The sequence below is a fragment of the Poeciliopsis prolifica genome, unplaced genomic scaffold (assembly GCF_027474105.1).
Source record: "Poeciliopsis prolifica strain line A6 unplaced genomic scaffold, Auburn_PproV2 SCAFFOLD006, whole genome shotgun sequence".
In the NCBI taxonomy this organism is placed as follows: domain Eukaryota; kingdom Metazoa; phylum Chordata; class Actinopteri; order Cyprinodontiformes; family Poeciliidae; genus Poeciliopsis; species Poeciliopsis prolifica.
The window spans coordinates 12,241,817-12,530,174 of NW_026562381.1; the positions used below are offsets into that span (position 1 = coordinate 12,241,817).

The window sequence follows — 288,358 nt, forward strand, 5'->3', positions numbered from 1 at the left end:
AAGGTTAAAGCTGCAATACTGAAAGTGTATGAATTGGTCCCTGAAGCATACAGGCAGAAGTTTAGAAACTGGAAAAAAGGTGACAAAACTTATGTAGAGTTTGCAAGGGATCTGGAGATTCATTTCAATCGTTGGTGCACTTCCTCTGAGGTTAAAACACTTGGTGACCTCTGTAATTTAATGGTTCTTGAACAATTTAAGAACTCTGTTTCTCAAGGCATTGCAATGTACATTAATCAACAGAAGGTAAAAACTGTATCAGAAGCTGCAGTGTTGGCAGATGATTTTGTCTTGACACATAAAGATACTGGTGGAGAACACACATGGCTCTAATACCATAACAATAGCAACACTCCTTTCAATAATGTTCTTTGTGAAATATGATTGTTCTGCTTCACTCCAATGCACCTTGTTTTGGTCTTTCATGCTATAAATCATGACAAAATCCACTGAGGTTTGCAGGTATATCATGACAAATGTGGGAAAGTTCAAATAGCTTGAATATCTTCACAGAGCATAATCCTATTTTTATTGCTCAGCAGTGAAAGCTTTAGAGTTTTTACCATTTTAGACCTCCTTTCCCGTTTATTAATAATAAAATTGCTACTCATGCTGAGATCAAAAAGATGTCTGACATCATAAGCTGGGATTTACCAGTAAGAAAAGCAGTTTGTTAAATGGCTTTTTATTATTAGTTGTACTTTATAATTATTATTTTGTTGTTTGAAATAGAACAATAAATTGATTCAATTCAAAACAAATAAAAAGTGAAACAAAATTCTGCATAATAAGCATAAAAAAATATTTAATTACCTCCTACAGAGTCTGCATTTTTGATTTTATGGGTTTCCTGATGTTTGCATAAAAAAATGTTAGTTTATGTAACAAAGTTTCAACTCCTTTAAGAATGCAAAAGCAGCATGGTTGTAGCAACGTAATATCTGAAAAGAAAATCTGCTGCAGATACTTCAGAAAGTTATTTTATATGTCAAGAAATGAAAACATCTGTACTGCGTGCACCTTGTTTTTTAATAATTGTGAAATCACAGATAAAAATAGCTGTAATGAAATAATTAGAATGAGTATGTAATAATAACATGGAGAGTTCTGTTCTGTGGTATCACTCTGTTTCACTGCACAGAATGTTCTGTGAAGAGATGAGCCCATGGACCTGGCGTACTGTCATGAGTGTTACTGGAACACAATGTGAGTTTCGTCAGCTGTAATTATGTGTTAAGCCGTGTAACAAACCGACACTTGCCTAACTTTTAATGAATGTTCTAGTGAAATAATTTTTTTTAAAAACTCAACAAAGTGCCTTCTGTTATCCAGTATGTGTCCAAAATAGCATGCAATACAGTCATATGAATTGCTTGACACAGTGTTGGCAAAATTAAATTTTAAACTCTTCATATAATCAATATATGAAGTGTTTGCTTCACAAAAAATCTAAGATTTTATCTAAAGGGGCAGTATTATTTTTACAGCACATTTTATAGCAGAATCAAGTAACGGTTACCTTCAGTTGTAGTAAAAAATATGTATATCAAACATAACTTAAAAGAAATTTGACTGTGTAATTTGACACCTCTGAATTGGGTTCTGTGCCTTTAAGAAACTCCTGTTCATACCACTTCTACCTTTCTTAGAAGTGTTGGACTGAGAAGCTTTACATTCACCAAGTGCTGAATTATTTGTACCCCTACATAAATGTAACTAATGCTTTGTTTTAAATATATCAAAATCAACATTATTCTGCAGCCATCAGAGTCTTTAATATTAAATCATATTGGAAACTTGTGGGCTGGTGTGAAGAGATATGGATATAAGAGCACACCCATTGCAATGAGCAATACAAAGAAATTCTGCAAAAAGGAATATTCAGTGATTACACTCTATATCAGGGTCTCCAATGTTAGTCCTTGAGTGCACTGGTCCTGCAACTTTTTGTTTTATTCTTGCTCCAAAACACCTGAATCAAAAGGCTGAATCATCTCTTTGTCATGTCAACAAATTTCACTTTGAGATTATGCTGCTGAAATAAAAATACATGTATTTTTATGACTTTTACAGACTGTCAGTAAATGTTGTTGAAACTGCAAACATAAAACAGTCTTGGCCACAATCAGTACAGTTAAGTAGCATCAGTTCCTAACAATGCACACCTTCCTCTTTTACACCACAGTGGTACAGTATCCCAAAATGTTGAGTCTTAGACATCTCAACATATTACTTTAGTTGTATATTTTGACAGCAAAACTGATTCTGAGGACACAATTAGTGATGTTTCTCTGCACTCTAACAGTGTTTTTACCTAATCGTACCCCTCTTGTCTGCCTCCTTATCTAGCTTCAGGGACAAAGAGTGCTGTTAACGCTACAGAAAACCTGTGATAGCCCATTAACAATAGATTAGCCCTACCATTTTAATTTCCTCTTTCTCTCAGTGTGAGTTTGTCACAGAGTCAAAGGTTCAAGCTCTTAATTACACGCTGTTTGAATTATTGTGTTAGGAACGAGTCCCAGGCCAAATAACATTACTTAATTTATGATCTTAAAGCCTGCATATAAAGTCCAGCAGTAGGAACGTTATATCTATTTTCATTTTCTTTGGAATTTTTTGCAAATTGCCAAAATAAGTTATAAAATAACACCATTATTAAAGTGGTTTCAGTTTGAGATGTGTGGTTTAAAGTCTTGAATTTTTTATTAATTTTGTTTATTTTCTGTGTTATCAAACTGCATTTCTGTAACTTGTGAGCACACAGCTTTCTGTAGTGACACAGCAGCACACACAGTGGAAAAGTGATTTAAATCCCTTCTGATTTGTGCCATGATGCCAAATTTGCACAGCTGTCAAAAAAAGAGTTGGAAACGCTTGTCGAATTCCTCCAGCTGTAATGTAAGTGCCATGAATAGTTCATTGCGGTTCTCTTGAAGGCAGAAACATACCTTGCTGCCTCAGAAATACTGCTTGGCTCTACAGTGGGATCCCATCCAAAATTACATAACACATCAGATTTGTGTTCTGCCTGCCAATACGGGAGCATGATGGAGCTCACACTGAATAAAATTCGTTCTTTCACATATGCCTACGCACACACAAACATTCTGTGTAAGCGCACAGTACATAAATATGCTTATGCATCCACTTCACTAGCAGTGACCACACCACAACAATCTGAATTCACTGACTTATTTAAAGAGGAAAGAGAAAGGGAGTGTGATGGATCGGAGGATTGAGCTTCACTCAGAGGCTCGGGAAATGAAGAGTGAGGGTGATCCAACAGAAGGAACTTCATGCATGGTATTACATTGGACAGCCTAGAATCTAGGCCCTATTTTAAGAGACAGCAAGGAGGAAAGATAAGGAGAGAAAAAAGAGAAGAATGAGAGGATAAAGGACAGAGTAGGTGGAGCTGAGAGCATGAAGTAAATGAAGAAGAACTTCTGATCCTTGCAGGACCATGCTACTGGTTGTATTTTCTTCAATAAAGTTTTCCAACAAACATCTGGGGCCTTGACAGAACATTTGCATTTAAAATGATATTATTTGATACTCAGGTGGACTCCTAGTCTTCAATTTAAGAGACTTCCAAAGGCAATGGGTTAAATTGGATTTTATTTATGGGTGTTAGAAGGTGAGGAATAGAGATGCAAACCACTTTTTTTCAGATTTTTATTCTTAAAATAAACATGACCAATTTCTATTGTGATACCCTTCAGAAATTGAATCGTAAAATAGAAAGTCATTTTATTATTTCTGTATGACTCTTATTATTAGAAGAATATTTGATATCAATGGTTTTGAGCTGTACAATAAATAGTTTGACTTGATGACCACCAAAGTATCCATAAATAAATAAAAGTTTTGCTCTTCATTATAAAAAGGCATGTAGGACACTAGGCTGGCAAATTTCAAATGTAGTAAAGATCTCAAATGGGTGCAATAAGGAAAATCAGTAATAATGTTGACGTATTCAGAAAAATCCCCTGTCACTAAACAAGTCCATAGTTAGATATTACCTAGGGAGACGGCTTAAAATGTTTTCCTAAATGCCTACTTTGGAGCAGAATCCCAGCTGAGTGCTGAACATTTTAACTGAAAAGAAAAGGGTTGTTGGAAAATGAACTACTTTGTCTCTGTCACAGTTAACTGCTTCCTGTTGAAGCTTTTTTGGCAGCACCGATAAACATAAGCAGCAACGGCGATCCTCTAAAGAGGAATGCAAATGTAATCTGCAACAAGATAAGAGCAGATATGTATTTGTTTTAATTTTGCAGAAATATTTTAATATGAAGAGAGTTTTCATATATCTTAAAAATCATGCAGCAATGGAGACAAACAAATGTGCCTTTATTACAACAGGAAATAGTTTGCCAAGTGAGACGCTGTCAGTGGCATTTTTAATTTGCATTTTATTTTTAGATAAAACATTGATATAGTGGTGATTTTTGAAGACTCACAGAACATGTGGCTATAAATGCCTCACATGCACAGACTAAATGAAACTAATACAAAGAAACCTAGTTGTAAAATTTGAATAAAGTCTGTTGAGATGAATCAGCAGTTAACATTTAATATTCTCCATAAAATTGTTTTATGTCCAAACTAATATAATGTGTCTGCCATTAATGGATATTATGACTTTGCATAATAAAAACAACATTGAGGATAATAAAACTGGGGAATTACAGACTAAAATTATGTAAGTAAAGACTTTGATGAATCTATTAAAGTCAGGGGAAGTATGACTTTTCTGTTTTTTGGGCAGCCTAAAAGCTCTCCTTTAGAGACATAATCAATGTGAAAAGATACCACAAAATATGGAAAGCTGCAAAGGTGAGAGCATAGTTTATAAACTGTATGAGATGCCTTCAGCTTGCTTTTTAAAATGTTTTACTGTATAGTCTTTTTGGTATAAATGTGAAACCTATTGAGATTTCAGAACTTTGTGAATAAGAATGAATTTAAAAGCTGAAGATTGAGGCAATACTAAAATAAATGTTATTGTTGATGGATTATGATAGATTTTATGATTCCTTTGGCTGACTGATAGCTTGATGTTTTAAAAATCATAATTACAAGATCAGATCAACCATAAATGACTTACATTTTGATTATTTTGAATCTTCTACATTCAAGCTTGTTTACACGCACTTTCCCTTTTCTGTTCATGCCGACTTGGAAAAAGAGGAAACTCCTCATTTTTTATGTTAGCATTAGCCAGAAGTTTTATTTTTATATTCACAAGGTAAGTGTCCAAAACAGCAGCACGGCTGTTTAATCTTAATTAACGGTAGTGTTAATTTAAGTGTTCAAAGAAGCATGTTTTGTTGTTCTTTCTTCTTCTCTGATGATTCGCTGAATAAATAAAATGAATAAAGTATTTTTAAATTTGTGTTTGATCTACCAACCTGCTTTTCAAATCCGTTTAGATTTGACATCAGATGGCTTTGACAATGTAAGTACTAATCATATCATACATGTTTTGAGAGCTAAGAAAAGATGATATTTTGGCTTCATTGTTTATAATGTAATCAAATGCATTCTCTGCGGAGTTGCACAGGCAGAACCCAAACGACCGGAATGATAAAAGCCGTTGAGTGGCCGCTGTCATGTCAGTTTTCTCAGAAATGCTGCACATTAAGCAGACCATTAAACTACAGTTGTTCCCAGACACTGTACTAAAAGCATATTGATTATGGTGAAAAACCATAATCCTTCCCGACAAGCAGGAACAAATCCATGTCATGCAGTCATACCTCCCAAGTGATGAATCCACAACAGACAATGTTTGTTGGCGCCAAAACATTTGGTGCTTATTTTTCAAACATGACATTATTAAATGTTATTGTTCTCTTAAAAAGCACTGCTTTGAGAAATTGGCATTACAGATCACCTCTTCCTTTATGTATCTGGCAAAATAAGTTTTATTTATTAACTTAGCTTTGGAAGTATGGAAACGCATCAATCAGTTCACACTCTGCACAGCTCAACTCTGTCATCTTCTTAAAAGTCCCTCTCTGCCCCAATCGTTCACCTCTTACTCCCTCATCTCTACCTGTTTCAGTCCTATTTCTCCTTATCTTCTCTCATCTTCTCCCTCATCCTTTGGACATATTTCTTCTTCTTTACTCTATGTGGTATCTGGGGGTCCTTAATCAGCTCAGTGACCCAGTTTCCTGAGGCCAGCCCCCCCACTCTGAGGCTAAATCTCTCAAGCTTCCAGCAGCAAGTCTCCCCAGATGATTCCATTAAAAATACTCCATCCCTCTTCTCCTACAGCATCCATTATTCTCTTCAATAAATCCTTAAATTCACCCTGCAGTTAAGGGCTGGGAGACAAGAACCGGTTGACAGTCTGTCATTGGGGTAGATGCAAAACCAACAACCATTCATCTGCAGACTCATGTCTATGTGTGACTTAATAGCATACATGGACATGTGTGCTATTAGATGACTTACAAATTTTGACTTACAAATTTTGGGGGGAGACTGGAATAACGTCTTCATGCAGATCCTTTCTGCTGAAATTTGTGTTAATTCTGACCCAGATTGTTGAAGTTGTGCTTGAACATTGCATTCCTTTAAAAAGTAAAAGCTAAGCATATACATAGCAGGTGTCATTATTTTAATGCATTGACCAAATAACATCTTATATTACTAATTTCATACAAAATAGAATACATTTCTATTCCTTTTCGTTGCAGGATTATCACATTGAATCACTAAGTTCAAGTCATCATATATTTACTTTACTTCTGAGGATTAAGACATGCGTATAATGATGGAGCGTGGGTTTGTTTTTATTTAATGTGGAGCAGAAGCGTAGCACAAACCAAGAAGCATCTATTTATAGTTCCTGAGGAATTTTACCAGATATCTTCAAGATAAAGTTGAGCACACTTGAAAAGATATATGAGGAAGCAGCTACAGTCTCCATGACAGCAAGATTCTGTCTATCTGTCAGAATCTGTAAGAACTATTTGCAAATGCATTATTAAAGAACACTGCCCGAATTTAACATCGCACACATTGTTTGGTGTTGAAGCCAGAGGTCACTGGGCAGAATCTGTGGGACTGGATCTGTGTGCGAGCATATTTTTAAATTTTTTTAATTTAAAATAAATTTTAAAAAAAGAAACATATAAAACATGCATTGGTTTATAAGTGGGTCATAAAAATAGAGAGCCTTTGATATATTCGCAAATGTTTGCCGGATGCACCGTTATGCTTTCTTAATCAGAGCTTTTTCAAATGCAAGTTTTTGTTTTCCAAAATGATATAATTCATGTTTGATACACATACAAATGGATCTGGTTTAGAGGCTTTGTTGTGTTATGAAAATATGGGGCAGTTTGTCAGAAATAACAGGCCGTTGTGCCAAAATGGTATGATAGACAGAGGTATGTTTCAGCCCCCTGTCGTGGCACAGCAGGGGAGATGTAAAAGTGAAGTTCTGGGTTTCATTGCTCACAATGCAGACCCCCTGGGAAGGGTAATCACCATGAGGCCAGCAACAGTCGGTAGAGTGGTGGCCCCTTGCCACAAAGACACTCCTCTCAGCCATGCCTCTCCAGAGACATGGCTGCGCCTTTGTGCACCCTCACTCTCAAAGTGTGTCTCACTCCGGGGGGCTTGAGAGGCACCACAGGGTGCCCATTAAACCTTTAGAGGTGGAAGACAGTCCTGATGGCCAGAAATACAAATACACATTCAAACAAGTTTCCAAAACCTGCATGGCTGCTGTAAGTACACAAATGCTTCAACATGACAAAAGTCAAGAATTGTTAGACAAACATCGCTGCCAATGGTTCAGACACTTCTTTTCCTACTTTTGATTTTTACTAAGCCTGTCACCAACCTACCCAGTTAACAACATAATTTGGGGATAATTAACTTACTTGTAGCCCTTTGGCCATGATATATCAAAGGGTTAAAGGACTCATAAATAACATGATTCTGACATGAAGATGATGTTATCCTGCTTCACTGTATTGGTTCTTAGATGTCTGAGTGTAAAATATTTCATGTTTTATTGTGGCTTTGTGTTCATATGCATTGATAAATCTGGGGTAGGGTTAGGGTTATCAAAGCAACTTGTACTGATAAGGATTGTAATGCTTATCTGGATACTGGACGCTTTCCAAAATATTGCTCTTACAGTATAAATGAGGAACCACTCCAATAACAACACACTCATGCTGTTTCTCTCAGAGAAATTAACTAATTAAGAGAAATGAATTCTTCTAAGGTTGATACAATGGAAGAGACCATTAATTTTTCAGATTTTACCATTTGTCATGTGGGCAAATGCTTTTTTTTTTATAACTGATATAGTCAGAGACAGAATGGAGCTCCACCACAAGAAGCTGACAGAAACTACAGAGAAGAAAGACAATCAGTAGAGTTCCAGAGCCATGCATGTTTCAGCGTAGCAGACCACAGTGTTTTGCAAGTAGCTCAAAGTTTAGACTAGTATTGGCCCCTCATCAACATCCTCTAAACACCCTCCAGGTACCACTTCTGGTACCACCTCTGTTGAGAAACTCTAGGTTACACTCTACATAAATAAAACCATTTCAACCAGTTATCTTATCTTGTTTTTTGTATTAATGAAAGAGACAGCCTGGGTTAAAGGAGTTTCTAAATCTAGTACTCCAAATAAGAGGGAACCCAGGCCTGCAGACAGAGGGCAAGAGCAGAAACTCATACTGAAGAGAAGGGTACAGAGAGGCAAGATGGAAATGACCTTTCTTATGACCGAACTGCTGAACAGATCAGATAGCAAGCTCTGTTGTAGACCCATTATTTCACTGCCTGTTTTCCCAATTATGGCTGATAACCTATGAACCAAAGCTGATGACTCTATTTTCTCTTGCAGAAATGTCATGCAGTTGGGAGTTGTCACCCAAGTTGCAAAAGCTTGATATTGTGCAGAAGCTAAATCCTCTAAACTTAACCCTGAGAAAAAATTGTAAATAAAATGAGAGAACATATTTTGAACTAAAAGGTTTTTAAAAAGATTAATTTCAAAATTATTGTAGGTTTTCCCATATGTTAGGACTGTACAAATTTTCATTGTAGCTATGACAATAGCTAATAACTAATAAATTAAATTTTTGCAGTTTGCAAGTCATAAAAGTTTTGATTTCCATATGTGTCAGTAGTAAATTACTTTTAGTCCTTTCAGGACTAAGTGCACAAACCACAAAATGGTTGAGTCTGTGATTAAACATTTATACATTTCAGTTCTCAATGCTTTTAGTGCAACTGTCAACATTCATTACTCTGTTTATAAAGGAGTAATTAAAAGCTTTTCAAACACTTTCCTGTAAGTTTTTATTTTCTCTTATTTTGTGATTGTTTTATAAATATTTGGTTTAATACAATGATCTGTGCAGTCTCATTTTCAGAATTAGATTTCAAGTTTTCACAATCTCAACTGCATGTGGTAAATGATTCAAACCATTTGTGCCAGTGACTATATTTAGTTCAAATAATTAGTCTAAACAATATATAAATGGTTAGTTCAAAGTTAAACTTGGACTTGGTGGTGTGTCAGTGCAGATGGACTTACAGCAGTTGTGCAGGACGAAGTTGCGCCAGTCTGTCAGCTTGGACATGAATGTAATTTCTGTCCAAATTATGTTGCCTCTTGTCCATTGAAAAAGATGGGCTTTAGCCTTCCTGGATCTACATGGATAAGCAGGTTTACACTGAATATATTCTTATGGATGATATCAGCTTTTTATAAACATTAGAAAACTTTCAGCTGTTCAGCATTGAACCTTATTCTGGCCATTACAAAGGCAGCTACACCAACATGTCTGAAAAAAGAGAAAGAAATAAAACCTCTCACCTGGAAAAAAAAAGCATTGCTAATAGGCAGTCATGAAAAATAGCTTTCCCTGACCAGTTGAAGGGTCACTTTTCATTAAATCTAGGTAGCAGCAGAATATTGGCACCAAAGTCCCATTATCCAGTCAGAGATTATGTTCTTTAATAAATCTGCCCAGAAGAGGATGATAAAATGGCAAGATGTAATCACCAAGCAAAATAAAAGAAATTGACAGTATTTCCCCCTCTGTCATGAAAACCAGCATGACTCAATATTTACTGAAATATTATGCGAGCTGCTTTTCAACTGTTAACACATTGTGCTGAAGGCAATTACAGAGAATGATTTATCATTGTTTGAGAAGTGCATAGCATTCTTTTGAAATGATGAATTGCCTGCTGTATCCCTGAAAGTGAATCAATACATTGAGTTCACACTACAACATTACACATGCTCTGTAAAAAACTTGCAAGTTTGCATACACCATCTCATTATCTTCCTAGTGTTAAAGTGCAGTTCAGCGTTGCCATTGGCAGCTTAAGCCCTGTGGAGAGATTCTCAGCTTAATCTGACTGACCTCTTCCATCTTTGTCATGGAAGAGCCGTTTTTGGACCCAGCTACCACATTATTAATAACACTGATACGTTCTCATTTTGCCTGCCATGGGAAACGAATTATCCTAATGGGATGTAATTCCAGAGTCGCTTCAATTCCTCCTGGTTAGCAATGGAAGTGCAAGATGGATGAGAGGTATGACAGAGTGGAACAGGGAAGCGGATGCAACAATTAAATGAGCCACCATGTGGTGCTTGAGAAACGCATTCTGGTGAGTTGAATTTTCTTTGAGGTTCATTCAGGAGAGTGCAATAAGGGACAAAGTGTTGGTGTGCTAGCAGGATAGCTAGTGAATAAATTAGGGTCTCCATCCAGTCAAGCTGTTCACTCATCTGTGGGAGGTTGACCAAGGCAGTGAGGAGAAAGCAGGAAGAAAGCCTTGTTTTCTTTTGTAATTAATGCTACAAATGCTATTTTTTTCTTTCCATCACTCAAATGAAGTACCTATTTTACCTAGAAGTGACGACATACCAGGTCATAATTATGGTAAAGGCTGTAAACAACAGCAAAAACATGTGGTGAAGATGCATCTGTCCAAATATATTTTTAAAGATGTAATGAATGTATAATGACTCAGTCCAGTTTTGAATAGCCAAATACTTTATATTTTTAACCTTTAAGTCAGAGAAAATTCAATAGAGCTTTAACAAATTAAATGGGCTATATGTCTGGAATCAGATGCAGTTCAAGCATTACTCACCTGCAGTGTTTTCTTACAGCACTTACATCCGTGAGATGAAATCAGTCCTGTCACCAGCTGGTGTTCCTCGGTTTTGCAAAGAGACATATTTTAATTACAAACAGTTTCTTTATACTGGACTCTTATTGTGCCTTCCACAGCAAATCTTCAAAAAGATTTGAGATATAAAAAACCCCGAATGTGTGATATTCATTTTTTTTTTCGTTGTTTGTTTCCAGCCCACGTAATACAGTATCTGTTGAGTTTACACCTTTTTCTGATTTAATGCCACCTGGCAAACTTTATGGTAGATTGGGGACGATGGGAGTCCTTTTGTGTGTCTTAATATCTCCTCCTGGACAATCTATGTGTAGCACAGTTCTCCGTAGTTATTAAAGTTCACAGTCGTGGGTTTTGCTGTTTTCAGCTGCCTCCTCTGCTTCCTCCTTTTTTCAACTTTAAAATAACACCAAGTAAAAAGATGCACACAGGAAAAGTTCTCAGCTTTATTTGAGAACAAAGGATGGAGACGATTTTTCTGTCGACTTTAATTTGGGAAAGACAAAAAATAAAACCGTCAACCCACAGCTCTGTAAAAACAGGCGATGATTTTATTGAACAAAATGTTTATTTTAAATGAATCCACATTGACACAAGAATTTTTTTGTCTCTTGTTAATTTAACAGTTCAGTCTCTACTGTCAGACAGATTACGTCACTATTTTTTGTTATGGTAGTGAAAATGCTGCTGCATGAAAGGGTTACAGCAAAGTTGTAGCTGCCAGTGAAGTAGTAGTTACTGTAAATGTGTTTTGATGGAATAATGATGTCAGGAATGATGACCCACGTAGGCGAGGGACGGTGTCTGTGTTCTTGGAAACCTACGTTGCTCCATCTGCTGCTGTTAGGCAACCAGCTGCCAGCCTCCCATCGGCACCACCAGCCGTAGCTACCCTGAATCCATGGCAACTGGCTCCCATCTGTGCGTTTCCTCGGATGACTGACTGACCCACCCTTTTTCTCTTCCCCCATACTTTTTCTCTGTTTCAAAATAAAAAACCTAATAATGCCAGAGGGGCTGAATTTATAATTAAGTGTTAAGAATGTATCCTTCCTGATGTGATTTAATTTGTAAATATCCAGTGCTGATTTATGCTGTATAATGTACCTACATTGAATAAAACATACAGTGTGAGTATAGTGTGGTTCTGGAAGCTCGCCCACATGAAGCACCTACACATCTCATGTGTCCCAGGAAGATGCATACTCGCTCAAGCACAGTTGCATACATTTGATCTGTTCACACACAGACACTGACATGAAGCCACATTTTTGCCTTCTTTCCAGTCTGAAGTATCAAAAGAGAAAAAAATCTCCCCTGTCTGAGAGAACAGCACTCAGTCTCCTGATGAGAGATTGATCATCGACACTCAGGAACCTCCCATGTTCATCATGACCTCATTTCATATCATTAATTGAAAAAAAAAACATTGTGTTTTGAATTGCAGTATTGTTTTTTTAAGCTTACACTTAAAACACTCAGGCTCCACTGCAACATTTTAGCTATTTGTGACTCAGGATCAAGATGCTTTCAAGACCTGGTGGGAAAAAAAAACAACTCTGCAAAGCAGGGCATCTAAGGCAGTTTTTTTTTCTTTTTGTTTTTTGGTTAATTCAATGTAAGAAATCAATGCAGCTCTCTACAGCTGTTTTATAGACTACTGGACATAATTCTACTAATTAAAAATGTTGGAAATTCGATATTTGAAAATCTTTGAGTACAAATGTGGATGTGAAAAACTAATGAGCCCTGGGAAGCAAACTTACTCTACTCTTTGACCCTATTCACTGTTGGCCAGCACAGAAATGCCATCATCCACCCTACAGTAAGCTTAAATGTTTTGCATTCAGAATCAATTTTCTAATTGAAAAACATACGTTAGTAATATGTTTAAAACAAATATATATAGTTTAACTGTATACTTTTTTTTTTTGTTTAATTCTAAATAGACAAGATTCTGGTTGAAATACTATTTCCCCCTGATTTGGAGAAAATCCAATTGACACCACCAACTCTCTAAGTTGATGGTGTCAATTGCACAGAAAGTTAATCGACACCTGACACCCCGGTTCAACGAGCCGATGTCTCGGGCTAATAATGAGAATTTGCATTTGCGCTAAACACAAGGCCTGCTATTGACAAGTCGATTTGACATTTAATTAGTCAAGAAAACAAGGGAAATCTGAAAGCACCAATGTAATTCACAGTAGTAGTCTTTCTGAAAGACAGACATGGCAACCATTATGTGATATCAAGATTATGGATGAGGCATAGAAAGCTGCAGCAGCAGAGAAAGAAATGCCAATTGTGAATATGAGATAAGAGCAGGAAATTGCAGAGCAGAGGTGCAGAGAGAAATTGGTAAAGTGACGGTTAGAAATGATGTGGAAAAGGATAGAAGATGTGTGAAGCTTTGTGATAAAAAGGTTATTGGAGACAAATGGCAGAAGAAGAGAGAGATCTGGAAAGTGGCAGGAGGATGTCTGTGTAACGCCGTCATTATGACTGAAAGATCTGATTCTGACTGCCCAGATATATTAAGAGATCAGACTGTTAGAATTGAGCATTAACTTACTGAATAACATTAATAAAAGATGACTTAAATATAAGCTGTGGATAATTAAAATGAATACTTTGAGTATTCTTGTGTTCTGTATATTTTACCTTTTCCTCTGTCCTTGAGGATTATAAATAAACATGAAATGTAAATCAAAGTATTCCAGTTCCAAGGTCGTCCAGTGTTTAGAGGACAACCCTGTGGTGGCCGGTGATAAATTCTTGGTGTTCTGATGTTCCAATAGATTTATTTTTCTAAGCCAGTAGAAACATTCAAATATAATGAATGTTATTTTGTTTCTTCATAAAATCAAAATAACGTGAAGGGTTACATTAGCTAAAAGTATGAGGTCTGGTAATTTGCAAAATACAAATTGGACACAGAATTTACATGAGATGTGCTTTAGGCAGGAATTGCATATTACACCCAATGTTTCCCACAACTGCATTCAAAGTAAGCAACGGCATGATTGGTTTTGACATAATTAGGACAGCTCTCTCTGAAAGCGCTCTCTCTCTCTTCTTGAGGTTGAGATTATTTTTCTAAACAGAAGGGGCCGGGCAGAAAAAGAAAAATATCCACTGGACAATCCTCATATAACCAGCATCATTCTCTAAGACCAGAGATTTTAGGATTTCTAAAGTGGAAAACTAGAAATCATTATATAATTTGGTAAATAGAAGACAAGAAAGACTAATTTCAAATCATCTGAAAACTATGCAACAACACTCCCTCAGTTACTTTCAGATCTGATTATCTCCAGAAAACCAGAGCAGCATGGACTCTAATCTTATTTCTTTGATTGTGGGAAACCTTGCAGCTGAAGTATAGATTTTGTTCTGTTGGAGAAAAGTAAGACGTTTTCCCACTTGGGACTGAATGAAACAATTCTCAAACTTTACCCTCGTATTTAACCTCCCTCAACATTTAACAAGTCACCTCTGAAAAAAGCAAAGACTTCAACTCAACATTGAAAGTATTTCCTGGGTGCTTGATTAAGTGTGGTGCAAATCTCCTCACCGCATTGCGTTTATTGAGAACAATGTAACATTCACGCATTTCTATATGTAATGCATCAGCTTTTACGTAGGCTTACTACATCTTACTCTGTACTGTATTGGAACTGGGGATAGAAAGAATATATTTATGCTACAGAAGCGTCATAAATACTGGATGTGGCTCTTGCCTGCCCGCCTGATTCGCCGTCCCTCTCTTACTGCTTGAATGCGTGCTGAAAGAGGTGAGTGCTGCTTGTCTGACTCGCTCACTTTCAGTTACATAATGCCTGACCTCATCCACTGCAGTGAGGCAAGAGTTGGGATTCCCTCCTGCAAAAGCAAACTGGATGTGGGGAGAAGGGAGAACAGCATGCAGCAGGAAGAAAAAGTGGGTGTCTACGGGCCGGATACATTCAGGTTGCAGATGACACAGATATTATTGCAGATGACATAGATATTATTGTATATGTGTCTGAAAAGATAAAAGCAAAGGCAGAAACAGCAAGGTGGATCAGTCTGTTGCAGGAATATTATCTCTGCAAATGAACGTGATTTAAATTACTTGAAACAATACAGTGCATTGGACCGTAACGTTGTTTACACATTGACTTGGCTTAGCGATATTTAAAGGTGCTGTTCAGCAAATTTAGCTGGAAGAGATAACCATAGGGTCAAAGAAGCAGTGTTTTTATTTTTCATTTTTCTCTGTTACATAACAACCCATGCTGTTTCTTGGACATTTTTTTTTTGTCAAGGGTCATTCCAATAAGAAAACAAGCATAAATAAACCAAAATGATTGTGAGAAAGAGAAGAAAAATCTGATGTAAATGTGTATCAGCCATTTACAATTATGGTGGCCTTAATCCTATCCACCCACTCTTTACGGATTAGCTATATATTCTTATAAAGTGGATAATAAGTTGGATGATGTATTACCTTCTACTTCACCTGAGGAGGGTTTTGGTCATTACCACCAATAAAAAAATTTGGGCCAATATAAATATCTAATATCTAATATAAATATTGCTGCTGTGGTTGATAATCAATATTCACCAGTATTGTTAATGTTTTCACCGTTGCATTACTAAACAAATATTAAAACCTCCCCAAAACCCTCCAGAAGCAAAGGGCAACAAGATGGAAATAAATATCTGCTGTTCTGGTTTTGGGTGAATTTTGTCCATTTTTGTAACTTCTTGGAAGTATTTGCTGACTACTGCATCTGTTGTAGGTATGGAAGAGAAAAGTGAGGCAACATCAAAAGATGTTTTCCTTGCAGCAGCTTCAGTTGAATCACTATAGGCTGAAAATATATGTGGCGTTTTGTATTTGATGTAAATCTGCTAAATAACTGCAAAATAACACAACTGTTCACCACCGCTACAGTAGTCTGCAGTAGTGTTGTGTCCCAAACTGAGCTCCTCTGGGACAGCCTAGTCCAACACTGAATAACTTAGCTTGAGAATAATATCATAATGTTTACTGTGCAACATGTGCAGAAGCCAAAATAGTCTCTACACCTTACTTTTGTGAAGGGCTTCAGAAAGAAAAATGCTTTACTTCGTATGGAAAACCCAGTGTTGTATCTAGAAAATTATGTAAAATGTGTTTGTTAAAAATGAGAGACCATTGAATTATTCTGTCAAAGATAGATATAAATTATAAATGATGTAAAATTGACTTGATCATGAGGATCCCTAATGACTACCCACAGTTAAAGTGTTAAAAAGGTTCTGTCTTTTTCAGAAGCACAGAATTGTCCTTTTTTTTTAGCAGAGGATGGTTCATTGCATTAATGGATTATTCCTTTTGTTTGGAGTAAAAATGGCCATCTGCTTTTCTTGTTAGAAACTGATTGCTTTTTTGTTGCTCAGACCTGTTCACATTTGTGTTGATGTGTCTACAGATAATTATGTGTTCAGTTTAATTGCTCAGCGTGTAGTTACATAATCTTTGACATAATGGTCTTTGTGCAAAACCACCAGTGAATCTTTTGTGAGGGATAAACCACTCAAAGGTCCAGATGTTCACAGATGTTAAAAGTGGAATGTCATTATAGGAATTTCGTTGAAAGTTGCTGAAACCAGACAAAACGTTTGTCCGGTGATAATGGATTTTCACCAGCTTTTTGTGCAATTTGTGATAACATGGAGTCCAAATCTGTTATCTAACACACATAAAAGAAGACACTGTGCCAGACGCGACTAGATGCACATATGGCTTTATGCTTATAAAAAGGGTGAAATGAAAAAAAGAAATTAAATCAGCAAATGCACTTTTCTCTCTTGGGAGTTAATACAGCACTTTCAGTCCCTTTTTATATGTTTTTTAAGGAGCGGGACTGGCTAAACCTGGAAATTATCCATCTGTCTACTAACTTGCAAATTTGTTGACACATGAATAAATGCATGAATAGTTGTACTTAGGAAGTAACATTAAAATAAAATACTTTTTAAATATATTTTGCTGGTTATCTAGTAACCAGCAAATGTTAAATCTACTCTAATCAGAAATTGACCCAGTCAGTTCAGGTTTGGAGAAGTCTCTCTGTGTTTCTGCCTGGTCAAAAATGGTCCTGCTTCAAACTCTGATAGAGTCGACTACATCAATGGCCGACAAATGAAAACACTCTTTAACAGTGACACCAGCAGCATTGATGTTTGAAGCTATTTGCAGTGGATGTTATCAGCATGCACTCTCTGAGCTCTGTGTCTTCCACGTCTTTTCTGCCGACCCCTGTTGCTTTGATGCGCTGGTTGTTCTGATAAGCAGAGGTGTGAGACTCTTTCTGCTGTGGGTAATCTGTTCAGAATGAAGCTGGTGCTTTCTTCGGTGCCAGCTGGAGGCACACGGCGACGTTGATGGACGAGAGGTTGTGAGAGGGACAAATAGCAGCCAACTTCATTCGGATTGGCTGCTCTCAGGGGCGCTGGGGTGTTGGGAGAACTGAGAGACCCAAACGTCGGAGGTTAGCAGTGCATTTCATTTAATTTCATCAGTTTCTCAAACCTGACAACTTTTTTTCTTCCACAAAATGAAAGAAGAAACTGGTTTTACAAAATAGCCTTTTTCTGTTTAACTTATGTTTAAGCCTGTCACTGTCTCCACTTTGCTTGCTTTGAATGTATATATCTCTGTACTGTAGTAATAGCTTTCTGTTAATGCACACCACTTGATGAAAACGCAATTTTTCTTATTGCCATCATATGTAAATACCAAGTGAATCTGCAGAATAAACGACAGCTTAATTTTTCCAAACCAACATGTAATTAAAGAGAATGAGAAAAAAGCTGTGGAGAAGCAAGCGAGAGCCAGACAAACCCCTCTCAGGAGATAGTTGTTGGCGCCAGGCTGTCAAATAAATTCAGTGCCCTTTCTCTCCTCTTTGTGGCTTTAAGAACATTAATATTTCTGTGAAGATGAACTTTACTCTTTTTAATGTGCAAATACAAAAAGCTCATTTTTCTCACTTTGTATCTAAATGGAAGATTTTTTTACAATACGACAAATTGCTCTCATGCTGTAAAGGAAATAAAGGTTAAACACAATTGATCATGCAGATGAATTATTACATAAAAAAATAAATTTATTTTCATTTAGGCATTTCATAAGCAAACCATCTTATAGTCATGTAAAGACCTATTATATGTCAGTTTGTATTCAAATGTAATTAAGTACTTTTATGAAATGACAGCGAAAGTTATATTATTTAATGATGAAAGTCCTCAATATTATTTAAGCTACTTTTATATGTATATGTAGAAATTAGGATACAAGATAAGATAATCACATTTACATACAGTAGATGTGTTATGCCTATAAACAACTTGGGGAAAACCCAGATGACAATACCTTTTATAAGATAAGATAACTCAACTGGAGGAATTCCTATGAATGCATTTTTAGCAACATCTGAAACTGCCTCTTCAAGGCACAAAAGAAAATTTGAAAGTAATCAACCAAACTGTCCACAAGAGAATTGTGCACCTCAAAATGTCTGGTTCATCTTTGGGTGCAATTCCCAGATGCTTGAAGGTGACAGTTTATCTGTCTAAAACAAATGTCCAGCAGTTACATAATTTAAGAATGAAACTTTCATCCCAAGATGGCAAACACTAAGGATGTGGGAAAAAAGAGGCATGGATGAAGGAGCAGAAAAATAACTTATTTTTCTTGATGCAGTGACACATCACTGATACACATATTTTATATACTTGAAGACATGGATTTTTACCAAAAGGACTTAATTCACTATCCAGGTGAAAACTCATTTTAGACATTCCAACATGAGTTGCAAGATAAACATGTTTATTGCAACCTAAATACAAAAGTTTATCAGCTTGTTACTTTCTCTTTCTTTCAAAAAACATCTTCTGTGACATCCAAAAGATGAGCCTGCAAAAACAACACATTCACACAGCAGGGAAATCAGATGTGTTCTTGCATTACATAGTTCGGTCCACCATGTTGTTTTCAAAGTTTCAAATCAAGTTTTTAGTCTCAATTGGCCCTTGTGTTTACAACGTGGATGCCCCGGTGACATCTTTTTGCTGCATTTCTTATTTCTATATCTGTCTGGACAACATGCTGTTCTGTTTCGATTGCACTCTTCCAACAGCTGAACATTTTTCTCTGGACAGCCATTACCTACCATTTGATTTCATCACTTTGGGTCCTATTGTGAAAGCAGCAAGCACAAAGCTGAAAAGGTCTAAAAATCCTGACTGCATCAAAACAAACAAAAAAAGCTAGTGCCTGAGGCACTTGTCACTCAGTTCTACAATAAGAAAGATAATTGTAGCAACAATCATAGGAAAAAAATGTCACATTTAGAAAACACTAAGCAATGGTAAGAATTCTGATGGAGATGGCAGAGACACAAAGAAAGAACGACTGTGTGAGCACAAGAGAAAAGAGGCTGCACAGCCTGTGCTGGCAGTGATAAAGGGTAATGAGTTATTGCATTCACAGGTACACAGTGCTCACATATATCACAGCTCTGTCAGCTCCGTCTGACTCGTGACTGAATGTTTCGGCCTGATCTCACTCAACATCACAAATCCTGGAGTTCTTGTGTGGCGTTTACGTACGAACGTCAGACACTTTTTTGATTTGCTCTTTTCGGGTGGCTCCATGAAGACTCATTAGTCTGCCCAAGCGAAGGGCAGAAAAAACTGACTGATGAGAGAATGAGGAAGAGAAGCACAGAGAGAAAAGAATACCATGGAGGAAAAGTGGCTTCTCCTCACATCACCATCTCAGAACAAGGCTGGCAGCCCATACTAATGAATTGGACTGTCCTGTGCTAATGAATGGAGTCTAGAGAGGAGCAGAAGGAAATGAAGGGAGTAGTGGGATGTCAAACTACATGAACGATGAAGTAACTCATAAGAGGGCCTATATTACCGGAGCCTATTAGTTCTCCTGTCTCCACTAGTGGTGGGCGTAATGAGGTTGTCTCAAAAGACCAGACCAAATCTTAAAGATGATAGTTGGAAAAACAAAGTTATACTCTGTTTTAGATGCTATTTAATGAAGCAACCCACCAAACACGTCCTCACACCCGGCAACAATTGTATTTTATTACAACTTAAGGAGAAACTACACAGTTCTAAGATCTGTAATGACAATGTAATAAAACATTTCTCACTGTTTTTAAGCTACTATTTTACTGACACTAAATAATGATACTGTAAAAAAAAAGGATCAAACTGTAACATAAAAACACATTTTTACTTATATTCACACATTTTCTCATTTGCACAGAAAAGTTCACCTTTTAAAAAATACTAACAAACATTTTAGATTTATTACAAAGCAGAACAGCACAAATAGAAAAAGTTATTTTTCTATTTGTGAAATAGTATAATATATCTTCTATTTATATGATGCCATCATTGCAACGTCATTCAGCGGTTTGTTAATTATTACTTGGAAAAAGTACTTTCCTTAAATAATTACTATTGGATTGTGTTCAGGGAGACCGTGACTATGATTTGAATAAACTAACACACAAACTTTAAAGTCTTTTTTTCAACAAATTTCCAAGTAGCTACTTTCATATATTTCTCCAGATTTTATTCTCATCTTATAAATGCTTTTAAAAATCTTCCTCTCATTAACCCACATTACAGCTTGAGATGTTGCTATTTCTATTTTCATCGCTGGTGGCCGTTATGTTATCCAGCAAAGTCCCAATTGGGTTTTCCAGACATAACGTCATCACTCTTTCGTAATGTTCAGCAGTGTTCCTACCTGCTTTGTGCTCATTTCAATTTCAAATCAATTAATCTTTTAGCAAAACCAGCCAATCCAGAAGCACCGTTCACTTTCCTTGGTGATGATTGGATTACACCCAAAGTAGAAATAAGGAAACTTAAGATTTTAATTTCTGTGGTTCTGCTTAGATGGTTTCCACTGTATGTATTAATTCATGAGAAACCTATATATGATGTTTGAACTATTAACCTTTTAGAGAGACTCTGAAATATCTGCAGCTTGGAGGTATTCACAATGAATACAAATACCAACTTTAAGGTTTAACACAAATAAAAACATTTTTTTTTAAATTATGAAATACCCCCTTACCAACTGAAGCTTGATTCACACAGGAATTTCAAGGACTTAATTTGGATAAGTTATGTCTGTAACAGTGACTTTGTTTATTAATTTTTAAATTACATTATAAACCTTTTATGTTCAATATTACGTTTACTGGTTAAAAGCAGGAACAGATACCAGAAGAAAAGTGCCCTACGCTGTTAAGAAAGGGATGCACAATCTGCTAAATCAGTACATATTTCTAAATGTAAGCGGAAACTAGAATCTCCGTCCTAAGAAAGATATTGATTTATCGGATTGAGTAGTCTCTAAGTTTGTCCAGTTACTGTAATTCTGAGCCAAACTTTAGAAAGCATTAACAGGCAAAGAAAAGAAAAAAATAATATTTGTAAGTGTAAATTTAATGGTGTGGACAGTTTAAACCAACACACAACAAAACACAAAGAAGAACATCAGACACTTTTTAAAAGTATATCTTAATATAAACATTTTATTCAGTGCATTTTTGTGCATACAACAAATAATAAACAACTGGAAGCTATCAGACAGCTGTAGTGCCTGTCTGTATATGCTGTTTTTATCAGATTTAGCCTGGTAGTTTGGAACACATGATCCAACATGGGTTAATACACATAGCCTACATCATGCAGCTCTAGACCAGTATTTTCCCTGCTTTCTCCCATGCAACAGATAGATTCACCTAATACAAACCACCTCCAGAACAAATCAAGAAAAAAGTCTCCCAAAAGCATGTACTAGAAATAAGTCATGTAGCTGAAGGAAAGAGTACATAGCCCACAAAAAGGGTCCTTTTTGTACATATTTGTGTACATGCCCTGTGCAAGAAAGGGAAGAAGTCTGTTTTTGTACTTTGTTGTTTGCTTTTCAATTTTATAAATTTGACGTTTCCTATAAAATGTTAAGCCACCTAAAAGTCCACAGTATTCCTTTTGTAATAGAAAATATAACCACAATATGTTACTCAAACACTTAACAAGCATCCTGGATAGTTGGGGTAGGGCGGGGTCCTCCACCATGCTCCTATGGTGACATTTATCAGTCAGTAGAAGTGGAGAAAGAAACAAGAATGGCTAACGGGGAGGAGGACTGAAGTATGACACTTGCACAAAGAAGAAACGGATCACGAGGACAAGAGCAAAAGACAGTGTGACACATTGGTAACAGAAGGGAATGGGGACAATAAATAGTCATTCCATTCTTCCATCATTGAGCATATCAGCAAAAAGCAAGACATCGAGCCGGGTTGCCAACAAGCTTTGTTTTCTCAACAAAAAACCTCTACTTCCCTTCATCAAACATGTACAATGAAAAAAGAAACACCCATCTTTATCTCTACTGTATGTTGGCTTGTTTTTTAGCAGCTTAAAGGGACACTCTTTCAATCTGTCTTTGGTTTGCTGAAACTCTTCCTAACAATACAGAAACAATGACATGAGCAGAGAACAAGAGGAGATTCCAACAAAAACCAGTTAACAATTAAAAACCTCTCAGCTAGTTCAGAAAATTAGCACAAAGAAAAAGTGCAGCTGTGGCATCTCTCAGACAGAAAAAAAAATGAAATCAACAAATAAACAAGAGAGCCACACTGCTCCTTATGTTTCAGGTCAGTTGAACATAGGCTTCATTTTCCCATGCTAAAGAGCTCAGGCTTTGAGCGTGTGCATTAGGACGCAGGAGAGCTACCATCCGGCTGGCCAGGAGGACGAGGCTGAGCCATGCCAGGGAGTTTATAGGCTTTGTATTCACAGAAGCATGGATGAGATGGTGATCAGGGCTTTTTTTATTGTCCCACTGCAGCCTTTATGGACAAGAATCGTTACTGGCTGCCCTGAACACCTGCATATCTACCTTGCTGTCCCCTCTGTGACATATGCACAAGTGAGTGGTGTTTGCATGACCCAAAAAAGTGACTAAAAAATGACAGTGTCATGGATAAAAATGAGTAAACTTATTAAGAAAAAATAATAATATTAAATAAATATTTGGAAAAAACTAAAATTTGGGTATGACAAGAGTGACCTGTGTGAGATTATGTTTGTTATTCTAGATGCTGCTTTGATGAATACTTTTTTCTGATGATATCTGGGCGTTTTAATGTGTGGATTATTGTCGTAGCTAGTCCTGAACCGTTGATCGGCGTCTGCTTGGATTCCCACTCTGTGAGAGGTAAGGTTTCAAGGTTCGGCCCCAGGCCTGGGTTCGGCTACCGGGCTACGTTGACTCGTTCTGGCTCACGGCTTTGCCTCCGTTGAGGACAGCTGAGGCACTCCGACTCTTGGTGGGTGTGCCGCTGCCAGAGCGTGAGAACTCTGTCAAGTCATGGAGAGATGGCTCCCTATACATTGCCACTGTGGAGAGACAAGGACAGTGGAATCAGATCAATATATAGATAGATGTTAACAGTCAAGAATGTAAACAACTGCCATTCAACTGTGCAAACAGAAGCACTTTATTGGCTGGCGTTTGTGAAGAAGTTAATCCAGGAGTGCCATTAATTTTCCTTTGTCCTGATTGGACATCGCCAAGATATTAGTGTCTTCTAAAAGGGTTTACACTGTGTGTATTAACTCATAATAAGCTATATTTAGTGTTTTAATTATTTAGTTCTAAAAGTTTTTATAGATGTTTTTCAATTTTAGCTAACTCCCTCGAATACTGGTGGTCTATGAAACTCCTCCTGCTTGTGTGTGAAATAAGGCCGGTTTGGGTTGCCGGTTCGAGTCGCCGTCCCTCTGTCTCCATCTTTGCATTCCTGAGCAAAACACTTCGCCTGCAGTACCTGCTGGTGGTGCTCAGAGTGATCGGTGGCGCCGGTGCATGGCAGCCTTACTCCTGTGACGCTGCCCCAGGATAGCTGTGGCTACAATCCCGTAGCTTGTCACTATCAGTTAGTGAATGTGTGTGTGAATGACTGAAGGTAGTGTAAAGAGCTTTGGGGTCTTCTGGACTTGATAAAGTGCTATTCCAAGTACAAGCCATTTACTCAACACTGCAGCCTTATCTGTGCACCATCTTTTACACAATTTCCATTCCTGCAAGATTGAAAGTAGTTTCCACTGTATGACTTCCTCTCTATACCCAAAGTGATGCACATCTTCAGTTGGACCGCAGATCATTTTTTAGCTTTTGTTTTCCACATCAAAGCTCACACACAATAAAAATCAACATCAAAGAGTTGAATATTTTTAAGCAACAATAATTAATACAATTGGCAAAGATTCAAAGATACAAAAATACACTAGAAAGATTCCTTTAAAAAGAAAACATATACTATTTAAAAAGAATCTGTTTATCTGTGTCATACTAAATTAAGGCACAGCTGATGATTTAACTGAACGAAATAATGCATTTAACTGATTCATCAGAATATTCTGAATATATCTAAATATTTTTCTGCATCCTTATTTTGTAACACCAACAGGAAAACCTCTTGCTGTGTTCGCCGACACTCAGTATGACCTGATGCCGCACATACACTCTACAATGACAGTCACCCCTAGAAACAATGTGCACAAAGAGCCTTAAATCTCCAGCAAATGTGTTGCACCACATTTGCAATCATGTTAATATCTTTAAATTATTCATATTTATTGTAATAATAGGTGTGTAAACATCAGAATATGTGCAGCAATTTCTTTGTTGGTTTTTACTGACAGGTGTTAAAGTAGTGAAGAATGAAAAAAAAACACCTTACATGCCATTCAGTGTGAAACAGGTTATTTTCTTGAAGTAACGTTTTTCTCCTCAACTTAAGAAATGTAATCAAAACAGATACTGTACTCTCCACATTTTTGTGAAATTTTGCTTTAGCAATTTAAGATAAAATTAAGACTTTTTGCACATCTTAAGATGTTTGTAGCGTGTTTGACTTATTCATCTATTTTCAGCCTTTTAGAAATGACCCTGGTGTATTAGCATGTTAAAGACAAAAACTAGGCAAAGTTTTAAATTGAATTTAAAAGCAGATATTTTAACTTTGTCAAAATGTTTAAAAATTTTAAATAGTTCATGCTAAATATTGAAAAAAAAACAGAAAAATGAATATGCTTTTGTCTGGCGTACGTTATTTCTTGATACTAAAAGAGCATCCTCATCTTCAAACAATCTTCCAAGTTTTCTTTAGTTGGACAACATTTTATGAAAAGATGATTAGCACTTAAGAATGCTAATCTACTTTAATTGTATTGAACTGGATTTGAATTAATAGCTCAAAGCAATTAATTGTAAGACCCACAATTTAATCAGCGCTGTGACAAAACCTGTGTTTTGCATTCATGGTTTACAAATAAACTGAACAGAAAACCTTAAATTAGATAATTAGATTAGATAAACTGGAAGACAGTTTAACCGATGAATCCTAATTTTTAAATGTGAAAATGTTAACATTGCAGTTAACAGTTTTTTTTGTGAACAATGTATTGTTCTTTGCAAAACCGCTGATTCAAGAGGTCACAGTCAGAAGTCTTGGTGGTGAAGTAGAAAGGAAAAAAACTATATTCCCAGCTTACCATTATAAATTCAAGAGTTGCTAATGCTTGAGCTTTGCTGTGTGTGCAGGACTAACTCAATGTGCATCTCAGCAGCTGCCTTTTCAGGAGAAACATCAGTAATTTGATGTTCACAGTCTTTGGTTTCAGGATGTGTTCAACATCCTGCTGCCTAAAATGCTATTTGATGTTTATTCCTCAGGGGCCTGTGGCTGAAACTGCACATCCAGCCCTTCAGACAGTTCACTTAGACCAGCACTTTTATGTTGCAGCAGCAACCAGAGACCACACCCCACCCCTTACACACATCAATCATTCGCAGTATTTCACTGTAAACAACTGACCACTGGAAAATAGTTCACAAGTATATATATTCCCTGATTATCTTAGTAGGGAAATAAACTTAAGTTTATGATTTTATGGGGATGTAACAATAAATGTTCAGTTTTAAATACCTTAAACTTCCCTATATTTGGCCAGCTTGTAGATAAAAACACTTCTTTGTGATATATATCAGAGCATGTTGCAAAGAGTGTAAGAGGATTTCCATGTTTGGTTTGAATAATGCGAGCTTTACATGCTTTATCCAAAGTGGAAGAAAATGAGAGGCTAAGAGCTGCACCTCAGATTCTGGAACCAGTAGAGCAGTGAGTAATGTCAAGAGACGAAGGCATCACCAGCGCACAAGAAGCTTCTTAATTGGTGCTCAGTAACGCTGTGGTCGCTGAATCTTCATGAGATGCTGGAATAAATTCTTTCTTTTTCTCTCTTGCTTTGTCCAGTTTTTACTTTGCAGTGGGATAGTCTTTCTGAATGAATAAATATGACCAAAATATGAATTGTAGCACAGTAACATAGAGCAACTGGTGTTTTTATGTATGAGATCTGGCATCACAACACAGACTATAAGAGAATCTTTCGCTTTAGATTTTCTCTCTTTTTTTTACCACTAATTGACTGTAGTGTTCTTTTTCCAGATCCTAATTTTGTTAACCTAATTTTGTTGCTTGTGTTTGAGAAGTCCTGAATAGTGAGGCACATGTAGGTATAATATTAACTTTACCCCTTGTGCTGTCTTGCGGGTCAAAAGTTACCCATTACCATGTTGACCTACAACATGTAGAAAAAATACCCTAAACAATCTTTTTCTGACTTGAGGTTTTATGACTTGTGTGGTGAAATAAGCATCTGCAGAGCTTGAGTCTTAGAAAGACAGATTCATGTTTTTCATTCTGTTCTCCACTTTGCTGAAAGAAATAAAATCAAGGTTTGAATGTATTTTGCATAGTTTGTTGGCTTCAAGACTTCAACACATTCAGGATTTCTTTTAATGTACCAATTTAAAGAATGACTGCAAACTGCCAAAGTTCCTCTCAGTGCCCCCACACACTGAAGATAAAAAAGATATATAGAAGACATACCTGTCTACATTCATAAAATGTCAAAATACTTCTGTTAAAATGGTCACTTTACTGCACTAGAACAATTCAAGCTCCAATGACATTGCTACAGATACTTGGGAAAAGAACGTGCTTCACAAGCTGCTCATTTAAAGTAATGATGGATCCACAGAAATCTACCTTAAAAAGGAAGCTCTGTTACTAATGGACCGCACGTGAATGAAATGGTGGAAGGAAAACATATCTGAAAGCTCCATATAAAGGTGCAAAAATATGTTTGATTTTGTTTTTATATGTGAAGTTAAATTCCATTGCTGCTGTTTAAATTAGAACCAACGACAGAGCACTTTTATCTGGCTAAAAACCAAACAGTATTTCACTCGTTCTGTCTTGTCTCTGCATTGACAGAGGCTTGCTGAAGATGAAAGGACTCTTGGAGAACAGAACCCTTTCTCTCTGTCTTCTGGCAGCTTTCTGTGTTCTCTACCACACACATCGCCTGGATGGGTGGGGTTTTCTGTAATTTCATTTTGTGAAAATAAACTGCACTGAAGCATATTGTCTGTGCAGCTTCTGGTCACAGACAACCTCATTCTGTGCAGGACCTGAAACAGACTGTGACCAGCTGGAATAAAGTCCTGAAAAGACACATGACAGCTTCTCTGAGAAGCATACAATAACAGATTTGGCAGCACATTTAGCTTTTAGTAAAGCAAACGTAGAAGAAACAGAACATAAACCAATGAATAAATATGAAAATCCTTTTAGAAAAACAGTAATTCCCAGTTAGAGATGCACACATCATTTATCCAGAGATCAGAATTGGCCAACTGTTCACTGATTGGTGATTGTATCATGTTATTTTTCTGAAAGCTAATGTTAAGAGATTTTAGCCAAATGTAATCAGACACAGATCTCTGAAAATATTCTACTTTTAAAGTTCCCGTAAAGTGTGACATTTTCAAAATAAATGTGACTTATAATCCAGTGCAACTTTTCTTTTTTTCCCCTTTTCACAAAGCATTTTTTAACTGATGTGACTTATACTTACTACTTAAAAATTGATTGATAATTGGAAAGCTTCAAGTGCAAAAAAATAGCAAAAAATAAGAAGAAATCAGAAAGGATGCAATACTCGCTGACTGTACAGTGACGTTCAGTATGAACTAACTAGAACCTAAATATCAAGGAATCAAAATGCAATGCAGGATGTGTGCAGGCCTACCTTTCAGAGGTTTGGGGAGGAAGTGGGCTGCTGGCTTGTTCTTTTTGACATGGTTCCCCTTCATGATTTCTCCCTCCTTGTTCAGACCAAGGTACCAGCCCCTGCCTGATTGCTGCTGTCGGTAGATCATGGAGGAGTATGTCACGTAGTAGTTTTCAAACACCGACTCCTTAAATTTGCACTCTGCTGTGAAGTGTTCCTGCAGAAGGGGACAAGCAGGGACAGCTTCAAGCAGTTGCTGGCCAGTACTTCACAAAGTCTCAAGAGTCTTGGAAATAACATACGCAGCAAATATACTATTGTTCCTTCTATGCAAGGAGGGCTTAATGAAGTGTGGTGTAAAGAAAACACACTGTTAGGGAGAAAAGAGCACATGAACTGTCCCATGGCTCGAAGCCTTTATAGCAGCGTTCTAAATCATTTTATTCCACTCACTGCTATGAATAATGCAGCACCTCAAGGCAGAGATAATAGTAAGATACCACTACCAAGGAGCATTAATAAAACACACAGGTCAAATTAATTGTACATTCATATTTGGTCTCATCTCTTAATTATGTATGGACTCTTCCTCGTCTTTCAGAGTTTGTTCAATGTTATATTTTAAAAGACAAGCATATATTTTACAGCCATTACATTTATTTTTTATTGTACAGATCTAATAGTCTAATTTAACAGATAAGTGTTTTAAATTCTTTCACGAAGGAGCTTTAATAGGTTTATAGGCAGTGTCTCTGCAATTAACACAAAGAAGGTGCTCATTACTTTCAATCACTAAGGCACTGGCTGCAGAAACACTGTAAACATGCTGTTTGAAGAATGAAGAACCATTTATGATTTGTCTCGTGGTACATTAAGCAATAATTCACCAGAAGCGTTATTACATAATTTGTAATACTTACAGAATAATCAAACAAACATAATAACACAGACTTCTTCCTGTAACACTCACTCATCTTTTCTCTGTGTTTCAGTCACTTACATAAACAGCAGTAATTGCTGCATGGTAGCCAATTTCCATGGAGGAAGCCTTTAGTTTATTAGCTCAGAAACAAAAGGCAACATTTTTGTGTAGTCAAAAATACATAAAGAACAAATGTAACACACTTTTGATCATATACAAATGACTTTAGTTAGACTATAAGATCATTAGAGCTACACCTAAGATAGCTCTTTAAGTGTAGCTGTGAAATAATTTTGTAGTCTCGCTTCAAAAAGATTACAGTCGATCTAAAACTGATCTTTTATCACATCAGTTTTAGATTTTTGCCTTTAGCTTCTTTGCAACTTTCATTAATTTTTTCTACAGTGTCGGTCTTTTGTGCTTTTATCTTTAGTTTGTGCTTTTTTCCCTTCATGTTTTCCTTCTTTAACAATTCCAGCCAGTTAGTGATGTAGGTTTTGAGACCAAGACTATTGAGATATGTCAAATGAAAAGTATCACTGTGAGGAGGTGATGGAGTTTGATCTTGTCACAGATTAACTGTCACGTGTACTGAACTTGGCAAATATGCAAAAACATTTTCATAAAAGTTACATACTGCAACTTTAGGGCTTTGGGAATCTATCTTAGTAAATTTCTTAATTTACCAAGAATAAATTTAAAAATCCTTTTTTTACTGTAACTATTAAATGTAGCATGCACTTCTGTTTTAAATGATTAATAAATGCACTTCATCAAAGGACAAATATTTTCAGTGCAGCTCTCATATCTTAGTTACAAAATTCTTCAACAAAACAGTTAAAATCTGTATTGGCAAGTAAAAGTTCACAAAGCCTGTCAACTTATTCAGATCAGTGAATCTTTGCAAAACAAAAAAGAAGACAATTAAAAAAGGCTCCTTCAAAACTGTTATGAGTGACTCTATAAAATTGAGTCTCATTAGTTCTGAGTCGCGTTCAACAGAGTACAGTTGTGCATGTCTTACCAGCTGGTGTTTCTAAGAGCTCCCCACCCCTGGAAACACAGCTGACAGCACTAATGTTAGTGAAAAAAACTCTGATGTAAATGCAATAATCATAATCAATCTAAGATTAAGACATTAATCTAAACCTATAAAAGCCGATATTGTGTCTCTCGTTGCTGTTTTTTAATCCATTGTAGACATTTTTTTATATATTGTTTAGCTTCAATGCATCAAAGCCTCTTTCTTCCTTACTGCATCACTTTTTTGTCCAAGCTGTTTACTTTCAGGGTCGTGGAGAGACTGGGCAGCGTCCATTGCAGTTTTGCACAAACAGTAATTGGAAGCAAAACAACAAGCTGCTCTTGAGCTTAGTTCTGTTGTACCTCTAATAATGAGCTTATGTGGATTTGGCTGGTTACACGTGTCCTGATGAAGAATGAGAGTCTATTGACAAGCAGACAGACGCAGATGGATACACTCACAGCCGGAGCCAAGATTCAGGAGAGGCTGCTGGCTGTAAGCGTCGAACTGGAGCGGATCTCTAGACAGCAGGGCTGTGCCAACTAACACAAAGAGGAACAAAAATGGCAGGGGATCCCCTTCTCCTTCCACAGTTTCTCCTAAAACAAGACTGTGATGGACGTTAGATGCTTGAAAGAAATTAAGAAGCATCTTTTTCAGCGAGTCGCATATCGTTCCATTAAACCAACTGGCATGTGAAATAATAAAATAAATGTGACATTTTTTTAATCAGAGCTGCTGTGCCAAATGGACTGAAGAAAATCTCAATAGAAATAGGACAATGTCTGCATGAAAATAATATATGCACCCTCATCTCCTTATTCTAAAGTCTCAATGGTACTTTGGCCAAATTAACTTTTAATGATCCGATTCCACTTCATGGACTTTTTTGCACAAGTAATATTAGTTTTAAATATACATAATGACTTGACAATGCTGCTTCGCATGTTGTCTTAAAACTTTTTATTTTGCTATGAAATACACGTCCAAGTCAGTTGGAAATATCTACAGCCATGCATACACATCAATTACAAACCCAGGGCTTTTTGTGGTTTCCTCTTTGCTTAATAAATATTAAAATGGCAGATTTGGTAATATGTACACTTGAGAGTTGATTTATATATTTAAGAACCTATTAAAGACATTTAATCTAATTCATACATCTCCTTGGTCATCAGGTAATTGATTGATTTTCTGTGCTATATGAAATTAGCACATTAATTGTCAGTAAAACAGCCAGTAGGATTTGGGCATCATTGTGTGAGTTTGGTGTTGGATGTCAGACACTTTCTTACTACTTTTGTTCTCTCTGAAAATAAAGCTACCTCCCAGTGAAACCTTGCACTGAGGCATATTTGCAGTTCAACCAGCTCCACGACCTTTTGTTTAATCCTTCTTTTATTAGCCAGGCAGGTATATGAATAAGAACTTTCAATTGTGAGTAGCTTTCAAATGGCACATTTCTGTTAACTTAAAGGAAATAATTATACCTCTGCAATGTTTTCTCATGTGCAGCCAGCAGGAGGTGAATTACTGTCATGAAGCATTTAATTTCTCATGTAAAGACAAGCCAAATCAATGCCAAGTATGGTGTAATGAGCTACAATATGAAAACTAGAACAACAGCAATTATGCCAATAAAATCATAGCAGAGCAGCGCTCAAGTTCCTCCCACCTACTTCAATATAAGTGAAACTAATTATCAGGTGGAGTAGCGACAATGTCTCCTTCTGAAGCCAGATGTTGAAACAAGTGAAATGGGATGTAAAAGGACATGTTTTTCTGGCATCTTATGGTTTGTTTTCCTAAAGCACTGGAAAAAACCAGGCAAAAAGTCACCCACACAGGATTCAAAGTCAATTTAGAGGCATGTAAACACTCATAAAACACAGCAATTAATGACAAACCCTGTAAATGGAAACCTTACAGCAGTGCTTCTTTACTAATGGCACTGTGCTGAATAAATAAATGAAAATAGTGGGATTTAATTACATATGTCACAAGAGTGCATTAAAATGCTAATAAGCATGTTCAAGTAAAAAAAGACATGAATGCATTTTTTTCACCTGAATTTCAGAATGCTAATCTATTACTTAAAATATTATTTAACATTTTTTTATATTTTTTTTTCAGAAATAATTAATCAACAACGAAATTTATCACAAAATTATTTGTACAGATTTATTATGTTGTTGTAGAGATCTTCATGATATAATTTGACCTTTTATGAAATGGGATAGTGTTTTTCTTGTAGATCACTTATGCCTGTTGATGCATATTGAACACATAGCATAAATCATATTGGAAGCACTTTGCCAACATCTAGAGCTGGGAGTTTAGCCAGGTTATGCTGAATTTACTGATTTAGCATGCTAAACAACAAAATGTATTTGATATATTTTCAGAAACAATCTGTAGTTTCTTAAGAATCAGTCAGCAAAAATACATCTAGTTCATTTTGTATATATTTGTAAAATAGTGTCAGGCAGGAAATGGTTAATTCATGTTTTGCTCCCCCTGTCCTACTTCATTGCTAATCCCCCTTTCTTGTGTCATTTATTTACTCCCTCGTTATATTTAGGGTAGTTGTTGCATGCCAGATCTTCTCTTATCTCTGTCCTAGTTGCCTTGTGTGTTTCTCATGCAAGTTATTGTTTTCTCCACTGTCATGTCAGCCTGTTATTTCATGTTTGTTTAGCATCTTCGTTTACACAGGTAATCTGACTGTGACTCAGGGCTTTTCTTCAAAAGAGATTTTAAAGCAAATTATCTGCAGGTGTAATTACCACAGGAAGACACAAGTACCAATTAAGATCTAAATAAAACACTAGAAGCGGGAAAATTTTTTTTTTTCAATTACACTTTCATTATCTGTGAAATAGTCTTAAAATCAATTAAGGGACTTGAAATTTATAATTAATTCTTGTAGCTTGTTCAGATCTGATTGCCTTCAGCTGGAGATTCACGGGGTATTTAAAATGCCTTTGTAAGTGAATCTTTACTAGTGAAGACCAAGTATTAGGACTGATCAGAAGAGTTAGTATTCTTATTTTCAGATTGTTGTGACATTTTAGTAGTTCTTGTATTAATTTTGTAGCAGTAGAGCACATGTGTAGGGTATGTGTGGTGACACTAGACTTTGCTAAATAAAATATAAAAAAGAAAAAAAAACATCAAGCTGGCAGAGCTGGTAAGTAACTTACATTTGAAAAAGTATTAACAGCATTTTTTCTGTAAGATGTGATGGTAATAGGTGTGTTACCAGCTTAGCTTTTTTTGTATTAAATATTTGACACTGAACACATAAAATTAAAAATAGTACCCATGTTGAATCGCAGAGATGTCTTGATAAATATTTCCACCTCACAAAAGCTGAACGATTCAGTCCACTCTCACTGAACAGTCTAGAGGAGACTCGGCTGGAACCTCAGTGACTCACACTAATTCAAAAATGACCCACTAGGAAATTAATAATACCCCTTGAAAGGCACTTGTGTGTATAAGAGTATATGTGCAAATCGGCTGTCTCAAAAGCAAGCCTGCAGATGTAAATGATGAATAAAAGGTGATTTCCTTTGTTTTAGTTTGGAAGTGCAAATGTTTACAGATTGTAGTGAAACACTTTTCTTGAAAGCTGATGCTTCTTCAATTCTGATACTGCAGACCTTTCACTGCTTTTTGAAATGAGTAGACCTAAATAGGTAGTAAAATAAATATATACTAAATGATTTTTTTTCCCACACATTGATGGTGATAGATGAATATATTATCACTGACGACTTCTGTTCACCTACACACATGCTGTTTATCGCGCATCACACCGTCTATATATAGACAGGACACTGTATACATAATGCATTTGCGAGCTAAAAACTGTCTTTGTGGGGGAAACGAAAAGAAAATGTTTTAATCCAACAACTGGTCGAGATGAAAGAAAAACGCAGGGTCAATTTTATTATAATTAGCCATTATTATATGCTCTAACAATAATTACATGTATTTCTTCCAGGTAGTCAAATAACTGTTTACCTCCTTGTGTTTTTTTTTTTCAATTCCAAGATGAATTGAGTAATGGTGTAAAAAGTCAGGGTTTGAAAAATGGTCCAGAAAACAAACGCTTCCAAATTTCTTAAAGCCGCCAACTGTTGTGCTTAATTTGTGAAGCTCAGTTTAAATGGGAGGGATAGTTAGGTTCAGATATCATTAAGCTTTGCATTAGCATCCATAGATAAATGGATGTTACATACAGAACACAGATGAATCCAAAAGAACAAGGAGTCCAGACACCAGCAGCCCCATAAAGTTGCTCTCACGCTGTGATTGTTATCAATCTTAAACAAATCTATTGTCGTGGCTCGTGAAAAAATCCAAAGGAAATTGTTGGTGTTGAGCTGTGATTGGTGGTCTGGGGATTTTCAGTGAGAGATGCACACAGACTGCCTTTTATGGTTTCTCAACTACGGAAAACCTATCAAGCACTGTCTGAAAATTTTCAGCTATTTTTTTATTTATTTTTTTCCAAGTTACACAGTTTTCTCTGTCATCTCTCTACTTTTGATTTCTCTCCCCAAAGTACTAACTTGTGATTGGTCGGTTTAATGTGTGGCTGCAAGGCAGCAATCCCAGAAAGACAGGCACTATTAGGTAGCAGGCCTTACATTCAGTACAATTTTCTCCCTAATTTAGCTGAAATGGGAAGCCGCGCAACCCATCCCCCAATTGTATTCTTCCAATTTAACAGATCAGTATGAGCCGGTTTCCTTGTGAGAGTATTATATGAAACGGCATTGAAGATCCATGGTGTCCAGGCAACATGGCTCCAATTAGACTCCAGCTTTTCTCTCCACTGTTCGAGTAAGACTTAACACATTATTACATAACCAACTAAGGCGATGATTAAACATCCTAATTAATTGGTTCTATGCAGTTGGATAGGTAACAACAAAGTCACTGGTGGACAGCATTGTGCTGTTTCGTGCCTCTTAACCAGTTCAGTTTTACACAAGCTCTTATGAGGAATATGTGTGTGTTATATGAGTACTTGTTTAATCTGATGTGTTACTGTTTTCAAAATGAGCTGGAAGCTAGTGAGGTGAAAACAGCATTCACATTTCAACATGATACAATTACAGCGCCATATGGAGCCCTGGCATAATAACTACAGCAGATTCAAGGTGTTTCATCTAATATAAATGTCTCATCTAAACTTAGCCAACATCTGAAAACATCAGCAGCTTCCAAACAGAGATCATAATGAGAAACTTTACTTAAGTTCTCTAATTGAATTAGAGAATAGAAAGACATGCATTCATTTCAGCTGCAGGATCATTCAATTTCACATGTCAGAAACTAGGTGAATGAGGTATAGGGGAGCTTAAAAATGAAATACTCAAAAAAATGGACAAGAAACATTTTGGGATTTGGTTCATATATCTCCATGGAGTGTGATAAAACCTTCTTGGCTGCATGACTAAATCACATAATCTTGTAGTGTCATCATTATTGTTCTCTCATGCAAAATTTATCATCACTTGTGGATGCACTTTTAATTTATACATGAAATATTGCAGTTTTTACTATGTGCAAAACAAATAAGGAAAAAGAAAGCTCTTTCACTGTTTGAATCCTTTGGTTTATTTTTCCACAAAGCAGATATGTCTGGCAATACTATCAACAAGCCAAACAGAAAACTAACACCATGGCTGTGGTGGTGTAGCAGCAGATAGTGCCAGCTGCCCTGCTAAGGCTGTGGATAAAAGCATTACTGCCAGCAGTCTCTGCCTGTAATAATACTGTTTGCAAATACTTTGTATGTTCAAAATTATTTTGTCAATTGTCCCAAAATATGGGACTGGTCAAATAACTTCATCATGTTAGAAAAATGTTTTAGTTTGTTGAAATGTAATGTGTAAAGCTGTAGATACGCATTTCCTTATGCAAAATAAACTTTTCTCTCTTTTCAAACTCAGTGAGGAGATTCTTATCTTATTACAAAACATTTTCATCTTTGGTGTGGTTACAACTGCAACTTTTTATATATTTAATTTTTTGCATATTCTTCTTTGTGCAGGATCTCTAGTGGATCATTTATGTTGATTAAAAAAAATCAGCAAAAATGGGAAGATTTTGGTTTGCAAATCTACTCAGGATCAAAAAACATTTTGGAGACATATAATCCTGAACTGTGTTACCGCGATAATCATTATTATATTGTGCACTGCACAACATAAAGTGGGTCATAAGGAAAGAACATTATATGAACGAAACTTTGAGAAGCTAAAGTTTTGTGCAAATTGAGTGAAAACAGCATAAAAGTACTTTTTATACTGTTATTTTTAGTTTTTCAGATTTTTTTTAGGTCTAACCTAAAAAAAAAAAATAGGTTAGACCATATTTTTTTAAATATGTCAAAAAGAAACTAAGAATATAAAATGAAGGTAAAATCCAGAATGTTTTTCTCTCAGTTCACAGAGTACTCGTGTTATATAATCAATATCTGACAGCAGAAGTTGCACAATAAAAAGTCACAAGATTATTAGATTTCAGATTTTGTTTATGTCTGTGCTGGTTGCAATCTGTCTGAAGACCTTTTCCTAAAGAGAAAAATCATTGGTAATTTGACTCTTAAGCCCGTCAGTGGTGAATGAATGTGTGTGTCTGCATCCCCTCCGGTCGCATATCCACCGAGCCTGTCAGTCTTGTTAGTGACGCCAATCTCACAGTGGCATTTGGGGGAAGAAAAGACTGACATTACTTGGCTGCTAACTGAATTATTCATAACCTTGCACATTTAATCAAAGAAGAACAGCCAACAAACACCATTAGAGATATCACTGCTTGATTGGCTTATACAATCCTTGGACTATCTATTGTCAAGATAACAGCAAAAGGCAGTTATTCTTTTATTCCTCTATTTACTCTCTGGCCCATTTGTGTCATCTAAACCAGACATTCACTTTGAACACAGGTGGACTAAAACCGTCCTGGGTAACAAACACATCCATGTATAAAGACTCACACTGACACTGAGTGAAACACTCACCGACGTGTACAGGTAGCCCTCACTGTTCATTGCTAGATAGAGTTTGGTCTGCACCCCTTGGATGGCCACCACTCGCAGTCCCACCGGAATGAGGTTGAACATGGCTGAAAACAGAAACACGTTTATCACTTACAGGGAAAATACAGCATTTTTTTAGAGTGACTAAAAGGAATATACAAGTAAGTTTACATTTCATATGTTAACTGCTTTGTCAGAGTTCCCAACCTAAAACGTTCAATTTACTTTCAAGATAAGGAAATGTGAAAGAATAAATATTTTACAGACCATGTCAATGCAACAACTTATATATTATACCAGCTTTAGAAAGAAACCCTGGCTGGGTTTTAAAAATTTTTTGTTTGTTTTTTTAAGAGTGAAGTCATTAAACACATTTTGTGTCCCACAGATGTCTTTCATTCAACTTAACATGTATGCCAATTTGTGGATCTTTTTGTAGAACACATCTAAAATATATAAAAGAAAATGCCACTGAGGAAGCTACCTAAAGGCATAATACTGCTTGATTTGTTATTGGTTGCAGCTAGTAAGTCAATAACAAGACAAGTGCTATTTATTTCCCTGTACCCCCAGCCAAAGTGGAACTAGGGAAGGCTTGGGTAAATGGCTTCTGCAGATGTGCTTAAATGGTTTTCACTGTGTGTATTTAGTGTTTAAACTATTAAAATAAGATGTTAAAAGCATTTTTTCATATCACGCAAACTAAATATCAGATTTGCCACTGCCACTCTGAAAATAATTTAACAGTGATCTGAATCACTCTAAATTTACTCCAACTATCCACTATACACAAGCACAGGATAAGATTTCAAAACCATTAAAACATAATAATGTCTGTGTGTGGTTCCAAACAAAGACTGTTTGTGGCCGCACCAACATTTACACAGACAATAGTCACTTATACAAACCCTGTGGATTGAACTCAGGCCAAAATACACAAACAATAAAGATAAACTTGTTTGTGATTAGCAAGCTGGTTATTGGTTTTGTGTCTGAAAGAAGCAGCACCAACCCAGCTGGTCACAGAGGTATATCTCCACCAAATTAATATCCGCCTGTTCAGTGGTATGCGTGTGTGTGTGTTTGTACTTATAACTTACTCATATTGAAGTAAAAGGTTGATTACAAATGTCCACATAAATACCCGTCTCTCTAACAAAACAAATTTTGCTTTGTGGTGAGCTGGCTACTGCAGGGACTTATTAATGAAACGTCTGGTGTGTTTTACTGCACTGGGTCTGCAGAGAAACATAATAAAGCTGATGTTATTTTAAACGATCCATTTAAGTTTATGTCCATGTATGTTTTTTTTAAATTTTTTTTACTTAAACTCTACTGAAGCTCTGGTTCAGTGTATCCTCACTAAAAATACCCACATCTCAAACACTTCTGGGTGAAGTGAGCTATAGAGGCTTTTTGAAGGGTCATTTTATTTGCTCTCGGTGTCTAAGCGCAGCAGATATCTCTTACTGTTTGCTTTATAAAAGCATCAGCCTGAAGAATGTATATCGTATTTACTTTACAGCAGCGTCGACCTATTAATTTTGCTTTAATGAGAAATACATACATTTTAAGAAAAGTCATTTCCAGAAAAGGCTCTTCTTATTTATTTATTTCTTTTACAAAGTATGTTTTTATTGGTGATGGGTCCAGCAACACCGATGCGTCGGCGCATGCGTCAAGCCCAAAGGCAAAACCCCGTGTCGTTCAGCAAGTCACGTGATCAATATAGGAACTGTTTCAAAATGATACTGGCGCCAAAATGTTTTCCTAAAGAAGCGAATCTGTCAACAGGATCCATTTGCCGAAATAGAAAATAGCATCAGAAAATAAGGTATTGTGGTTATTTATCAGTTTGTTGTTGTTTCATCCGGTTCTTTTCAGTTTCCACTTGACCTATCTGAATCCAAATTCAGCTGAAATTGACTCTTAGTTTACTTTCATATTATGTTCTGCAGTTCTTCACTTGAATTTTCACTTTATGGAACATGTTTACATTATTTATTGACCGTATCTAAGACTATCAAATACATTTTGAATTTAGATATGACATAATACATAATACAATATACAATAAAATACAATGACTAATATCATATTGTATAGAATAGGTCATCAAATCAGTCTGTCAACTACGTTGCCTGTAGGGATTTCTAATGTCCAGCAGGTGTCAGTATTCAGTGACACAGTATCGATACAGAATCAACATGGTTTTGTTATGGGTCGAAACGCTTCATGACGCTTCTTTTACCCATCACTAGTTTTTATATATATTTGTATGAAATGATACATTTGGATTATATACAATAACACATTTGTCTTTTCTTACTCCTTAGCATCAATAACATAAGACTGAAAATCCTTCAAGTTATTTTGGACAGATCCAATGGACTGTGGCTTATGCAATTATCTGCAGTTAAAAAAGGAACCACAGTATAAAAATAGACTTATCTATTTTCACCAAAGCAATTTTTCCCAGGGAGTAATAATCCTTGAAGACACCGGGATCGAAATGAACCACATGTACAGCTTTGCTTCTGAAATGCTCATCTTAGAAAATGAACACTGTGAACCATTTTGTTTTGTACAATTCAGGGTACATTTGAAGATTTTCAGTAATTAAGTTAGAAGTCCTGAGTTATTTAAGTCACAGGCAGTCCATGCTTCTTATTGAGTATAATTCATGTATACAAAGCTTGCTTTGTCTACTGGCTAGAACAGAAAATTATTTCAACAATGTTTTGAAACCTAAAATTGTCCAAATTGTCTGGTAGACTGTTGCAGTCTACCAGAACCAGTATTCAGTTTTTCAGCAATATGTTCTAAAGTATATCATCTGTTGATCTGGACCAGATTCACGAGCTGTAATTGGTCACTATTGATAGATTAAAACCTCTGCTGACCAGGAACTTGCCATAGGAGTTTTGGGGATGTTCTGAACCATCATAATAGTCATAATTTAACTCTTATTTAACTTGTTTAAGTTCTTTTTATGTTTCCTACATCAAAAAGTTCACTTGTTGCCCAACATAGTCTGCCCACTGAAATCAAAATAACAGATAAATAGTGCTATTAACATCACCTGTCAGAGGTCATAAAGTTCTGATTGATATGTGTGTATGTCTAGTTTCATTCCTCTAAGCTTAAGGCTTGATGTTCCCTCTCTTGCTTGTCATGTTGCATTAACAGTTCTTCTCCTCATATAGGCACCTTCCTCATGTCACATGTCTCCCCCTTGGTGCCTCCAACACGATCAGCGCATACACATCTGCTATCTACTGCATTTCAGAGGGATTACCAGCCGGAGCACTGATGGAGATTTTTAAAAGGATGGTGGGGAGACTCAATTACTTTCTGGCTCCTTGAAACACCTGAGCACGCTGAAGAGTGACAGGGCTGCCACCCACGCACGGACAGCCTGCTGCACGGATGGAATGAGAAAGAGAAGGGTGGCCTGAGGGACAGCTTTCATGATCGTCTCTGTTCCACCTACTCACATAAACAGTCATGACCGATTCAATGTGACGATCAACCTGAACCTGCCAACAATAGCTACAGTTCAAACGAGTAGCTGTGAAATGTTGAACTGAGCGAACGTAAACGTGAGACATCATTTTTAACGTAATAGTGTAAGAGCCAATGTAGAAGTGAGAAAAATAAAGTGGACTGACTGGAGTCAAATAATTTTTTTAATCAATTTTACATATTTTCTATAACAAACTGTGAAGATGTCTGTTGAAAAGTTGTGAATTTGTGAGAAAATATATTTTTTCATTATTCCAGGCATAAATTTACAACATTAAAACTAAGGTATTACTTATTAAAAAGATTTGAAGAAAAAACTCAGAGGTTCACTGAGATAAAATCAGAAGTGTGTGCCTTTATCACAGATGTTATTTTAAGTTCAAGTAGTAATCCTGAGATAACCATCTGAAAATTTCCCAGAGTGTAAGGAGTACATCCATACTCTTTTCCTGATTTCCTAATAAAAAACTCACGAGAATAAATAAATTGATAAATATTTCCCATAATCATTTCCCGAGTTTGAAAAAAAGTAGTTCTGTGCTTTCCTAGACCCTGTTTCTGCTCTACCCTCTATGCTTGCACTGTTTCAAAACCTAACTGTCTTCTGCTTTAAGCAAATCAAAGTTACCTTTAATATTACCTGCACTGATATGGACTCTTTCAATTTGGATAAAAATATCCGCTAAAAGCAAAAACATATAGCTTACCAAAACTAACAAAGTTAAAAAAGGCAGAGGCAAAATGCACAGCACATTTTTAACATTTTATAAAAGTTTGAAAGGGACCAAAATCTGATTAATGGAATAAGATTATGTTGGTGAATCTTGTGTGGTGATACCTTATGGCTTGTGTAACAACAAATCCAACCTAACACTGAAGCAAAGACAACATTTTTAACTTTTAAATATCGTTGCTGCTCATATTTCAACACCCGGCTAGTGTTCTTGATTCTCAGGTGAAAGTTGGGACTTTAATCCCCAGTATTTTTTTTTTTCTTCTTGCCGGTTACGATACAGTATTTTACGACTAATGTGCATTTCGCTTAATCAAAAATGTCCATCAGAAAAGAAAGGCTTGGCTTTGGGGCAAAGAAGATTTTTAAGAAACCCAATTCAATGCAAAAGTAAAAACAAATTCACTCTTTGAATTTTGTATTGGTTCCATGCGAGTGATAAAGCAAAAGATGGTGTAAGAAAGAAAAACACAAATATCTGATCATCAGAATAATGTATTTGAATAAGTGGCAAGCAATATAATAATTATGTTTTTGTTTTTTATGCAATGATATATATATATTGCTTTCAAACCTTTGGACTGTGTACAGTGCAATCACTGTAACAAAGTTAAACACAATGAACATGAGATATTAGATGTTTATTACTGAATTGTCGTCCTACCCAATTCCACTTGATTTTAATTTCCCTTCATCGCTCCATCTGAGATTACTTCCATTGAACTTGATTTCTCCAGTTGAATTTCAACCGAGCCATTCAGAAGGAAGAGTTGACAATGATCTTGATTATCTGTTTTGGCATTTGGTGGTAGTTTTAGAAAAGGCAAAACAGGAAAAGAACAAAACCATTCAGTCCATGTTGGCAACGCTTCCAAACATTGAATTAACATTAACTGGCACCATCCTTCTCTCTCCGCTTGTTTACAGGGATGCAGTTTCCAGTAAGCATCACCGTGCCATCGCCTCCAGAAAGAAATCATTTCTCAATAGCAGAGGGTCCCTCTGTGCAAAACACAGCGTAGAACAACAGGGTGGTTTTTAAAACAGTCTGGTTATGAGACTCCGCAAAACTTCAATAGGTTTAATTTTGGAGTTCAAAAAAGTTGAAATTTTAATTTAAAAATAGGTTGAACATCAGTAAACAAACGCAGCTTTTTTTGCTTCGGTATTTTTCCAGATGTTCAGTTTAAATAGTTGTGATGCAATGCAACTGAATATCTGGGTTGAGAGAGAGAATACAACAGCATTTATTTAGCTTTTCCTATCACATCCCCAGCTGATAAAAATGTAGAAATAGAGAAGAGGCGAGAATCCGTCGGCTCAGCCTGCTTCTGTAGCAAAGATCAGATCCTTCCTCGTATTTCTCTGTGCGTGTGTATGTTTGAGGAGGTCCTCTCCCACCATCACAAGACACCACCAGGACCGCGCTCTCCGTCACCATGGAGACAAGCGCACCCAGTGCCTAACAGCGCTATTTTTGGAGCAGCGCAAAGAGCTTCACTCCTTCTCCTCCATGTTCAGCAGCGCTCTTTAATTTTCTTTTGACAAACTACTTTGTGCTGATGCCGGCCAGTTATTATGCAACCTAATAAAACACGGAGTCCAAGTAAATTGTGTGTGCTATGCTTGCTACATAAGGAGGGTGTAATAGGTGGAATATGCAAGATTAAGACACTGAGATATTCTTTCTGTATCTTTATGCCAACTTCTGCTAATTGGTTCTCTGTGTTATTTTACCTTTCTTTTCATTGTTGCAGTCTACTTAGCATAGATAACTGTTAGATCAAATATCTATCCTTTTGCTAAATTACTATTTTGAATAAATACAATTTTATTAAAGCACTGCACTGCCCCATCAAGCAAGGCTTTTATTGTACTTTCTAATTTGGAGGTGATCCATTTCTGCTGCAATGCTACCAGACAAGTGGCTTTGCTGTTTTCCCTCCACTCATCTCCTGTTTCAACTATTAAACAAAGAGCTGGTGGGTGTTGCGGCTACAACAGGAATGCATCATCGCATGCTATAAGACAAAGCTGTTTCTTTCTGTCTTTCACGCAGAGTGTAGGAGAGGAAGATGATGGTCGTGACCCAAGTTCAGGTTTTTCAACAGTGATTAATCAGAAGAAATTAAAGTGCTTCTCAGTAATGAGCCACTTGAAGTGCTCAAACAAACTTTTGTTTTGCTCTGAATAATGACCTATTTGCTCAGTTTGAATGCTGCTGAATACAATGAATGAAACACTGAAAATTGAATTGTCTCTGCAACTTGAGCTGAAAGTTATAATTGATGGAATGTAGGGAAGTATAGCAACTCCAGGGATGCCTGTGGTGCATCCAATTGTAGAGATGCACCAATCAGGCTTTTATTGGATGATAAAGAGTTCCAGGTGTTTCTTAGATTTTGACACAACAATTCAAACTTTGACTAAATGTAATTAATTTCCCTTAAGATCCGAAACATAAAAATTTATTCCAGATATGTCAAATCATATTTAAATTGAAAGTAAAGTGCATAATAATAGTACACAGCATTATTGTGCTTGTAAAATAACAAATTTAAAAATGGTTAATTTTGATGGCTTTACTGAATAAGAGAAAATATAATTTCCCAGATCAGAGTCATTCAACGTGAACTGACTGACTGATGGTCTTTATACAGTTGATACAGATGAGATAAACTTTATTCTGGATCCTTATTTTGTCATCTGGATGCATGTAGAAGAGAAAACATAATTGAAACAGAGCATTAGGAACTTACTATAACTACTGTCCTCCTCTTTTGTTCCATCGATAGTTCCATCTGCCTGCAGCTGCAGGTGGAAGCCTTGTCGACTGTACAGCTTCGTTACAATCCCCTTCAGCTGGGGCTCTGTGGACCACAGGAGACACGAGAACAGAAGAATCAAATGAACACTAGAGTTATGCAAAATTTAGAAAACATGCATTGCAAAATGAATATTGCAGTGATTTATGATAGTGGCAAATAATCCACATATCTTTACTTTTCTATTACTTTTTAATCACCAAGATCATCAAGTCACACTGCACTTCGGGTGTAAGAAGAAGATGTAAATTAATTGTACTGAAAATATTCCAGCATAACAAAAATAGCATCCAAATAGTCCAAGATGATGTCTGTGACTGAATATATTGTGCAACTCTAAAGCGCATCATTAATATAAATAGCACTACAACCAGATAAAATCACTACTGTAAAATCTAGCTAGAGCTAGGAGGCTTAAAATGAGCAAATTGATTATTTAGATTAACTTAGAGAGCCAGACACATTTTAAATCTCCAAATAAAACAGCAACAATCCAAGCTGAAGCAATCTACTTGCTATGGGCTTTTCTATAGAAGGAATAAAAACATTTATTTGTATGTATTTAGACTTCCATATTAAGTGAAGTCAAAATAAATCATTAATTAAATGACTCAATGTATATAAGCATCGTGTAATTATTAGGAATTCGTTTGATTCGAGATGTTTTGGTCATGAAATCAATGAGCACTGATGAGTCCTTTGTTATTTCTACTATGAAACTCAGTGGACTAAAAAGGGAGCCCCAGCGGCACGACTTCAAAGGAAAAAGACCACAGATGGACAAGAGCAAAGCCTATCTAAAGTAAAACCGACTCAGGCCACGGACATGTAACACTCCAGCTGTCAGAGACGGCTGAATTTTTATTTATTTATTTTTCATCTCAACTTGTCTTTTTCTCCACTTCCAATAAATTGACATATGTTTTATCATCAAAATACCTCAAGAAAAAATGAATGTGACCAAAAATATATTAATATCACTGCAAGAAGATTCCTAAAATTACGTTTAACCTTACAACATGGTTCCAAAATTGAGACATAACATGTTGCTTTAAGCTTTTTACTTTAAATATGTAATAAAATGTCATGCACCACAATGAACTTAAAGAGGAGTGCACGGAAATTTGGCAAACAGTAGACAAAAATTACACTTAATCGTATTTTTAAATATCAAATGTGGAGAGAAGATGAATCTCAAACTCTTTAAAAATTCAGACTTTATGCAAGAAAAAAGTATAAAATAAGGTGATGATTATATAAAGTCATAATAATCGGTGACCAAGTTTGTCAAAAAAAAAAAAAAACCTTGAGATTGTTTTTACTGGGCCCTCTAAATTGAACAGAATTAACAGCAAATTAATACTGATGATCATTTAGCGATCATCAGTATTAAGTCTTTTATTTATAACTTTTAACCAAGAAAGATTGCATTAATTTTTCACTTTCACCTGCATTGTGAAAGTCCACACTAAGGCACTATAGCAGGAATATTGTGATGTAATCAGACTGGTGCATTAGCACGTCATCACAGCTAAATTACTGCAATGTTAATCTCCTGTTTTTAATTTGGTCACATGTCACAGATGTTCACATGAAGGGGAATAGAAAGCTGTATTTATTCCTGTTAGTGCTGTGTTACATCACGAATGTCCAATTAGAGCTAAGTGCCCTCCATTATCTGGTTAGTGTCTCTGCTGGAGTGTTTTTGTTTTTTTTAGTGGTCAACCACACCTTTCATCTATTCTTTTGTCCTACTTGTATTTTAGTGAAACCATTGTGGCTTTACTGAAGTTACCTTTGCCAAGAATGACATTGTACTTTAATTGTAATTGTAAATGTGTTTTATATTTAGTTGAGTTACTGAGCTCTAAAAATATCCATGTTTTAAAGTCTGATGACTAGCTGTGCTTCTGAGACTGAAAATTATTTAAGCCTCATCATTTTCTCCATTTATGGAAGATAATGGATGGTGCAGACATTTTATATTGAACAGTTATATAAACGTAAGCAAATTAATCCATCCCTGAATGTCCATGTAGGCTTGCAGAGAGGCTGATGCCGTTCTCCAGCAATGACTGAACGAGAGGCAGGGTACATCCTGGACAGGTTACCAGTCCAGGGCAACACAGACACATGAAACAAACAACCATGCACACACACACTCATAGGGTAATTTACAGAAACCAGTTACCCTAACAGTCATGTTTTTGGACAGTGGGAAGAAGCTGGTTTATCCAGAGATAACTCACAGTTGCATTTGAAGCATGACCTTCCAGGCTTTAAAATGAAGAAAGTGTTTTAAATATAAACGCAAAAAATAAAAATAAAAATACAACTGTGCTGTGATTTCTCTCTTTTAAAAATGTAAACCTTGATGGTAACTCCTGCAAAAATGACAACTTTTGCACATGTACACACAACACAAGAAAATATACTTCTGGCTTTCAAACAGAATTATTTGCTTAATTGGATCTTTCCCTATCCCATGTCAGATTAAAAAACTAACCAGTTTCTTTACCCCTCACCCCCCACCCCCCCCAAAAAAAAGGTACCTGTGATACATTAACTTAAGTAGAATAATAAATGAAAACAAAAATAATTTTCTTTCAGTGGTGTGATCTGTTTTGTATGGTCGTCAGATCTGGATAATGGATACAAAGCTAACGCTTCTTAGATGGATATCCAACTTTCTTTTCATCCATCTTCTCTGCAACTTACAAAAAGTTTATGACAGTCTATGTCTTATTTACAGCTCTTAATGGAAGCAAAGTTATTTAACAACTGTGGGTGTCCTGTTAGAACTGCACAACACAACAGACCTCAAGATTGTAATTAACTTTTTTAAAAGCGCAAAAATACAAAGAGGAAAATATCTATTCTTTAAACATAAAAGATCATACTCAAGTATGCTGCTGAATAAACAAAACCTGTTTTTTTTTTTTTTTTTTTTTTTTTTTTGCATGTATCACCGATGGGGGCTGATCAAGGGGGAATCAACCAATTTCAGTCACCAGGTGCTTCTCCAAAATTATGGAATCAGGAACTCTTTAAAAGTTTGGTTTTGTCACAACAAATGTGAACTAATGTCACTGGTAACAGGAATAGAAAATACATACATTCATTATTTTACATTTAAAAGAATAAATATTATTTTAGGGCTACGGTAGAAGTTAGATATAAATTACTTAGAATCAGTTCAATAATTTTGAATAAACTGAAGCATCATTTGGTAATTTTCTCTGCAGAGGCTCGTTAAACACTGAACGCTTTTTATGCAAATTATCTTATTGATATATAGTTGTCAAAGGCGAAAGGGAGGTCACGCATCCTGACAACAGACCTGGTCTTCTCCTTCGTCTTTTCTTGGAACCAAAGAGTTTGACCCGTGAGAAGACATTGAGCCGGTTGGGTTTCTCACAGCTGCTGCCTTTGGCTTTGCTGGGGCTGCTGACGCAGCGGCAGGCATTTGACTTCTCCCGCTCCCTCGCCTGCCTCTTCTGCCTGATGAGGGAGCTGGCGATAGCCGCCGCCATAGCCAGTTTGGCAGCGGTGTGGGGAAGAAAACTTCCAGAGGAGAGTGGATGAATCCGGAACAGTGGCTTCTGGCAGGAAAAACTTCCAGGCGCAGCGCTAAAGAAAGTCTGAGGCAACTGCGATGATGCTCGAGATGAAGATTTCGCAAAGTGCATCAAACAGTGAAATGAAATAGTCCCAGAGGGGAGGTAAAGCCAGCTCGCTCGAATAACCTCCTAGAGGATCATTTTACACGAATCCATGCGTTATTCAGGAGTTGTCCGGTGTATCTCCGAGAAAAACGTCAAGTTTGATAAACAAAAATTAGACGGTCCATAAGAAGATGCAAAAAGACTTTCACCAAAGCGCGGTGCATGTTCTTCCAACAGGATCATCTTCCTAACACAAAACAGCCCAAACCCCGTCTTAGTCCCACTAAAGCAGCAGAGCAGCGCACATGCATAGTAACCGGTTTGGTGAATGAAGCGCAGTGGGTGGAAAACACCTGTTTGCAGCCTTTCACTGTTCCCCTTAATCTCTCTGTGAAAGTGCCACCGAGAGAAAGACACTTAAAAATTCACAGCACAGGACGTGAATGAATCACTTCGGAGATCCGGTTTGTGTTTGTTTTCCCGGTACAGTTTGCTGGAGCGAAGCAACCCCAGGTAGAGTCGCAGGCAGCGCCCCATGCTGAATCAGTAAATAGGCGTGAAGCGCAAACCCAGTGAGCCGCGCAGCTCAACGTGCAGCTCAACGCGTCCCCACCTACAGCAACCTGGAGACTGAGCAGCGGGGAGGAGGGGAGACGGTCGGTCCGCGTAGTACAGACACAAACACAGACCAGAAACATCACCACTAACAAAACACAAGCTGTCATGTGACATGCTTCATGTTGAGCACCTAAAGAAAAGAAAAGGGCGGATAATGAAGTGAATAAATCCAAACGAGGGGAAAAGGAACGTCACAGATTGTCATGTATTAAAATGGCAAACAGCTCTGACAGAGCAGAACATTGTAGTAAATTTTGTTTGAAGACAATTGCAAGCATCCTAACCTTAATATTTTAAAGAAACTAAGAAATAAACGTCATTAATACGACATGTAAAAACAGTAAGAAAACAGAAGAGACTTTATTTGAACACATTTGTGGGTTTATGGTACTTTAAAATTGCCCTAAAACAAGCTAGGATTTTAAAAAGTGCACTGAACAATAATGAGACGTAATAAATTCCACCTTAAAAGGTTTGATTCTGCCATATCCAAACATCACCAGGTTACCTGCACTTCCCTCTGGACACTTTTAAAAAATTAACCAATGGTGCCATCTACAGTTGTAAGACCAAAAGTGACACTGACCATTTTATTTATTTATTTATTTATAGATATTTTGTTTGTTTGTTTGTTTTACCTTTTCAAGAAATAGGAACGCCACACCTTATGGTTAGGAACTGTCATAAATAACACAAGAAGCTTCATAAACTTCAAACACGACAATCAAAGGGAGCTAAAGTTGAGATTTCAACAAAGATAAAACTGGTATAAGAATCATTCACACTAAAATCTATGCAAATAGCAAAAACTGTCAGAAATTGAATGCAAAGATTAATTTCAGCACCCTGGACAGCAACCAAAACTAAACCAAGAGTTGATTTCAGAGTAAAATAAAAAAATAAAATAAAATAAAACAAAGAAATGCATATGCAGCATGATGCCTGACATTTCTTTATGCACGACAACCAAGTCTTTGCAAGGAAACCAGATTTCAGACGCATAATACATAATTAAAAAAGAACCATGAGCAGTTTAAATCTAACATCAAGAATAAATAACCTACCTGAAACAGATTTTCTCAGAGGAAAAGTCATCTTTTTTTCCCCAGAAGAGCAGATATTTTTATACTTGCACTAGTTGTAAAAATGCTGCAGAAGAGAAAAAGAAGAGACTCGATTCTCCAAAGATCAAAGGATTGTCAGAGAACTGTCACAGGCGCAGTGGAGGAGAAAGCATCGAGGCGTGGCCATCAACAGGAAGGATCATTACAGGACATTAGCGACATGCCATTATAAGTTCTAAAACGCTCATTAAAGATTCATTTAGTCGTCGTTTTGGTTCCAGCAAACACAGTTCTGTGTGTTGTTGGGTTCAGATGGAGAGGTTAGTGGTGGTGGGAGGAGAGAGCAGATTAGAGAAAAGTGAACGAAAATGTGAGCTGCGACTGTCTACTTCCTTCTTGGGGCACTGAAGACTTTGCTCTCATGTTACAAAAATGATGTAAAATGATCCGTTAATGCGCTGACTAAACTGGTTACTCAGGCATTTCCACTTTGGCTGAACATATCGACGAGACAATGGTGATTCTTCACATTAGGCTGAATGCTTTTTGCAAAGACGATTCTGTTCTTTGGCAGTTTTATCCTATTAAGTCATAACACTCATAAAAAAGTGACCTCCGCAAAATGTTATTGTAAGACAATGTTCACAAAAACCTACCTTCAAATATGCACCTTGATGTTCAGTGTTTTGAAGAGTTTGACCCCGTGGTAAACCCAGATTGGATGATTTAGCAGCAGTAATCTGTGGTGTGTGTACTCTGAGAATTATGTACTGTTTTGAACACTAGATGGCGCAATTGAATCAATTTTTCTTGGTTGCTGATTGGAACTTTATTATTGTCGTTAAAATAACCGTATTTATGTTCCTATACTGTTTCAGTAATTACCTCGAAACACAAGATAACCTCAACATGTCATTTTTGTTGTGTTCTTGTGCTGAGTTCATAATTTGGGATTGGAAGGAAGTGGAAACAATGTTTTCAAAATGCCGTACAATTAAAATATAAGTATGAAGTGCAGACAGTGTATATATGCATAACTCATCATCATTACCTTTATTCCAGAAACATGAAAGAGCCACAATAAAGAGATAAAACAAACACATACTAAAAGATAAATGAATCCGAAATAAAATGTCAGCAACTGCACATCTTGATATAAATACATGAAGGTTGTTTTGCAAAGGGCTCAGGGCTTTTGTTTTCTTTTTTTTTTTTTTTTTAGATATTATTGCTGAACAAACCTCATGAAGACCAAAGAACACACCAGAAAGGTGAGGAAAAAAGTTCAGAGAAGTTTAAGCAGTTGTTTTAAGTTAGGCTTAAAACAATATCACTGTGAGTTTTCTATCAATAGCTCTCAGTGATTCAACCCATTATCCAAAAACTAAAAGAATATTGCACAAATCTACATGGGTCCACCTAAACTGGCAAGCTATAAAAACACATTAATCAGAGAAGAAGCCAGGAAACCATTGTAACTCTGGAGGAGTTGCAGAGATCTGGAACTCATGGGAGTGTCAAGAAGGAAGTCATTAAAAAAAGTCACAGAAAGTCCTGTCCGCAGACTGGCCATGTAGGATACTCAGAAAATGTGTAGAAGAAAACATTTATGTCAAATGAGGCCATTCTGGCACTCAATGTGAAAAACTGTTGCAGAAAAATTAAGCATGTCACTTAGAAAGCTCATGATAATCTTGGAAGAAGATCTGACAGTGGGTTCAAAAGTCCAGATGATGATGGGAGTTCAAATTGAACAGGAAAATGACCCTGAATAAATACTCAGCGCTACTATAAAAATGCAGATTAAAGCAAAAAATCTCCAGACCTTAATCCAAATCAGAATCTATCACATGACTTGAAAGTTGATATAAAAATGAAAAGAAAGAAAATGTTCACAGATGCCACCAATCCAACACAATTTCAGATGTTTTACAAACAGGTGAAAGGTCTCTAGATATAAATTAGAAACTAACCTTAATTAACAGAATAAACTAACCTGCAGAATGCAAAGAAAATTCTGTAAGAATGTAAAATCCCATCTTTGTGTCAATATGAATACTTCAAGATGGGTCAAAGAAGATAATATTAAGTACAGAAATGATAAAAAATTCCAGGACAGAATAAAATTAAATCTTGTACAGTTCTAGACATTTTGCTTATTACTGTTTAATTCTATCTTAAGTTGTTCTCAGAAAGTAGATTTCCTACTATTATATGTACCACAGAAAGGACATTCAAAGTGTCAAAGTAACAAAGCTATTAAAATGTTAGAAATCTAGTTGTTTTTCCTTCTCAGGTTTTATGGTGATCTTCACACCAAGAACAACCACAAAAACATTTTTCCTTTTACATGTGACAGCATTTTTTTCCAGGGCAGATACAGGAATAGATTTTAAGCTATTATGACAGATGATGTTAGTTTTTTTTTAAATTTTATTTACAAAAATAACCTCAGTCAGTACCCTGTCAAGTTTAATTTGATGTTTTAAACACTTTCTTTACAGTTTGGACAGAGAAGACTGGAGAGCTGTGAGAGAGCTGGACAGTGATGTGTTAACGGTTCTGTCCACATGCAGTAAAGCTCATGTGAAATGTGTTAAATGTCAGCCTGGCAACTTCCTGCAAAGGGCATGTTCATCAGTGCAGTTGAGTCTACTGGTCAACTGTACAACTCTAAAGTAAAATCTTTCAAATAAAACTCTTATTTTTTTAAACCTACAGATTTGTCAATATAAAGATTCATGTGAAAATTAGAGCCTGGTCCAAATTTTATATTTGTAAAAGTACATATTTAAATTGTAACATATTTGCATTAAATTATTTACGTTTTCACTACAGTGAAACACCTGTAATGAAGAAATGCTTGTGCTCCCATTTGGCAACCCTGCATTTAAAATCAGATTCTGTCCCCTGCAAACACACCGAGATGACTTGATTCACTTATCCCAGGTTTTGCATCAGTCATCCCCATGACTGATAAATTCAGACAATCACTCAAGCAGACAGTTTGGCCTTCCGAAAGAATTACTGCTTTATCACTGACAGCTCGGAAGACAGAGTCAGAACATCCTCTTCAACAGTGATGTGAGTTAAGCATTTAAAATGTGACAAAAAATCCCCCAAAAACTACATAGGAAGAAACTACGCTTGCAATATTCAGAAAACAAGAAGCCTGCAATTCACAAATCTAACCAGGTACCTGTTGATTATCTAAAATCTGGAAGGGTTGTTTGTGTTGGCTAGTTTTAGAAGAAAACAAAGGTCTTCTGCAGTGTTTCAAAAGGTCGAAATTAAGCCTGGGCAAGTCTTGGCAATTTCAACAACAAAAGCGTTTAGAAAATTCAATGACCCTATACAGCAAAATTACTCTTTTGAAAATGAGTTTATATCTCAACAATAGAAGAAAAAAGTACTTTGGTTGTGTGGCGGGTCAATGATCCAAAACTCTGCAGCATATACAGCCTGCAAAAGGAGTTGAGCAAACATAGAAAATTCCTACATGTGGTATGTGTGTTGCTTGTGCAGCAATGTGCCATAGATATATTAATTACTGTACTGCCCCAGAATGCCAGTCTGCTGCGGCCTCATGGGGCTGCATTTACTGTACTATACGCACACAGTCATACACGCCGCGGGAGAGTAAAAAAAATCATTAGGAGCAGCTCAAAGCATCCATTTTTGATTGAACCCAGCATGTAACCACACTAAGTTCAGAGAAGTCATTTAGCCTAAACAACAGAAAATGAGTTTAAGGAAAATAAACTTCATATTTCCACCAGTTAAATGAGACACATTATTGTTTATTCTTTGTAAATGTAGAAAGTATTCTAAAGAAACCCCATCTTATTTTCACTTGTAGCTTCAGCTTTTTGTTCCTGTCTCTACACAACTTTTACAAAATACAAACATTTTTACCTGAAGGTACACCCAAGGGAGGACGACCCTTATTTCTTTAAACATGCCTGTCATCACCTGTAATAGCCACTAGAGAGCAGAACATCAGCAAAGAAGAACAGGAAGACTGCAGTTTTACATATTCCCTCTTTTAAGCAATTTAAGATTGTAAATACAGCAACTTGAGGTTAATTAAGTTCTCAGTTTATAAAGAACTCAATAACCTTGCTGTTTATTAATTGGAAAAAGATGCTTTCAAGATTTTTCCTATTAACTATCACAGTGGTTTATGCGAAATTAAATCACATCTGAGAATATCTCCTAAATACTTGAACAGGACGCACATTGTGGTGATACATGGTGGTGGATAAATGACAATGTAATACTGAAAAATGCAGAATAGCGTAAAAGGTAGCTGCTTTGGTCGTTCAGCCCCTTGACAACAATGTGCTTCTTCTCTGCTCCTTGTGTGCCATGAATTTGGCACATCCACGACAACAGCAGCTTACGGCGTGCTCATCCAGCAGCTCTGTGATGGTACCACACATTACCATGGATACAGCACATACGTAAGAGGGTGTGTGAGAAAGAAGGGGTGGAGAGTCCATGTTGCACACTGGGAATGGGGGTTGGGTTTTTAGAGAAAGAGAAAGCCGTCAGTCGCTCAGGGAAAGTGTCCTGCTCGTTTTAAAACAGTGCTGCATTCATAGCGTAGAAAAAATGAGTTAGAAGATTGAAACGGGAGAATATGAGGCCCATCATTTATTCTGGTTCATATAATAAACTGTAAAGCTTTGTGGGCAAACAGCTCAACCACGAGCACGGACAACAGACAACAATCCCTGAGGATTTCTGTCACAAAACTCAACAGAGAAACCCATCAGTAGGTTATATTTTAGAATAAAGTGTAAAAACGTTTTTTAATTCTCCTCTAAACTTATCATTGGAAAAGCTCAACTTCTCCTTAAATTGTAACTCGAAAAAATATTAGCATGTTTTGCATAAGTTTCCATTTCTCACTTGTTTTTGATCATTTGGTGCAGTGACCTCTGGGGTCATGACCTTCTTGAGAAACTTGTGATACTGTTGTAACATTAAGGAACCTTTAGTTTCTATTGTGGTCATGACACATTTCCATTGATTTAATGAGTCTCTACATCAGTGTTATTTCTCATCTTAAAGAACATTATTTGAGCCTTAATGTTTACACACCTATGCACCTACTACTTAAGTTATGTTTTATTGAGTTAATAATGTTTCTTCATCATATGCAATGTTATGTGGACATTTTCTCTGCATTAAGAAAGATTCACCTCCACATGACAAATTCTTAGTGGCTCCGACAGCACAACTGTTTGACCTATATTTTGATTAATTCAGGTGATGGAGTGTATAGACGGGCTTTACTCTCCAGCCCCTAACGGTCAGCTAATCATAAATATGGGAAAATACATTAAAGATGGTGATGTTACAACAAAAATTATTTACTCTGCTAACACAAAGGTACTCTTTATTTTACTCCCATTACTAGTTGCACATACACAAACAGCACAGACTCTGCTAATGTAGAACTCTACATTTTACTCTCTTCATTAAATACACACACAAACCTCACAGAATCTACATTCAATATGCTTCAAGATTAGAAACATCATGACGGCATCTTTTCAAAAAGCCTAAAAGCCTTTGATTATTGTAGTCTGAAGAAGTTCAGTTATATTCTCAAACCCACTTTGATTTTTAAATAACTCAAAACGCAATACGTTTCATTGTCAGGAAAGGTGTTTTAACTAAGGCAAAAATAACATAAAGCAAAACTATTTTTAATATGGTGTATTTATAGCCTCATCTCTGATCTTTGCTCCAGTTTAAATTACAGTATTAAACCACCAATTCCAGCTCTTTATCTCTTTAAAATGCCAGAAGTAAATGGGAACACAGGGATCACTCAGCATTTATCTTGTAACCTGTAACCTTTTGTATAGCAACTGCCTTCAAAGTGTTTTATCTGCTTGTTAATGCCATATTTTCTCTCACAAATTGGGAGACTGTAAGGCTTTTTTTCACTCTGAGAAAGTAATTCATCTCCGTCTCATATGTCTATAAAAGCTAATTTTGGCAGTGAGACCCAGAACTCACACAAACGGAGGACATTCACGTCTGCCAGCCATTTTTGGTCTGTTTGGTGTGAAAATGACACAAAAAGCCATTGTGGTTCACTGCTGAACGCTTAACAGGTTTGGAATCTGGGAACTTACAGCAAATGTGAGACATAAAGTGTAAGTGAGGCCACGATCACCTCTGAAACTGAAAATGTAATGAATCTTAATTCCCCAAACTGTTGTTAAAAAATCAGCATACATTTTTATGCAGTTATCTAATTACATATCACAAAAAAAAGAATAACTAAAGACCACAGCAGTTGCTTGCATGGTGATCATACTGTACTCCACTGATGCCATGGAAATATAAAATGCAATAAATAATTTAATTTAAGAAACAGCATAAGAAAATGATGACATTTATTTGCAAATTCACATTTTAAGTATTTGCATGAAATCATAAAATACTTCAATTAACCTTCAGTAAGTTATACTGTGCTTTTGCATTTTGATGATTTAATAACATTATTTGAAAAAAAATTATTTTCCATTTTGTGGTGAATTTAATTAGTGCCATGATGTATTTATTTATTTGACTTTGTACATTTTTAACCCTCTGGAACCAGACTGTGGTTTAATTAAACACTGAAAACACACTGGTGCATATATTTATATAACTTTGACTGCACAGTGTGGCTCGTTAATTCCACCGCAAAAGAAGTTGATAATTTATCAGGGAAGCATACTGCGAGCATTAACAGACTGTGATCTCTGGTCTTGGTGCTTATGTGTGTGTGTGTGTATTTCCCCGTGTTTGTGTGTGTAAGTTCTTAGGCTGTAATGGCACAGAAATCCCAATCAGAGGCACCAAACGGTGTGTGAAATGGCCAGAGTTCAGACAGCAGCCTGCTTGGAATGAATAATGCTATAGCATTCATTACCCCAAGCAGTACGCACAAAAATGTGAAACTACAGGCTACAGAGGCTCCCTGTGTCTCAGAACTAAAACCAAATGCAAATTTCCCCTTAAGCCTTCAAGTTAGTAATAAAAAGATCCTGATCTCAGACCTTATATCACCTTGGACAGGGATCATGAAACTTACTAACAAAATCCTACATATTTTGTTTTGCACTTTATCACAAAACTATATAAACTTGTTCATGTTCTGTTATCAAAAAATGAAAGATAATATTAGAGGCCTTGAAATTACATTTGTTGTAAATTGGTGCTGCACAAATAAACTACATTAAATTAAACTTGTGCCTTATATAAAACATTTTTTATGTTTAAGTTCAACTTAACTGCTCATTCCCTTTTTCTAGTCTTTAGAAGGGTGTCCTTCAATGACCTAAGAGAACTGTAAATAGCACAAACTACACCAATGTGGGAACTGATACAAAGCTTATACAGAACAAAAGGTTGTTTCCAAAGGAAACTATATGGAAAAAATAAAAAAATTCAGGTAACTGGCGCAAGCTTTAAAAGCGAAAACTAAACAGTACTGCATATATTTTATTCTATCATTAATAAAGCAATGGTAGCAAAGGACACCTTGTGCACACCTTGGAGACTCTAAAATTTGACAGCCAATGAATGAGTAGAATTGACTTTGCCATTTACCAGGTCTGTGTCCTCATGGTAACCTCCTCACTAGCCTCAGCATATCTCTGAACATTATGCACTGAGGTCAAATGTGCAGTGAGGCAAAGTGGATGTGAAAATTAATGAAGCTAATTTTAGTCTGGTAACACACTCTAGCTTTCAGTGAAGAAGTTGGTTGTTTTATTTCCCGGCAGGAAGGCTCCCGATGCCCCAGCACAGATAAGGAAGATTATCCGTGGTTTGTGAGCCGTGAATGGTCATATCTCTCATTGTAAAGGCGCCACACATAATCATTAAAATGATTATACATATTTACAGAACGATCAGAATGTGTGTGAATGTGCCACTGTAATTGCATGGTTTCAGTTTGGCATAGATTATTTCTGCAAAATCATCATGCGGAACAAATCAACTAGGCAGAAAATGAAACTGCAGCAGACATGAGTCAACTAATGGGAGTGGGTGGGTAAATAGGTCATGTTCCCTTACCAGAGTGTATCCCAGTTATATTGTGAAGGCCATGTGCCTGGTGAAGACGGCCCACAGAGAAATCAATGAAAGCATAATGATAGTGAATTGTAATGAATCCCAGTTAGAGACATAAAAAATGAAAAGAGCTGATTCGGAACCTTACATCTGTATGAAAATGAAGAGAAAAATCCAGATGTGGACTTCCGTGGTCTTGGCAAGCAGATTGTTTTCAAATAACTTTTATTTAACCTGATAAAAAAGCTCATTGAGATTTACAATCTCTTGCTCAAGAGGGACCTAGCAATACAATTTCACAGAATAACAGAGCTAGTGAGAACTCACTGTTCTGCTTTCCTCCATAAAAGGGCCGGATTAGGACAGATCCGGGGAAATTACACTGAAAATGACAGCATTGCCACTCCATTTTGGCTATTCTCTGCAGTGCAGAACAAAAATTTCTTGGATTTCTACTTCATGGAAGACATGTGAAAGATCACATTAAAATCTTTTTCAACTGAAAGTAATATTTAAATACTAACAACCATAGGAGTATTGCCACCTGCCTAATATTGACCTGATCCAGCTTTTGCCACCAAAAGGGAGTATAGTATCTGACACCAAGAGGTCCTAGAGGTGAGGGATTTGCAGCTTTTAGATGTTTCTATGCTTCTACACACCTGAGTCAATTAATCAGATCATTATCAGAACTGGATAAATTGAGGAGACTACTTAAATATGTTGCAGGAAATCTTGAGATGCTTACCCCTCCTTTAAATCCTCTAAGTTACAAATTTTTTTTTTCTACATTCTTGTCTCAGATTAATTGAAAACATCGAATTTTCATACTGGGGTAAAAAAAGGCTCAACGAGTTGCCTTAACCTGGGACCCAATAAAAATTTGTTTCATTTTGTCTAAATTCTCTTTCTTCCATTTTCAATTTTCAGAACTGATAATTTACAAAATACCCCTTTTTCCAGCGACATGACAAGTTCAAGTTGGTATTTTGGTCTACTGGTAAGTTAATTGTATTAATGTCTTTCCTCTTACTTCTGTCATTTATTGCTCTCCCTGTCATCAGGGACACAGCTGCTGGGGAATGTGCCATGAGCAGTCCTGGCTGCAAGCCTGGCTGGAACTGGCTTACACAGCTGCAGAAGAAACACTGGCACCTGCACGCCAGTGTGTGTTGTTTCTCTGGAAAACAGTCTGGGAAAACATATGCCCCTTCTCCTAGTGGCAGGTCGCACAGCTGCAAGGGGAAGGCAGCATGCAATGGCGTCCACAGCGTCCGAAGGGCACACAAACTGGGGAATAACTCTGCGCATCAACCAACAAAGGCTCTCTGGAGAGCTCTCTGGCTGCACCTCACTTAAAATAAACTAAGTGCAAATGTGATAACTTGTTATGTGAAAAACCCATTAACCTTGTGCTCAGTGAATTAGAGTTAGAAGCTGGATGATTATTTGATTGCTGTTTGTTTCTAGTAATAAAAGCGCAGCAGGGCGAGGTTTTCAGAGTTGCAGGAGAGATTTAAAAAGCATTAAATCGTGAGATGTATACAGGGCCACAGTCACATTGACATGGATCCCCATTTAATGAATGAAGAACAAGAAATTTGCATGGGAAATAGTTACATTTTCATTTTATGGTAGTTTCTGACACTGATATATTTCTGCAAATTGCAATAGGACCACAAGAAAGAGGCAGAGGAGCTGGATTTTTTCACATTGTCAGTTTTAATAAATATTTAAAGAACATGTGCATGTCACAGTTTCCACTCATCTGCTATTGTAACATAAAATATGAATGAAATACACTGGGATTGTTGTTTTAACGTCACAAAATGTCTGAACAGTTATAATACTTTGGCAAGAAATTGGACTTCTTACTTAAGTAGCACTAAATGTTGTAGACTTTATTCTGTTTTTTATGCTTTGGTGTATTTGGAATGTATAAAATCAATTCTTTTCAATTGAATAACTTTGGTTATTTCGTATAATCTTAAAACGGTGGTGTTTTTTCAAACCATTTTTATGTACAAGGTTGGCTCCAGACATGCTTCTGAATATGAGAATTCTGAGTGTTCAAAAAAAAAAAGCAGCGCTGCAGTCATATATTTTAATATTTGTGTCTGGAACAGTTAAATAGAAATTAACTCTTTGCAGTATTGATGTATTCCTGAATTCTTAAATTTCTATAAAACAGAATAGATTTTGTCCAAATGTAAACAGTGTGGACATGAAGTCCAAAATCATTTATGACTCAAACACTTCTGCTGGTTATATCTTGTAATAAACATAGTCGCTGCATGATGACTACTGTGGTTTAAAGCTTAAAGTTAAGGACAATTAGTGAGTGAAAATAAAAAAATATGTTTCTCAAGGCACAATTTATCCTAGAGTTTTCAATCACTGTACAGATTTCTACAGTCACTTGATCCTTAGAGCGCATACTTTGAATACATCTTTGTATAGATGCTGATCTACTGGAACGTTGCCGTCCAGGTGGGCACTAAAATAAGAACTGTGGATACCAGTTCCCCTTTTTCACAGTCAGCTCCTCTTTCTCTAAGGCTCTTCTACTCAGCTGATCTGTCAGCCAAACAGCAAGTAAGAGGTTATACCCAAAATGATTGATTAATTGGACTGGACCATCTTTACCGATCAGAACAAACACTCATAGCCTGTATCACATTACCAAATCTGTGGTTCCCAAGCAGCCCAGCTGCTGCAGTGTTACATGTCTAGAGCTTTGCCAGCTTGCAAAAGTAACTGTCACAAACAGACACTCATACTCATCAACGAGTCAGAACAGGTTCGTCTTCGTACTGCTGGCTCAATTTTGAACCAGACTGGGAGAAAATGACAAGAGCCAAATCTCTGTGCAAACCCATGGTGTACATGATGAGTGTGTGTTTGCATTTCAGGAGAAACTATGAGAAGATTATGACATATTAAGCAATGTTTTGGCAGTCAGAAGCCCAGATTAGATGTGGGAGGTTGCGTGACACTAGCCTGTTGTGATGATCAGAACCGTTAGAGCTCTGGCTCACTGATTGCTCCCCATTACATCATTCTGAACATAGAGCTAAGGGCTGTAGCTTTCTGCCCATTCACACAGCAACAGCTGAGCATTTGCTCCAAGAAAGCAACCAAGCGAGTCGGAAACAGACACTTAGCGATCTTCCTTTTCAGTTTAGCATTCTTACTAACTGAAAGCCTTTTGAACTAATGATTTCACCTTTTGTTTGGACATGTAACTGTGAAAGAGAGAAAACAAGAGTGGAAAAATGAGCAACAGCTGAGCAACAGCTGTCAGGGAATCCAGTTAGAGACTGATCTCTAATTATATCTCAACGCAATGGATTACCAGGCAAGACCAGATATCTGCCATATAGTACAGCTGCACAGGAAGGCAGAATTTAAAAAATGTAGATCAGACAGACACGTCAGGAAATAGTTATCCCAGTGGAAAGAACATATATCACTGTTATATCTCCTCAATTAATTTCTTACATCTGTCCTGTTACACTGGTGTGATTTTTTTTTGTTGTGTTTCTGATTAAACATAATCCATAATTAATACAACCTAATCCAGGTTTGAAACGCTAGTCTTTTGATACTTTTTCTGAAACTGATTTAAAAAAACTATTTCAAGAGATGAGAATCTGATGAACTTATATTTATTTAATTGTCATGTTTTGTTTTTTATTTAAAAAGTATCCTTAAGTGTTCATGCTTGAATGGATAGCTGTGATTTAACTCAGACATCTGTGGTGTTTTATATTAAACATTCAGGCAAGTGCTTCCACTTTATCCCTGATAGGTTGCATGTATGTTTCCTGGGTAATTAAATTTAAGGTTACAACTCATGGGATATGGTTCACAGCATATTAATGCCAAACATTCAAGTCAGGGTGTGCTTGAGTTTTGAAAATAAAGAGAAAGGACACAGGAGGACTACATAAGAGCTTTTTCAAAGTAATGGCCATGTAATCTAGAGAAATTTAGATATCTAACAGCTTATAGGACAAAAATACAAGTTATGTGCAGCTCAATGAGATTGCTGGAGAAAACAGTTCCAAAGGATAAAATTCTAGAATAAAAAAATGAATCTGTGTATCTATAGTTTCATATGTTTAGTACAAATATACTCCTCAGGCAGAGAATCATGAAAAATTTACTAGATTGCAGAAATGTAAGCCCTACATTGAAGGTACAACTTTATTGTAAACAGAAATATGATCCATCATAATAAATAAATAATTTCTAGTTATCTTTTAGAAATTGCTGCTTCTGCAAATTTGAGTATGAGACAGACGGACCTAAACTGCTCAACGACTCAAATCATCCCCAGCCATATGTAGAAAAAAATATAAATAGTGTGTTTCTTGTGCAACTTCCAGAAATAATTTTCAGAAGATTTCTCCATGGTGTGTGAAAAAGTCTGATGTCTTGTCAACACTGAACTATAAATATTCTGAAGAGTGACTCTTTTCGTTAGATTTGGCAGTATCATTGTAAGAAACACTCTTTTTATGTTGCAAGTATAATATCTTTTAGTCCCAGGTCTGGCCTTTTTCATATGTAACTTTCTTTATATTCAGAGCTGGTCGCAGGTGACATGATGGAGAAAATTGAATGTCTGCATGAATCCCAGCCAGCATTTGCCCTGTTGGCAGGCTGACACTTTACATGAAGCAGCCTAAGATGAAACATGCAAGGGTTTTACATAACCCTGCAAGTATCTAAGATGTTCTTCCAACTGTCTGTGTGAATTGTTCTCTCAGTCTTTTCAAAGGTTGCACTTAGACATTTGCTGCATACGTCTGTGAAGAGGGCTAAAAAATTATAGGGGAGGTTTTAGAGTTATCTTAAGAATACAAACACTGATCTTTTTTAAAATTAAATCAAATTGGCTCTTTATAGCCTGCTAATGCTGTGGTCCCCTGGTACAACATATGTTGTAACAGAAATATTTAATTTTTTCTGTAGACTGTAAAACCACTGGGACTACATGCCTGTTGAGCAGCTATTTAAAACAATAGCAATGCATTGGTTAAACATCACAGGCACATGTTCCCTAACAGTTAGTGTACAATATTATGTGTATTCAATTCAATGAGATACAAACTGCAAATAGTTCATCACAGCAACATCACTGCTTCTATAATCATGACAGTTATAGAGTTAATGAAGAAGTTCGAATTCTGACTTTAAGAAACATTAAAATCTCTTAAAGTCTTAAAGTCTCTCAGCACAGAGATCCTAAATTCTGATTGGACTGGTGACTGAATCAATATTGCTAAACAATATATATTGTTGCAGATGTATACGCTGCACTGTTATCTCCACTGAAAAAGCATTGCTTCTCAAATCACAAGCTGCAAAACTTTAAAAGCATGACTCAGTGGTGACTAAAAGAAAGCTTGGATCCTGAAATAAAAACATTTTCAGAATTTTCTGCAATTAAAAACAAAATGTAATGTTGAACTACCAAGCAGGAATGGGCCAACATATTAAATTACATAAATGTTGTCTCTTATTCATGTATATTTGGTTCAAATATACTCTGGACATTTGAGACAGAGTATTACTGGACTCCAAGTTCTAAATTAACACATAATTGTCAAAGAAATATAACATTTTAGAGTAATTAAAATAATTTATTTGTATATTCTGGATAACTCCAAATTAGTTTTATTACATAACAACGCAACATTTATGTTGTTGTTGTTATTGTTATTGATAAAAGGGATGGGTAAATCGAATAAAGCGAACAGCCTTTGTTCTGACAGGAGGTAATACAGAGACACAGAGATCATTCTGGGAGCCAGACGGTCTCTTTCTGATTTATGGTTCTATGGTTGTTCAAACAGCAGCAGTGGAGCCTGGAAACATCTCTTCCTGATTTAGTCTCCATTCAACAAGCCAAAATAAACTAAAGATGGAAAACTAAAAGCTATGACACAGCACGAACTTATGATGGCTATAAGGTGAAGTAGTAGCGGTGAGTAACCAAAGCAACCCACATTTTTACAGTGATCTGTGAATATTAAAGGACATCATTGCAACATTAGCCAAAAAATTCGATTTTTTTTGTTCCCAATTCTGATCTAATTGACTTAAGATTAGCCATCTGACCATCTACTTAATTTTGACAAACATAAAAAATAATATTTTTAATTAAATGGAATTGAAAACAAGTTTTTTTGTAAAAATTAATGCACTTTTTTCATTTATTCATGTATCACATTTGTAGAGATAACTGGCTTATTTCCTATCATAGACAAACTTCTTGACTGAATTCAAATAATTTTATACTTAAATCTCAAAATCCTAAATTTGTGTGAATACTTTTGAACTTAACTTTGCATTCAATGTCCCGTCACAAGGATGACATATATTTCACATGAACCATTATTTTGTAAAGTGTATTTGATTAAGATCAAGAGCACAGAGCAATGATAAAAGGTGACATCTGGAAAAACAGTTTTGTTTATCATAAAAAGGTAACATGATAATATCATACATGTTTATGTGTGAATCCCATCCTGGCAGCAGTCGAAGCCACTTTGCTGCTGGCCTCACATTACCATGCTGCTGACTCAGCAGCATGCCTCATTGCACCTATTAAATACCTTAACACTTGTTTACTCAGGAGAAAACAAACGCATTGCTGGTGTCACAGTTACTTTAACATGACAAATTTATACCTCATCACAGTCAACTGTAAGCAGGACTCTCACTGCTGATGCAAACTGATATATCCCTGCTCTCAACCTCTCAGATCACCAAAGGACATTCTTATCCGCATGATTTATTCATGCATCGGCTATTTATGTACTTGTTTAGAGAAACAGAGCTCATGAAAAGAGATCAATTTAAAGGAAAGAAGCAGATTATTTGACATGCGGGGATCATTTAAGTGTGTGTGCATATTTTTACGAGACAGAAATATGCAATATAAGAACAGATGACAGGTTACACTGTCATGAAAAGTAAAACCTTTATACTTTGCTAAAGTATAATTGTGTCATCTAATTGTCATAGTCACTGTCAAGAGTTTTCTACTTGGATCCAGTAAATAAATGAAGCTGCTACTCATTCATCTTACTCCTACAAATATTTTCTGTTCATGGACAAATAACTTTGCTTACAGAATGAAGTGAAGGTTTCAGGGTTGAGCACCCAGAATGTTGGACGTTTTAGATTTTTGTATTTGGTTTTGTTAAATTCAACTCTTTTGTGGTTAATTTCCTTCAAGTGAGTTCAACAGTTCTTATTGTTAGTTGGATTGTCATCTTTATTTGTTATGATTGTTTTAACAAATGATATTTGTTAATAAATATTAAATGTTAACAGCGAAACATAACTTCACTATTAGCATGTCAGTGAAAGCATTTAAAAAGCTGGTGAGAACCTATATGAAGGGTTTGAATGCTGTAATGATAATAAAGACTTTTTAAACTGTTAATTATGATGTGCATATATACATTTTAAAAATGGATGCATTATTTTTGCAAGTGATACTTTATCTTATAAGAGATGTTTATGTTATTATGTTGGGGTTATTATCTTGCTCATCAAAAAGAGATGCAAAAATCAATACCTAAAATGCATTTGAAATGGGTGTACTATAAAGAGTTTGACTAAATTTCTCTTAGGTCTGCCATAGTCTGACAGGCTTCTTTTAGGCCCCCTTTACACCAGACTAAGTCCACTCTGTGCCATTAATTATCCGCCAGATCATGGATGGTCAGTGCAGAGGCTGGAAGAAGTTTTATTGGAGCCTGAGAGTTTCCTAACTTGTCTGAGCAGACACAAAACCTCAGCGGTGGTTAATCATTGTGGTGGCAGCATGTTTGGATCTGTGGTGCTGCATGGAGGTGCCTGGCAGCAGCAGTGGCAGCTGATTCATGATGTGTGGGTTTTTCACACTGGTGTGGATTAGTCATCAGGGAATTTAAAGGAGGATGGAGGTCCTTTTCCAAGGTCACAACCTAATCACACTCACACCTGGATGGCAGCACTCCAGGTAGCTCAATTTACTGTAGTGCTTTCGTCATTGCTATGTGCATGGTGTCCTGCCAATGCTCATACTGCAATGAGGTGGATGTCGCCAACTCGCTGAAAGAAAGCATCCACACCCTTAAAAAACAGGGGGAAAAGTGCCATGCTCAGCCCCTTCACACGTAGGGATTGGCATGCTCTGCGCTCGAGCTGGAATAGGCCTCACAGCAGGGAGGAGGAAAACACAGAAATTGCACCTAGAAGCAGGTTTCTGAGAGTCCCAGGAATGTTATGAGCTGTCCATGCTCCAGACTAGACTAGAATAAGATGACCCAAATTTACAATTTTGCATGCACGGTTCCTATGACACCACACAGTATGACAAGCACACACACTGTTGTGCTAGATTAAGATTAAAGTGCAAAACGTTGCAATATTAAGCAATATGCTTTGCACAGAAAGTTCCCCTCACTTCCACCCTGTCATTCTGCTGATATGAGAAAACATTGATATAATTTCTGTGAGAATACTAAGATTGAAATTGAGGGTAGAAGTACAGAAACCTATATTTAAATGAAATTTACTCAGATTGTAAGAAAAATAATCATCTTGCAGATAATCTTGTGCTGATATCATTGTGATGACCAATAAAATATTGAGGAAATATGTGTGTGAAGAACTAGCAATACAGTATTGCCATCTTGAGTTTCATATTGAAATAAAAGTTTTAACATGTTTTGCAGTAAAGGCACATGAGAATGAGCTTAGGAATCCTGGACAGCATTGATTTTAACCCGTTGTGAGGCCTTATATACATAACAATTAGCCTTCAAGTTTGAATATTGACTCATATGCTGCATCACTCAACATAATTAACACTTTACATTATCTTTTAAACAGAATTACACAAATAAAAAACATCAGATTTCTTCAGGGACCTCTGACTTCCTTTTCTATATATTGCATGGCCTGGAATTGTAAACAAAGTCTTGCAGTTGAGTGAAAAAATGGATGGATATTTACACAGATCAGCCCCCCTGAGGCACCATGTTTTTCTTCTGTAGAATAACAAAACAGAGTCAAAGAGCCAAACAAAAGGGGAAGTGAGAGGACAAAATGATTTCCAAATGAGCCATGAAGGAATGACACTGATTAATCCAGAGATCATCACTGAGCTCAAACCAGCATAAGGTCACAGATACAAGTCTGGGAATAGAGAGGGAGTCCAAGGCTTTCTGTTCTCACCTCCTTGTGGATCTACAGAGACACACTGATATGTGTTGAACTCGTCATTTACAGTGCTATTGCCTGAATACACGTATCACTGCTTTCTTGTGCATCTTCCATTTAACATGTAGTAGCTATTGTGAGATTAAAATTCAATCATGCAGGTAGGACAAACAGCCAGGCTCAGTTCTGACAGTACATTTTTTGCTGCAGTGCCCTGTGAATTACAAACTGTTTACAACATAGCCAAATATCATAAAATCTAAAATCTGTGATAAGCTTGTACTGGAGCAGTGCAAACCTGTTGTAATAGTGTTGTCATAGTAACACTGCATTAAACCTAAGAATTTCAATCAAAATCCATTTTCACTGATGAAAGTGAAGACAAATACTATCTTGTGATTTTTCCATGTGACATCTACACACAGAGTTCTACGCAATATCCATCCGCATCATACATCACCATTAATGATGTCTTCTGAACCGCTTACGTAAGAGCTGTAGTCTCCCCTCCTTGCTTTGTAAATTCAGTCACGTCCAACTAGAGCTACAGACAAACTGAATAATACATCTGTGCTTCTCCAGGCAGACCTCTGTGCGCACATCATTTCTGTGTCTCTTTACCCTCCTCTTTCTTTCCCACAAGCACAAGTACATGTGCTTGAGCTCTTCAGAGAGTACACAGGAAGCTATCAACAGGTTAACCGATGTTTACTGCAGATACACAGCCAAACATGAGACATTTTTAGATGCAGCAAAAACAGACCAAAACACTGCAGCAAACGCCTGAGAAGTGAGAGAGTTCTTACCTATCGGAAAGTCTGAAAAAGAAGACAGTTCCTACAATCTTAGCACTCAGAGACAGATGAAATGTATGGGGAGCAGAAAGCTAGAGAGCCAGACAAAGCAGGGTATGGCTGCATGCTTGTTATTTAAACATTTTTAGAACTACACATCCTTATCTGAACAAAGCCCAGAAGCAAAAATAGTTTCTGCACATTTTTCATGCATCTGCAAACTTCAAAGCAGAAAAACTAAATGAGGGAAGAAAGTGTGAGACAGGAAATTATGTTTGGCTGGGATGGAAGAAACGGGACAGGTAGAACAGGGTACCAAGCAAAATTATTCAAAACCCTGGAATTGTTTTATATGTTATTTATTTTAAAATGTTTTGTCATGTAAAAACCATAGATCGGGACACGTATTTTACGTGACAGACCAACACAAAGTTGTGCATAACTGAAATGTAGTAATTGTAGTGAAGCATCATGTGAGGGACTGTTCAAAAAAGAAAGAACAATGCTGATCATCCTACTCATCAGACTGTCATACAACAGTGTCTTCAGTCAGAATCTTCTTCAGACACTGTAAAACTGACTGCTACAGGAGATCCTTCGGCCTACAGACAACTATTATGGATATACCTCTATCAGCTCTCTACGAGTAAAGACTGGAAATATTCTCCCTTCTTTCTTTTAAGTCGCTAAAACTCAGATTGTGCAGACAGAATTATGGAGATACGTTTTCCAAAGGTTCTTAACTGAATTAAAGTTTGGACTCTAATTCTCTAATGGGTTTGTATCCCGCAGCTCCAGAACCACCTCAGGCCATTAGACACATGAGGAGCTCTTAAGTTTGGCCAAAAATTATATAAAAATAGATGAATTATTCATTTTTTTATATAAAGGTATTTAAAAAAAGTAAAGTTTTAGTAGATGTCTTAATGCAATGTCTGCACAAGATTTACACAAAAACAGAAACTAACAGTGCAAGCAATTGTTTTTTATGTTATTGGACAGTTTCTCTGTCCCTGCTGAAAAAAATCAATCACACTTGATGCTGCCATCACCAAGTTTCTGTGCTGGCAGAGTGTATCTTCAATTATAAGAATATTTTACATTTTGGTAACATGTTTACAGAGTTCCTTCTTCCACATTTTGGCCCTTTCTAGTTCTCTATATGAGACACAGAAAAGTTGTGTTTACTAAAGTACAGATGTGTTTTTTACAAATCAGACCAAACACATGAAGGCAGGTTGCACTGTAAAACTACGCACTGTTTTATGTTAGTTGATCACATTAAATTCCAATAAAATGTATTGAAGTTTGTGGTTGTAACATGACAATGTGTAAAAGGTTTTAAGGGACATTAGTTAACTTGATAAACACACCAGCTGCAAAGCACATGGATTCATAGGATGAAGGAAAGGAGGCACATAGAACAATTTGGGGTGGGAGTCTTGCTGACTTGCATTTTCAAGCTGACCTTATCATTCTTTAGTCATGAATATGAAGTGCAATTCCCCAGATGGGGTGAATAAAAAAAGTGCCTCATTTTTTTATGAGGTTGGTGAAGTAGATCTTCCTTTTTAAAACTGCCTAGTCACTGAACTCATTAGAGGAGCAGCAGCAGGCTTCATATTTTACCCCTTTTCTTTCTGCACATTGTATTGGTCTGAGCATGTGCCTGAGGGTGGCAATGACCGAGTTAATGGGTTGACATAGGGGTGGGATGTGCAGGAGCTACAGATGCTATGCTCCTCAGACCAACTTAAGCAGTATGAAGGCAGACACAGACACACACACGTGTTCATTCAAATGCAAGCTAAACATGATAGAGAGAAAAAAATGTCCCAAAGGCTCTCTGCAAGGAAATACCCCCTAAGCATTAAGTTGTACTCTGTGCTCAAACACACACGCACACATACAAAGTAGCACAAGTGAACCCATGGTACAGATGGCTGGAAGCGCACGCCATGCTTTCTAAAAATGGTGCAGGAATGAAGGAGAGCCTAATTTGAAGGGGTGGGGAACTATCACCTCAGACAGAATATGAAATATGGGGAGGGCAAGAAAAGAGCAGCAACTGTGAGCATCAGTAAATCAAGACAAGAAGGTGGTGCACACAAACCTTCAGGCTCTGCACTTTCTTTGAGGACAACTTGCTTCAGTGGGCAGCAGAAGATTTCGTGACACTTAGCACGAAAAGGGGACCCTTTACTCCTTATATCCGCAGAGTGGATGGAGTCCTGCCGTAACATAATGTACTCCTGGGTACCTGGGGCAGCATCATCCTGGACTGCAGCGGTGCCATGACAGAATGAACTGGGGTTAGAAGGTTCACCACAGAGGATCAAAAGAAATCAACAACAAAAACACAAGGCAAAAAACACAGGCAAATGAAAAATATACAACATTAACCGTAGCTTTAAATATGACTGCTGGAGGAAAGAACAGAAGGAGAGAGAAATAAAGTCGTAGAAATAGACACACTTAGATCAAGAATACCACAATCACAGAACAACTCAAATCAAAAACAACCAAATAAAGAAACAGTGGATGCTTTTACATCTCTCTCTATATATACTCTTCTTGCTGAATAAGACAAGGTTTAAAATAACACAAAGGAAATGTACAAGAAAGGAAACAACAACAGTTCAATCTGCAGAATCACTGTTATGACAGGTTTTAAAATCAAACCAGGACTTGCTACAATTGAATGAAGTTGTGGGATTGCAAGGCAAACATGCAGGTTAGCATTGCTGGTACTGAGGTAGCCTTAATGGCCCTCAAATGGATTCATGCACTTACAGGTCACACAGGCAGTTGGGATGGCAGACTTGCAGTCAAGAAGTCATGCATACCATAATATCAAAGAAAACTTGTATATGTGTTTAGGAACTCTGGGATCCTGTGAAATTCCCTGTGTTTCTGTGAAAGGTCTGCACAATCAGTCACCTATTATTTCTTCCAAATATTTCTCAGGAATGCACAAATAGCTAAAATATTTAAAATACTGATTCCTTCAAAAAGTGTGCAGATCTCCAATTCCAACCTCAGTGTCTTCCAAAAATATTAAAATTTCCGAGTTTTTTTTTACCCAAAACTCAACATGATTTATTGTGATTCTGTGTGATGGGCCGACCGCATTGGCATTGTGTTCAAAATTGAAACATGCATTTGAATTTACATAAACTATTTGACATACATCTGTGTGTGTTTTACACCACGTTTCATTGTTATATTGTCTATATTGCAATGTAGAATGGCAAATATTTTATAAATGAGGCTTAATCCTCTTCTTTATTAAAATATGTTTTGTGTTATCAGGCTCCTCTCATTTGGGACAAGCTCTCAGTCCCTGTCTATTTTTAAGATTTGACTTAAAGCTTTTTCTTTTCTGATAAAGATCAGGTTATCATCTCTGTAGTTATGCTACTGATTGCTTAGACTGCTGGAGGTCAAACTGACCACCTCTCCTCACTCTACTACTTTCTCTTACTATTCTCCAACTATACATTTTCTGCAGTTAAAGCGGACATATATCAGATATTACATATTAAGAGTCTTAACTGGGATTCTTTATTTAAATAACTGTAAACACACTCCTGTAAGCATTGATTGATTCTTGAAAAGCTGATTTATCTTGGTCAGGGTGTTAGACACAGTCAATAGGTGAGAGGTTGGATACAGTCCATCACAAGCCAACACATGCATGTATGAGAGCAGGAGCTGCTCATATTCAAGAGAATTTAAAATCTCAGTTTACCTAAACATACACTTTTGAACTGTGGGAAGAAATAAGAGAATCCAATAAAAACCAACTCATGCATGAGGAGAACATGAAACTAAACACAGAAACCTGGACTGACATTTGAACTCTGGAGGTAACAGCAGCAACATTTTTAGTTGCTCCTTCTAACTTTAGATTCCATCAATATTAATGACTTGGGAAAAAAAATGCTCTTATGGTGTTTTCTTCTGTTAGACATTTTAAAAACGTCTGCGATCAGAAACTCTGTAAGAAACACGCCGTTATGCTGCCATGTTTTGAGCTACATCAATTTTCTTTAGAAATACAGACCCATTGTGAAAAGCTTGAACAACTGTCACATGGCGTTGCTCTGTGTGCAGGTTGTGTGTGGGCTTCTAGGTTGGTGGGGAGTGATGGGAAGCTAGATTTTTGAAGAATAATCATTATAAATATTATAATATTGATTTTCAGGGATGGAATCTTACATTTTTATTCATTTAGGCCCTTTCTTTTGCCATTCCCTCTGCCTTTTCTCTTAATTAAATATTTTTATTTGAGCACAGTACTGCAGTGGTAAAAGCAATTTTTCTTGTGCAAAAGACAGATAGTATAAATTCAGGAAAACTTAGAGAAATATCTACTATCAAGCAGCATTGATTAAAAAGTTAGCTAAATATTAGATCATCAGAGATTATAAAAGTGAGTGAAAAGAAGATGGAAGGAGTTTTCACCCCATCTTTTACAGCTGTCCTTTTTGCTCCAGCCTTGATGAAGAACGCACATTGGGACTGAAGGAAACATGATGGATTATGCAGCAGAGCCTGAGACTAAAGTCTGCTGGAGATTGGCTTCTCCTAGTGAGCCGTTTATGATGGCAGGTGATCTATAGGCAGCAGTGTTGCTACTAGACCTTCAGGTGCAATAGATACACTTGACATGAATAAATCTTACACGAAGAAGAAACTGGTCCACATAAGGCTGTATTGGTGATGGTTGGTAGTTTGGTTTGGTTAGTTGTTCGTCTGTTTCAGGTCGCGATGGGTTTAGATCCAGAGCAATGTGAAAGTGATATCTTCACTTGCAGTAATTTCCATGTGCAGTATAAAGTAAATGACATGCAATTTCTGAATGACTCTGCAGTGCTTATCCTCGAGTGGGGACTTCTGTGGCACAGGGGAGCAGGCCTAATGTGCCAAACCTTTATCATATTCACTCATGTTCACATGTGCCGCTGTTGAACTGGGGTTCAAGGACACGTGTAATCAACTAAAGTACAGTCAGGTCAACAAAAATGAACCACGTTCCCAAATGCAATTTACACAATTTATTCAAGTCATGACTCATATGCATCAAGAAGGTGGAGTTCAGTCATCATGGTTTGACAAAAGGCATACTCACTGAATTAAAATCTGAATGAAGCACAGAAACAGGTCTGTAGCCTGGGGTTTTTGTTTCAGAAATAGCCTGGCCTAAATGTGGTTTTCCAAGGAGCAGAATGTAGCACATTTTCTACTAAGCTGCACATTCTCAGCACAGCTCTCATATTATACATTTAAATTGCATATTTTTAGTCTTTATGTTAGAAAAAGTTTGAAAAAACATTTCAGTCTCCTGAAAGAAAATATCAAAATACACATAGAACCTTTATTATCAACAGAAATGTTATCAAAGTTTGGCATTCGTAGTTAGAATAAAGAAAATAAAATCAGTAAAAAAAATAACTAAAAATAAACTACCAAACATTTCTTACAATTGTTTGGGGTATGATATGACATGGCAATATGTCGTCACTGTTGAGCAAAAGCCTGGAATCTCTGTTTCTAGTTATTTTGGTTCCTTTGAGAAAATTGACTCTATTGTTCACCTTGAACATCTGTTTGGTGTTTCACTGATTTAAACATAGAGAGAGAAAGCATAGCATAGCCTAGGGTGGTCATCATAAAGTAAATTGTATCTTTTAGATATGTTGAGACATCAGTCTGAAAGAAAGTAAGACATGTTGGGAAATGATTTCAAGCACTTCTGTTCTCTTGACCAGCAAGAGAAACTGCTATTTTAATAATGCTAACCACAACATCTGCACTAATTCTCACTGTATCAAAGAAATTATCTACCTTACAAGATTTTACATAATGTAATATTCGATTTTGCTTTATTTAAACATGTTGTATCAACATCCAAGATTCAGACAGAAAATGAGGTTGGCTAATTAAACTGAGAAGAAGTGATGCCTTAAATTTTACTGTGTTAGGATTTTATGTGCCTTCACACCTTAAATTCAGTGAGGGATATGGCCCAGGATGATCATATAGGTTGCATGTATTACAGTACAGCATAGAAGTCTACTATTTATAAACCTGTCCTGGCTGAGTGATGATGTCAGAGACAGGAATGAGACGACAGTTTCAACCGATTCATCTGAGGAATCTTCTAGTCGCTCTGTTACACTGGTTACCTATGGGAGTAATGAGTATTTTAAGTTTTAAGTGAAAATAGAGAGCTGGCTTATAGATTCTGAGATGTTTTGAAGCCTTTCTAATATTAGTCTGCGCTCACACAAAAAAAGGATCTCCTTGGTGATTCAGAAATATGTTTAGCATGCTATCTGTGTGTGAGCATATGTGCAGGATGAGTCAATGCTGGCTAAATATGTGGAATGACACACTAATCCAAAAAGAATGTAATTTAAACAAGAAAAAAAATATTTGGTAACAAATGTGCCTTGGAAAGAATCTCAGAATATTTCAAAATGGAATGACATTTAACAAAGTAGAACAGAAAAAGACCAATAAACCAAAATTTTGTGACACCAGTAAATCTTCTTGTTTGCTGATATATTAACCAAGAACTGCTCATAAATAGTTGATGTAACTGTAACAATAGTTGAGTTCAAAAATATCTACAAAACATTTAAATGGCCAGTTTGAATTTATTTAGTATAAATAACCACTCTATTTTGCCACTTTATTTTATGTATTTTAATATTATTACCTACCAAGCTCACTCAGAAATGCAGTAAAAGTATCTAATAATATTTTAGTTTTGTTTTACCGACTCAAAGTTTAACACACTGAGATCGTGAACAGTGTTTAGAAGATCATGCTGCTATATTTTCACAACAGTTGAATTCTTTGCCAACCTTCAGGTTGAGTTTTTTGAGTTTGCAAACTTCACTGAGCTCTCGGTTATCAGACTCTTCTCATGTGGAACAATTTCCAGTTTGGGTTTAAGAGGAAAGCACCCTCCCTCTGGCTTAAAACTTTCCTTTGTGATAAGGCTTATAGTTGGGCTTACAGAGTGACCCTGAACAATCTTTTTACTTTCGTTATGCTGCTATAAGGTGAAGCTGCTCAGGGTACAGCTGTGTTTTCTTCAGGCTGATATTCCTGACCAATGTCTTTGTGTCTGACAGAAACCTGTCCTTCCAACCACCCTGCTGGTCATGGCATAATCCTAACCTACATTTTGGAGTGATTTTTACATTTTGGAACGATTTTAACAAGGTCTCTTGTTAAAATGGGTTATATTCTTCACTGTTGCCTTCTGTGATGTTTTTGTCCAATATGATATTAAATTAAAGTGAAAATTCATTGTAATTTTTTTTATGAATGAATAATATGAATAAATTCCAATCAAATTTGAAGCTATTTAACTGAAATCTAAATAATATTTTATTGGAGTAACATAGTGTCTCATTATAAAATGTTGAAAATTTATTAAGCACATTAATTTTGTGAAAAAAAAACGATGCCATATTAAGAAATACCTCTTAACAAAATGACTCATGGCGCAATTGAACCACTGAAAAATCAGTTTTTATATTTAACATTTACATTTTTAAGCTGATTTTAGTTTTACAATATTTGAATTAGTAATCTACATTGGACTTTGGTTTTGGTGGGAGCCACGGACCAGAACCACCCATGAATCCTTCAAGCGCTAAGATGTATTTTATCAGCTTAAAACCCAAATATACTTTATGAATTAATACACACAGTGGGAACCATCTTGAGACAACTGCAGATGCTAATTTCTCCAGTTTTCCTTATCTTTATTCTTTGGGGTACAGCCAATCAGCAGCAAGCAAAATGAATGGTGCTTTCATATTGGCTGCTTTGAAAACGCATCTTTGTGCCTTGGTATTTCAACCTCCCAAGTTTCATTTTCTTTAACATTTTGTAGATATGCTCTATAAAAATATCACCTAAGTTGCACATAAAAATGTATGAATGGCTGGGGTCCCCTGTTTATCCTCTGGGTGTAACCATTATTACCCATTGGTCACTAAGCTGGATGATGACCCAGCTTTGTCCTCTCAGCCACACAGTCACTGTTAGACAATTGTCTAACAGTGAGCTTTAGACAATTGTATGAGCCCAAATACACGGCCAAATCAAAACTGATCCACAGACACAAATTCAATCTTCTTCCTTTGCCATTTGCCATCTTCACCTTAAATTGCATTTGCAGTTTTAACTAGTGAACCTGGTGGTTAGCCTATGTAAATAATGTAATTATTATTACTAATCTAATTTCTCATGATGATGTTGTTGTAAAATAAATATTTAAACTGAAGGCAGAGATCGAGATGCATGAAACATGAAACACTTTCACATAGATAACTGGGAAAACTAAAGATGCCGCAAGAAATCAACTGGTGACCAGGATGGCCTGATTTTAAGCTTGACCAGCCCTCATCAAATTGCCAGCATGCACGCATCACATTTAAATGTTTATAGAAGAGGCAAAGGGATGTGATTGGACTCAGTATGCACATAAATGACATAAACAAGCTTCATCCCTGTCATAGATCCAGGTTTTTCATCTTGGAAACAGGCAGGAATCAGGGAAAAAACATCCCCGTAAAGCTGCTTAATGCTTAAGATCTTTTTCACTGCAATTAACACCTGACATGTGCAAAGAGGATTAAAAAGCATCTGGATCCAACCTGCTGCTGTCTGCTGATCATTTGAACTTTACATTCTGAAGGACTGGACACAGTTTATCCAATATTACATTTATCATTTTGACCTTTTCAATTTATTTGCTTTAATTCGTGCTCATGCTTACATCAAGGTAAAATGTTGTGTATCCATCATGCCGTTGTTTACTTATATTTTATGTTGCATTGTTCACACGCAGGTACAGATTCCATAAAGCTGTTCAGAGATGAGTTGATGCATTTAGTCTCAAATAACTTCCAATAAATTATTAACTAAGCATCAAACAGGACTGATTTTTGGGGGGGTTCTCTAGAAAATCTAAAGGTATTTCAAACTGTTGTCCTTCTATAAAACACACTCGCCTTAGGAATATTGTTCTGACAAAAGTGGTTTTTAGGCTCCATGTTGTCACAGTTTTTAGCACCGTTACTTTCAAGATCCTTTTTGAATCTCAGGCTGCGGTTTTTCTTTACACAGTTCAAAATCCTGCATAGTTGAGTGATGTTTTCTCCCTAAATTGTCTTTAAGAGGGATCGTGTGTGTGTGGATGTTTGCCTCCATGTTGCCCTGTGTCAGAGCAGCAACCTGCCCAAGATATTCCCAGCCTCTCAACCAATTAGCACTAGAGATAGGCACCGGCCCCCCTGAGAGGCTGCAAGGATAACCGCTTTATCTTCTATAAAGCGGTTATAGAAGATGGATGGATGAAAACTGGATTGTTAATTAACTGCATAGGTGAGGCACCTTGATCTGAATTTCAGGAGAAGCGGAACAAGCATTTAACCTGTCAGAAGATCAGCCTTTTTTTTTCTTTTTGTTAATAGATTTTTTTTTCTATAATCTTTTTTTGCTGACTTGCAGTTTTGCATCCCTTAAAGATGTGAACTTTGGCCATTTAATTGACAACTAATCGCTGTCATTGTTATGCTGCTTTTAAGTATCGATGTGTATTCAGTGCTTGTACCAAATTTACTTTGGATGGCTTGTATATCCTTCCCTTTCACCCACCTTTAATTTAACAACGCACTAACATTTGAAACTGTTTATGGAGAACATACATATTACACTTTTTTGTAATTATGTACCTCTAACGCAATTACTCCCAGCAATAAAGAATGACAAAACTTAAATAAACAGATCTTATTTTATCTCAAGACTTCAGTCTCAAAGATCACAAACTCTTAGCATTTATCCCCATCTGATCTATTATTTACACCTACATTGTATCACCCAATCACTTTTAATGTAATGTTGACACTTAATGCACTTTTAATGCAACTTTTAGCACAACTTTGCATTAAAAGTGCATTTTGTTTACCAATGACACTTCATATCATGTGTTATGTTCATGTTTCATGACTGTCTTATGTACACCACTTCAAATAAAATTTAAAGAATTTGCATAGGCTGATAATATGAAACATCAATGTTTGATAAATTATTATTATCCACCAAATGTTTTTTTCTTTGTGCATGAACTAGCTGCATTGCGTAACATGTTGACTTTATTTGGCTTCTGCTCTGTACTGTCAGGACCAACAGAGACCTGTCCCCAGGTCCTGTTGTTCTACATTACTGAATGCACAAACTGATGTCTAAACGCATGGATGACCAACTGCAGAGGTTATTTCTATTTCCATCCATTGCTATGAGTTTATCTGAGGATTCAGTAGATTTTTGTGCCATCATTTCTAAGTTTTGCCCTTTATGACATCTTTTCATGACCGCATTGTCTCAAACACCATTGTTCTGGGTCATGTGATGAAACACCATATTCAGTCAATTAAAAACTTTCCAGATTTCTAACTTAATCTAGATAGTGTTTTTACCACCATACTATTAGTCACGAGCACTATGTAATCATATCACTACTAAGTTTTCACACATTTTGAGAAGCCTCTTTATTAATTACTGAACCAAATAAAGTGCTTGATCCAAAAACCTCTCTGCCAAGAACGCATATGGAGTGCAGCATCTTTCTCTGCCAACCAGATCATCTCCCAGATGGGCATTGACTGCTCACAGTTTAGTTCATAAATGCAGATTTACAGCCTCTCCTTTTGTTAGAGGAAAGAAGGTAACAGAGGGAGAGTGGGTGGAGAGTGAAAGTGGAGGAGTGAAGTCATGTGCAAATTGTAGATCAACGGGAGTAAAAGGTGGAGTGGAGAAGATGGATTTGACCTTAAAATCGCATTATTGTTGGTATTTTATCAAGATTTTCTCAATGACGATGAGTGAGGCAGGGGTGGTAGAGTTAGGCTTTCATCATTAGATCTGTGAAAGAAGAGAAAATATAAGTAGGCATGCATATTCTTTGCACTGACTGGAGTTTTCTAGCTAATCGCCAAACTTTAAAAAGTGATTTGCAAATTCTAACTTTGGCCAGTGCTGACTGTTTTTATCTAAAAAGTCACTAAATGCAGTGACAAAGAGGCCAAGTTTGCAATGGCTGACTTTCGAACCTTTGCGAAGGTAGAAAACATCGGCTTCTCGTGTAAATAGGATGATCATCAAATCCCCAAAATTAAGGAATTCAGTTTAGGGATGCACTAATAAATCATTAGCCCCCCGAAAAAGAATATTGTGGTAATTTTTGTTTCCTTTTGAATCATAGGAACTAATACTTTCTTTCAATGATAAAAATGATTGTTAGCTGAAAATAAATGTATCCCTGTAAGATGCATATGTCATATTTCAATTAAAGTGTGGAAAAGATTTAAATTGAAAAAGAATAAAGTGCAACACAGAATGTTGCAATCTTAAATATAAATCCAAAATCAAGAGAAAACATTTCCACCGTGGCTTATGCTCTCTTGTTTTGTTTTGTTTTTTTATTCACTTTTAATATCAAGAGACTCAACTATCTTAGTCTTGGTGCCTAGTACTACATAAAAGATTCAACTCCATCCAGAGTTAATTTAGAAAATCAATCAATATCTGAATAATCAAATATTTACAATAAATATTTGGTGACTGTTTCCTCATGGTGCATTTTGAGGAAATTAATTTCTTTGCCTGCTTTGTTTGTGTCAAGTTGTACAAATATTCCAAGCATTTGTTAGCCCAAAAGACAGGAACCAAACCCTAAGACTTGGAGAAAGAGATAAGCAGGCGGCTAAAGCAAGTGCAAAGTCAGCATTTATCTCTTTCCAGTAGATGAGATGAGCTGAAACAGTTACAAAGACAAACTGCAAAATTCGGAAAAAATCCTGCCCTTTTCCCACCCTGCACCATGTATTCCCTGAATTATTTTCATAACACTTGTCTTCTAACTCACTAGAAATATATGTTTTCTCTAAATTAATCATCTATAAATAAATCTGCCGTGCACTGATCCTAATTATTCAGCGAGTAATTAAGTTCTCTTTATTTAATTAATAGTCATTTGTGCAAATTGCTTTTAAAGGTCAACCATTCAAAAGATACAGTAGAGTTGACTAACTTGTGCTTTATGGATTAAATTCTTAAATTCTGGCATATCGAAACTCACATCTGTATTTAGTCATTTCTGGATGTAATCAGTTGAACCAAGTTGGATGTTGGTCCCAGGACTGAACGGGGCCAGTGAAGAGATTAGTGGCTCCCAAACTATCATAATTTTAAGATCTGATAGCATCTGAAAAGTTAAACTCTATACCTAAGCATTAATTATGCAGCTGGGCCATTCAGAGTTCTTTCCCTGGAGCTTTTATTAACGCTTTACAGCAGGGGTTCCCAAAGTCAGTCCTCGAGGGCCAGCATTCTGCGTGTTTTAGTTCTCTCTCTGATTTAATGCACCTGGATCAAATGATGGCTCGTTAGAGGCCTGAGAAGAACATTGACATTCTGAATAGTTTGTCACTACCACCAAGGAGAGAACTAAAACATGCAGGATGCCGGCCCTCGAGGGCCGACTTTGGGAACCCCTGCATTACAGAGTCAGAGTGAGTCGAGTTAATGTTTACTCCCCCACTCTAGCACACCATATAAATAAACAGAGACAGAGAGAAAGAGAGAAAAAGAAAGATAGATAAAGAGAGAGAGAGTTCTCAGCTGAAGCTTCTGGCACAGCAGAGATAAAAAAAGTGACATCCAGGAGCAATGCAGCAAAAAGAGTTCATACTATAAGTCTTATGCAGGCGCTGCACTTGAGAGACTTAAAAAGTGATACTTAAAGTTCGTCTTCTCTCCTATTTAAACCCAAATGTAGTGTTTATTAAAAAAATAAACAAGTTTCTGTCAGATGTTGCACCGCATATGAAGAGCTGGCATCCATAGAAAGAGCCACTATGTTGAACTCTTTACAAACAGCATTCAAGGCAGAGGCCACAAGGCATTATAAGTCAACTGTGTTATTCAAAAGTCACGTGTATTTCCACGTATTTTTGTTTCTACTGCAAGTGTGCATATACAGCAAGACGGTGCTGGCCGGCTTTGAGGCAAGCTGCAGGCTAAGTTTACTATCTGGTGTTTACGGCGTGGCGGATCAGAGGGATTACAATTACACAGAAACTGCTTAAGACAGCTGTGTTACTCAGCGATATCAAACCGCCCACACATGCCGTATGCTGACACTAGGCATCAACCGCAACAAGTGGTAAACGGAAATCTTACACCCTTCCTGGTATTTATGAGCACTTACGGGCAACAGGTGACTATTAAGGGTGCAGGACTTTTCATCGACAACATATCATAAGTGATTATATAGAATCTTCTAATAACAGCTGAGCCAAGAAAACTATTATTTTTAATTTTGTTGTATAATAAGTCATAAGGATTCGCAACATCCGTAGCTTCTGAAAAATCTGTATAGCTGCTGTGTTAAGAATAAAATTACTTTGCTGTCTTGCAAAGGTTTTTATATCTCTTGAACTTCAGGTGCTGGTGGAGAAAACATGACTTGGTGTTCCTCATTTCCACTAAACTCCAATACATTCAAGTTTGTGCTTGGAGGATGAATGTAAACATCCAGGGAGTACAAATACTTTCACGAGTTAGTTATTTAAACAGACTAACATAAGTAATTTTAGAGGTGGTTTTAAGTGTTTGTTGACTTCGCTATTCGTGGATTGTTGTGATCCCTGACCTCCATAAAGAAATGTAGATCCACAGTAAATATTTTAATTAATATATCAACATTCAGCAATTATAGAAAGTTGAAGGAGCAAATAGGAGTGGATAAGAGTCTCTGTTAAGAGATGTTTTGTGTTTAATTGAGGATACTTAAAGCTAACTGTGAATAACATGATTATCTTAAACATTTTGCAATATCTTTAAAAATGTAACACTGTGATCAGATGTCGTTTCTGGAAGGAATGTTTCCAGGAAACCAGTGAATCAGTGAAACATTGCTCACTTACAGCATTCATGCAAAGGTTTAAAATATCTTTCTACTCTCATTATGATTGGTAACAAATTTAAATTGCTTCAAATTAACTTGAAAACTACTGTTCTGCTGCAGGGTGCAGAAGTGATTTTACCCCCGCAGAAACTATCACATCATAAAGTACAAAAATATCTGGCACAAAGAGTGTGAGCAGCCACCAGAAAAGCTATTTCCAGCAATGGTTGCAAAAGAGTTGACCAACTTAAATATTAACTTACTTTTTCACAAAGAAAAAGAACTGACACTTACAGCTAAACGTTAAGAGTCAGTGTGAATTTACTAGGGAAAAGTTTTAAGCATTGAATTGTACGACAGAGAACTCTTCCCCCACAAGCAGTCCATTATTTCACACACTAACCCAGATAATTCTCCACTCACTGGTCATAAGTCATGAGAAAATGACCTACAACCAGTGAGCCCACTGGCGCTGCTGTGATGCAACGAAAAGCAGCATGAGGTTAAAAACACATCTCTCTGTTAAGAGACAAGCTTTGTTGACTGACTGAAGAAAAACTATTTCTAAAGAAACAGCTGTAAAATGTGAGGAAGAAAATTTACAAGCTGCACTTTGTCTACTATGGGGATCGTATGACAGCAAAGTCATCAAACAACACAAAGTGGGGAGAAAGTCATCAGAGAACCATGAGGCTGGTGGGGTTGAAGTCATTAAAATGTAATTATGTGGAAACCTGAGATACAAAATCATGAAGTTATTCACCAACAAAAAAATTCTCAAATACACAATAATTTACAAATCAATCGAGAAGTGAAAGTGACTTGTTTTGAAACCTGATTGATAGGCAAAATACGCCAAATAAAGCTATAAAAACATATTAATGATTTTTCTTCTTCAGAGTAAAGTTAAAAGTAGAAAATGATGTAATGCAACAAATCAATTTGGGGGGATTCTGGATGTCCACCAGCTATTTTTAATCCAACACAATGCTGCCAAAACAAGTATTGACGGCATGTAAGATTGAAACCAGCCTCGGGGAACTATGATGTGAGCAGAGGGAAATCAGAGTCGCTGATGATCTTCATGCGAAAATGATTCTGTAACTGAGATGCAACCCCTGAGCCCCCCGCTTTTTTCCATACCAGTCCACACTGAGGTGTCACTGGAAGCAGCGAGACAGCCAAGTCCCATCAAACACCGATACTTTGCAGATCTCCTTCATGTCGCACAGAGATAGATAGATTACTGATGCATGAATGGATAACTGAAATGAATCAAATAAATTCTCGTCCCCGTGTTTACAGTCTCTTCCTCCTGCAGAGGAAGATTACAGTGTTACCCCGTCGCTAATGGCCCCACCAGCTGTTTGGGTGCCAGTGTATATTTGAACAGTAAATGCTATGTGCAAACACAAAAGGCCACAAAACACTAAACTGCTTCTCTCTGTGTTGCAGATAATTACCATGACAACACCTGCAGCTAGAAATGAGATAGAATTGCTGGAGGAGAAACACTGCAATCTATGAGACTTTATGCACAAGTCACCGATCAAATCAGGCTGTTTTGTGTCATTCGAAATGAAATATCAATGTATCAATCAAGTATTCATCACCAACTGGTAATTCATCTCCATTTACCATTCTAAAGCTGGTACTCAATTCAAGTTGTAAAAACCCCAAATCATACCTGATTGTGCAACAAAATAAAGTGTAAACAGGCATGACTAATGCAAACAGTCCTGACGTAAAAAGGCTTGTTTGCCTGCTGCTACTCTGCAGTACAAGTCCTTGTTAAATATTTGATGGCCATATATGTGCAGCAAAATGCTATTTGGAGCAAACAAGAGCAGCTTTGGTTCAATCGCTGCAAAGTGCTGTACTGAGTATTAGTTGCAAAAGATTTACTCTGAGAAATGAAAGCGGATATTTCTATTAAAGTCATTCCTCAATGATGCTCTGATGTCTTTGATGCGAGTTTCACTTTTATGTTCCAGTCCACACTCTATGCATCACCTACAGAAATCGTCAGCTGCAAGAATAGAAAAAAAAAAAACAGCAAAGGTGTGACAGCAGATTTTTTCAGCCACGTATAAAAATCTGCTTCTCAAAATACTAGTAGGTGTTCATGTCATTGCTATTTTAGAAATATTTCACCTATTATGGCTCCAATTAGACTGCTTTCTTCATTAATAATTGAAGCAACTGTTTTCTTTTCAAGGCCACCATACCATTGGCTTTTTTATTAAAAACAAAGATGTAGTGCTTGTTTATGGGAACACAAATAGACACATTGCACTGGAAGTTTCACAACTGTGGTGGATCTGCTTTAGGGATGTTAGTTATGTAACCCAAATCAATATACATACTGAAGGTTTGATGAAGAACATTTTCTGTAATATTTCAGAAGAATTGACTGATCCAAACAGGGATAAGAACCAACGTCAAAGGAAAGAGGACATGGAAAAAGATTTTTGGAAAATAATATGAAGTACAGTCAAATGAAAACTTACAGTCATAGTTTATCAAAATACTATTAATCCAATTTAAAAACATGAAGAAAGAAAGGTATGAATCAGCTAAAGGGTAAATTGTACTGAAGAAAACAAAAAAACTGAACTTCAAATTGTTCCCTCAAAATCAAATCTGTCATCAAAACTAAAAGCTTCCTCATCTGGTTCACAGGTGGGTTTGCAATAGCAGTTCAACCATTAAGATTTTACTCAAAACCAAGCAGCACAGAACCAAATGCTTCACTGAAGCGTTTCAGGGAAGCATTTGGTTCTCTCCCTCTCAGCCAGAGAGGGAGAGATACTTGATGAAGCATCCATTTCCTCATGTTATTGTGCCTGTATTGCTACCATGCCAGATGTCCCATTCAGCTGAGATGAAGATATACTGAAAATAAATCAAGGATTCTCTGTTATTTGCAACTTTAAAGAATGAAAGAAACATCCAAAGTTCTTATGAGTCATAGCCAGCATCGTGGGAAATATTCTCTTATTTTCTTAGATTTTTGCCATGCATATAATCAATTATAAGTTACTATTTAATGTCTGATCTTCTTCTTTTGGTCACATTACTTTGCTCTCAGAGACAGATTGCTAAATCACAGATGTCATTAAGATGGGTTATGCACTGTAGGGCAGAAAGATCACAGAAGTGTCTCAAATTGGCTCATTTTCAACTTTACTGGCTCTAGCCACTGATTTATGGGGCAGGAACTCTAAATTCAAATCATCACAGTAAATTCAAATCATCAACCCACCATACCTTATGGCTACCAGGTTGCTATATATACCACACTCTTTGGTCTGAATGTTGTGCAGGAAGTTTAAAGTAGCTATTTTCAAAAATGAAGAAAGAAGAAATGAACAGAGGACCCACATGCATGTAGGCAGCAGGAAGGTTGAGAGTAAAAATAGGAATATTTACTAAAACAGCTAATAAAATAACTTTAAAATACATGACCAAATCTGATAAATTAATTAGGGTTAATATGGCTGATTTTCAGGGATAAAAAAAAAAGTAATTGTGGGTTCCTAGAGTGGGATATCTGAGTATTCAATGAAAACAATATATGACATGATGCTGATGATGCAATCTGAAAAAAAAAGTGATTCATCTTTTTTATCTGAAATTTCAGATCCAATAGTATAATTTTTAAAGAATTTAATCAGCTACTTCATATATCCCGTCCCTCAATAATATCAGCGCAGTAAACCAGCACACAGGAACATGCCACCACTGGCAAGTGTGAGAAGAGCTTACAACTGTACACATGATTTCACAGCGTTACAAGTGGATTTCTCCCCACGGTTTATCGGATTTAAATCTAATGCAGACTGGATTAGCTTTTGTCCTTCTTGTGACCCAACCCAAAACACTCCATTATAGATGAAGACCATAACCATCTGAGGGACAGAATTTACTACATAACACGCCTCTGATTCAGCACAACTCCCTTTCCTGAATCTTTCTGCATCTGGAACCATTAGGAAATGCAAAGAAACCATTAGGGCTAGCTCATCATTCTGCATAGTGACTTTTATGTGAGATCCTTCGTCTGCTTTGTAAAGTCAGTCGCCATGCCCTTTATGAGAAAAGCCTCAAAGAAAGACGAGGGAACGCTATCAAGTACAAAGAACCGGTTTCAGTCAGGACTGAAATTACAGCTCTGGAAACCAGATCACAAAAGTGAGCAACACTGGTTTTCTCTGACCTTTTCTGCTGCTGACCTGCAGTTTCAACAGTCACCGAGGATTGTGGGTAAAGCAGAGACAAGCCAGTTATTTCTTTTAAGGGCAACAACAGAAGGAGATTGGCAGGTACAAATAGAAAGAAAGACACGGTTACAATGGACAATGCAAGTCAAGTAAGACTTGAATGTATGTTACTTTTCAAGTGTTGATATTCAGTAAATATTCAATAAAGTAACTTTTTTTGACTATTCCAAATGCTTTTTTTTTTTCCTTTTTTTAAATAAATTACATTTACAGAAGTCAGTAATGCAGAAAGATGAGATAACCGCCTCATTACTGCATCGTTCACCTGATCCCTGGCATGCCCTCATTTTGCTCACTGTGCTGACCTGACCTGAACCATAACCAGACCCACTGAGCCTCTTCAGGGGTAAAACTGTGAACATAAAGGTCCATGGCAGATGGCATAGAAGCAGTTAACCAAACATCAGGTGCTCTAAATACTCTAAATCTGGGACATCAGGGCAAGATCAACAACCTTGGGCTTTTCATATGTTGGATTGATGGGATTTTTGTAATCAGGTTAATGGATATAGCTGTTTGAATACAGAAAAATATACTTTGTACTGTTTTGAAAAGGTCTGAAATCAATTTAAACTAAAAGACGCAGATCAATGCAGTAAGAAAAAGCAATTTTCTGGATATTTTTTCAATTTGCCGTTCCTTTCGATGCAAATAACTAGGTTTTGTTTCACAGTTGCACTCTGGATTTACTGGTATTCAGGATTTATTTCTGGTAATTATATAGACAAAAATTTAATTTGTAAAAGTTTTCCATTTGACAACTGGCAGAAAATCCAGTCAAACAATAAAAGGAACTTCTCTATAAAACTTTAAACTTATATAGGGTGACACCTTTGTTGCCGTTCTTTGGTGCTTAAAAAGTTTCAAAATTAAATGTTTATGTGAGTTGCATAATCTGACACTGAAATCAATACATTATCTACAATTCAATCTGAATGGATTAAATTATTCAAGAGAAAACTTTACATAAATAATTAATTGCTCATTAAAATATATACAGAAACACTTGGAAATAGCCAATGTTGGTGAACATTTCTTCTCTGTGATGTTACAAACTTTCTCTTGCAAAAAGAAGCTTTTGCATTCAAATCCTGGACATGGGCTTAAATATTTGGAAATCAGCTGTTGTATAGAGTGTCTATTTGGAGTCGTGTTCAAGGTGCACCACACACATTACTCAATGACTTATGGAGTTAGCTTCCAGCCCTGCTTTAATTCAGCAGATATTCAACATGAATACCTGGTTTGGTTGATTTATTGCTGAACTATTTTAAGCAGGATCTATAAACATTATGGACAAAAGTGTCATAAGCAAGAAGCAAAAAACTGTTGCCGTTTTATTTTCTGTTATGCACACTCAACCTACCAAAGTTCCTTAAACTTTGAACTATGCAAGTGTTTTTAAATATACTCCGATCAGAACACCACAGGCTGAATCCACTCTTGGAAGTGATCCTTCATTCACACAGTTAGCCTGTTGTAATCTGCATCCTGTGGAGCTTGCAAATAATTAAGAACAGAACTTTCAGGTGAGAATACCCTGCATGACACAGAGAGAGTGAGCTGCTCTAAATCAATCCCTTATTTACAGAAATGGATCCTGCGTGTTGCCATACTTGGAGTATACTAACCCTTTAGCCTACATTATGACCTAGATGGAAGAAAGGGGAACAGCAGAGGGACTCAAACATTTTTCTCTCTATCTGCTGTCTCACTGGAAGAGCACAGCTCTGCATTTCAAACTGCTAACCAACTAAAATAAATGATCTGTTAGTCACATGTCCACCAGAATATTTCTCACTGGCCACTATTAAAAAACCAAAACAATACATGAAATCCGTTGCCTGTAATTTGATAAATGAATGGTTTTATTGAGAGATGTTTGCTGTATTCAGCTCTTTGGTAAAATGGGCTGAGCTGTGCACATTTCAGAGTGCTGCAGGTGAAAAATGACATCTTTGTAAAAACGTCCACTGAAGTTAATAACTAAGGCCATAATGGCCAGTCTGGGCTTAAACAGACTGAGTAACTGGGCTAGTCTGATCTGGTCCAATCTGGGCCGGGTTGTTCTGCGTATGTCTGTTGACTGTCCCCGGCTCTGCTCTGTCAGAGTGTACCCAGAGGGCCTGTTATTTTGGGAGCTCAGCTGAGAGGAGATGACAACATCATGGACTGCTTAAGCTGCTTACATTTCCTCAAGCACTCCCAGTGCACCCTGGGATCTACACTCTTTGGGTTGCTGCTGTCACCGTAGCTCCGCATACGTCGAGTGCATGTGAGCAGGCACTGCGATGAGCGCACCAAAGCAGTCAGACACAAAGCTGTGCAGCGAAAAGCTTCTCCTCTTAAACGCCATACAGAGCGATATCAGTGGAAGGCACGTGCACACATCAGTGTGTTTGCTAAGCCTGAAGATGCGAGAATCCAGACGTCTGTGGAGAGAGGTGGAACGAGGTACCACGAAGGCAATGAAATAAAGTTTTGTGTGTGTGTGTCTGTTCGAGCGCGAGTTCTTCTCCCATCTGCAGAATTTCTGTGTGGACTGAAGCACAAGCTTTAATTTGTGAGTCAGCAGATTCATTCTTCTGAATTGTATATTAATGTTGGGGGTTAGGAACCACAGAAATGACTGAACAGTGAATTGGTGGATTTCCACTGTAACATTATAGTGTAATATATGTTTTTGTCACAGTGGAACAGATAAGGCATCAGTGTCAGCAAGTCATTTTAATGAGGAATTAGTGAAAACTATCTCACACTTGTCTTCACATCTTTGAAATCAATCCGAAGTTCAGTCATTTTTATAGACGCCTTATGATGATTCCTCACTGTTTGTGCTTTAATGAAAAGGGACTATATATATATATATATATATATATATATATATATATATTATATATATATATATAGATATATATATATATATATATATATATATATATATATATATATATATATATATATATATATATAAGATATAAGATATAAGATATATATAAGATATATATATATATATATATATATATATATATATATATATATATATATATATATATATATATATATATATATATATATATATATATATCTTATAAGATATATAAGATATAAGATCCTGTGGGACTTCCAGATCCAGACAGACAAAATGGTAATGGCGAACCAACCAGACATTGTCGTAGTGGATAAACATCAGAGGAAAGCCTTTGTGGTAGATGTAGCAATACCAAGTGATTGCAACATCAGGAAAAAGGAGCACGAGAAACTGGAGAAATACCAGGGCCTCAGGGAAGAACTGGAGAGGGCCTGGAAGGTGAAGACCACAGTGGTGCCTGTGGTCATCGGGGCCCTCGGGGCAGTAACCCCCAAACTGGAGCAGTGGCTACAACAGATCCCAGGAACAACATCAGACATCTCAGTCCAGAAATGTGCAGTCCTTGGCACAGCCAAGATACTGCGCAGAACCCTCAAGCTCCCAGGCCTCTGGTAGAGGACCCGAGCTCAGAGGATAAGAACCACCCGCGGTGGGTGAGAAGGGAATTTTTTTTTTTTTTTTTTTATATATATATAGTATGAAAAGTGCTGTTTATTTTTTATGGGGGTTTTTCCAGGTGAAGTGGAAAACAGAGAGGTACAAATTTAGCTTTTGTGGGAATTACTTGTGAATTTGGAACCCAAGTTAATTTTGACAACCATGTATAAAACATATAGTGGTATTCAATAAGCTATAATATTTCAGCATCTCAGAACAGTAAACAGGTCAATTATACAAACACTTTCTTCCTGTTAATAATGATGATTTTCTGCATGTGGCTAATAAATATGTGACATTTAGAATTAGAATATTACATACAGTAAGTCCATTAAAAGCTATAAGTACAGAAATACCAGATTAATAGAAAGTATGTTTATTACCTGCTCTAAAAGTAGTTACTAAGATAACTACTTTCAAAAAGTACTTTTAATCTGACAAACTGGCCTCATCAGAACTAATATTTATTGAATATGACAGTATAATTTTCTTGCATGGTTTTTATAGACTGTATACATTTTACAGTGATTGAACATTCAGTTCCTATGCCACTCATAATGTCAGATGACATTTTAAAAGTAAATATAAAAGGTGCCATTACTGGCACAGATCTCTACAGTTACAACTGTAAAGATTAGGTCTCGCGCCATTGAGCTCCAATAAGCAGCACACTGAACCTTGTAAAACTTCAGAGTCAGAATATCACAATGTTTTAGCCAGAAGAGAATTTTACAGCTTCATATGCAGGAAGAAGAAAAGCAAAACTAAAAAACCCAACATACTCTGGCGCATTCAGTCCGGTTCGCCGGACATGTTCGCGCAAGGATAGATTTTTATGACATTAAACTACCTGGTGGAAACAGTGTTCACATCAAACTGGTTTTCATGTGACACCGGGCTGATATGGTTCAGAATAAGGGTTTAATGAGTTCATGTTTCAAAGTTGATAATATAAAGTTGTCACGGGGACATGATGGACATGTAAGCGAAAATGTTTAAAAAGACTTTATATATTCATGCAAATATTGACATGGTGATTTATGCAGAATTATCAGAACAGAAAACAAGACATCATCTGAGATTTCTTTACCAGCAGTGGAGCAGAGGTGGCCTGATAAGTTGACTTCTTTTTTTTCTCAAACAGCGGCAAGGAAAGGATGATCAGGTATGTGCTCATTTTCGATTGCTGCACAAATTATTACACTGATCACAATTGTGCTTTTGGAACATAATAGACAGAGCTTATTGACTGGATTCCTGATTGCAGCTAAAGGCAACGCAGCCTCCTGCTGCTCCTCTTCCCGCAGTAGGATGCTGCGCTGGATCAGGGGAAGCTTCGCCGTCTTTGCCGGATGAACCGACATGTGACTGTCTTTCTCTGTCCCACACTGACTGGTGTGTTGAGGCTTCCCAGATGGAAAAAAAACAGAGCTAGGCACCCAAAGAGTTCATCAAACTTGCTAGTTCTCATTAGGATTGAATTTTAGGTAATCAGTACACTCGAGTATAAAGACCCAACCGTCCGCGTGGTTCATGGATTGTGCACATTACGCCCGAGTATGTGGGGGCCTTAAGTTTAGCACTTAATTTTTATGTACAGAAACTAATATAGAGAAGAAGTAACTGCAGGGAAAGATTAGATATATATTTTTAAAAGTGTCAAGGTGAAGAATAAGAACAGTAAATTAAGAGTAGAGATTCTAAGACAAAAAAAATCTTAAAGTGTTTTAAGACATGGGATTTTAGTGGGGTATTCTGAGTACTAAACATTCTTCAAAGTTACATTTCTAAACTCTTAAACCCTCATCCCTGCAAAAAAGTTTTCAAAAGCAAGCTTTGCTCGAGTTTGTGTAAATGCATTTCACAGTCATCCCGTGGATGTTTGGGAAATGGCTATTGGGGTCTTAATCTTACACGAGATACAGAGAGAGAGATAAGACAAAGAGTATTTGTGCAGACACTCGTCAGCCTTCTGACTACGTCTCAATGAGACAGCTTCCTACAGCAAGGCACACTGCAGAGAAAGACAGGGAGAAAGTAAGGAGGGAAGAAACAGGAGTGAGACAAAGTTCACATTCAAAGGAGTTACATGAAGCGAACTTACAAAAACACATGTAGTCATGCAGTACTCAAAGAAAGAAATGAGTATTAGAAGAGATTCCTAGCCATACGATTAATGTATTTTCATTTTACACAAGTAACATTCATGCTTTATTTTGTTCTTCTACTCAGTGGAAGTGTTTCTCACATAATAGTTACTGATTTTGTCTTTTCTGCTTTCCTACACTTTGATGAATCAGCCTTGAAATGAACTTTCATCAACATTTATGGAAGAAAATCTTATCTCATTTTGGACTCACATGTTCCTAATATGACTGCATGTTTCTGAATCCACCGTTACACTTTGACTGCAATAGCTTTGTACATCCTAAATTTGCCATACTAATGTTGCTCTATGAATAACGTGATTCCCTCAGTAGAACCTAAACTGACTCTCCCTAGACACAGCAGACAAGGATCGTGATAAGACAGTTTTATTCTTGGTTTGCAGGGTTTTCTTTTTGTGCAAGTATACAGATTCAAACTTCAAACTTTCCAAAATAAAAGCCAGAACTTAACTTTCTGGAACTACTAGTGAGAATCGAACCCACTACTCAACATAGGACGACCAAAGTCAAAGCCTTAAAATAAAAACTTACCTTAAAGAGACTATTTGAAGTAAGAATCTCTTTTTCTCTTTCAAATGTTGACAGTTTGTAAAATAAGAATAAGAAATGAGGTGTAAAAAATTGTATTAATGTTTAACACACCTAGAAATTATATATTTTAAAAAATATTAAAGTTTTTAAAAATAAAACATACTATTAATTTGAAGGGTTGTAACTACCAATGTCACAATCCAATCTCAAATATCACTTTAGGGTCCCAATCAAGGCATTTTACTGGACTGAACCCAGGATATTAATCGAGACTGTTACTCAGGTAATATTCAACTTAAAAACCTGCATCTTATTTAATGCGGATAGGTATTTTGCAGGCATTTTTCTGGGTTTTGGGGGAGAACGCAAAAATGAAGTGAGCAATGTAAGGTACAGTCCAATAAAACAAGATTCCGATTTCAGAAATTTATGTTTTTGTTATGAAGACTAGCCAGTTATACTGAACAAAAAGGAAACCTAATCAAATATTTTAAATATATTGCCTACATAAGAAGAGGACAAAAACAGTTTTTGAGATCAATTTTGAATGTTCCTCTCACATGTTTCTCAAACATACAAGAAAAGGTATGATCTCTCTTTTTAGAATCTCACATTTTGTAGCTGCAAATGGTTTCCATAGACGGAAAATGCATAAATAAGCTCGTGAAAGTCCAATATTTTCCTTCATAAACTTACATTATTGAAGAATATTTTCAAATCAATATAAGTAAAACTTCCACTATCAAAGAGAAAAATATATGTGCTTTCCAAAACCTCCACAGGACACTGCAGAGGGCCACACAACCTCCAGTTAACAAGCCCAAACAGGCCCAACGAGGTGGCTCAAACTGCAGCTTCAGTAATGACTGTAGAAAATCTGCCATCATCAGGTCACTTTCCCACCATATTTCTGCTTTCATCTTCCCTTCAATTAATAGGCAGGGTGCTTTGACACAACCACTTATTAGGAAGCAGCAGTGGGCAGGCAGAGATCGCTTTGCAAAGACAAACAACTTAATTAGTGGCGGCAAAGCTTTAATAAGTTCGGCTCAAAATAGTTAGGAAGGGTTGGTGAAAAAAGAAACACAAAAAGGCACTGTAATTATGACTGGGCAACATTGTGACTCCTAACTTACCACCCACAACTTCCTTGTCCTGTTTGTCCTTTGTTTTCAATGCAACACTGTACACACTTATATTAGATTTTGTTTTAAAATTATGGAATAACAAGTTAGAATAATATGCCATCTTTACATTTAGAGGACGTGTAGAAGGAGAGAGCTGTTAAAAACTCACATTCTTTGCCTTGTTAACGTGCAAATGAAATGACAGAGCATAATATCCACATCGTTGCATGCATCTGTCATACTTTCTTTGCATAGAAAGAAATGTGCTTTGTTTCCTGTGTGCTGTCAACAACTTACCAGAGCTAAGAATGAGCTGTCAGGGAAAGCGAACTAAGCTGAAGAGATAATCGCTTTTCCATTCAAAACAACTGCTCAAACCTGCAGATTTACTCACAGCCTTCCAGCATCTGTAACTTTATTCATAACATATTGAGGGAGCAGATCGTCCATAAAATTGAATATAATATAGTATCTACTACCGCTATCTGATCAATATAAAGTTGATGGAAATTACAACACCCAAATCATGTACCTGAACTTTTTAACTCCTAATTTTAATTTAGTGTGAACTTCCAAACTGTTGATAGCTAATGTTTCAGTCTTTAAGGTGAAAGCTACGGCCACTCACTTGCTTCCAAGTTTTTTTGTTTGTCTTGGAAGCAGCCAAAAAGATATTTACTGGCCAAGAGAAACTGTACTAACACAGGACTTTAATCTAATACCTAACAGGGCCGTGGTATTCATTGGTGTTAGGGAAACGGCTACAAACCGCAGTTCTAATGGTACAAACACAAAATATATGATGATATGCATTAATATGCTCAGTGGAAACTGTTGACACTACCACAGCAGCTAGCGTCCGTGGTCTTCTTTATCTCCGCTCTTCGGGATACAGAGAGTGACACTCGTAGATTAGGTGCCTTGGAAATGTCAAAAATTGTGTGTCACATAGCAGTCTAGGTATTTAAGATTCTTTAAAATGTTTCAGAAACAATCCAAACAACTCAATCTATAGTCGTTGGCATTCGTTATTACTTTCGTAATACCATAATAATGCTGCTATGTGACTTCTATGTTCTTCTTCAGCAAATGCAGGTCACTTTAGGGTCACAAACTATTTACACATAAGCTTCATTAAGGTCTCTTGTAATTATTATTTTAAATAAAGTAAAAAAAATAAATTAATTAAATTGAGCATCAAGACCTGCTGTCTAAGTATAATTTAAAGCTACTTTCCCACAGGAGCGGCTTCAACCAGTTTTGCCCCAGCCAGATTCGTTTCCATTAGCAGATCCTCCTCCTGGTTTCTTGCGACCACTTCAGGGGTAGAATGAGCTGCACCAAGCCATTATTACACTCAAGTTTGATTGACAGCAATCTGCACTGCTTGATTGGCCTGTGATTACTGCAGGAGCGAATGCCAGACCTTGCAAACTCCAAACAACAGCAGACCCTGGTCTATACATGGTTCAGTTTTCAGAGATTTTTTTCATAGAACTCAACTCCTAATTATTTGCCGAAAATCTCTCTATTCATATTTTTTGGTAGCACATCTAAAATATTCAAAAGAAAATGCAGCTATAGGTACGTTAGTGCAGTATGGAATCCAGATAATACATTTTATTTAAGTGTATGACAGTATTCAATGTATGGAGTTGTATGCATTGCAGTTATGTTAATGCCAGGTCAGGATGGAGACCCTGTGCCAAAGCTAAGAAAGCAGTGGAGCAAAGAAACTGAGCAGCCATCTGTCCCTCGGGGTTTTGCAGAGCAGAGCTCTGAGCTTCCAATCACCCACACAAACATATCCAATCTCCACCAAAACACACCTCACGTAATCACACATTTACCTGGCATACACTCTGCACATTGCAAAACATGCATATGACTCAAACCTCAGAGTCAGATGTTGTAAAGCCATGTGAAAACAAGCTATTCAATTTTTTTTTGATAGCTCAAGAAATCCGAACTCTGTTTAAATGGAGACTTCCCTTGTTTAGCTACTGAAGTAAAGTTTTTGGTTTGTTACGTTGTCATTAATTTAATCTTTTTCCATCTGTACCAAAATGAATCAATACGTGTACATAGCACCTGACAATGGAAGCGTCTCAAACTTGTTATGTTTGCCTTTTACCTTGTTAAACAAGAAAGGATAAAAACTCAATGAGGTTCAAAACCCAGACAAGTAAATATTTTTTTTTTCATTTGGCTTTCCTTTGTCTTGCAGCTATAGAATCATGCATGTTTTTATTTTTTGAGTGTGATGACTGATTTTGGAGAAAGTGTGAGGTCTGCCTCCACACAGTGTTAACAGCATCCCACCAAAGATGCCCACAGGGTCCTCGATTCTGAACAAACAACCCAACATCCTTCCATAAAAGGAAAAACTGTGGAAGCTTCAGGGACTTCCGATGACGCTCAGATTGACTGTGCTTGAAAGTTTATTCATCTAAATACTTAATACTAGAAATCTGAAAAAAACCTTTGAAAAACACAACTCCTTAAAACACAGCATCCTTATTCTAAGTGGTGACATGTACATAAAGATGTGTGAAAATGTGCCAGCGTCTATGCTGCTTCATATATTCTGAATTATTTATTATCGAGACTGAATGTGTTAACATTTCAAATGGATGAAGCCAGACAATATTTTGCAGACACCAAAGAAAGAATATCTGCAGTAAATAGTTTGTGATTCTTGCTTTTCTATTTTTTTCCCAGTCAGTTTGAATTTATCCCATTAGACAGGAGGAAGGAGCATGAGAGATGTTTTACAGAGAGCAGGGGAATGTGGCATGCAACCCTCTTGTACACGTGCAGCTGTGCACATGGCAACAACATTCATCTTTATCTTTTTTTCCATCAATTATGCATGTAGTGGAAATTCCAACAGCAGTAAAAAGATTAGATTTTGAAAATCAGACGATAAAACTTCACATATTGTTCAAATATTAAACATCCATCTTTATAGCTACATCAAATAAGAAAAGTTGAACGTTTGTCCTGCAGATAATGCACATTATGCCTTGGATAAAAGGTGTGGGATATCAGAGGGCAAACTGTGACATAATTGTGCTTCACTGTGATTACACTTTTTTTCTCCAAATTATTAGTTAGCTTTGGAGGGTTTTGTAACATTACCAAATAAACCAGATTTTGACCACTCAAGCACCATTAAATGATTGTGACCACTCTTCACTCCTCCACAGTGATTTGGCTCGAGCCAGCAAAGGTTAGCCAGTAAATTGTACATAATGTTTTTAATATTCTTCAACTGCAGAAAAAATGTGTGTACAGACTTGCTCTGTTTCTTAGGTTAACGCACAGAAGTTCTCCTCTTAACCAGTAGATTACTCTACAAAGGAACTTCCCCAAACCAGAAGATTACATTTTTAGTGCATAAATAACTACCTACTTTTGTAGAGAAGTTGATGAGCATCACCAGGCAACATGAGGCACACAACTCATGCTGTGACTTCATGCTCTACATGTAATGTCGGTCAAACTGAAAACAATCTTAACTATTTTACTTAATAAAGACACTAAACTCTGAGTTTAGTGATATAAAATAAGAGCAGCCAAAAAATATATATAGAGAGAAACTGTACTGACACATGACTTTAATTTAATACCTGACAGAAAAGCAGATATTTTTTGCTGTAAGGTGGCAGCTTTAGTTTCTAACTCTATATGTAAGCAGTTTTATTTACAAAAAGAAAACCTTAAACTTCTTATTGGGTAAACATTAAAAATAGGGGTAGGGTTTCACAGGACTGTAGAATCGAGTCAAAATTGAACTTTACATATTCACCTCTAAGAGTTGTTTTTGACACAAAACTAATATTTTAAAGTATTTAAACAATTTTCTGTCGTCTCAGTGGTGATCACAGTAAACAGGGTGCAGGTATTTCATTGATTTAAGGGCATTCACACCTGGACAGGTCACCAGTTCAACACATTGTCCTTGAAACACTAAGTTTATTGCCAGCTGTCAAATCGGAATACATGACAATAACACTTCAGTCTATTTCTTATGTATAAAAAAGCACAACTGAAAGGTATTAAAAGCAAACAAAAAAAAAACAATCTGCTCAAATAATTGCTTTCTATTCCTGTCTGCAAAGAATAAGCAAAACAGGAAGCAAGACAAAACCTTAAAATAGCTCAAAAAGACAGCAACATGAAGGACATCAGGGACATAATCACAAACCAGTATGCAACATCTTGTAGATTTTCAGCACATTTCCATCTCTGTCAGATATATCCTGAAGGTTAATGTGATGCAAAGGTCGCTGTGCTTATAATAATTCAATGTAATATTCAAATGCAGAGAACACATCAAAGCACTGGCATTAACAACTGACCATTTGATTACACAGCACACCAGACACACAGACATGACGTAAAGGTCAGTACACGCAAGAACCAGTTACACAACTACTGAAAATCAGGCTACCTAATATAGATGTGTCATGGATCGCAGTTTAATCAAAACAAAAAAAGGCACGCTGGGATTTGAAGCCATGCTGAAACACATAAGATGTTATTTAAATCAGGGGATTGACGCATTTACACATTCTCCCTGTCCTAATTATTTTACTGTAAAATTCAAGCATAGATGAAGGAAGCATTTTGTTGCATGTAACCTTTTCATCTCCCCTAAAGCACTATTCATCTTCTTTATAGACGCCGGTTCTGCTGGTATGGATTACTGTTAGATCACCGGCTGCCATTTGTCTCTTACATTGCCTCTCTCTATACCTTTGTTTAACTCTCCTTCACTTTATCTGTCCCTCTCTGCAGTATACGCAGAGACTTGTCTCCTCTAATTACATTGAAAATGATGTGATCATTCACTGCAGAGAATCTCTCTGACATCTGACAAAACAAAGAAAAAGTTTGTCAAGAGGGAAACTGAATCATCCTTAAGTCAGAAGTTGCTACAGGTCCTTTGATCGTGATTTTAAGGGCTGTGAAGGAAAATTTCAGTCATTAGCACTGCTGAGGGGTTTCGGGAGCATTCAGGACACTACTATGTCAAAATTTACTTTTTAATAAGTTTACGGTAGTTTCTTGGCTTACAGGTTTTACTTGTCCCATGTTGGAGCTCGTAACTGAAGTTACTTGTCAAATCAATTTTCCAATTTGTTTTGTTCCAAGTCTTTGAATAAAAAAAACATTTAGAAATAACCAATGTTGCATTAAAATCATAATGCAATACAATATCTTACAATAAATTGTTTTCAAAATTCATCATAAATAGCACATCTGTTTTTTGACATATGAGGTTGAAGAAGAGTCAGTGAGTTGAATTCATAAATTCCATTTATTAAGACTAAAATACAGCTGCTTCATTCATTCATGCTATCCTTATGGGCCAACAGAGCAATATTGCCTCAAACAACAGTTTGTAATTCCCTTTGTTAGCCTTGTACCTAAGCTCCGCCCTAAAGAGGACACGCCCTAGTGTGTCATTTCCTTTAACCTTAGCTTTGCACACATGTGACCTATGTAAATGCATGTGTGTGTATAGCTGTATACCCTTGGAATTTGTCTTGGTAATTGGTTCACAACTAATTTGTTGCACTGTGTGTGTAATACAGTATGCATGACTTGGCATAAGAATAATCCACGCTAGCTAGGTATCCTTGACTGATGACTCTCATGATTATTGGGGTCTTTTTAGCAGTGGCTGCATGTCATTATGTAAATGAAGACTCCCTGATGAGAAGGAGGCAGGAGCAGGCATGATGCTCATTTCTCCAGACTGTAAAATTGGCTTCAGGGACTGGAGAAGAATCTTTTCTATATTTAGCCTCTTAAAGTCATCTTCTCTATTCGTCCTGAAATCGAAATACGTTGACATTTATACTTCAAAGAATCTATGACTTTCCTCAGCTCACTCAACTCTGTTGGTTTTGATTTCTACAAATTGCTGCTACAAATTCTGTCATTATTATTTATGAATAAGTGAGCTCTCTCTGAGAAATGGTACCAATGCTTTGATACCATCTTTTGTCTTGCAAATTCTAGCCAAAGCCAAACTTAGTCCACTAGTTTCTTAGCATAACATCAACTTTAGATCAGAAATAGCCTCTCTATCTTTAAACAAAGCAGAGGTGTTATTTTGTCAGTATTTGTCAGTATTTAAAAAGTCAGTGATTACCAACTTAAATAAACAGTATAAAGTGTCATAGACACAATTTGCTCTGTCAAAAAAATCTCAGAAAACGTTAAGTAAAGTTTATATTGAAACATACTTATAATTCCTATTATAAGTAATTTTATTAATTATGAGTCCTGCAGATGAGTGCTTTAAACTTGACATCTTTGCACCAATGATTGAAAGATTTAGAAGGGAAGAAGCAGGAAGTTTGACATAGTCAACAATATTAGTTCCAAAAGCCCAGATTGCAAAAGTTCTTTGTGTTTTAGCACTTTGGGCATTCAATAGAAAAATTAAAATGTTGAGAGAGAGCAAGAGAAGAATAAAAATGATGTATAAAGCACTGTGGGGATATGACTGGCTAACTGTTAGCAGTGAGCTGAAGTTAGCATGTGTGTTATAGCTTCTCAATAGTTATGTGGTTTAATTGTGGAAACCAAATGCAGTCAACAGGCATAATGTAGGTTGAGTACAAATAAAAAGACTGAAATGTTCAAAACTTCAAATCCAAACCATAAGAGCAAACTAGACTGAGAACACATAGAAGAAAACACTAAGAATTAGGAGTGAACTGGATGTACTGTGTGCACTCGGAGAGCCAACTGGAAAAGAAAAGGTAATATTACAGACGAGGTGGAAACAGAAACCAGCAACCTAAACAATCACTAAACAGAACTAACCATAACTCCAGAAATATAACCTGACTACCAAACTAAACACTGCAACACAAATCAGATTCTCAACAAACACATAATATACCTAAAATTCAGTACAAAGTAAACACAAAGTTGTAAAGGTAAAGGAAAAAAAAGCAAGACATAATGTACTTAGAATAATCAAACCTGAACTGAACTACACCGAGCAGTCTTTGAAAAAAACATGTGAAACCTTTAATTTTTTAAAATAAGAAAATGAAATTATGTTTGAAAAGTTTTTAAGCATTGGGATCATCTCAGGTTTGAAAAAGTATAAAAACACAGACAGTAGTTTGTGAAACATTTATAACGTAGAGTTTACATTTTTACAAAAATATCTTTGAAAACATTTTCAGCCTGTTCTTGTGGAATGAAAGTTGTGAATCTTCCATTTTTATGAGCTGCCTTCATCATTGCACCTCTACTCAACAGTTATAAAAATAGTTTGAGCTAATAAAAAACCAAGAGATCAATTTACTGAGAGACGTTAAAGCGGCATCCGTAGTATGTTTATCGTCTGGAGTGCAGAGTCACTGCAGAGGGACTTCATCGCAGTCAGTCTTTAATTAATAAGCAAACTGCTGCACTATTTTAACACCTCCAGTTTCCATCAACGTCCATGAACAACTTTAAAAGGCAAAGCTTCAGCTCATTAATAAATTGCTTTTGTTTCTCTAAGATATGTGAGTGATCTTTTTTTCTGACAATGCACCTAAATAAATGTTTTCCTGCAACAATGACTTTAATTTGCTCTGACCACTAAGGGAATGAGAAAAAGATGTATATCTAATTCATATTCAATTAACATTTATTTTAATGTAAAGCAATGTTCAATTCGCACGGAAAACAATGTCTAAGTCCACAGTGTAAGTCTGTGTTCAAGCTGATGTGTGTCAAAGCAACATGAAATTGTGTTACACTTTCTACACAGCTTAGATTTAGACTGTTTATTTTTCCGATGTAGAAAACACAATTTAAATATCACACATCCAGCTTTTGGACAATTTTAACTGGATGAATTTACAAATAGATCTTTCATAATGTCATTTTTACTGTTTTCATTTTAAAATCAATTTTATCTAATAGTCCATCAGGTCAGTTCAGGATCCTGTTTTCCAGGGTTGTGAAGTTTCTTTTTATAGGTCCAGTGCTCTTGTTAGATGAAACACTGATGCAAACTGAAGTGATGCGTCGCCTGTAACCTGCTTGTGAAATCAGCTGCAGGACTGGAGAAGACCAGGAAGCGGATAATCCTGTTAACTACTCACTGCGTGTTTTGAGAGAGCAGGGTGTGCCTGCTGATACAGAGAACACAATGTTGTCAAGATTTAAGCCAGTAAGATCAGATGCAACGTTTGGTTGCATCTTCCTTTCAGGTCAAAATAGAGCTTTTTCACCTTTTAGTTTGTTCACACCTTCATCACTGCATCAGGAAATGTCAGGAATTACTGTTGAACATCAATCATCTTATACTAAAGCTTTACATAAAAATCTGCTTTTAACTGCCTGTTATTAAAGAACATCTGTGAATTCAGAAGACTTTTGAAATCCTGCCTTAAGGTGAGAAGAGGTTAGGAAACTGGAAGGAAGCAATCTGCTCTATACTTACATCCCGAGGCCATCATTTGGCCCCATCATCTTCACCACAGAGGCCTGCTGGCCAGACTCCCAGACCTGTTCTGTTCCAGCCAAATATCTTGTTTATTGCCAATAGTTTTCTTTTTCTTACCCCACCTTAGTAGCCTTTCAAATCTTGACAAACTTCAAGCAACTGTTAGACATCGAGCCTTGAAGGACTGAAACTGACTTAATACTTTTATGATGACTATTTATTAATCCATGCAAAATGTTAAGGGTGCATTCAGACCGGATAATACGGTAGACTCGGTTCGATTGGGGACCAAAATTGTAACATTTGTTACATTTTCAGAACTCTAGTTCGCATTCGCACTGCACTTGTCAAACGACAAACTCTAACTGACAAAACCTGTTGCCCCGTCACCTGTGGGGGCGCTGCTCCAAGAACTACTGAAGGAATCGACACACAACCTCTGAAGAAAACCAGCGCAACTATATTCTTCACAAAAAAGTAAACAAAAACAGAGCAGTGTCGGATTTTAGAGGTTGTAGGGTTTCTTCTTTCATATGCATTACTGGTTTGGACATTGTCTGTTAACCGCTAACGCTAACAACGCTCTTGCAGGCGCCATTACTATGCAGTGAGTCTGTCCACTAAACCAGGCAACGTGGGATGAGCAAAAAGCACAAAAATGATCAAAGCGCCTTTATTTCTTACCCAACTTCTATAAACAAGACTTGCATGAAAGCTGAGAAAATTGCTGATGTTTGTAAGTTTTCTCCCTTGATATAAATCAATTTGATTTCTATTTAGATGCAAGAGAGGACTAAGCAAATTCCTCCATCCTATTTGATGATTCAATGTTCAAACTAACGAGCCAATTAGATCATCTCTTGTCATTTATTAAAGGTTTAAAAATTACAGCAGCTGCAGCGCACCACAGCAATGGGACAATAAGCTGATAAAAAGTTGTAAAGCAACTTAAGATCATTTATAGTCTGCTTTTTCTTTCTTAGTGTTGGCACACAAACTCGTTGATATGACAACCGACACAACATCTTCGTTAACCCGCAGAGCAGAGAGTAATATATTGACCAGAATGACCTGCTAACTTCCTGCTTTTGAAATGGTCTCTAGTCAGATTGCATTCAGACAGGTTTTCTACCATTTTAGAGTCCACTTCAGGACTGAGACCCAGGTTTTCAGGTGGATCAGAGTTCGATTTTTCAGTCCGTTTTGGAATTCAAATTTGCATTCAGACCTCCCCAAAAACTCGGACTTTCATGACAAATGAATAAGAGTCTGATTCAGGAATCTAATCCTGGGTTGGTCTGAATACACCCTAAAACTCTGATTCCAACAGCAGCAAGACAAGGAGTTTCAGTTTATGTGTCAAATACAGTAGAAAGCCTCAGGGCACTTTCCCACCTTGACATTCAATTCTGCAAATCTATTTTGAATTGCAGAAAATTGGTAAATACGATTTAACTGTCTGTGAAGTTGTGATAATATTGATTTTAGTCAGGATTTTTCCTGCTACTTTCTACACCATCTCAGCAAACTGATACTCCCACATGTATCAGATCTGCATCTGGGTGTGCTTTACAATCTGCAGAATTATACCAGGAATATGGGAGGTTTCTGCGCATGCACCAGAAACTTCAACTGTACAGTGCATGAGGTGACATAATTATATAATGCAAGTCTGACAAAGTGCCAAAAGTTTCCTGCAATAATGTAGTCCACTATCAATGTGCAATTTTATGCAAAATGTTACCCTGGAAAAGGTATATGTGTGGACTGTACATCTTCACAAGTGCAGCCAGAACAGTCTTACAGACGCATTTTCTATTTCAACTACAGCCCTCAGAATTTACGACTTTCCTCCATGAAACCAAATGCACAATTTGGAGTTGTACATGCTTCTGACCAGCTTGGAGCATTTGCATATCTATAATTCAGGGAATTAAATTTTTCATAGCCCAGAAGACCATCACAAAACCCTGAAGACTGGCTGATTTTAGCATCAAAGTACAGTAATATGATTTGAAGTCAGTTCAGTGCAACATTGATAAATACAGTTTGCTTGCTGCACACCTATAAAAAGTCATTACAAGTAATACTGTAGTTTGTGCGTTTCAAACTGAGTCAAAAGAAAAAGCCCCCAAAATTATTCACTGCAGCATATAGGGAGTAGTTTAGAAACCATTTTTCTGCCAATATTTCTGGTTCAGCATAGAAATGCTTCAACTTTTCACCTTTACAAAAACTCTAATCTGCAACTCATCTCCAACCTCAATTTGCCCTGTACCATTGTAGGACAGGGAGCAAATCGGGCCACCACTGAGTTCACAATACTGACCTTGAGGATTAATGTGTTGTTATTTGCCAGTTTGACACGTGTAACAACAATTATGGAGGATTATATTTAGATGAGATTATATTCTGAAGTGCATATCTGAAAGTAAATTGCAGTAATCCAAAGCGTACAGGTATCAGAAAATCCCACTGTATTTTTTTAGTTTGGATCCACAATTATTATAATGAATCAATTCAGGTAAATAATTAGATCATTATAATCAGCTTTGAAGAACCTCAACGACCTCTGATAAATCTGAAGCAGAAAAGCTCAACACACAATCATCATTTGGGTAGATGGAGTGTTTCACACTGATTAAAACTAAAATCAGTGTTTTAGTTTTGTATAACATAATAAAAAACTAACACAGGCTAGTTACCATGGCCAGTCATGTTACGAGAAGTTGTTTCTCTGCCGTCATCATAGCTGGAGCACATACATGAGATTGATTGTCAGCATTAAGACACTTCCCCTGGCTTCTGTTGGTTATTGCTGATTGTGAGCAGCTAAGTTATGAATATAGCATAAATAAACCACAGGGAGGAGGCACAGTAGTTCAATTTTTCCACAGATTACTTGTTTCATATTATACAGTCAACAGTTTTAAGAGTCAAACTTTTTTTTTAAATGTTAACAGACAAACATAGTGCAGCTTTAAGGTAAGTTTAAAAGTTCCCTTCATGTCTCAAAGGTAAAAGCCATTGATGCACATTTAGGAAGGAGGAAGACTTTCTTCACCTGGTCAGAAAAACACAGCAATACATTTGTTGCAATGATATTACCAGACCTTTTAAATAGCCTATTTTTTATTAACTATTGACCTCTTTCCTTTATTTTCAGTTGTTAAGATTAGAAAATAAGTATAGAGATGATGAAGATAATGAAGACATTTAACAGAAAAAAGCTTGAAGGAATAACTAGAAATAATTTAAACCCTGTTCTTCAGCCCCTACAAATTAACAACTACAGGAAGCATGTTGAAATTTCAACTGAGGACAACTCGCAAAGCCTTTCACCTCAGAAGCCATGCAGCTTTGTGGATTATTAAGCTGACTAATGCATTAGAGCTTTTATGGAGGGAACACTTCAGCAATGATGACGTCAGACAAAAAACGAACCATTTCTAATCCAGGAACTTATCATTGTGCAATGAAGAACTGTGCTGTATCAGAAGATTTCTGGATGCATTTCATCCAGACAAAACAAAAACTGGAACTATAACACACTGATCTAAGGCCACGCTGGGTCACTGACAGAGATGGGTCCTCGGTCTCAAAGCAATCGGCACACAGCTGAGAGATGGAGCGTGGCAGATCCCTGACGCCACTCAGAGACTGTTTCCTCCAGGCATGATCATCAGATCTGCGTCAGTACCAGGAAGGAATCTGACAGGGAACGATTTCACCGCCCTGTCATTGGAAATATATCACGTTCTTTCCAAACACACCGGCTAAATCCGGCAAACCTCATGAAATGGAACAGAACAAACACTGATCTGTAAACATATCTTGATGTAATTTGCAAAACAATTCCTGACAGTAAATCCTTACACAAAGTAACATAATAGCTTGGTGAGACAGTTAAATTATCCTAATTTATTTGTAGTTTCACAAACTGTTAAGTGACAAGAAGAACACTAATTGACTGATGACCTGTCCAGAGTTTACTGAGCTTCTTCTCAGCTACGAACAGACTCTAGAAATGCTCCCACCCACTGATGCTAAACAGGATTAACAAGATAAATGAAGGAAAGAAAATGTGCTGCATGCATGAGTGAACATCTTACAATTTTTTTTTTTTTTGATTTTGCTACATGCTCTATTCAAATTTCACTGGAGCAATTTACAAAACCACAAAAATACTATGGAATATGTATTGCAAAACTGTCCATACTATATTGGGTTTTTCCACATTAAAACCTTAGCATATTTTATAATTAACTTAAAACAAGTTTCTATTTCTTGATGAAAAGTTACTTTTAAGTAAGTGTTTCATGTGTACAAAGATATTTGCACTAAAAGCTTGACAAAAACACTGTGTTTTTGCATATGCACAGCTTAGCATTGATCAATCACGTATCATCCCAAATAAATCCATTTAAGCTTTTGAGGCTGAAACATAAAGCATCAAAACTTCAAGAAACTTCCACATTCAGGGACGCAGGAACTGTGTTTTAAACTTTTTGCAAGACCTTAGAGTTAAATTAAGCCTGGCAGCTCGGGTGCTGACATCTAATCCTGCATCTTAATGATTACACCGTAAAATCTTCTCTTAATTATTACTTTGACCACAGGCTACTCACAGTATCTCCTCAAAGAGCAAACCAGGGTCCTAATGACACTGTGTGCAGTTCTGCTGATGAGATTAGAGCAGGTGTCAGTGTTCTGGGGGGCAGAGCCGCCTCCATTGTGATTAATGAAGCAGCTACAAACTTCTCTCTGGCCATCCATTGATTCAATGGCTTTTCTTGCACCGAATTAATCTGCCAGCAAATATGCGAGACTTATGCCCCGTGATTTGCTCATATCTGCAGTTTAGGGCAGCCGTGAATCGGCTGGCTGACACTTGGAGCCCAGGAGGGGAGTATATCAGCACACTGCACAGGGATGAGGCTGGAGTAGAATGACCGAAGGTAGTAGGGCCGGTTCAAGACTGTTCTGGGGGTAGAGGGAAAAGCCCTCCAGGGGGCTAGAGGGCTCCACAAAATGTGGTTTTGGGGCCCTCTAGTTCTGCTAACAATGTGGACTGGCTGCAATCAGCAGTCCAAACATTAGATCATTCCCACACCTGCTGTAAACTTATTGCATCTCTGGCAGGGCTGTTTACATCAAATACATGTGTAATAGGATACATTTATTGGCCAACTGATTTATTGGCCAGTCGATTACTGGAAAACGAGTTTCTTAATTTTGGGGGATCGTGATCTGCTGATACTTACATGTGAAGCTGATCGTATCCCCTGATCTTATCTTCATGAACAAGGGTTTAAAAATCAGTCCTCTGTCCTCTTCTGCTCTACAGTGAGAGGTTTGACTGACAGATCGACTCACCAGGTCAGGTCTGCATGTTTAACAATATTCACCCCACTGTTGCCAACTCACCGACTTTTTTGCTATATGTAGCAACATTCCAGACAAAAAAATAATTTAGAACTAAAATCTAAATCACCAAGTCAGACTTTCTAAAGATTGGTAACCAGGGATCACCCAGAAAACTGCAATTGGTGACATTCATTGATTAAATACATTTTTCTTAAGCGTTACTCCAATAGCTAAATATTTAATTTATACCAGGTGAATCTTTCTCCCCTGAAAATGTGGACCAGTACTGGTACTGGACTAATTCTGAGCCTTCAAATGATTTTCACATAACTTAGAAGTTGATGTAAAAATAATGTTTGTTTTAGCCACAGAATGATTATGCTCAGCAGCAAACAACAGATTCCCAACCACAGCATAGAGCAGCTCATCCATGTAGCAGCCGTGTTGCCTGATGTAAAAACATTTTGCTGGACAAACATTGAGAAGTTTTAATTATTGTTTAATTATTTGTTTTCTTTTGATCAATAAAATAATTTTTACTTACACATTACTGTAAAAACAACTCAGTTCATAATGAAATTGTGTGGTTTTTGACATTATAATGACAAATTATTACTAAAAAAAAATAAAATCAGCTCCACTGAGAGGGCTCTGGGGTCCAAAATGGCTCCTCAGTTTGCTTATGCCTTGGGCTGGCTCTGCACAGAAGAATGTGCAGAATTTAACACTAATTTATTAGTGTTAAATTAATTACCTGTTAATCAGCAAAACTAATAATAAAAAGGTTCATAAATCGGGATAGGCTTGATCTTATGTAATGTGAGACTACAGTGAGGAGAAGCAGAGTGAAAAGTCCTGCATAACTGATGCAAAATGCTTCAGTGCATAACTATTAAATTGCATATATGGACGTTATCTATCTGTGGGTTCTGAGCGAGAAGAGACATGAAGCTCAGAGCGTGTACGTCCTGTTCACTTTGACACATCACTTTGTCTGCACAGCTTAGCTTCACAAGGACAGAGAAAACTAACACAACATGATTCACTGATGTTGATACCGCAGCCCAGACTCACCACATCCCCCTCCACCCCACCAGGTTTCAGCTTCCTCCTGCAAAAGATAGGCAGCCAATTTTCTGAGAGGTGAAGAGAGCCATTTGTCTCAAAACTTAAAACACTGGTATGTCTTTTTGACATGATTATTACTGGAACCACTACTGAGAAAATGGTTAGTGAGGAAACGTTCAAGTGGTTCCAGTCTTTGTAACCAGGATATTATTTCTCTGTATGAAACAAGGATTAGGACAGACCTGGGAAAGAAAGCTTTTAAATCTTCATTACTGAAACCAATTACAGAAACATCTAAAGACTGAAGAGAAGGTTTCACCCAACAGTTTTAAATCTCTCGTGAATGACAAGAAGACAAAAACCTCTAGCTATAGATGTTTTATGTAATTTGTTTTATCAAAGTATAATATATTTAAAATGTTTTAAAGGTTGAAATCGTCTTGTTTTTATTTTGTTGTGCTGTTGGATAGCCCAAATTCTTGTACAGGAGTGGTTAAATAAAGGTTATGAACAAAGCGGATGACTTGAGTATTATTATAGTTGGAGCAAAAGAACTGTGAAGGTTTTCTGATTTAGTCCCCTGTGTGAAATCATACAGAAACATTATAGATGATCACGAGTTCCTGCTGATATATTTAATAACATTTTTATTACAGAATCTAAAACCACTCACTTATTCTTCTGCCAAGTCCATTTTAGTTCTGCGGAAACTAAGATGGATTGTGAGACTGACTGTGAAGGTGAATTATGGCAAATCAGTTACTGGCTTTAATAACTGCATACAAGATTCATTACAAAGTTAATCTATTATTTAAACAACAATGATGGTTGAAATTTGAGGGTAATTTTAGCAGCTAGTGAGTGATAAATGTTTTGAAAATAGGTTATTTATTCTGCTATGAAAGAGTGGGAGAGTTAGAAGCCAGTGTAGGCCAAGAAAAACTGCCACAGAGATGGCAGGTGCTTCTGGTTTAATGGACTGTTTCTCTGAAATAATTTGCAGGCCGGGTGGTTGCCAGCATTGGCAGGGTCAGGAGTGGTTTTCTCCATGTAAGTCCCTGCTTGTGTGCCATTCAAGTCCATGATGAAGGCAGCTTTCACCCCAGTGATCACGTCACTGATCACTGGGGTGAAAGCTAAGGGCTTTTTTTCTAAATTTAGAAAACAGTAGGGAAACTCAGCTTTTACCTTCGTTTGGTATCTTTTAGGAACTGCTATCCCTTGAAAAACTGTCTGTGCCTTAGTTTATCTCAAACTTCTTCTTCTTTTTCTGGAGTTTAATTTCAACTCAGTCAGTCCAAGTTTGGCTAGATTTAAGGAGCAGCAGACAGATGACGTACTTTGTAGAGTTACAGATGATGATAAATTAGAGTTGCTGTGAGCATTAATATGTTGTTTTCATGGGAATAAATAGTGTTAAAAAATTATTTTTCTTCTTGTTCGTTTTTTTGGTCGCACAGCAGATTATCTGTCTTCTTCTGTCATCGTACTTTTTCACCACATCCATAAATTTCTAATTTGGTCATCCTTCACGTCTTGCGTCACCACATTTCATATACAACTGTAAATTGGAAGAGAATATTGTTTTTTTCTATACAAATTTCCAAAAATGAAACTCTTTATTGCCAAGTTAATTTGAAGAGTATATTTATACTCTTTTTAAGAAATTATCTATTCCTCTCAGTGGTTTTTCAATCATTGGACTAACAGCCAGAATCTAAGGTTTTCACAAATTGTGTGAATTAACCTATAAGAAGCCTGCACAGCCATGGTGTCCTCAACCAGAGAGTCAGAATTTAATATCGTGACATGCAAACATTTGAAATTCAATTTAAAAAAGAACAATCTGATCATTTTCTGTCATTTAACAGTTAGAAATAACCAACTGACCTAAATCAGCCAAACGTTATTCTTAATTTAACATCAGATAGTGAAAAAAAATGTGTATCTGGCTTGCACTGTAGATATTTGTGTGTTATAGCCTTCATAATAATATCAACAAGTCACATTACTCTCTTGTAGTTGCGCTGCCAATTTAAGCCACTTAGGTTATTGATTTGTTGTGAACACATCAAACTGATCCGGAAGGTGACAAAAGGAGCCCCACTTACATTTATGTATGTAAATAAACAGCGCTTGCTCCGGTACCACATCACTAATGTTGCTTTATTGCATCGCACTTTGAAATCAAAAACTAATTTACTAATTTTTTGATAAGCGTCTAAATACTTATCGGTGACGTTCAACAGCTTACAGTGCTGCTTTAAAGTTCTGGGAAATAAAGGTACGTCCTCTTGAAAATAATTATCACCGTGAGCATATATATTTTATAAGTTTCATGAGTTTAAAAGAAAACAGAAAAGGAGCAACAGACTTTTCTGTTGCGCAAAAACATGGTGTGGATGAAACAGGTCCACTAATTAGTCCTGCCATGTTTCTCTGACATCCTTGTCTCTGTGGCAATGTAAAAGCACTTTAATTATTATTATTATTATTATTATTATTATTATTAAATATAGATATGTTGCGTCACAGATCACAGGTTCGGGCTACGAGATCTCACACTGCAGTGACGGCGAGAGCGAGAAACACAAAAGGACCTTTCAACAGGATGCCAGCAACACAAAAGGATGAAATAATTACCACTCCAGCGTTAGAAACATTACTGTAGATGTATTTCTATTCCATGAGAAGGCAGCCAGGTCTACAGAAGGATTTATTGACCAAATTGCCCACGTTTGTGAATACAATTAAAGCATGTGCTCTAAAACTAGTGTGCAGCATGTAGGCCTGCAGAAGCAAATGCATTTGCTCTCGCAACCCGAATGCATCATGCTGGGGATGGTTCCCCGTCCAGCGGCTGCTCTACAACCTCAGAGGGGGATTCGAGCATGCAGGGGGGGTGAATTGGTGCATGTTCCCCATCAGGGATGAAAGCAGTCCGTGCAAGGCAAGGCTCGTCTCTTACCCTTGGAAGCATCCTTGTCTTCTTTAGCCTTCGCCACTTTTCCGCTCATAGATCCCAGTTTGGATGTGTAATTCCCGATTTAGGTAAAAATCGAAATCCCCCTATTTGCTGACCGTCCTCAGTGAAATCGTTCCCAGAGATAAGGGTTCTGTGAGGAGAGAAATGCCGATGAGTCACATAGTTTTATTTTCCACAGCAGCGTTTGGTGACAGACACATCATGAAGCCTAACAAAGGACAGTGGGAGATGCAACCCAATTCAGTTCAATTAGGTATCAATGAAAACATCCAACTCTTGCTGCACTCTGCACACACTCACATGTCACAAGACAAAAGGAGCAGCACAGTTTCATGAAACATCCGGAACCAGAACTGTGAGCATCTCGGTGCCTACCTTATCTCCTCCACGTTTTCTGCTACATCAATGCACATTGATGAAAGGAAGCGCTTCCACCATGAATCCTGTTATGTACCAAAAAGAAAAAAAAGAAAAAAAATCACAACCTACTGTGACAAAGGACCAGAGCAGATTAAAAAAAAGAAGAAAAAAAGCTGCTAAATGGAGCGCAGCCTTTCTCCCCCCAAGAGGCTCTGAAGTCAAAACAGTGACGCTCACCACCTAACAAACCCAGAGAGGAATGCCATCCAGCGCAGCTCCTGCCACCAGCTTTTTGTTTTTGGCGTCTGCCTCTTTTTTTTTTGTCTCTGTCCTGCTCTTCTGAACGCTCAGCAGGCACAATCAACAGGACACACAAAGTGAGAGCGCTCCGCCCGTTTCAGCGCCGATTCACGCAGCGGACGTTGGTTTTTGGACCTCAGTATCACTGCTGGGATGTAAACGAGCTGTCCCATCCATAAAAGCGGCGTGTGTGTGCGCCGTGCTGTCGATGCGGTGAAGAATTACAGCAGGGGGTTGAGCTGCTGCTGCTGCTGCTGCTGCATGGCGCGCACCATCTTGCTGTTGCTCTCATTCAGTCGCCTCAGTGGCGGAGCATTGCGTTTTCCCATTCACATCCAGGCTGCGCATTCTCCAAACACTGGCTTTAGCAGAGGCAGAACTTACAATGCAAAGCAGTGGCTCTGACTTATATAATGCGAAATAAAACACAAGATAGACAATTTAAGAACTGTGTTTTATCACAGTGTTACCAGTTCATACTGTAAAACCTGTGACCTGTCAGGTGCCTAAAGTTCGGAAATCAGGCCTAAGTAGCTGCATCTCAAGCTTAAAGCAAAAAGGTATCACTTTGTGTAATTTAAGCTCAATAAGCTCATGTCTTATAAAGATTCATTGTATGCACAGTTGAAGCTTTTACTTAAAAAGAATTTACAACAATTAATGCAATACTGAAATATCAGGGTTCTAGTATATTATCTATGTGCCATATAATTTATCCCCTCAGACATGTGATTTATTATACCAATGTGTTGATAGCTTAAAGCAGGGGTGTAAAACTCCAGTCCTTGAGGGCCGCTGCCCTGCGATTTTTCGATCTTGCCACTGGTACAAAACACAGGAATGAAATGGCTTAATTACCTCCTCCTTGTACAGATCAGTTCTCCAGAGCTTTGCTAAAAAACTAATTATTCTATTCAAGTGTGGTGCAGCAGAGGCACATCTAAAAGTTGCAGGACACCAGCCCTCGAGGACTGGATGTTGACACCCCTGGCTTAAAGGTTCAGAAGCCCATTTTACTTTAATATCAGCCTTTGGCTTATTTGCATTGGTTGCCCTGGTGTCTGTCGTGTTCCTCTTGACTATACTCCATACATGCTCTGTGGGATTTAGGCCAAGCAAATTTGCCGGCCAGCAAAGCACAGCGATAACCGAGTCATTAAACTTGGTAATGATGGTTTTGAAAATGTAGGCCGGAGCCAAGTTATGCTGGAAAATGAAATCTGTGCCTCTGTAAAGCTCATCCGCACAGGGTAGAATGAAGCGATCTAAAGTTTCCTGGTAGACAGCTGCTCAGACCACAGACTTAATAAAATGCAAACAAAACCAGCAGATGGCTTCTGAGATCGACTCTGGTTCACGAGTGTTACACACAAGGAATGAAATCCAAGTCCGGGGCACGTCTTGTTGCGGCTCTCAAACTGCTGACTCAAGGCTTTATAAATCTCCCCCAGCTTTTTTCTCTCAAGAGTGTCCACATTGCTTCTCCCAATCAACTTTCCATTAATATGCTTGGATACATCACTATTAATAGCCAGCATCTTTTATGGCTTGTACTCCTCATGGAGGGTGTCAATCTGTAAATATGTGAATCAGTTTATTCACATTCACATCCACCTGTACTGACTCTTAATGTTTGCTTATGGAAACAGTCAACATTTGGGTTGAATTGCATCTTATAGTAGGTTGGCATCTTCATATCCCACAGCAATAGTCGTTAAGTAATGTATGTTAGCTGTCAATAAATTTTCCACTGGTGTATTTTTCCAAAACCAATTTACACTGATACATTGGGTTCATAAAGTCTGAATTTCCACTGTGAAATTTCACAAAATGTAATGATTTTAAAAAGCAAACTGGTACAGAAACCAAGAGGCACACAAGTCAAGCTGAAAATAGTAAACACTGTAGGCAGACAAGGGGAAGGAGAAGTGGGATTAGAAACATAAAAATATGAAAGAAAGCGTAGTACAAATGGATGGACTCAATTAATTATTCCCCCCTTCTGTGATATCATTGGATACAACTTTGTGGAAGCTCGATTAGAGTTTTGTATTTAGTTTTACAGCTAAATAGGAAAGAAGCAAACAAAAACAAACTACAACTGACCCAAGCATGCTGATCTACAGGACACAAACTACATCCAATATAAGTTGGATTAATTTTACAGAAAGTATGCAGCAGCAATTTGACCATTTATTACCACACACTGATAATTATTCACTTTGTGTGATCAAATTTGATTAAATTATAATTACATTCACATTTGATTTTGAAGGGTATGATTGTTATAAAGTCCTTACCTTTACACTTCAGAGAAGCCTGGAAGCTGCAGCTGAACCTTCCTGTTAAAGTCTCCAGTTTCATAAAGTAACGTCACGCATGGAAAGTTCACTTCGACTTGTCATTAGAGCTTCTATGTTGACGTCAGAAGCCAACTCATAGCAAAGTTTTAACTTTGATCCAGAAGTCCAGTCCAATCCCAGCTGGATATGTTCAGAGGTGATGTGACATCTCCAGGTTGAGCAGGTCTGTGCTACTCAGTGGTGTACAAGGAAACAGACCTGTAGTTGGAAGGTTGCAAGATCTGTTATTTTTAGAAGAAACTTGAAACTCTTTGAGCTTTCTTGACATGCTCAGATCTTCTTCCATTTGTCTAAGGACACTTAAATGAAAGTGCAGATTTTACATAAAGATACTTTCTTTGGTCTCTGGATTAAAAGAATGACCTAAGCTGGATTAAAAAAATAAATAAAAAAATTTGGAGTTTAAGTTGCATTTGACTTGACCCGGGTTATAAGACAAAAAAAAGTCTATGCAGAGTAACTTAAACACTGCAGTAGTGCAGAGATCTGCCTCACAAGATGGACACTTGCACAAACTAGTGCATAAAATGTGAGGGTTAGGGAGTGTAAATGTCACTGGATTGTGATCCCTCTGTGTCCATGGCCTGTGACCTGTTTTGACCTTTCCAGCAGAGCTGCGTCCTTCCTCAGTCTGTTTAAAGCAAAGCCCAGCGGCATGTTTGATTCAGCAGTGGCAAGGTCCTGACTCACACTCTGTCATTCCCAGGCAATGTCCACCCATGTCACAAAATAACTCTGAATCACTTGTTTTGAGCTGCTGATTGCGATATTTCAGCCAGATAACCATGACAATGCTTTCAGCTCGTTATTCCACACGCATTAAGACAAGTTTGAGTGCTTGCAATATTATAATTTTTAAGTAACAGACAATGTCCTTCAAAATGATTAGCAATGTCAGAGAAATATCTTAAAAGTCTGATAATGGTTTAAAATAATTTAGCACTGTGTGTATGTTATACAAACTTAATATGAAAGTTATAAGTTTGTATGCATCACACTGTATGTCTGTCGTCAGATGTTTGGCTCTTCTAAATTATGAGATTTACTGCAGAATCAAGACATAATTTCTCAAGAAAGCAATTACCAACTTAAATTTTAGGACTGAAATTGTCTAGTCTTTCAATGTTTCAATGGCGAAAATAACTCAAATTATCTTCATCTTCAGTGTCAGAAACAACAAGGAAAAGGACTGTAAAACATTTTGTGAGCAAAATAAATTTCTAATCACATGAGCAATGAGTGGATGAGTGCATTAACTATTTTTCTCAGTGGGGAAGGGATGTTTTCAAGAAAGTTAAAAAGTTTCAAGGCATTCCCTGGAGATTTTAAAATCCTTAACTCCAGTATCTTTTATCAAACAGCATTCTGAGACAAATAGAAATGTACTGGCATTAGTGAAAGAAGATGCAACTGCTGAAAGAAAATCACAAAATCAATGGATGGACCAACTTCTACTGAAACGGAGGGGATGGTATCATACTGCAGGACTGACATAAAGACAGAGGAATGAGAATAACTGGGCATTTCTGAGCACAATGTGTTCTTTGTGTGAGAGAGCTGCAGGATTATGATTTGAGGTACACAAGTGTTGGCATTTCCTCTGAACTATTTAAAGAGCTGGAATCTGCCAAACTGACAAATTCATCTGTGTTGAATCGCAAGGCACATGTTAAAATCAGCTTTAAGTTGCATGAAGTGTTCACACATTTCGTCTGCACTTTGAACTGGGTACATATTTAATGAGGCTAAATTAACAGTGAAGAAACAATTTAATTTGCTGTTGTTGGGAAACAAACTTCAAGAAAATTGAAAAACAGGAAAACTCCTCAGTAACACTGAATTTCTTGAAATCAAGGCTAAAAGGCATAAAGATGCTTTTGATTAATAACTGGAACATTGATCAATATATTTGATGTATTTGCTTGATGGTTTGACAAATTGAAATGTTTATTGCTTGTGACATAATTGGTTAATGTTTTTGGGGTAATGTGGTCAAGTTTATCACTTGGCTCTTAAATATATTTATAATTTAATCTTTCAAATTGTTTAATTTAAAAGATTAAACAATCTGTTGTAACTTTGCTTCACTCACTTGTTTATGGTTTAATCTCAGAAGGATTATGTTGAAGTTTACATCCATTCATATATTTGTTTTTTTTTCTCTCTTAAAGCTAACAATAGTAGAACATGAGACTAATATATTGAAGTGTTTTTTTTTTATTATTTATTTATTTGTACTGTTTGATTTTCCTTTTGAGTTTCCCCACATTAAATGTTTAATTTTTCAGACCATTTAGTTATGTAAATGAGGTTGTAAACTAGACTAATATTCTGATTTCTGTTTCTTTGTTTAGATTTTGTCGTTTAGTTTGACCTGTTTGGTCTAATGAAGTGCAGATGTGAAACCAGTAAGATTTTAGATTTATGACAGGGAGGTCAATAAACAAAAATGTTAAAGAATAAAACCCACCAGAAGAACTTGAAGCTGGCTGCTGATGTTGTTTCTTATCACCTTTTTCAGCCATTAAAAACACAATATTATGTTTTTTTATGGTGTAAAACACTTTGAAACTTTACTTAAAATTCAAACCATTGCATAGAGAAGCCAAAATGATTAAAGTGGATAAACTTAAAGTTCTTTTTCAGGAGCAAGCTTTTGGTGACCACTTGGTTATTGCTGTTATCGGTTAGCTATCAAATTAAACAAAAAGTGCCCACTGTATTCACACTCAGGGTGGCGCTGATGAGATAATCAGACTGCTTCTCCTACACGAGTGCAGCTAATGACAACAGTTTCCAGCTTTAATCAGTGAGGTCAAGGACAGCTTGGGGAATTAGTATCTGCTGGGAGGCAGAAATGAAAAGTTTTCATAATCAATCACATCACGTCTAAATACAGCCAGAGTTACACAGTTACAAGAAGACAGAGATTTCATAATCGTCGTCCATTTTATCAAAGACACAAGTAGACTCATAGAAAAAAATTTACATTAAAATATGAGATTTGAAAACAACGCTTAAAGTCATAGACATGGACTGGGTTAAAATACTGCATGCCATGTCCACTTATTCATTATAAATAAACAATATGGAGTAATGATGTGCAACAGAACCAAATTCAGACTTGAAAATAAAAATATAGTAAAGGTGGCATACACATCTGTGTATTTTAATAAACAAATGTATGACTTCATCCACATTATAGAAAACAATGTTTTACTTTCTCAACATTTCAAAAGTCTGGAAAAGCCAGAAAATTAAAAATTATTGCTGGTCAGAGTCAAAATGTAACTAAAGCTGTCATATTTCTCTCCCATATGTCAGATAAGTGACATAGCAGCTCCCAAGATCACGTTTTTAGAGCCATCATGTCAGAATATGAGCCACATCTGCAGCCTCTGACCCACATCAAACCGCCATCCACATGTCAGTAAATAATTACTACCTGAAGCATGTTTATTAGTGTGACGACTCACCCATTTCTACCCAATTTGTCCACTTCAATATATATTTTTTTGGTGTAAATTTGTGTTTCTGACATCAATCGAGAAAACAACAGAGCTTTGAGGGCATATTGTGACCAGAAGCGGTGGGAGCCCCACTTTTCATTAATGGTGGCTGAACATCACAAAGCCGCCAGCGACTGTCAGCCTGGCTGCATCACAGCACACAGCACCAAGAGTGGATCTGAGCTTTCATTTTTCATGAACACACAGTATAAATGTATCATCAGAACACTATGAGGAAACATGAGCTCTGCTCACTTACATTAGATACAGTCAGTTTGTGCTATCGTGTTTTCTAACATCCTAAAATTAGGAAACGAATATCGATAGCTCACTGGCACACTAACCTTTCACTGACGATGACTTAAACTAAATTAAAATTCACTAACTGACACCTCATTTATTTATAATTAAGTAAAATAAATTTAAATGAGTCACTGATTTTACTTACAGTACCATGTAAATGTATTTGTTTTTTACGTTTTGCCACTTTAAAACTACAGACTTCAACACATTTGATAAGATATTATGTGTCCAACACAAAGCTATAATTTAGTGAAATGCAAGAAGATACATAGTTTTGATTTACATTATTTTGCCAATAAAAATCTGAAAATATTGGTATGCATTCATATTAACTCTTATACCCCTAAATAAATGTAACAAGTGAAACCTTCACATATTCAGGTCATTGTCTGACTTGATGACACATATAAGATGCATAAATTTAAACAAAAATAACCAAATAAAAGTGTAGTTTGTGTATTGTGTTTCACAGCAGCGATCCACATCCACTGAATGAAGTTTTCACCAAAGTATGCACAGCTTTCATCAACAGGTCTTCCCTTGCATTTAGCTGACTCCATTTTCTCTTTAACTTTGATTTCTTTCCCTGTTCTTGCAGAAGTAACTCCACAGCATGATGCTTCCAACTCAGTGTATGTTCAGAGTGAAGTGCAAAGTTAGTTTATTGCCATAAATGGTTTGATTTGTTATAGCTGTTTGTGCTTCCTCTTCACATTGGACTCCTATTGGATTTTTTTCAACAGCACTTCTTCAATAATAAAGAAGAGCAGTATGAATACTTTCAAAACGCAGTAAAACTTTCTTCAGGACAACAAAAAATAATTCATTTTATGCAAAAGGGCATTTGTGCGACAGGACATAGAATATGCAGCTTTAAAGTCAGAAATAAATCATTAATTCATGTAGCAAGCTATCTGAAATATCACATTACTGTCAATGATTCATCAAGAGGAGGGTGAAGTAGGCGTTTGCCTTGAGGGACTCTCATCCTCCAAAGAGATCCCTGTGGATATTACTGCACAACCTTAAAAGAGGAGTGTTGTTCGGAAGTCTCGATAGCGCAGCTCCACTTTTAGTTTTTGAATATAAAATGATAAAATAATTACACTTTTAGTGCACCCCTCTGCCAAAATGTTCAGTTCAACAATCAACTTCAGTAAAAAGTGACGGGTTTGTCAAGTTTTCTAAAATGTATTTGTTGGGAGACCAGACAGACTTAGTTTTGAATATTAATTTTGGAAGGATCCTCTGAAGAGGAAGGACATAAACAAATTCAGTCTGAACTGCAAACATTTCATGTTTGCAAGATATTTCTTAATTTTCTTAATTCTAGCTCTTTAAATGCATATTTTGAAGATTGAAGCTTAATCTTTAATGTCTCTCTATTGTTATCCAGGCTTGAAGAGTCACAAAATGACAAAACAGACACAGAATTTTCAGGAAGATAAATACAGCTAAACTACAATAAAATTTAATTAATTGAAACAATAACCCAGGTGTGTTAGAATGGTTCGTTTTTGGCTTTCTGGACACTTTTCAAAGCTTTTCTTCAGGCTTCAGCTGCTTTCCTACCTGTCAGCAATAAATATTTAAGAGTGAATCATAAGCAATGTGTGGGGTGAAGATACAGAAGCCAAGAGATGCATCAGTCTTCCACTGATCAGCTACACAACATCAGGTTTTCCACTATTAGCGCTTTGAGAATCACCTGGTGGTTTTAAAATATCTTTTCATATCTGTCAAACTGTTCCATTTCTGTACTTTTATAAGTAGACTCTACCAGAGTAATTTAACATATCTCGATTTTCTCAGCAATATAAACTCTGACTCAGCAGCTGCAGCGGGATATGCTGGATGACAGCTAGGAGAACAGAACTCTCCTCAGCCCTCTGCACAAAACGTCAATGGCAATAATTTCATTGCTAATAAAAATGATAAAGCTTCAGGAGCTGAAAACAACGTGGTTTAGCCTCAGGTGCAGGAGAAAATCAACCAGACGAAGAAGTTGTTCTTTATCTGGAACAACATGACAGTGACGCTAATGCTAAAAACCTGGCCGCCAAGGCCTTTCTGTAAGCCTGTGCCCAAGTCAAGTCAGGTTTATTTTCCAAGCCATTTCATAGAGCTTTACATGAGATAAACATAATATGATAGTTTTCAATCATGACTATTTATAAAACATTTTGTCAAATGCCATCATCAAAATCATCAAGCATAATCATCAACGACTATAAATCAAATATATTGATCAGAAAATCTTTGGGAACCACTGGCTTAAAAGCTCGGTGATTCAGCTGTTTTGCTGGTTGAGTCTCCAAGACGATTGTTAAAATCATGTAGCAAAGGATCACAAGCTAAAAGACCAAAACATAAGAACAACTTTCTAAGCCTAAAGGAATAAATAAAATTCAGACAATACCTTCTAGGGAAAACAATTTCCAAAAGTGCTTTATGTCTAAAACTTATCAGCTCAGTGAACGGGCTTGAATTTGGCTGCATGCTTCAGATTTGAGGTCATCAGACCAAAACAGTAAGCTTTTCTTTTGTTGCATGCGTTTTTTCTCTGCTCATCGCTTTTTCTGTGCTCTGAGTTCACCTTAACCGGACGAGGCAGATGGCCGCTCCTGCTGAGCCTGGGCCTGCCAAAGGGTGCTTCCTCTTAAAAGGAACCATATCCTACCTACTGATGCCAAACGCCGCATAGGGAGAAGGAGATTTTCAGGTTTCTCCTGGTCTAATTTTAACCATGCAGCCATAAAATCGGGTGCTGTGTAGGTTATTGTATTGTGTAAATTAAAAATATGTCAATTAAAAAACAAAACTATTTGCTGCTTCTATTAAATCATGTGTGAGTCGTTGATTTTAAAGGTTTGGAGCTGAAGGTATGACATTTGTTCACCCTGGGATTGCAGCGTTCGAAAAGCAACTCTTCATCACAGCGTGACAATGCAAGTAATTAACAGGAATCCATCTTTTGCACCAGAGCATTTAGCTAATTATACAAAATAGCCTGAGGGAAGGTGATAAAGTATGTGCAGTCATTTTAAGCTTCAATCTTTCATTCCCATTTTAAAATAAGCCTTTTTTTCTGACAGCAATGTTAGCATGTCTTTTGATATAAACTAATTTAAAGACTTTGTTTTTATTTTACCACTGAGTGAGATTGTATAGATTGTCTTGTAATAATCTAGAATAATAGAATTTCTAGTTTGCAGATGTCCCTTGAAGAGATATTTCTCCAAACTGTAATATTTCTCTAAATATCACAGTTTCTCCAAATATAAATATGGTCTTATACACTAGACCATATTTACTTTGTTTGACTGAAGCTGCCTATTTTCCATTAGGGAGCTTCAGTCACTGGTGTCAAAACTTAACTGCACTTTAGGTGAAGAAATTAATACTGTCAATAAATAATCAAATTTTTACATTTTAACATTTTGAAACCCCAAAGTCCAACTTATTTAAGTGTCATTTTAAGTGATAGACCAACACAAAGTTGTACTCTGAAGTGGGAGAAACTAAATAAATTGCTTTCTAAAATTTTTGCTAGCAAAAATGACTAACAATTATAACATGAATAAGTATGTGCAAAACTTTGAGGTGCATGACAGATTTGCAAAGCACCAACTCAGTGTTTCCTACTGTGGCGCAGTTTATCTGATTCTCTGGTAAAAACAGAAAATGGTTTTACCAGAACAAAACATGACGCGTTTGTAGACGACAACACGTTCCTGGTGAAAAAAACACAAACAAAATAAGTAAAACTGAAAAAAGTGAACCTGGGCAGCCTGAACTCCCCCACATCCCAAGAGATGCAACTCAGAAACAATCAATAGAGGAGAGCGAGCATCAGAGACTCCACTCACTGCGAGGCCCTGACACGGACCTCCACTGCGGTGACTAATCTAATTGGAGACGACTCAGACTCCCTGACTGCTAAAGAACAAGGGAAGACAGACATGCCTTCTTTAATCAATAAATATCTACAGATTACTGCATATTATCTTCTTTATTCATACAGCCACTCTATCTAAAAATAGAAAAGTCAAGTCAGCATGCACGTTTTATGATTTTTCATCACATTACAGAGAAAAACTGTTTTTTTTTTTTTCTGTTCACTGAAGACTAAAAGCCCAGTCATTTAGAGGTTGTTGTCCTCACGTCTGTTAAACTGGGCTTAGACTGTGTGGAAAGTATGACATTATGAAGCCCACATGCTCTCCATGAGGCTCAGCGACAGATTTACATTTAGAAATATGACTCAGGGAAGGCAGTGCAGGGGTTGTTTGACTGAGGCTGAACAGGAGACATCAGCTGTGCCAAAAGTCTGTTATTTAAAGCTCCGAAAGTTTGGAAATCATGTTATAAACAAACATATTTACTACTACTGAACCCTGATACTTGTCTGGCGTGGAGATTGAGAAGCTGTTGCATCAAGTAGACAGCGTTAATTACTCAAGCATGAATTATTTAGCCTCTAAACGATTGAGGGAAATAAAAATGCCCGCAGTCGATAGTTGCTAACACTTGAGAGGACTTTGGACTCCCTGTGGGGGGATTCCACAGTCAGTGATGGGTTTCATCTTATACACTAGACCAGAAAATGATACCACAGCTAAATCTTTAGCTGGCATGCTGAATCAGCACCCAAGGTCCCTGAATGCATCATTGTCTGGAGTATTGACTGACCATATTGAATGATTGGTAGAGGGTGTGAGGGCAACAGGTAGAAAGACCTGTGAAAAACATAGATAGTGAAAAACATTAGACAGTTTGGGGGTAAGTTCAACTTTGAGTGCTTTAAATAATGTAAATAATTAGCATTATACCTTATTGTTAATGCCTTACATATTGTTCTCTGAAATGGGCAAATAAATTAAGAATAGTGGGGGACAAACCTGCGACAGACTGCCGACCTGTCCAGGGTGAACTCTGACCCCAATAGGGACAAGGGTGAACAGAAAATAAATAAATAAAATAATAAATAAATAAATATGGATGGATGGATGGATGGATGGATGGATGGATGGATGGATGGATGGATGGATGGATGGATGGATGGATGGATGGATGGATGGATGGATGGATGGATGGATGGATGGATGGATGGATGGATGGATGGGTTACAGACCTGATGCTATTGTCTGCACTTCAGTTTGGTTGAATTTAGATAAATTATGCGAATCATACACTGAAAGCATGACAGACAGAGCAACAGTATATCCTAAACTTCACTGATTTAGTTCAGTTATCCAACCTCATCTAACAAGAGATGTGGCGCCACCTTGTGGTAAGTCCTTCAAAGTACATTTTTTAAATTCCTCACTTGGCTTTATGCATGAGAGATGTTTAAATTTTAGGTTTTTCTAAAGAGATTGCAGCATTTACACTTCATTCCCATTTCCTTGGGAGAATATAAACATTCCAGGAAAAAGAAAACAACATTGGAAAAAGAAAATAAATAAATAAAGTCCTCCTCAATTTATGCCTGGACCTCAATGAAGTTTGTGAAGTAGATTTTTCTTTAAAGAGAAAATCTTTTATTTGCATCATACAGTGTAGCATAGTCGAGATGTTTTTTCGTGCAGCTGCAGAGAGCGTACAAACTAATTGAACAAGATGTGTCTGTTGAAGTTTCCCAGACGGGTTATCTGGGAACTTGCAGTTTTTCCCATGGCCTTCCTAGCATGGAGATAAAGTGTTTAGTTTTCCATCCCGTAGACATGATAGTGAATGAGCGTACAAGGTTGAACTGTTCCGTCTGTTTTCCTTTCTTTCTTTTGTTTGGTCTTAGAAGATTGAGCCTCCGCCTCTGTTAGCAGAGAGTGGTGAATAAAGCAACTATGCAACAGTTTGTTAGAGCAGAATGATTTTCGCCTAATGCAGTGTATTTTTGCTCTCCGTCTGCAGATGTATTAAAGATTGTTTTTGCTCCCTGACTTTTGTCTGGACCTCAGTCTCTGAAATGTGCACTTCACAAGTTATATTTATTCAACGCAAAACAGTTTTTTTCTTCCACATTCAAATATGTCACCATGGTATAGTAATAGTATAGTATAATCAGTATGAAAACAAATGCAATTAATAAAAACACTTTATTACACATAATTTTAGTTTCTTAAAACTCATGTGGCTTTTTTCATCCAAATCATGTATTAGTGACAAATACATATAAAGCAATTTGTAAATTTGTACTATATTTATCCTTTATTTTTCATTATTTACACAGATTTTTTTCTCTAAACTGTTCAACATTGAGGCATTTTTGTGGTCCAGCAATTCAGGATAAAATACAAAGAAAAAATGAAGGAAACAAAGGGTTAATTTTCTTCCATAAGCAAAGCAAAATCATGACAGTTTCACAAGAACCCTGCAACCTTTTCACTCTGCCTGCCCTGACTGGCTTGTAGCTCAACATTGTTTCATTGTCATTATTTGTTAGCAAACACACTTGATACAAAGTGGGAAGAACTGTCATTTTTCGTTCACATGGATATTGACTCAGCCAGGAAGATTGTTTTTCTTTTTCGCTGAACAAGAAGGCATCAAACTGCGAGTGCAAGTGTGCAAACACGGAGTTGTACTTTGGAGCCATGGCTCATAGTGTTTCTGTTGGATTTATGCTAAAAGTTAGGATGGCACGAGTTTTTCTGGCTTTGCTGCTTTTAGACTTTCACTTTGGCTCAGCAGGTATTAAATAACTTTCTATATATTTTTTAAAAGTGGTAATAAGAAGATTCAGCCTGTGTATCGTGCTTTATATCTAGCCCCAAACACTGTGCTCCTCTCTGAGAAGACAGCTGACAGCTTCCTCAGGAGGCACAAACGTTGGAACACTGGGATATTCGAGGAGTTTTTGGAGGGAAACTTGGAAAGAGAATGTATAGAAGAGAAATGTAACCTGGAAGAAGCCAGGGAGATATTTGAGAATGATGAAAAGACTGTGAGTATTTAATCATTGTATTTGGAACAAATTATCACAGTTTGGTGCCCTGGTCATGACTTACTCTGTGTTTTTAGATGGCTTTTTGGTCAAGATATGAAGGTAAGGAATCTTTTAAGTTCAATAATTTAGGAAGAAGAAAGTGCTTATTTCAGGATAACATGGATGACAAAAAGTTAAAATCCTGTGTTTGACTTTCTTCAGGTGGCAATCAGTGCTCGTCGAGCCCATGTCTGAACCAGGGGTCATGCAAAGACCATCTGGGCTACTACATCTGCACATGTGTGTCTGGCTTCACTGGCACAAACTGTGAGATCGGTCAGTGCATTTTTCTTTAGCTGGACTCAAGGTTTTTGTTGTTGTTTTTTTGAAACCTAAGAAAATTAGATTTTCTCTGGCATACAACCCAAATTTGTTTACAGCAAGGTATCAGTGTCAAAGAATGAAGAAACAATTTCTCTTGTTTCTAAATTGTTTCTAAATTGAATTTGTGACTCATATTGAGCATCGGTCTGGCTTTAGGTTACAGTATTGGATTGTTTGTCTTTCTCAATGTTCTGAAAACTACGACTGAATGTTTTGTGGGCTGCGGTCAAACTGAAAAGGTTTTGTTCCTTTGCAGCATGAAAGGCGGCAAAATTTATGGAAAATTAATGCCATACCTCTCAGACATTTTTAAAGGATTTAGTGCCAGGTCTTTGAAGGAAGTGTAAGAGGAAAATCTTAATCCCGGTTCTTCTTTTCTTGTCTACGCAGTCTTACAGAAAAGATGCGACGTAAACAATGGAGACTGCAAGCATTTCTGTCACGCGATAGGAACCTTTGGGGCAAAATGCTTCTGCGCGACAGGATATGAGTTGATGTCAGATGGGGTCAGCTGTGAAGCAACAGGTTTGGATTTAAACAGCTAAATATCATAAAAAAGTAGAATTGGTTCTTATTAAAACCTCTTTCCTTCCTTTACCAGTTGAATTCCCCTGTGGGAAAACTGGACTAACCATTGGGAAGCCAGTTATAAGGTCTTTCTACAACCCGGAGCTTTCAGACCACCTGAACGCCACGACTCCAACCAACATGACGCCAACAGCAGCAGCCAGCACCACAGAGCCAGATCTGGATTCGTATTATGACTTTGGTCAGAATCAGTCTCTTAGTGACCTGCTTTTATGGGAATCCAATCTCTCAGAAAACATCTCTTTGGAGCCAAAAACACCTTTCAAACGTATAGTTGGTGGGAGGTCAGTCGCTCCAGGAGAGATTCCCTGGCAGGTATCGTTTAGACGCACGGATAACATTGTGGAATCCTGCACAAAACTCTGTTTCTATCCCCCAGTCTGTTCATCAGTTTTATTTTTCCAGGTTGGACTGATAGCAAAACCCAGTGGTCAGTTATTCTGTGGGGGCTCCATCCTCTCAGAGCGCTGGGTCATCACTGCTGCTCATTGTCTGAAGGAGGTGCCCGGCTCTTTCTCGGTCAGAGTGGGTAAGAATCGCAGGCGGCACACTGAGCTACTTTTTAAAGCTAAATATCTGCAACAATACAGCCGTTTTCATTCCCTTTTCTTCCCGGATGAATTAACTTACTCAATTTTAAATGGGAGTTTCTGGTGAGATTCTTTGCAACAAAATAATTTATTTAGTGGCTTTTTTTTTCAGGTGGGCAGAAATTGTAAAAGCCGCTATACGTGCAGAACAAATTAATTTATTTTTCTATTTATTGCTGTCAATTGTTCTTCATATGATTTCTATTCAAGAGCACAATTTGTATTTGCTTAATTCATATCAAATTTCTCTGCTAACAGGGGAGCATAATACTCAAATCACAGAGGGCCGAGAGCAAGACTATGAGGTGTTGGAGGAACACACACACCCACGCTACAACGCAACCTTAAACATGTACAACCACGACATCGCCTTGCTCTACCTCAAAGACCCCATCAGCTTCTCAGCAACGGTCCGACCGATCTGCATCGGGCCCCTGGCTTTCATCGAGGCCTTGGTGAAGCAACCTTCCCCGGCTACGGTGAGCGGCTGGGGCCGCACTCGCTTCCTGGGGTTCACTTCCAACATTCTGCAGAAGGTCGAGGTTCCCTTCATAGATCAGACTGAGTGTAAAGACAGCAGCAGCCAAAGGATCACTCCAGTCATGTTCTGCGCTGGATTCTACAATGTGGCCAAAGATGCCTGTCAGGGCGACAGTGGAGGTCCTCACGCAAAGAGCTACCGTGACACTTGGTTCCTGACGGGGATTGTGAGTTGGGGGGAGGAATGTGCAAAAGAAGGGAAGTACGGCGTGTACACCCGGGTTTCTGTTTACTACAGCTGGATAAAGTATGTGATGAGTGTAACTAAACGCAGGCTGGCTTCAGATGTGGAATACCCAGACTCATGACTCTGCATGGATGTTGATATACAGCACAGGCCACATTTTTGGCACATTGATTAGCAAATCACCTTAAGATAAATCAATATTTCATGACAGCAGCATAGGATGACACTGAAAAAACATTTGGAAGAATCCAACTTAAATTTCTTTCAGTGAGATAAAAGTACAAGACGAACCATTTTCATAACTTTGCCGTTAACACCATACCAAAAAATTCTTTATGCAATTCAAAAAGCACTTAGTCGTGTCCTAAAAGGTTTTTGTATTCTCTTTTATACTCTCTCTTTACATCATGTGTCGAACTCCAGTTCTCAACTGTGGAGTTTGACATCTATGCTTTAATATTCTACAGTCCTCTCTTTAGATCACCTCTCAGAGTTTGTAACAGATTCTGGACTGAGACGGTCTTGGAAGAATATTGAATGCGTTTCTGGTCAATCATTTGTGTTCTGTGTTTTGGTGTAAGGACTCAATAATGATGCTTTTTAAAACAGTTTGTGATGCCGGTGCCATGAACTCTAAAGGGTTCCCTCAGAATTTGGATGAAAAAGAGACCCAATGCATGACAGATCCTCCACCGTACTTTTTAATGTAATTGTCATTTGCTTCACTCCATGCCAGGAATCTGCTACAGAAGAAACATTTTACAAAACTTTTAACATTTCTCTTTATTTAAAAATCTTAGAAGAAATACAAATTTTGGTTCTTTAATAGTAGTTTTTGTTAGATATTTAAAATATCTCTAAGTGAGCCTTATATCATTATGAAGGCATAACTAACTCTTTGGAGTGTAAAAGTTGCAGATCCATGTTCTAGATCCAGCTGGAGTGTTTGTTGTCAAAAACTCAAAAATAATCATGTTTCCAATTAAAGTTTACATTCACAACAGTGTGAGGGGGAAGTTTCTTTTTTCTGGCATCTATCACAATCAACCAGTTGAGTTGGTGGCATCAAGGTGTTTCTTTTCTACGCTTCTCTAAAGACCTATAAGGACAAAAACATGAGTAAGTTTTAGAATAAATAAACTGCTACAGCTAAATATATTCTTTATATAACAGTAAAGAAGCAAGACCATCAAATAGAAACCACCAGCCTACTGAAAAGAAAAACCTTTCAAGGCCAAAGCTTCAGACACTTTCCAAACAATTTAAAAATTATCCAGGATATTTATTATTTATATGTTCTTTTCTGAAACAAGAATACAGACATATTAGTTTACATCCACTGTGTTAACAAAGAAATTTAGCTACCCTAAAAACTGTTATTGCAGTGTATATGTTAATATTATCAGATTATTTTTAAAAGAACCAGGTATTTTAAAAAAGAAAATTAAATAAAATGTCCGACTGCCATGCATTTTCAGTATAAAAACAAATGTTCAGCAACAAGCGTGTGTTACATGGCTCAGCAGGATTCAAGCAACTTTTTTGCCTTCTGTAGTGACATCTGTGCTGATTGTGCAGCATTTTGGATAAAAAAAAAGACAAAAAAACAGGGAAACCATCTTGATATTGTCACATCACTTTAACTAGATGTTTAAATAGTTATGCATAGCTTCTTTGAACATATGAAAGTGTGATTTCCTTAGGGACTTAACAGATACTTCACAATATGAAAGGAAAATTTAAAAAAACGACCATTTTAGGAGGTGCTAGGTGTGCAGCAGTCACTGGACTCTTTTCCATTCCAACAGCAGCCTATCACAGCCACTCAATTTGATGTGATAAATTGTATGAGTCTGTAATCAATATTTAATTAAGTGTTCAACAAAAACCATATAAATTTCATGTTGGCTCTAAGGGATCCCTTTTAACGGGGAAGAAAAGAGTTACTGAGCTATAATGCTGGGAGAGGATTCATTTCTCTTCTGTTGATTGAGCTCAGCATCGTTTTCTCTCACCCCTCCTCCACCCTTCTTATCTGTGCTGCGAATGACAGTCACCTCTCAGGAAATCTTCAGTAAGATGACGGCATCTTGTCCTCGGCTACCCTCCAGGGAATATATTACCTTTGGTCTCTATTATGTTAATCAGTGTTTTATAATATCATCCTGTAAGTGCCAACTGCTGCCATCCATGCAGGGGGGGTAATGTCTCCCCTGCATCTCCAATACCTCAAATATTTAGGGATAAACAAGGAAGCACAGCAAGAACAACGGAAACACAGTGAAAGAGGTAAAGCAGCAAGCAAAGAGCACATTCAGTAGAGAGCAGGTGGACTTGTAGTTAAAGGCCAAAGATCAACAAATTTTATGGATGGAATACCTAAAAATGTTGAAAGAATGACAAAAATAAATCACAGTGAGCTTTTACATTGGTTTTCCAATGGGATACATACATTTAAAACACTTTTATGAAAAACAGTAGTTTAAAACATCTGGAAGCATTTCTGCTTCGATACAATTTGCTAAGGTTTGCTAAGTCTCCAAGTTAGAAACTCCCAGACAACATCTCACCCTATTTCTTCCTCATAATTTCACAAATCGGCATACAGATCTTCACTTTATGAACTCACATTCCAGCTTGAGACATTACTTTCTCCACTTTCCCTTTGGGTGGTCATTATGTCATGCAGTGTCACCTGTCTTTGGCATTAAACCATAGCATCATCCATCTTCAGCAACTCTTAATTGGATTCTTAATTTGGTTTTGCTTTTCTTTCATAGTTCTCAATTTGAGAGAATAATATCTATCATGAGCTACAAGCCTAAATGCAATAAATGGCCTTGAAACATAACAAAGCCACCTTTTTAAAGTGCCTGATGATATTTTGTGAGGTCAGTTAGAACCAAGAAAAAGTACATACAAAGACTTTTAAAGAGCAGGAATAAAAAGGCAATAAGGCATGGCACATTTTGGCATTTAAACTCTTAACTGTACAGAAGGATGGCAACATGAGGAAAAAAGAATATTTTACACAGACATGAACATGAAATTCATTAAAAGTTTTTTAAAAAAGGATGCAATTTGTAAAACAGTTTAAGGATTAAATCCTGGCTTTCATCCTCTCGAAACAAAGCAGAGCGACAAGCTTTTAGAAACAACCTCCAGTATTTGCTGGGAAACACTGAGTCCACAGTTTGTGAAATGAGACACTGCTGCAGTGGCAAACTCACATTCTGACTGCATATGTTGCAGAGGAAGCGCCAGAAGAAGAAGAGTTATCATCCATAAAAAAGTGGGAAGAACATGAGTCAGGTCAGCTGTTGATTGTCCAGAAGGGCTTTAACTGCTCCTGTGATCGCTACAGTGATCTTTGCCATCAGAAAACGTCTGTTCAGGAGGTCAAAAATAAAAACCGAGGGAGGAAATTGTCTCTTTTGATTCTGCTTCTTCTTTTAAAGAACTGAAGTGTGCTGAAGGAAGCAGCCACTATGAGGAGAGGAGATATTGGCAGCCTCAGTTATGAGACAGCAATGACTCAGTCTGCTCCACCTCTGCTCATCATCCAGCATGAGATTCATCCTCTGTTCTTTGTTCTCTATGGGGAGCTCAGCTTTCTCACCTTTAGGTTCCCAGGGTCTGCAAAAATAAAGCGCGGGTTTTGTAAAGAAGAAATCAAAATAAAATGACTCAACAAAGAAGATAATGTTTTTTTTTACCTCCCAGTCTGGGACAGGGCTCGTGGCTGCTGCTTCCTATAATGAGCTGCAGGCTGGCAGCTGCTATGAAGCCCTCCTGCTGCCGACTCAGATTTTTCACAAGCCTTTCCACCACCATGATGAATGGGGGAATTGTTTTGAGAAATAGGATGAATGAACATACAGTGCATTCTGTGTAGTTTCATTGTTTTTAGAGGCTTTTTAAGCCTAGTTTATTGAACATTCCAGTGAGGCTCACCAGCGCCCCCTGTTGTCTTCACATTGTAGATGGATGACATCTCCACGTTTGATGATGATGCTGCCTGGTCCGTTTTGGGGACAGTCAGCCAAAACTCTGTATTTGCCTGGAGTCTAAAACAGATTTCAAAAAAGCTAGTGACACACAAAAAACTAATTCAACGGAAAATTGTATGGTTTTAAAAGAGACATGATAACGGGCCGTGCAGCACAGATTCACAGTTCAGATGTTGACTGGATCACTATTAGTTGTGCACTCTATAAATCTGGCATTTATTGAAGAGTGGTTACAAAAAAAACCTGTTGTTAAAAAAAAAGCAATAAAACTTTTTGAAATTAATTAGCAAATAAAGAAAACATCTGGAAGTAGGTGCTGGGGTTTTGAAAATGCCATTTTTGGGCCTATAAAAACATTTTGTTTGGTGAGAAAGTGAACCACATCTCCCTGAACACATCTCCATGGTGAAATATGATTGTTGGTTTTTCCTGCAATATTTGCATCACATTTCTGCAGAAAATGACACTGAAAGTACCAGAAGAAAATAATTAAACCTGTTGTTGAATCTATGTGCCTTTCACATTGTTTTCCATCCTACAGATGAAAAAAAAAACATCTGTCCTCTTTTTGCTAAATTTTATGTTTATCTTTCAATTAATTCAGAAAAAAATACAGGCAAAATGTTGGTTCTTAAAAGAATGACAGCAACTTGTCTAGAGTAGATATTTATCTAAAATCCTAAGTCGCCTTTTTTCAAAGAAATATTTTGACATATGTGGTGCTAAACAAGTTTAAATTGGCTGACCAAAGAATGGAAATGGCACTTCAGGATATAAGGGTTGCAGATTATGTATTACTGCACAACATCCTGAGCAAAGGATGTTGATATGTTAGAGTAGCCTAGCCAAAGTCCAAACCCTAATCCTACTTACAACCTGAATGAACTTAAATTGTCTCGCAACGAAGAATGGAAAATCTCAAAATCTTCAGATATTGCATACATTCCTGCAAAACGTGGTTCAAATACACTTTTAAAAATGCTGAATGTAAAAGAACTTCAAGAACCATGCATCATGCATGTGCTGTATTGCATTTGTCCATCACATCAGGGGAGTAAATGCCTTGGCAAGACAAAGTAAACTGGAATTTACTTTTTTTTTTGTTCCCTTACCAGTTTGACCATGTTTTTCTCCTCCGTCTCAGATGGGAGGAAGGCGTCCTGATCTCCAGGCCACTCCTCCAGACCCTCGCAGATGTCTACCGAGTGATGAGCTCCGGGCCAACCTGGAGACAGACGTTCTGCTAAAGCTTCTCAAAAAGCCTTTTGTTTCTGGAGTACACCATAACCAGCACCATGTAGACACTTAGTAACTATGTTGACATTAAAACTTACTGGGACATTAAAAAGAATGTAGAATCAAAAGCTAATCTCAGTAGCTTTTTCCCACAAAGTCCTCGATGTACCTGGTTCTTCAGGTCAAAGTACACCTGAACTGCTGAGGATGAAAAGTCAAATATCTAAATTAGTTTATGGCGGTGGGGAAAATCAGCACTGCAGCAGTGTGCAAAGCAAATATGTTGGGCATCAGCTCCCCTAAAATTGATTTCTATGATTTTGTTACTAAGTATCTACTTGATTATAAAACATGAATGTTGCAGCAAAGACATTTTACTCACTCCGACGGTTTGGCTGGTGTTTAGGGGAGTGAGACTGGGGCTCTGGACTGCTCCTCCCTGACTCAGTGTCCTCTGAGCTCACCGACGCCCTCTGCTGTTTGCTATAAAAACAAAAAAACAAAACAAAACAAAAAAAAAACAGTTTTACATCACAGTCATGTTCAGGATAAATGTCTTCCTCAGGGGTTAGCTTTATAATAGATAATTGTCAATAACAGCTCTGTTCTCATGTTTTCACACAGCCACAACCAAATATGCACCAGCCAGGTTACACAGAGCCTACACAGCCATTTGTAAGCCTCCCAGTTCAATGCAGGAAACAAAATGTACAGATCTTTAACAAGGTCATCCCTGAGGATTCATGTGTTCACAGCTGAGATCTGGTCTCAATTTATAAGGATCCAAATTTAAAGAATCGATTGCCTTCTTTATTAACTACTTGGTTAATAAATGATCCATCTTCAACACTGCAAAAACAAATAAAAAAACAAACTTACCAAGTATTATTATTTTGTTTGTAGTGAAAATATCTTAGTGCATTTGAAATAAGATGAAACTAACATTTCAGCAAGAAATAGGAGCTTGTTTTAAGTTGTTAATGTTGATGAAAAAGTTCCAGTTCTACCGGCAGATTATCGGAAAAATGTCTTGTTATAAGTGTAATAATCTACCAGTGGAACCAGTACGTTTTCATCAATAATAAGGAGTTTGGGACTTAAAAGAAGCTCCTATATTTTGCTGAAAAGTTACTAAGACATTTGCAGTAGAAAATAGTTGGAAGGATTTTGTGTTTTGCAGTGAAGAACAGTCTCCCTGCCTAAATTTAGAAAGCGCTTACCTAGAAAAAAAAAAAAAAAAAAACGAGCCCAATCTTGATAAAATAATACAGAAAACTAATAAAATTAAACTAAAACTTCATATTTTGCATAGCATGCAAAACAGCATTTCTAAAATCCAAAAAAAAGTGGGAGTTTTTGATACAAAGCGACAAAGCCATGGAAGACCTGGCAAGACACAGATGCTGCAAGGTGGAATGAGTTATAAACCACAATGGAGGCCATAGGAAAGTAAGGGGGAGCAGAAAATGTTTAGTAGTGCAAAAACACAGCAGCGAAGGGTTTCCTGTCCTCATGCCATGATGAGGCGAGCCAGGCAAAGTTTACCACTGAGCGTTACGGCAGGTCAGTAGCGCTGGGAGCAGCGGGGGCGCGGCCGGGGCCGTTGCCTGGGGCTCCGGGGACGGGGGCTCCGGGACCGCAGGCACACAAACACATCAGCTGACAGAGAGACAAAGTCCAGCCCCGGCAGACAGCCCCTGGGGGCCCCTCTGGATGGCCGCATGCCCCTGCAGGGGGGGGATTTGAAGGAGTGGGGATAGGCAACTACACGGCAGTGAACATGAACAGAGACGGGCCTTTGCCTGTTCACATAAAGTCACCTTGGCAACATGAAAAAGAAATCACATTCACCGAAACTTCGATCTCATATGACAAAGCAAATAGTCTTGCACGTGGGTGCCTTTGTGTTTTGCAAATGGTTGTATATTTTTATGCTTATACAACCCACATTCACGCTCCTACCGCACTAACAGCTTCCAAAGGTACTGACCTCTGAGTGAGCGAAGGAGAGAGCTGCATGTGTTCAGCCACTGGGCCGTGTTGATATGCTTCATCTAGGAGAAGGAGAGGAGCAGCTGGTTGTGAGGAGACATGCACAGAGCTTTTTCTAAAGAAAGACTTCAAAGAAGCTATTTGAAGGCAGAAAGAAATGAGTCAGCAGAAAAATCCAGTTTGTAATCTTATAATTTTGAACATTTTGTTAACATACGTATGTGCAAAAGAAAGTAATTTAAATGCCAACTTCATTATATTTTTAAGAAAATATGAAAACACGTCTAAAATCTGATTTTGAAAAACCGTTGAAGTGAAAGTTTTTTTACCATAATTGTGTCTCTTATTCATATTTTTATATTCCTTACCTTAGCTTACCAACCTGCTGGTACACCTGCATATCCCCACTGTGGGACAATAATGGATATTCTGCCCTACTCTATATTTTAATATACCAAGTTGTTGACGAACCTCGAAGCAGCTTCTGTTGGTTGGTCAAAATTCGACGAAGTTCATTGAGCCAGGCCATCTTCACCTCCACTGTGGGAGCCTGAAAGACAGCCCAATTTATAATCACTCCCATTTTATGAACAAATATATTCTGATCATTTCACAATTCTCATTATTTTATAACACGTTGGATCTTGCCTGAAAATTAATAATTTAATACAATCATCTTACCTGAACCACATAAACTTCCTCCCTGCCGCTGTACCAGATCTCAAACTTCTTCACATCACCTTTGACATTCTCTGTGATCCCCACAGCAGTCATCTGCCCAAAGACAGACACAAGAAGTTTTAGGACGAGCAACACAAACAATGCCTCAGAATTACTCCACACAGCACATCTGTCCTGTTTCAACCCAGAAACTCCTGCTCTTTCAGTCACACAGCGCTTCCTTCCCACATCCTCAATAATAAATCAAGGAGCTGCGGTTGGTGAGAATAATACACCAGATGTGACTCTCAGCACATCAACAGATTTTAAAAAAACGTGCGTCAAAGGAAGACATTCTGCTCTGTGGCCAGGAGGTGGCTCCATGTTGAAGACACCACTTTGATCCGAGTCTTCTGCAAACAGCTTCCCTTCATCTATATGTTATTAGTGAAGGGAAATTAATGTATTTTGGAGGATTTTATGAGAGAGCCAGACACAGAGTGGTGTAAAAGTGTGAAATATAAAGAAAATAATCCATAAATTTAAGATTCTTCATAAAACAATGTCTGCAATGTGTGGCGGTCTGTTCTAAACAGGTTTACAAGTCTAGAAAGACAAAATCCAGAAGTCCCACTAGGATTAACCAATATATGTGAGGACTACACATTTATCTGCAACATAATTTTATGCAGTATTAATTTTGTGAATGCAGTAAATGTTCGCTAGTTATTGAAGTACTATATATTAAGGATCTCTGTGCCTTCAAAACTTCTCATTGATTGATGGGAACAAATAAATGCTCATCATCTCCTTGTCCAAGGCTGGTGAATCACAGCCAAACACTTCAAGCCAAAGCAGCCTGCAGTGCACAGACCAACCTTGAGACAGTGCTTGAAGCTGTAGGAAGGCGTCTTGTCGCTGCCGTCTCCATGATCCTCTCTGCGTTTACACAAAAGCAGAGCCCTCTCATACAAGAAGAAGTGTCTCTGCATTGGTTTGAAGCGAGCCAACTCCTTCATGCGCGTTGGGCCTCTCTTGTGGCTGATCCACACGCTGAAAGAGCCCTGCATCAGCACCCGGCCCAGCTCGCAGATTTCCCCCTGAGGTGGAGAGGGAAGGATTTCAGGTTTTTGGTAAATAATACTGAGAATTAAATACGATGTAGGAATTAAGACAAGAGAAGAAAAATAATATTTTAACCTCGTATCCTGTAATGGCAATCTGATGCATGGAGTCGTTGACTGATTTGAGCAGATCCAGCATGGCTGTCAGCGCCCCCTGCAGTTCAGAAGTGCCTTCACAATCTGGACTGTACTTCAGCAGCTCCTGAGAATATAAACATGCAGACATGTTGGAAAAGATGCACATAAAATCATATAAAACACACATAAAATATTAAAACTAAGATATTTATTTATTTATTTTTTTTTTTAATTGGAAATCGTATATTTAATGAATAAAGCAGCTCATGAATTTCCAACCTTAAGCAGCAGCTGGTATTTTGTGAGGCGCTGGACCGGTTTGAGCAGATAGGAATCCAGGCCCAGTTTGTGCTCCAGCTTCTTCTGACACTCCTTCATGTGGAAAATAAACATGATCAGATGCAGCTCTGGTTTTAACTTACTGAGTTAATCACATGTATTTAAACTATTTGCATTTGTTAAACACACACTGTGCAACGACGACTCAAATATTTTCTGAAATATTTCTTTTATATTCTTTTTTTATTTTTACTATTATTTGTTTTTATTTATAGAGACATTTTTATAGTAATTTTTAAATATTTAAAGTTTCCCCAGACAACATTAGGCCAGTAGAAAAGAGTAAAACAACTGAAAAACTTACCTGAAAAAAGGCACAGTCTGAGAATTGTCTCCATAGCGCTTCAGAACGTAGCTTATTCTGACAGTACATCTCATACATCTGGAAGCTTTCTTTCTGAAGATTGAGAAAAAATACATTTTTAAATAAAAAAGGAGAAAAATTGCCAAAAATAATAAAATATATTTCTTTAAATAAATATTTATTTATTTACCCGCTGGAGAAAACAAGCTCCAACAGTTTCAGGAGCCTCCAGACATCCTTCAAGGTCTTGTAAGAAAACTCTGAATTATCAGAAAGATAAAAAAAAAAACTGCATATTTATTCTCAAGACAAAGCAAGTGAAACAAATATGAATTATATCCGGTAACTCCGCTTTCAGACATAGAATAATACCAGAAATTGATGCAGCTCCACTCCAATCTTAGCAGTAATAAATGAACCTTTTGGATGCTTTATTTAGTATGACGCTTGAACAGTAAATTGTCGTCTCATTAACGTTAATTTAATTCTGCTGATTTCATAGTGCTGTAATTTTACTTAATTTGTATATTTTTTAAACACTCTGTCCACGGGTATATTGTTTTGTACGTGTTAAATGTTTAACAGATACTTGACTTAACCAATATTCAACAAAAGATAAAAGATCAAAAATTATGAAACAACAATTTCAAATAGATATTGTACGTATTGATATTTTCTTTGTTTTTTTGGCTGCGATGACAAAAGTCAATAATTGATAAAGAAAATTATTTTGATAAGTTTCCAAATTTGAACTAATATTTCAACTCAGATGGTAACCCTAAGCAAAATCACTCCTAATAAATCTAGAAATTAAGATTGAAGTGAAATTAAAGTTTCATTTACAAAAAGGTTTGTTGTTTTTCACTGGAACTGACAAGTATGGACAATCGGTATGATATTTCTACTTATCTATTTAATTAAGACAGGAAGCTCTACAAAATGTGCAGGACAGTAGAAAACAGTAAAACAACTGAAAACCTTGCTGAATCATTTTGTAATGTAACAGTTTAGATCTTCAGTAAGCCTGTGACTTTCCACCAACAGCACCAGTGTTACTCTGTTTGGGACGCGTTAATAAAACACACCTGCTGTGAAAGTTGTAGATCTCAGGCATGTTTCCGAAGAGAATGTCTTTCTTACTGCGTAGTATTGGTGGAAGAAGCCCCGACAGAGCTGAGTTATCCATTTCAGCTCTGTAACCCTGCAATTTTAAGATCAGCAAAGTGTGTTCAGGTGACAAAAACAGATATGAGGTAAAATCCAACTTGGAGCCTTTTTGAACTGATTCCTACCAGCAGCACTGACAGCAGCTCCTCCACATAGATTCTCTCAGTCTCTATAAGTTCCCTCATTACATGTCTGACACAAACGCAGGAAGAGAGAGAAAGACAGCCAGAGGGCATCGTTAGCACAAAGCACAGAGAATCACAGACTAAACATCAAAAGGATGGACAGATGGACGGATTTCTCCTTTTTACCGCTTTAAGAAATCCGGGCTGTCGTCTCCATCCAGACTGTAGGAGACGCAGCTCCGACTCTCCTGGTAGTCATGAATCACCTCGATCTGAAAAGACCGCAGAAAGGTCAGCACTGCATTTACTGTCTGGTATTAAAGGGAGAGCTGGACTTTTGGAGTGAGGTTCAAACGTTTCAGGCAGTTAGCATCATTCTTGCAATGGAATCTTTTTTAGTATAAATTCAGATTAGTTGGAACAGGAGGCTAAAGCTAATGGCTAGTCTGCAAGGGATCAAAAGGTTCTTCTAATAAAACTAATTCAATTTCTGCAGCGTCGCTGTGGTTTGTTTTCCAATCCTTTAAACTGTTGTCACATTTCCACTGACAAGTTGGGTTTTTTTATGTTGCTTTTCTTGTTTTTGTTTTTTTATGGAGAAAAACATTTGTGGCACCAGCTTCTGTCAATAACTACCACATGCAAAGCAATGATGATTCAAAGCAGAAAAACTTGCTGACATGCCAAGGAGGTAAATAAAATAGCTGAATTGCCTCCTTATCATGTCAGCATGTTCTGCAAAGGCCAACTCTTATCATTCAGGTGTATTGGAGCAGGAACTAAAATGTGCAGGACAATGGGACTCGAGGACTGCAGTTGCAAATCCCTGTTTTAAAATAATGTAAAATACCATTTAGATGAACTGCTGTGATAGTTTTGAGCATAAAGTTGTTTTAATGCAGTAAAAATCCACTTTAAGCCAAGATCCCTGTTGGACTAGCTGTTGGCTTCAGCCTCTGGGTCTGGATTTAATCTGGATTTAACATAAAAGAAGATGCCAGGAGATCTTATCTACTGCAGGTAAGATATTAACTGCTGATACCTTTTAACAAAAACTCACCTCACAACTCCTGAACTATCTATTTAAGGAAAATATTGTAAGGACTAATCATTAGATTAAACTGACAGTTACTATACGATTTAATAGTTCTAAGTAGGAGTAAAAATGAAGGAACAAAGTTTTCTCACTTTTCTGGGATTTGGACTTTTCCGGGATGATTTCTTGCCAGGAAGTGAAATGTCAAATGTAAACTTCAAGCCATCACCTGTAAAACCCACATTGATGTCTCATTAGTTTAATAACTGTGTTAATAGGAGTCAAACCGAGAAGGGAACCTATTTAATTGGTAAAAATGAAACAGATCAACAGTATATATTTCCCCAAAATTAAAATGAATTCCAAGATGTTCTTGCAATAAAAGGTAATTGCTAACTTTTGACTCTACTGTCCTTGTTTTGTTCAGCCTCTCTAGAGGCACAAGATGAGACAAAAAGTTATTTAAGTACATGAACAATGAAAGGTTGCATCAAAGCTATTGAGGAGTCACTGGTTTCCCTCTGGACTGACTGATGATAACATCTGTCCTTTTTCTAGTTCATTTGTAAAGGTGGTGATGCAAAACCCCAAGGCCATTCAGGCAGACCGTGGAGAGGACCTGTGATGTGATAATCTAACCATGGGAGAAAACCTGCTGTCACTGTGATAGCAGTTATATTGGACACTATGTCGAAAAAAAAAAAAACATCAAGGAGGTTACAAGAGTCGCATGCACAAGTTGGCAGTCTGGTTACCTGCCAGTGAGGGTCAGTTTTATATTATGTGTCAAACATGGTCTGATTTGAATACCGTGTTTAGGGGAGAAGAGCGGTGACTTGGAGCGAGGTTGGTTCTCGGGTCTGGGGGCCACCAGCTGGATTGGTCGCACATGTTTGTCAGCCAACTTCCTCAAAGAAGCTTGTCTGTTCTGGATCATCTGCTGTACTGCTGCATGCTTTTCAAAAACATTCCCAATCTGAGTCTGACAAAGAGACAAAAGAAAGCAAAGATGAAGAGGAGAAAATGGTGATCAGTCTTTTTAGATAACGACTTGTAGCTAACCTGTAGCTGAGGCGTGATGACAGCCTCATATTCAATAGCCAGAATATCATGACCTGAGCTCAGCATAGACGGCGCCCCCTCCAGGAACTTCTCAATTTCCCTGAGAGACATCTGGGCACCTTCCTTGGACTGGGTCTTGTCTACTAATTGGTTTGCTAACAAATACGCTCCATCATCACACCAAGTCTGGGCCTGGAAGCAGAGAGCAGAAAGATGCTTTGCAATTTCTGCACGTCTTAATGTGATTGAAAAGTAAAAGGTATGTTTGTTAATACCTGCCCGAGACAAAGCAACAGTTGGTGTGTTTGCATCAGGAAAGAGTGCTTGGACTTCAGCGCAGCAGAGAGTGTGTCACAGTGGTGGCGGAGCTCATTGCAGCGCTGCATGATGAGCCCCATGGCGTAATGGTGACCCGCTGACAGCTGGTGTCCGTGGAGAATGATGATCTGGGCTCGAGACATCACTTCCTGGTAGAGGAAAAAGGAAAAAATCTGATTTTATTTCATAGATCAAACGAAAGTGATGCAAGAAGTTTTTTTATACATAGAAATCTGAAGAGTGTGACGTGTTTGCATTCGACCTCCTTTTCTCTAAAACTCCAAAGTAAAATGCGGTTCAATCAAATACCAACTTTTTGACCTACACAAAGCAAATTGCCATTATAGGAAGCTAAACTGAATATCAAATTACGCTGTCTGTGACAGCAGCATCACGATATGGAGATCAAGACAACTGCAGAGCACAGCAGACAGGGAAAATAAAAAAGTGCAGAAAAGTCTGAATTAGGGATAGGCTATAAAATAATATACTAAGCTTTGGACATTTCACCAAGTGAAGATTATGAAATAACAGCAAATCCACCAGGAAATGCAGCTTCACCCAACCTCACAGGCTGAATAAGGAAATAAATTCAGATCCTTTTGAAGAACAAATGTTCTTGAATTAATCCTAAAACTAGATAACTTTTAGAATTAAGTGAAGTAAAAATGCAGAACTTGATGATATAAAATATGATGATATAACATCAAAATAATCCATATTTGTTTGGTAAAAAAAACACATGAAATACATGGAATAAGAAATTGGAAATCAGACTTTAACATTGTAACTGGAGACACACTGACCTGTGCATTAGTTTCCAGGTCGTCGAGTCTTTTCAGAAGCTGCTCTGTTTGAGCCAGAGTGTTCACATTTATGGACAATTCTCTCTCCTGATGCATAAGATGTTCAAGACACAATTCCATCTAAACAAACAGATAAATCAGACATGCAAACATTAAACATTAGTGTTAAAACTTTGGTTTTAACACGTATCTCTAATGCTCTACAATGAAAATGACGTAACAACATCACCTCCTGAAAGCTTTGCTCATATCTGAGCAGCTGACGGTACTGATGCAGTTTCAGATGATGCTTCTCAAAGAAGCCGTCAAAGGCCGACTCCATGTCTCTGAGCTGTGCAAGAAGCCTAAAAGAGGAACTGTCAGTCCATTGTAGCAGAGGTGTAGTGAATAAACATATTGTACGGATGCAGGGAACATTAAAGACACCATTTACCTCTGTACTGTCTCCCAGTCCAGCTTCACATCCCACTGGGAATCATCATCCTTCCCAGTTGTTTCCAAGTTGGACAGAAGATGGCGACCCTCCTTTGAAACTGACCTTATTGCATCCTTCCAGAGACCAATTTACATAAAAAAAAATGCAGGGTGACATCAGATTTGGTAATATAAGTAAATGCACCTTGCATGCAGCCTTACCTTCAGCTTTTTGTACTTTTCAGTGTGTGTTTCTAGGAGTTGCTCGATGGCTTTCCCCTCATCCGGCAGCTCTGCCTCTGCCAGCTCGGTGCCAAAGCCCTGCAGCATCTGAGCGATGTCTTTCAACGCAAAACTTTCAAAAAAAAACCAAAAAGCACAAAAAAAAACTCTGAGACTAAAAAAACCTAAAATCCTGTGATGACTAAATAAAACTGCTTGTTAGTGAATCATTTTACCGTCCGTAAAACAATCCAGTCACTGTGACAGTAGTCCAAAGTGCCTCCAAACTCTGATGTAAGCTGGTTTTCATCAATGTAGCGCAGCAGGTCTGTGACAGAACTCAGCATCACCACCTAAATATTAAGACACACCTGAGAGCTCACAAAAAGACCTGCTTTCACACGACTTTTTCAGTCTTCAGTTATTCAAAAACATTGTTATGGTCAAAAATTTGATTCATCCATCGTATTTATCCAATACGATGGATAATATGAAACATTTTTTCACTTTTATCTACCAAAAATCGGGGAACTATCCCAAGACATCATGGCATAGCGTGATAAAAACAAATGTTGAAACTGAAATTACCAGAAAACATTTGACTTATGGAGCTCCGGTTTGTAACAATAATGAGGTGTACCTTGTCATGAAGTGAGACAAATTTGGTAACTGAAGAGTAGCTGCCTTACTGGCATCTTGAGCATGAAGTCATCCTGGCTGAAGCGGAAACCAATATCTGTTACAGTACGGTGGAAGAAGCTGGTGGGTCGGAGCACCAAGACCAGGTGGAGGTTCCCAGGGAAGGAGGCCTTGATGAGAGAAAAGAAGAACCAAATATGATCACACAGTTTTGCCTTTGGTGGACATCATATCACCAACAACCAAACTCATTGTTCTTCTTATGAATGCATCACTCCTGATATTTTTATCGACTTTCTCAGATGTAGTCTCAGTTGCACCCTTGTGCACTTTTGTTTTTACTTTATATAGCCTACTTGCAATATATGAGACTTTGTTGCTCCAGCAGTTGCATTTGATCTGGATTTAAAGTTCAGTTCATTTTTTAAACACCATTTTTGTGCATTTCAACCCTGGGTTGGTTGAGGTCATTGCTTGACCCCGAGACAATGAGGTCTAATGAAGACAGCAGCACCCGCCTACGGCACAGTATAATGAAGGTCAATTAATGAACCTAAAGAAAATTCAAGGTTTTTTAAAGCTAACTCAAGCAGCAACATTTGAACGTGTGGCCGTTACGCAATGCTTTATCTTCGTTTTAGCGGGTTGCTACTTCTTAGATTCCTTCATCCTGACGCCTCTTTACTTGGAGATAAAAATGTAATTATTATAGGTTTTGTGCAGGACGTGCAGACAGCCAGCTGCATGACTAAGCAGAAGCTCCCTCTGCACCGCAGTGCTACAGTCTGCGCCGCTGCCGCATACACCCTGCCCGTCTAAAAACTTAACCCCAAACTCTTCACAACAACCAGAATACAGAAGGCGCTCGTTACCGGGCTCCTCCGGATCTTTGGCATCTCTCGGTGAAAAAAGCAATCAGTCATGGTGTCGGCAGCCATCGCTAGTCAATAGAATTTCCCGGCTGACCGCTGGAAATCGGTGCCAAGGTAAGATGTGCGGCTCCTTCCCCCGACCGCCTGGCAACAGCCGGAGCTCTGCTGCCGCCCTGAGCCTCTGCGAAGGAGGGCGGCAGCGCATCTCTGCAACATTTCCTCCGCCCGCCCGTCTTCCTCCTCATCCTTTCTCCCCGCCTGAGCGTCCCGCGTCATCGCACAGTTTTTGCTTATTCATGCGTTTGCAGCGATATGCAGAGGGGACTCTCAGAACAAACGCATGAACAGGATCCCCATGAAAACAAAACCCAAATCGATCAGGTTTAACATTGAAATGAGAGCAGGAAAACTTGACCTAACAAAGATCTGCGTCAGGACCATGGACAGCAACTCCTCAACACAGGGTTCGGTTTAAATTCAAACCTTTTCCACACTCACATTTTCCTGGGTTCATTTTTAAAAATAACACACAACTGCACAGTAAATTTATTTCAAATATTGAACCTGTTAAAGCAGACAATAAGAGAAAGACACGGTGTGAAAGAAGAAGAGAAGGAAAGAAAGAACCGAAAGAAAGGAAGAAACAAGCCAGAACAAAGAAAGGAAAAGACAAACAAAGAGAAAGAGTGAAAGAAAGAGAGAACTTACTGCTATCCTGGCTAGAGCGGTTTTGATAGAGGCCCAAGTATCCAGTCTTCGGTCTAAAATGATGATAAATTTCACTCCTGGTTGTCTTGTTCTACAAACAAAAATATGCCCCCTTGTTATTAGTTTCAGTTATTACATTTATGGCTTATAATAGGAACAAAAACATGAATTCAAATATTTTATGTAATGCCACATTCTTCACCTAAATGGATTACAGTCTTTGAATAGAACATTTGAGAGGATAATTAGCCCCTGACCTTACAGTCTTCCCTAATCTCCGGAGAGATGAGGTTATGACAAAAAGGGCATCAGTAGGACATTTGACTCTGAGCTACAGATCAGCTGCGCCTGCTGTGCTCAGAATACAAGGATTTGGTGCAGTGCAGAAAGAGGGAGAGAGTCAGGGAGGAAGAGCAGCTAAACGATGGAGGACGCACCGAGGGATGAGGGTGAGGTAGGTAAAAACTTTGGCTAAAGCTTCCTCTGGAATGTCGCTGAACGCTGAGCATTCTGGGAGGGTGATGATGACGCTTGAGTCTTCCCCGCGCCCTCCTGGAGAAAAACAAAAGCATAAGCATCACTTCTTATAACACATACAATATGTGGCACAGGTAACTGAATCATAAAGAACTTACCTGACAGATATGCAACTTGTTTCTCTATATATCCTCCCACTTCTTTCAGGCTCAAAGGGACAGTCACCTCTACAGCATGACACAAGTAGAACAAAACTTGAGATGAGGGAATATTTATAATTTAATTTAAGTGTCCGTTCAGCCGATCAGTACTTGCACATGTGCACATTTATCCAACCTTATATTTTGTTTAACTTAATCCCCATGAATGTGTTTTTCAGTTTAATTATGCAGGATGCATATCACTCTGAAGGCAGAAAAAGTTGCTAAATTGTTTAACATGGCGTCAATTTCTTTACATCACAATTATCAAGGTTGTGTAGACATTTACGATCTCCGGTCCCTGCCTGCATTAAGAGAATTTATTCATTGTACAGCAACATATTCTAGGATAAAGCAGCATTCAGTTAATGTTCCTCTCAGTACTGGAGAGATAGTCATTGTAGTTTATACCAGGCTACTGTCTGCACACTGCAGTGCTCAGTCTGATAGAGAGCAGATGCACAATATTGTCATGTCGCTGTTAGCAAAGATTAAAGTCGCGGTTCCAACACTTCTAATGCAGATCCTGGTTGATCCTCAAAGTAAAGGGAAATGCAGCAGAGACTGCATTACACAGTATGGATGTATTGGTTTATTTGAGTCTTACAAAATGTTGCCTTCAGCTACAGCAGATCTGAGCAATGGTTCTCTCAAATGTCATCATTTCCTCATGAAAAATTAATGAGTGCAGAGGAGCAGAAATAGGCAAAAAAAGAAGAGGGAAGGCGGAAGAGCGATTATAGGAGCAAACTAGGTGTTATTTTCCATGAGGCAACTGCAGTAATCCTGTGCAAGTAAAAAGCTCCACTATAGCTGCTGAATATTTCATGTAACAGAGAGAAGCTGAGCCAAGTCAGACCAAAGCAGCAAAACTGGATGCTGTGCAGTCACACACATCCAGGATAAAGTTACTGTCACACTTGAATAGCTGTGTGATCATTAATATCCAACCCTGGAAGACAACAGCAGAATGGGGAAAGGTTTTAAACAGACATAATGTGATGTTAAAGATTATTATTTGTTCAACTTGCCCTGTGTGGTGATATCTAACACCACATGAACTGCAAGGTTAAGTTTTCGCATAAACTGGGACAGATAAGTAGAAACTTTGTAAGCACATTTTCCTGACCTTAAGAGGGAAGTCAGCCTAATTAAAGTGCAGAGCTCTGGTGTCGATCAAATGAAGGATGCCCTATGCAGCAAACCGCAGAGCTGTTCATAAACTTTGTGATTTTATGGAAACACCACACTCGCTCTTGACCCTGAAATACTAGCAGCTCCTTTAATGATTGATTGCTTCAAGCTACTTCAGCGATCTTACATGCTACTACCATAGCTACTACCATACCATAGTGTGCCTTTCATAATACTTATTCAGAAGTATTCGTAATACTTTTTCACATTTTCTCATGTTACAAGAACAAAATATTTTTTGCATATTTTATGCCACAGATATATTGAAAGTAGTGGATCTTAGTAAAAAGAAAAAAAATTGCATTGTTTACTTTCTTTAATAATAGAAATCTGGGATGTGATTTCTGCCGCGTAGCTCCATTTCACCTCCTTTACTCAGACAACCCCAAATAAAATAAAGCATGGCCAGTTCAGATGAGAGAAGCGGCCAAAAGTTGTATGGTAACCACCAGTAAGTAGCGTAATAATCCATTAGCTAGGGCTGAAAAGCATACTGTAGCATTTCATATCAGTTAATATCGATAATTATTTGTTTAAAATATCTGACTTAATACCAAACTGGTGGTATGATTGTTCCTGTTTCATCGACAGCTTTCCATCTCACTGTTTTTCATTTTAAAGCAGTTATGAGGCTTAGTGGCAAAACTCTACACTGCTGCTACACCGGGTTAACAGGCTGTTGCTAGGTAACCAAACAGGAAGTGAATTTATTGATGCCACAAACCTTCTTAGCCAGCCATTACAGGTTTAGCGGCTAAAGTCTCTCATGTGCCTACATCACCCAGAATGCTATGCAGTTCAGTGAAATGATTGAATATTCTATCAGGTGTATTATCTATGATAACGTGTGTATCGTGATCTATATTGTTATTGATTTATGGTCCAGTCCTATTGTAAGCTGTAATAATCACAATTACTTGAAAGAAAAGCTTGCAATATTTCATGATATATCTCTTTATAATATACAACTTTTACTTTCTGAAATGAGTGATTAAAAGTCCTGAACTTTTTTGGGATATTCAGATTTTTTTAAGCTGCACTTGTATGCATAACTTTGTGTTTTAAAAAATTGAAAGAATAGCAAAACCTTTCCATTTTATCAGAAACAAACCTGAGTGTTTTTTTTTTTTCTCACATTGGAAATGTTTGAGCATGACCTCTTCAGTTCGCTGTAGGACACAGTGTCCGAAGCTCGGCTTGTTCATATGTTCTTACATAGATAGAAAAAAAAGAAACGTTTGCTGGTGTGGATGGAAACAGTGATTTACTTCAGACCAATCCCTTCAGTGTGCTTACAAAGCTAAGGGCAGGAAGCTTATCTCTGTTGTCCAAATAATGATAACCATCTACATTTACTTCATCACATGCTGCACCTGTAACAAGCCCTCTACATTATATAACTCCACTTTTTATCCATAACATATATTAAAAAATAAAATAAAATCATCAGTGAAGAAAATAAAAGAGAGCAACCATTTTCATTTATGTGCTCCTGTTTCCAACCATTGGAAAAGAAGATCCAGTGTAATGAGGAGGGTCTGGTTGAATGAAAAGAGCACAAACCCATAAATGCTGCATTCGCTCTGCTTTCACAGACACCAAGAAACAGAACCTCTTAACCCACGGCAGGCTAAGAAGAATACTCCCACACACAATCGCTTTCATAAAACGCTGAGGCCGAGCCTTATACTGCTTTTAGGTCACGAGGTTTTTGCTAAATGAAGCTTTAAATGCTTAAGGGATTAGACTGGTTGGTGACAGGATTCTGGTATAAATCAGAGTGGAGGAAAAAATAACATCTACTGGGATACATAAAAACTAGATTGGTTTTAGATCAGAAAAGCCAGAAGAAGAAACTGTACAGAACAGCACTGCTGTGAAGTGCAGCCGATGCTTTAAATGTTCTCTTTTATGGTCCTGCATCCAATAAAATAGTGGTCTCAAAATTCAACTTTTAGACGTGGCCCCTCTCTGCATGCTTGACTTAAATGGTAAAACTGCTTACTAGCATCTACTGACGTCTAAATGAGCTAACATATGAGTCAGGTGTGCTCAAGCAGAAAGATATCAAAAAGTTGCAGGACTAGAGTTTGAAACCACTGCAATAAAAAAATTTCTTGCAGTTCTTTTAAGGACTGCATTATGTTCCATCAACTGTAAATGGAAAAATGCATTGATTTTCCTGAAATGCATTTCACTAATGTGTTTTCTAATTTCTAATTTCCAGCAAACCAAGTCACTGCCATCATTCATGTTTATGGGGAAAACATGGAACAGGAACCTTCCAAGAAATGGCCAACTGACTAAAACTAATAGAAAAACGCGTTGACAACTCATCCATGAAGCCACAAAGAACCTAGAAAAATGTTGAAGACATTTAAGGCAAATGAGGCTTGCAGCAACATCAACATTAATGATGTAACAATGAGAAAAATATTGAGCAAAAATGGAACCTATGGGAAAACTTTCAAGGTGGAAACCACTGCTAACTAAAAATAACACAAAACCCCAACTTAAGAAAAAATATCTTTGTGATCACCAGGACTTTTTGGAAAATGTTCAGTGGATTGATGAGGAAACCAACACAATTTTAGCACCAGGAGATAATATGAAAACCCTTCAGTAAAATGCCCATTTAAGTTAATCAGCAAGTCAATTATCCTTAATGCAGATTCTTGCTACTAAAACAAACAAACAAAAAAAACAATTAATTGATTTCAGGAGGAGGTTCATTCTAAGACATATTTTGGTTTGCATCTCATTTTGCCAGAATAAAGACTGTATCACGTATTAACTCTATTTACCTTTGATAGTCCAAATGTGTTTGATGATCTGTGACATAAAAGTGTGCAAAATGTGAAACAGTTCTACACACACTGTAAGAAGATTAGGGTGAATGAAATGGAAATGTTAGAGTATTACTCTCAGAAAGGCATTTTCTCTTTCAGCTGTCAAATCCAGGCCAATTTCAACAAGCAGAAAATGTTCAAAATTGAATCAGCTAACATGTATTTTTTCAGTCTATCCTTCATTTTTCAACAGCCTTGTGCCCCAACAACAAATATCAACTTGATCATACCTACTTTTATGAATATTTGATGAAAACCTCTGTAACAATGATCTATACTGATTCTGGCTAAAGAATCTTTCCTATAGATTGAAAATGCATCCATCTGGGGTGGCTGAAAATAGCTCACATAATCCCTGCGCTGGTCCAGTGCTGAAGCAAAGCTACAGGATCTAGTGCATCAATAATAGTGAAGCTGCACATCTCCAGTTACTGTCTGTTGGAACTTGGGGTTAAAGTAAGCAGATGTGTTGCAGTGCGTCTCTTTTTGTTAAATTGTGAAGAACAGGACAACATTTCTCTGAAAAGCATGACATAATTCATAAGCTCTGTCAGGACCGATAACTTACGCTGCAGGGTGCTCTCCAGCTGGGAGCCGGCCTGCAGAAGGCAGCGGTAGCACTCCATCTCCGCAGACTCTTTGGCCGGGTCCCTGTCCTCCTGCAGCGAGGCTGGGCCCATTCCCTCTGCTTCTGTCGCAGGATCAGGCTGGGACAGCCGCTTTCTCACTTCGTCTCCTTGCTGCTCCGGCCTTCCATAATACTAGTGTACCGACACCTTTACAAGAAATCCATGAAGTTCCCTAAAAGGTTGTCGACCTTGAAGCTGCAGAGCGCGCACCCACACTGAAACACACGACTACATCACAAACACACACACAGCAGCAGCAGTTCGTTGACCCGTCGCAGCCAGTACTGGGTGTGATGTCTTGTTCTCTGGTTGATACACACCAGTCCACAGTGTGTCCTGCTCTCAGCAGCAGTTAGCTGCTTCAAAACAAACAGAGCTCCATCTGGCCACGGCTGCCTGTCCCCTCCCCTCCCGGAGCTTTAGCGCGTCAGCTCTGCACCCAGCAAAGCTCAAGAGTCCTGACCGTCTGCCAGCTCCCTCCCTGCTTTCCCTCACTCTGCTTCATGCTCTCTCTGTGCAGGCCTCACTGTTTAGGACGGCTGCCTATCAGTTAATCTCCTGTTTTATTATTGAAAAGAACAGATTGACTGTTGGAAATAAACGTCTTTCTCTCCCTGTGCCAACAAGTTTGGCCCATGTGAAACACAGGCTTTTTAATACAGAAAATCACATTCAAAACCGCAGAACAAATAAGAAAGGATGTCATTGTGTACACGCTGTTACAGAGAGCCTTTCTCAGCTGAACTGCCCACTGCTCAGCCCACATCTCGTCTAAATGGACCAGCACTCGGCATCTTTATAAACACCGAGGAGAAAGACACAGAGGTATGGAAATCTCAAAGATCAGGCTGGAGGTTTTCTTCCTTTGAGGCCACACACAGAGCAGCGGCACGCCGACCTCGTACGGCGGCCACTCAGCTGATCCAGCTTAGCCTCTCGGCCATCTTATTACTGCACAGCGTCTGCTGAGGGTGGCTACAATCCACGCACACACACACACACACACGCACACACACAGACGCTCAAACACACACACAAATCTTTACACCAGACCCAATCCGCTGACACCTTCTCCCACGATAAATCACAAGAGAAAGTTGTTTCTTTAAAACATTCTGCTTTATTACAGAAAATCTTCGGTTATTTTTGATATTTCAAAGAGGTACATTCAGCTCGGAGGTTTGGAGTGGTGAAGCTGGAGACTCAAAAGGCCGGAGGCGGCAAGGAATCCCTGCCTGAGGTGCCTGAAAGTGTCCACCTCCACAGACAGACAGACACCCACAGAGCCTCTTAACTCTCTCTTTTCTTTTTTTCTTATTTCATTTTTTTCTTTAAAAAAGTGCCTGGAAAAAAGTTGCATTAAAAATACAATCCATTCATTTTTAACAGGCGAAATATTAGCTTCAAACATATTTAAGCTCTGAAAATAGCATTTCTGAAGTTATTTAAAGGTTTCTCATTTGTTAAAGCAGGCAGCCCCATCCAATGTGACCTTTTACTTCCTGTATTTTCAGTGACAGATTAAGATTTTCCATTCTAAATCTGTTGTTATAGTGAGTAACAATCTAAAGATTTAAACAAGAAAAACACACCAAAGACTGTTACAAGAGCTGGGACACAAATCATACGCAGTAAACAATTTTACACAAGTGTCACAGTTCGGGTTAAATGTTTACATACACACTTCATCTGCAAGAGCGTTAATTTTGGTCTTATCAATATTGCCAGAGGTATCAATATAGCCCCACTAATATTCGATTAAATGTGTTTTAGCTTCTCTGAGTTTTTACAACCTTCTGGTGTTATTTGAATTGGATATCAGAACTTCCAGAATCCTATTTAATCCTTTCCAAACCCAGTTTTGATGTGTTGTTTGGGATTGTTGTCCTGTAAGAACAAAGTTTCAAGCCGTCGATTTGAGGAGAAAAATTTAGACACATTCTCCTTCCTTCATGATTCCTATCAGTAATACTGGCAGTAAAACAATCCCACAGCATGATGCTACCACCACCAGGTTTGATAGTTGATTTCTCAGGTTTAAAAGTTTCTTAGCCATTGGTAGTACAATTTTATTATTACTTTAACACTTTTTTTGTTTTTTTGGCATAGGTTCTGCTACCATTCCTCGTTTTCTTGCACTGTCCCTCATCTTATTTCAATTATTGATTTATTTTTAGCCATATAAATAGAAGAAAATACATGTTTCACTCTTAACAGGGTAAAGGAAACTAATAGTAAAAGTAACATAAAAATAACAGATTCATCCTGTCAATGTTTTGCGATGCGTAATGTAAATACAGCAATACTTTCATCTTGAATTCACCTCAAACACGTCAAAACTAGATCTGGAAGGTAAAGTACAAACATCCTGAATGAGCCTCACTTCAGTCCCATTGAAAACCGAAGAATTAATCGGAAAGAAGGACATAGGATGGGAAACCAATGAATAGTAAAGAACTGCATGTAGCTAAATATCAAAGTGACTAATTTATATTCTCTTTGACAATTACAAAGAGAATATGATTTAGGTGGGCCTTGGTAGAATACACACATTCATGGGGGTGTTTGAATACACAATTTCAATTTGTGCACATTTTTTGTTGTTAAAAATCACCATACATGCCTTAGCATGCTTCCATTTTGGACGAAAAACACGTCATATAAATTTACTTTATAAACAGGGGTGGGCATTTATATTGAAAAATTTCTTATAATGAAAATTATGATTTTTATCAGTGATATGATCTTAAATGAAAAACTAAAGAAAACTGATTGCATGTTTAGAAATGTTATTGATGTTTTGCTATTTTTTCCACTGTTTGTTCCCAGAGAGAATCAATGAATATAAGGAGAAAAAAAAGATTAAATGTGCACTCTAGAGTTATAAAGGAGGTTTTTAAGTAAGTAGTGTCCTGAAGAAGTGGGAATATTTTTCAAGAATATTAAAGCTTTCCAAAATAAAATGCATAATAAATAGTTTTTATTTTAATTATAATGCTTATCGCCATTACAGAAGTGCCACAAAATATCCATGTATATATCCAACATAATTAAAAATATCCGATACAAGTCCCACCACTATCTATAAAGCTTCAAATTAACGTCACATTAAGCCCACAGTGAGTATATGTAAACCTATGGCCAGGACTGTACTTCACATAGGAAGATAAACAGAAATGGATATTGAATTGAGGAGTTGGGGAGTGAATTGGGAAGGGGCTGCCTGGTCTTTACAGACACAACACAGACTACTGAATGGGACTGATATTGTCTCGAGTTAGAGCCGGACAACAACACATGAGCTCCACTGGTACAAAGCTTAACATTCTCTGACTAATAAAAAGATACATGTAATAAAAATATAACCTCAGTGAGAAAAATTACACTTAATAATAAATATGGCAAGTAGATTTAATATGATAACGAGAGAAAGTAAAAGATATTACAAAAAGAGTATCAAAGTGTCTGAAATCATGTTATGTTTGGATGGAATGTATAAAGAACTACAGATTAAAAGTTAAAGGATGAAATGCGAACAGTTCACGCTATCAGCACCTCACAGTGACTTTAAGCTGTGCTGATTATGCTCAAACACTTTCAAACCGAAACTCATCCAAGGAGACAAAATATAGACACCGACGATTATAAATATCTTATTTTTGTGTACAGTGTGGGATGATTATTGGCTACGTGACATTTTCTTATCTAACAGATACCATATGCATGTGGTTTGATTATAACTAACATCACCAAATTCATCACAAAGTAACCAGTTTCCCTAATAGTGCAGAAAATGTCAAACTGACCCGAATCAACGAAGTTCAAGTACACCTGCGCTTCTTTACGCACAGGCATTTGTGGCTATTCTCATCCAACACATGTATGCACTTCTGTACAACACAAACACACGATATGCACACAGGCCTGTCACCACAAAGGCCCAACCTGATTGCACTACTTTCATCATCATTTTGGCTTTGAGCAGATGTTAACATACATGTCTAAGCTATGTATATATTAGTTTTCTTATCTCCTGCTGGAACCTATTAAATTATCTTTGAGGCTGGAAGATTTCAGCTCACTCGCCAAGTAACGTTTCATTGCTGGAGCGTACTTTGAGTCTTGAATCTATTGCTCAATCTCACACAAACACACTTTTTGGGCTGAGTGATAATATTTGACCTTTCTCATAAATTATCAGTTGAAACTCCCCTTTATCCACAAAAACAAGGAAATAAGCAAAAACTACACTAACAGTCTGTGTGCTGCTTTCAGCTACACTGATATCACATTTTGTAATGTTTTACCTGGAATGATTTGGATTGGAAGGTGTGAATATTTAATTAAATATTAAAACAATTAAAGAAAAGGGAAAAAAAAAATATTGCAAAAATACAAGTGCAGCGATTAAATTTGAAAAAAAAGATTTGCAAAACACAGTGACTAAATATCAGAGAAGTGTTTTTTTTTCTTTTTCTTTAGCCTTCATGCAGATGTACCATTCTTGGAGTGGATATTACAACTGCTTAATGGATTAAAGTAGTTGTACTGAGCTACTGGCAAGGCAGCGCTTATTTGTAAGCAAATATCAAAAAAGTAAAAGGAAGAAGACTCATGCCCATCATCGGAGTTATTTTTATAAAATATAGAAGAGCACTGCTCTGCAGGCATGCGCTGGGCAACGTGACTGACGAATAAAAAGGAACAGAAGTCAAAAGACTTCAAAAGCAATTTCAACTTCTCCCCCCAAGTCTTTAAATTTCCATGATCTTTTTCATTCTCTTCATCTTGATCTCTTGTTTCATCTTTTAATATTTCTCCACCCTTTGAAGTTGCTTTCACTATGAAAGAAAATCAAAATGAGGATTTCAGTGGCGTGTCCAGGCTGCCTTTTACTCGCGCTCCTTCAGGTGCTTGTAGGAAAGTGGTGTGACAGCAGCGATCTGGAAACAACACAAGACGACAGACTTTTACTTTGCGCTTTCAATCAGGAGCTGGAGACAACGGGAGAAAATTGAGCCATGTAACGAGCTTAAAACACCACAGAATCAACAGTGAGTGGCTACAAAACAATGAAGAAGGAAGCTACAGTGATTACAGCATCACCACCACCGATAGCTGACACACATTAGTAAAGAAAATCATCCCATTTCCCCTCATGTCAGCTGATCTATTGAAGCTCAGATGGCAGATCACGACACATAGCTAGCACTGCTGTTGAGGTTTACCTGGATGCTTGTAGGAGGCCACCCTCTGCCAGCTACAGGGAGAATAAAAACCAGATTAAAAGTCAAACATTCTTACAAGAAGCAGTGTGCTACTGCTAGGCAGCCACTGGTGAACAGTGGCAGTGAAGTGTGACCAGGAGCATTATGCTCATGGGACAGACGGGTATCTAAATGTACAATGTCCTGTTAGGTTACTGACTGATTTTTTTTTTAACATTTTGTCTTTTACAATCTTCTAAGAAAATTATTGTGATTTTATGTAAGAGACCAAATCAGATTAGTGCAGAACTGGGATGAGGATGAAAAATTGCTTTGGACATTGGATATAACTGAAAAACGTTTCACGATATAAAGGTTTCACATCAGTCGATATCAATAATTATTGATTAGATTTTGTTTTAAACATCTGAAACTCTGCAAAACTGGTGGCGTAATCTTTTCAATGTTTTATCCACTTTCCTCTCTCGCGGCTGCACTCATTTTCTCCCTTCACTCCACACTGTTGTTTTAAAATTTTTACAGTTATGAAGCACGGAGGCGAAACCTTGAACTGCTGCTGCGCAAGTTACTCAACAGGTTGTTGCTAGGTAACCAAAGAGAGAGAGAGTGCGTTCATGCCACCAACTTTGCTCAGCTGGTTGTGAGAAGGTTAGTGGCTAAAGTCTGTCCTATGCCTACATCCCCCAGAATAATTTGTGGCTCTGGGTCAGAACTCAGTGAAATTATTGAATGTTCTATCAAATGTATTATTATCTACCAATATTGTTTATCACATCTATCCAAGTTTGGGACGTCGTCTCATAACACGAGCATCTCTCAAAACACGCCACAGCTATTTTCCTGACCTGTCTGGTGTCCATCAATGTCCTCTAACAAACCTCTGAAGACTTCACTGAACAGCTGAATCCTAACAGTAATTGGCTGAAATAGATTTCACTTTGAGGTATCAGAGTAAAAGGGGAGCAAATATTGTAATACAAGTTTCTGATTTTTATCGGTGTAATTAAAAACAGGGTTTCCTTCCAGTGTGTAATCATGCTTATCTTTGTGTTACATACAATCTTTAAAGACTTTAAAGTTTGTGACTGTAAAAAGACAAGATGTAAAATAATTCAGTTGGTAAAAATCCTTCAGCATGGCTCTATGAAAACACATTGAGGGACAAAGGAGTTTTCGGAAGTTTTCTCCATTTGTTTTATTTGTAATTTGGATGTCTGCACCATATAATTCAGCAACATTTAGGCTAGGTTTGCGTCAACTTCATGCACCAAACCCAAGGATAACAAGCACAAATGCATCCATTATTTACCAAACAAATAAGCAGATGGTGAATAACAGAGACGACCCAACCCAAAGAAACAAAGGCAACATTGCAAATGGCACATGAATGCCACAGGGCAGTGACCAGCCCTGTGGTTTGACACCAGGAGACAGGAAGGAAAAAGAAGGACAGCTCAGACTCCAAATCAGGAAAACAACTGACCGGAAGAAAGTAAATAAAGACGGAGACATAAGAAGCACATGCAAATAGAAATGTAAGCTTTGCATCGAAAGGAAGGCTGAAAGGAGCATGTGTCTGTGCAAAAATGTGAACCCAACTTTCCAATCATAGATGAAATACATGCATTATTTAACCATATCATAGAAAAGTTTTGGTCTAGAATGACAGAAATATAATAAGTGCCTCTCTTCAGCCAGCCTAATCCAGCTTACACAACACACACAAGAAGAAAAACACTTGGTCATTATTAAATATGGTTTATAGGCCATTTGGGTTTTGATTACCTTATTAGAACTTAGCATTAAAAATAAGATGGGCAGCGAGAGGGGTTTAAAATCAGACGTGAGTCCCTGATTAAGTTGAATGACCTAAAAGTGGGCTGGTACCTGTTTAAATGATAGTATTGGATTCATCTGAAAAGGTTCTCGTGAGCAGGGGCCTGTCTGTAGACTGGGGAGACTGGGGGTCCCCCGCACTGGACTTTTTCTAGAAGGGTGAGGCAGAACACACTGTTGACTTCACTACGCCGCCAGGCACAAACATGCTTCTCTTTCTCCGTATTCTCCTTCCTCTAGCACACTTACACACACACATATACATTCACAAGAGACTAAAAGAAGACAAATGGGCAATAAAAGTTAGTCTATGTGTCTTACTAGACAACTCTGGGCAAAAAAAAAAAAAAAAAAAAAAAACTTCAGTTAAACAATTTTTTGTAATGTATTTTTTTCATATAGTTGGATATTTTACAAAACAAAATTCATGAGACTAAACACAGAAAAAGCTGTGGGCTGTGGGTTGAGGATCCAAGATGAGGTTGTGGACTCGTGCCTCATGCAGTTGCATTTGGGTGCTTTGAGGTGCTGCAGTCACCCGACGGGACATGCAGAGGCAGCAGGCATTGGAGCAGCAAGGCAGCTGGGAGGAGACACTGAATAATAAAACTGGACAGACAAGGATGAAAGACTGACTGCACGCTCAGCACAGACTCCCTGTCCTACTCCACACTGCAGGAAGAGCTGGCAGCACACCACTCCTCCCAATTTAATAAATTATAACTAGATTAAGCCATTTGAGTCAATGTTTAAAACAGAGGCTTCCAAGACAGCTTGAGTAAATTAATATCAGGAAGGAGACAGTGGGAGAGGGAGGACACAGTGAGAAGGAAACAAGCACGTTTCCAAGCAAACAGAAAATCCTCAGAACGAGAATAAAGTTTAAATGTCAACAGAGAGAAAACAGGAGACCTCAGTCGCTCCATGAGAAGCTGTGAGTGCTAGCTGTCTGAGACAGCATGAAGATAGTAGAAGTCCCCGAGGACGGAAGGCGATGCTTCATCTTTGGGGAGGAAAGTACAGAAAGGAAGAGAAGGAAAAATAGGAAGGTGACAGGTAAGAATCTGTGAAAGCAGAGAAGTCAGATTGGAAACTAAAAAAAGTCAAGGTAAAATGGAGAACCAAGAACTTGAAAATTAGACTGGAAGAAAATCAGTTAATCATAGATGGAACAGTCCTACAAAATCAAGCAAATCTTACATTTTCAATGATGGTTTTTAAGAGTAAAAATGATAAAATACCCCAAAGACTCCAGCAAATGTAACCTGTTATTCCAGTGCAAACATAAGGCTCTCAGGATGGAAACTGGAAAGATTTGTGGACATTTACTTGGTTCAATCAATTACTATGAGTGACTCTTCTCTGCATTTTGAAGGTCAAAAAACTTTTAATAATGCTTTACCTCCTACAAAATTTCCAACAAATTCAAAATTACTCAATTTTCCAGGCTCAAATGTAGAAAGTACCTAATTTTTCAACAAATACAGTTTTTACTGCGAATAATTTCACAGAAACCCACTTTGAAAAAAAAACACACAAACTAAGTTGATGGGTGCATTCTGCACAATTATGCAATCTAAAAATATATTAATTTAAAAAGATCTTCAAACAGTTTTTCATGCTTGATTTTGCTACATTGAAAAATACAGAAATGGAAAACTATCAGAGATTTCAAATCTGAAGTCTGATCTTGATACATGTGCAAAAAGTATTCGAAAATTTGAGCCTACTGAACTCGTAGCACTAAATGTTGAAATAGATGAATTGATTGTGTCCAGCAGGTGGTTATAAAACATCAGTAGATGTCAGCAACCAAAATATTACATCAGCAAAGCTGATGTAATATTTGGTTTTCTATCTTAAATTTTAAAACTGCAAGTAAGTTCTGTATTATGTTATGCATGTACTTTAGAGATAGCTAGTCATAACAGCTACATGTGAAACTTAGCATTAGCTGTAAATATCACTCATAAATCATCCTTCAAAAAGTTTTTCAAATGACTCAACTAGAAAATGTACCAACATAGCCCTGAGAGAACAAATTCATTTGCTAAAGTGAGCGTTGAAAGTACACAGAAAATGAAAATCTATGTGTGCGTACGTGCAGTTCAGCGTTACCTGTCGAGCGTGGGGTCCACGGGGCTTGCGGAGCACCACAAACAGGATCTCTGGCAGTAAACTGAGGAGGATGAGCAAGATGATGACGAGCCACGCTGACACAGAGCTCAGCATGTTGGCGAACACAAAGTACAAACGCTGGTGCTTCAGGAAAGGCCTGCAGAAGAATACACACTTCAGGTCACATTATTCGTTTCTGATAGCTGACTAAAGGTCGGCTGCAACAAACTTTTGCGTGAATTTTCTGACCATATGATTCCTCCCCAGAAGAAGCTGAAAAACACATAAAAAGCCAGGGAGCCCCATATTACAAAGTGGTTGATCCATGTCCAATGCCGTGTGTCCAGAGCCAGCTGTAAAAAACAAGAGAAAGTGATTAAAAACTACACAGAAAATACATGTTTACGCCACAAAATCCTAATTTCACTCTACTTTCAGTCTCTTGTTTGTGTTAAAGTTACAGCGTAGAACAGGGAATACATTTACCTTTAGCGTAACAGTGAAGACGAGGACAGTGAACACAATCGTTCCATATGACCAGTTTCCAAAAACCTGGATCCAAAAAAGACAAACAGGTTTTGGTGAGGAGACGGAGATTAATCGATCGGTTTGTCTCATTTATGTTCAGCAGTTGAGAGAAATCAAACCTGGCCGTTGTCCTGCAGAGCTGGGTTACTGAACAAAAACCGAACACCAAAGAAGAAGACTAATCCGTGGAAGACTCCAAGCGCAGTCCAATAAAGGAATAGCTTCCACCGCAACATTGCATTCTTAGCAATGTCTCTGAAATGAATTAAAAGGGAGAAAAAAAACATCATCCAGCCCCGCTATAGAAATTTACAAGAGTGAGTCCAGGGTATATTGTTTAGAGTTAATTAAGTAGCTTTTAAATACTTGTAAATATATCTTTCTAATTGTTTTTTTTTTTATTAGAAGCATTATAAAAGTGGAGCTGAGGGACAAAAACCAAACCTTTATTTTACAAAGGCTGAACTTAAAGCTCTACCCAAAGGTTTACAAGCATTCATCTGCATGAATATGAAGTTTTATTGTTAAATTTGAAAAGTTTTTCAGCATAAAATTAATGAATAGACAAGATAAAACTGCAGTGATTAAAAAAAAAAAAAAGAACTGGATGAACAAGTTTGAATCTTTGGCGTATTTTCTCAAATCCACTGCCAAAATTATATATTAAGGCTGAAATATACACACACTCCCACATCTTCTTAAATGTCCTATGTCAACCACATAACTTCTGTAGCCATCATCCAGACTCATCATATTTAACTACTCTTACTGGGAGAACTGGTAGAGTTAATTTAAATTGGTTGCTTTCCTGGCATGGAAAACACTTTCAAAGATGAACCAAACTTCAATAAAGTTCACTGCATGGTTACGAGAAAGGCTTTCATTTATACATTTATTCAGTCGTTAATAAACTCAGTAGTTAGGTATACTTAGTTAAGCTTGTCTGTATAATGGATTTGGGAAAATTGTTAAAGGCTGATTGTTTAATTTTACAAGACCAAGACTTTTAAAAGGTGCAATACCACCAACTTACCTGTAGAGGGTGGAGTGTTCCAAAAGAACCTCAATGCAAATGTGCTGCTCCAAAAGGCTGTAAGCCAGGATGGGCATAGAGGTGAAGCAGATGTTGTACATCGTCAGATAGGCTGCATCGTACAGGGGCTGGGGAGGACGGAGCAGGAGGAAGGGTTGAAGGGGAAGGACGCAGGAAGGAGGAGAAGGGGTGGGGTGACTGGGGATTAATATAAAGGAGTAGAAAAAAACTCAAAACATCTATATGTCTTAAAAGGAACCCATCCGAGGAAGCATGAATATTACTTTCAGGAACTTATAACAGATCTGTTTGTGGGTCACAAGAAAGAATAGCAGAGGAAGGATTGGGATGTATGAATTATTATTACTATTTCAACAGAGGTCAAAGGTCACAGGGCCAGTGGGGGTGGGGTAATTTGAGGGAAACGGTCTCAGCCACATTTTCAAACCTCATTGTTGAGAAAAAAACTCACTTGCTGGGAATATCCACAGAAGAACTGGTACAAAAACTGAGGTAAGATGAAGCAAAGATTCTGTGGAAAAATTGATAAGAAAAAGTTGTTCAAAGTTATGAGTAGTTTGATTTTAACTCAAACGTTTCTTGTTTTGTTATTTTTCGCAAAAAGTAACTGATAAATTCATGTTTTAAAGATAAATACAACAAGTCATTAGAACATTAAAAAGGCAGTTTTGGTTACCTTGTAAAAGAAGTACTGCACTAGGTGTGCAATGCGAACGTAGTAAAGATGTCCATGAGCCAACAAAAGTTTCTTGAGGTGTTTGAGTTTGGGTATAGCGTAATCACTGTTCTTCACTGCCTGCCGACCCTCTTTTCCTTTAATACCTGAAACACCAGGGCCAAACAAAGACAAAAATATTCAGAGGGTCAACGTAACCTGCACCAAATGATAGCAGTTCTCCACATTTACATTGATTTCTTACCAATGCCAACATGAGCTTCCAAGATCATGCTAACATCGTTTGCTCCATCACCAATGGAAAGAGTAATTGGGTTGCCTTTGGAGTTCTTCACCAGTTTAACAATCTACAGATGGGAATAAAACAGAGAGCTACATGTTGCCAAGCGTTTGCTGTAAAACTGATAAATCAAGTTTATTGAAATAACTGGATCTGACCTGAGCCTTCTGCAGAGGGGCCATGCGGCAGCAGAGAACAGCCGTGCAGTTCTGACAGATCTGCAGAAACAGGTTCTTGTATCTTCTGGAGTTTGGTTCAGAGGAAGAGCTGAGAACCATCGACAAAGAAGCTCCATCGATGATGAAACCGTAATCATGTCCGGCTACAGACCAACTCCTGCAACAAACAGCAGGGAAATAAGGAATGAGATACAACTTCTGATACAAAAACCTTTTGATAACTTTACACAAGCCAACTTCTTCACATTTTGTTGCTCCACTAACATAATATTCAAAGGGTTGCTATTTTTTTTCAGTGTTGCTGAGAAGATGCATCAAAGTGAAAATGGGAAAATTTGAAAAATGATTTTCACAAGCACTTTCCATCCAATCTGAGCTTGAGCTTCATTGCAAATAAAAATGGGACAAAATGCTAGTCTTTAGATGTGCGCAGCCGTCTTAAAACATGTATAACTGTATTAGTGACTCTGGATATAATCTCACTTTTGAGGTGTTTATTTGTAGAACATTTAAGAACTGCAAATCATTTTCCTTCCACTTAGCAGATTTGTGTTGGTCTGTCGCACAAAATCTCCATAAAACACATTGAATTTTGTGGTTGAAATGAGACAAAATGTGAAAACGTTTAAGGTCTTTCAGGATTTCTTGCAAGGAACTGAATAGGGGTTATAATGTTGTAAGATACCAACCTAGTAATTCCTAATTTCACGGGTGGGGCATCTTGAACAGCTTTCTTATGGTACTCAAGTAACAGGTCATGCAGCCTTTCCTCACGACTCCTTCCTCCATCCTCAAGCGTGCGCAACGTTAGCTCCAGCAGTTCTGTGTTTTTCTTAAACAATCCACAAGCGTAGCAGGTGGACTTAGCCGTCTCCATCTTGTCCCCCGTCAGAACCCAAACCTTCATGCCTGCTCCCTGCAAAGCTTCCATGGTCTGTGCTGCCTCATCCTGAAGCCTTTTGGGTAAAAAGAGACACATTAGAGGAGAATGAGCACAAAAAAGGAGTTACAGCTATTTATGTCAATTGTGCCCAACAAGTTGAGCTAAATTGATCAATCAATATTTTGGAAATTTTGTGTTATTAATGAAAATATGTAACATATAAAACCAATAATTTGTTTTAGCATCTTGAAATCTTAAGATTGTGAATCAGTAAATAACCACATGGTGGCAGTGTAAGATGATGGAGAGTTAGGGGCACAAGATAATGCTAAAGAAAATTTAACAGAAGGAATTCCTAACTGTAAGATTACAGAAGGGCACTTCTATTGAAAACTGTGTCAGTAGCTTTGGATTTTAAATGAGATCATTTGTAACTTATAAAACCTTTTAAAGTAAAATATGATCTGGATGACAGGACATGCATTTTAAAACGCGACTTCATCAGTGTTTGACTACAGTATGTGGAGTTAGCACCCACTGATCTTCCACAGCAGTAGCTCCTATTAAAATCATATCGGTCTCCACTCGGTTGTAAACAGCCATAAGCTTCTCCTCTCTGTCCTGGAGAGCCAGTCTAGCTTCTCTCAAGTCTGCATCCGCCCTGGCGTACTCCTGTGCGCTGAGATGTTTGTAGGCTACACACAATGTGCGATAGCCCTCCTGAAGAGAGAGAAAAAACAATGTTACCTCAGAAAACCTTGACATTGTTAGGAGAAGAAGCTACAACAGTTTCTTTTTCACTCACGGTTGCGTTGCGTTCCACATGCATGCGTATCGTCTCCACCTCCTCCTGCCTGACTTGAGGGAAAATAGAAGAATCTGCCCCCTTGCAGAAAAGCAATATTTCACCTGAACACAAACATAAACAATTACAGACATGGTGAATGTAGAAAATTAACAGTAAATCAAATAAAAATGCAGCAAATTAAAGTCTTCAGCTCACCTGTTTTGGATCTGACCATTACACTCATCCTCCTCCTCACAGGGTCAAAGTTTAACACATGAAGTAGTTCATACCTTCAAGTAACACAAAACTGAAATTAAGTTTAAAAAATACACAGGCATCAATTATGACTATCCAAATGTTACTGGCTTACGTTTCAACATCTTTATTCCTGTTAAGAATTTTCATGTTTTTACTTTCAAGGCCCAGAAACGTGAAGCCGTACCTGCAGATGAAGGTATGAAAATGTGCCATTTTTTAGTCATGCATTTGTGTGATTTGTGCTTTACTTTGACCTAAATTTTATGATTAAGTCTTAAAACTACTAAACATTCAAAGTATCTTAGAAAACATACATATTACACACCATCATTCAAGAGTTTCTCAATGCAGACATATAGTCGTTTTAGTGAATCACATGTGAAACTGCTGACTTGACAGTAAATAGTCACAAAACCATATTGTTTAAGACGCTGAGTGTTCAGAGTTCAGTATAAAAGCATATTAATGCAAAATTAGGAGGAAGGAAAACTTGTAACAGCAACAAATCCAACTCTGAAAGGATTGCGAAATGAAGCCCGGACAAGAATAATCCTTTGTTGTTCTTTGATCAGCTTAACTTTGTGTTTCATTAGCAGTCAATCATCTAAATTACTTGAAATTAACACTTGAAATCTTTATCTAATTTGCTGAGATGCAACATTACATGGAATTTGTTACTTTTTCTTCAAGAATTATTTATTAGTACAAAAACAACATCAACTCAAATTGATCATTTCACAACAGCTCATCTTTTTTTTTACCTCATAGCTCCCTTAACCAGAGCAATCTCATCGGGCGAGGAAGCTATGAAGCCCATTTCCTTCTGTGGCGGGTCCAGAAATGCCTGATCAACCCCTAAGCCATCGACCTGGTCAATTTGGTCAATCTGGTCAATCTGGTCTTGCCTATGCTTTGTAGACTCCTTTACCTGGACAGTGTGGCACAGACAGAGGGCACGAAGGAAAAGCTCCTCCCTCTCCTAACAACAAAACAAAAATACAACCCATTAAAGGAAACTAGAATCAAACAAGTTAGCTTACTTCAATACGATACGACTGAATTTACTTTTTACCAAAACAAATAATTATCAGGTGCTTCTTTACAGAGCAAATATTTTTCCCACTTCATGTTAACTGCATATGTCGACATGTCAGAGGCTACACCTGGGTGACCTATGAAGGGTCTTTCTGACCAATGAGCTATGTAATGATCATATGTTCATGCCCGCTTGACTTCTTGTACCAGATGGTGGGGCAACACAACACTCACCCTGCCAGCTTTCTGCTGGATTTTGTTTACAGGCCCATCTGTGACGCAAAACCCGTCCAACTCTGAGCTCCCGTCCCCATGCTTGTACTGGAAGCCGTCGATGCAGCACTCTATGAACTCCATGTTGTTCTGAGTGAGAGTGCCAGTCTTGTCTGTGAAGATGTACTCCACCTGCAGTAAACACCATGGAGAAAGCACAAAATATAAAACAATAAAAAATAACATTAGAAAAAGAATTGCACAGCATGTATCAAATTGGTAAGATGCAAATTCTTGTATTTATTTTAAATGCTAAGTGTAGCTGCTAAAAAAAAGCGCTTTTTGTGATGATCATATATAAAAAGAAAATGAATTGTGTTGCAAATCTACTGCTATGCATCTGTTCTTTTTCTTTTCTTTTTCACTGTAACAGGAGTCACTCATAATTCAAGTTAGATTTTTTTTTTCAAGTGTGCTAATTTTCTGAAATCTCTGCAACAAAAGTTGAGAAAACCCAAATGTTTTTATTTATTTATTAATTTAATAGAAATATTGATACAATATCCTCATGGGAATGCAATAAAGAATTTGACATGCTGCACAATATAATGTATTAATTACAAGGAAAAAATGCTTATTTGTTGACAAGCTACTCCATCCAAAGTACTAAATATTAGTCATTACAAATATAACCATAGATTAGACAGAATTGGTAAAAGTAAAAATAAATGAAAATAATGAGACTGAAGCTGTATAGTGCATTACCGCACTTGCTCTACATATTGCTGCACACTGCCAGTCTGCTGGCTGAAAGAGGAAACGTGCATATATAGTTTTTTCTGCTTACACAAATTTAAACCCAGTTATAATGTGTAAAGAAGTGAAACATAATCTATCAGTCCTGTTGTAGTAACATTGTTATAATGTTATATCTGGCAAGCTCCTACCTGCAGGTTCTACCAGAGCAGGTAGCCCTACTAATCGACAGTTTGTTTTACTCCTTGTGTTACTTTATTAAAAGCAAAGTAGCCAAAAGTAAAATTCTTTGCCCAACACGACTAGTAATAAATGTCTATCACATGTGTATTCTTTCATTTTACTTAAAAATGTATGTTTGGATAACAATGTTACAAGAAATGACATAAAAAGAAAAACGGTCAATCAAAAGTGTTATTTGAATGTGGCTTGCGGCCTGACCTGTCCCAACTCCTCATTAAGGTCGGATGTGTTGACCAGCGCCCCCTCTTGGATTTCAGGGTCGAAGAAATCTTTGTCCCATGTAATGAAAAAGGATCCCAAGAACTTTTGCATCTCCACCGTGACGTACATGGACACCGGAATGATGAAGTTGAAGAGCACCATGAAGGACAGGAAGTCTGTGAACATTTTTAGGTACTGTTGATAAAAAAAAAAGAATAAATAAAAAGTTAAGATGAGACACATTTCAAAAACGTTAAAACTAACAACTTTTCTACGGTTGAAACTCTCGCATGTTAGATTTGATCAGTTACAAAACAAGATGATACAGATTAAAAAGTAGTGCATTTAGCTGCGATGTAAAATGCAAACAAAGATGTTGTGTTGAGTTGCAATTTTAATCCATAATGTTTTTATATGTTTGTGTTTTAAAAATATTAATCATAAATGTTTAATTCTTTATTAATCAACTTTTTTTTTATTATTGCAGCACTTTTAATATATATATTTTGCAAATGCAAATAATCACCATGTCCCACCACTATTTTTTTTTTACAACTACAATATTTCTATTTTAAAAGACTGATTTGTAACACTGCAAACAAAAATTCACAAACTATAGCATTGTTGTATTATTGGGAAACGGGAACAAGACAAACTAAATCCTGCCCCATTTTCAAGATAATGGCACCATGTTGGGTAACTTGTCTTTATAAAACTGACTTTATAAAACTGTGGGCCAATACCAATGACAAAAAATAAAATAAAATCGGCACCATTCAGTACAATGTCAAAGAAAAAAGTACAGTAACGGCACTTGATTTTTTTTTTTCATGAAGTTGACTTTGTGAAATTTTGATTGAACTGTGCTCGGTGTTGAGAACAGATTGTTTTTCAGCTGAAATCAGCTCCCCCACACAAAGGTTTATACAGCAAATAAGGACCAACCTTCACAGTTAACTAAAGAACAAATACAGACAGGAGGCTGTTGTGATATAGGCAAGCAGCAGCTAATTCACAAGTTTTCTTTGCGTCACAGCGTGTAAAACATTACAGATGGAGCAGTGGCCTAAAGGTAGAAGCAATCATCAGTAAATATTTAACATTACAGAGCTCAACAACATTGTATTAGGATTTGATGTTTCAAATTTGCATTTAGAAGTTGAAGTGAAACCAAAGCACCTGGTCAGGACATCTGCAGTCTAGAAAGTTTTATTTAACCACAGGGTTAATAAGAGTGACTAAACACAAATTTGAAGACTTTCCAGAAGGTTGCATTTAGGTGAAAATTACCCTGAAAAATATAAAGTTTCAGTTTAACATTTAATTTATTTCTTTAGCAAACAACTTGCCTTGCAAAATTACTCAACCGTTTAGCTTTTTTTTTCTCATTATAGCCCCAAACTGCAACACATTTTGTTTCGATTCCATGTGGTCGACACACACATCGTTTTCAAACTGTCTAAAACAATCTGTGTTTCCATCTTAGGCAATAATAATTTCTGTAAATGCAACTGAGTCATACAGACTTCTAAACCGAGTTGAAAAATAAACAATTTTGTTTTGTTTCACATAATATTTTTGTCTTTCAAAAGAAAGCTCATTTTCTTATACGACAGTGTACAAAATGTGAAACTATAACTATGTCACCTTGTTATAAAGAAACTAGTTATTGACAGGGCAGATCTACACAAATCCACTGTTAAGTTATAGCTTAAAACATAAACTATGTTTTATAAATCATTTTTGGTTGACCTTTTGTTGCAACAGTTTTAAAATCGTGTACAGACGTTTTTCACAACAGGGTTAACAGTACCTGATTAGTGTCCCTCTCCTTCTGCGTTTTCTCGTTGTACCACGGCTCATCGTGTTTGCTCTGCCACACATACTTAAGTGTCGTGCACACAAGCGCTTTGCTCACCAGGATGAAAAGGTAAACCAGAAGGAAGGCGTTGATAGACCTGAAATAACAGCATTAGTTACAACAAGCAGTAAACCAGACATGTTTAATCCCGTCTACAGTTCTCGCTACAGACATACTTCTCCACAGCGGAACGTTTTTGCGATTTTCCCTGGTAGTTGAGAGCCATTTTTGTCTCCATTCCAGTGTAAACTGCAACACCTTGAGAAGAAAAACAAGAGAGAAAAAAAAGGATCAGCTTTCAGCATAAAAGCCCACTGAGTGACACCACTTTCATTTCACTCACCACATATCTTCTGAGTGTTCTTCAAATTTGCTCCTTTCAGCAGCAGGTTTTCTGGGCCTAAAGATCTGCACAATCACATCAGTGGATTAAACACTTGTGTTGCAATTCAAGAGCTGTGGAATCCACACACTCCTCTACTCTGCAAATGGGAACCTGGCAGGGCATCTGGCATCTGTTCTAAAATACGCAGTGACAGCGGGGCTGCAGTCCAGGTTTACACCCGTCCCAGTGCTCTTCAGAAGGACACTGGAATTTGTTTGTGGCTATTACAAAGTAGTCAATGAGAAATGCCAGTGGGAGTGCTTTGGAAGCAGTGGCTAAACCCCTGCCAGCCTGTTTTAATGTTAATGCTTGTTTGCAATGAAGGATCAATAGAGAAGTGATTTGTTAGAGATGCAAAGGGAAACAAATGGGTGCTTAAGGAACCATGTTTTGATTTTGCCTCCATTTAAAGTGGATTGAGATTGCTGTGCAAGAGAGCTCTCACCTCACATCAGGCTCCTGACTGTTTCTGTAAATGTGCATACGGCCGACAAATCTGAAACAGAATAACAGATTTGTTATTCTGCTGAAACCAGATATTTAGATACACTGCATAGAAAGAGTGATGATCTTCTTCTCTCACTATCTGACATTAAATCGAACTAAATCTTTGCCAATTATCAGCACAATGAGAGAACATTTTTATGTATTTATTAAAATTTTATGTACACTAAATCTACAATGTCTATGAACAAATTGGGAAAACCCTACTGATGATGTCATGGACTGAGAAGCCACCCAGAAAGCAAGAAGACATAACTCTAAAAGCAATCTAGAAAGGTTAGCATTTGTAAAGGGACTCACGGACAAGAAACTTATGTTTGAGCAAAGCAGCATAAAACATGGAGCTGTTTTATGCTGCTTTTATTTACTTTGCCAGTCAATCGTGACCGGCAGAGTAAGAACTGCCAACTATGATTGAGTAAGGTTTCTCAGCATAAAATATGATTAGTTTCACCAGTTCTGTCAGGAGGAATGGGTCAAAATTCAAATAAATTATTGTGAGAAGCCTGTGGAAGGAAATTCTAAATAGTTGACCAAAGTCACATAGCGTAGAGCAATCGTTTCAAAGAAATCTCTAAAATGTTTTGTCAAATTTTGTGGTATTTAGAAAATAAAAATAGTGTTTGTTACCAATCTCAAACAGAAAGTTGAGCTTGAATTATTGTCAAATAGTGATAAAAAAGTTATATTTCTTTCCATAAAGAGCATAAAAATATCTGATTCCAGCTGTTGGTGTATCATCTTCATCTTATTGTTAGACATCAGGCTAGCATTTTCAAAAGACATCATAATCATGTAGTGTAGATCTGTTGAGGCCACCTGGTGACTGACTTACTTGTAAAGGTCAGGCTGAGGCTGTTCACACTCAATGGTGGCACTGAGATACTGCAGATCACTCTCTAGGTCTGCCACTGTGTAGTGTGTCTAGAAGATGGAACAAACAAACGCAGAGTAAGAACCGAAAACCAGTTCTGAGTAACGTCAGCCGGAGAAAGAGAGGGAGTTTAAAAAATACATGCTAAAATGCTGTGACAAATGAATATGAACATAGTAATGCAACAGATAGGAGAAGTATGTAATGACTCAATGATGTTACATTTGTAACTCTAAGACCTTCTGAAGATACAAGGTATATATATATATAGTGCAGTGAGATGCACTGAGTAGCAGTGCATCTCACTTTATGGTTGGACTCTCCATCCAGACTTGCTGTGGTAACAAAACATGTGCCATCATCTCGGCTGGACTGCAGCAGTATTAGATCACAGGGAAAGGTCTCATCTTCTTCTACTTCCACAATATCTCCAACCTGAAGGCACAAGACAACAAAAGACCCAACAACAATAAGCAAAACACCAAAATGAAATAGAATAACAGACAACATGCACAACGATGATTAATGTAAATAAAACAATAGACTGGATTGGAAATGCAATAGGAATCATAAATGTTGGAAAGAATCATAGATTTCACAGGGATTTAGCAAACTGTAAATATCAGTGACTTTGCATTTCCTGTGCTTAATATTCAGAGGCGTGTAAGTGTGAATGTTTGCAGGCAGTAGACCCATGCTTCATTATTACAAAGAATAGCAGAACATCTAAAATAAATTATTTCCTGGAAGTTTAATTTTAGCTTAGCTTGCTTACTGGAAAAAAAAACAGTAGTGTGACAGCTTGAGACCTGGGTATACCCGCATCTGAAGCCCAAGGTATAAACAATACCAGTTTGTCTTGAAACAAACATATAGGTTGCTTAACAAACAGAGCAAACCCAACTCTTCATATTGACATTAAATGAGAGCGAACAGCAACAGAAGACATATTGATATTGATCATCATCAGCCCTCTCACTTTAACTACTGCTCACTGCAAAAAGATTATTATTTTTATTCCTACTGATCCAAGTTAGGATGTGTGTGGAAAAAGTTACCTTTATTTTAGCACTCATTTTCCGTATCCTCCGGCCATCCTCTAGTACGGACACCCGGTACTCATTCACCTCACGGTCAGCCTTGTGCCGCAGCCAGTCCTCATATCCCTGTGGCAATGAGTCAAAAAAAAACTAAATTGGTTTATCTGCTGAGCAAACAGAAAATGTTAAACTTTCACTGACCCATTAATACCCACGAGACACTAAGAGCTGTGAGATCAATATAAAGTCACAAAATGTGGAAAAAGTGGCGTATGAACACAATTATGACCTCTGAACATGACAAAAGAACAATTTCTGTTAGGTGACTGGTTAATTGCCCAAAATAACTACTAAACAGCAGATCATGAAGATATACTAAGCCAGGTACAAAATAATGCACATTCTGCAGTCAAGCAAGAAATTAAATCTGGTTTATTCTTAAAATACAGTGATGAAAGTACCAGAGATACTGAGAGTAGAAAAAGAGTTCAATCCCTGCCAACACTGATCTCGAGCCAAAATGTGAGATTACAGGGAAAGGTGATGGGAGGAGAAAGTCTGGTTGATTAACATAGAGGAATAATGCCAGGGAGAGAATGAAGAGCGGGAGCAGAAATCACTTCAGTCGCAGTAATAAAGTTGGGCAGACCTCCTTGGAATCTCTCATCAAAACCTGGCTGAAAGTGCTCTGCTAATATGAGTGATTCCCTTTTATTTTTGCAGGGAAGTCCACTCATTATTGTCCATTTCAAAGTCCCAGCAGTGGAGCAACTAAAAAGCTGATCCTAAAACAATGCATCTGACCCTGGGATGTTGCAGCAACAGAGAGGACACTCCCCCTGATAATTTGTATCTTTGTAATAGCCTGGCTCGCTCATTCTTTCTCCCTTTACTCACACGGCCCAGGAGCCCATTTCATCTTCGCCCCAATCACCAGCAAAGCACATTAATACCGAACCCAAGAGAGAATTAGTTGAGTACTTTATACAAAAAAACAATGTGGGAGTTATAAAGACAACAGAATTTAATGTGTTATATGGAGAGTGGGGGGCATAATGCAGCAGAAGACAATGAGAAAATGAGGGCATTGCAATGGAGAGCTAATAACATTTCTGTTATCAGCACTGATCTGCCTCATTAGGCAGAGTATTACCTGTTTGACAGCAGTTACTGTGATGACAAAAAATAACGGTAGGCCACTAGTGACTGGGCTGGTGGGAGTGTCCACTATCACCTGCAGGGAAAGACAAAAAGGAAAACAGCGTGCAATTAAAGCTTTAATTATACATTCCTACTGTGGCGTGTTATTTCTATGGCAGGGACATTATGTGGTGATAGTTGAAAGGATCGGGTTAACCCTCTGAATTCAGGGTGTAATCCATTTCTCTAAGATGCTTACACCATACCACAAATTTAGCCATATGGACAAACATAAGGGAGACATTTATATTTTGGAGGGAAGCAAAATATGTTCTGGGCCAAAGAACTTTTAATCAAGAGAGCCTGGGACAGAGTGCTTAATCTGCAGACATGCCAACACTTTTGTGTCTCTGCCAAGGCATAGTAGAAGGCCAGCAAGGAGCTTTGTCAAATTCCCGTTACCTCGCCCTCCCACCCCCACCGAGCAATGTGGAGGGGAATACAATGTGTGCTTCCACTGAAGCTCTATGCATCTTATGAGTTTTGATCTGGTTATATCCCAACCAACCACTTCAAAAAAACTAAAGTCTAATGAGACAATCAGTTCTATGTACTCATGTGTCCCTATAAACCAACTAATGGATTTACTCTGGCATTCTTGATCCCGCATAATGCAGATTTGCCCCCCTACGTCGTGCCACCTAAGTCTCCTTTCTGGTGGAACAGTCGGTTTCATTATGACAGGGAGCACAGACATGGCATACTCAACTAATTTATATTCTGGCAACAACAACTAGAAAGTTTTATGCTTCTGTGTTCCTCACTTGCATGAGCTAACACTGGAGCAACATTTCCAAATCAACAGGAATGCAAAACCACAATAAATACGCAGCAAGAAACCTGTTCACATGCACACGCAAGTAAAAACATTGTCAAGTCCAACAGAAATAACAAATAACTTGGGTATAAATTAATTTGACATACAGTGGTGCCAAATTTATAACAGCAGACCTCTTTGTTCAAAAAGAACTGAAGTAAATACTCATAAGTCATCCAGATGTGGTAGGTATATACAAAAACACTCCAAACTTATAGAAAGCAGTTTGAATGCATGAAAATGATACGCATGTATCTGCTTCAAGTGTCTGAAAGCTGCAAGTTACTGTAATCTGGTGGATTACTGAATTGAGTAACGCATTGTTTCCTCTAATCATTTCAGTTATGCACTGATTAACAAGCTCATACGTCACGTTCTGAAACATTATTGTGTTTAAAGCAGAAGCAAATGAAGCAATCTATACCCCCTTTTGAAATCCAACGTTTCTTCAGACCATTTTTAGCACCACCAAACTAACACAAACAAACAGGAACAACTCAAACAAATCTAAAAGAGTTTGAAAGAGGAGTACATCAAAAACATTTTCAGATGCCGGCTGCTGAAAATGTTCCTTCTTATGAGAAATTTTGTTGCAGCAGGATGAAGCACAGCACCCAAAATGTACAGTTTAAAGGCAGTTCTCCCAAATAATGAATTAATTTATGAATTGATTGCAAGCAATAAATTATCTCTGGCATTTACCAAGAGTAAATGCTTCTGATCTATAATGTTTAGGTCAGTTAAGTGTGGTTTAATGTCTGATGTCGAGAAAAAAGTGGTTATTTCTAGTCTTTTCACACAATATCAGTAAATAGAACTTATATAACAAGATGTGATGTTTTATAAAATAAGCTTCACTGATTCACACACAAAGCATTTTAGACATGCCAACAAACAAGTTTGCAAGACAATAAAGTAACCTAAAGCTTCAACAATGAAAAAATACCCCAATTTTCAATAACCCTTCACAATATTTAAATGTCAAATAAAAGTGGGAACAACCACAATCACAAGAACCAAAAAGAGGATACCGAGACGATGATGCATTCAGAAGGCCACACACAGCTCAGACTGAAGCTAAAGCATGCAAGGCAATCTTTAGACTGCACTTTGCATCTTTTAAAGCTATTTTTAAAGTACAGTACTTTGGTCAGGAGCAATAGTTTATAAATAACCTTTACTTGAACAATCTCGACACTACTTTGGTGCATCTCAAGTGTACAATAAAGGACTAAAAAAAGAAACTGTGGATGGTAGGGACTTTTTTTAGTGTCTGGATGTAAAAGTTAGATCTAAAAGAGTACTTTTATTCTCTTTTCGCAACAAAACTGTGAGAAGCTTGAGTTGACAAGCTTCTCACACTCAAAAGCATCATGAAAGCTTTAATAATTCAAACAGGAACAGAGGAAACAAGGCTGTGGTTGGTTTCCATTACATTCATTTGTTTGTTAATGCATGCAGGTTTTTGATTTAAAGGTTTTCTGCAGAGGGTTGTTCAGTCCTTGTTGTAGGGATAGACAGTCTGAACAAGTTGAAACTAAAAAAAATATCTTAAAGAAAAAGGTCTTGGAAAGAAAGACAATAAAACAAAGATTATTTTTAGTAAATAACACTGTAATGAGTAAACAGGTGTTGTAAGTTGTACATTATCAACAGTTTTCCTTGATGAGCTGGGCAGTAAAGCTAGAGCTAATAATCCTCAAGGTTGAATTTAAAGTCTGGACAATAATGAACAGCAATGGAGCCGAGTTGCTGCCACATTGTTGCTTACTGTTGAAATTAGGTTTCGCTTCCTTAAATCTCTCTTAACGACCTAAAATTCAGATACATAAATATCTGTGTATTTGAGGTAGAAGAAGTAATAAAGTACATGAGAAATGCTCCTTTTCAAGTTTCAAAGTATTATTAAAAAGTAAGCTTTTCCATTGTTGAACCATCTAACATGCAGAATGCCTTGCTCAATTTAACCCGGCCTGGCTTTCAGGCAGGTGTTTTAATTTAACAGCAGAATTTAACTGCAGTAATATGGAAAAACACTTTGCATTTAAAATAGCTTAATGGTGACGACCGTCACCACTCATGAGTGGATAATTCAATCCATTCATTGGTGTGTATAAAATGGTCCAGAACTTACATAAATTTGTGTATAAAATGGTCCAGAACTTACATAAATTTGTAATCAATTTTCCAAAAAATTGTTGTTCTTATTAGTTTTCACTGAACTCCAAAGATGAACAATGCATACTGTGATTTTCTGACTGTATTTTTGTAGCATTTTATAACTGTGTTCAGTGAAGAAATTATCGTTACACAACAAATGTTTAGTTATGTTTTTAACAAGTTTTGAATGAGTGGTGATGGTGACTGATGATAAAAAAAAATGTAAATTAATATGGAGTTGTCTAAACAGAAAATCCTGTGTTTGAGCTGTAATTGAATACAGTAGATGGAGGAACTCGTCTACACTTTCACTGGCTTGTTCATTATGCCAAGTATGTTTACATTTCATTTGAAGTGAGACAACTGCATGTGTTACTGCTGTGGGTAAAGAAAGACAAAGCTTTAGTTCAGTACACCTTTCTTTCTCCACACATTATCTTCCAAGATTGAGACATTGGCAGAACAGGTCAAGGAGGGAAACCCAGTTCTCTCCCTATTGACACTCCAGTCCATTCCGGGGGATCATAAGGCATTCACAGGTCAGAACAGGCTGTCCCTACAGTGGGTCTGCACCAATGAGTCCTGATAGGACATGTCTGGAAATCCTGATCAGATCGCCGAATAACCTCATCCAGTTTATTTAAATGAAGAGGAACAGCAGTTCTGCCCCAATAAGGAAAAAGATAAATCCACCTTACAGAAAAAAGTCAATTTCAGCCATTTGTATCCGGTATCTTGTTCTTTTGATATCTCAAGGAGGAAGGCGGAGCGCAAACATATCACTACATCAAGATGTTGTGCCATTTTCCATGTCACTGAGAAATTGTAATGCCAAACAAGAGCCCTTAAACTCTGGCTTAATTATTCCTGTTGAGTTCTGGTTTCACTCCAAGTTGCTACCTTTTAAAAATAAAATTGCACAATGGGTCTTGGAGTTTTACGTTAGACTTCCCCATCAAAATTTGCCCTCCATGATTAGAATTATAAAGAAATTGAGTTTGTATGTCTGTATTTTAGACCACAATGCAGGATTTATAACAATTAAAATGTACAAGGCTAAAACCTTCATTGTTGCACAAGGCTTGGTGAATTCCACAAAAATCTAAAAGTTTCGAGCATCATGGTTTCTTTCAAAGTTAACTTGGGCTGCAACAATCAACTGATAGGTGTGAAAACTATCACTCTGCTCTGTGTCAAACAATCCAAACCCTTTGATAAACCTTTTCACCAATTCTGGCGCTGCATCAAGAACTACTGAAGTAAAGGACAGCCAAACGTCCAAAGAAGACATGTACTATTCCTCTTCACCAAATATAAATAAAAATGGAGTGGGTTGTTAGGATTTCTCTTTTATCTTTGGTAAAAGACCACGAGCCATTTCTTCCATCAGCACAAAACTAGCTTTTGTTTAGGTTATATTTACCCAGAATGGACTGCGCTGCAGTTCACATCCTGCTTTTGGAGCAGAGTCCGGTCCACTTGTCATTCTCATATGCATTCAAACCGCACCAGATTTCACTTCAACCAAACTGAGACAGAGGCTTTTAGGTGAACCAGAGTGTGATTGCACTTTCACATCTCCTCAAACAATCCGGACTTACTACGTAAACAAACTAAATTTGAATTGAAGCGGATGAAACGGGGCTAGTTTAAATGCACTCTACGAAAACTAAAATCTACACAAGTCTTTCAAATAGATCCTTAGGCCACACAGTCCTCAGTCGTCAAAAACGTTACGCACATCATGTTTCCTGCACAAAAAACACTTTCAGTTCTCCCACCACCTTTCTCCAATGCACCAAATGCAATGCCAGAAAATATATAAATAAGTAAAGTAAAACTCTGCAGTATGAGTGAACTGTGTACTCCTGCTGATATGCGGGTGTGATTTCAGAGCAGCAGAGCACAGCAGCACTTCATCTGATGCAGGAAATGTGTCAGGGTGAGCAACAGACAGCAGGTCTCCGGGGTCCCCATTTCTGTGCCGTGGGTCTTGATGTCCTCCTACCCCGGCACCCCCCGTTCCCTCCCGCTCTCCCGTTCTCATTTGCAGTTTCTGTCTCTCACAGTGCTCTATTCCTGTTCGACTGAACTCTCAGGCAAAGACACTCAGGGGCTATTTATAGAAGAGTGGTGCTTTTTTATCAGCCAGTGTCTATTTGTGTCGCTGTGAAGTACAGAGGGCTCCCTGGCTGCTGACGTCAGCAGTGCAGCGCTGCAGAGACATGGGGGGCTATGTGGGATAGAGACTGAAAAAGAACGACGGCAGCCCTGAAAAAAAAAGGGCATACAAAAGGTTGATGGAATGGAGTCGGGGGTTGGATGGCATTAATGTTAGGGTATTTGCATTACAGTCTCTCTCAGGGGATGTGAGACGGTTTATTTCTGTCAAAAAAAATTTAAGTGCGAATCAGCGGCACGACGTGTGTACCTGTTCCTCTCTGTCTAAAATCCCGGTGAAACAGAACCGAGGGCTCACCATAAGGAGCTTCCTGCAAATGACAGCTTTAGCAAAGAAGTGCCGATCATGCTTCAATAAACGCCGTTAACAATCCGGGGACACCCACTGACTCATATTTCCAGGGGGAAAAAAAGCAGAAATGTTCCTCCACTAATATTCTACATGTGGCAACATGCAACTGAAGAAAGCATTTACACACAGACATGTTGAGCACCCTTTACACCTGCTTTTTTTCCCACGAATTCGCCTGGGGAAAAAAAACAACTGCTTCAGATAAATTTGAAGCAAACTGACAAACTGAAAAGCATAAATCCAGAGGTGTTAAAGATGTTCAAAGGGTTGGGAGAATCTTTAATTATTTGGCTCAATTTAAGATAGTGAGAAATGTCAAAAACAGAATGATGATCTGCCTCTTTTGGCTACAGACCTGGACTGAAAGGAGCTGTCAGTTTCAGCACATTTATTCAGTATGACACCTGAAAAAGAAGATCCAGCTCCATGAGCAAGCCCAAATGAGAACCTGTCTACCTGTCCTTATAAAAGGAACCTGAACCGTCCTTTTGTTCAGGGATCAAGTGGGATCCCTTAAAGTTCTGATCCCACTTTAAGGGATCAGAAAAAAGACACTACAACTAACAAAGGAACAAAGGCAGATGCACTTCAGTTCTTGATACCACACAAGAGGAGAACAATAACAACTACACAAATAGATTCTTAGGTTAAAAGTTATTCAGAAACTGTTGTCACTAAAACTTCTAAATCAGAAGTTGCAACAGAATACCACCTGCAGGTAAGCGAATATATTTATAGATAGTAAACAGATTTTTATTTTCATTTTTCATTTGGCTCTCATATTAATATTTACTAAGAGCATTTACTTCTTGACACATATTTCTCTTAAAACACAAGACGTCAAAAATATCCAAGGTTAAACATACGTGCTGAATAGAAACATTTGTGTTTCTGAACCATTACAGAAGTACACATTTCACACATCTTGTAAAAGTAGGTGTTAGTGTTTATAGTTGCAACAACCTGATACTGCTTCACACCACTTCCTTGTGTAAATATACATTCTGCACCACAACTACAGTGTAACAGGATTCACTGAGTCCTTAAAGGCACAGAGTCACCCAGACACACACATGCAGTATGAAACCTTTTCATTGGTCACTGAAAGTTTGAACTTACCTGTACCAGGAAGATGATAAGGAAGTAAAAATTGGCAATTCTTCGAAATTGTTCAAACAGGTTCTTTGGTAGAAAATTCCAAACTGTATACTGCAAAAGAAAAACATAAATGCAAGTCAGATATTTTACTTATTGATTTAATTTTTTTAGTGTTTTTATTTCATATAGCTAAAATTTCAGCAGAATATTTGAACAGACTTAATTTGGTAAAAGAAAAACCAGCAAAGGAAAGTGACATTCAAAACATTGTGTGGTTATAAACCCTCTTGATGTAGTCATCAAGAAAATAAGACTCCCAAATAATATTCAGTTTTTAATTAAGAAATGTTGATATATAGATGTGTCTTATTTTTATTCATCTCTGGAAAAGAAAGAAAAGAAAATGTAATTGCAGAAATAAACAAAATATAAAATCTATTAGGACTGAAGGTTTGCCACACTCTTCACTTTCAGCTGTGTTGATGTTTTAAGGATCTCTTGCATGTAAAGCCTCTTCGTAACGACACACAGCTTCTCATTAAGATCAAACCTATTTCTCAGTCAGTAAAAAGTGTTACCAAAACAAACTAGAGAACTCCCAGCTATAAGAAAAATCAGCTTTTAGGAAAAAGAGTGATAAATGGAGAACAAAGGTGGGGTGCACCAAAGCTTCATGTCAGGGTTTTTCATGATTCTTTCTGCACTGAATTTCAACATTACAGGTACAGAGAACAGAACAGATCAGAACACATACTTCTGGCATGCAACCTGCCTTTAATGCCAAAGACATGCTCACAGAGGCATCGGCACTATGCCAAGGCAAGTCTGTCAGACATATCGTGGGAAACAATAAAAGCAATAAAAAGTTTGTCTAAGGTTTTTAATTGTGTTTTTAGCTGCTCTATGTGCTATATTTAAACTTTTAGCATTACTTTTAAACAACTTTGGCTCTGTAAAAGACATAACTGCAAAGCAGTGACATTTGAAATGATAAATTTCCATACATCTATGTATACGTTTCTTGTATGGGAGTCAGAGAAATAATTAGCTTTAGTCACTAGCTGGCCAAACAAAGACCTAGAAGGACATCACTGATTTTGATTTCTGATTTATGTCTTTTACTCTTCGATGTGGAGCGAACCACAGCATCAAGTTGTTTTTGCTCCTGTTTAAGTGGCCATGACCACTGATACCACTGGCCATAAAGAAACACATTTTATCTGCTTGACTTTCTGTGAACAAGTCTCAACAAGAAGCAACTGATCTGCAAAACAATGTAACACAAATGCTAACACATGCCTGCAAATACATCTACAACACACTTGCACAGAAACAACACGGAGGCACTGATTATATAGGAAAAAGTCTGCTTGGGGAGTGTTGGAATGCAGTGGCAGCAGAATGGCCCATCTCATTTTGCGAGAGAGAAAAGAGAGTAAAAGTAATGAGAAAAAAGGGGGGTTGGCAGCAGTGGGTGGGGGCTGAGTGTGGTGGTGCAGAAGCAAAAGCAAAAGAGGAAACGCATGTTTTGGTCACTGCAGAGTGCAAAACTAAAAAGATGATGGAGTGCAGAGGAAGCGGTGAACATAAACACTACAGCCGGAGTAATTAAAGGCCGTTTATCTTGACTTGCTGGCAGGAGCCAATTGATTGGCCCCTGTACACTGAAACCGTCTGCACCACCATAAATCCCATGACTGTCTCTCTCACGCAGACTTCTCCACCTCCCCATCCCTGTCACTGATGATGCTACAGAGCCAGTCAGCGATACCAGTCTAAGCTTGCTGTTGATACAGTAAAGGTAGAATATAGGTGGGTGGAGTCTAAGTATGTGGGAAAACAACCAATTTCCCACACTTCCAGTTCATTATAAGCATTGGAAATTGTGAAATTTTGTATTTCACTGCCAGTCAGTGCCCCCTTGACAGACAAATGATCCCCCTTGGTTGGGAGCAAAGACAACTGTGAGAACGATGAAAGATGGAGAGAGATGGAGGCGGAACACAGTCATGGGAATGCCTTAAGTTGGGTAAAGCACAATTCACAGTCAAGTACAGGAGAAAATAAATATGCTTGGTCTTGCAATGGCACTAAATGTCTTGAGCAACTTGAACAAGTCATTATAATTCACGTAGCATGGTAAAGAAGAGTCAGTTGTGGTGGAAAACAGGTTAAAAAATCTGTTAACCAGTGTATTATAATCTAAACGTACTACCTCCTAATGTGACTTTGAGCTGACAGTATTCTTTGCATCATAAAGGATCTTTGGCGCATTCAAACTAGAGCTATTTTCACGAAGGATCGGCTCTTGTAAGGTGAATGTTAATGCTAGTTCTGAGCAGGGCCAAAGTGTGTTTCTTACCTTAGAGGACACAATCTTGTTATCGCAAAACTTGGGCGGGATATAAGCCTCATTGGGGGGACAGGACTTATGGCCAACGTAGATCGTCCTGCTGTGAACTCGTCCCTCATCACCACCAAACTACAGGTAAAAGTAGGGGATACAGGGGAGGAGAGGAAAAGAAGCAAAACAGAAGAGAAGACATATTTATAATTGATAAGTTTAGGTACTGAATAAGCAATGTGAATAACAAAGTTCAGCTTGCTTGAAAAAAGTTACAGAATTGAGAAGTGCTTAACTTATTTTGAAAGCACTCTATTGGAAATCAGTTTGACACAAGCCAGGGGAGTATGACAAAGGACAGTGGGCCAAAAATACAATTTGTATGGGTGTTTAATTTATTTTCTCCCAACTGGTGACTTATCAATGCAAAGAGATATTAAACTGAGGAAGCCAGGCAAAACAATACTGCTTAGATGTATGAGTAGAGTTTCTTTTTCATGACGCAGCACATTTTATATTTCCATGATGCATGGATACGCTAACCTATCGACCTTTCAAAAAGTCCTTTAGGAGCTCCAAACATGCCATGCTCTCCACAGAAATAATTTACTGTTTTGATTGATTGATTACCAAAGCAAAGTGACCAGTATCCAGCTCTTACTACTGGCAGAAATGATTTATATATCTCACGTAATTGTTTTTTTGTTTTTTTTAAATGGCAGCATCAGATGTAATGACTTATTGCAGGAACAAGCTTAGTCATGTGCAATTTTAATTTAATTTCTATTTAATGGAAACACAGCAATTGTTACATTTGTGGGGGTTTTCAATATTAGTAGAATTTAGACAAAGATTTGCACACATTTTCAATGGAAACACAGCTTCTCTTACAGATAACACAATGAGCAGGATGTTTGACTTTGCTTGTACTTAAAAGCACACAGTGTATTTCAGCAACCAATATAAACTCAGTGACATCTTACAAAGTACAGGGGAAATCCATAAAACAGAAGTCACACCTAGCGCTTATTTCAGTGCAATATATTATTCATCACACCCTTTTGCAATATGCCTCCATGTTTTGCAAGCACACAGTTCTAGGTTGAAAACAAAGACAAAGTGAGCTTGAAAGAGGGCTTTATGTTTTCGTGTTTATCACATAACTTTGATCTAATGGTAGCCTGTGGTAACCTTCCAAGATTTTGGTGTATTATGCAAGTCTCAAAGCAAAAACAAGTTACATAAGCAGCCTCAAAAGAACATGAAAATTCTAATGAATCAAAGGAATCAATTCTTCTTTGTTAATCTGTAACCAAGCATAAGTTCTTAACTGCAAGAGAAAAGATCTGATTAGTTTCTAGCCATTAAATTAGCAATTCTGGGGAAACAAAGACAATTTACTGTAACTGCAGAGGAAATGGTGAATCTGCATCCTAATTCACAAATGAAAGCAGAGGGTCAAGTGTCGAGTATTTATCATTATTACACCATTTAACACAGAAAGGCAGCAGAATTAAACAAGTTTAGAAGCAAGGATTGAAATGTGATAAAGGTAAATGTGAAACAACATTTGAATAATGGGCACTTCGAGTCGTTAACTGTATTTGACTTTTGGAAGTCAGTAACAACCTGAGTTCGTTCCTCAGGTGACAGGTGAATTTAACTAGATGTTTATTTGCATACAGGCATGAACATTAAATGTGATTACAACCAACACAGGTGGCATTTAGCTTTTTATTGTCAAGGTCAGGGCTTAATCCATACTTTGGTAACATAATTGTGTTTGGTAAATAATAAATATAATCTTTTTTTATTCAGATTGTCCTTTCTAATCACTAAAACATAAAATGAATGAATGAAATGAGCTTTGGGATTTCTCACACAGGTAGTAGTGGGAATAACAAAAACTGCCACATTAATGCATTAAAACATATGCACAGCTCTGCAAAAATGTTTTATTGAACACAAAACCATATATTCAAATAGTTTGCATTTACTTTATCGCCTTTATATCTTTGCCTTTTGATAGCTTTAAGAAAGCGTCACAGTCAGAGGATAAAAGACAATCTCAAATAAAACAACATTTCAATAAACTTTTTCACAAATTATAAAAGAAAAGTGAAAAAAACGGTGTATTTTTTGCTTGTGAGCATATTGCTCCAGTGAAATGTAATCTGCTTAGACTGGGATCCACATTGTAACTCCTTCACTGACAAGTTGGAAAAAAAAAAACATTAAAATTAATGGGAGTGCACTTTCAGAAGACTTGTCATGTTTAGAATAAAAACTAAAGATGAAAGAATAAATTTAAATGGTAATTACTCAAACACATCCACTGTTGTGAAGGACTGAATCACTTTCAGCAGGATTAGCTTATTCATGCTGCAAACAATGTCCTTCTGTTCAACTCTGACAGTCAAAACATTATCCAAGTAGCTGCCACTCACATTTCTTAAATAATGATATCACTTCCAGCACAAGCTGTACTGTACAGCAACTTTTGTGTTTGAATTATCATTATTATTCTACTGGCAGGGGATCTGCAGCATGTGGGGTGAGAGGACAGATTACCATGAACATCTGATCCTGGACAAACGCCAGAGAAGGTGCGAATGGCGGCCACCTGGACTGCAGGCTGCACAAAGGCTGTTTCTGACATGAGGTTACATTAAAAAATATCCTCAAACACTTGGAAGAATAATTCATACACAATAAGGACACTGCCAATATGACCTCCACTAAAACAATTACTTAATTTTAATTCTAAGCCAAACAACATCAAATAAATCCAAATTAGTAAAGCTCATTTTAAGACAATTCCTCCTTTTTCTACAGATCAGGCTGGAGAAGAGAGCCAATATGGTTGCATAATGCAGCCATGTTCACACCTCAGTATGGATGTCAAGATTAACGTCCAACTAAGTATACTGTCGCTCCTTCAGCAGGACCGGATGGACCTGGCTGCCAGAAAAGAGGGAAGGAAAGAAGAAGTGTGAGGAAAAAAAGAAAATGTAACAAGATCTGACAACTCATGCATAACCAGCTTTGCTATGCAAAACGGCAACCAAGACCAGCTATACGGCTCACAGCTGATCCACTGATTGACTGGACTCGGATTTTATGAACTTTTGAATTTCTAGGGCTCATTAAGGGATGCACTGATATAATAAATATGGGCAGAGTGCTGTAACTAATATTAATAATGCTTTTATGGTTAACTGACATTAACCATAAAACCAGGTTAGGAAGACCAGTAGTCTTCCTAACCTTTCCGCATCATTTCGACACACCCCCAATCCTGTAGCGCATCATCAAAACACAAACCACAACAAAGCAAAACAAATATTAGTTGTTATTATCAGCCCTGTTTAGCTTATGGGACCAAAATAGGGTGTAAAATGTCGGCTTTTACTAATATACAGCCTGTATCTCTACTTTTAGGGTGTTTTCACACCCTAAGACAGTCAGGTAGACTCGGTTAGATTGGGTAACAAAGTTGTGGGTGCCCAATCCAACCACTTGTTACAGTTTCAGGTAGTGCGGTTCACTTTCTCGCTACATTAAGTCAAAAGAACCAAGCCTTTGAAAAGTCTGTCCCCCCTTGTTTTATTTGAGATTGCACCAACAACCAGTTGGTGCAATCTCAATAAGATGAAGACTACTGAAGAAGACACTCAGAGCAACTTCCTTCTTCACAAAATGTAAGATGAAGAGGCATCAGATTTAAGTGGTTGTAGGATTTCTTCTGTCTTTAGCAAGAAACGAAAAACCTTTTGTCCTGCTAGGGCTAAACCAGAATTTTTGTTGTGCTGATATTTACCCAGAATCCTTTGCATTATAGTTCACTTCCTGCTTTTGGAGCAGTTTAAAGTCGGCCTGCATTATGCATTCGAAATGCACCAGAGTTCACTTTAACTGAACCAAGACCTAGGTTTATAGGTGGACCTGAGGTTTTCTGGTCCGCATCAAAGTTGGATGCAGATCACTCTAAAGGAACCAAACTTTCAAAGCAAATATAATAGAGTTCACTAAAAGCTGACCAAACAGGACTGGAGTGTATGCATCCATAAGTTAATATAGCTACTAATAAAAGCCTAGAGAAGAATTCATCATTCACTGGGATATGAACAAAACTCTAATAAGTTAAAACAAAACTCTAATAAGTTAAATCTCCAAGCTTAAGCCTACAGTTTCAACTGTACTGCAGACTTACAGGTCAGGAAGCCAAAATCGGTAATTGGCTGGCCTTTACAAGTTTCAATTAGTCCTTAACACCTAACACTAAAAACCAAATAGAGCAAAAGCCATGCTAATGTGCTCTTGTTCTGAAGTTAAGAGTCTATCTAGTAGAGAGACTGCATTTAAGTGGATTGGGTCAGCTCCAGAGATGTACAACAACCTCCAGATACCCCCCATCTCCATTCTCCTTCAAAAAAAAAAAAGATTTGGGTAGCAACCAACTGATGCTGAAAGCAGAAGAAAACGAGGTAGTACTTGTTGCAGTAGGCCGTTAGCGTTATGAGAAGAACCTTTCAACAGACATGTATTCAGTGGTGCATTAACTGTGAAATATAATGAAGGTCAAATGACAGGCCACACTTCATTTTTAAGCAAATACGTGAATCCAATACACATGTGAACACAAACTAGCTGAGAGACAAACATGAAATGCTAATGTAAGGGGAAAAGCTGCACTACTTTCTTCATATTTGCTTCATCGTCAAAGGTCAAACAGAGCCACTCGAAGCCAATGACATTAGCAAGTAAGAAAAAGAGTCAGCTGTCAGTATGTCAATATCAGACTGTAGATTCATTCTTAATGAAACAGCATCAGCATAGATCAATAAAGCAAGCATGAGCCAGAAAAATGGTGCATTAGAAAATTGACTGAGGTTGAAACTTTACATTGAGTTATGCTCTAAATTGAATTATGAACACATTGTGAAATGAGCAGGGAGCAAAGGGAAGAAGGAAAGATGCTCCACAGAGAGCTGGGAGAAAGCAAAGCTGCTCTGAGCTACTGCCAAACTCCTGGTGATGACTCCGGTCTGATGACACTGCGTCCTGTCGCACCATCTCTCTTTTTTCCCCTCACAATACCCATTCATTCAGTTACCAACCAATAACCGAGGGGAAAATGTCAAAGCTTTCACTGTTTAATTATCCATAACATGTGCAACTTTGATTAGGATTTATTAAATTCATTAACACGCCATCGGCTGACCTGCTCATGCATCCAAAAAAACAAAAATTACTGATGATAGATTACAGCAATTTATTGGGAAAACCTGATTTATGTGAAGATTTATATTATATTAAGGCAGTCAACAAAAAACCAGTGGTCCTAATAAACAGCATACTGTAGATTAACTACCACTGGTCAATTTTATCTCTGCATACATATCAAAATTAAATCTATATTTATTTTCCCACCATGTCACAACACAATTTACTGGCACATTTTGCACACCTTCTACATGATAGTTACAAACAGCTAAAGAGCACTGGAATAAAAACATCTAAATAATTTCAGAAACTTAATGACTGGAATAAAGTTCAATATGCAAACCTCAATCATATTAAACTGAAAATATTGTTGAACACTAACAGAGGCTTCCTAATTTCCCCGATTGGAAAAGAGTTGTCTAAGAAAAAAGAAATATGAGCATCACTACTTAATATTAGTTATAGATCCCACAAACTATTTGCTGGCCTGGGAGAAGAAGAAAAAACAGCCAAAGATAAAAGGATATTAAACCAATAAGTCTCAGTCCCTTTAGTCTCAACCTACAATCTCTTGAATGTTCATGTATGACTCCCTGAAGCTGGGAGTTTTTTTGATTCAATCTAGTTAATGTAGGAGATCTATAAATTTGATATCCGAGTCCCAAAATCTCCCCTGAGAAAGTTTAAGCACTCCTGTGCGATCTTAACAAACCAACCAACACAAGCGCAAAACACTGCATCTTATTGTCGCAGTTGTCATGTAAAGATGCACACAATTTGGTAATTACGGTCTTCAATTTGGCAGAAAACATTTTATTATGCTTTTTATAATTTGCATGTTTAATGTTTTGCTGAATGTCAAGATTTACATGGATTTGGCTCCTTCAGTTTACATGTTCTGGTTTAAAATTGACACAAAGATGTGCAGATGGAAAACAAGCTTAGTAGCAACAAGTGTGACAGTGGTATATCATCATTTAATCTGACACTTATAGATTTGCGGCCAACCAAAAATTGATTTTCGCAGCATTTTCTGACGAAAGTGCTGAATCAAATTGAAAATTGTAAGCCCAGAAGAATAGAATGGACCCAATTTTGCTCTCATCAGTCTTCTTTTGTGGTTTTGCAGTCGTGTGTTAAGAAAAAAAAAAAAACAGGCTTCAACAAAGTACAGAACCTACGCCATTAAGCGTCAAAGAAAACCACTCAGAAAAAAAAAACTACTTCAACACATTGAATTAGGAGGGAGCAGTGTAACGAACAGTCTGCACGGATAAACCCTCTTTATTCCCTGCACATGTACTTACAACACTGCAATGAGATGAGTCATTAATTATTAGGTCATGTTGCCATAGGAGCTTAGAATCTGTGCCATTCAATTCTATGCTAATATGAACCAGGCTGATAACGGATAAAAGGTGAGAGTAAATGACCGAGATCTTTTATGGTATACAATATCTGCTCCAGCTGCTCCAGGCTTTTTCATGATGATGCTCTCAGTTCGAGAGGATTTCTAACAGGTCAACTCTATCTGCTATTCAATGTGGCATGAGACAGTAATTTTTTAATCTTGTTGAACAGGAGGGACGTTTCACAAGGCAACGCCGATCTTTGATGCTGGATATAAAATGCAGGTAAATGTTTAATGGCGAGAAATTAAAAAATAAAAATGGGATCAAAGGTCCCAAAAATTTTGTTTTTATTCACAGGGAATTGTGCATTGTTTGGAGTCAGAGTACTGATGAATATTGCAGTCTTCCTTTGTTTCTCCCTAATGATCACTTCTTATTACTTTTAACTGTGGCTAAGTCATATGATAATATAACGAAGAGTGTGCTGACAAAATGCCTAATGAAATTTTCTGATTCTGCTCTGTGCTATTTCCACGCTCTTGTGAAGATGCATCACTTCTATTTCCTTCCTTTCACTGGATCTTCATATCAGTTTACGTGAAAAGTAGGTCAACGACAAACATTAAGACACACAAAGGTTTTTAAATTTACAGATTCAAAACTACAAAAGTTTCCATTATGCTGTTCCTACAATGAAAAGTCCTTTTCATGAGATGTCATAGAAAACGAGTTTTCTTCAGGTGACCCTCCCACACCTATTGCTGCAAACTGCAAGTGAACTGGCAGTAAGCAGACTTTATCAAATTTCGTTTGCTGTACAAGATATACTTAGGTAGTCAAAACATACCAACTTCAAACATTTCTGATTTGAGAAAACTAGCTTGCAGGGCATTTAGCCCAATTACTTAACTCATAAATTTCTTTATTTTGATCAAGTATGCAATATAAATATGTAATGTTATGTAAAGAACACCATGACAAAAAAGTGCAATATTTTGTGCAAGAACAATGCAAGATTCCCAATTAAGAAGCTGTTGTTCCATAACTTACCTACCTTTAAGAATAAAAAAGTAATAAATGTTATAGTTTAAGAACTAAGCACAAATGTAACTAACAATGTTAAGTTATTTAGCTGTTTTCAGAGTAGTATTTGATTAACAGCGATTAGATGATGTTATGGATTTTGTCTACTTACCATGCGGTACTTGAATGGATGTTTTTCACTTTTTAAATTCAAAATAGTTTTTCAGTTAGTTTGATGGTATGGTAAAAAAGAAGGATTTTCAAAATTTCAACTGTCAAATTTTCATTTTTTTCCTAAATGTGATGCACTTTTGTCACATTGACGCACCAAATCATAAGTTTATTTACTAAAATAACTTGATTTATATTGGACCTCAGCAGGAACAGATTACATCTATTGTCTGGAGACAATCAAAAGTGAAAAAAGGAACTGCTGACAAAGACAGGAAGCATGAACAATAGCTCCATTATTCACCTGTAAATCGATCAAACAGTTAAGGCAGTCCTCTTCATATTTGACATTTGGAAAAAGGCTCAAAACTTTTTAAAAGTCCTATTATGCAAAAGATCTTCAAATAATACACAGTGACAGATGGTAAAAACAGTTATGATACATAAATATAATTTAATGGTATTACAAAAAGGATCAACGTCAATAAAACACCAAATATGAGATTTATAGTGCTACTATAACAATGTTTACCTTCATTCTGGATTCACCAACACCTGATCAGTGTATAAAAGCCACATATCAAAGCCAGCAATCCCTGCCGTCTGCTGTCTGCACACAGTGATGAATAACCTCACAGAGGAGCGACGGTCCAGCTTGAACTGAGAGCTGATCCGAAGGAGCTGTTGTGGATAGGCAAAGGCTCATTGTTCTTCTAGCATCTCTACAGCAGCACAAAACACAAAGTGTACAGTACCATGGGCTGGTACTGGCCTACATTAGAATATGTCCCTCGACAATGTGGAGGAGGGGAACTCATCGAGACTTCACACTGCAACTTGCTTGCTCAATCATTTGGCTGCCTCGAAATGCCACAGATATGTCGTAAATTATTTCTGCCGCACCTCGAGTTAGAAAGAAGTTTTGAAGAGTCAGATGACTACATGGTACAACCAACGGCAACAAGTGGAAATATGCACAACTTTAAGCTACAGTTGAAGCCAGAAGTTTACATACACCGAGAAAAAAAAAACAGACATGCCATTTTATTCCTCTGTCTGAATTCGGTCAGGTACAATTAACAAGATTATTTCTATTTTCTAAATACCACAATAATAAAAGAGAGAGATCAGTCGTTTACATACAGAATAATTAATATGTCTTTAAATAATGAAAGAAATTCTAGATGATCTTATGGCTTTGGAAACTTCTGATAGGTTAAATTACACATTGAGTAAAGTGGAGACACACCAATGTATTCCAACTAGATTTGTCAAAAATAATATTTCAACACAACTGAAACAATAATTTGCATTAAAATTAATACAAACTTTGCCCAAATGGTCACATTTCCTCCAACAACAAACATTCACCTACTGCGGTACGAATTAATTCAGAAAAATGTTAAATCGGCTGACAGCTCAGTCAGTTTCTACTTACTGAATCAACTACACAAACCAGTGCAACCTACCCTGGTGCTCTAGTTGATCTCTAAAAATATGCTTTCCATGAGGCAAGTCCATGTTTCTTTCAAAGTTCAATTCATTTATAAAATAACTTCCATAATATCTGTTGAGAGGGAGAAGATTATTGTTACTGAATTGCTGATTGCAGCTGAAAGAAACTCCGATCACGCTGGCATCTCAATAAAAAGACTCTAAATTGAAGAAAAAGTATTTTGAAATGTTCTTGCAGTTTTGAAATGCCGACATTTTAAAACCTTGATTTACCTTCACAGCAATATCCATACTTATACATGTTTCAAACTTTATTCACATGCAAGTTCAGAGATTTGTTATCCCAAAAAGTCCTACATGAATAGCTTTCACAGGCTATTTTCTAGAAACTCCAAACATGTTGTTTTAAGGTCATGAAAAATTAGACAACTTTACGCTGCAGCCTAGTAACACTTATCTATAATTAAAGAGAGTTTAAAGCGGTGTCGTCTTAAATGGAGTATGGCATTTCCAGGCAAGTGGACACAGTTTCTTCCCTCCATTTGTGTGTGTATGGGATAAACTCTGGCACTTAGACAAAGGTGCTTGATCTGGCCGCTGTTTTCATGTGGAGCCTGGGTTGAAACTTAACTTAACTGCACACTACAATAGCTTTCTCCTCCCACCGGTGGCTGGCATGGAGCCATGCAATACCAACAAGAAGGCAATTACAGTACATCCCACTGCTGACGTGCTTTAAAAATCTCCATCTCAGCTACAGCACTACTGATGACATTATCTTTAATAACGGGCTGTGCTACACTAGCTGTAATTGCTATTCAATTAATTATCCTTGGACACCACTTTGGAGGGCAACAAGACTATTGACAAAAATCAATGTGGCTTTTTTTTCCTTTCAATACTAAGGGTATGTGGTCGATTTTGGTCTTCTCAGCAAGAGTTTCCTCCAAAAAAAGTGTGACATCAAAAAATGAAATTTTTCGCTGTGACCAAGCTACAGTCCATGCTTGGCTGGGAATATATTGTATGGCTGTATAATTATATCGATTCTACGATATTTATTGCTTTTTTTCTGCCTTGGGAAGGCATCGATTTTTCATCCGCGGGTATCGATAAGTTAAACCATAGAGGTCCACAGGCTTGTACCATCTTTTTAACATGTCTGGTTTGTGACGACGTAGAAAGAAAGACCCTGCCTCCCTCAGTCTCACTTTCAACTTGTGCTTAAAGTGCACATTATAAACTACACATCAGTTTTTAAATTGTGTTAATAGGCCAAGTAAAACCGGAGTTATGCTAAAACAAGCAAACCATATTTTTCCGAATGTCAGACAAATGTCAAAAACCGGCTTTTCCGGTTATGTGAAAAGCTTCCAAATGTAAAAAAAACGATGACGATGGCAGATAGATCATTCTTATTAGCAACTGACAAAGAGTATGAGAGACTGAGTACGATGAGATCCTGGCAGTTTGAGAGGCAGATACTCAGAGATTCAAGCAGGGGAATAGCGGCGCTGCGCAGCTGCAAGGAGTCGATCACTGGGGACGAGGCAGAGCAGCTAGTAGTAAACAGCTTACAGCCACAGCTAACTCCAGGAGCCAGGTATGAAAGCCTTTTTCCTATAGTCCAAAAGATTAGTTTTATTCCAAAATGCAGCCATAGTATGTCCAAAAACAGAAGTGCAATCATTTGCATATCGAGAGTCTAAAGAGGCTGATAATCTCGCCACTCAGCTCCTGGATCACAGTTGAAACTTTGAGTTTTATGCCAAATCCACATAAATTAAATGACAGAAACTAATTTTCCCACTGCAACTGTTAGACTCTGTCCAATCAGAGTCAGGTATTGTATAGTTTCTGCTTTTAATCAGTTTTCATATCCAAATCTATGAAACACAAAATGTCACTAAAATCACTCTGTCATTCTAAAATATTTCAGAAAATCGTAAAAGTGCATTGAATCATATTGTTTGCCAAATATTGTGACATATATCGTGATCAGAATATCGGATTATTGTATCGCTACAACCCTACTATTTTTCAGAGATAAACAGTGCAACATACACCGGGTGATTTTTTAAAAAGAAACATCTCAGTGTTCTCCATTCTTAAATCCAGACAATGTCTTCATTAGATTGTTTCATCACTAGAATGACGAAACGTCACAGTTGTTGACACCTCTATCCCATTTCAACATCCTGAGATGGTAAGAGAAATAGCTGCACACAGTCCAAACACACACAGCTCAAAATTCTCTTCACATCTCACTGCGAACCCTCCGACTAACGCTGAGGCTGGAGTCGGCAAAAGGGAATCTCTGGACGACTGTTTATACATATATGTATGATTTGGAGGACTTCTAAGTGCTACGAGTTTGAAGAAAATACAGACTGAGAAAAGGGTGGAGCAATGTGAGGGGAATTCAAAATAAATGAACTTAGCTGAATTATTTAGAGGTACAAACTGAGAATTCAATCTGGCTTCTGGTTGGAAGTAGAAACTGCCACAAAAATCCATCTTTGGTCACTTAACCAGAACTGCCCCACTCCTATGTTATTCACATATGAAAAAGTCTGTCCATTAGGCAGAAAAAGTGACAGAAGAGGTGCAAAAAGGCAAGGGTTTACCCCTCTGGTTTTCCACTTGCTTTTAAGTGAGTCAAGCAGGGCTTTGCAGTCTCCTCCACCATATTTCATCCGGTTTTTTCTTTACACCGCCTTCCTCACCACACTAAATATATTTATTATCCCGCTGCGTGTTGCAGATGAGCTCCTTTGGCTGCATTTCCATTATTGGACAGAGTGCAGGAGGCCAGACGGAGAACGGAGAGAAGAGAAAGAAATCACAGTAAGCAATTCTGTTCGCCAGCAGCAGGTTCACAAGATTGGCTGCAAGAATGATGGCGGAAAAAACTGTGCATGGCTCTGATCAATACGCATTTTTCCTGATCAAACAGGCCGGATGAATCAAGCACCTCTACTTTCCAAGAATGGTTTGTGGCCCCACAAATAAGCTATTATGTGCTCAACCAAGAGACTCAATCAGGCTCGTTTCCAGTAACAAATAAGCATTTTTTAGCCCACTTTCATTTCTAAATTTGCTTAATTTTAGCCACAAAATTTAACCCGTCCTCTCCAAAATTACCTTCTCCTTTTTCAAAGCCACTTGTGAAGCTGCTTAAGATTAAAGTAAGGAACTGGTGACCTAAAACTGTCTTTTAAGATTTTCTGGTAGAGAGCAGGACTCATGATTCCAGTCCCAGAGCATCATACTACCACCACCAGGTGCGTCTGATGCCTGACGTTCTTTTTCTAAAATGTGGGTGAGTTTTACAATCGAAGTGACACAGATCTTCAAAAAAAGTTTTTCTTGTCTATCCAAAGGATTGTTTAATTGGTCTTAATTTAATGTTTTTATTGTTTGGTGAAGCATGAATACAATTTTCTGCTGTCCAGCTCTTCATAGTGAATGATAAACACAAAGTAGGTGAGGCCTGCAACCTACAATTTGAGCCATCCATGCACTTCTTAGAGTAATGTTAGGAGTAAAAAATGAGAAAAAAGTCACATTTTCTCAATGAGTGGAAAATGGCACTCATTGTGGTTTGCTGGAGTCCCAAAGCCTTAAAAATGGCTTTGTAATCTTTTCCAGGTGACAGATCTCAGTTAAAGCTTTTCCACCAGAGCGGTTCAAGGGCTTAACCAGAGTTTATAATTTAACAACCCGAGAACCCACTCGGAGTCGCGTGATTGTGTCATAAACACCTCATCCAGTAAATGTTTGTACCAAATCAAAATAACAGACATATACAAACTATAAGATAAAAACTTTGTTCATTAAATGGAAATTTGGTTTAGATAATTTGTAAGATGCCTCCAATAAAAACAGCCCATATAAAACATCATAAACATTGATTACAAAAAAACTTTTTATCAAAGATAGGACAACTAATAATATCTTATAACGTATAGGTTTTTATATTATTTTTGCAGTAATAATAGTGTGTTAAAATAAAGCAATTAGACTGTTTTACATTTGTTTAGTGAAAATATACTGTGAAATGGTGGTAACAGGAAAATCTTTTGCTGGTCTAACATAGTCAGTGTAATGGAGCCTCCAGTCTTTCATTAAACACAATCATCACCGGTTTATTTAGTTTGGTTGTTTACATAAAAACTGATCACTCTGAGAAAGTTTGTTCACATGTGCACCTCGCAGTGCGGCGCCACTCAGCAGGCCAGATGGTAAGAAATGAAAACAATCCTACCCCTACTGCTTTTCTGGCAACTGAGGTTGCAAGAAAGTAGCTAAGAGTTGTCCAAAAAAGAAAAAAAAAACACGTATTTTTGGATGTGGTAGATGTGGACGATCCTGCAGCTTGCTAGGGTTTTCTAGCAAGCCAGGGTGAAACTGAACTGAAAGAGAGGAGAAGCATACGCTGCAGGGAGACAGTGAGGGCTGACAGAACTACAGTGCAAGCAAAGTAGTTACCCATTGGCAAGCTTTGCTGTCATATTGCATCAATAAGATAAACTACAACATTAGTTGTAGTTATGTTTATTGTAGTATATTTGCTTTGCATACACGGCAAAAACCAGTATGTTAGCAAACATGCACACACATGCGTTACTCTTTAAAATGTAACTGGTGTCGTCCTTCCTAGCCTGAATGAAACGCATAAACTTTGAAATACAGGCCATTCTTCACACTTTTCCCACAAACACACACCTTGTGGTAAAACAACATAATTTAAATGCCAATCTCCTCAGCATGCATTTCAATCATTCTTGAAATGAATCATCTCTTTCCAAACAGATCTACTGTTTTACAGTGCAATAAAGTAACATAATTATCGGAATAAACAAAGTCCATCAATTGCAAATGTATGATGTGACCTAGATGTGGACATGGATGGTTGTGATTTAATTAACAAACAATTATCTTAATGTTCATTTATGACCTAATTATAAAGAAAATTATGAAGAGCCAAGTGCAGTACTCAGGCATGCACAGAAAAACCACTCAGATAAGATGGGTGCCATATGTAGGGTGTGTGAAACCAAACCACAATCTTCAATTTGCTGCACTATTGCATGTCTGAACCTGGATGTGCAAAACAGAGTGAACTTCATGCCTTCATCATAATTAATAAATATCCTTCACAAAACTTATATCAAACGGAGCTGGAGGACCAAACCCCCCCATAGCAGACACAGAGGAACACAAGAACAGCCAGATGCAAACGGACAAATACATTAAAGAAAACATTTTGTGTAAAAATAAAACTATTAATATAGACCCAGTTACATTTACTTTTCATAAGGAAACAGCACTTTTCACTTCTTCAGTTTAGAGCTGCAGGTGCTGCATGTACTTTGTGTCTTGTAAAATAAGCACGTTTCCACCACAGCTTACTACTGTTGATGTGAGGAGCAGCCATATTGAAAAGTAAAGTCTTACAAGTTATAACTGTCGGTAGTTTTTCACACTTTTTCAGTGGGATATCAGACTTGGAGTGGCGTTCCAGCTGATTTTTCTGACTGGAACGCAGCATATGTCTGCCCTAAGTAGCCTCATTTCTAGCATATCCACACAGATCTTTTTCTTTTCTTTGTGACAAATAATATAGACCAAAAGTTGGGCAATGACTGATTCAAACAGCAGCAGTCTATGCTCTTTCGCCACCATCACATCGCTGAATAATTTGTTTATGCAGCCCAAAAATCCATGTGATCTGCTGTGCAGTGAAAGAATGTGTGTGTTCGGTGGATCTCTTGTTCAGGACTTCAAAGAACATGTTTGGTTTCGTAGTTATGTTTTTGATAATCTTCACAGCTTCACACCGTATGAGACAAAGATTTGGAAAATGAACCCAAACTGGTGAGATTGGCTTCTCAAACCAACTATAAACTCTACAGATACCATAATGACTAGTTTATCTCCACAGTTTTACAATGACTAGTTTATTCCACGTTTTACAATGGAACTGGGAAGACATAAGGACAATTTCTGTGGGGACATTTTCTGCATTTCCTATTCTCACATGAACTCTATAATAAGAGTGTTTCTGCCTATAGCACACAAAAGGAAGGACATGATGCATGAACATACTGTACAGAAATAAACAATTGGTGGAAACAGCAGCTAAGACTTTTTGTGTTGGTTTAAACTATAGTTTATTATAAGATAACAGGGTGGATTAGTTTTACAACAATTAGATATGTTAGGGACATGTGCTTCAAAATTTATATGTTTCTACAATCCGTCCCTTTTCTATTAAATGCAAAATTGCCTCCATCATGTAACGTGTAGCACATTTTCTTGCTGTTGAGAATGTTTGTTACAGCTATAGGCATGTGTTAGTAGTTGTACTTGCCAATCAACAACAGTACTTAGAATAATCTGGAGGGCAAATGTTAAGAAGCAACATGATGATCCAATTTACTCCTGCACACAGAATTAGGCAAGAATAGGTATTCCAGACTTTACAAATAACTATTAAGTGGATTTTTTTATAGCACAATGTTCTTTTTTTTTACTGAAAACAAACATCAATTGTGTTTATGTCAGACAATTTCCTACCATTGTGCACAAGATGAAGGCACCTGAAGGCCAAAAAGGCCGAGTCCAACTTCAGCACTAAGGGTACAATATGGCCCGATTCACTAAAAATTGAAATATAAAGTAGAAACTTGATGCATAATTTCACTAAGCGAGTGAGTAGGAGGTGATTTAATATTTACTGTGCTGCAAAAAGAAATAGTGTTTTTATGTGAATGTTCTACAATCCAATGACTGAAGACTGGGGCTCCCACCAAGAATACTATCACATTTCCACCAGGCTCCACCTCTCACAGATCACACTGCTGCCTTCAAGGCCTTGAACGAACATCAAAGGAAGCTGTGGGTTTTTTTGCATTCCAGTCAAGAGCATTACAACCGCTGGAGCCTCCCTTCCTCTCAAGGAGCCCTGCACCACACATTCCCTCAGCCATGTTTCATGAAAAGCGTCAAGCAGGACACAAAAAGCTTCCTCTGTTTCATTCGGTTTCAGCAGTCACTCTCGATCTTTCTACCTCTTCGTGATGCTTGCGCACCTCCCGTGGGCAAGGGGAGGGTGCTGTGAATCAAGACGAAGAGAGTCTGAGATAACGGCACGGTGCGCATCAGTGACAGTGTAGCTGGCTGCTCTGCACAAAATATTATTTACAGCTCACACTGAGGAGAAATTACAGGAGCAATCCTCTTCAGAAGCCGGAAAATCAGCTGACCTGGCAACACTTAGAGTGGGGCTAGGAGGAGGGTCAGGCACTATAATTATTATATTGCCTCTCCTTCTTCACTGTCAGTATCTATACTGCTCACACAGCGTGCTCGGGGGTTCAGCCCACCGGTGACAACAAGTAACTGGTGCATTAGTGAATGATAAAGTGGCAGTAAAGGGGCTTTAGCATTCATAAACCCTGCAGATAGTTACCGACTTTCAGGAAGCATTCTAATGATTACCACAGGAGATAGAAATGGCTTTATGTTAATTAAATCTTTGTGTACATGATACTGTTGGCTTAAATAGGAAAAAAGTAATTAAGCGCCTATAACAAACCATTAGACGCAAACATAAAGTCATAATAGCAATAGCCTCTTTTTCCACTAAACCACTATCAGCCTTTAAAGTAGAATAATAATGTCTTGTAAATGATAATCTAGTTTAAATTGCAATGCAGTTGTTTTTAGAACTGCTACAAATTCTATGATCTGTGTCTCATAATTATCAAATCTAAATATGAAATATGCTGAGCTACAGCAGAGAAAAATCTGCAAGAAGTCAAAGAAATGTAGATGTAGTGTTAAAAACACAATGGTTTCAATTGGTTCAATTACAGACATCTTATAAGTTTAAGTAATTTACTTAAGTCTCTGCAGCCTAAAATGGAGTCGATGGTTTTGCTATTGCTTGTGGTTTATTTCACAAATAGTTACGATAAAGAAGAAAAAAATACCCTTTATGTGCAATTGATCAACTTTGTACTCCAATTTTGATTTTCTTAGAAAATAAAACAAAACACAGTTATTTGAATTTACTGTTTGTCAACGTGTAGAAAACATAGATAAAAAAATTCACTGTAAAATTAGCCTATTGCAATTTTCTTTTAAATAATTGGATGTAATTTTACAAACGGGTTTTCCAAACAGATGAATTGCTTATCCACACAGTGTCTAAAACATCAATCTATAAAGTGTTTTCCAGATTGTAAAATATTTAAATTTACCAACAAGTGAAAACTAGATGAAACCCCAAATACATGCAAAATCTGAAAACTACATTTAAAAAAGAGGTACACTTTCTTTTCATTACGAGTGTGCAAATACACCTACACAGATTATGAAAGATCTGCATGAAAGAGCACATAAAGAAAACTTACATGTAGTGGGTGAGAAGCTCTGCAGAGCATCATAAAACCTGTGCTGCCGTCTGGACACAGATATGAAGTTTTTAAAACAAAACGCAAAACACAACATGTGAGGGTACAATCATTTCTCCACTGGTTTCTACATCAGGCTATGTGAGCTCCTGAACAGCTGTCAGACACTGACAACTCCCTGATAACCCTCCACTCTTCCCACTTTGTTCTGTGGAAATTATGCTAGGTGTGGCAGCCTTTTGCAAATCAGGTCATTTGCATCACTGCTATGCATGGGTAGCAAACTCCACCCATAACAAATCCCCCTTTTCTGTCCTTAGCCTACTTTGCAAATAAATATATGAAGTTATTATTTGTTATCAAACAAATGCTACACTTGGAAGGGAATTATATGTTAAAGGCTGGTTGAATGGACACTCATATACTCTAATAAAACAGAAATATTGATACTTATGCAGAGTGGTGCTGGAAACGTGATCATGGAGAAAAAGGACAAAGACAAATATGGGTTCATATGTACTGATAACAATATTGCAATACTGAACATCACCACAGCTCAATGTTTTCTTAAAATCTTGCAGCCTAAACGTAAATACACAGGTATAGTCCTCTCAATTTCCGGCACAAACTTTTCATTAAAACTAATGAAAGCCAACTTATATCAAAGTGTAACATTCACTCTTTAAAATGGAGAAAATTCCACCTGGCATGCTTCACCTGGCATGCTTCACTTTGGGGATTGATAATCTTTGGGAGCAGTGATTGTCTGCAGGTCTTATATCATCTAACATGGTATTAATTTGTTGTCTCCTTCTGCCTTCCTGTTTGTCGTTTTAGCTGCTCTCTCTTCTTTCTTTGCCTGTTTTATTTTCTCTGCTACATCTCTCTGACTTCATAACACATGGGTTTATGAAAGCTATTGAGGAATAAATGGTACTACAGTTTTACTTTGGTTGAAGACATTTATTTATGTTCCTTCTTTCTCTACTTTTTCTGTAATCGTCCTTCTCAGTTGTCTCCTGTCCATGACAACAACTTTGTTGGCAAAAAAAATATTTTACAAAAGTAGGCAAATTGTGATAGATAAGTTAAAGTATTCACATTTCTATTTTATTGCCTTTTTCATCAACTCTTTTGGTTGCCTTTATTTGTTCTTTCTCACTCCCTTGCATCATTTCTTTCCAAAAATAATTGTTTGTGCAATAAATTAGCCAGATGCTTCATTGCGACTATGGAGGACTGATCCTGCCAAAATTGGCAATAAAACTAGGAATAAGTAAAGAGCTTGATAATGCAATTAAAGCAGCAAGTATTGCATCCAAAAAATGAAAACTTTCCCAACTTAGAAGCTGACTCTGAATTTCCACCCATCAAGCTTCTTTTCCCAACACTTCCCCCCTTTATGACTTTACCTGCTATAAAGAAAGAGGTCAGAAGGAAAAACAAAAGAGAAGAAAGGAAACAAAAACTACAAATTAATAAATAAACAGAGAAAGTGGAAGGAGAAAAAAATCACGGTGGAAATAAATCAATATATAAATGAAATAAGTGACTAAATCAAAAACATTTTGACTATAAAATACAGGAAGTTAGCTCAGGTAAGAAACGTCTATCAGTTGTAGCCTGTCACCTGGATGTGTGTGTGGCTGCTGTTTGTTTCTGTAACTTATTCACCTTTTTTGCTTTACTTTATCCTTCCACTAAACTTTCCTTTCATGTGTCTGGATGCAACCCTCTGACTACCCGTTTTATTGAGCAATAACCTGTTGTGGCTGACATTCTTGTGGATTGACTGTCAGCAGAGTAACTGTCAAGTCAGGAGTTTTCTTTGTGATTTCGTTGGCCTTACAATAACATTTCTGGAACATTAAAAATCTAATCAAGCTAGAGTTAAATTGACCAGATATCCTTCTGATAGTAAGGACTTAATTTGCTACAAGTTTCTTTTTCTTAATTTAATCACTGAAATAAATTAACTTGTTTAAGTTGGTTGTGGATGCACATTTTTAGGTGAAGAAGCTGCGCTATCTTGCGTCACCTGCTGCCTGAGTTAAATGGTCCTTTACTTTAGTATGTGCTGTTTAATGGAAAGCCTCCAGGGAGAACTAAAATCCCTGAAATAAAAGTAAAACCAAGTTCTTGAGAGAGAAACTTTTCAGAGCCAGATGAGCCCCTTCAGGAGGTCCAAACGAAACCAAAGCACATGGCGCCGGAGAGAATGTCCACTCGTGACCTGAGTGGACGGACTTCACTTTAGTTGTGCTGCAAAATTCCTGGCAGATGAAAGGAAAATCGCATAAAAGCTGCCTGGTTGAGAGCCTGCAACAGTGTTTGCTGTAAAAACAAGCAGGACGCGTTGTGCCATTGTGGCGCGTTTTAACGAGCCTCTACAGCTGGAAGTCCAGTCTGAGCTTCCTGCCCTTCCAGATTTTATCTCTGGAGTTCAAGACATCTGGGTGTCATGAGCGAATGATGTGTGCGTAATAATGATGTCAATCACACATACCAAGCGGTTCAGTCTCCTCCGAAGCATCCTCTTGTTTCCTGTCCGCACTCCTCTGATTCAACAGACTGGGCTCCGCTTCAGCTCCTCCGGGGAATAACTTTACATGTATATATGTTAGTTCCTGCGCTAGCTCCTTGGCTATCTACTCTCTCCTCTAACGTTAGTTCTAGCTATATGGAAGGCTGGAGCGATGCTACATGGTTTCCATTTTGTTTGGTTTCTGTATCTTCGCACCATTCGCATTCTCTCCGCCGCGCTGACTGTTTTCCGCGTTGCGGTGGACTAGTCGCGCTCTCCGCGGCTCGGGGCTGAAACAGTCGCTGGCATTTCGCTCCGTGCCCTGTTGCTGCTTGGACAAATCATTTGTCGCTCCCCGGGGTTGGCCTCGCTGCTGACCCGAAAGCTGCCCGCCGACGCGGTGTTGCAACAACTAACTTATCGTGTCGGTCCCCTGAGCGCAGGTCTCCTCTCCTCCTGTCAAACAATTTTCACTCAGCAGCAACCCACGGACGTTCCCTCGTTTGCAAGCTCCACCCGGCGAAGGTGCGGTGACTAAAGCGCGCACTGCATTCTGGGTGATGTAGTCCACACTCAGGATTTCCTAAAGCAACTTTTGGCTCCTGTGGCTCTAAAAAAAACTAAATAAGAAATGTGTCAGGGATGGTTTTAGCAATATTTCTGCACAAAATATCTGAAACAGAAAGACTACAGTAATGTACAAAGCTTCAAACTATGTGTTTTATATTTTAAAGTGGGCAGTGTATCTTTATTTTCTTTACCATAGTGACTGAAAATACAAATGCAAATTATTTGTTTCCCCTTTAAAAAGATTAGATTATTTGTTTTCTAAAGTCTGAAAATAGAAATCCATTTTAGTTTAGCTTCCTCAGTTGTAAAAATAAATATTTTATTCAGTAGAAGTTGACAAAATCTTTTACGGCTCTATCCAGTTTTTATTTGGTTGCATTGGGGACAAAAGTGGACCTGAAATTAAATGTTCGCAGACAAATTAAATAAAAAAAAGCAACAAGAATTAATCAAAAAGGATAATAACATGAAGCAGTGTTATTTGAAAAAATAAATATAAATTCTCAAATTGATCAATAAAAGTCAAACTCAAAATGCTGAATGTTTTATTGTTCTAAAAGTATTTCCCAAATGCCTGAAACAGTGGGAAGAATTTGAATACATCTTATTTATTTTTAATTAACATTGTACATTGTACCCCAAATTATTTACACATGGCATAGCAAATTTAGGACTGAATTAATATTTTTGTGTTACCAACATGTTTCCTCTGACTGGAAGTTTTTGGATGTCCTGCCTTCTCAACTTGAAATACTTGGAGCTCATTTCCAAAGATGAAAAGCAAAAAGCTGGTCAGCAATCGAAGGGTTTGCAGTCATCCCAATATGGATTTTTCTCACTCATTATTAAGAAGGATACATTTTGATATACCATTTTTTTAAGACATCAAATTAGAGATTTTTTTTTAACTTAAAGCTTTTTTTTTGTGAGAGTATTTGGAAACCACAATCTGTCTTTTTCAGTTGACTTTTGAGTGGGATGGTTTTGTTTCCACTGAGAGCCTTTCAGAGATCAGTTTTCACTCATATCGAGGACAAAAAGTACAATGACTCAACATTGCCATGCTGTTTATGACTGTATGTCCAGTAATTGTTTGAAAAGATGAATAAGGCATCTTAAAGCGTCTGGAAATAGTATCCAAGCCTGAACTGAACTTAGGTTCTTAGTTTTGCTTTGTAAATCACGTGGTGTCTAATTTGCATCCACAGGTGTCAGAGAACTCAGATGCTCTGAAAGAGCCTATTAGAAACTTAGAAAGCCATGACGTCATCCTCCGGACTTTCCCGAATAGCTTCAAGGCGCAGTAATCTTTCGTGTTGACGAAGAAATTCTTACATATAGCAAAAACAAATGATGTTTCTAATTATAGCTGATCTAAAACAGAAAACTTTTAGTTTGATTTAATGACAAATTAAACTAAACCAATATCTGTTTTTTCAATTGTATGTCTCAAATTCATTGTATGTATTTTAACTAATTAGACATTTCCAGGCACATTCAACCAACAAACTAAATGAAAATTACTGAAGCAATTCCAAATTCCAAACATTTGTTCTAAAACAGTTTTGAACCTGTTTATATTTAAAATACCTTTTACACGTGGTGCTAATTTGAAAAGTACTATTCAATACTTTTTTACGCTATCAATAATTTGAGGCGATTCTTACAGGAAATTGCATGAAATACCACATAATGGTGTTTCTGTATTAAAAATTAATACAAAGTTAAGTTTTTTCTACATCAAGTTGATTTGATTGTTGCTCTTGTACGAAAATTGTATGAAAATTATTTAAGTATATATTTTTCAAAACTTTAAGTGCCGAAAATATATACGGAGGGGAAAAGCAGCTCCAAAAATGGACTTATTGCATAACGAGGAAACGTTACGTCACGCTACATCCGCTGAACTATCTACACTGTAAGGCTAAACTATATCCCCATCTAGTGGACAGAAAAGGCATTGCACTCACCTGTTGGTAGAGTCAATATTGTTTCAAAAATTCCTGTTTTAGGAGACTGGCAGATTGTCACAATGTTACTACAGGGGGACAGCTAACTCTTGAAAAATAGAAGCTTGCAGTCAATCAGTTTTTAATCACCAATTTATCTATAAATGAGCACAGTTTTACACAGAATGGCATGGGCATTGTTTCATCCCAAACCCTGAGAAAAGCAGTCTTGTTTTGTTTTTTATCTGCTTACTTCAACAAACAATTAGTTAGACTGAGTTTATTTATTTATTTTAAATCAAGAAACAGTCATAGTTCTAGATTTTTAAGTTTCACACAAATATTCTCGTAGTTACAAGGTGATGTTTGGCCAACAGGTCTCAGAAAATCCTATACATCTCTTCTTTAACCCGACCTGCCTACATTTCTTTTAAAAAATAAACTACATTTTTCTTTGTTTTTTAACTTAGAAAACCTTGTATGAGGTTTTCTAAGTTAACTAAAGATTAATATTAATTGAATGTAGAACAAAATAGACATAGACATATGTATATTTTGATGGTATAAAATGTTTTAAATGTAAGAAGTATTGATGATCTTCTAAAGCACATTGCAGCTCCACACACATGCTCCTGAAGAGTTATCCAACTATTTATTCATTTTTTTTAAACAGATGAAAGTTTGTTTCATTGCACATAATGTAACAAAATGAAGAGATTCAAACTGGTGATGGGGAATCCCATTAAGTCCTATGTCAAAGAGTTTGACGTAACTTTTTCACAGCCAAAACTGAAATAGTAATAATAAATTTAACACAATAATTTAAAAAAAAGTAAAGCAAACATTATGTAAATTATTTTATTTGAAACTTTTTTCATCACAGGAGAAAAAAGGTCATTTCCACTTACAAAACTGGTAATACACTAATAAAAAGGAAACGTCAAAAATATTTTTTTGCTGTGTGTAAATGTATAATTTGGTTTTTCTTTGCAGATAAATTATGTGAAATGGTTGTAGCTCAAGATGTCCACATGGTGGCACTCCTGGAACATCTATGAGAAGTCACACACTTGTTGCACTGAGGTTAGGACCAAAAGAAAAGGGCTGATTTTTCCATACTTAGTTTTATTATTATTATTATTATTATTATTATTATTATTATTATTATTATTATTATTATTATTATTATTATTTAAAGCTAAATATGACTGTGGAATGTGGAGTAAATGGAAGATTTCCCTGAACAGAGTGTAGCTACATAAATGATGAAGTTTACAACACCGAGCTTGTGAGTTTGTAGATAAATCTCAGTAATTCAGTTTGATTAATCTTTGCATGGAAAATGACTGAATGTAATCTGTTATACTGAAAGATTGGAAATATATTTTGACCTGGTCATGTTAGATTTTTATGTTAGAAACTTTGAATAATACAGTTTTTTTTTTATTATTTATAAAAGACACCACGTTTCTGATGAATTAAATAAAAGGCAAAATCTAGTTTTTCATAAACAGTCTGATTCATTTGAACATTCATATTCTGAAACAACTGAGCAAACAAGCTTTTATCTCACTCTGTGATTTTAAGTGAGGCTAAAATTATTTTCACTTGCTAAATGAAATTTAAAAATGTGTATTTTTTTTTTTAGTTCCTTTGGAAATTCAAACCTTCACATAGACAAGGCTAATCCTTCCTTTAAAGTTCTTCAAGGTTAATGAACAGCATTTGAGTTAATTGGAGACAGACTTGTTGATATATCATGCACACCTCAAACACAGCTGCTTCCGTCTTTGACATGAAAAAAAAAAAGAAATCCAGTAAGATATCAGTAACTGTGGATTCTTGGAAGCATGGGCCAACCTTGGTTACAATTTCCATATGTTAGAAGATGTTGCATTCATTTGATGAATCCCTAATACAAGTAAAAACACAACTGGATTGTCATGTCATCAAATGGATCAGGAAGGAATCTGCATGTACGTCACTTTCTGTATCTGAGATATTAATATCAACGAAACACAAAACAAAAGCAAAAGACTGCGGAGATGTTGACTGATTCAAAATAGAAAAACAGTCTGCAGATCCACTCAGAAACCAAGACTATAAAGTTTAGAGGGACGTACCAGAATTTGGCTATAAAGGTGATTGCTGCATTTGAAAGTAAGACATTTACCATCCTGAGAATATCGTCCTGACTGAAATAAGAGCAGTAGAATAAATTTGTGACTGCAGGAGGTACTGGTGCTCTTTACAAACTGGACGGCATTGTGACGACAAAACATAATTCAGAAGTGCTAAAGAAACATCTAAAGACATCCTCCAAAAAGTTACAGCTTGAGAGCAAACATGTCCTAGTAGATAGTGACTGCAAACAAACTGCTAGATTTGTTAAAAAGTGGTTTCTGGATCATTAGGTCAAAGTTCAAGAGTAGACACCACAAAAACTTTAATCTCAGTTCCATACAAAATGAATAAATAGACAAATAAATAAAGTGAAATGTTGAGAAAAGATGTTTGTAAGCAATGAAACCTAAAGACCTGACCTCTCTGGAGAAATGGGTCAAAACTCCAACTTGTCTGAAGGCCAAAATTCAAATCTACTGTGAGAAAATGTATGAGACGTTCCTCAAAATGTTTTAAATGCAATTTTAACCAATACAAAGAAAATGTAAACCTTACAAAAAATATCTTTAAGAAATTCTTTCTCTTGTAATTTTGAGGTTTGGTAAGAACTTGAAAAAATGCAGTTTATTTAAGTCAAGAGAGCAAAAGTTACAGTTTTTACAGAGTGCAAGTAAATATCTGGAAAGTAAAGGTGTTTCAAACAGCTGATCTCAGACAGATTTACCGCTCCAATGTTCAGACCAGCGCAGAATCTGGTTCTGTTTGCTCATTTTCTGTGTTTTATCACTAAATCAAAGCACAAATCTTTTCTCCAGGTTTGATGATGATTCTGTTGAAGCAATAATCTAAAACAAGGGCAGAGAAATGAAATGGTGTTCCAACAATATGACAAAAAGGAGGTGAGAATCAGCGTCTTGAACAAAAACTTAGTCCTATATTGGAACACTTCACATTCAATTTCTTGAAGATGATAAAAGAAGTAGCATTTCTCAGCAGGTCTTTTTTTGTTATTGGACCAACTTGCCAGGCCCAAAAGGCAGCTTAGAATCAAGTAACAACTGCTATACCTAACCATGTGGAAATTTTTTATTTATTTAATCATTGTTGCTTTATTTCATTGCATGGCCTTTTTTATGTTTTCTTGGGAAATGTCCAAATAATGCCTATTTTTATCATCATGCATTGCAGAGACAAATTAGCCTTTCAAATCAAGATGTAAATTGTTTTCTTCATTCTATGAAATAATTCTAGAAACTATGAGTTTCAGTCAGTATCCCCTTCTCAACATATGTCCCACACAAAGTTCAGAGACAGCAACAGGCTGCGTTTTCTTTTTGGCGAGGACTTCTGGATGTAACGTACAGGAGCTGCCCGGGTTGTTGGGCATTCCTCTAGTGGTTCTAGGCCCGGTTGTCTCATTCGTAGATCTGAATTCAAACTGACAGCCCCTGCAGAGGAGTCGGGAGACTTCCCCAGCCATCTGTCTTAAAGTGGCCCCCCTCTTCTCTCCCTCCACACATCCCTCATTCCCACACTGGGTCTTTGTCAGCAGTTCCTGTCCCTGGACTAGGCGTGGCGTGCGCTGAGGCCAGGGCGACCGTGGGTGCTTTCAGAGGCACCTGCAGATGGGACAAAGGGCCAAGGGTGCTGGGGCTGAAGACAGATTGATGCTTTGTGCACTGAGGATGGAGAGAGCCCGAGTGGGAGAGAGGGGGGATAGTTAGCTGAGAAGTTTTCAGGGAGAGGATTTTAGGGGGAACAGGGGCGAAGGAGGGGGGAGGTCTGTCACTCTGGTCTGTGTGAGTCCAAGCTTTGGAGGACCCGGGAGAGATTGACAGCTTTTGTGGACTGCATCCCTGCACAATGGTTGCGCTTTAATGGGTGGTAAAGCAGGAGCAGGGCTTTGGAGAAGGTCCGGAGGGGAGGCGTTTTTCGGTCGTGGTTGTGATGGTGGCGGCGCGGGGAGGCTCAGAGATGGGGCGCAAAGGCTTTACTGCTTTGCTTGGTGGAGACCAATTCATGGGTATTCAGTCCAAGGCTCGTTATTCACTGAATGCATCCAGTGGAGGAATGCAGTAGCATCAATTAGAATGTGTTAGCAGATAGCAAAGCAGAGAAGAAAAACCTTTCTTTCCCTTTTGCTTGCAGGACAACACGGTCCCACTATAGGAGGTGTCAGAGCCACAAAGCCTTTTTTTGGGTCTCTCTCCATTACACTACCACCGCAATATGTAAGGTGGGGACTCTTTTGATTTAAATTAAGTGGAAAAAACACTAAACCCCATTTTTATTCAGCAAGGATAATGGTGTTATACTCTATAAAGGTCTTTAACTACTTATGTGTGGCTTAAAATCTTCCCCGGCTCCCTTTTCACTCCACCTCAGTGTCTTATTCTCATTGGGGGCATTATATTTATTCAGTGGTGGAGGGTCAAAGACAGACTGTTAAACAAAGTTGCTTGTAGCCTTAACTGCCGCATCACTTCTAATTGTGTATCAGTGGGTCAGCGGTTTGTTGTGTTGTCCCGCAGTAAGAAAGGAAGAGCGGATATGAATTTAAACAGTGTCTTGTAAGGTTTTGTCTGGAGTGGGCACAGGCTGCCACTTCAGACGCAGAGGGCCTTTTAGAGGACAATTTTCTTTAACTTTTAGGACAGTGATATAAAAGAAGAGGACGGAGAGGAAAACTGTTTGAAGGTGATCACATCACGTTGTGGCTGATGCATCATTCGCACATGCAGTTCAAACTCATGATAGCGCATTTCGATTAATATTTTTTAAAAGATGACTTGATAAAACATTCATATGTTTTACATTTTGTGTTTTTATTACATTGGGCTACATTATACTTACACAATTTAAAGTATGTAATGTATTTTGGATCAAATGAGTAATGGGAGATTCTTCCTCTCTGCAGCTGGTAGACTCTATGACACTCACTGCTCCCAATAAATTTAATAAGTGTTAACATACATGTTGTATCTGCGCAACCTTACTACTGCACTGTTTCTATTGTCACTAATTATAAATAGACTGTCATTGAATGCTCAAAGAGACATGCACATTTTGAACATTTTTCATTTCACAATTTCATTTGCACATTCATCTGAACAGTGCACAGTGTTTATGTTGAAAATTTGTTCTTACTGTACATTATTTTATTTTATATAATAAATTCCCTTCTCACCCACCGCGGGTGGTTCTTATCCTCTGAACTCGGGTCCTCTACCAGAGGCCTGGGAGCTTGAGGGTCCTGCGCAGTATCTTGGCTGTGCCAAGGACTGCACATTTCTGGACTGAGATGTCTGATGTTGTTCCTGGGATCTGTTGTAGCCACTGCTCCAGTTTGGGGGTTACTGCCCCGAGGGCCCCGATGACCACAGGCACCACTGTGGTCTTCACTTTCCAGGCCCTCTCCAGTTCTTCCCTGAGGCCCTGGTATTTCTCAGTTTCTCGTGCTCCTTTTTCCTGATGTTGCAATCACTTGGTATTGCTACATCTACCACAACGGCTTTCCTCTGATGTTTATCCACTACGACAATGTCTGGTTGGTTCGCCATTACCATTCTGTCTGTCTGGATCTGGAAGTCCCACAGGATCTTAGCTCTGGTGTTCTCCACCACCTTTGGGGGTGTTTCCCACTTTGATCTCGGGGTTTCCAGTCCATATTCTGCACAGATGTTTGTGTACACTATGCCTGCCACTTGGTTATGTCGTTCCATGTACGCTTTCCCTGCCAGTATCTTGCACCCTGCTGTGATGTGCTGGACTGTCTCAGGGGCCTCCTTGCACAACCTACACTTTGGGTCTTGTCTGGTGTGGTATATATATATATATATATATATATAGACATATATATATATAGACATATATATATATAGACATATATATATAGACATATATATATTGTGGTAACAGCATCATACTGTCGGAAGGAAAACTGGTCAGAGCTAAATACAAATACATTTTTTTGTTAGAGGCTGCAAGAGGCTTGCTGAGTTTCTCCTTGCAGCAGGACAACAGCACAAAACATACAGAAATTTAAATCAACAGGACTCCATCAAATGGACTTTGATCTATTTTGTAAAGAAGAACTGGCAAAATGTCAATCTGTGGAAACAATGTCCGTCTATCCAAAGCTGCTGGAGACACACGCTGAATTACTTAATAAGACATTAATTAATATGGGATGAGAATCTAAATAAAACACATAGAAGTTTGCGATTTTAACATGGCAACGTGTGAAGAAGTTGCAAAGATATAAATGCTGCTGTATGGCACTAAGTAGTATTTGTCTCTAAGTTTAATTGTGAGAAATTTCCACAACCAGCATCACTTTGGAGAAGGTTTCTCTTCTCTGACAAACTTGCACAAACTGATTTTCACATTTACCATCCATGCACTCTGCATCCATTTAGACTCAGATTTCTGAGCTTTCACCACAAGAAGACACAGATGGCACGCGCGCTGAAATGAAATTGTGAATTTTTGTTCTCCTTTGGTTTAATGAGAACTAACTGGAAGGAACCTCTCATAGAAAGGTGTGGATTTCAATGTGAGCAATTATGGTTCATTTGAAGCCAAATGAGCCAAATTTGCATCCGCTGAAAAGACAACCAGAGTTAAACTGTATGAAAAGTGCAGTAAATTGGGGCAAACATCGCAACATGCAGAAATGCATCTCCGCTGTAATTGTGTAATTGTAGAAGAGCTTTAAATGCACAGCCCAATTAAACTTGCTTCTTCTGCAAGGCAAAGAATTGGCAGGTTATTATGCAGGAAAGTATCAGCATGGTTAAATAGCTGCCTCCTTCGTGGGTGGGGATGGAGGGTGAGATCATTTGCAGCAAAATGGAATATCTGATCAAATATGGACAGATGTCTTCATACATGTCGAGCGGCAGTGAATTGGATTGGAAGAGGCAAGATGGATGGATGGCCTCCTCTAAGAGATAGAGCTTCCTGCCCTGAGTACTGAGGGGGCACAAGAGGAAGAGGGTGAGAGAGGGGGAAGGTTAGGCTCTCAATGGGGGGAGACATTTCCCTGAAACACCAGTTGATGGGTTTCTCCCACAAAGGGTGGAGTGACGCAGCCTGCACTGCTGCATAACAGCCTGGTCTCTGTCTGGATTAGGCCCTGCATCACACAAAAGAGAGCTCAAGTAAACGGTTCATGAATGTTGATTAATTGATGCCATTTTCTTACAGCGTGCCACGGAGTTTCAGAGTGCAGGGAGCTCAAACGCTCAAAATGTAAACTGTACTTTAGAAATATGCAAATCCAAAATGCTTATGAAAGATCGTGAACTGGCATGACTTTGATTCATAACTTTGGTGGAAATTCCTCGAGCTTTTTCCACTTTGATAAGAATGATGCTTTGTGGGTAAAAAGTTCAAAAAGCTCCAGCTTTCTTTGGCGTCTTTGACTTCCAGCAGTGCCTGTCAGATGTGCCCAGCTGGCATGGAGAGCAGCTCAGGTGGCGGAGGCAGCGATGAGGTTCCCACGATGGGGTTTAGGGGTACAGGTGTCCTGGGAGAGTGAGGGTGGCCCACGGCGCGGAGGGGGGAAGCACTGGCCCATAGCCCACCTCAATGGAAGGATCCCAGGGGCCAGCTCAATAGCCTGGGTTCCACTTGATGGAGAGAGAAAGGAGCGTTTCAGCCGCTGCCCAGCAGGAAAGATCTGGTTGTGGGAGACCTCTTTCAGGACTTACTGTTTGTCTGAAGGCTGTCACAGCAGATGAGTACTCAGCAAACAGCGTGAACAAGGATTTGAACCAGAAAACCAACAGAGCCTTGACAATATTGTGATTGGGCCTTGTCTCTTTAGAGGGGGCTGAAAGCCGAATTGAGAGTGGTAACAAGTGCACATTCAGCTCCGGACGGGGATGCCTTTGGGTTGTGTTTTATGGTTTTGTGGCCTGTATTTGGTGGATAAAGCAAAATCATGTTAATCTCTCTTTTCAGCAGCTTAAAAGCAAAAGGAGTGAACCTGTGGCACTTTAATGGTCCAACCAAAGTCTTACAAAGTCATTCTTCAGTCAAACTTGAATAAGACCTCTGTAATCTCTCGTCCCAAAACAATGGGGCATTTTAATTATGTAAATATGAGACAAGAGAATAAAACAGGAATGTTTTAAACTTTTTTTCATCCCAAGCTGTACAGCTCGGCAGCTTGCAGTATCCATGATGCAGTTGAGAGGGGACATAAAACTGAAGAGGATTTCATGCACATTTTGGAGATATGCATACAATTACTTTATTCAAACCAACTTTGTAAATTATTGAAACTTTCATAGCTACCTTTGCTCCTTATTTTGTCCAAAAGGAGTTTGAAATTCAAGGAAATTGCCCTAATGAAAGCAACCGTTCAGATTTTGACTAACTTTCTTTCTTCATTCAAGCACCTGTTTATTCTCACTTGTTTGACTTTGGAAGCTATTTTTCAAGATGTCTTCTCTGTTAATGTCCATCAATCTCCTCTTGAGGAATTGGCGAAATCCAGCCAAACTTAAAACAAACCAATTATATGCTTCGGTTTTGTTTCCCATCTGACTTTGTATACTTTTATTGACCTATTTATCTGTCCGATGGTGAGTGAAAAGAGGGCACAACAAAGAGCGATGTTGTCTTTTGGAGGAGTTTGGGCTAACTCGCGAGGTTTCTGAAGAGAGAGGGACTTGTGATGGAATGGGCCGGGAAGGACTGTGACTTCTCCATTGAGAGCAGAGGGGCACGCTGGATTAGCTTGATTTGCCTGTGAATGGGCACTTTCCATTATTCTTGTTAGGGAGCTGTCACATCGAATTGAGAAAGTGAAAACCTCCCTTTATCAACCTTTTCCAAGTGAAACTGAGCAGGCAATCAATAACTGAATTCAGACCCAGGAGAAAGTCAAGCAGAATGATATGGGACTGCTATAAAGGGGGGATTTGTCATATTGCTAATGTGGAAAATGGATAACTGATGTAAATTTGGCTCCAAATGCTTTTGAGCACAAAAGATGAAAAAAAGGAAAATATAGTATTTAGGGCATAACGGGACAAAAATAGTTTATCAAATTACTTCTGCAAATGTCACAACTAGCAGAAATACAGATAAAAGCATTGATATTTAAAAACCAACAATATTATAATCAAAATTGAACTTTAAAATAACAAAAAAAGCAACAAAAAAAGCAACAAAAAAAAAGAACTTATTTCAGACATTTAGATTTCAAACCTAAATGTTTTTATTTGAATAAAAATCGTTTATAATAGTTTTACATTCTATCCTGCATCAACCAAACAATGTTACAAGGCTAAACAAATCAAGAGCGGCTTGTGTTTTATTGTATAAATGGAACCATATTGTTTTGGAGTTTCATTATATTGACCTTATTGTGCCATTGTGCTTGTTCTGACACCATGATAATGCCTGAATACAGAGGGAATTATGCCCTGTATAAATAGATCCCATAGTCAAAGATCGCCTCAATTATCCCTCTACACATTGACAACATGAACAGAATAAAAACTAAAGCTTCAGACCAAGCTGGTCTCAAGGCGCTCTTCAAACATTGTTCGGCCCATTGTTGGAGGGGTAGAGGAACATCATCAGCATCAATAGCAGGAGAGAGAAGTGTTATATTCATCTGATACATTAACCTGTTTTATGCAATGCAATGAATTGAAGGAGGAAAACATACATGCAACTAAAATGTTTATTTTACTCCACTTTACTTCTGCTTACAGACATGCATAACGATTAATTTCTGCATTAACCTATTCATGGTGTATGTGGGCCTGGAAACAGGATGAATGGATGTACCTATTAAAAAACAGTTTAACTGTGTTCTTTTACATAGGAAAGAACATATTTTATTCTCAAGCTCTTTCGGCACATTCACACTATCAATCAACAAATTGCCTCATATTGCAGCTCCCCGTTTTTTCCGCTGGATGAAGAAAATTAATCGGATCATTTGCCCTCATCAATCAAACCGGTAATTGATGTCTTAATCATTATACACTTAAGTGAGCACCTTCGTTCAAAGCACACAGACAGGCTTCCGAGCAAGGAGGATGAAGCATTAAGGAGGATTTCAAACTCATTTTATTGTTTTTTTAATTATTATTAAAGTGTTGAATATGTCGACTTTCCCTCATTTAAAAAGATACTGAGAAAACATTTTAAATGGAACAGATTTCGCTTCTCGCGGACACAAAATTCACTCTGAAATAATGACATAATGGTTTTGTTGAGTGTGCGAACTCCAGCTATGTGAGGTTGTTATCATCATAATTGTCATCCATCCATCATCTGTGCACAGTGAGTTGATAATAGCCAATGAAAAATGACTCATGGCTGTAATGAGTGTCTCACCTCTTAGCTTTAAGCAGGTTCACAGCCCTCCACGGAGCACCAATTCTCCATTTATTCCACTTCACTGTCTATATTTCACCTCATATATATTCCTTCCCTTAATTTTTCATATAAGAAAAAAAAGTTTCTAATAATGCACAAGCATTGCTAATATTAGTAAAACACTGAAGGCCTGGGTGATTTAAGAGTCAGCTTTCATGCAAACATACTCTGTATGTTACAGATTGAAGCAGAATCCTTAATTGACTCACAGAATACTTTAATTACGACTGTTTCCAACTTTCCTGCGATGCAACACAATATAAGCCAGCAAGGAAGAAAGAAAAAAAATCCTCCCAGTATCAGCCCTGGAGTGCAGCTGCGACGCAATTATCATCAAGCGCCCCTGCATCTGTGTACAAACAATCTCACAGCTGCTGCCATTGATACTGTACATGCAAAAGAGAACAGGTTGACCCCCCGGTCTCCAGCGCTGCCTTGGAGATCAGTGACCCTCTCATTTGGGAGGAATTTGTGACACCTACAAACCACTCAACCTGTGTGCAGTTTTAAAAGAGCTGGCACCGGTGATTTACCACAATATTTGCAGCTCTTTGTTGCTACAGTACAAGAACATTAGCGGGTTTATGTTTGGAAGAATGACGGTAATTACACGGTTCCTACGGAGGAGCAGATCTTAGGTGCCAAAACCTGTCCGTGCAACATGCTGCAATCGCACAGGAGTCATTTAGAAAATATCTTTGAAATGTGGAGAAGTGAGAAAAACAGTAAGTGTGAATAGAAACACATTTAAAACTCAGTGTTCATTTCCTTCAAAAGGGCTGTTCAGACCTTTCAGATCTGGGAATTTGTTTGTTTCCCAACTTGTTGGAGAAAGATGTCATTTACTCTGTGTGTTTGACAAAAGATGAAGAGACAGTAAGAGAACAAAACATGCCAGTCAGGTTGTTCCCCTGTTTTAAATAATGCTTAGCTTAGTTAAGTAGAGTTTTAAACAACTTAAACTAAAACATATCCTCCACAAAAAAAAAACATCTTTATTTATCTCTGTTCACAAATTACTCTTTGATGTATTTTTTAAATTTCTTAAAATTGGAGTTTTGTGGTGTCCAAGCCAAAACATTTACTTTGTTGTCCATGAACCATAATTTTTAGCTAATGTGTTGCAATGATGAAGTTAATTTGAAGACCCATTAATTTCAAAGCTCTAACTTTGGAATAAAGTTATTTCCACATGATTTATTTTTCTTGAAGCCATTTATTTTGTGAAGTACACAAAACCATTTGCAGTAAAACACACACTCAAGTTATTATGGCCTAATATTTTAATTCTAGTTTTGCCAAACTACAAATTATAAATGGACTTGAGCACAAAGATCTTGATTTTTTTGGCGATACCTCTTCTGGTCTGCCTTACTTGTTCTATACTCGGAGAAACGGCTTCTTCTTCCCTGAGGAATATTTAAGCAGATGCACATGCAGGGCTTTTTCACTGTGGATAAATGACACTCTAACCAGTTACACCAAGCATCTTCACAAGGTCATGTGCTTTTGTTCTGAGGTTGATTTGCACATTTTGCACTAAATCTCTCTTTTTCTCTGGGACACAGAAACTGTCTCCTCTTTGGACGGTGTGATGCCTGGAGATTCATGTGATACAACAGTTTGAATGGATGAATGTGGCGTCTCTGGACAGCTGTTGATTTCCTACAATTTTCACTTTACAGTGTTTCCTTAAAACATGTCCACAAATGTGCCTCTAATCTTCTGAATTAGATTGAAGTGAGGTAGATTTTTTTTTTCAAAAGTCAGAGCCAGGAAAGAAATCACTGTAGAAGTTTACAGAAGCATAATATTATTATTAAATTTAAAGGCTTTACAGTTTTGTTTGAACAAAGAAAACATTCTTGGTTTGAGTGAAAGTCAGTCAGTTAGTATACTTGAACTAGACCATTTGTTGCTTTGTCCATTACAGTAGAAAATTATTTACTTTTACAATCAAAATGGTGTAAAAAAAAAAAAAACCCGACAAAACTTCGGTCTTGAAACAAAAATACTTCCTGCATTGTGAACATTATTTTTCACTTTTGATGGAATCTGAATTCTGAGCTGCCAATTAATCAGATGTTTATGTCTTCAAATTGATAAAACTGATTTTTGGTGGACAGTCACTTGAGACCCACAACATAAAATTTGGTTGAAATAAACTTTTCTGCTTGTCTTCAACAGCTAATAAAAACATTGACTGCTGCTCGTAATAGACCTTGTTTTTATTTGAGATTATTGTATGTTTACACTTTTACAACAAGCAAAAAAATTATAAAAATTTAAATGTTAAACAACTCCTGCTTCTACTCTAACTTCTCAATGGTCAATGTTCCTGACTGTGTCAATCTTATTTTCATTTATTTATTGGTTTGTTTAATTAATTCACAGTTAAACGTGAACATGCCACATGTTGACATAAACAAATGCTTTCAATGAAAAGAAGTTTGAAGAAAAAAAATCTTGTACTTCTTCTTTGAAAAGTCAATTATCTACACAATAAGCAACTAAGAATCAAGAAATGCAAAACAGGCAATATTTATAAAATTAAAAAAAAAAAAAAGAACAAAAACCATCTTGATATGGTACTCGACTGAATCAACGTGCTTTGTGCCTGTTACAGTGCAGTCAGTTAATATACACAAATAAATCACATTATTTAAACATATTCAGTCTGAGTCATTTCAAACTGTTAAAAAGTTTCAACAATGTTTCAATTTTGCCTTTACACTTCCAGGCATTTCTTTATTTTCTCACCAGGTTTACAGGCGTATTAAAAAACATTTAATCACTGCTGCGGCATTCTTTGTTCACCGCCAGGGTGGGCAAATGTGTGTCCAAGATGGATGAATGTGTGTGACCAAGAATGCGAGTGGGCCAGTGAGAGTGCTTGAGCCGTGAGGGGAGCGCTGTGGGACAGAAGAGAGACGGTGGATGACTTTATGACACGAAGGGGACGCGATCAGGGGCAGAAACACAGAGCGGAGAGGGTCTGCCCAAGCTGTCAGCTCTGAGGGGCTGCTGGAAGGCTCAGCGGGAGCCCAGCGTGGCCCCCGGGATGCCTTGTCACCACGGCAAGGCCCTGGAATGCGCCGGCACACAATGAGCTCCCGGGGCTTAGAGGGCACTCCGATTTGATAACCACATTAAAGTCCTAGCAACATCTGTTGGGGCGCAGGAGAAAGGCCTACTGGCAAGCTTTAACCCCCGAAACTGGAATCATTAACCCTCACCCCTGTGAGAGAAGGGGGACAACAGCCCCCTATTTGTCAGCAGCTCTGCACAAGGACCATGGGGGCTAATATTTTACCATAAACAGCGTGAGAAGAGAAGCAGCCCTGGGCATCAGGAGGAGTGCTTCCAAAACACACATTTCCAGGAAAATACTGTCTTATTTCTTTAAAATTTTGTTAAAAATACTCTTGTATACTTCTGTTTGTGTATAAGTCACTGAACGGCTTAGCACCAAAAATACATGAAAGACCTTATGTTGTTGTATCAACCATCCAGACCTGTCAAGTCTTCTGGTTCTGGTTTGGTCTCCAGAACCAGAACCAAATAGGGAGAAGTGGCATTCAGCTTCTTTGCAGCACAAATCTGGAGCTAACTGCAATAAAATGGCAACACAGCTGAAACACTAAGTTTCTTTAAATGGGGGAAAAATCATTTTTAGAGGTGCTGTTGATTCGTAGTGAATGAATCACTGATATACACATTTGGTGTATAATGATGACAAAATGACAAAATGTTGTTTTGGTGACACTATGATGTTTTTATGACGTAAAGCACTTCAAACTGCCTATTTGCTGACATACAAATCACTGACTGGACTTATTTCAATCAACTAATAAAATATTTGCCTCATCTCTTGAAATAAGGCCTTCAGAAAATGTTGCTGCTTTATAAAGTGGATAAAAAGTAAAGTTTTCATTCTGTCATCATTTTGTTTCTTTAAAATGTTGTCATAATTTAATAGCACTGCAAAAACAGAAAATCTTACTCAGCATTTTTGTCTAGTTTCTATTGTAAATATCTTAGTACACTTGAAATAAGACCAAACAATTTTAACTTTTCATCAAAATGCAGGACCTAGTTTTAAGTAAATTATTTTTCAATATTAATTTTTAAAAAACAACTGGTTTCACTGGCAGATTATTTCACTCATAACATGGAAGGAAATCTCATTTTGTACGTGAAACTTGAACTTTTTCATCAACAAAAGGAATTATTTACTTAAAACAAACTGATAAATTGCTGAAAGTTACTTGTAAATTAATTTTGTCTTATTTAAAGTGTATAAATATATTTGTTTTTGAACAAGTCAAAAATAGTTGGAAATATTTTTTGTTTTTGCACATATAATTTAAGGGCTTAAGGGGAGAAAAGGCAAAGTTGATGGAGGATGGAGAAATAACAGGTGTCCTGTCACAAAGAGGCGTCTCAGGCTGCAGGATGCTCTGTGTTTCATGGGTCAGCCCCAAGCCCATCCACATCCACAGGTTTCAAAGCAAAGGGCACTTCTCAGTAATGAATAATTAAGAAAACAAAAGGCCCCCCCACTCACCGCCCCCACGCCCCGGCCCTTTCTGAAGGGTTGAGAGCTCAGGAGAGGAGATGGAAACGTCGGAGGGCCTGATGCAACCAGACCAGATGTGACGAGGAGAGCTGAGGTTTTTGGCCCCTGCTCTTCATAAAAAACATCAACCTAAATGTGTTCCCTGGAGATGAGGGCCTGCAGGAGGTGGCCCAGCGTGCGGGGTCTTCAAGTACCTCCACACAAGTAATTCCATTCACTGCACCTCATTACACGGGCAATTAAGTGCTGGGGTGGAGGAGGGAGGAAGGGCGCAGGGGCGATGGCAGGGAGTATGTATGTGCGCATGTTTGAATGTAAGTGTATGAGGGGGGATGTTTACTGGCCCATCGTTGGGTTTAAGGATCAAAACCCCCTACCGACGATCTCATTCCCCATCATCTGGCGTCGTCTTTGCCCACCGGCCCCCTCCCCTCTCCTTCACCTGGGCTGAATCTCCGTGGACACCTGCCTCTCCTAATGAAGATCCATGTCTTCATTTCCATTTCTGGAGTCATATCAGAGGCTGCCAAGCACAAAACAGGCCTGTTTCCTCAGAGGCCTGGAGAGCCGGATAGAATGACACCGCTAAGTGCTCTGGCAGAGCAGGGCAGCTGCAGAGCCTGAAAATGGGATTTGGTTGAGGGTTCTGAAGTGGGGCGCTCGGATGGAGAGAATCCGATGTTTGGATTGGCCACAATGCCAGCCGTGTGCTACCTCAGCAGCTCCTTGGTACTAATGAGGCTTACTGCAGGGGTGGGAAGAGGGGAGGAGAGGGTGCGAGGAGGTGGAGATAAGGAGAAAACAGGAGTGCACCACACACCTACCTCCCACACCTCCTTCATCTCCTTATATATGCTAACTCCTGAGGACAAACACCAAAGATCCTCTCTTTGACACAGAAACGTATTCACTGGCTCATAATCACTTAAAGGTGTCAAGACTCATGTATTCTCCACAGCCCCTGGTTTGCTCTGTCTTGGTAAAAGCTCGTTTGCAGGGCAGCTGACAGAACTTCAAAAGTTTACAAATTATATGAAAACAACTATAGAAAGGAATCATGTATTATAGATGTAGTATTAATAGTAGGATAAGCTAACTTTAGCCCTTCAACATTCTCACTTGTGTGACCACAAACCGCCCTGCAACAGACTGGCGACCAGTTCAGGATGTACCCTGAATGGATGGATGGATGGATGGATCCTTTCTCTTCATAGAAGTAGAGCTGTGAAGAGAGGAAACTAATTCATGAATTTAAATTTATTGACAGATATCAGAGTCAAGACTGCAGAGAAACTTTTCATTGCATTTTCCACTGCAAGTCTTTTTGCAGCATGTCTCTATAAGACCATTCTTCTCTGCAAAACAACTCAAACGTACATAGATTTAAGCAAAACAATTATAAGTTTGTCAGTCGTGTTACAGATTCTTAGTTGGGATCTGTGGAAATAAGCAACAACCTTGAAAATGAACCCTTCCATTGTAACTTTGGCGACATGTTTAGAGTTACTGAACCTTAGTCTCAGCCTCAACAGATTTTGTTCAAGGTTTCTTTACATTTAGCTGCTTCCATCTTACCTGCCATTGGCCTTGCTGAAGAAAACTGTCACCATAGCAAGATGCGTGGAATGGGATGGGTCGGGTGTGGGGATGGGTCATAGGGAAGACGAGCTGATAAGAGCCTGGGAGAAAGAGACTCGGCTAAATGGTGCAGTCTTTAGGAAATGGGCTTTTTTTCCCCCGGAGACAACTTTGGGTCCCCAAAATGGAACCTGGAACAAAAAAGACTGGGTAGAAAGATAGAAACTAGAAAGCAGGGAAAGAGATGAAGAGGAGGAAGAGAGATGAGTTGAGGGTAAGGAAAAGTGGGGTTGAAAGAACAAGATGAAGAGTGAATTCTGTAATTCTGTTGGATGATTGAAGGTTTGCATTGCACCAAAACCTTCAAGATAATAATTTTATCTCGAAAGTTTCAGAGATAAAGAATTAGATATTGTTTTATTAAGTAATGAACCTGCATTCGTTTACAAAACTGCATTGGAGATTTTCTATTTGTAGGCAAACTCAAGTTCTTGTTTTCCTTCAGTTTGATACTTTTTGCTACTTTTCTATATATTCCACTATATATCCCACTTCAGACCTATAACATGATCACTAAGAACAAAAACACAATTTTTCTGCAAAATAAAAACCATCTAAAAGTCACCAAAACAATTTATAAACTACACATTTTTCATAATTTAAAACATGATTTTAAGTTCTTCCATTGCCACCATGTGTTCCCCCTCCCTGGTGCAGAGACCATGTGTGTCTTTCAATACAGTGGTTAAGGCTGGTCTTGTTAACATGTTCTAGCTCACTGACTCCTCTCAGCACCCCGGGGGAAGGACGCGGAGCCGAGCCAGGTGAGGAAGAGCAAGAAAGGAAAAACAAACAAGGTGACACCTTAGTCAGATCACAGCTGCCTGCTCCAGCAACACACTGCCCAGAAAATACAGTCAAATTTAACCCAAAATGTTTATTGAAAAGAAGGACCAAGGCAATAGTTTAGTAGAAAAGCAAGTTTCATTGAGATTTTTAATAATAACAATAGTTCATTTGGATAGACCCTTTATAAACAAGTGTTACAAAGTCGTTAACATTCAAAAAAACCTACTAAAAGAGAATTATAGATACAAAACAAATCAAAAAGTTAACATCTAATCAATTAAAATACATAAAAACTGAAGACAAAATTAAATAATAAAATTACAAAAGAACTTCAAATATTAAAGGCCTTATTATAAAGGTTAATTTTAACCAATGATCTTGGACTTTCTCTACAAACTGGAGTTCAGACCTAATGCATTTAATCACAGTAATACTGACTGGCCAAATGCTTTTCAAATGTAAAAAGAAATTTACATCTCTGGAACAAAATAAGAGCCCACTTCAGTGAATCCCACTGAAAACTCCTGGTTTTTCCACCAAATATTTATTCCTGAACTCTTCCTGAGTTAAAACATTAGTTTTGTTGTTTCTAACTGAATATGAACTTGTTTTTTTTTTTTGCATTATTTGAGGTCTGAAAGCTCTGGCACTTTTTCTCTATTTTGACCATTTCTCATTTCCTGCAAATAAAAACTAAATTTTTGCTTGGGATTTCAGAGACATGTTGTCAGTAGTTCATGTTTTTTTACTCAAACATTTACCTAATCTCAGAGAAACCCATCATTTTAAGTAGTCTCTTAATTTTTTCCCTGAGCTGAATATATGTAAATCTAAATGTGCATTTTAAAACTCTAACTGCACATATACACTCAGAGGCACAAATGTGAAGAACCAGGTCATTGATGAACCGTAAAGGTTACCTGTTTGTGGGTACATGGGGCGGAGCCTAAAATGGAGGGAAGGGGTTTTAGGTAAAGATTGTGTTTGGTGTCATTTTTCAGGCCCCTCTGCACTCACCTGGAACAGAGCACTTCCCCTCCCCGAGTCTTATCAGTTCCCAGAGGAAATACCTGCTGCAGGTAAACACGACCCTTCGACCCCGCTTCCATCCACTCTGAGCGGACCGACCTCCATGTCTAGGAGCGCTTCAGAGTCCAAATGCAGGGATTAGCTCTGCGACAACCTCCAACACCCAGCTTAGAGACTTATGTCTGTGTTCAGACCAGGTCTGGTGACATCCTATTGGCCCCCTGCCCCAACCACCTCAGATGTTGTTCTTCATGCACGAGTGAGGAAACTTTTATACCGGCTCCACCCCAACCCATCCTCCAGCCCCTCATCCCTCTGTCTCAAATTTAATCTTATCTACATATCAGCAGGTGTAACTGAATATCCCTGTTATCAACCACGGTCTGCTCAGCTCTGTTTAGCATTGTCAGAGGAGTGATTTATTCAGGAGGAAACCAAATTAAATACTACATCATGTGTCAGAGGAATGGCTGTTTGTGATGGAAGTTGGCTTCATTAGAGTGTGAGGAATATGATAAACTTTCAAAGTGAACACATTAAAGAATGGTTGTAATTAAAGCAGAGATGTACTCTACTTTTAATGACTTTAGAGTATAATTAATTCTCCTCCAGTATCTCTAACAGATTTTTCTAATAAATGTGTGGGTGGGGATTTATATTTAATTACTTCCCTATGAAATTTGAAATAAGGGTTGATCTATGAAATTTGACAGTTGCGACGGGACAAACGCCTCTCCCTCATCATTTTACGTATGACAAGCATGCAGAACGTGCAGAGAGGCATTTGGACCCTTGCGAGTCAACATAGTTTAATGCAGTGATCAGAAAGGCTGGCAGAAATAGGATTGATAATTGTATAAATACAAATACTTTCAATTCTATGTTTTGACATAACTAAAATGATCTGGACATTGCAAGCTTCAGAAAGTACTAAACATTTTACAATATCAGTATTTATGAAACAAAAATGAATTTAAAATGATTCTGGAAAGAGAATAACTCTTTGCTGTTTCTACAGAGTTGGGAAGGGGTTGTCTGGACCATACAGGTGAGTGTTAATATAGAAACTATTGATCAGACCTGAAATCTGGGCATAATGAGGGATTCAGACCAGAACATTCAGAAACATAAAAGACGATTACAAAATTAACCTTCTATCATCTGAGGAATATTTCCAGGATAGAAGGACTAATTACTTCACAACGCTGCAGCTGGCGTTCTCACTAAAACCAGGAAGATAGAGCACGTCACCCCAGTTCTAAAATCCTGATACTATTTCACTGCAGCTCAGAAAACAGACTAAAATTACTTTTTTTAGTTTATAAATCACTGAACAGTTTAGCACCAAAATACATAAAAGGTTTGTTTACCAACTTACATTTCATGTTTAAACTATTAAAATAAGGAAGTATAATTGATTTTAGAGGGGGTCTCAAGTATATGGGGCATAATAATTTAATAATGTGATGTTATCAGCAAGGAAAGGGGAAGAAGATGAGTTTGGGACTTTTGTTGATGCCACTAAGAAAAGGTTTGTGGTTTGTGCTAACAGATCAAATTTTATCCGACTCCTCTTTAACCAGCCAACCAAGATTGACTGGCGGCTCACCAGCACTACTGTAACCTGGTTACTTCCTCCCCAGTGGCTCTCCAACACGCCCCGCCAGTCCAGCCCCAGCCCCTCCTCCAATGTCACCTGAGCCACACAGGTAAATGCTTGACTTTATTTGATGGATGCGGTTTCCCACGGTGACAGTGATGTATGCAGGTACATCGTCCCCTCCCCCTGTATAGTGCAGGCTCGTACTGGACTGGTGATTTCAAGATGATAACCTCCTTGGCGCACCTATTTGCCGGCAGAGGCGAGGGAAACCGGAGAGGACAAGACATCCTGTGTGAAGTACCCGAGTGAACGGCTCATCAGGCTGAAACAAAGGGACCTCCTGTCTGAAAGACACAAACAAACCTGTTAAAATAATACATTTAGGTCATGAATGGCTCTTAATTAGTCTCTCATTTCTTTATATTTTGGCTCCTAGAAAGGAGCTGATAGATTTCCTGTGCTGTTCAGTGATGCAACGGAGTGCAATGAGGTGGGCAGAGCATTTTTACTCTGGTAAAAGTTAAAAAAAAGTGTTTGGTAAAATGTCCTTTCAAATACTGAGTAACTGATCAAATGATCAATTATTTATTATTTGAAAAATGCATAATCAGATGGACCTAAACTTACAGTGGACATTTTGGAATTGAACAAAAATTACAATAATTCATGTAAAAACAAAGACAAAAATGTGGCAAAATAATACTTTTCCAAATCAGTTTCTTTCAATATAAAACTTCTGAACCGTTAAAAACTGCAGGCGGCTAAAACACGTTCTTCATTCAGTGGATGGAAAATCCAGAAATTTTACTCAAGAGTAGCAAAACTTCACAATAAAATTACTCAAGTATAAAATACAGCACAGTACTAATCCACCTAAAAGTACATTTAAAATAAGATTACTGAAGTAAACATAACTGAGTAAGTATAATTAGTTACTGCTGCTAAACAGACTCTGCAACGAACAAACCTGGAATAGAGAAAAGTAAGAGGCATTTCTCATTGTTCTGAGCTTCAGCAGCATCCTGCTCTCTCATATATAAGTTTATGACACAAGTCAAGGCATCTCTGACCTTTAGGGCTACTTTATTCATCCTGTCTGTCTGCTGATGGGACAGTAAACAAAAGTCAGGAATTGAAAAGAGAAAAGAAGTCATAAATTTGCTTAAATTTATTTGAAAAGTTGCACTTTTAAGTTCATTTTTAGACCACATTTGATTATGCGTGGCTTAAAGAAGAAACAATTCTGAGCTAAATAATATAAGAGCTGTCCTTTTCTTTCTTTGGAGCTTGCAGTCTCAAAACTCCAGCTTAGTTAACAGAAACACAACAACAACACGGTTTTGGTTCCCACTTGATACAAACTCCATGTATCTCCGCCTCTCTCCTCCTCATCATTAGCAGAAAGCCTCACATTAGAGATAAGCAGCGACAATGGCTGGTGTGAAGGCCTGGATCTGAGTTGTTTTTATCTCTCACTTCATCTGCAGCCTGTGGCGTCTCTGTCAGAGGATGTTGTTTGACCAAGTCAAACATTCAAACATCCTGTGGCATCGTCCTGCCTCGGTGTCTCACACACTTAGACACAATCCACGTTTTATGGTCCTTCACACTTTGCTGAGGTCTGGCCAATGTGGACAGTTCACAGGGTTGGGAGCACTGTCAGGCTATTTATTACTGTTATTTGGAATAAACAAATTACTTTTATTTATCGATATATGCTTTATTCCCAAAATCTTTTCAAAAGAAAGTCCTCCAGTTTTTGATATGCCTTGTCAGCAGATGAAAGGTACATGAATGCAATTGTAAAAACAAAGAATAGTTTTTATCCTGATCATTGGCAAAAATCATCCTCCAAACATTCATGTCTAGATTTCTGATTACTGATGTTTTAAAGCTGGCAGAACTCAGTACCATCATTAATTACTGTTAAGCTACATTTGAAAATAAGATATCAAACAAGATTTGATGAACAAACATCAAATCTTTGAAAATATTTCATCAATTAGTTTTGCATTTGCAATGCTTTGTTTTTTGCTTTTGAAGAAAAAAATATGTGGTTTATTGGGTAAGGAAAATCAATTATAGCCAGAAGGTATTCCCACAGTACTACACTGCCACCACTATGTTTCACTGTGGGAATGAGGGCATTCAGTGTTGTGTGCAGCAATATTTTTGTTACCACAAAGAGCATTTCACATGCAGGATCTGCTGCTATTGCTCTATAATTGTGTAAAACAATAATAATAAATTATAAACCCTTAGGCTTGGGATGTCCAAAGTGAGGCACGAGGACCATTTATGGTCCTTTAACAGATTTGTTTTGGCCTCCAAATGCAGTTCAAGTATTACACCAATTTGTTTATTAAACTTTATAATTTTTAATTAGGGTAAAATAATTTTCTTGCAATGAACTGCAAGTGAAACACAAAGTATTTATACAGAAACATTTACTGAAAAACCAAATTTACTGCACCCTAATCAGCTTTCATTTCATTTATAAAACTCAGCTATTGCATTTTGAAAGAAAGTTCCCCAAATCCTGTTTTAATAACTGGGAATAAATTTGTTTAGCCAGGCCTGAAAGAATTTGAAAAGTAAATCCTTTATAAGTTTCGGCTCTACACTGGGTCCTTTTTATACAAAAAATAAACCTTTTCAAAAAATAAACCAATTCAGGTGACTTTATTTGGTTGATTTTATAATTGTTTTTACATTTTCTTGGCCCATTAATACTTTTGACTCAACGATTTTGGCCCACATGACAAAAAGTCTGGACACCCCTCACCTAGGTAGATGAAAAAGACTTAATCTGAGAGCAAACAAATTATTATGTTGGTTATCTATTAAGTTCAAATGCAAAGTCAGGCCAGTTTCTGGCAACTTTCATTTGAGTTTCTCCAAAAATGCTTACACGACGACACTCGCTCACACGTTTCCACACACACACATCTCCTGCGTGAAGGGAGGAAGCCCCAGAGCAAGCAGGTTAATATCAGGAGCACTTGACAACAATGGTGTGTTATGAGGTGCTGCAGTGGTAATAAGGTCTTTGTTGGGACTTTAAAGCACAACCACATCACATCATCACTCATACTGGGCGACCAGTCGCTAGTAGGCATGGCAACCGGGACTTGGCTGAAACCAGAAGCAAGACCAGAATCTCAATGCACACACACACACACACACACACACACACACACACACCACGCACACACGCACACACCCACACACCCACGCACACACACACGCACACACACACCACACACCACGCACACGCACACACACACACACGCGCACACACACACACACCCACCCACGCACACGCACACACACACACGCGCACACACACACACACCACACACACACACACACACACACACACACACACACACACACACACGCACACACGCACACACACACACACACACACACGCACACACGCACACACACACACACACACACACACACACACACGCACACACACACACACACGCACACCCACGCACACACCCACACACACACACCGCAATGTTCTGCTGGGAGGAAAAAGTTCAGAATCAGCCACACTGACCACAGACTAGAACCTTAAATTTATTAAGTGAAAATAATATGTATTTTGCAAATAAAACTTCTCAAGAGGTCAGTTTAAAAGAGTTGCAATTTAAATTTTACGTCAGAATATTTGAAATGGCAGCATAAATTCAGGCTTTGGCCGTAACAATCTGCATTTACTCAATTATATTTGTGTAACTTTTTGGAAGAAAACATCATTTTAAGAGTTTTTTTTTTTTTTGCAATGCTGTACTTTTTACCTTTACTTGAGTTATTTTGCTATGAGGCATTGCTACTCTTACTTGAGTCAAATTGCTGTATTCTCTTCCCACCGTGAGAAAATTGTCTGACTAAAAAACAAGCCTGTTTGAACCAAAAATTTACCAGACACAAATAAACGCTTGTTTTTTGTTGAAGTACATACAAATGATTTTCATTTTGCGTTTTAAAATACCAAAATTTCTACATAACTTTATATTTGGTCCTTTTGATTATGTAATTTTTAAACACGTCTCAGCAAACTCAATATTGGGAGAGAAAAAAAAACATGCTGAAAACCATTTAGCATGTATAAATTAGTCATACATGCTAAAGCTATGGCTAAGTGCATGCGAAACATTTAGCATGTACTTAGCTGAATGAGTAACTTGAGTAGTCTTTTCATCAAATACATTTTCATACTTACTTGAGTAACTTCCTGGGTTACAACTGTTTACTTCTACTTGAGTAAAAATATGTGAAAGTAGTGCTACTTTGACTTGAGTACAATTTCTGGGTAGCTACTCTATCCGCCTCTGCTTCACTTCAGTTTGGATGAATCAGGCTGAAGGGACGGTCCAGTCGGACAGGAAATGGAATCAGCTATCCCACGCTGAGTATGTGAATAGATAGATTAGGAGTGGACAGTGTGGAGCGCAGAGCAGAGTTATGCAGCGGTGTGAGCGCTTCCTCCTGCGGGTTGCTGGGAGTGTTGGGTCAGTGCGGAGCGGTCAGCAGCTGCTGCCTGGCCTAGGTCCCACAGTTCCCAGGCTGGGGGGATTGACAGGCCAGTAATAAAATCAGGCGCCCTGGTTGGGCTGTGTGCGGCCCATTGTTCCCCCAGCAAGGCCCACGGCTGCTGTTTACTTTCTCCCATATGCATTATTCAACGGCACAGGAGCTCCCGGAGAAAGGGGCCCTATTCAGGGATCCTCTTGCCCTTGTTTTGTTTTGCTAATTTTCAATTAAAATAAACCATCTCTTGCCAGTGCCATGGCTGAGTGGGGAAACAGAGTGGGACACTGTCCCTGCCATTTGGGCCGTCTGAGAAGATTAGACAGAACGTGTAAGCAGGAATAAAGTGGGATATATCATTTATTTTGTCAGTGATATGTTTGTTGTGGAAAGATTTAAATGGAGATAATGAATAAGGTTGCTGTTAGAGATTAGAGCGTATGCTTTCCCCTTCTGTTCTTTTTTATAACTTGCTGTCTGGTGTGACCTAATTTCCTATAAAAAAAACAAACAAAACACAAACAGTTTGATTTTCAAACAGTAAACTGGTGGACACGTCTGTGGGTTGAAGCAGGTTATAAATCTCATCCTTGAGGTGGCAACAGGAGGATTCCCATATGGTAAGAGAAAGTCTGAACTGATCACAAAGACAATGACTCTTCAATAATGACTCCCAGAGGTCATTAAATGAAGCCGGCCAGGGCAAGCTGGACTAATCAATAAGTCCAGTGATAGCTCTCTCTTTGGCTGGCTTATTATTCTCACAGGAGGGGGCAGAGCCATCGTCAGAGAGCGGGGACAGATGCAGGGACAGTGGGGAGTTAAAGATTCACCACACATCTGTCACTTCATCCAGAGCGGCGGCTCAAAGGCGGCCTGCCTGCCTCATGCCAAACCTACCTGTGGCTTAGGTCTGCCATATGTCTTCTCTGAGCTTTCTGCTGGCCTCAAATCCCCAAAGGTCCCACTGATATTTTGCCTTAACAGCATAAATAGTTTTCTAAACCTCCAACCATGCACTTACACACAAACACCTGCCACAGTTTTCTGCAAAAGCATCCACAAATTAACTTTTTTTCATAATTTGCAACTGAAAAGTTCAGTATTTATTTTGAGGTTTTTAGGCAATAGACTAACATAAACAAGTCCAAAATATTGATATATGGTTTTCTAATTTATTACATAAAAATCTGAACAGTGAATATCATTAATAATTGCTCCAAAGCCAGGTGAGTTTCCTCAGATAGAAGAGTTTGCACCTGACTGCATTGTAAAGTAACAAACTTTGAATCTTTCTTCATTGGATTAAACTGAGTAACATTCTGTACAGCTGGTAGAAACAGGACTGTCACATCTATATAATAAAATGTTTACCTTTGTTTTTATTTTTTTTTAAAAGCCTACAATTTGAGTTTGGATTCAGAGCATTTGTGGAGATTTATTTTCATGACTTGTCTGTGATTTTTAAATAGATTATGTGGGTAGATTTGTTTAAACTTCGATCAAAGTTTTGCTGATGCAGATCTTATTCTATAGGATGTGTTTTCTCGATTTAATGCCATTCATGAAAGATACATAATTCAAATGTTAAATTTGAATGGCAGGCAAGACATAGACTTTCTTCATTTTAATTTGTATGCCAACAAGGGAATTGCACAACACCCTTTTATGTTTATAGATCCCTGTTCCTGGTAAAATCAGATTAATTTGTTTGTGTCATTGAAATATTGGATTCTTATTTTATTGCTGATTGGGTCACAATGTCAATTATTATTGTGTATTTAATGAAATAGTTTATTTTTGTGGCCCTGAATACTTGAATAACTGGATGATTTTGATCCTTGGGGTGCAGAGTTTAAACCCCCCTGATCAGAATCTCTCTTTTGCATTTTTGCCTGTATGTTTGGAGTGACTGTGCTGCATGTAAACCTCCATCTAGTCTCAGTATTTGCAGACTGTTAACATGTTTTCTAGCTAGATTGTTCATCCTTTCTGCCAACAATTATGCTCAGCTTCTCTGTCCCTGCAACAGACATGCTTAGCCGCAGTATGACGATGACTCACTGTGTTTTCAAGGTTAGCGATGGAATAGAATCAGATCCGAACGGAGACTGGAAACTAAATTAAATCAGCTGAGGCAATATGAGGAAAAAGAAGCACAGAAGGAAGCTATTTTTGAGAGAAACAAGCTGACTTGTAACTTATTGGGAGGTGATTAGTGACAAGGAAGCCAGGTGAGCACAATGAACAGAATGCAGAGCAGCTGGGTGAGGACCTGAGAGAAAATTGAAGTGTTTCCATAAAAAATATGTGCAAATCTTTGTCTGTATTCTGCTAAGACACAATTTTGCAGTTGCAGTGTTTTTTTAAAATGAGAAATTAACTTGAAATCATATGTGAATAAGCTTGTTCCTGCGATAAGTCGCAAAATATCATGAGAGGAACGAATGTAGACAATGGCATTAGATATTTCCATAATTCAGCCATGAGCTGAGCTCATTATCAATCAGCCATCAGAGGAAGATGTCGCCGCTCACAAGCCCTTGTGAGCGGCTGTGTATGCAAGGATTTTGGAAAAATTGTAGTTGTCGATTTTAAAGCAGAACTATGGATTGAACACATTTGAATGACAGATGCTTTTTTACAAATTGTGCGATGCTGTGAGAGCTCAGGTGGAGCCAGCTGCACATTGCAAGCCAGTGACAAATCTTTCTATTTAAAATTCAATTCAGTACATAAAAATCTGAAAAGCAGATCCAAGAGTCAGCTCCCTAATACTCACTTCTGCTACCAATTAAATGTTGATAAATACCCAGTTAACAGCATTCTGTCACAGCCTATTGCAGAAGCCAATAAATAGTGCATACGGTACATGTACTGTCATATTCAACACCATCAGCTGATGATTTACTTCAGTCTATAATAAAAAGAAATAATTTCTCTTTGGCTTGCCATCTTAGCCCATTAGTGCCTGGTGAGTGGGGATGTGAATGTGGAGGGCCTCTTGGCATGGCTGGACGCACTATATTCCCCTGCTGGGTGCAGGTGAGCACTCAATGCAGTCCTCAGCACCTGCCCTCTTTGTTCCCCTTGTTGATGGCTTTACGGCGTGAAGGGGATCCGTCTGTCTGGCTCTCGTAAAGGCAGCAGCGCGAGGCCCAGTGAAAGCCATGCCGCTGCCATGGCATTGTGTGGGGCCTGCCTGGGACCCCACCAGTTCACTTCCTATGAAGAATTTAACAAATATTACAAAAAAACTGCAGATACACAGATTTACACTTTGACATATAGACAAATGCAGGTTAAAAATGTACATAACAGATGACTGACTTTGAAAAATGTAATGAATGTGGACTTTTAAGATATTTCCCAATAGAAGCAGCATTAAGTTTCTATGCACCACAAATTGGGAACAAACTTCCTGATTTGTAAGTTTGTTTCCATTATAAACCAGACAAAACTCTGATTTTCTTTAAATTTAGACTAAAAACCCACCTGTTTAGAGTTACTTTAGTACTACAATAAATTAAACAATGACCACATTCTGATGTGTAATGGTGGCACTAGGAAAAATGTAATGCTTGAATTTTTTGTGTGTGTTTTTTATGATGTAAAGAACTTATTACAAAAATATACTACACAAAAAACGTGATTAATTAAACAATATTTCATCTGCAATGCCACAATAAATTAGAAATAAAAAACTTTATCACTCAGTAACACACATTATATAGATCAATTACACAAAGATGGATGCTTCAAAGTCTATTATGATTTTCAAGTTACAGGTAATAAAAACATAACTTTTACAATTAGAATATTACATCATATACAAACGACAAAAGTCATTTTAAAAGTGGAAATGTTAGCTTAATGAAAAGCATGTTTGATTCTTGGTTAAAGTACTTATAATCTGACAAACAAAACTCGTTGGGGCAATTGAGGAAATTAGTATTCTGAATACTATGTATGATTTTATTTTCAAAGTGAAAGCCCTTTTACTGACTTGATATTTAATTTCTGCTCAGAATTATAGCAAACATAGACAGATGAATGTTTCACATTCAGGCACTTGAAAATTACACTCAAGCACAAATATTGTCCTGATATTTTTCCTGATTTGTTTTTCAGTGATTACACACGGAATAAGTTGTGCTGCTCTTCAAGCTCAAGAGCATTTCAAAAGTCAAATGATGTTTGACTTCGGTTTATGTTTTGTGAAGAGAAAAAAAGAAGAGAATCATGAAAGAGACTTAAAATAAACCACTATTGTGTATTCATTGAGACAAATGAAACTGATAAACCATTTAAAAACTGTAAAGCAAAATTTATCTTTGATTTTATGCCTCTGTGGCAGCTACAGATACTGTAAAGTCATCAGCAGCCCTGCTGAATTTCTGTGTCTAGTAATTATGTTTATTTTGTCTGATGATCAGCTGGACTCAGCAGATGGTTACAGGTTCTGACTGATCTACGTTTGAATTGTCAGGATTTATTAACATTTACTAGCTTTACTACCGGAGGAGTAACTGAGGAACAGGCCTACTCACGGAACCGCCTGCTGCTGCATGTTTCCAAAACTCATCCATACCAGGTGATGATGATAGATTGACTCAAATTAGGATCTTTTAAAGACTCATTGTTGAAGTATGTTTCAGTAGTTCATAAATATTTTTGACAACTCTTCCTACTTTTCTTTCTGTTGAGTTAGCAGTAAAATATGTTGAAAATGTTTCAGTTGTTGGACCTGTAGCTCTCGTTATAACATAGGCTAGTGGAACCCATAATACAATAAACTTCAATTACAGAAGAATTCATTTTTATCTTTGGGCAAAACACATGCAGCATCATATTTGGCATTCCCCAACATATAAATGTTACGTTCAACACAGGTTTTTAGCATATTTTTCATATCTGGTCTTCAACTTGTGGCCTCAAGCACCTTTAAATCATGCTAGGATATGTACCTTTCATTGTTTGAGTGCAAGTGTAAGACTACTGCTAAGATGTATAATCCAAACAGAAGTCTCTTACATCTTTTTAACCCAAATTATCATGCTGCTTATCATGGAGACACAGGACAATCAACCATAAACATGAAAACATACCTATGATTAATGGTTCAGTAGCGAATTCGCATAACAGTCGTGTTTGGACTGTGGGAGGAAGCTGGAGTACCAGGGAGAACATGCAAACTCCAATCAGAGAGCCCTCAGAACTGGATTCAAATGGCTTTTTGCTTCAACACAATAACGCTACCAACTGTGGCAAACCCCCAAATGAAAAATGTTCACTGTTGGCTGAATATTTTTCAGCCAACAGTGTGTAGAGATCAATTAAATGTGTTTAAAAGCCTAGATCTAACTAGACAAATTAGTTTGGAAAGGAAACTCTAATTACAATTTCTTTTGTTGTCTGCTCTTTAAATTTTCCTGCTGGAACATTTGTGTGTGATTACTTTGAGCCCTGAATTACTCAGCATTTTTTCTTTTTCGCAAATGCTCGAAATCCAGTTGAAAAATTCATAAAAACACTTTCTGATAACATATAACCAATTACGATTAGGTCACAGTTTTGCATTAAAGCCTTTACAAATACTGAGCACCAAATCCGATAAAGTGGGTCAATGCATAGTGGAGGTCAATGATCGCACTGAAATAAGCCTGACATTAATGTTTAATTTATATGATTTTCCAGGATATAAAATCTTACTGATAAGCTAAAGCAAATTAAGTGGCTGAAAAGAGGGTCATGAGCAGCTTGGTATTTAAGATCCAGCCTTTGAGTGGGAGCATCTTAGAAACCAATTACCAGACAAGAAATAGATCATTATTTTTTCTTAGAGGGTTGTGGGGTGTGTGGGGTTGGGGCAAAGGTGGTTGCTAAAAGGAAAGAGGGCTTTCTAGATTGAGGAGAGAAACCACAATAAAGACATAATCATCTACCCTCAACTTTTCCTATCCAACTTTCAGATTTTAATTTGCCGTCTGTGAAGTGGTACCTAATTTACTTTCGCCTCATCCCTTCAATGCACCATTGTTGCCGGCGCTGAGATTCAGAGCTTCCTCTCTTAGCTCACCTCGGCGTGAAATTGGTTTAATGAAGCTGAAAGGTATGGAGCTCTCACAACACTGTGGATTCCTGTGACACTGCTTGATCCACCCACCCCTCCTCTCCACGCCAGCCCCAGCTTCAACGCGGCTCCCCGCGCACTCGCTCATATTATGCTGCGATTCATAACACAGCCACAAAAGATCCCTATCTCATGCATTACATCAGAGCATATTTCTGCCCCTCTGAGACTCCAGAAACTCGGGCAAATACTGATATGGAAAAAAACAGTGGCTTATGTGGCGTGTTTTCAGGCACTTCCTGCATTCGAAATTAATCTTTCACATGGAATAGTTTGTGTGTGTGTGTAAAAGTGAAAGAGAAAGAATAACTGAAATAAGACGCCAACAAATCAGAGAAACCAGAGATATTCGGCAGAATATAATCAGAGAGTAACCTCACCTGTTTTTCCCACCTCTTCCAATCTGACCCTGTGAAAGGTGCTCTCGTGTTACCTGTCATCCTGGGTGTGTCTTCTAATGGGAATGGGAAGGAAGTCCTGTGGGATTATGGTGTGTGTTAGTTACATTAATATGATCCCCTCAACTCATATCGCTTACTTCTACTCGCCCTCCTTTAGGACAATCGAATGGAAATGCATCCGTAACCAAATATTCCAGCTTCTACCACTTCTTTCTGAACTGAGACCCAGTTTGGAGCTGATTTCTACCTAAAAAAATGCATAAAGAGGGGGGGAAAGAAGGTCACATTCAAGTTTAAAGGGCATGAGGCAGGTAGAATTTTAAAAGTGAACTTCGATGTAATAGAAGGGGAAGGACATAGCGCTCCAGTTACAACTGAGTTTTTCACATTTTGCCCTGGTACAATCACAAACAGACCAACACAAAGTAGAACATAATTATGAAGTGGAAGGAAAAAGATTCATCTCTTAGGTCTGGCCTTTACAAGAGACAAAAAGAAAGGGAGACATTCTGTTTGCAGTCTGATGTAAATCACATGGAGGAGAAAAAACAAAGTGAAAAAAAATTACCTTGTCACAAGAAACACAACTCTAACAACTTGCATCATTCCCACAGTGAAACATGGTGGTGGCAGCGTCGTACAGCAGGGAAAGGAAAGTGGATCAGAATAAGTTGGAGCTAAATGTAGCTCAATTCTGGAAAATTACAGGTGACAAAAGTGTAACTATATAAGTTTTACATCAGATCAACAGCCTGAAACAAACAGCCGGCGCTCTAATGTTATGTAAAATTAATTCATATGGTCCAGTCAAAGTTCAGGCCTAAATCCAGTAAAGAATCTGTAGTAAGGCCTAACAGCTCGTCAACTAATACGACCCATCATCTAATCATCCGTCAACTAATTCATATTTCACAAAGAAAAATGAGCAAAAATATCTCAATGTGTAAAACTGGTTTGGACAAAAAAAGATGTGAAATTGTAATTTAAGAAAAGCAGGATTCTCCCATCTCATTATCTTCATAGGGATTGAAAACAAACACATTATTGCTTGGAAAAATATTTGCAAAATACTTTTACTTATTCTTCTATTTAACAATTATCTGCCCCTTTGTGTGGATCTTCTGCATAAAATTTCAGTAAAGTGATAAGGTAACAATGAGAAAGCATTCAGGGAGTATGGATACTGAAGGAAGGTACAATATTTTCTTGCAGAACAGGTTCAGCAGTTTTTAATTTTGTCCTGCAACAATAAAATATACTGGTTCTGAAATATTTTTAGAGGTTCTAATCATCTCTACGATTTTGAAGAGGAAATGAGTAAAATACCTTAGCAATATGATTGCTCCAGAGTTTAGTACAAAAATATCCTTGGCATGATAAAAAAAGGAATTTCATTCATTTCCTGAGCGGAAGATTGAAACCTGGCAATTTAATTGTAGTTACGACCTTCATTTTGAGTAGAAATTGGACTGAAAGTAGGTTGGAATGATGAAATACTCACTTTTTAATAAATAACTGAACAGTTCAATTAATATATTAAAAAAACCAATTGAGACTAACTGTTTTACACATATTTAAATCTACTTACAAACCAGTTCAACACCTCTTTTTTTTTTTTTTTTTTTTTTGCCTGTAAGCTGCTGGTAACTTCAATTTCCTGAGGGAGTCGCCCCAAGGGATCAATAAAGTACAAGTCTAAGTCTAAGTCATTTAATTGCATAACAATCTTAATATCTGAAATCATGCAAAACAAAGAGATCACCTAAACTGATTGCACATTGCAGAGTAACACTTTTATAAGCAGGAGATGAAAGGAAAGAAAGAGGATGAGCAGATTTAAAGACTTTAAGGAACGGAGGACAGGGACAGGTCTGCTGCACAAAGGTCCCTTTACACTGTAATGACACGGCCATTAGGCTGAGCACTTTCGCCTCTGACACTCAGGCCAGCAGCACTGCTCTGCTCAGCTGTTTGTCTTTCAAATGGCATTGTGGGTGAGGCCTCTAGTGTATGCACAATGTGCCTGTTACAACTTTCCATTCACCGTGGGATTCTGAGACCCACAAAGGAACGTCAAATTATCATCCTGCGATTTTGTGCAATTTTGAATGAGCAACCGTCATCTAGACAGAGTTGGCAAATGATTTCTTCTAGACTCGCTCTTGTTTCCTGTGATTTCAGAAACAACATGAAGGTGGTTATGCATAACAGCAGCCAAGTGAGAGATTTCTGCTCAGTTGTGCTTTTTTTTTTCTTTGTTCTGAAGTAAAATATCTTATCTGCAGGGGATTCAGATGAGAAAATGACAGCCACAGGGGTGCTATCTTTTACTGGTAATTACTCAATTACATGTAAACACTGTTGCAGGAGAAACAGTACAGTGGAGTGGGTCACACACACTGCTGAATGATCCACAAGAATCTGGAATCTCAAAGAAAAGAACCCTTTGAAAATGGAAAAACTAAGATAAATAGAAAATTAAATAATGCACATCCTGATATTTTTGAAAATGAAAGTACAAATTAATATTATTAAATCAAATCTGATCCCCTAACCTCACTATTTTTTATGTCAAACTGAGGACAGCCTCTTTAATCCACTCACATTAACAGTGACAGTACTGCTGTGCAACCACTAGTGGGCGCTATCAAACAGAAAGGGACCCAAGGAATCCCCTGCAGGCTCCAATCTGATGGGGGGAAAAAAGTCTTGTTTGAACAGTGTTGGGAACCAACAGTGATTTTATGGGTTTGTTTAAAGACACAGGTTAAGTCTTTGGACAGCCAGGTAGTTAAACAGATGACTGTAAAGAGGCTTGGTGTTAGGTTACATTGATGCAGGCTAAAAGGATGAGTCTGTAAACATTCAGGCAGCCCTGACAGAGCAGATGAGATATAACACGTGTCCCGAAATACTGAGCTGTCACCCAACTGACTCAGGGAAGAAGAGGAGACAGATTAGAGGTTTTTAACCCCTCTGGTTTGAATTCTTTCTATTTTAAGTGTCTGCCTCCTTCTGCTGCATCCTACCTGCAGCATGAAACCACACACTTAAACATACATGTCATCAGGGATGGAAGCTACATATGGTGAAGCACGCTTGTGGTCAGGGGCTTTCCCTGTGGTCCCACTCTGACCACAGTTACACACACGTTGAGTAAAACCCTTCTTCCCCACCGGAGCGGCCCTGCAGCCCTTCCAACCATCACCTGAGACAGCCTGCCATGAGGAATTAGAGGGAAGGAAGGAGGTTTCCTGAAGATTTACAGGCTTTAAGTTCCCAATACCATCACTCTGAAAGAGCAGCAGGCCCTGCGGCTATTAGTAACAACAGCAGCCGCCTCCAACCGAGATAACAACACAACGGCTCCCAACGGATGGAATACCTTTTAGGGTTTTGCACACCTGATAGTCCGATAGACACAATTTGTTTGCAACATTTGTTACACTTTCAGCTGGTGCAGTTTGGTTTCACACTGCACTGAGTCAAACAAACCAAACCCTAAGAAAAACCTGTTCCCTCCATCGCCTGTGGTGGTGCTGCTCCAAGAACCATGGAAGGAAACAACATAAAAACCTCTAAAGGAGACATGAGAGCTTCTTCCTTCTTCATGAAATATAAACAAAGATGGAGTAGCATCAGATTTTACTGAATGTAGGAGTTCTTATTTGAGCCTTAACTCCCGTTAGAGCATTTGTTTTGGTTGTATTCACCCAGAATGCCCAGAGCTGGAGTTTGGTTCCTGCTTTTGGAGCATTCTCCAGTCCACTTGCATCCACATATTTATTTGAACCATACTAGAGTTCACTTCAATCAAAACAAGAACAAGGCTTTTAGAACAAGAACAAGAGTCAGAAAATCCTGTTATATTAATAATACAATTGCCTTCCACAAATTAACTGTAAAGAGCCACACTTTCGGATTCAAGGTGTAACCACTCCTGAACGCGGTCTGACCTGAAGAATCGAGAACTCCCTTAAACACAACCTGTCTGACAACTTGAAGTAGTTTCACAGGAGAGTTTCAAGGTTAAAACATAAAGGCCCATTTCATATTTGCCAACAAACATCTTGAAGATTTTGTGAGAAATTATTTTGGGAAAATATTCTGTGCATTAATTACAGGGTATGGACCTGTTACTTTGAAGCTAACCTAGTATTTCCAAAAGCTACACACCATAGTGAAACATGGTGGTTGTTGTGTTATGGTCTGGGGTCAAGTTGCTTCTTTTGTACCTGGATGACTTGCAAGTACTAATGGAACCAATAGAGTTAGACCATTAGTTTGTGATGTGGACCTGAAGCGCTCTTCGGTTATTCAACAAGACAACAATCTGACACACACCAACAAGTCGAGCTCTAAGTGCTTAAAAAATAAAAATATAGGATTTGAAGAGGCCTATTCAAAGCCAAAATATAAATCTAAGATATGATGTTACAAAATTTTGGTCAAAAGCCCTTCACAGTAAATAAAAATAATTATTGCCAGTCTTTGGCAAACAATTGAAAAACAGTTGTTGCTGCCAAGAGTAGAAAGGCTAATTATTAGCTTCAGGGGGAAAGTTAATTTGGTTGGGATAAATTCATCATTTAATAAAAGGTTTTAGTTTTTACTCAAGTAATTTATGAACATGTAAAAAAGTCAAAACAGGAAACGTCTGTAAGGGGCCAGTACTCAGTTTGCAAGACTGTGCACTGTTGGTATAGATCATACCTGACTGGAGAAGCGAATTACAGATTATATTTTACCTGTTAGAAGATGGCAAATTGGCAGCTACTTACAAAGCCATCCTCAAAGTTGATGGAAAGGAAAATTGGGAAAAGATATTTGTTTTACTCTCTTTGTGGATATTTCTGCGCAACATAACTCCAAATTATTATTGGAAAATCTGCCTATTTGTGGAATTTTTACTAAAATATTTGAAACAAAAAATCCAGCTTGGGAAGCTGAAATGCCTAGGAGCAATGACACTCGACATGACATTTGCATGATTGGCTGAACCTTCCAATGCAGAGATAAGGACGACTAAAACAAGCTTGTGCATTTTCCACATTTATTGCAGTATATTTGGTGTTTGAACTATTAAAACAGGCAGTTAGATGCATTTTTATTGGAGTCTTAGGTGTCCGTGGATGTCAACTATTTGTGGGCAGTTGTGGTCCTTTACCCCCACGAATACCAGAAATCCACCGTACCCTATAAAAGTGAAAGAAATGGTAGTGAACTGTTGACAGGGTCACTGGCACACAAGGCTCTTTGAAGCAGGTTAGAAGAAAATGCTGTCCACTGCTCTTGTTTGTTTTCTGAAAGCACCAAATGGACATCAGACTATCAGATGCTTCAGGGGATGTTAATTTGGTTGGGAAAAATTCATCCCAATTTAAAGCTGAATGCAGCTTCATTCAGACCAGAATGAAGCTGCATAAGGCTCTTGGAGCAATATGCAGAACTAAAAGACCTATGTTATGTAAAATTCACTTTTTGGAGATTTGCATCATGTTATAATGTTATTCCCTCATCAAAAAGGTACTTGAAATCTTGCCATGATTTTGTCATGCATGTTTGAGAAATCCTTTAATCTCCATAGCAATCATTCAGCTGTGCAAAACTCCTGGTTGGACCTTGCTCTGCCTTTCAGGCACAGTTCCTCCTCAGAGATGTAGTTTTCCAACTTCCAAGCTTCCATCTCACAGACAACATCACCCCCATGTCTACACCAGTCAGCTCCTTCAGACTAGCCAGCAACAATTAGCAAACACCAAGTAGAACTGTACAGCTGCTGATGATTATATGAGCTACTTCGCAGTCCAAACTTGCTAAAGGGGAAGAGTGATGTTGTGATAACTTCCTGAAGGTGGACTTTCGTTTTTAGAGACCCAATTTTAAGACATTCAATTGCAAAGTCAAATTTCTTCTCAGTCATATTTGTATTTTTTTTTCAAACAATTGAAGGTCATATTTTTATCTGATTGTGCTATAAAATGGTATTATACACTGGAAAATACAAAATACTGCCCTTTTAAGTTTCTTCAATGTCACTTACATGGTACCAGGAAGGAGTGTGATAATTTGGGCAACGTTCCAGCACTGTCCTGTTGCAAAAAATTTGCATCCTTCCATAACAACTGATCACTTTGACTGCTTTCAAGAAGAAAATCCGCCATAATGCAAGACAAAAATGGTTTGAAAAGCAAAACATTGACTTAGTTTTCCTCTGGATGTGCTTAATAAATAAGTTTGATCAGTGGGCATCCCAGCAGATCGCTTCTGGATACCAAAGCACAATTTCAGGGCTATAAATGAGTCCATGCTGAAGAAAGTCAAGTGAAGTTTTAGCAGCAAAAATCAGGCCAACATAATGTCATGTCTAATGTATCTGTCATGCTGGTTATTGTTTCATAAACAGCTTATGCAAACTCTTAAAAGCTGAAAATTTTCACGATTAAAAACAACAGAGATGCAAAAACTCACACAGGTATGAGTAGTTTTTGATCAAAATCATTGCATTTACACAATGTTCTATCAGGTTCATGAAAGGGTTAAATTAAAGGGTTAGTTTTTGCAAAACATAAACGACCTACTGCAGTGTGGCACATTGGAAAAAGGAAACGAACAAGCATTTCTGCCAAGTACTTGAGGCACAATCTGAAGTATTTAGTAATATGGCTGAACTTTCTGTGTTCTTTTTTTTTTTTTTTTTTTTTTTTTTTTGACAGACCTCATGTGACAACCTTCTGTGGCCACTCCTCATTCCAGTTAGCTTCTCCCCGGATCAGCCAGGTAAACAGTAGGCAGCTTAATCTCCCTGTCAGCCTTCGTTTGCTTCCACTTTCTACCACTGTATTCCACTTGTTTTTTTTAATATAAAGACTGTTAAATATCTCTCCTTTTCTTCTACTTCCTCAAAACGATGAAAGTAGCTGATATGACACAGCCATGAGTGTTTTTGTGAGACGAATGGACAGTTTTTAACTGCGCTGTGCCTTGATAAAAGGCGTCATGGTCGGCCAAACGCATGCACATAACCTGACTCATGCGCATGTCATGAAAATAACCACAGGATTAAACTCTCCACTGAATTACATGGCAACTGACAGCTCAAAATCGTCAACACTTAACCTTTGATGGTCTGACTTTATTACTAAATGTTATTTTAAGCATTTAAGAACTGGTTTATTGACATTTGGAGTTTTGATCTAAGAAGAAATAAATATCTGGATGTGAACTAACATCTTGGACTCATTCAGAGCAGAATGAAGCTGCATAAAAAGACCGTTGGATACAAAGAATCCAAATGCATAATTTTTACATATCTAGCAGAGGGGCCCTATGTTCAGTAGATGGGCTTACACCCTGAGCAGGTATGTGCTATGCAATTACAAGACTAGCTCAGAGCGTGCAATTATCAGTCGGTGCTGTAGCATTAAGTGCGGGGGCAGCGGTGAAAACAACTGTAAAGAGAGGCGGTGAGTTTCAGGTGTCGAGATTTACCTCACCTGAATAATTTTTCTCCCTTATAATCTAGCCGAATGTCCTCAGCAATGAGGGCAGACCCACTGCATGTCCTGGGCAGCAGTGGGTGTGACCCGGCATGGGAGAATGTGTGTAGGTGTGTTTACCGTTTTAAAAATAGGGCATGCCTGACAGACAACCGACAAATCAAAAGTGTATGTTTATGTTGTCTCTCTCAAGAGAGAGAGACCATGTGAATGTTGCTCTGATCGTCACTGAGTCTGCACATGTGGTATGAAGCCGCGCGACAGCGTCGTCATCAGAGATAGACAGGGCGCAGAACTGATAAGCTCGTCAAAGACTGATTGCATATTTCTGAGGAGGTGCACGTGAGTTCAGTGCTTTTCCAATGTGAAAAAACACCAGTAGTAGATTCACCTTCATCCCAACTTGCATATATGGAAGAGTGTGTGAGTGTTTGCATATATGCGTGTGTGTACAGCCATGTCTGCAGGGTGAGGTGGAGGCCAAGGCTTTGGCAGCAGGTCTGGCACGTATTTCAGGCCCAAACCTGCATGGAAGACAGGGGAAAAATCTAAAGAGGCAGAAAGCAAATAGGTGTGAGACTATCTGCCTTCATGTGACAAGCTTCACTTATTCCTCACCATCATTATAAGCTCCTCACGCTGTTGAAGCAGCTTAACACTGTCTCTGGATTTATTTTACAGTCATTACAGGAGCAAATCAGCAACGAACAAAACATGTTTTAACTTCATGCAATCAGAATACACAAACTTTAATCTCCAGTTAAATCTTTGCACACCTTAATTTGTTGTTTGTATCTTGCTGGGTGGTCACAGTTTCCACTTGTTACACTTATATTATGTTCTCTCTCTCTTGTTTTGAGTTAAGATTTATATCTGTACCTCTCCTCCACCACCTTGCAGGCAGCAGGCATGTGGGGCATACTTGTTTTTGCTTCACCATGTCAGCCAGGCGCATCGTGGCTGATGAATTCATTGTATTTCAGTAGTCACGCATTCCAGGAATGCGTTTAAAGTCTATTTGCGGTGCTCATATACTTTGTCTCTCCTGCAGCTGTCCACACAGTTTGGCTTTTTTATTTTGATTTCAGCTTCCTGAGGTTTAGTTGGTTTGGGTGTCACTTTATTAAACATTATTGGAATAGGAAGTACGTAGATCCTTTATTTAAGCAAAGGAAAGTTGCCTTTCTGTTGCAATTAAGATAGAGCCACAAAAAACTGTGTGGAATTAAGCAGAAGCCCTCAGTGCATGAAATTATATCCTGTGGCTTTAATATGATGACATATTGCTTATGCACTACAATGCTTTTGTAGTTGCACTATTGTTGTTGTGTTTTGACTGTAGGTAAATGTTACTGTCAAACTTTTTTTTTCATGTATTCTTTCATTAGTCCCTAAAATCATAAAAATCAGGAAACCTCTGTCAATATATTTTGAAACAAATTAATTGCTGATTGAAAAGTTTACATACTCTCACCATGAGCATAAATCAATTAATAGTTCAGCAAATTAATTCAAGAAGTAAAATCATACATATTTAACATAAATAAGATGCTATATTTCAAGTGTTTATTTCTGGAGCTTTTAATGATTATGGTTTACAGTTAATCAAAACTCAAAATACCTCTCAAGAACAGTGATATTATTATCTTTAAAGCAGCTACTGATGCTTTAGAATGCATTAGCGGGTATCAGCTGGAAACTGAAATGAGAATCTCAATAAAGCTTATGATTTTAAATGAAGTTGAATTATAGTTGATTTTAGAAATAAATGGAATACTGATCAACATATGTCATCATCAAGTATGTTGAACAAATTAAAATGGTTATTTTTACATGTTTGGCTAATCTTTAGAAGCTGCTGTTGTTGCTGTACTGAACTGCAACACCAGCAGCTTAGTACAATTACGTTTGCATTTTACAAATGAAATTCAGCACTGTTTTTCTATATTGGATCTGTATCTGCTGATACTAAACCTCAGATATCGGTATCGGAAGTGAAAAAATTGGCTCGGTGCAAATTCAGGAAACAAATTAAAATAATCTCTACCACATCTGGTTGACAAATATCCAACCAAACATACCAAAAGCTTGTTGATATCTGAAAATTGTGTCTCTGCATCTTGCTGTGGATATTTATGAAAATATTCCTGAGGGTGCATGCACATTATTGAGACTATATGTATATTTCTGACCCTGTGTGGTTTCAGGAAACTTTTAAATAAAATTCAAACAATTTCACCCAATTCATGTTGCTTCATGTGGGATCATTACAGTCTGAACAAAAATAACATTTCAAATAATTTACACAGTTTTACATAACGTAGACTGGTAAACTATTTCAAGAAGCTTCATTTAAAAAAGAAGCAAATGCTTAAAGCAACCATTGCTTATAGATAAATGTGGTTCAGGAAAACACCAGCTTAATTAAGAAACCTGAGAAAAGAATAATAAAGACTGAATAAATGTATTCAGAGTGACATGCCACCATCTTCACCAGCTGGACTTGTGGCTCCTCAATTTGGTTTATTTACAACAACAGGCATTATGAGTTGCATTTTAAATCTAGCTAAGAATCCACTGAGGTTACTGGTAGATAAAAGGATTTCCTTTCTAATATCCAGCTAATGCCTACACCTATACAGAAACACTACTGAAGAGAGGATGTGTCCCCCGAGGCAGAAAGTAAATCAATGTCCATTGTGACCATGGCATAAAAGTGGCATTACGGAGTGTATCAACTCCATAACCTCAAAGGAAATCTCTATTAAGCGGCTATAAAAGAACGCCTTTGCTCTCTATTGCTTTTGGGCCAGTTATGGAAAGAAAGAATGGATTAAGAGAGAAAACAGACAGAAGAAAAGTGGAGAGCACACAGGTGAAGTCCTATGGCGGTGGAGGTTTGCTCAGCTGTGCCGTATTCTTTTCTGCGCCCCACCCTGCAACCAAAGACTGGGATATCTTTCCATTTCACTCTCCCCCACCCTCCCTTACTCGCTATGTTTCTCTCTCGCTTTCATATTTGCACAGGTGAGAGGACAGCCGTCCAATGAGTGTGGGTGGGAGACCTGAAAGTCAGGTTTTCCTGGCTGCCTGGTGGAAGGAGTTTACCTTCAGACTGGTGCAAAGACAGAGATTTGATCACAGGGGCCCAGCCAGTCTTTTGTCTGGACAGACAGCAAACATACAAACATGAAAAAATAAGCAAATCAGAGCTCATTAGTTGCGAAACACAGTGAAAGATTAACATACAGCAGGAGAGCTGCATGATGTTAATATAAGATGCAGAAAAAAGACACAGGTGGAGTTATACTGGAGTCATAATGGGTGGAGAGGTTTTGCCACCAAGGCCAAAAGTTCAGAACAAAGAAAGGTAACTCAAGCCACCATGTGACAGAGTCTCACGTGTTCCCATCTCTGTCCTACCAGCTCGGGTCTCTGGCTCATCCAGGCCTCTTGGGAGATGAGGTCCCTACACGCAAACACCCTCCTAACCCCATTTTGATTATCAACTTTTTGAGCCCTTTGCCCCGCCTTCCTATACTAAACGCACGCTATAAGCAAACACATACATAATGCATCAACTCCATGAGTGAATTCAGCAAACACAGGAGTGCAGGCTTAATCCTGAGAAACTCCACGTTGCCTCGTAATCGCAAGCAAACAAGGATTTGCACAAGTCCAAGAAGATGAGCCAATTGCGCAAATCAGAGCGGTGCCTTTCTTTTATCACGCTACAATCTCAAAGGTTTACTCCAGGCCTGTCAAACATAAAAAGAAAATGTAATGTAGCCAAAGCAGCCAGAGGAACAAGTTGTAAATCATCATAATTATCATAACGCCCTAGTCAAGAGAGTGTTGCTCAGATGCTAGAGGTGGGATTATCTGACATATGTACACCTGAGGGCATTCTCTCCCTTCTCCTCCTCTGCTTGTGAAATTCCACCGAGGGAAATTTATCTGATTCATATCTTCTTCAGTGAAACCTGAATCATTATTGAATAACAGAAAAAATACAGTTCAAGTTTCATTTCAACAGCCAATACGGTTGAGCCAAATATTTATTTACTCTTCTCAATGACTGATATTAAACCATAATAAAAATATATATATATATATTTATGTTTTCTAAATGTTAAGATAATGACAAAGTGCACTGCTTAAAGAATTTGTTTTATTACTCTTTTTATTCAGAATCTTACATACAGTAAAATTACTGTGCTTATATATATATATATATATATATATATATATATTATATATATATATATATATATATATATATATATATATATATATATATATATATATATATATATATAGGATGCATCTTTTTAGAAACAGATTATTTTTTAAACTCGGTTGTTTTTCTTTTTTAAAATAATTGCTATTTTTGTGTTACAGTTTCAGGATTTCCAGCGATCCTCTGAATATAAAGCATCAAATAAAAGTTACGCAAATGATGCTCCCTTTGTGTTGTTGAAAAACACACCTGTGCTAGCGCTGTTTCTGTGAGAGCAATTCGGTTTGACTAACTGTAAATGCTGAACATGCAAAGGCATTATATTTGCATTAAAAAGGTTTTAAAAGACAAAACAAAGGGTCTCAGATGTCTGAGGCTTGCATCAAGTATCTGGAAGTAATCCCAAAGATTAAACTAAGGAACATCATTATACTCAAAACAAACAAAAAAAATACTTTTTCATCCAGTTTATGTGTTGCTGTCAGACCAGACATTTAAATTACCAGTCTATTAAAGACTTATTTATTCAGTTTACTTCCAAGATGTCACTGATTAAATGAGTTAAAGTTTAAGTCTAAAGTTAAAGTACAGTATATGCTTGATTTAGGAACAAATTTTTGTGTGTTCTGTTTTTGTCATTCAATGCATTTTGAAGTGCTTTGTTGCTGAAATGTGCAATACAGATACATTAGATCTGACTTGACTAATAGTCAAAAAAGATTAGTCTTTGTACATTAATGCTGTATAAATAAGTTGAAATTAATTGAAGACTGAAGAAAACTATAGACCTTAAAAGTTTTGGTATCTTTCTGCAATTAGAGACTTGTCACAAAACTAAAGTTGACTTTAGTTTTGTAATGCTTCTATTGCTGAAGGTGCAGAGCCTGAAATAGCCATGATGTCATCAGGATAAGATGACGCATTACAATGAATATCTTTATAATGACGGGATAAGAATTTTAGAAACTCAGAATTTCCTCATTCTTTGAAAAGCGGTTTGGAGACACCTGTTTGGCGCCGCAATAAACTTTCAGACAATAATTTTAAATATTTCTTCTTAAATATTTAGTGATTCCCTCAGCGGGGAATCACTATGATTGTAATTTTTTTACAAAGTACAACTTCAATGAACAGAACAGAATAGAGTAGACGAGGATAGAATATTTATTATTGCCTCACAGTATTCTGGTGTAGTATAAGGCATGTAGTATGAGTCACAAAAAGTGTTTACATGTGTATATATAAAGATTAAGAAAAAAATATAAAGAAAAAAATAATAATATATTATCACCTAGAAATAATGTGAAGTTAGAAATATTCAAGGGATGTCCATCTGAGTAGGATTACTTCTTTTTTTTTTATCTAACATAATATACTTTTATGTTTGTGCATTAAAAGTCCATCAATAAACCAAAAACAAATGATTCTGTTACAGTAATAGTGCTTTATAACTAATGTAGAGTCACTAGATATGTCATGAAACTGTAACAAACATAAGTTTCTACCCTAACTTGTTTTGGTTAAAGTGGTAATAATATGAGAACAATGTCATAATTAAATAAGAATAAAGTTATACTATTATAATTTTAGACTACATCCTCACACAACTTTATTCTCACAATTTTATATTCCTCCATAATTCCAAGGTTGCATTTTTATTGTTTTGAGTGTGAGATCAGACTACAGCATAAAAAGATAAAACAGCTAGAGATGCCAATGTCCTATGCATGCTCTGTTCCTAGGCTACTATTGTACTGGACAAAAAAAACAACAAAAGTATTTAAATAAATGACCTAAAATACATTTGAAAACAAATCTTTACTGTCTACACAGAATTGGACTGACAAGTCTCACATGCTCTTCTTTCAAATGGAAATGTGTTAAAAATCTCTCACATTTATGTATATAATTTTTTATTATTTTTGTGATAGTTATTATAAGACTACAACAAAAAAAACCTGTGTTACAAAAGTTAATATTTGCAGTTCCTATGCTTCTTTGAAAGTAAAAATCATCCACCAAGTTGACTTTTCCTCTGCATTTTTGAGCCTCCCAGGAGCTTTGGATGTGGAAGTGTGAATGCTAACAAGGCCCAATCTGTATGCCACATAAGAAAAAACAATTCATGCTAATCTGGCGCCACAGACAGGAGTCCAGTTAGGCCAATCAGGAGAAGAATCATCTGGAGTGGAGAGGTCTCACAGAAGCCCAGATCAGGACCCTGATTGCAGTGGGGTGAATTACATCTCGAGAACGATGATGGCTGCCTGGGTCAGCGCTGATGGAGAGATTCTAACTGCACCAGCACAGACAGCTTCAACTCACCTGATGCACTGATGTGCATAAATGCATGACTTTAAATCACAAATGGGGGCATATTCACCAACAACATCGGCAAACCTAAAAAAAAGTTGTGATAGTCAAAAATGACAATCCTCGCCCTTCAAAGCCTGCCCTCAAGGCTGACATTTGACCCTTCACACAACAAGTAAATCAAAACAATTCAGCAAGCTACTTCCTATAAACTCAGCGCAGATAAAACAGGAAAGTATCTTTGCCCTGCAGCAACGCATGTAAATGTGTCGGGAAAGGCTGATCTCTGCATGAATGAAGGGAGACAGAGTGGAGGAGTCTTTACTAAGAGTGATTTATTCATCTATGTGCCACAGAAACAAAAAACTTTACCAAAATTTAACCATGTGATCATCCTTTATTGTTCTTGCTCCCCACTAGCTGTGTTTTTGACACATAAAAGAAAACTATGAATAAAGTGGCATGAAAGCAAATAATAAAATACTCTGTTTAGACTTCACATTGTTTTTTGGAGGGAATAACACAAGTTATTTTTTCATCATTTGGTGGAAAATGGATCATTTGCTCCCTGGTTCAGTGGTTCTAATGGCAGAGATTAACTGGGAATGAACTGGGGATCTCCAGCCCGGGTTCTTGGTTCTTAGTGAACTAAACTTTGGTAATTCTAGAGATATGAACTGAGCATCAGGATTCTGTATAAAATTAAAAACATTACAGGTATTTTTGCTATAACCTGGTTCCATCCACCACTTCTTTAAAGAAAAAGAAAAGGTTATAGAAAATGTTATGCACTGTGGCTGTATAAATAAATACGTATAATAAGTCAAGATAAGCTCAATAATTTCTATTCTGAGTATTGTTTAAAGAGACATTGTTATGGTTCATAATGCGTTGTTTGTTTTTAATTCCCATTTCACTTGTTGTTTTTGGTTGTTGTGTTTTATTTTGGTCATTTAAAATATCTTCCACTCAAGTGTTGTGTGATTAAAGTGAATTAGCTTGTAATCATGTGCCATTACCAATATATTAGTTGAAAATTATCTCTAAACAACAATATTATTATTTATAGCAATAATTTGGGGGACAATTTATCAACCAGCAAACTTTGTCATTCTTTGAACTCTTGAATGATGAAAAAAGTTACAACAGTACAATTTTCCTTTGCGATTAATGAAGTATTTTTGAATTTGATTAAACTGTATTGAATTATGACCCTAAAGAAGGTCAAAAGAACATACGAAGCCTGACCGGTGTAGAGAGACTGAAGATAAATCCTTTCATAAAATGGGGGGTGAAGAGGTGAGTTTATGGGATACTTTAAAGAGTTAGAGTTTATTAGACTGCCGGTAAAAACACTGCAGCAGCAGCAAATTATCAGATTAGATGTGCTTCTACTTGCAGTGGAATTAATAGCTAATTCAAGCTTAGTTTCCCTCACTTAAAGGTGACTGCCATGTTGCCCCAGGTTGTTTATGGGAGAGCCTCTCAGTGACATGCGATGGTACACAGGCGAGACTACTCCGAGCTTCTGGAATAGACAGGCAAGAACAAGCACACGCATGTGCCCCCTGTTCTGTCATGCTGACACGCTAAAAACACAGACGCAAAGCCACATGGATGGTCCGGGTCATGTAACCGTGAAGGGATCTGTGCAAAACGAATGCTGGACATCACTGAGGAGAGATTTACTTGTTCATAGGGAAAAGTTTGCAATGTTTTTCAGGACATATCGCACAATCCTGGCAGTGACACATTTCAGGACAACCCTGACTAACGAGCGACTGGAAACCATGACTACGGTTTCCAAATGGATCCTGTTTTGGTTCTTCAGGGCATGACTCATAACACCTAACCCAACACTTAATAGTTTGAAGGTTTTATTGTCGTCTGTTCTCTTTTTTTTTTTACGCTACTGGGAACATGAGAGCTGCTTCCAGTAAGAGTGTGCACTGTACACCCAGAAGCTAATGAAGGCAACGGGGGAAGTGGGGAAGATTTTTAGGGTGCCTACAGTTTTGGGGACAGAGTGGGTCTATTTAGCCCCCAGGAGATTTCCCCCTCTCTTCTTCCACCCCCATCGCCCTCTCCTTCTCCCCTCTCTTCCCCCTGGCTTTGTGTGCCTTGAGCCCACTCCTCCCCCTTTTGTCACCCGGGCATTCCGCTTTGGTTAGCACACACAATGGCCGCTCAGTGCTCACCCTCCTGACACTGCATTCTGCCTGTGCACTAGGGAGTGGGCACGGGAGGGAGAGGAAAAGGGTTCCAGGGGGGAAGGTTAAAGGATGACAGCAACTCACCCCATGTGACCAAAATGCCATCAAGTACAAACCACCGCCCCCTGCTCTACGCCTCTTTCAAAGACCTGCGTCCAACTTCACCCATCCATACAGATGGGCAGTAAAAGTAGAGCCAGTGGGCCTGTTGGCACAGCGAAAAACAAAAACCTCGACCTCACCAGCCAGACAAATGAACAGGTGTCTCTTATGGCTGACTGGCAATTCATTGGCTCGCTTTTCCTGCCCGAGCAGCTACATGTGTGTTCCCTTCTTTTCGCTGCTGCTGGGCACACATCCTAAGAGGAATTTTAAGACCTGGCTTCAGATCATTTTTGTCTGAGAAATAATCCCCCCTACATCGTCAACGGTAAGCGTGGATCTGGCATACTTACAGAGCCAAGCATTGCTGCTTTGTTTACCAGAGATTAGGTACTCTTCCTGGCCTGCAGCAGTTTGCCCTGCCTTTATAATGACTCCTTTTATTTTGACATGTAATGGAATAAAGTATTTTGCAAAGAGATGCATGTACAAAACCTGATAAAGGGACGCCTCTACATTTCTGAAGTAATTGAAAGAGAAATGCCCAAAGCAAATAAGCAGTATTGCCATTTAACTGAAGCTGAAGATCTTGTGTGACTTTGCACAGATTTAAAATTCAATTCCAGTATAAGGAAGCAACTAGTTGTGTGTGTGTGGGGGTGTGTGTGTGAGAGTGTGCGGAGGTGCGCATGTGTGTGGCAGAAGCTTAGAGGCAGGTGGGGGGTTAGTTTGGGTTTCAAAGACCCTGGTTGTTCGCCCATATTTCACACCACGGTGACATCTTAAAGCCTAGACAGGCCTGGTTGCTTCACCCTCTCTTTCACTTTCTGAGAAATAAAAGGGGGGAATTGGGATGTGAGGGAGGGGGCACTGAAATATATGCAAATGGTTCCCCAGAGGGGATACGAATTTTATGGGTTTAGAATGTAGTTCAGCCAACCTGAATAATCAAATGTGGGAACAAAAAATCAAGCCCCCATCATCCCACCATCACAGCTCCATATACATCCAGATTAAACACATACCACCTCCCTGCAACTTTAAGGCCTCATCTCCGTTCCCTCCTGCCAGGCCTTCACATAAGAAGAGCACAGCGCATCCAAACTCTTATTAGGATCTCCTCACGGGGCAAGGCTCAGGGAGGAAAAAAATTACAGGGGCTGGGGGTGAGGATGAAGAGGAAGAAGAAGAAGAAGAGGAGGAGGAGGGGAGTGAGGAAACGAGAAGAGGGGCTAGTGTACCTGATCAGGCAGAACTGCCGGCTTCTGATTACGACACCATTTTCTCAGCGGGCTTCTCAGCCTCATCCTGCTTCTGTGAATATGGAGCACAGGGCCAGCCAATCCCCACAGCGCTTGCTCTCGTCTAATGGCAGAATTAAGACCGTTTAGAGTGATTTCCTCTGCCTTCATGACTGCTCCCTGAAAGAGCTGAATCTTTTTTCCTTTTGCGAACATTTACAATGTGGGGGGTCTGGCATGCAACTGGTGAGAGAAAAGTTCTACATGACTGAACGTAACATTACAACAGGTGGGGAAATGAAAAGAAACTCTGCAGAACATTTTAACTATATCGACACATCCTTAAAAAACATTTATTTATCTTTGCTATGTTTTTTTCTTTCTTTTGTTTTCTAGCAGACTTAGCGGATTTTATAACTAGCACCAGATAGAGCGCTTTGCAAAATTGTTCCGTATTTTGTCATGCTAGAATCTCCAACCTCAATGTGACACATAATTGAGAAGAGGAAATAAAAAAGACTGTTGCTTTCTTTATGCGTAAGGATTAAAAATATAAATTGTGGCACATATTTGCATTTAGCCCGTCGGAGTCAATACTTTTGCACAACCACTTTGGCTGCAGCTAGATATGCAAGGCTTTTGAGGTACATCTGACAGCTTTGCACTTCTAGAAAGAGAAAATTCTGCCTATTACTCTACAAAATAGCTCAAGCTTAGTCAGAGAAAAGTCATTGGAAAATGTGGTCAACAAATTTGGAAAATTGAAATGAATGCAATGAGGCACAGGTATAACTAAATATGAGAAATAGTATAAATAATCCAAAAGAGACTTGCTCAAGGAGTCTGAATGTTCATTAAATATATAGTAGTAACACTGTTTGGAATATGGAGAATCAAAATATTTTGCCATCCTTCACTGTAAAATGACTCAAGATGAGTCAGATTGGAGAAAATAATTACACACCCAAGACCTTTAATTTGGCTCTGGCTGCATGTTTAGAGTCATTGTCCTGCTGGAATGAGAAGCTCTCTCCCAGTTTCAACTCTTTGAAAACATCTGCTAGGTTTTCTTCCTTCCGTCATTTTTATCAGCTCTGACCAATACTGTCAAATTTAAGAAAAGCAATGATAAAGCTCTTCATTCAACACATGTCATCCGGCTGACATGTCGATCTCTGCACCTACTCCAGATTTGCCATGTATCTGTGGTTTGCAGTTGTGCCAAACTGTTTCCATCTTTGGATGATGAACTGAACTACACACTTGGAAATCTTCCAAGTTTGGAAGATTGTTTTATAACCAAACTCTACTTTGAACTTCTTTCTGGTATCATGCCATAACTTTCAGAGATTTATTTGAAAAAAGGATGCAAATGTGAAGTTCCACTATTTTACATTGGTTTATTATGTGGAATCTCAATTCATTAAAGTCTGAATTTAATGGCATTTTATACCTTTAATGGGATATAAATATTTTATTAAGTAATGACAATATTGAATATCCTATCAATTGTTAAAAGTTTTCAAACTTTTGATTCACTCATTGTTTTGATTTTCAGATTTTTTAAATAAATATTTGATCCTCAGGACTTTCAGTTTTGTTTGGCAATGGTTGTAAAATATTCGAGGAAGCAAAGGAGAAACTGAAACCAAACCTAACTGGGAACGGTAAACAAAACATTTTAATAGTGGCAGAACTAGTCTACAACAGTTCCACAGAGGTTGCAGAAACATAAATGGTTTAAAACGAGACAATTATTTGATTTTGAGTGTCATGCACATTTTAATTGTTTCCCCATTCTGAAGTGTTTCTTAAACTTAAGAAAAACAAAAACATATCAACTTTTGTTCTGCAAATTTGCAGATATTACATTTAATCCATTCTAAGAGAAGAGGTTAAAGGGGAGGTTTCATGCCAAATTTCTTCCCAGAGCACCCTTCCCCTGCACCTACACCACTCGGCTCCTCCAGACTAGCTGCAGCAATTAGCAAACACCTGGTGGAACTCTTAGTCTGTTGAGCTTATCATGTAAACTATTTCTTAGTGCAAGAACGTCTGTAATCGGGATAATGACCGAACATTGTGATGATGTGCTGAAGGAGGAGCATCAGAAGGAGTAGGAGCTTCTTAAAGAGACAAAGGCCAATTTCAAAGTATTACATTGCAAAGTTAAATTTCTTTTAACTTAAGATTGACATATAAAATATTTTTAAAACAACTGAAAGTTACTTGATTATGCTTTAAAATTGCACTATGTTCCAGGGAAATACGTAACACCATTCTTTAACATTTAGCAGACATGAAGCCTTCACAAAATAGAATCAATTTGCTCATTTTACATATATGAGGCCCCTTTAATAGTCTGAAAGCATGAGCCATTATTATCAGACTGATTCACAATGACACAACCCCAAACAAAGTGTAAATCTGCTTAAATTTGCTCTTACTATGTCAAACGGCATCATGTCAAGACCATCACTCTGAATATTAAATGGCACCATATTAAACAGCCACAGTTTGAACCTGTTGCTTTTGTGTTTCCCATGCTGTCTAATGATCCCCCTCCCCTACTTTTCCTTCTAACCTCCAGTAGACAAATCCTTCAGCTTTATTGCCCAGACTCAAGGGCTGCAGGTGCACAGGCCACAAAAGGGAATACAGGGGAGCAGTGGAGGAGGAGGGGGTGGGATGGGAAAGAGAATGGTCAGTCGGAAGATAAGAGGGAAAGGAACAGAGCACCCTACCCTGGTTTAACCTCTACCACCATCCATCCTTCCCTCTGACCCCAACAAAGTCCTCTATTTCCCCTGCGACATCTCTGTTTTGCGCTGCCAAATTCAAGACGAGAGCAAAGTGATTGGTGCTGCCAGGCCTGCAGGAGAGTGTGTGGCCGGAGACAGGAGAGGCAAGCTGGCCATGTGGCGGGAGCGGCACTTTTCTTCAGAGGCACCAGAGGAGCAGTAATGACTTAGCACTACAGCTGTGCCTACTGAGGCTTACCAAACTTTCCCTTAGAGTGGCCCCACAACCAAATCGGAACACGTTTGTCTTCTGGTCGCTGCTTCTGCTGAGAAAATAAGAACCCATGGTGGACAAAGTTTTTACAAACACTGAAACTTTCGCAAGAAATAAATAAACTCCTAGTAAATGGTCAAACAGCAGGTATATCTTTTAGGACCAAATGGGAATGAACATAAATTCCTTTTTTTTTTTTTGTTTCTATGACATACCAAGAGGATTCACAGCAAAGTTATCAATGTGTGAATTTGTTCACAAACATCACAAGGTGACTATGAAACCATTCAAGAGTTGAGCAGATGCATGGGGAAAAATTTTTATGTGGATGTAACATAAATTTCAAAATCTGAACAGAAACAAAAATGCTATAATTATTTTTGTACCTAAAGAGGAATGATCAAGACTCAGCACACAATTTAAGTCGTTACAACTAAAAACTAATAATCAGGCCAGAAATCTGGGTGAAGTGACTTAAACATTCAGAGACACACAAAGACGATTACAAAGTCGTTCTCCTATCACTTAAAGAACATTTCCAGGATTAAATGACTCACTCATGCGTTTATCTTGCTTTAGCTGCATTGATTACTGCAGCAGTGTATTTACAGTTCTCCTTAAAAAAAAATCAATCAGCTGCTTCAAAAATCAATCAGCTGCTTCAAATCAATCAGCTGCTTCAAAAATCAATCAGCTGCAGCTGATCCAGAATATTACTGTTTGTATTCTCACTAAAACCAGGAAGATGGACCACATCACCCCAGTTCTGAAGTCTGGATCACTGTAGCTCATGGAATAAATTTTAAAATACTGTTGTTAGTTTATAAATTACAGAATGGCTTAGCACCAAAACACATTAAAGACCTTTTGTTGTTGTTGTATCAACCTTTAAAACTTTTCAGGTCTTCTGAATTAGTAACACCTGTTGCTGAAAATGTGCTAACCAAATAAAATTGCTCTGCCTTACTGGTAGTTTGTAAATGTTGCTGCCGGATTTTTAAAGACCTGTGTATCAGTAAATGCACTGGAGGTTTCTTTCTACTAAACGGGAGTTCTACTTTCTGATGTCACAATATGCACATTCAACATAACAGGAGTGAATCTCAGGAACAGTTTAAAATTAAGACTCAGGGAGATAGAATCTGAAAGAGCAATTTTAACTCCTCAACAATCAAAGTTACTCTGACATTCAAGTAAATAATTGTAATTGTCATACTATGGGCAGTGGTTGGGTTTGGGTTCCACCTAATTCTAAATGTGACTAAAACAGCAAGAAATCACATACAAGATAAAAGGAATACAAGGGTTCATATTCTCCCATATAATGCAATAATGTCCTTGCACAGACAATCAAAATCAACAAATGGTGTCATTATGAGGGAAATGTTTTGATCATTATGTATCATGTAACATGAATCAGGGTTCTACGTAACAATCAACATGTGTCTTCCAGCATTAAACTGCTTGTTAAAAAATGTGTTTGCTATTTATGCATTTTCTTGATTATGTTTGAGTTGATGAAGTATATATTCAGTGTTGGAAATGTTTTGGAGTTTTATATTTTGGTCTCAGAAAGGTTGTGTTTTCTAGGATGTGTTTTTTATGTTAATTTCAATTTTCACATTGTGGTTTTTAATACTTTTGTTTGACTTTTTTATTTGTTGTTGCTGTTTTTGAGATATGAAGATACTTTGTCATTGCCCACTTGTGATTTAAGTAATGTATAATTTGGTTGTAGCCGATTTGGCACCTTTGCCATAGTAGAGTTTCCTGGGTACAATAAGGAGCTTAATAAAAATTAGGAGAATAATTTTTATAATTTCCCACACTTAATAACAGTAAACTAAGAATCAGAGGCAAATTAAATGGAGATAGTGTGTTTTTACCTTTCAGGGAGAAATTACTTGTGGGATTTTTTTGTGGTCTTAAGTAGTATTTTACAAATAGGAACTAACTAATGGGATATTATTTAGGGACATGGATGTGAAATGATTTGTCAACATAAAAGTAACAAACAAAAATGAACTTGCCTATAATGCATAACACAGTTATGTTGTGTATAAAGTCATAGGATTACAATTTTATTTCTGTAATATTATAACTTTATTCTTGAAATAATGTGACTTTATTGTCATATTATTTCCATTTTCTTCTCATAAGATTTTACTCTCATGATATGACTTTATTATTGTAATATTATGGTTTTTATTTTGATTATTTTATTTTATTTTTTTCATAGTGAGACCCTAATACTCCATTGAAGATTTAAACTAAACTAGTTTTTTTATTTTTTTTTATTTTAGCACATATTCCCTCAGGCTGGAAGTGATATTTCCACTTTTGTGTGATGCAGTTAGTGTCCTGAGCGCTAAAAGATCATCTGTGGAGTGTTTTAAATATTAGGGTAATGGCAAAGAGGCCTTCCAACATCACGTGGGTGAACGTTATCACCAGGCATAAATTCTCAGAATACCAGTGAAAATTTTTGGTCAGCACTTAAAAAGAAGTGAAAATGTTTCATTGATCAATGAGAAAAGAATAAATAATTTTTCACAGACGTCAATTTTTTTTTCTGCAAAATTGACGCACCTTCGGATTGTTTTACCTTTTGAGCATTGCCCGTCTCATTTCTTATCAGAGACAGACATCGGTGTTGAACAAAAATAATTTTGAATATACACCTGCCAGTGGTATGAATCATTATGTGATTAACATCAGAGCACAAAACTTACTTGTTGGGAATTCCCACCGCTACAGGGCTGCTGCTGCTGACCTCTTGGCGGCCTTCCTGACTCAAGTCTATCTTGTCTTTTCAATAGTTTGGGTGAGCCGTTGTCCCTTCTGTCCGACAGCTTCTCCAGTTTTTAATGGCAGTTTTCATTGTGCCAATGGAATATAAATAATGTGACCCTTCTGCTGATAGATAACCTTTGCACAATTACATCCTTCTGAGTCTTGTTTTCTCTATGCAAACTTAAACTTTAGCAGAAGAATGCAGATGGACAAAAGTCAGGAAAGTCAAAATTAAACTTTAGCAGAAGAATGCAGATGGACAAAAGTCAGGAAAGTCAAAAGTTAATAGGTGCATTTCTCACAGTATTTATTTTGTTTTTGCTGTAATTTCAATCCTTGTCTAATTTTTAGAAAGTAAATAGCAGCAACTTTACAATTAAACTTTTGCTCTGATGAAATTAAGTTTGTTTTCATCCAGCTAAATCAGGACAATGGATCCTAAGACAAAAAAATTGGCTTAAAAAATTATTTGCCAAATGTTTTTTTGTTGTTGTTGTTTTGCCTAAATCTCTTTTGAAAAGAAAAAAATGACTTAGGCCTTCAGCTTAGGACAGTGATGATATTGCATGGTACATCTTTGTGCATCTCAATTTTCCCATCACCTGTTGACTAAAAAAAAATCCCTCTCTTTGCATGAATAGTAGAGCAGAGTGCATCCAATCCAGCTGGTTCTCTGTCATACATACACAAACACTCAAACCTGCCTATGTTACTCGAGCTTCAGAGCTGGGAACACACCCTGGGGGACAGGAATAACAGGCCACTCAAGAGTACTAGGACATCTGAGACACAGTGGCACCATACTAACATGATGACTCTTTAACGTCTCCTTTATTTCCATCCTAAGACTCCTCCGACTCCCCAGCAGCTACTGTTTACACCAAGCACAAGTCAAGAGCGAAAGCAGAAAATGGACTTTCTTAATTCTGAGTGGCTGAAGTCCACTAGAAAGCCAGAGAGGAAGATCTCTTGTGTGGCAAGAGCCTCATATTGAATAAGGACTGAAATTTACATGACAACTTAGGAAAAATGCTTTTTCATTACTCATTCATCCCCTAAATCAGTTTGCTCCCCCACTCTTTACCTCTGCCTGAGCTATTAAATCACCATCTTGACCCCGAGACCTGGAGCCGCAACCATAAAGAGCCCCCTGTGGGTCAGAGGCCTGATTGTAACATTTGAATATGAAATAAGACTGGAAACAGCCCCATGCACTGAGGCACAGGCTGACCCCCAAGAGGGAGAGGCCTTCCTCAGCAGCCTCAGGCCCGGAGGCTCCTTCTCTTCTCTCCGAGAGGATTTACTTGGACTTGAGAAGAAGAGCGAGGCAGAGAGAGGAGAGAGAGGGGCTGAAGTTGGGAGAGGTGGTGGAGGGGATGAGAGGCCGACAGAGAGGAGAAAAAGAGAGGGCAGACATTTGAATAAGACAAGAAGCAAGTAGTGTTTGCATGACAAAGGAGCCCGCCATCTCCCCTGATTGGTGTCACAGTGCGGCACTAAAGCCATGCAGGCCCCCCGGGGTGGAGTGATGTGTGGACCTCAGGCATGTTTATGCACCCAAGGTGTGATATCGAGGAGGGATGAGGGGCGTCGTCAAGTTTCAGGCATAAGAAGTTTGTGCGCATATCCTTGAAAAGGAGGTGAAGGTTTAAAGAATTTTGAACTCTTCAAACTTTGATTTACTGTGAAGAAGTTATGCTATACTGTCATTGTATTGGGATATTTTGTTTAAATAGGAGGTAGATTGCAATAATTCTTCCTCAACGTCTTAGAAATTAACCATTTCATCACACAATTTCGTTACTCTAAGTTGCAGGAGAGTTTTTGTACCTGGAAATAGGTTTTGCACTTTTGCAAGCATTCAAAAACTTCATTTGGGAACAATGTTAACAGCTTGATTTAACTGTTTTTACATAAATACCAAAGGTTGTCAAACTTCCTGTTCAAAGGTCCAAATCAGGTTTCTGGATAAGATTCAAGGTTTAGAAAAACAGTAATGAGCAAATCTCTCATCACTCTTTAAATCTCACATAGCAAAAGAAATAAGACTTTTTGCATGCAGTTAATTCATTGTGACAATAACCTTCTCTTTTTTCGTTACACAAAAGCTTAATGAGGGTTAATTTTACAAGAATCTAAGCCGGCCAGTTGAAAGTCTAATACAGAGAACAATACTCCAATAAAAATGTAATGTCAAAATTGTTTCATGGATAATTTTAGCACAATAAATAATGATCACCTGAACTTCAGTTATACTTTTATCCTAAGCATCACAGTGTTTATGGACATGCATTTGTTGTCTTTTTTCAACATGCTTTTTAAAAAAACACAAATGGCAGAAATTCTCTAAAAGATGCTCTGACCTACAAACAATATCCACATATGTGAAGTATCACAACTCAGAGGAAGATTTTCACCAGAGGTTTCTGCAGGGCATTTAATGTAATGACTTCTAGACAGAATAATGAGAGTTACATTTTGTTTCCTGTTTCCGTCTCTTCTAAGAAAACACAAACTTTCCTAAAGAATCATAGACGTCAGATTCAAACATGACATGTTGCGTGTAAAAAAGTATCAACTCAATCAAATAAAAACTGTTTCAATGTCAGCTTTAGATTTAAACTATTTAATTAATGATGCATGGTCTTTAATTGTGAGGCTGTGTTTTACCTAACTGATTCAATAATCCTCTTTGGGAAAATATAATGCTTTTGTTTGGTGTGTTCGACAGTAACCAATGAGGTTCTGGACTCTAACAGGGGATCAAATGAGTTTTAAAAACTGCTATACCCTTCTAACGACGCTTCATTTAAAACATATATCAATTAACTCTGAAGAACTATCTGACTCATAAAAGGGCAACAAAAAGTCTTCAGTAAATGCAAATTTCTTACACATGGAGATGATTTTTCTGCAGTCATGCTAGGCTGACATCAACTTGCTTCCTCAAGGTTTTGATAGAACCTATTGATTATTTGGTGTATTACATGTTTTCTGTGAGTTATTATTGTTATTTTATGTCTTTTTAAAGGAGCTGACAATACTCACAAATGTAAATAAAAAACCCATGTAGGCATACAAACAGGGAAAGAAGCTCTTCCACTTCTTAATAAATAAATAAATCCTTATTAATACACAGCATCATTTTTCTCCAGATGTGCTCAGATTCTCCCTCTTTGGTTTTAAGGCTAAAAATGTTTTTCTCCATAACAGATTTATCCAATTATGTTGATCCATTCCTTTAATTTTGAACAATCCGTTTTTGGCTAATTTCTGGTTTTAAGCATCTTGTTTGTAATTCTTGCAAATAAAAATGCACTAGGTGTGGATTTAACTTAAATAAAATGTTGTTCTGCTTTTTCCTTAACAGAGTTCTAATTAATTTGTTTTAATTTGCGTCAATGCAATGCTGTAATAACTAGTGAAGAGTCTTGTTGCAATAGCAGCATTTGGGATCAGGATCAAAATCTGAACTTTGAGATTTTTGTTACTGTTTAAATCCGTTTTGCCATCATTGAAGAAAGAGAATGTTAAAATCTTTTTGATCTGTTGCCATTTCCATGGTTTTCCATTATAAATTAAGTGATTTTAATTTTAGAAATCTTAGCTAAAGTTATGAGAAATAATACAGGAAGAGAATGATTACAATTATCCATTAATAACACTATCTTGCTTGAGCCTCCTTATCTTTGACAGTTCAATTTGTCTTTTAACTTGTTCTCTACCTGTCTTGTTTTCAATCTGAATGTTAGGTGTGAAGTTCAGCACCATCGTTTTCTCCTCCTGCTGTGCAGTCAGAGTCGTAAGCTACTGCAGGTGGATTGCTGGCTCCAAGACGTCCTCTCCGTCCATCTCCCTCTTTCTTCGTAAACCTTGAAAGCACAAAAACAGAGATGACTGGGGATCACAGGAACAGGCAAATCCAGGGGATATGAGGTGGATTTCACAGCTCAATAAGTTTGGACAATTTGTTTACAATCCTCTTTATTGCAGATCCCCTGGGAGGAGATGTGTGTGTGCGTGTGAGTGTGTGTAGAAACACTTTTTCTCTCTGAGATTTTGCAACACAGAATGGTAGAAACAGGATGCAAAATCAGTGTATTAATAAAAATATGAGGTCACAATATGGAGGAAAATTAAGGAACTGTGAATGAGAATTAGTGAGTTTATAATACACACACACACACTGAACCCCCAGTGTACAAAGCCTCCACAGGCTCATCTGGACACCGCCGCTGGCCCTTGGGGACACACCTCCAAGAGAGATGGCCCGACTAACTCTCCATGGCAACTAATCAATAAGTGACAGAGTCAGTCACGACTGACCCGTAGCCGAGCGTCTTCCACCTCCCCCCACGTTCCCAGGGATACGATCCCCAAAAAACACACACACACGCACGCGCACACGCCTACACACGCATTCAGGCAAAAGTTCAAAAAAGTGCCTCAACCTTCGCCAAAAGCATTAATCTTCTCTCAGATTCAAACGCAGACTCAAACTTTTTTTTCTCAAGTCACAAAGCGTATTTTCATTAAACTGGCATCAGATGTAGGTACGTGTTGCAGAATGAACAGTAAGATGTGATCAGAGGGTTTCTGATGGACTACGGTCACCACACATGGCCATTGTTTATCTGTCAATCCGTGTTCCCTTTCACTGTCCTCAGCATACACTAATCAATATCTGTGGCCTAGATGAGAGGCCTAATCTTCCCTCTTGCAGCCCCCCTAAGTCTTGGCCCCCCTCAGCTCTGCATTGTCTAACAAAGGTCCCATACACTCCTCATAAGGCCTAAAGAACAGCACATACACCAGCTCACATACACTTGGCCCAATTTTTACAGGACACCCTGGGAGGGTAAAATAAAAATCTATATCTTAGCAAATTTCAAGCAGCTCTACATGCTCCAGTGTTCATAGACAAACATGCAGTGCAGAAAAAGACCATCTGCAGCAGATAGAGGTTTCACACTACAGTGAGTCAATCGGTTTCACATCAAAACCAAATGTTTCCATCTATTTGTCATCACAACTTACTCGCAAAGAAGTCGCTTAATCCTGCTGCGAACTACCAATGCGTGCGCTTTTGTGGTTTTCTGCAACCACAATTACAAGCAAAAACAGGTTCAAGAAAAGCTCAATGATCTCTAACCGAAGAAAATGTCAGAGGAACCAGAGAAAGAAAGAAAAAATAAATCACATTCGTCCTGTTTCAAGTCGTTCGTGCAATTTGTATTTGCTCTATTTGGGACAAAAGCCACGGTAATCCTGACTCATATTTGACAAGTCTCATATTCACACACACCTGCTGTGGCAAAGTAAACACGCCTTCAGAGTCAAACACCTTAATGGATGACCTTTGCATTAAAAGCTGAGCTGGGATAAACCCGAAGGCAGGCACTGCTGACTCGGAATAAACCATAGACGTGCCCATTCTGGGCGTGATTGATGAGGAGAAGCCACATCATAGCCAAGTTGAATGCAGCATGTTCAGTCTGTACATGGGTCGAACAACAAAATAGCCATCATTTAAACCAAATGTTACATTAAAATAAAGATTACTTCATAGTTCCTTGAAAGTGTTTAGTTTGTGTCATTGTTCGAGGGTTATTTTGAAGTTTTAATTAAATTGAAAATGTGGTGTCATAATTTTTCTCACTACAGTTTAACATTTGATAAAAATCTGAAATAACTTCCAAAAGGATTAATTTAACGTTCTGACATTTTGTTACCGTGAACTATAACCTGATTCATTTCGGATTTTAAGAGCAACACAATTTATAACTTTAATTTGCAGGAATTAAACATTCTTTTCATTCGGGCTATATTTTTGTATTGAAAATATTTTTTAATAGTCTGATGTAATATTTTAATTTGAAATGTCATGTTTCCATTACCTGTAAGCGGAAAATCATCATAATTAACAGAAATACAGGCTTTCAAATATCCATCTGTGGGTGATCAATTATGTGTTCAACTTAGTGATACACTAGAGAAATAAAAAAACTTTTAAATAATATTTTAACTTATCAAATGGTTTTATAAATATCAGTACATATTCAGTTTATCACTCGCAAAGGGAAATTAATGTTGCTATAATTTATTTAACACCTCAAAGAATCTGCATTGCAACGAATCTGAAGTGTTTGACTGAAGACACTTTGTTATTGTGTCGCTGTTTTGTAGAGTAACCAATACAGACATTAATATCAGAGTCCTACTTCTCCACGATGGAAATGCACATTAAAACATCTGGAAGAATATTTTTAGTTTAGTAGTTGTTTACTACTTTAGCAAGTTATTTAACTAGCAAACTGTTTTCATTTTAAGAAATTAAAAACAATACTTCCGTTTATTAGGTTTATCAAACATTATCCTTGAGAAACAGTTTTGTAGTGTATTAAAGCTCATCAAATATGAGTCCTACATGTTTGTGCCTTTCTTTCTGAGCCTTCAGTAGCTGTCCTCCTTGATCTTTGCCCGCTGAAACCTGCTGGTTTCAGAGGGAATTGTGTGGCTCAGCCTGAAACCACCACTCCAAATTGCTCCAGGTCAGCCTGCAGCTCTTCAGAGGTTTTTTCTTGCTTTAGTTCAATCAGTTCCAACCAAAACTTTAAGGTCTAACTCAAGAATTTGAATGTTTTGATGACTTTTAAACTTTTTAGCATTGCAAAGTTTGAAAAAATAACAAGTTTAAGAAACATTTTTGAGTTTTTTTGTCTCCCACATTCTTGCTTTTATTGTCAGTGTGGAAAAGTGAATCTATTGTTAAATTGAACACTGAGTGTGAAGAGCCTGTTGTTTTAGTAGTTAGTTAATTTTATTTGTCTCTCTGCATACATTAACTTTAGTTTAGTCTTCAGCGCCTGCAAGGCTTTTATCCAACTATTTCACTTTCTACTGAGACAAGAACAAGTAGCTTGCAGCTGGGCGGATGCGTTTTCTTGAAGAGCGGCATGCTTGTCTTTGAAGCATTTCCCACTCAACATTCTTTGTGGTTGTGTCAGTGACTCTGATCTATCCACAGTTATCATTAATGAGACATTAACATCACGCAACAAGCCTCATGGGTGCCTACATAGGTTCAGACAAGGACCTGAATCTCAGATGTTCTTAGAGCTACAAAGACGGTCAGATGTGATTTTTCTAGTGTCTCTGCTGAGTGCTGCCAGTGAATGAAGAGCGATGGAGAGGACGGTGCGGTGAAGAGGGATGGTTCTTAGTGGGTCAGCCCAAAAGCCCTGACCCCAGGAGGATTTGATGCCATTTTCCCACGCAGGGAGTCGACCTGAGAGGAGCTCGTTAACAACATCTGCCCTATTTCAGGGAGATTAACCCCCGTCCCCAACCCCCGTACCTCAACAGCCTTGTCCACTCACACACCACTCTGCTGTCAATCCAAGAACCTCAAACAGGTTATGGACAGGCCCTCCCATATTCAAGGATACCAGCCAAAAAAAAAAACTCCACTGCAATCTGAATCCATCACAGGAATCCTGACCCGCAGTGAGGCGTTCATCCGTTACACCCAAACCACACCAATTTCTGATCTGCGCATCAGGGGAGTTGCTAGATCGCAGACTGCGATTAAATCGAAGGTTTGAGGGTGGAAGGCGTGCACTGGCTACAGAGTTGCCCAGCCGGTCGGTGCAGGTGAATAAGTAATGTCAGAAACGTCAGCCAGATTTGTGTAATGAGTTTTTCCATTCATCACACTGACGTCAACTGGGACACTTGGCGCACACTTCTTGTGCTTTTACCACCCCCACCCCCGCACCCCCCTATGTACTCGCACAAGATGTGCAACTGGCGGGACATGTTCTGACATAATTTGAGGAGAGAGTGTGAAAAACAGGGCTGACTGATCAACGTGGCCCATGGCGAGAGCCCTTCGTGTGACAGGTAGACACATAGTGGTAAAATCCGCTGGGAATCTCCTGAATCCGTGTACTACAGGGCTATAATTAGGTTAGTTTTTGGAGAGGGGGTTAAACAAACAGGGGCTGTGAGGTCATAGGCAGATGGAAGTGGGATATGCCTGCACTTGCTGAGTGGGCACAGAGCTCCACAGGACAGGGGAGAGAGGCCCTCTGGGCACTCTGCATGTGGGAGAATGAGGGATGGGGTGCTTTTAAGCCACATTCAGATCAACTAGCTGCCAGAATATTCAAACACAATCCATACATATTCACACTTTACCCCTAAACATCATCTTTAACGCCTAATCTAGTGTTGGAGGGAAACAGGATTTCTCTGCACATTTCAAACAGAAACTTCAACTTTTATCCTAAATTGATCCCCAATGTCTCAGTGTAGAGTGGATTGCTTTCCTGAAGTTTGATAACTGACCACTAACCTTTGCTCTGTCCACACACTTCTGAGGAGCAGCGGCAGAAAAGCTGCTTAATTTCAGCAACAAAAAAAGGGAGTTTGAGAGTGCGATTAGGTGACGGGTGGCTGCTGGCACGCTAGAGTGACTTAAACCCTGTCAGTGAATGCAGGGAGGTCTGGATAATCTTTCCCTCCACAAAGGTACGTGGGGTCTAATCCGGGCTGCTGCACTGAGCTATATGGATCCAGTTCTGCAGGGAGTGTGGGAAGGCCGGCAGGGCCATGCTGTTTCGGCCCTCTTTGTAATGGCAGATTATTTATCCTTAGGTACACTCCAACAGCAGGCTGGCCCATTCTTCCATGCACCTGTGTATAATAGTAGCACAGCAGCAAAGAGTGTGGCTATAGTTATAGATGCTGTGCAAGCTTAGAGCACTCTGATAATTAAACTAAATTAAGCATAAATTACAGGATGTTACAGCCATACCTAGTTTTATGGAATGTTCCTCTTATTCATGTATTAAACTTATAATTAATAATTCTGCATGATAATTAACTTTTTTCATCAAAATATTTTATGCTGTACAAATACCTAAAAGGTGTCTTCATTGTAGTGTAGCTGAGATAAATTGCAGAAACTTTTCAAAACTATTTCTACTGCAATGCTTTATATTAGAAGACTGAAGACACTTGTTTTTATTTTCTGTATCTCAAATGATTATATATATTTCTCTTAAAATATTAAAATAACTTTCTAATAGCTCTAGAGGGCCAATCAGTGCACAATAAAGCACTAAAGGTCAGCTTTTGTGTCTGACAGACGCTGCATTTTGACTGAAAAATGGTTAAATTTGAGGAGAAGCAAAAGTTGTTAACAGCAGCAGCTTTTTGGAAAATAAAATTTTAATAAAGATGAAGGATCTGTAGCTTGTGAATGAAGTACTGTGAATAAATAACTTTTTTCAGTTTTTAGAAATAAAAAAACAACAACAACAAAGAGTTAAATTAGTATTTTTCTTTTAAAAAAATTATAAAACTTTCTCATTTTGGAAAACCAAATTATTTGCTCCACTTTTTATGTCATATTTGTTATAATTGTGAACTCTACAGATTTTTAACAATAAATTGTGTGAGATTGCCCTTTAATATGTTTAGTTTATGTACACTTAAAAATATATAATATTTAAACACAACAGCATTTTTATATCTATTCGTATTTGTTATAAAGCCAGTTAATTCAATTTTAAACTTCTCCTTATTTTGCACACAACACACTGAGTCAAAAAATTACGTTTCGTAAAAATTTATTCAGCTTTTAAGAATAGAGGATGGTCTTAAAATATGTAGAAACGTCAGTTTAAATAAACCTTTTTCGTTCAGGATAAATGGGTAAACATGACACATGTCAAAAAAAAAAACCCATCACTGAACAAAACAAATTTACAAAAAACAAAAATTCAAAAAAAAAAAAAAAGTTCTTGAATAGTTTCACGGGCTGCACAAGCTAGAGAAGGAAAAACAGAAATCTTTCTATAAATAAAACTTGCGTTTGCGACCGGCACAGTCTTTTATTTAAACCTAGTTCATGTTGGGAAGGAAATAAAAATAAAAACAGAAAGGGATTATGAAGGTTGTGAACACAGTGGAGACGACTGACATTCTACAAATTAAGTGTAAACATTTATGAACAGACTGTCCATCCAGCTTTTTTTTTCTGAAATACGCCAGCCCCTACACGAGGCCACATGCCTTTTCAAAGAGAGAAAATATGGCATTTATTTAAAATATAGAAGTCCAATTCTTCTACACAGATTGATTGCTTCTACTTGTGATGAAAAGCCTCGGCGGAGCTGGGCTCAGCGTTCAGTTTGGGTCCATTTAAAGTTCATCAAACGGACAGGATTTTCAGATAAAACTGTTCTTGAACGATTCTGCTGAACGTTCTTTCTGCAGCAATCAAAAGAAGTTCAAGTATCCGAAGTACATTTTTTAAAAGTCTTTTTTTACCATTATTATTCTTACTATTTATCATTCAGATGTGGGTGAGAGGTAGCGTCCCGTTGACGCCAGTCCCTGCGGTCTGATAGTGTGGATGGACGCTGTGCAACCGGCTGCTCTGCAGGGAGGAATGCTCCGCGCTGTCCCCGCCGGGGGGCAGGTACATGCTGATCATGTCCCTCAGGTCCCCCAAGCACGCCCGCTGAGAGTGGGACGTGATGGCCGGCGGCGGCGAGCTCGGCTCCGTCTTACACACGGACGCCATGGAGCTCAGCCCCATGGCGCTGGTGGTCTGTTGCGTGTACGCCGGGGACATGCTGTAGGTGGACGCCGCGTTCATGTAGGTCTGCGCCGAGGACATCATCGGGTACTGAAGGCCGGCCATCTCGTACCGGTGCATCTGCTGGATCTGGGGGCTGTTCATGCTGTGATGCTGAGGGTAGGCCAGCTGGTCCTGCATCAGGGAGTACGCGCTGTTTGTCCAGCCGTTCATGTGCGCGTAACCGTCCATCCGCTGGCCCACCGACACCGAGTTGTTGACGGCGTTGGATCCAGGCGCCAGCAGTCCTCCGGGCAGAGAATACTTGTCTTTCTTGAGCAAGGTCTTGGTCTTCCTGCGGGGCCGGTATTTATAATCCGGGTGCTCCTTCATGTGCATCGCCCGTAGACGCTTGGCCTCGTCAATGAACGGCCTTTTTTCGGAGTCAGTCAGAAGTTTCCAGTCAGCACCGAGCCGCTTGCTGATTTCAGAGTTGTGCATTTTGGGGTTTTCTTGAGCCATCTTCCTCCGCTGACCCCTGGACCAGACCATGAAGGCGTTCATCGGCCGCTTCACCCGCTCCTGGTCGCTGGCGCTGTTGTTCTTTGCGCCCGGCGCCGAGCCCGAGTTGGACTGCGGGAGCGGGGTCTTGATCTCGGTTTCCATCATGTTATACATTCAGGCGACTTTTAACGATCACTCACACGCACATGGAAAAAAAATGGATTAAAAGTTCACAAACCCTCGCCAAAGAAAAGTCAAAGAGACGCCAAAAAGTTCTGCCTGAAGCGACGAATGTGTGTGCAGGTGCGTCTCTGGTTTGTGTCCGCTCAGAGCAGCTCCGTTCCTCTCGCCTCTCAAACACAAGTCTGCAAACTTGTTCTCCAAGCTCGTGTGTTAATAGGCCCATGAGGCCGAACCATGTGATGTGGCTTGACTGGCTGATAATAAGAGGCAGCGGACCAATCAGCGCGCAGCTCCAACCGGAGAGCGGATCCGTGCGTTTTGGGTTGGAGGAGGAGGAAGGAGGAGAAGATTTAAAACTGGAGCGCACTTCAGCAACAAGAGCGCAGAAATTTCAGCATTTAGAGGCTGAGGATAGAGAATGCAGAGGGGGAAATGAAGGGATTTGTTTTCGTGTTCATTTTGGTTTTATTCTAGAGAAAATAATGATGTGGAAATCTTTATTTAGGGCAGCATTATTAGTCGTTGTAGTTTTTATTTCTGAAGATTAGTGTTATGAAACGAAGAGTAAATTTGTGGTGATTTAAATATAAATAAAGTTTGGAATTGGAAATTTTAGCCCTACTGGGATAAATTTGTTGAAGGTTTAAATTAATAATAAAATGATATAAAAGTCAAAAGAAAAGCGAGAAAATAATATTAAGTCTACAAACTGAATTCAAATAAATATTTTAAATGTTTTACCCAATTAAAAATTTCTTTCTGAAATTCAATCAGGTCCATTTATTTATTTCAACAATAGTTTCAATGGATTCATATTTATTTTGTTTTAGACTAATTTAAATTAAATTTACTCATTAAATTTAGACACCATATTGAGTTGATCTGGAATGTTTAAAACGAGCCTTTTTCAATGTTTTAGATCAGAGTTGTGCTATTTTTTGGTTTTGTTTGTTTTGTTTTTTGTTGATTTTGCTTTGGATCATGTATAATTTTCTGTCAACATATTCAAGCTTCGTGAGGATAAAATTATCTAACTTTTTTTTAAAGCATGTATAATGATTTTAAAGTTTCATTCACGAAAGTCACTTTTTATTCAGTTCCACTATTTAAATAGAAAATCTTTTCATGAAATATAGATTAAATGAATGTTAATTCGCACTGGCATGACTGTGCTGCGTTCAGGGACCTTTTTTTGGAACTTTAATACATGAACGACCTCTTGTGGATGAGAAGGGCTCTTTCTTTTTTGGTCCCATGAGGAAAAGTTTAGTTTAAACCTTGTGAACTGCTGTTTGCAGTCTTGTTTTGCCACACAACAATCAGCGCAGAGAGCCCTCCCTTATCGCTTCTTTATTTGCATGCGTGTCGCCTTTACAAACGACCCTCAGCCACTGAATCCAAACTAAAGTGCGAACATTTCACACCTGCTAATGAACCATCGACCATCGAGAGTGAACTTATTGACACCTGAGTATCTGCGGGAGCGCTTCTGCAGATTGAGTTTCGGGTGAAATCGCCTCCTGGGGGTTTTCCAGACCAAAATGCAGCTACTGTTGGGCCCTCCGCGGCCAGGCGGCACGGGGAATGCGCATAGAGCAAATTAAATGCACGGTTTTGCTTTTGTTTCTTTTTTTAAATTGTGATCAAACAAAGACTAAAGCCCAGGCGCCTCCCTGACTCAAACTGAAATCGATTTCATTTTCATTAACAAACAAAAACACGCAAAAGTTCATTTTCTGTTCTGCCTAAATTGTGAAATTAAATCTCGTTAAACAATTTTGCAAGATCTACTGAAATAAGACAAAACTAAATCAGAATCATGCACCAATGGTTTTGCAAAAAAAAAAAAAAAAAAAAAAAAAAAAAAAAAAAAGGGAAAAATGATTCTGTTGCCAAATTGTGGGGATAGATCCCACTTTATTCGTCTTGAGTCATAGTCGTAAATCCGCTCAAAAAGAGACATCACCGCACGGATCCCATTTTCCCGTTCAATGGGGCGTGACAAACAGCGCGGGAGCAATAAAACTAACGTCCAATTAGTCGCCATCTAATTCTCAGGGACCGGTTATTTGTTTATCTGCGCAAATCTCAATACTGATCCGCTTGTAATCTCCTTATGGAAATTGACCGGTAGCAAAGAGAGAGAGAGAGAGAGAGAGAGAGAGAGAGAGAGAGAGAGAGAGAGAGAGAGAGACCCAGTCAGGAGTAACCCGGAGTTTGATAATGAGGCCCTCTGTGCAGCTAATTTCCTAATTAAGGAACGGAGGGACCACCAGCACAGTCTGCTCCGATTCAGGCTCAACAAGCCCTGACAGCCCTCAGGGGTCCCTCAGGTCTCTCAGGTCTCTCCTGCTCAGTGTTGGGAAATGTGTGGAAGTCTTGACTTAAACCTCAGTCCTGGTTAAAACTTGTATTTCCTCTTTTTTTTTTTCAAATTCAAAATCGAGCGCACAAAGCGTAAAATCAACACTTTACCCTAAAGTAAATCAGTCGCAAATATATGTTTTTTAAGGTTAGTTAGTAGCCTATGTTATTAAATACACATTTAAGTAATACACATTTACTATCAATTATTTTAACTTATTTGCAACTTGACAACAAAGTTATTCATTATTTTAGACTTTTTATGCTCGAAAATCATCTCTTAAAAATACATTAAATATCTGTAATTTTTTGCTTTTGTTTATTTGGAGGTTTTATTTATATGTTGCACGTTTTATTAACATATATTACAATAAAATAACCTCGCACACACTCTAAATATTAGCCAATTTTCACATCGACAATAATCATAGTTTTCTACATTTTTGTGTGTCTGGAATCAGTAACTTTTTCGTGTTTTGTTTTCAGCTCGGTGACCGGCGGACGAAGCCCCTTTGAGAAACAGTAATTAACAAAGAATGGCTTTTCAATTACAGTCACAATGGAGACTGTCTCATTAAGATTTGCATGATTTTTTTTTTTTTGAGGTGAGGGGGGCGGGAATGCAAATGAAGATGCAATTTACGCACGGTCTGCTGTTCCCTTTGTGCGGCGTGAATAGCTGCGTCCTCCCAGTTCAGCTCAGGTAAAAATAATATTCACGGGTCATTTAAAGGAATAAAAGTGTTGGTCTTATCGTCTCTTTGTCGCACAAAGCTGCGCTGGTATTCCTAATGATAATTGGACTCATCTGACCAGTAAGAGCTGCAGTTGGTCATATAAAAATGATGCATTTTAATGTTCATGATGTTTAATGCTGTAATCTGTAACGCAGAATCGCTGAGCATTTTAACTCTGCTCCCAACCACGTGTAATATCCCCTCTATGAGTTTTGATTTCTGCAGCAGGTAGAATACCCGGATGATGTTCTTGGAAATTAAGACATTGATGATGTGATAAAGTCAACAGGTACTTATTGTCAGATCTGGAGTAAATTATTCTATTTTATATCATCAAAGCTTTAAAAGTCAAAGCATTTATCAAACTGTTTGTGTCTTTAATTAGAGGATAATAATTATTCCATAAAGATTTAATTTTTAATGTCTTGATCAAGTGTGCTCCTTTTTGTATCATCTCATCCAGTTAAATATCAATGAACACAAAATGTGGCTTCATTATATCTGGCCAAATATTTTTAAGATCTTCTAGGAAAATGGGTCCAAACTTTGGGGTTGAGACCCCAGTGGGAGCCGTGAAACACCAGGTGAGGGGTCTGTAAAAATTTATTTTAAATGTCACATCTGAAATCTGAGATTTAAAAAATTATATAATGCTTTGGGTGACTGCTTTTGTCCTAATACTTTGGTTTGATCAGCTTTTTGTAGCTTTTGTATGTCGAACACTGAAAGAAAAGTTACGTGTCAGATTCACCCTGGATGAGTTTTCTGTTGCTTGATCGTCTGTGCCAGTGGGAAGTAGGCATTCCCTTGTGTTGTGCTTTGTGTAAACAGTGTAAGAAAATGTGCCAATGCATTGTGGCTTTTTAATGATACTGAAGGAAAAAGGCATCTGATTCACAGCTATTCACTTTTAAAGATAGATTTCCTTATTTTAAGGGATCTTATGTGATCAATTTTAGTTCATAATCTAAAATACTTAAACCAGTAGAACAGATTTAACTTAAATGAATTATTCTGACCTGACAAGTATTTATTTTTTTTATCAATTGAGATTAAGATAGTTTTAATCTACATTTTGCATGCATAAATATTAAACTGGGTTAGATTTTGTGAGTACTGATTTTCTGATTGAATGTAAAAGTTGAAATTTGTAAACAGTGCTGCTATCTTTGCCAGGTCCCTCTTGAAAAATAGATTTTATATCTCAGTGAGTTTTTTTTTTTATCTGGTTAAATAAATCTTATTATTACAAAACATAACTACAATATTATCAATGCTTCAAAATTAATTTTATTCACATGTATAAATAAATACACATTAGATATGTAGAAAATTACATAACTTTTTCAGTCTCTGTTTCATTATCTATGCAAGTACTTAATAAATGACTTTATTATAATGCTGAATTACAAGACAGTAATAAATCAGAAAACCATCAAAATTTAATTTAATTTAGTGACTTAATTAAAAAATATATAAAACATGTATTCTATAAATTAATTATTCAAAGTTACTTTTTCACCAATCTCTTATATTTCAAGAATTTATTTCCTTTATGGTGATCATGCAATAGAAACTGTTCATTTTTGGGAATTAAGATATCAGACCAATAAAATGGACATTTAATGACAAAATGTTGACCAAGTGAAAAGTGTTTCCATTTACTATAGAGTACAACCATTCTACACTTGGTTGAGGCTCCTTTTGCATGAATTAGTGCATTGATACAGTACATCTGTCTGTGGTGGATATTGCAGTTCTGATATTTGATCAAACTCTTGAATTGGACTTACTTCAAAATCCTCTAAAGCAAAGATCTCAAAGCAACAACTTTTAGATGTATTCCTGCACCAAAGGCACCTGAATCCAATGGCTCTCCCTCCACAGGGTCCAGCTTTTTAAAAACCTCATTATTTGACTCTGGTATGTTGAAGCAGAAAAGTTGCAAGACACTCGCTCTCATGGTCTGGAGTTTGAAACTTGTGCTCTAAATTCTGCAGTTATCTCTGCTGCTTAAAATATGGTTATTTTAACCATATTTTTTTCTTCCACTCAACTTTTCTTCAATATGTTTTGATAGATGAATGACCAGTTTCTTTAAATATTACTATTTATAGCTTATTATCTATGTAGAGAGTTTCAGTGACTTTCTCCTGGTCAACTGTCCTATCAGCATTATTGTCTATGCATAAGCCGTAACAATAAATTCCTATATATGAAGGAAATTTTTTATATTGGTCTTTCTTAATATTCAAATTATTCAAACATTTGTTGTAAAAAATATCTTATGATCTAAATAATAAAAGCTTATATTTTTCTTTTGAATTATTGAAATAAATGAACCTTTTGATGATACCTTACCTATGGATCAGAATCTGTACATCTTTTAAATAACTGGTAGTAAAATGAAGATTTTTTTTTCAATGTCTAACATGAAAAGTGAACTTATAAAGTTGATTAAAATGCATAAATTCACCTTATGCCTGAGGAAAGAAGGCTATTGTCCCCAGCTGTTGGTCCATCTGAAGTACTGCAGGTTCAGTCATCAACAGAAGGAGCTGTCACTCCAACCTTCAAACATAAAAGCAAAACACACACTCAGAAGACAGATGCATTGATTTTTTTTTTTTTTCAGATTAAGTGTAGTGTGCACATCTGCCTGGAGGACTAATGGAGCAGACTGCATTCGTCCCTCAGCAGTAAGAAATTAATTTGTGCTTCGTTTGCGGTGGTGGCCCAGAAGTGTCATCCCCCGCACTCAAACGCTCACCTTGTACCACTATGAGGAATGCGAGCGTCTTACTTATCGACCTCTTCCCATCTGAAACAACACACAAGAAAGCTGCTTCAAACTCCAGCTTCTTTTATTTTCCCTCCCACAGCAGCCAAGCATGTCCTTCCTCATTATGTTCCTGTGTGTGAGGCCAAGGCCGCTGACACAGACCCAGTGTAATCTCTTTAACCCGCCACTGTCGCGAGCAGACAAGGCGTGACCACCCAGCGCCGCGCTCTATCTCACTCAGCCGAGAGGGGAACACAGTTTTCTCACCTCATCACCTTTGGCTCATAGCTGCTTATCATTTTAGGGATGCACATTTCAAACACAGTCGATCACACACACACAGACCCGGGGTTAATCGCTGCGACAAGGCCACTTTAGATAATCATGTGCAGCAGGGTGAAAATCCATTCTTACTGACCCTCCAGTTCCCATAATTGTCAAAAAGCTTTTTTTTTTTTCCCCCTGTGATTATTGGCTAATGAAGCCAAATGAAATTATATCACAAAAGAGGAAATCACTGGAGACATTTTTTGTCATATAGAAACAATGATTACTGACTCTTTGCTTTACAGATTAGGGGAAACATATTCAAACATTTGGTATATGATGCGTTAAATGAAAACTAAAACATTAAATTACAGTAAATTATAAGACCCTGTCCACTAGAAGCTAATTTTAATTCACCTTAAATTAAGCAGAAAATTCCAGAAAATGTGTTTTTGCCTCAGAGCCACTGGGTTAAGACACTTTTGAGCACCACACGACTTCCTTGTTTGTCCCTCTGGCCAGAACTTGATGCTCTATTCTGGGCACTTTGCTTCCAAGATTTTTACAACAAACTGCATCTTGTGAGAAAAAAAAAATATTTTAAATGTTCTGCTCTTTTTTTATGTTTTAAACAAAAGGGAACAGAAATAAAATTGTATTTTGTGTACTATTTGATAGATTTTAGGACTTTGTGGTCCTGCATCTATTATAGTTTCTCAAATAAAAAGCATATTGATTGTATGTCTTAAATGACACACAGCAGAAATCCGCTTGAAAACAGCTGACCCATATTTTACGTTTGTATTAAAATAGATACAAATACACACATTCTCCATAAACGCTTTCATATTTAAATAACTTTTTTGACTCAGCTAAATGCAATAAATAATAAGTTAAAATGTAATAATATTTAAATATTTAGTTAAAGTATTGAAGAAGTTATTCATCAGATGAGAAATGCAATTTTTATTAAGATATGTTGAAAAAAAATTTGTTTTTAAATTCAAAATAAAACATGGCAACCATATAATAGACAGAATTTTAGCAAGATCAAACTCTTTTTATCATTTGTTGATTTATTTAAATTCGTCTTTAAGGTCCAGGAAATGTTTTGCAGCTTAGATACAAGCTGAAGAAATTACTAAATTCCTTTTAATTATGACAATTGTAACAGGTTTTATTTATTTTCTACACAGCTAGTAAATTTGTCGACCTGTTTAGTTCGAGTTTCTCCTTTTGGGAGCGAGGAGCTGCAAAGATTGCTTACATGTTTGGCCAGCCCTGGTCTAGTGCCTGAAAAGTGAATGGCATTATCAACACCTCTATTTGATGATTACTTTAGGTACAGTTATTCCCCTGGCCAGTTAATTACAACACTCATTATTCCCTCATGTATCGGCCGAATCGTTGCCATGTTCAGTGTTTTTACTAAAACAAAGGAAACTTTCTCAGTTTTTTGTTTTGGGGAAAGTGCTGAATTGTCATGTTTTGCTTTGCACCGTGCCCGAGCAAGCGGCCCTCTTTTGTTTTAGCCATAATTGAGATCCCACTAATCTAGCTTCTTCTTCCCTTTTTTTAAATGAAACACTCCCTTTGTCAGGGCTTCATTAGTTTAAGATAATATTGTTAGAATCCACAATTAATTTGCAGTGTAACTGTAATTAATTAAATGCACCCAATTTTGTAATATGATTAATGCCGCCAAGTTTGTTATCTGTATTCTCCTACAGAATGAAAATGTAACAGCAGCAGAGCTGCTGAGCATTAATTGCAGAGGATGAGAGCCTTTGGGAAGCAATATTATAGGAGGTAATTTATTAAACCCCTAAATAAGAAACAAACAAGCATAAATTGATATATAAATCATGAATAACGTAATGTGCAATCTAGTTCTGATTTGAGACAAAATGACTAATCTCTGCTCCATGCCAAGCACTTGATAAAGTAGATAGTGGTCATAAATTCAGTCACAGTCAAGGTCTCATTAAAACCGGCTTAATTTAATTAAGAGTTAGCCATCGCCCTCTAAATATATTAATTACCTTGAGCATGACGAGATAAGTGTGGCGATTACTGCGCGTTTCATTAAAGCAAGTCTTCTGGGAGGAGAGCAAACTAAGGTGGAAAGCTGGCTGTGTTGACAAGATAATGGATGGGCTGGACTGAGATGAATTTGGTCACCTTGCTTCTGGTTGAGCGCAAAGAGGTGAGGCAGAGGACAACACTGCATAAAATGTTTTTTTTTTTTTTTACTTAACTAAATTCTGTATATTATTATTATTATTATTAGTGGTTGTTTTTTTAAAAAAAAATACTGTATCTGAAAATAAAGATAAATCAGAAAACTCATCATGCTTTGCAAAGTTCATGATTGCAAAGAGAAAATCAAACAATTTTCCTGGAGAGAATGTTAAGGAAAAAAAGTCATAATTTTCTTTGTATGCCAAGACTTATTTTAGTAACTTGATTTGTTCTTATAATTCTACTAAATTAAATTAAATATTTTCCCTTCTTGGCAGAACACTTAAAACATAAGAAAAAAACAGAATTGGAATCTCTAACAAAACATTTCTTCCTCCTTTCTGTGCAGCCCTAAAACAGTCCATTGTGTCAGATTCGTCTTACATCAAAATTTATTTCTCGCCAACACCTAGGAGCTAGATTGTCGTGCCGCCTGTTTGCGCTCGCACAAAGACGCCCCCGACAAATACGGAGCAGAAGTGTGCCGAGGGGTGCAGAAGCAACGGCTCATTGCCCCACAGACTGATATGTCAATGAAACATACAAGACGCTGCCGGTTGCAATGGGGAGATTTCCAGCCTCTGCTCCTCTCCTGGCTGACAGCAGGACAAAGAGCCTAAGCTACTATTATCTGGAAGCAAGCCTCTCATTCCTGCTTTCATCCTTTTCTTTAAGAGTACAAACATAGATATGGAGCTCTGCTTAAAGTCACTGATGCATCCAGCCTGGATGAGCCTTAAGCTGTGGAGTCAGGTTGGATATTGTTGAAATGTCAGAAGGGTTGTAAGTGACGAGGCTTACTTTAGGTTTAGTTGCACAGTTTCTGATCACGATCACAATAAACAGGCCAAGCATGAAAAATACATTATTTCTACATGTGAAGCACTGCAACAACTTCACAAATTCAGTACATGAACTCAGAGAACACAAAGCTCCCAACGCCGCCGTCTTCCTGAACGCCCCCTCCCTCTTCTCTCCTTTCCTTCCCACTAACCTCCTCCCACTCTGACCAGAAAAAAATCCAGGAAACTCACCGAGCTCTCACTGGTCCCAAGGCTGCTGCTGCTTCTGTCTTTCAGTTCCGCTGCTGGTTCCACCTTCAATAGTCGACTGTCAGAAGGGCCAGAAGCAGGACTCTATGGACAGAAAGATGGCAAGCTCAGAGTCGAGCCTCGGCCTTTCAAACGGCATCACCGAGGCGCAGAGGAGAAATATGAAACGTTGCGAGTGTTGGGCAGTCACTTCTTTGGGCCGTGCACACTGCAGCTGAGCTCTCCCTGCTCTGGGACCCATCTCTTTCAGCCAAGATTGCTTCATACAAAAGTTGACAATGCACCACTGAAAGCCATTGTTGATATTCAACATTTTTTAAATAGCTGAGCAGAATAGACAACATGGCAGGCTGCAAAACTTGGCAAGGAAACTGACCTGGAGCTGCCCGTTTGAAAGGGTTGCCTCACTGGGTGAGAGAAGAGAGAGGTATTGTATTAAAAAAAAAATTGAGGTAGGGAGAGTTGGTGTGAAAGAGTCGGAAAAAAACAAAACGTCTCCCATCCCTGGAAAGTGGAGCATTTCGCTTTATGTGCAGCAGGAAGAAGACAATTACTTTTCACAGTCACAAGCATATATGCATTACCAAGAGGGAGCAGAACAATGAACTCCAGGCAATCCAATCCATTTTAAAGCAGGAAATTACGTTTTTGGCTCTTCATAAGTAAATCTCAGCATGTAAGAGGTAAATCTTAGTGCCAGCACAACGTAACCAGTAGTTCCAGCATTTATTTTCACCCAGCTTTGCTCTGGGTTGGCTAAGATTCAGTGGAATGTCTTGCAGAGAGCCGTCGATCTCTCTAATGTTGCATGGATGGGAATGATGCTGCCTGACGCAGGCGATGGTGTTCTGTTTCCATCATTGTTGAGCTGACAGCGCCGCAGATTGATATGGACATTTAAGACGCCTTTAACTGCACATATGTCAGAGCATCACAGTGCCGCTCGTGCCTGGGGAGATATTAATACATCTGATGTACGTGTGTGTGTGTGTGTGTGTGTGTGTGTGTGTGTGTGTGTGTGTGTGTGTGTGTGTGTGTGTGTGTGTGTGTGTGGGTGTGTGTGTGTGTGTGTGTGTGTGTGGTGGGCCTGAGGCAGGTCCCAGTGTTACTTTCTATGCACCCTTGTGTCTTATAGTGAAAGCAGGATGGGAGGAGCAGAATGTGAGTGATTAATGTGTGAATTTACTTAATTTAATTTAATTTATAACAAGACATTTTTTCTTTGTTCCAAGTGAAATAATCTGCCAATGTATCGAGTTCTTCTTGCAATTATTTACTTAAAACATCTCCCTACAGCTTGCATTTGCCACTCTGAAAATATATTCCAATGCATTAAGATCATTGGATTCTCTAAAAAGCAGCTCAAAACTCCTGTTTTCACATTTGCTTTTACTTAATTTCAGTTTATTTGATTTCTTTTGACATGTTTTATTTCATGTTTTATTATAAAGCACTCCATCTTCTTTTACTTGCATATAAAACTTCCCCCCTAAAACTACGTAAATCCCACAGAGTTTCATAATGGGAACATTGTGTTCTTGTGCAGAGTTAGTTTTTTTTCCATGGAAGTCATTTTGAGATGATGAATGTTAAATGTTTAATCCTTGAAGCCTGGTCATTTTACAGCTAAACCCTGAATTCAAATTTCCCTGCAAATTTAAACTTTATGGTATTATATTTACTTACTCAGAAATGTTTTCTAACAAACATCTGAGTTTTTTACAGAACAGCTGCATTTATACTAAAGGTAATTTACACACAAGTTGATTCTGTTAAGTAATTAAATTACTTCTTCAGCCCTTTGATTCAGGTGTGTTGGACTTGTAAGACGTCAAAACGTCCTAACTCCAGTCCTAAGTGAGGACTGGAGTTTGACATCCCTGCTCTAGAGTTGGTGCAATGGTTTCTGATTTTTATTTATAAAAATGGTTTAAAATCAACAATGTGGCCTTTTTGTGCCACCTCATCAGAGTTTGTGGTTTTTATGAGTCAAAATTTGTTTCTGAAGATCTGTAGATTCAATCATTCACAAACAAAAAACACATTTTAATATTACATTTATATCAAAACCTGAAAGGTAAAAGTGATATAAAAAATGTGTTTACATTAATAAAACTTTGAGGGTTGTGGTTATAAATCGTCAAATTCAAAATAATTGTTTTATTTAGACAAACTATTAGATAGTCAAGTCAAGAACTTGTGTACAAATTTAAAAAACTTGTACACAACTTGTAACAAACTTGTACACAATTTGTCATTTTCCAAAAAAACCTTTTGGAAAATGACAAATAGAAAATCAAATGCTTTCTTTGATCATTTTGGATTCATATATTTATTAAAAACATTGCTCATTCTCCCTAAAGTACAGCAAAAGTATTTTTCTCCTTTTGAGTCAGACATAAATCTCAATATATTGAGACTTTAAAAAAAAAATCACTAACAAAGAGAGCAGGCATGACATCAGAACTCAAATCGGGGCAGAGAAATAACGCCTAATGGCTAATCTGCAGAACATCTGCATAACTTCTTTGTTTCTTCTTGCAACTGGAACAAAGAGTGAAAAAAAAAACATTCTAAGCTTTTCCTCCTCTATAAAACGCTCTAGTGTGTTTTTGCATGCATGACTGTGTGTGAAGAGAGAGAAACTGGACCTCTCTGGCCCTTTGACAGGGGCAGGCTTGGAGTTGGAGCTGTGTAATTACACAGATCAGGGTGAAATCACAGCTCTGAGAGCGGAGGCAGGGCTAATCTTACAGGTGAGTCAGACGCAGCAAGGCAGAGGTACAGGGGGAACCTGTGGCGTCTGTACTGGAAGTCCACGTCAGCGTGTCCCATCACACACTATTAGCTGCCATCAAAGCTCTAATTTTACTCTAGCATTACACCCCTCTCTCTGCGTCCCCCTCCCTCCCCTGCTGGTCTGGATGGTGCAGCCTGGTGGGAAAACGACATTCAATCCACTGTCCGCCCCATTCAGGCCAAATTGGCAAATGACAGCTCTCCGCCTCTCAGATTGCTGGAAGAGAAAAGGCGCTTTTACCGGCGCTCACCCTGAGCCTCGGAGGGGCCGTCGGGGTGGGCAGGGATTAGAGGAAGGGGCGAGCGGCGAGGAAGAGCGGGGTACCAGGGAGGCCGAGGAGTGGACCGAGGTGGGTTAACAGCTTCCCTTGTCCTCCTCGCTGGTGACGATGTGGGACAGAGAACGGAGAAAAGAAAGAGAAGAATGCCTACTCAGCAGATCAAAGAAACTTCCCTGTGACCGACAAGAAAAGTTGACCTGAATTCACTAACCGCCCAATTTTTAGCAAACCGGAACCAGAAACCAGCGCTTGACCTCATGTGGGTCAACAGCGACAAGCAGACAGAGGTAAATCCTACAGAGGCGTGCAGACACTGGTGTGGATGAATCCATTCCTCTTGGTTTATTCTACTTCAGGGACGTCCAAACTACATCGGCCAAAATAGTATCGTCAGAAGTAACCTGACCAAATAAAAAAATAAAATCACGCAAATAAAGTAGTGGGATTTGTTGGTTTTTGGGGGGTTTATTTGTTGTAAATCCAAACTTAAAATTTAAGCATAAAGAGCTACTGGTTGAGGGTAGCCATATTGTCTTTCTATCTTCACAAGAGATTTGCATTGATTTCTTCCACCATATTGAATTTTAATATATAAAAGATATATATTTTTGGCTGTATTATCGTTATTCATTCTATGAGTGAACTATGCTTTTAGAAACACATTTTTTATGGAGTGGATAAACAAAAGTGTTGTGTGCCACTATACATACACCCTATGGAGTGTTGGTAAGTGGTGTGTTTGAGAGTTAGCTGCTGATTTTAAAGGTTTGCTGTATTAAAAAAAGACATCTAGTTTCCAAATTCTTTTGGGCTTGCCTGATCAAATTCATTCTACGTTACAAAAACAGGATGCGGGTCACTTTATTTCAAAACATTTGCCACATTTAGCCAAGTTTGTTAAATTAAAAAAGTTGACTTGGGTGCAGCTTGTCAGCTTTTCAGTAAAAGACTCTGAAAGAAGATTATTTTACTTAATACAAAAGTCTGTTTTGTGTTGTGTTTAGCATTTTCCAGCAATAATTTTGCCCTGATTAATAATAAATTAAATTTGGATACAAATTTACATTTTTCTTGAACTTCAGTTGGCGGCCACAAAGGGCCCCCACGCCACACATTGGACACCCCTGTTCTAGATGTAAGTAACAAGCAGTGCCATCTTTAAAAAAAGAAAAAAAAAACACATACAGCTGTAAAACTCGTGCACAGACAAACAACAAGGGTCTTTCAGCAATATTTCAGCATGACTCAGAGGGAAAACACACTAACTGGCTGTCCTGCTGAATGGTACTCTTACTGCTAATTAAGTGCTAATGGCAGTTCCCCCTGCAGAGAATACTAATTAATGCTCCATTCTTCTGCAGGCTGAGCGCGCACTCCACCACGGCCTAATGAGGCGAGGCAGGTACGTCTTCTCCCAGGCCAGGCTAATAAGCACAACACAGTGGGCTCTCACTAGAGAGGGCCATACCAGGGGGGCCGCTTCCTGTTCCCTACTCTTAAGGGACCCCCCGAAAACATTTCACAATGAGCCATGGAAGTAATGAAAGGAAAGTAAGAAAATGGGCCAGCTTATGTCTGTCTGGTTTCAAAGTTTTACTCTGTACTTGGGTAGCTATGTTAACATGGAGCAAATTAATCTATCAAGAGAAAAATGTGTTAAACTACTTATGTATTCCTCTAACGGGCATTTAGTAAAGATGTTTTCTTTATACATGACATAGAAATGCATATAGGTTGGAATATTGTGATTATTTTATGTATAACCAGCAAAAACTTTTTGAAATACACAGTTTCAAGTATGTTTCTCAGAAACTGCTGATGCCAAGAAGAAAACAACTTCTTTTTTATATAGTTCCCAACCTGCTGAGAGTTTGTGCCTCTTGCAGAATAAACACATTTCCTGTTTGGGTGCAGAAAGCCCAGGGAATCAGATTCAAAGTGCTGAAGAATGAATGGATGTGCGAGTATGCGGGGGCTGCGTGCATGAGCGTAAACACAGATTGAGGGTGGTATTGGAATTACCTGAGTGAGATAATGGTGGAGCATTAGATTAACTTTCAGCCCCTAAATGCAACACATTTAGGGCAATCTTGTCCCCCAAAAACATGTCAATGTCTGAAAGGCCGCCCCTCTCGCTATCAGGAGCCTCTGGTCCCCCACGCTGATGCAGCTGGCAAGGCGCTACCGTCGACTGTCAAAACGCAGCGCCAGATCTAGTTATAAAATAATTGAATTTTCATATCAGAGGGGACCAGAGTCCCAGCAGACAATAGGACTGCTGAGTCCTCTCTGATATTGGCTCGGGCCCTTTGCCATGCGCATGAAATCAGTATGTTAATGTTCCGGGGTTTTCTTTTTTTAAGGGCACTTGTGCTCTCGCAATGTACTACCGATGCGGTTTCAAAAAAAGGAAAAAAAAAATACAAAATTGCAACTATTGATAAGTAGGCAGGCAGCAACCCCCTCAACCCCTCCTCCCATCCAACAGACCCCCTCCTGCTCCCCCCATGTACTCACTGAGGCTCGAGACGTTCTCTCACCCCTATCCTCCCCCATTATTAAAATTGTAATTTATTTTTCTAAATCAGAATGACAGCTTGCTTTCTTTTCTCTGCAGCAGCCACTGAATCACCGAGCTTTAATTACTTTCGTAACTTCGCTGACCCTGTGAGCGCGCTACTCTGCCGGAGAAAATGGGACCGCCAACAAAGGCCCCTCCACAGCCTCAGCCGCCTTTGCCTCATTCAGAATGCGAAAATTTATCAAACTGTGGATTTTTAAAAAAGATTTTTGTTAACATTTCACCTCCTATCTGTCTCGCTAAAACATGCCGCCTCAGAGAAACAGCTCTGCATTCCTAGTTTTTGTGACCCACCTCTTTGAGAAACTCAACGGATAACTAAACAACCTAATTCCAACTCTTCTCTCCCTCTGTTGAGAGTGTGCTTGTGTTGACTCAACAGGGTCTCTGGGGGTCGAAACAGCCGGAGGTCACGCAATTATCAGTGACCTCTTCACATCCAGGCCGTGGCCTCAGCAGCACGGCGACAGGCAGCACGCGGTCCGGAGGCCATAAAGCGTAGATTGGCGCTAAATCTGATCACTGCTGAGATATTTGGCCTCCCAGACATCAGGGTCAGGCTGTTTTCAGGGCTGTCGAAAACAAAGCTGCTTTCCTATCACAGTATCTGGCAGCCAGCAGAGGAGAAGCTGCAGTTTGAAAGCAGGAGACCTCTGAGATGTTTGATGTTTAAATTGAACAAAAAAAGATCAAAGATGATTCAGCCTCTGCCTCCCTTCTTTGCTTTGTTGACGCAAAGTTCAGGCATGTTTCATGTTTGTCAAGCGATCCCCGTTTACTTCACAGGGCTCCGTTCCTAACTTATTAAAGTAGCTAATATGTTGTAATCCCTGCTATCGCTCTCACCTTCTCACTGGCACATCTCTGTTTTGGGCTGTGCCTCTGTGTGAACCGGAGCCGTGCAGGCACGGTTGGTCTTTTGCTGACTGCCTGATAATTGAATGAGCGATTATCCCTCCCATTAATAGACAATGATACAGAAAGCGCTGCCATATGTAGGGAATATTAATGAGTGGCTGCAGCGGCTTAGATAAGGGAAGCACCATGCAGTCGCAGTAATAGGGGTTAAAACAATTTGCCCCACCACCACCACCAGCACCCCCACACCCATCGTCACACACATCCAGCGCCCATACCTTCCTCATCTCTAATCCTCCAACCTCTCACCAGCTAGGCAAGCTGTGACCAATAAACACTCCACACACACATAAACTGCTTGGTGCTAACCTCACTGCTAACAAGGCTGACCCGTTATTGTCTGAGAAGGCGAGCTAAGAAAATGGTATTCTGATCAGACATGGGAAAGAGAATTAATTTGGGCAAATTTAAACTAATCTTCCACACAAGAAGGTGTCTTAAAATATCCACTATACATCCTGCTGAAACTAGATATTCTTAACACTGTATAAAGAAAACTTGGATCTCTTATTCTCATTTATTTTTACTTTTAAGTTAGACTAAACCTTTCCTGATTCAGGGCAGTAAGAAATACAATAATTAGATCCGAGAAGGATTCTGAAGTAGAGCTGCCCATTTGTGGTTTCCATTTACAATTTTGGCCCATTTCTCATGACAGAACCGGTGTAACTGAATCAAGTGTGAAAGTCGTCTTGCTCACACACTTTTTCAGCTCTGGCCCCAAATTTTCTGTGTGATCAGAGCTTCACAATGACCACTCTGAAACACACAGTTTTCATCCTCAAGACACTTTGCAATTAATTTGGGTGTATGCTTAGGACCATTGTCCATCAGGAAGACCAATTTGTGCCAACATTTTAACTTCCTGTCATAAATGTTTAAACGTGACCTCTTATACAAAATTAACATTTTGCACTTTTTTTAACTTCCATTTGGATCTCTACTGCTTCTAAAAACAGCCCAAGCATTTACAAACTATCAAGCCGTTTTCTGGCCATAAGTGAACGTTTCTTGGTAATTTGTAAAATTAGCTGTGTCAAAAATCTTCCCTATGTAACGTCGCAAATCAGCAAGCATCGACTGCCTCTCACCTCGTAACTCAAGGGAAGTTCCAGCATATGCTTCTGGAAAAAACAAGTGTTATGTTGTTGATGTCCAGAAACCACTTCATGTCTTCTTGTTGGTTGTGCATGAGGGTCTACTTCTGTTTTTCAAAGACATACAATTGTATAATTGCATTTCTGTTTACAGCCATTTTCACATGAAAGCATAAACGCAGAAAGTGCCCAGCAGGTTTTAAAGTGACAAGAGGCCCCAAAATAGCTCAAAATAGGCAGAACTGATCAGACTGAAATCCTATTATATAAGAATAATTTTGTGCAAAAAATATGAATGAGTTTGTGTTTTTGAATGGCTTATTTTCAGTAAAAGAGGTAAAAATAGGCCATATTTTCTATAAATCCTATCATATCCTTTGTTTTGATTGTTTAGGCTGAGGCTATATTCAAATAAAGATTGTATAATTTATATAGTGATACTGGGTAAGTTGCATTTACCATAATGTCATCATGTTTTTCTTTAATGTCTAACCATGAGCTGGAAGCTTTTACATTATTCACAGTCTATGAAAGCCCCTAGTTGGTCAAAATGTAACTATCTGAATTATTCAGAATACTGTTTTGTCGTTGGTGCAGACAGAGCATCTGCATGACAATATGAGAATAGAACTATTTTTATTGAGTGATGACTGTAACATTTTGAGTGGCACTTAAAACAATTCTGCAGTAGCTACTCCTGTAAGTTAAAAGTTCATGTCACAGATTTCTTATTTCACTTCTACTGTGTGACTTAGCTGGAGATCATGTTATATGCTGCAGTATCAAAGTTGTAGAAAAAGTAGGAATGGTGCATTGCCCCTTAAAGACCAGACAAATTCAAAAAAGAATATATTTTAAGCTTTAAATGTCTTTGCACAATCATAAGAAAGGCTTCCCAACTGTCAGGCCGAGAGGTTGCAGGCCACCACACTGGAGTCTGCAGCCAGATACCTATGCCTGTCATCTATCATGTTGACACTAGCTTGTGTGCAAACAGGAACAATTGGTAAAGATTAAGTTTCAGCTTACATTATCTGTCATCCTTTATGTCTATTCAGGAAGAAAACAGTGAAGACTTTTGAATAAAACTCTTTTGATTGCATCAATGGTATAAAAAGAGATGCATTTGAAATATAACCTTTTGTGTAATGAATCTATATAAGTGCCTGACCTTTTGAATTAAACTAAATAATTCAGGGTTTTTGGTATGTCATATGGTTAAATTGGAAAAATTAAAAGCAGTTAATATCTTGCCTGCAATAGACTAATCCAGTTTGCATGGTTCTGGAGATCTAGTGGCTATTCAGGAAGGGTCATGGTCAAAATAACTTTCCCTATTTTAAAACAACTTCAGTTCTAAAGTATTGTTATATTTAATGCCAAAACTATATTTCATGAGTCATCTTTGGATTGGATATATTTTACAAAGAAACCAATTATTGGCATTAATACAGGGGGCACCATACAACCAATGGTCTTCCTGTGTGAAACAGATACTG

At 37.8% G+C, this 288,358-nt stretch overlaps 5 protein-coding genes and 1 long non-coding RNA gene across 15 annotated transcripts; 1 reads left to right on the top strand and 5 right to left on the bottom strand.

Moving 5' to 3' along the window:
- Positions 1 to 21,762: 21,762 nt before the first annotated feature.
- LOC129360513 (fibroblast growth factor 13) lies at positions 21,763 to 114,692 on the bottom strand. Of its 5 annotated transcripts, none has more exons than XM_055030806.1 (8): positions 114,466 to 114,692; positions 111,881 to 111,948; positions 111,488 to 111,635; positions 70,088 to 70,255; positions 44,455 to 44,565; positions 37,420 to 37,523; positions 28,450 to 28,648; positions 21,763 to 23,685 (listed from the first exon to the last, which is right to left on the bottom strand). In XM_055030806.1, the coding sequence occupies exons 3-8, from the start codon at positions 111,534 to 111,536 to the stop codon at positions 23,549 to 23,551; spliced, it is 768 nt and encodes a 255-aa protein (XP_054886781.1). In that variant the 5' UTR covers positions 111,537 to 111,635; positions 111,881 to 111,948; positions 114,466 to 114,692; the 3' UTR covers positions 21,763 to 23,548. The 5 variants fall into 5 exon arrangements, with proteins under 5 accessions (XP_054886781.1, XP_054886782.1, XP_054886780.1 ...); XM_055030807.1 differs by lacking the exon at positions 114,466 to 114,692 and adding an exon at positions 112,103 to 112,486; XM_055030808.1 differs by lacking the exons at positions 70,088 to 70,255; positions 114,466 to 114,692 and having other exon boundaries at positions 21,764 to 23,685; positions 111,881 to 112,486.
- A 10,013-nt stretch (positions 114,693 to 124,705) lies between these two features.
- On the top strand, positions 124,706 to 128,560 carry LOC129360457 (coagulation factor IX-like). 2 transcript variants are annotated; one of them, XM_055030695.1, is made up of 8 exons: positions 124,706 to 125,033; positions 125,111 to 125,286; positions 125,364 to 125,388; positions 125,491 to 125,604; positions 126,043 to 126,177; positions 126,254 to 126,555; positions 126,646 to 126,769; positions 127,089 to 128,560. In XM_055030695.1, exons 1-8 carry the CDS (start codon positions 124,937 to 124,939, stop codon positions 127,676 to 127,678), a joined length of 1,563 nt encoding a protein of 520 aa, XP_054886670.1. In that variant the 5' UTR covers positions 124,706 to 124,936; the 3' UTR covers positions 127,679 to 128,560. The 2 variants fall into 2 exon arrangements, with proteins under 2 accessions (XP_054886670.1, XP_054886669.1); XM_055030694.1 differs by having other exon boundaries at positions 126,254 to 126,769.
- A 258-nt stretch (positions 128,561 to 128,818) lies between these two features.
- Positions 128,819 to 150,466, bottom strand: LOC129360458 (proto-oncogene DBL-like). The gene is made up of 31 exons (XM_055030696.1): positions 149,958 to 150,466; positions 145,305 to 145,373; positions 145,107 to 145,221; positions 144,670 to 144,760; positions 143,140 to 143,259; positions 142,687 to 142,803; positions 142,636 to 142,652; positions 142,451 to 142,583; positions 142,248 to 142,363; positions 142,044 to 142,158; positions 141,815 to 141,934; positions 140,966 to 141,157; positions 140,691 to 140,882; positions 140,439 to 140,610; positions 139,781 to 139,857; positions 138,779 to 138,864; positions 138,593 to 138,659; positions 138,386 to 138,501; positions 137,491 to 137,560; positions 137,301 to 137,393; positions 136,937 to 137,029; positions 136,656 to 136,781; positions 136,334 to 136,555; positions 135,477 to 135,569; positions 135,267 to 135,345; positions 134,794 to 134,857; positions 133,186 to 133,286; positions 132,680 to 132,792; positions 131,512 to 131,624; positions 131,274 to 131,377; positions 128,819 to 131,193 (listed from the first exon to the last, which is right to left on the bottom strand). Exons 1-31 carry the CDS (start codon positions 150,067 to 150,069, stop codon positions 131,153 to 131,155), a joined length of 3,339 nt encoding a protein of 1,112 aa, XP_054886671.1. The 5' UTR covers positions 150,070 to 150,466; the 3' UTR covers positions 128,819 to 131,152.
- Positions 150,467 to 152,990: 2,524 nt separating this feature from the next.
- LOC129360437 (phospholipid-transporting ATPase IG-like) lies at positions 152,991 to 201,782 on the bottom strand. 5 transcript variants are annotated; one of them, XM_055030653.1, is made up of 31 exons: positions 201,266 to 201,782; positions 181,128 to 181,247; positions 178,787 to 178,876; positions 172,111 to 172,191; positions 170,976 to 171,083; positions 170,224 to 170,352; positions 169,879 to 169,967; positions 168,985 to 169,035; positions 168,498 to 168,562; positions 168,331 to 168,412; positions 168,107 to 168,251; positions 166,291 to 166,488; positions 165,115 to 165,285; positions 164,607 to 164,824; positions 163,958 to 164,029; positions 163,804 to 163,877; positions 163,606 to 163,709; positions 163,339 to 163,520; positions 162,607 to 162,873; positions 161,897 to 162,074; positions 161,703 to 161,805; positions 161,459 to 161,604; positions 161,234 to 161,293; positions 160,762 to 160,889; positions 159,848 to 159,983; positions 159,687 to 159,752; positions 159,450 to 159,553; positions 159,201 to 159,357; positions 157,134 to 157,233; positions 155,247 to 155,278; positions 152,991 to 154,961 (listed from the first exon to the last, which is right to left on the bottom strand). In XM_055030653.1, exons 1-29 carry the CDS (start codon positions 201,290 to 201,292, stop codon positions 157,138 to 157,140), a joined length of 3,447 nt encoding a protein of 1,148 aa, XP_054886628.1. In that variant the 5' UTR covers positions 201,293 to 201,782; the 3' UTR covers positions 152,991 to 154,961; positions 155,247 to 155,278; positions 157,134 to 157,137. The 5 variants fall into 5 exon arrangements, with proteins under 5 accessions (XP_054886628.1, XP_054886630.1, XP_054886629.1 ...); XM_055030655.1 differs by lacking the exon at positions 157,134 to 157,233 and adding an exon at positions 157,995 to 158,085; XM_055030654.1 differs by lacking the exon at positions 155,247 to 155,278.
- A 60,418-nt stretch (positions 201,783 to 262,200) lies between these two features.
- On the bottom strand, positions 262,201 to 279,396 carry LOC129360729 (uncharacterized). The gene is made up of 3 exons (XR_008606089.1): positions 279,166 to 279,396; positions 275,318 to 275,412; positions 262,201 to 262,337 (listed from the first exon to the last, which is right to left on the bottom strand). It is a non-coding gene; the product is annotated as an uncharacterized LOC129360729 (long non-coding RNA).
- Positions 268,084 to 270,309, bottom strand: LOC129360728 (transcription factor Sox-3). Its single transcript, XM_055031108.1, has one exon. It carries the CDS (start codon positions 269,729 to 269,731, stop codon positions 268,829 to 268,831), a length of 903 nt encoding a protein of 300 aa, XP_054887083.1. The 5' UTR covers positions 269,732 to 270,309; the 3' UTR covers positions 268,084 to 268,828.
- Positions 279,397 to 288,358: the final 8,962 nt, after the last annotated feature.

Coding starts and splice junctions, on each gene's coding strand:
- LOC129360513 (XM_055030805.1), bottom strand. CDS start 48,209: ATGCACTTTGCGAAATCTTCATCTCGAGCATCATCGCAGTTGCCTCAG. Junction 44,566..47,860: donor AAGACGAAGGAGAAGACCAG/GTCTGTTGTCAG, acceptor TGTGGTCCACAG/AGCCCCAGCTGAAGGGGATT. Junction 23,686..28,449: donor CCTCCCCAAACCTCTGAAAG/GTAGGCCTGCAC, acceptor GTCTCTCCACAG/TGGCAATGTATAGGGAGCCA.
- LOC129360457 (XM_055030694.1), top strand. CDS start 124,937: ATGGCTCATAGTGTTTCTGTTGGATTTATGCTAAAAGTTAGGATGGCA. Junction 126,178..126,253: donor GGTCAGCTGTGAAGCAACAG/GTTTGGATTTAA, acceptor TTCCTTTACCAG/TTGAATTCCCCTGTGGGAAA. Junction 126,770..127,088: donor CTCTTTCTCGGTCAGAGTGG/GTAAGAATCGCA, acceptor CTCTGCTAACAG/GGGAGCATAATACTCAAATC.
- LOC129360458 (XM_055030696.1), bottom strand. CDS start 150,069: ATGGGCCCAGCCTCGCTGCAGGAGGACAGGGACCCGGCCAAAGAGTCT. Junction 141,158..141,814: donor ACCTGGAAACTAATGCACAG/GTCAGTGTGTCT, acceptor TTCCTCTACCAG/GAAGTGATGTCTCGAGCCCA. Junction 138,865..139,780: donor AAAGTCCAAATCCCAGAAAA/GTGAGAAAACTT, acceptor CGGTCTTTTCAG/ATCGAGGTGATTCATGACTA.
- LOC129360437 (XM_055030654.1), bottom strand. CDS start 201,292: ATGCTTCGGAGGAGACTGAACCGCTTG. Junction 159,753..159,847: donor CTCTGCAGGACAACGGCCAG/GTTTGATTTCTC, acceptor TTTTGGATCCAG/GTTTTTGGAAACTGGTCATA. Junction 159,554..159,686: donor TCTTCACTGTTACGCTAAAG/GTAAATGTATTC, acceptor TGTTTTTTACAG/CTGGCTCTGGACACACGGCA.
- LOC129360728 (XM_055031108.1), bottom strand. CDS start 269,731: ATGTATAACATGATGGAAACCGAGATCAAGACCCCGCTCCCGCAGTCC.